Source organism: Mustela putorius, unplaced genomic scaffold, assembly GCF_011764305.1.
Source record: "Mustela putorius furo isolate JIRA1106 unplaced genomic scaffold, ASM1176430v1.1 tig00000281_pilon_pilon_pilon, whole genome shotgun sequence".
Taxonomy (NCBI): Eukaryota; Metazoa; Chordata; class Mammalia; order Carnivora; family Mustelidae; genus Mustela; species Mustela putorius.
The window spans coordinates 21928250-22173321 of NW_025421343.1; the positions used below are offsets into that span (position 1 = coordinate 21928250).

The 245072-nt window shown below is 37.3% G+C and overlaps 1 protein-coding gene, 1 long non-coding RNA gene, 1 other non-coding gene and 1 pseudogene across 10 annotated transcripts; 2 read left to right on the forward strand and 2 right to left on the reverse strand.

Annotated features, from left to right (window-relative positions):
* Nucleotides 1-13526: 13526 nt before the first annotated feature.
* On the reverse strand, nt 13527-22784 carry LOC123391764. The gene is made up of 2 exons (XR_006606483.1): nt 22365-22784; nt 13527-14969 (listed from the first exon to the last, which is right to left on the reverse strand). It is a non-coding gene; the product is annotated as an uncharacterized LOC123391764 (long non-coding RNA).
* Nucleotides 14879-16371, forward strand: LOC101688803 (annotated as a pseudogene).
* Nucleotides 22785-35522: 12738 nt separating the features above from the next.
* Nucleotides 35523-35597, reverse strand: LOC123391830. The gene has a single exon (XR_006606544.1). It is a non-coding gene; the product is annotated as a small nucleolar RNA SNORD59 (small nucleolar RNA).
* An 11182-nt stretch (nt 35598-46779) lies between these two features.
* Nucleotides 46780-243408, forward strand: MAP4K3 (mitogen-activated protein kinase kinase kinase kinase 3). 8 transcript variants are annotated; one of them, XM_045079190.1, is made up of 35 exons: nt 46782-47231; nt 112320-112377; nt 151417-151507; nt 164184-164248; nt 170125-170180; nt 170788-170835; nt 175579-175621; nt 177140-177212; nt 179916-180047; nt 180250-180312; nt 180400-180481; nt 180575-180685; nt 183474-183552; nt 187227-187285; nt 188569-188631; nt 198435-198493; nt 202441-202476; nt 204104-204142; nt 204381-204434; nt 206745-206787; nt 208107-208266; nt 209122-209234; nt 212902-212943; nt 214739-214823; nt 216157-216236; nt 220993-221053; nt 221137-221254; nt 225659-225717; nt 226733-226836; nt 231146-231317; nt 234252-234320; nt 234408-234500; nt 237693-237763; nt 240983-241038; nt 241681-243408. In XM_045079190.1, the coding sequence occupies exons 1-35, from the start codon at nt 47136-47138 to the stop codon at nt 241766-241768; spliced, it is 2721 nt and encodes a 906-aa protein (XP_044935125.1). In that variant the 5' UTR covers nt 46782-47135; the 3' UTR covers nt 241769-243408. The 8 variants fall into 8 exon arrangements, with proteins under 8 accessions (XP_044935131.1, XP_044935125.1, XP_044935127.1 ...); XM_045079192.1 differs by lacking the exon at nt 204381-204434; XM_045079191.1 differs by lacking the exon at nt 202441-202476 and having other exon boundaries at nt 46783-47231.
* The last annotated feature ends 1664 nt before the right edge of the window (nt 243409-245072 follow it).

Sequence of the window (245072 nt, forward strand, 5' to 3'; positions counted from 1 at the left end):
TAATGTTATTATCTCTGGTTTTTCTTTGAGTAAATAAATTTCTGTGACCCAAATGAGGGAGCTTATTCAAGGCATATACCTAGATCTTTATTAGAGGGATTTTTTTAACCCATAGAATATACATCAAATTGTTTACTTGAGCAGAAGAAATTCTAGAGTGAGGAATTAACTTTCTAATGACTAGACAAACTTAGTTGAGTAAATTATCTGATCAGTTCAGGAAAGAAATAGTAGGGCGGGAGACTCAGAGGTTGTCTTTCTCTATTGGTTCAATTTATCTCTGTAAGCTTCTTTTTGGGGGGGGGAATGGAGACACGGTTATTCCATTTCCATAGAACTATATATTTATTAATATATTGTTTTTATTTTAAATTATTTAATTATTTTTTAATTTTTAAAATTATTTTTAAATTATTTACTAAGTAATTTTTTAAACTCACTACCCCAAGATCATGAGTCGCATACAGAACGCTCTACCAACTGAGCCAGCCAGGCACCCCAGAACTATATTTTGAAATAGGGACAACTGGATTTAGAAAATTCCTTTTGTACAAACATAACTCATTTACAGCTAGTTATTCAAATATCCCATGACAGAAAAATAAAAACGTAGGACTTTCATTTAATTAAAGGCTCCAGTATACTCTTCCCTGAAAATAGTTGCTCACATTAGGAAACTGCTCTTTTTCACGTATTAGAACAGCATCTCATAGGAAGACGGTAATTGATTAAGAAGTGACTTGCTGATATGAAATTGGTGATGTGATTTCAAAATGTCTTTAAGATGAATCCAGCTCAATGAGGCTTATATGCAGAGATTGAGAGAAATAAGGAGCTTATCATAGGATTTTCGTAGCCACCTCAAAATGGTAAATGAAGATAAATTGCAGAAATCAGGACTCCATGTTGTAATCAAAGAGGAACCTTGCCCACAGACTGAAACAAACTTGGAAAACAAGTGAATGGAAGATTAAACAATGAAGTCTGAATAAGATTCCTTGTTCCCCTGTGATTAAAGCCCGACAGGCTCCATGAGTCAAAATGTAAACATATACTAGTTATGGTGGACCTCGCTAGTTTATACTTTGGCAAGCCACAGCTGCCTCAAATTTACCATTGAAAAGGTGTATTTGGGGAAATGAAACTAGCTAAGGCCTTCTTTCAAGCATGAGATCTATTATTCATAATAAGGAATTCCTACGATAGGAGTAAGCCTTCTTATAATATTCCAATGACTTTCCTACATTTTAAAAAAATATATTCATAATATTTGATACCCTTACGTTTTTCATACCTGATTCACAGAATATTCAAGAATTTCCTGCTATGTGCTTAATTTTAAGGCCTGAATTTTGAGATGCCTTCCTTTTTCTGAGATGGCAGCCTTACTAATCAAGGTACTACCAAACGTATGGATGGACAAACACATACCAAGAAGCACAAATGAGAGGAACCTAGGTATGAAACCAGCCAATAATAGTAAAGCTGATATTTATTCAGTTACTTACTGTTTGCCAATATCGAGCTAAGCACTTTGGAAGAACTATTTCTTTTTTTTAAAGATTTTATTTTATTTATTTATTTGACAGAGAGAGATCACAAGTAGGCAGAGAGGCAGGCAGAGAGAGAGGAAGGGAAGCAGACTCCCTGCTGAGCAGAGAGCCTGATGCAAGGCTCAATCCCAGGACCCTGGGATCATGACCTGAGCCAAAGGCAGAGGCTTTAACCCACTGAGCCACCCAGGCACCACAGAACTATTTCTTTTATTTATTTATTTATTTATCAGAGAGAGAGAGGGAGAGAGAGCGAGCACAGGCAGACAGAATGGCAGGCAGAGGGAGAAGCAGGCTCCCCGCCGAGCAAGGAGCCCTATGTGGGACTCGATCCCAGGATGCTGGGATCATGACCTGAGCCGAAGGCAGCTGCTTAACCAACTGAGCCACCCAGGCATCCCCAATTATTTCTTTTAACCACCAATCCTAATAAAACAAAATCCCAGTATCCCAGATTATAAGAATAAAGGGTTTTGAAAAATCTTAATTTTTGATAAAGAATTAAATCCCTAAATGAGAAAAGAAAGCGTTTTTGCAGGTGATTTCTTGGTAATTCGTAAAACTGAAGTTTTCCTAAAATTAAGTGTATACTGATGCTTATGAATCATGCACTGCAAGTGTCTACAGTCAAATTTTAAGTGATTTCTCTGCTTTATTAGTTATTTTTATTAAAGCTTGTATTAAACTTCTGATTAAAGTTCCAAATGTAGCCAAAAAGATAAAACCTTTTCCCTATTTTAAGTTTTCACTGAAGTACACTGTCAACAGAAACAAATGTTAAGTCTAAAAGATCTTCCATGATATGGACTTTTCGTTCATTTCTTGGGCTGTGTTAACTACCTTCTGTGCACCACACCTTGGGGACACAAATAAGACAAGAACTCCACCCTCAAATAATACCCAGCCTATTAAGAGAGGCATGTAAACGAACCATAGCAAATATAAAACACAGTACATCACATAATAGGGGTAGATAGAATGGAGGCCCAAAGAAGGAAGTAGTCAATTTTCACAGAAAAAAACGGAAATTCTATGAAACTTTCATGACAGAAAAGGTAGTTTTAGAGGCACCTGGCTCGCTCAGTCAGTGAGCATGCAACACTTGATCTCCAGGTTGTGAGTTCGAGCCCCACACTGGTATAAAAATTACCTTTAAAAAAAGACAATGTGGGGCGCCTGGGTGGCTCAGTGGGTTAAGCCGCTGCCTTCGGCTCAGGTCATGATCTCGGGGTCCTGGGATCGAGTCCCACATCGAGCTCTCTGCTCAGCAGGGAGCCTGCTTCCCTTCCTCTCTCTCTACCTGCCTCTCCGTCTCCTTGTGATTTCTCTCTGTCAAATAAATAAATAAAATCTTAAAAAAAAAAAAAAAAAAAGACAATGTGGGGCACCTGGGCAGCTCAGTCAGTTCAGCATCTGTCTTCGGCTCAGGTCATGGTCCCAGGGTCCTGGGATCCAGACCCACATGAGCTCCCTGCTCAGCGGGGATTCTGCTTTCCCTCACCCTCTGCTCGTCTCCCCACTGCCCATGCTCTCCTACACTCTCTCTCTGTCTCTCAAATAAATAAATAAATAAATAAAAAGATGATCTACTAAATGTAGAGGAAAATCAGTAGCTTTTGGTAGTTGTTCCAGGTACTTACGTGCTCAATCTATTTTTCTGTCAAAATATGAATTACTTAAAAAAAAAAATAGAATTCTATCTTAGTCACTTACCATTCCATACTATTTTATTTCCTATTCCTGACATTCTGTTTCTCCCAGGACTTCACTTTTTTCTTTTAAGTAACTAATCAGATAGTTTTCCTATCAAATGAAAATTCATCTCAGCATTGATAACAATCCTAGTGACATCACACGTAGGTATAGGAGACAGGTACGAGCATGTTTATTCCCACATTTTTTATAAGAGAAAAATATGGAAACCATTTAAAGATACATCAGTAAGAGAATGGGTAAACCATGGTCTTTTGACACAATGAAATACCATGTAACTATTTAAATGAACTGGAAGACGTGTATTAATACATGTTGAGTAAAAACTTGAGAAGTGTAGAATATATCATTTTATAAAGATGGAAAATGGACAAAACCATTGCTGTTTATGGATACATTTAGCATAAGCATTTAAAAAAACACAAAAATTAAAACTCAAAAAAGTCAGGGGCATGTGGCTGGCTCAGTCAGTAGAGCATGTGACTCGTGATTTCAGGGTCATGAGTTCAAGCCCCACATTGGGCATGGAGTCTACTCAAAAACAAAACTGAACTAAACTAAACTAAAAACAAAACAAAACTGCAAAGGGTGCCTGGGTGGCTCCATCGGTTAAGCATCTGGCTCTTGATTTCAGCTCAGGTCATGATCTCAGGGTCCTGGGATCAAGTCCCTCATCAAGTTCCCTGCTCAGCAAAGAGTCCGCTTGAGAGTCTCTCTCTTCCTCTCCCTCTGCCCCTCCCCCCACTCACACACTCTGTCTCTCTCTCTCTCTAAAATAAATAAATAACTCTTTAAAAAAAAAAAAACCCTCAAAATTCAGGCTAGGTGTTAACTCTGTCAAGAGCAGGACAAGAATGGGGGCAGGTGGGTTATAGGGACTTTACATGTGTAAGGTTTTAACTTGGAGGGGAAAAGGGGAGGAAAAGAATAAGGGAGGGCAGGAGAAAATAAGGAAAAGAGAGATCAGGAGCGAATAGGCAACATTTTATTATATGACTGAGCTGGGTAGGAGATCTATGTTTTGTTTTTTGTTTTTTGGGGTTTTTTTTTTTTTTGGCTACATTATTCTCTGTACTTTTCTGTATGTTTGAAATATTCTTGGGGTGCCTGGGTGACACAGTCGGTTAAGCGTCCGACTCTTGGTCTCAGCTCAGGTCAGATCTCAGGAGTGTGATCTCAGGTCATGGGATTAAACCTCAAGACAGGCTTCACACCCAGCCTGGAGTCTGCTGAAGACTCTCTTTCCTTCTGCACCTTTCCTGCATGTGCACACATGCACATTCTCTCTCTTTCTCTCTCTAAAATAAATAAATCTTTAAAAGAAAAGAAATAGTCTATATTAAAATGAAGGACTGGTAAATCTCTACAATAGTAATCTACACCATTACTGACCAAATCTAATAAATAGTCAAAAAAATTTTTTTAATTCTTTTTTTTAAAAATTTTTTTTTTATAAACATGTATTTTTATCCCCAGGGGTACAGGTCTGTGAATCGCCAGTTTTACACACTTCACAGCACTCACCAAAGCACATACCCTCCCCAATGTCCATAACCCCACCCCCCCTCTTCTAAGACATTCTCAAAAAAGACGTGAACGTCTTGGCATTATAAAGGAGGTACTGCTGCGTATTAGCTTCTCTGCTGCAAACCTATCTGTGATAGAATAAAGGGCTCCTTAGAGACCAACAAAAGACTAACAATCTGTCCAACACTTATTTATGTTTCTTTTTTTCTTAGGTTCCCCTGAGGATTTTTAAAAAAGAGGTTCAGAGTTTAGCAGGCCTCCAAATGAAAAAGCATAATATGAATTCATTTGCTGATAACCAAATGACTAGTTCCAGAGGCAAAATTAAAACCTGAGCCTGGTGAATAAATCAAGGTCAAATTTGTAGTGGGTCTCTGACACCAAAAGAGGATAAAGATTTGAGTGGCTCTATGCAGGGAAATGGAGCCGGGGCTGGGAGGATGGAGACCCAGCCCCGGGATTAACTCTGTCACCAACTACACCAGTAGGGTGACTTTAGAGCGGTCACTATACCTCTCTCTGAAACTTCATGTCCTTGTCTGTAAAGTGAAATACTGGATTTGATCATTCTAAGATCCTTTCTAGGTCTCAAAGTCTATAATTTCGTATCTTAAATCATAGCAAGATATGAGCCCTTGGTTTAAACCATGGGTGATAAAAAAAATTCACATTAGAGATTTCTGCGAGACTGATAAATGAGGTAGAAACAGGTCTCTAAATCCAAGCTTAAGCAAATCATATCCCCCAAAAGAGGAGGTAGGGTTGGAGAATATATGTGATGTAGAAATTAACATGAGGTCTTTGTAATCTGTGAGAAATCATGGAAAACTACAACAGAGCCAGAAAGTGGCAAGCGTGAATGCAGCCACTCTATACTACTTTTCTGAAGCTGTTGGGTGTAAGGCACAGTTAAGCACTAAAGGATGAAGTCCTAGCCCTCAAAAACCTCAAGGTTTTTGTAGGGAAGATGGAAAAACAGACACTAAGTATTGTTAACAGAGGCATGTACGATATGTTACAAACTCAGATAAAGCACATCATCCTCACTGGGGAAATCAAAGAAGACTTCCTAAGGGAGATCAGGTTTAAACTCAATAGTTTAAATAGATAAATAGGACTTAGGTGAGGAAGTCGCAAGTAGGAACTTCACACGAGAAAGCAGAGATGTGATATGAGAACATGGTTATTTCAGTAAAGAGCGAGTAGCACGGTATGGCCATAATTCAGAGCAGAGATATATGGCAGGAGACGAGAGTGGCAATTTAGGCGAAGGTCGGATCACGAAAGGCATTGAATGTCAACAGAAGGAGTTTAGATTTTTATTAGTGGTAATGAGGAACCACTTTAAGCCAAGGATAGAGACAAGATACAGTGCGAATTTCAGTTGAATCTTTCTGAAAGCTCTGAGGATGACAGATTGTACATGTGAGAGACAAGTCAGGGGGACCACTTATAAGACACCAATCAATACAGTCATCTAGGTGACAATGAGGAGGGCCTAGGGGATGGGCAAATGTTCTGATTCTCAAAAGCGCAGATTCTGGAAACTATAGATTGGTGAACTATATTTTCCTCTCTAGAAAACTCTTTAAAAATCACCCAAAAGGCCATTGAAGTGCCTCAGAAAATGCATTGATCACTAGGAACTACTAACAGTTCGCCCAGAGGCATCCAGACCAACCTTCTCTCCTTTGCAAGCCAGATTGAGAGATCGGAGAAGAGTTTGATGGTCAGTGTGCCATGATCTCTCCACATTAACCCCACCCCATGCCTTGTTTCTGCCCTTACCCTTTATCACAATAACCTCAATAAAGGTTTCTCTGTAAGGATTGTTGGGACCTCAGTGAGGCCCTCACAATTCAGAGATGGGCCTTTAAATCCAAAACAAAGACCAAATAAAAGATGCCGGGACCTGCAACTTTTCCCAATTTCAGAGATGATGGCAGCCAATCACTCAGGAGCCTTGACACTCTGATATGTCAAAAACTCAACATAATACTCCAGTTGAGAACCTAACCAGGCTGTCGAAGCCAATTAAAATTTTGTTTCATATCTATTATTCTCAGCATTAATCCCTACGTCCATTTGTATCCATTCCCAATGGATGGCTATGGGTTCCCAAGATCCTGCCGGCCTCTCTTCGATTCCCACCCTTGGGTATTTGTACAGCTGGTTCTTCCCTAGAATGCTCTCTCGCCATGCTTAACCTCTCTGATTTTAGGCCCCAGCTGAAGGCTTTCTCTGGCCACCTGACCTAAATAAAGCTAGGATGTCCCTTGGTTTCACTATCTCTGACTCTAGTTTTCTTCCTTCAGGACATTCTTTACAACCGGCTTTCTTGTCTGCTTCGGTTTGGTTTTGTCTCATCAGTCTCCCACAAGAATTAGAATCCCCTGAGGGCAGGGGCCAGGTCTGTCTTATTCATCACTGTATCACCAGCAGGTAGCATGGTGTCTGGAACGCAGTAGGTTGTCAATTAATATTGAATGAACGAATGAATGAATGAATCTGTCTGCCTTGATCCAAAGTTGGCTCACATAGGAATCCAGTTTGCTTCCTTAGCCTCTCCACTTTGCTTTGGGCCCCGACCAGCCACCAACGGTCTCACCCATACAGTATCCTATTTCACCCTTCACCTCCCCTGCCTCAGCTCTTCCAGCCAGAGCTTCCCCTCAGGCAACACAATGATCCTCTTGCTGCCTCAGTGATCAGCTATTGCTATTAACCTCAGCTGATTCTTGCTGCCTCTCCTTAACAAGAAAATAAATAAATAAAAATGAGCAACAGAAAACAGCCCAAACCACAGCTGCCTTAGGATCCTTCAGCCAATCCTTGAGAACTGGCTCTAATCGCCAAATTTACATCAGGCACAAAGTTGGCAGTGTGGCTAATATAATGGTGAATCAGTGTCGGGATGATCTGGAAAATCACAGCTTTGGTCAATCACATCAATGGAACACTATTTCCAAGCTGGGTTCCACACTTGAAGGGGGAAATATTGAAAACTTAAAGTATGCCCAGACGAAGATGATGAGTTTGTAAACTGTTGAAATAGGAATGGAGGGGCACCTGGGTGGCTCAGTGGGTTAAGCCTCTGCCTTTGGCTCAGGTCATGATCTCAGGGTCCTGGGAAGGAGCCCCTCATGGGGCTCTCTGCTCGGCGGGGAGCCTGCTTCCCCCCCCCTCTCTCTCTGCCTGCCTCTCTGCCTATTTGTAATCTCTGTCTTTCAAATAAATAAATAAAATCTTTTTTAAAAATTATAAAAAAAAAAAAAGGGAATGGAGCTTAATATGCAGATTCTGAAGCCAGATGGAGTTTGAACCCCGGCTCCACTACTTACTATGTGATACTTACAAATTAATTAACTTTGTGCCTTGATTTCCCCAGCTGTGAAATGGAGCTAATAATAGCACCCATCTCATAGAGCATTATGAGGATCAAACGAGTTGACACGTGCAAAGCAGTTAAAATACTATCAGGCACATACTAAGTTTCACTGTGTCACTGTCAGATGGTATATGAAGCATGGGGAAGAAACTGGTACGATATTTGATACATTATGCCTGAAGACCCTGGCTACTGAGAGTGGCATCTGAGGATCTACAGCCTTGCCTTCACCTGGGAGCTTCTTGGAAATGTAGAATCTCGGGCCCCAGCTTGGGCCTACTAAATCCGAGGGGGCACAACAGGAGCCAAGTTGGAAGGAGGGAGAAATACAGCCAGTAAGATGCCAATCCCATAGAACAAAAATTGGTTTTTTCATTCTTTTCTCCTCTCCCATTCCCCCATCTCTAGGGGTTTTTTCCTTTTCCCTCCAACTCTCACTCTCTTTCTCTTTTTTAAAAATTTCCTTTAATAGTGTATTTAAAAAGAAGAAGGAGGAGGGGGAGAGGAGGAGAAGGAGAAGAAGAAGAAAGAAGAAGACGACGACGACGACGACACCATCGTGTCGTGCAGCACCATCCGGGCCACTGCCCCAGATCATCACGCGAAAGAAGCCCCAGACGGATGCAGCCACTGGGGCTGTCTTCCTTCACCCACCAGAGAGCAAAGCCCCAGAGTCAGAAGTAGGCCAGCAGAGGGCTGAGGTTGGGATGGGGTGGGGAGTGGGCCAAGCCTTCTGCCAGGCAGGAGCTGTACTGACTCCTCTTTTCTCTCTAGCTCTTGAAAGGAAGAACTTCCCAAAAGGTACAATCCCAGCTTGAGCAGCTCACTGTGCCCAACATGGCCATTCACTGGAAGGTCCTTACTCTGGGCCAGCCTCCATCCACCTGCGGGAAGTAGGAGGAAGCAGCCATGAGGGGGGCTGGGGGAAAGAACCTTAGACTGGTTTAGTTGGTAGAACATGTGGCTCTTGATCTCAGGGTCATGTGTTCGAGCCTGACGTTCAGCATAGAGATTACTTTAAAAAAAAAGAAAAGAAAAAGAAAAACCAACCTCTGGCTGCATGTTGCATGGAGGGCTTCACACTGAAGCAGCAGGAGAAAGAGTGTGTTTGAGTCCCAGCCATGAGACGCCCCCATGGAAATCCAGTCAACCATAAATGGCCCATAAGTTCCCCAATAAAAACCTAGTTTCTGCCTCATGGGGAATTGTCACATGTAAGAGGACACAAAGAAGTTGCCAAACAGACTACAGAGATGTGCCAAGGAAACGTGGGAGAAATGGCTTCAGGTTTGACTCCTCTTGGACACCATCTTATTTTGAGGGGCCACAGTAAGAGAATCTTTGGCTGTGATGGGAATGTTGTGGAAAGGAAAACAGTTTCATCTCGCTGATGAGATGAAGGAAATATGTTGTTATATACAGTTTTTTAAATCATTTTCTGTGCATTTGAGTTCCTAGCTAGCATATAAGACACAATATGTCAGAGGCTATTATCTTTTTCTTTTAGTTTCCTCAGACAGAACCTAATACACTGTGTTGCATGCAGTAGGTGCTCAATAAATGAACAGAATTTCAGGAGATGCCCCTCTCACCGGAAGTAAATTAACTTGACAATAATCAGATGATGAAGAGCATTAATATGAAGTAAATCTATGGCATTTAAGGACCAGAGTCTGCCACAATCCTCTGCTTCCTGTGTTAACTAGGTACTTACATGGAAGGCAGCAATGGGAATTACAAGGCAAAAGTGTAAACAGATAAGGATTAAAATCCCTGTGCCTCTAATTTGCTATATGAGTTCTGCCCTTAAGTCACCTAACATTTAGTAGGGCTTCAATTTCCTCATCTGAAATGAAGGCAGAAGACAGGAGTTATTACAGCAAATAAGAATTATGGGGCTGAGCATTAAAGATATGACTGGGAAGAAATTCATTTCTGTCCTATTTCTTGGCAGAGAAATCCCTGGTTTCACGTTGGCAGTGTCCCAGACTTCCCTAGTTGTCCCTCGTACCTGAAAAATGAAGAAAATGCAGGTGGTCAGCGAGGTCTGACGAATATTGGGAAAAGATTCTAAATCCATCAAGATTCACAGTCAAGCTACCCCTCATTACAAACTGCTAACCTGCATTTTAATATAGATGGAATTACACAGAACTTTTCCGGGACGGAGCAAATGGCTAGCTTTAGAGTATTAAGGGGTTGGGTTGAGGGAGCAAGATTTGGAACCAACTGGTACAAGTACCCATTGGTGTAGGGTATCCAAGCCGCGAAGGTCCCTCTCTGCCAAGTGAGGCGATGCAATGGCTACTACAGAAAACAAGGGATCCATATTGCCCTGATCCCCTTCTCCTCACCAGACAAGGTCTTCCTATATCTTGGTCCATTCGAGCTGCTATAACAGAATACCATAGACAAGTGATTATCAACCACGGAAATTTATTTCTCACAGCTCTGGAGGTTGAGAAATTCAAGATCAAGATACTAGCAGATCTGGTGTTTGGTGAGAGCCCACTTCCTGGTTCACAGATGGCGATTTTTGGCTGTGTCCTCACATGGGAGAAGGGGCAGGAGCAGCTCTCTGGGGTCTCTTTTATAAGAGCACTAATTCAAGTCAGGATAGCTTCTCTATCATGACCTAATTAACTCTCAAAGGCCCTACCCTCCAAACACTATCACATCGAGAATTAAGTTTTGGCATATGAATCTGGGGGACACAAACATTCAGTTCATTGTACCATTCTTGAATGAGTAGAAGAGGTCCATTTTCTCCCAAGACTCCTCATTACTAAACCAAGGGTCAAGAACAATAAGTAAATCCATTGCTTATTGTTCTAGGACTGCTTGGTGGCTTAATCTTGGTTCAAAAAAAATGAGACCAGCTGATGTTTCAATGTCAGAACGGTAGGAAAAAAAAAATCTGGTGCCAAATATGGAAGTTTATTATATCCATAGTGGGGTGGAAAGCAAAGAATTAGCAGGAACAAAAGTAACACATATGCCCCCAAATCTTCAGTTATCTCATGATGAGTCATTTGCTGAAAGCAGTGGTTCAGGAGGGCTACACCATATTTTGAAACTATGCTAAGTAACGGAGTGAAGAGGACGAGAAAGGAAATAGAATCTTATCAAGAAGGAAATGAGCCAAGCAAAAGCAAAAGAATTTCTGGAATACTTGTGAAGTAAATCTATTTAGAAACCTCAGAGCCCCTTAACCATTTGGGGGAGGAGAACCGTGAATGTAGGCCCTTTGTGGTTTACCATTTACAATCCTGAAACTTGGCCAAGTCCAGTCAGAACTCCAGAATTGTATTTTTTTAGATCCCTAATATTATTGGAACATCCGCTTGTTGTTGAAAAAACGACAATTCTGGGCGCCTGGGTGGCTCAGTGGGTTAAGCCACTGCCTTCGGCTCAGGTCATGATCCCAGGGTCCTGGGATCGAGCCCCGCGTCCTGCGGGGAACCTGCTTCCTCCTCTCTCTGCCTGCGTTGCTGCCTACTTGTGATCTCTCTCTGTCAAATAAATAAATAAATTCTTTTAAAAAACAAACAAACGACAATTCAACTAAGCAAGATGAAGATCACATGAAATCAAATACATCATTTAGAAGTACATTGATTTCTAATGCAGACGTTTCCATTCCCAAATGGAGATCATTATCTGCCTCAGGAATATTATCCAGATGATGAAAATAGAGGCCAAATATGTAACTTACTTTATTGGTAGGTGGTTCTTGAGGTGGCTTCGGGAAATAAAATCAAACAACTTTTCTACCTACAGTGAGAGTAATTTACATATATTGGATTCTCTTTACCATGTAATTGTTAGTTTCCTAATTTCCTGCTTGATTGTTAACTCTTCATTTCAAAAACAATATTAGCTTCTCCAAGAATATTCTATCCATTCTTTCAAGCTATAATTGTAGAAATTTCTTCACTCCTGAATTCCACTAATTGCCATTAGTTACCATTAAATTAGTAGATTAAACTTTAAGACCCTTTTCAATTGAAATGTTTGTTAATCTAATTCTGCCATTCTCCTTAGGGGACGATTAACTCAGAAATATTTGTTCTTTTGTGTTTGTATTTCTGTTTACTCCTCTCCCCTCTCAAGTTAATCATTGGGGACTTTGTTTTTCCAACTTTGAAATGAGTACATGTATCACATAAGCTTAATATTTTTTTTAAGATTTTATTTATTTATTTGACAGAGAGAGATCACAAGTAGGCAGAGAGGCAGGCAGAGAGAGGTTGGGGGAAAGCAGTCTCCCCACTGAGCCGAGAGCCCGATACGGGGTTTGATCCCAGGACTCTGGGATCATGACCTGAACCAAAGGCAGAGGCTTTAACCCACTGAGCCACCCAGGTGCCCCTAAGCTTAATATTAGGAAAACATATTTTAGCACCTGTGATAAAAGTGACCTATTTGCTGAAAGAGACAATGAACTGATTTAAAAGCTTTCTTTGTTTGTTTTTACATATAAGCTATAAAATAATTATTAAAAAGTAAAATTCCGTCTCTTTTCTTCACTGAAGATCAATTCCATCAGAGTCTTAGAGTTACTGAAATCAAAGCTCTTACTATTTAGTGACATCAAATTCTCTGATGAATAAGCTTCTGTTCAATGTTTACATTTTTAAAACAAGAACAGTGTTCCAGATTTCTTATATATTCATTTATAGTCATCATGTGATACTGGAAACTGTGTGTATTACATTATATTACAATGAGTCATTGCCACTAGGCCAACAGGAAGTAACAAAAAAAGCCAAAGAAACAATGTGATTTTTTTCAGAATTAACTGAACGCTAGACATTTTTTAATATAGCAGCATTTTCTTCCTACAGAATAGACAAGAATGCCAACAGACATACGTGTGTATATACTATATGCATAATACATAGCATAAATTATATACACAAAGGCATACATATGTAGATGTACCCATATGAATAAACACATGTGATTAAATTCCAACACAAATACATTGCTCTCCTATCCTCAGTTAAAAAAAAAATCTGTATCTTAAGGTTGAATTTTAAAAGCCATTATAAAAAATCATCTTCATACAGTATATCTAATCTATATCTAATATGTGGTTCTTTGTCTATTTCTGCATCTAGTATGGTTTTTCTTACTAAAGTTTAATTTTCTCTCAATTTTAACACATCACAAAGATGATCACATATATTTCCTGCATAAAATTTCTTTTCCTGAAAGCTTCTCAAAGCAAAAGATAAACTACGAAACAATAAGCATATTGATTTAAAAATCAACAACCCTTAAAATGAGCTCTTAAAAATGAGACTCTTTTTAATCCCGGTAAATTACTGCATTGTAACTGATCCTTTTGCACAGTGTTTATTCAATGTAGAAGGGTATGACAGTGTAATCACTTTCAGTCCTACAAATTATTGGCAATAAAATTAGATACTCGTTTCTGTTTTACATTTTTTTCCAAATTAAAAAAAAAAATCATTATCCTTATCTCTACATCTCAAATTCTGGTAGCATCTATAGATTCCTAACTCTTGGCAGGTGATACCTTAGACAAACATATCCCTTTATAAAATGTATATAAAGGAAGGGACCTCCCAAACCTTTCTCCCTGTCTTACATTATTTCAAAACTAAATTTAGGGCTCAGCAGTATGCATTTAAGGTTACTAGAATTTTTTTTTAATTTTCAAAGAAATCATCAAACTCTCGAGTTGATTATACTTAAACAACAGAATCATGGAGTTTTAGACAACAATCCCTCATTTTACCTCTGATTACCTCTGACTTGCTCAACAACACATAGCTCAGCAAACAGAAGGCTTGCACCAGAATCCAGGTCCCTTTCCCAGGTGGGTAATCCCCAGGGTGTGAGCTATAAAATACATATAAGTAATGTGTTGCGATCTTTATTGAAGAGAAAATGAGAATCAGCAGTCTAAAATACCATTCAGTTCCACAGGATCCCAGGCTATTCTAGCCCTGTTCTAAACAGATAGAAATTTGTAGATTTTATAAGCAAAGCCAAATTTTCAAATAAGGGAATAAGGCAAAAACAGCAGCATAGGAAGTATAGGTGCTAAAAAAAGAATGTGCCTCTTCTTATCTCAGAAATACTGCATATACATTTTCTTAACTTGAGAAGTCAAGCTAAATTTGGTTAACCAAATTTCTACATATCACATGAGCCTACCACTAGTATAGAAGAGAGTGGAAACCAAAAGAAATGTCACAGATTTCATGGTGTGATTCAGTTTCTTTCCAAATGACACTTTCTTTGAAAAGGCATATATTTGGAATTTGCCTTTTAGAAAATGCTTCTTTTCGGGCGCCTGGGTGGCTCAGTCAGTTAAGCATTTGCCTTGGGCTCAGGTTGTGATCCCAAGGCTCTGGGATCAGCCCACACGAGGCTGAGCAGAGAGTCTGCTTTTCCCTCTCACTCTCCCTCTGTGCTGTCTCTCTCTCAAGTGGATAAATAAAATCCTTAAGAAGAAAAGAAAAGAAAATGCTTCTTTTCCATTTTCAAATATAATTCTAGTGTAATTAATCTAATCTGCATTTCAAAGCTTCTTGAGCTGAGCTTTCCACCAAGCATGAGATCTCTCTTTACGGACCAGAACAAAGAACAGTATATTGAACACAATCCAGAACAGTCAACATGGTGGTAGCCGTAAGATGATAGAGCCTCCATATGTCATCAAAAGCATAGTCTTTCCAAGATGGCTTATCAGACATCTGTTTATCCTTGTCCGTGTTCAAGTGCCCAACAGACATTTTGTTGCCATACAAATCCTGCAAAGTAAACAGAAAATGTGCTGAGAAAAACCAACAGATGAGAAGAAAGATGAACCTTTCTGGAAGGTGAGCCTGAGGATGAGGTCTACTTAAAATGCTTGCATCCAGGGGCACCTGGATGGCTCAGTCCATTAAGCATCTGCCTTTGGCTCAGGTCATGATCCCAGGGTCCTGGGATGGAGCCCTTCATTGGGATTTCTGCTCGGGGGGGTGGGGATCTGCTTCTCCCTCTCCTTCTGTCTGCCACTCACCCTGCTCCTGTTCTCTCTCACTCTCTCACTCACTCTCAAATAAATAAAATCTTTAACAACAACAATTATGGGGCGCCTATGTGGCTCAGTGGGTTAAAACCTCTACCTTCAGCTCAGGTCATGGTCTCAGGATCCTGGGATCAAGCCCCACATAGGGCTCTCTGCTCTGCAGGGAGCCTGCTTCCCCTCTCTCTCTCTGCCTGCCTCTCTGCCTACTTGTGATCTTTATTGTCAAATAAATAAATAAAATACTTTAAAAAAATAAAGCAACAACAAAAACCACTTATATCTAAGGCAACCATATGAGGTAGAGACAGTTAATTGCTTACTTAAGGCATTTCAAATTCTGGACTTTACTAACCCAAAGTAAAGTGTTTACCCTGATTTGACATTAGACACGACACTGGGGAAGAAGAAAAATGGGGAGCCATTGGCCAGTGTTCTTAGTTCTCCATACTCCTGTGTTTCAGAAATCAATAGTTGCTGTATTTACAGGGAATGCATCAGAGATTAAAATAACCCAAGGAAATGGAGCTGCTGTTTGAGGAGGAACTAATCTGATTCAGAAGATTTGGAATGATGAAATTCAATCAGACTTTTATGTAGCTGTTCCAGAAATAATGCCCAAGCTCAATCCATTAGAGAAGGAAATGGGAAGAAAAAAAAAAAAAAAAAAGCTTTCCAAGGCTTACTTGGAATTCCATTGCTTGTGACATCCCCAAAGTTCTTGAATTATTTAAAACTGGATATGAAATTAAGGTAGATGAAGAAAGGGAGAACATTTTCAAGACCAAAAATAGCAATAGTAGATATGGCAAGTGACCAGATAGCTGCCAATCTGCTAGCAGTGGGTCTGCTACTAATGTAGGCACAGACTGCTGAATTTGGGACACTTCGTGCTAGGTCCTTTCCCTGGAAGTCTGTGACCAAAGATGGAGCCATTGTTGCCTAAAGTAACAGAAAATGAAGAAAGTAACAATGAAGCTGCCTAGAAGTATTGTGCTGTGAAATTTTCAGTGGCTTAGGAAGCAACAGAAAATTCTGAAACTGTATAATTTAAGTGTCTTGTTATTTCTTGATCATCATACTTGAAAATGAATTTTAATGCTGGAAAATCTTATCACACTTTCAAAAGTAAGAAAAGAAAATGTTCTCTATGTCTGGGGAAAAAAAAACAGTGTCTTGAATTATTAGATAAATTTTTGTTCTTTCCTTCAACTATTTACATGAATTATTTGGACTTTGTATGGAGGGAGCTTTGAAATATTCAAATTCCTTGAAATATTTTATTATATAAGGTTCCTATTTATTAAACCCTGTAGGATGCACTTTTCTGGGGAAGTGAAGATTCAGTTCAATTATCATTTCTTCAGTACAGAGAGTCCACAGAGCAGAGTTTGGGGAATAGAGGAAGTGCAAAGATTAAGTAAGCCAGTCTTGAGAGATTTTACCCATCAGGGAAAATCCAAAGTGATAAAATACTTGTAAACCACAAGCTAGAGAGGTCCTAAAAAGAGGTAACTGCCAGAGGTGGCTGGAGGAAAAGCTTCAGACAGAAGCTAACATTCCAGATGAGTCCTAAAGGGCCAGCTGAGGGGTATCACAAGTAGGGGAGCAAGGAAATGAGGGGCTGAGGTGTCAACTTGACTCCTGCTCTCTTTGTCATTTATGAAATCCCTTTGAGGTATGATAATGACACAGCTCCTTTGGTGCAAACCTTGGTGCTGCCTCCCCACTGGGCAAACATTCTGACACTCCCAGGAGTTCCTTTTCTGTGGGCTGCCCTGCACTCCTTCTCCCAGAGAGACTCCCCTGTTCAGCAGTTGTGCCCTTCACAAGCAGCCCAAAAGAAGCAGTGCATATTAGCACTCACAAGCTCATCAGGACCCCCAACAGATACCCATTCCCCCTCTCTCTCAAGTCCTGCCTGATGAAAGATGCCATCCAATCCAGCAACCTGGCCACGCATGTGACCTCAGCCCTACTTTCCAATGCTTCCATGACACCCCAAGTAATAGTCCTTGATTTGGGATGAAAAGCTTTTCCATCCAGCTTCAGATCTCCCCTGTCCCTCGCTCACAGTGACTCTTTGTAGACTCTGCTATACAGACACACACACACATAGACAAACACACACAGGCCTCATATTGTTTCATCTTTCTGTTTTGTTTGTGCTTCCCTCTCTGTGTGGAATATAAGCCTCTCTTCCCTGGGTTGCCTAAATACTTCCTACTCATCCTTCAAGTCCCAGCTTGCATGAATTTTCTTTTGATAAGGTCTTGTTCTTTCTGATATAGCCTAGTAGCCTTTCTAAACTAAACCCATTACTCAGATCAGCACAACACATCAATCTTGATGTTTTGTCCATTCAAGAGAGGATTCTTCCTTCTTTGGAGTGGGAGAGGGAATAAAGGTACGAATATTTATGTTGTTGTTATTGTTTGGTGGGATGGCTAAAATAACAAATTTTGACACAAACTCATCAAATTATTACCACATTAATCTATCCTGCTTCGTTGGGACAATGCTGAAGTTGCCTAAAAGAGGAATGATAAAGGAGCACAGCAGACACATGAACAGGGCAATGGCAAAAAGAGAAAATTCAAGGAAAAAAGAGCAATAGAAGGTATAACTAACTGGCTCTGGATAAAATAAGAATCAAGAGTGGGTATGAGTTTGAGTCTTAGAAACTAAGAGAAAGATCATATCTGTGATGGAAACTGGAAGGTTCAAAAGGGGAAGAAATTTCTTTTTTAGAATTTGTTTATTGAAGTGTAATGAACACAGAATGTTATATTAGGTTCATGTGTACAACATAGTGATTCCACAACTCTATGCACTACTCAGTACTCACCATGTTAAGTGTAGTCACCATCAGCCACCATACAATGTTAGTACTACGTTATTGACTGTATTTCCCATGCTATACCTTTCATCTGAGTGACTTATTTATTCCGTAACTGGAAGTTTGTGCCTCTTAATCCAAAAAGGGAAGGAAATCTGATGGCACAGCAGGACATCAAGCAGATGGACCACAGCAAATTTATAGCTATAGAACTCAGGGGGGGAAAACATCCTAGGGTAAAGATAGGGAATCATTTTACAGATTACCAAAGACATGAGAATAATTTAAAAAGAGAGGGTAAAACCAGAGTTCAAAGACCGTGACCTTGTGGAACACCTACAGTCACAAAATGAGGGAAGGAAGTGAAGGTAGTTTAAAAAAAAAAGGAAACTGTCAGAAGAGGGAGTGAACCAGGACAGTACAGTATCCTATCAGCCAAAGGGAGAGAGGGAAAGAGGAAGCAAGGTCATGGGGCGCCTGGGTGGCTCAACTGGTTAAGCCTCTGCCTTCAGCTCAGGTCATGATCTCAGGGTCCTGGGATTGAGCCCCACATCGGGCTCCCTGCTCAGTGGGGAGTCTGTTCCTCCCTCTTTCTCTGCCCCTCTGCCTGCTTGTGCTCTCTCTCTCAAGTAAATAAAACCTTAAAAAAAAAAAAAAAAGGAAGAGCAATCAACATTGTTGGATGCTGCCAAGGAGTGAAGGAAAATGAGGACCAAAGAAAAAAGCCATTCAATTTGGTGACTCGACATGACAGTGGTGACCTCAGAGAATACAGCTTTCAAAAGAAAAGCAGGAGAGGAAGCTAAACCACAGACAGCCAGTGGACTTAGAGCCACGATGGTGTTTGGAGGACCATTCCAATCCAAAATGATAGTGATAACAGATGGAATATAAAATGGGAGAAATGTTAGGCATGTTCACACTTAAAAACACCTCTGCAGCCCAGAAATGGAACAGAAACAATATGGTGAGTGGCTGGATTCTGCCAAAAGCAAACAGAGGCATTCAGGAGCAGGATTCATTCAGGGCTTCAGAGGCTAACCATCTCCAGGTGAGGCAGAAGACCCACCTGAAATCAAGGGCTGGGATCAAAAGTCAGGAGCTGCCTAGGGCTAGGGCTTGTACAAACCGAAAGACCTGGGGGGCGGGAGGGAGGAATCAGACACAGCCTCATGCCAAAATCCGATGCTGGAGAAGAGATTGGATGTACAATACTATACGATAAGACCAAGGTCTGGCCCGAGAGTCCCGGAAACAAGATGGATATAACCACAGAACTGCAAAATAGGGAAAGTTGAGTTCAGAAGGACAGAGGAAGGAAGGAAGGAAAGCAGTGCTTAGAAAGAGTGCCCAAAATAGAAGCAACAACACTGAGAAGAGTTCACTCCAGACCAAAAAAAAATGGAGGGTCAGGTTATAAGACAAAGAAAAGAAATTGGAGGTTTATATATTGAAATATTGAAAGAGGTTTAAATATGGTGGAGAGGACAGCTCTTGCTTTGTGTCTCTCCAGCATCAGTTTCCCTTTTTCCTAATGACAACACTCCAATTTTCCTTGGAGAACCAGACTCACTCCCTGCCTACATGCATAGTCTAACCCCCAACTAAGATGATTGACTCAGAGATGAGCATGTGAGCAAATCAATGAATTAGAACCAACCCTTAAATTTTTGTGGGTAACAACACTAAAAATGAAGCAAGTTTCCTCTGGGTATTGCTGAGAGACTAGGATGTAAGCCTGGAGGTTCTGGCAGACTTTTTGTCACCACACAGGGAGATCCTGCCTAGATATGGAGCCAAGAGAGAGAGAAGTATCTTAGAGAGATGGAGAAAGCAAGACCAATATCTAATGACAGTGTTTGATATCCTGGATCCAGTCATATTTGTTTATCAGTTGAGTGAGCCCATGAGTTTCCTTTTTTGACTAAGTTGGTTTGAATTATGTTTCTATTATTCTTACCTGAAAGATTCCTGACAAAATAAAAACCAAGAGGCACATCTATTTCTATTAGCAGATAACATGAGCAACTACTTAGAAAAAAAATAAGAGAAAATCAACTGAAAAACTTTCAAAAACTAATGATGCAAGATCAAAAAAAGTCAACAAACTAGTCATTTTAAAAATAGTGTGATATGAAAAAAAAAACAGATTCCATTACAATAGCAACAAAATTAGAAAGTAATCACCCATAGCACCATATTTTTCAGTATGTCCAAGAACTAAGGGAAAAAGAAAAAGGGGAACCTGAGTGGCTCAGTCAGTTAAGTGTCTGCCTTCAGTTCAGGCCATGATCCCAGAGTCCTGGGATCGAGCCCCACATGGGCTCCATGCTCAGCAGGGAGCCTGCTTCTCCTTCTCCCTCTGCTTGCCTCTGCTTGCTTGTGATATCTCTCTCTCTCTCTCTCAAAAATAAATAAATAAAATCTTAACAACAACAAAAAAAGAGAAACTTATTATTTAAAAATAAAAGAATTACAAGAAAAAAATACAAAACTTAGACAAAGACCTGAATAGGAGGACTTAATGTTGTCAAGATAAGAATTGTCCCCAAATTATTCATAAATTCAATGAGTTTCCAATAGAACAAGAATTGATCAATAGCTCAATGGAACAGAGTAGAGATCCCAAAGACAAGCTCAAGTATATGAGAATTTAGTATGTTATAGGGGTAGTATTTCAAAATAATGAGGAAAAGAATGAACTCTTCAACAAATGATGTTGAAACAGTTGGCTATTAGGAAAAAATTAAGTTACTTGTCTACATCATGTGATTTATTAAAATAAATTCTAGGTTGATTTAGGTAGGAAAACAAAAATATTATCAAACAATTAAAAGAAAATATATAGAAGACCATGTTTATGACCTTGGGGATAGGAAAAATCTCCTAAAACAATATCCAAAATGCAAAAGCTATAAAGAAAAGGATTGAAAAACTAAATAAGTTTTACTTTACTAACGCTTTAAATCTGTTCAACAAAAGAAACTAAATTAAATCGAAATTCCAGTTGTAGACTGGGTGAGCACATTGTAACAAATATAGCAAAGGACTTGCTCTTCTATGTCCTCAAGAAAAAGATACACAGAGGGGAACCTGGGTGGCTCAGTAGGTTAAGCCTCTGCCTTCTGCTCAGATCGTGATCCCAGAGTCCTGGGATCAAGCCCTATGTCAGGCTGTCTACTCAGCAGGGAGCCTGCTTCCCCTCTCCCTCTGCCTGCCTCTCCACCTACTTATCTCTGTCAAATAAATAAAATCTTAAAAAAAAAAAAAAAAGCAAAGAACAGAAAAATAGACAAAACATAATAGGCAATTCATAAAAGAGGAAACATACATGATAAACATTTGAAAAGATGCTCAGTTTCATCAGTTTGGGGTGGGGGAGGTAGGGAATACAAATAAAAACCAGGAGATACCATTGTTCCACACATTTGACTGGCAATAAACAAGACAGATCAATAGCCAGTGTGGGCAAGCATTCCGGGAAAGATGTGCTCTCTTGGTCAAGCTCTTTCGGAGAACAATTTGGGCAGTGGTCCTTCCAACTTTAGATGCATCTCTCTTCTGACTCAGCAATCTCATACTTTGGTATCCACCTTTCAAAAATAATACTTGCCAATGGGCAAAAAGAAAGCAGGGACAAGGTTGTTCACTAATATATTAAAAACTTACAGCAACCTAAATGACCGTCAGGAAAGGGACAGTTAAATAAATAACAAGGCATCTAGTTACATAAGCATATGCGGTGGTTAAAAAGAATTAGAACACACAGACACAGAAAAGTCTCCAAGAGAGAGAGCTAAATGAAAAAAAAAAAAAAAAAGGAATTGAGGAACAATCCACAGTGTATGCAAAATTCTCCCTCTCGCTCTCTAAATCTCTGTGTGTTTGTGTATACCGACACACACAGATGTATACAAATACATAATATACTGGGGTAAATATCTGAAAAGATACATTTCAAATTGAGCTCAGTGTTTGCCCAATGCAGGAACCTGAAATGTTGGGAGGAAGGGTGGGAAGAAAAATGTTTTATTTATCCGTAGTGTGTGTGTGTGTGTGTGTGTGTGTGTTTTTAAGTCCTTATAGTTTTGTGAATGTAGGTCTTCAGTCTATTTAGGAAAAGGCCTTCCCCTTTCGAAAGTACTGCTCCGCGACAGGCATTGCGGGCCCTGCACTGCATTCCAGACTAGCTGCATTCCTGGTGAAGCTGTGAGTCAGCCCAGGGCGCCCCGGGGGCCAGACCCGGGTCCAGCAATTCTGTGCTTCGCTCCCAGGTCAACATTCACAAGGACCTACCGTGGGCAAATCGGTTTCAGTTCCTTTGTCGCCTCCAGCTCGTTTTGGGAACAGATATCACAGAACGGGGTGAGAAGGAGGGTCCAGCGAATCCCCACTTTGTAAGCTGCCTCCTCCCGCCTTCTCAGGGTATCTGGGAACCAGCCAAACCCGCCTGGCAGCAGGGAGGGGGAGATCTCAGGGAAAAGGCTTGTGGACTTTGGGCACTGACTCACAGCAAAAGGGCAAGCTGGGGATCCTACTGCTGGAAATTTTTCAGTGCAGTCAAGTGTGCTCTGCCCATCTGGTTGACTGTACAGATTTTCTTGCACTCTTTTTGGATAATTGGAGGACCCTTCACGCGGTGACGGAAGCTCTGGAGAGATGAGCCATAGACCACAAAGACAGGCTGAACTGGGTGGGGGAACCCAAGGGCTATGACCAGCCTCCTAAAGAGAACGCCATAAATAAATTCCTTACAGACCAGTCAGGGGCATCAGAAAAGGAGAGGAAGCCGGCATGTATAAAACAGCTGTGTAATTTCTGAAGCTTACAGGGTACGACAAACCTTATCGTGCTACTTCCTAGTGGCTGGGTTCCCTCCTCCTTTCTCCTCTTATGCCCCAAAATAATCTAAAAACAATCATCAAACTGGGGGAAAGGCAAACCATTCTGGGAAGGAAAAAATAGCAGCTGCTCTAGATATCTTTTTCAGAGTTTGGCTAAGACTGTTTAAGTTATTTCTCATTTTCTTTTCTTTTGGCTGCCTTGATAGCCCTTCAGGATTTCAGCTGGCTCCAGGCACAGCTCAATAAAGATGATTCCGGAGAAGTTTCATATTCCTAAGATTCCTTACATTTCTTTCTTTAATTTAGGAAATGAGGTTGAAAAGGCTGAAAAACAGCCCAGATTGCACCATTTCCTATGCAAGTATCTTGCAAAGCAAGCTGTGCCTCCCCTTCCAGCAAGAACAGAGAGAGGCAGTTCTGAATGGAAGGTGGGCGGCGGGTCCTTTGGAGCAGTGGTAGGACTCTTTGCCTTTTGATAAGGCCCAGCAGGCCCACAGGCTGTCTGAAAACTTGTTGTAAAGGAAGGAAGGAGAGGGGGGAAAAGGAGGGAGGCGGGACCTCTGTGTGCTCAGCCATTGAAAAAGCCAGCAACTGCACTGTGGACTTCATTCATTCACCAAACGCTTCTACTTCGCACCTGTGGCATACCAGGCTGTGTTCTAGATGCTGAGGTTAGAGCAGTGAAGACAGCCAAGGGTCTGATCCCTTCAGGGCTTGGCTATGCATGGGGGACTGCTCCATGGAGAGGGGTGGAGGAAACCCTCTCTCCCTGGCCGTATTCTCTTAGCTGGGGCATGCTGTTCCTTCCCTCCTTTCGGCTCTCCAGTCCCTTCCTCCCCGGCATCCTTGGTTTATTATACCCTTTACCTTTCCCCTTTATAATCACGTGGCCCTTTGTAAACATCCAAGGAAAACAAGCAGGACCGGGCCACGGATGAAAACGAGGCCCATGACTCAGAGGAGGCTGTTTTTCTATTTTTCATTCTGACAGCTCTCCTCTGGGAAGAGCCTAGGAGCTTTTTCATTATAAGAATAGTTTGTCTCGGGGTGCCTGGGTGGCTCAGTGGGTTAAAGCCTCTGCCTTCGGCTCAGGTCATGATCCCAGGGTCTTGGGATCAAGCCCTGCATGGGGCTCTCTGCTCAGCCGGGAGCCTGCTTCCTCCTCTCTCCCTCTGCCTACTTGTGAGCTCTGTCAAATAAATACATGAAATATTTAAAAAAAAAAAAAAAAGAATAGTTTGTCTCTCCTTTAAATAGAGATTCCTCAATGCTGCTATTGTTGTCAAAGTCTACTTGAGTTCAGCTGTCCACTGCTTATCGGCCTACAACTCACCTGGGCCCTCAGAGCAGTCTGGCAATCATTTCTTGTTTCCTTATGCAGCTTTGGTGTTTTTCATCCTTCCTTTATTCTACTTAAAACAAAACAAAACAAAAAACAAAAACCTCCATATTCCTCAGAGTTCCCTGTTCACGCCCCATCCCAGGCTCCATGCTTGCACAGTCAGCCTCAACAGATGGCAGCGCTCGGACTTAGGAGAGAACATACCAACCATCCGAAAAGGACTCCTTTCCTTTCCAATCATCTCACCTGCGCAGACTGATTATTTGTGTCCCCGCCCCCCCCAATTCATATGCTGAAACCTAATCCCCAAGGTGATGGTATTTGGAGGTGGGGGTCTGGGGGAGGTGATTAGGTCGTGAGGGTACAGTCATCACGGGCTGGGATCATTGCCCTCATAGCAAATGCCCGGAAGAGCTCCTCTCACCCCAATCAGGACACAGCGAGAAAACAGCCAGGAAGCAGGCTGTCAGGAGACACTGAACGTACCATGCCTTGATCTTGGATTTCCCAGCTTCCAGAACTGCAAGAAATAAATTTCTGTTGTTTATCAGCCACGCAGCCTATGGTATTCTGTTCGAACAATCTGCCCCTGCAGACATTTTCTCCATCTTGCACAACGAAAGGGTGTCCTATCAATTAAAGTGAGCCCCTGCACCACATTTGTGTAGCTATTCCCTTTCCTCTTCTCAGAGACAGCACCCCATCAGTTATCCCCCCCTCCACTTCTTCCCCTCTGCTGGATCCTTTCCTTCCGTCCAACACAAGACCCTGGCCTTTCCTCATACAAATTTCCTGATAAAAGCTGGTCCAGAAACATTCAAGGACAGATAAACAAAAGGAACCAGGACAAGGGCTACATAAAAATACTATTGGATCTTTTGGAATCACCCTTTATGTCTCTCACCTTCTATATATATATTCTACTTTCTGAGAAATTTTATCAATTATCTGATCTTTCCAGTGAATTTTTTATTTCACCCATCATACTTTTCATCCCCAGGATTTCCTCCTATTTCTGAACATTCCTATTATAGCATCCTTGCTCTTGTTTTAGGCAGGTAATAGCTTCTCAAATCTCTGAAAATACTAATTAGAGGTTTGTTTGTTTTTAATTTCTGTTCCCCAAATTATTTCTCTGTGGGCTCTTTATCATTAGGCATATGCTGCTGAGCACACACATTTATATTGCTGCTCTACGTCACCCTCCTGAACTCCAGGTTTATATCTTTAATTGCCTAATGAATGACTCTACTTGGACATTGTAAAGACACCTCAAAATGAATTCCTATTTTCCTTCAAAGTTTTCTCCACTCCTTACCCAAAGGGTGAACCAAAATCGCAGATCTGATTATCTCACTCCCACATTTACAACTCTTTCCTGGGGCGCCTGCCTGCCTTAGTCAGTAGAGCATATGACACTTGATCTAGGGGTCATGTGTTTGAGCCCCGTATTGGGCATAGAGCTTACTTAAAAGACAAAACAAAACAAAACAAAACAAAAACAACACAACAACAACAACAAAACTTTGTCCTGCTTTCCCCTTACACTCAGGGATAGATCTAACCTTAATAGGGCTGAGAAAGCCAACAAGATTTGATTTAAACTCCCTAGTCTGATCTGATTCTCTTCTCACTCCCTTACCCTCCACCTCTGTACTTGATGCTCCAACAGGAGAAAAGTCAGTGGTTTCTTGACTCTGTAGCTTTTAAAAATATTTCCTCAGATTAGAATGTATTGAACTGCTTCCTTCTCCAATCTCCCTCACATGGATGTGAGCCTCTTGGGAGCTGGGACACTTCCGTGTTCTTACAGCAGGCACTCAACAAATATTAAATGAAGGCATGAATGTATCTGGAAAGGATTTATGGCCTGTTGCATGCTCACTTACTAGCAATGGCCAGTGAACATGGAAAAATGTTTAGCCTTACCATTAAAAAGGTACTCTGAAACAAGAAGATAGAATTTTTCACCTAGAAAATTGGCAGAATTACTAACAATAATACTTAACAAGGGTATGGCAAAATAGGTACTTTGATACAATGCAAGCATCTGGAAAGCATTTTGGCAATGTGTAACAAGTCTTAAGATGCTTAAACCGTGTGCTCTAATAATTGCACATCTAGAGATCTATTCCATCTACTCAGAGACAGAAGTAAAATTTATACACAAAGTATTCATCATAACATGTTTTTCTGTTGTACTCTTATATACCCATATGTTCCATAATGGGTCTGTTTTAATTTTAAAAATCAGCAAAATGTTAGTAAAATACTGGTAGGGTTAGAGTGGGGATTATAGCTTGTGGGAGTCAACCTCCAGGACAGCCCAGTGACTCTTGCTTCCTGGTAAGTCACACCCCTGTGTAGTTTCCTCTCACACTGTTCAGAGTTGATCCGTGTGACTAATCAAAGTTGACAGAAGTGATGACACACAACTTTCCAGATTAGGTTATAAAAGACTCTATAGCATCCATGTTCATCTCTGTCTCTTTCCCTCATATGCTTTTTGGGAAAGCCACTCGTTACATCATGAGGGCACTCTGTGGAGAGACCCACATGGCAAGACATTGAGGCCTCTCGGCAAAACCACACAAATAAGTGCAGAAGCCCAAGTTGAGCTTTCAGATGACTACAGCCCTACTGACATCTTGACCACAACCTTCTAAGAGACCCTGAGTCTCCCAGTTAAAACTCCTCTGGAATCTTGTCCAGAGAAACTATGAGATAACCAATGTTTATTGATTTAAGCCGCTCCACTTTGTACAGGATGATTTGTTTTCCAGCTTTTACCAGGACTGAAGCCTTTCCTTGGGATATGGGATTGTTAGTTCTAAAACCAGAGAAGTCTGGACAAACTAGGATAGTTGGTAACCCCACTATCTTTTAAATACAGCTTTATTAAGATATAATTCACGTACCTTAGCATTCACCCATTGAAAGTTCAGTGGTTTTAGTATATTCAGAGTTGTGCAACCATTACCATAATCCAATTTTAGAACATGATAAAAAAAAATCCTGGAGGGAAAAAGAAAGAAAGAAAAGAAACCCTGTCCTCTTTAGCTATCATCCCCAATCCTCCCAGCCCTAATCTACTTTGTCTCTAGGCACTCTGGTTTTGAGGGTAATTTGTTAGGCAGCAATGGATAATAAACACAAGGGTATGGAGAGTGGGATAAAGGATGCCTGCTTTTTCATTACTTTTTTGCTATATACTTTTCTAAATCATGCAGATTTTCCACACCAGGCATGTTTTCATTTACTCTAAGAAGAAGGTAGTAATATTCTGATTTATGGAAAAACTGATTAAGATTTCATGGATCGGTTGCTTTCTCCACCCAGCATCTTTTGGCTCCCTGTTCACCTGGTAACAACATTACCCCTATACTCCCCTTAGGAATGTGCCTTTCCCCAACTCCAGATTGTTCTGAGATGGTCGCCAATCAAAGGACAAGGTGGATACTTGACTCAGGCTAGGACAATCAGATTTTGTCTCCCAGTAATTTGAATCTTGAATAGAGGCACACAGGCACAAAAGGCATTTAAAACAGTCATCAGGAGGCAGAATACTGGAGAACAGGTTACAGAATTTAGATTCTAAGATCTTTACAAACTTCCTGGCTCTTCTTCTTTCTTCTTGGGCATTTAGTTATTCCTTTGATTCTGTAAGTTGCTCCTCTACAGCTCCATAACTCTCTCTCCCTCTCTCTCTCTCTCTCTTTTTTTTTTTTTTAAATTTAAGTTCATTTCTATTGCTTGCAACAAAAAAACTCTAACTTTCCAAATAATAATTAAGACTATGCATGGAGAAGAGTGCCCTTCTACTTGTTAGATGAGATGTTTTCCCATTCATGAATTGTTTAATAAAGCCAGTTAGGTCTTCAAAAAGAGAGAGAGAATATTTATAGGGAATGGAGGGAAGTTTACTCCCTCAAAAAAAGAAAAAAAGAATCCATAAATCTATGACTCCAGCACAAGGTTTTTATATTTTCATCTTACTTAATGGTTCAGCTCTATGAAGTTAGTATCATGGTATACATATCATCTTACATTTGAATTTTGCTACCTAACATTATACTTGCAAAAAATTTTAGTATCTCTATAAAGTCTTCTATACATCATCTTTAATGTATGTTATTTTCTTGTACTGGCATATCATAGTTTATTAACTCTCGATCCAGTGGTTGGATATTTGAGCTTATTTTAGTGTTTTGCTGGCAGACATCATGTTTAAAATGAACATTTTCACAACAAGCTTTGTGTGTTGAGTTCTTTCTTTCCTTAGGATAAATTTACAAAATTGAAAAATGGATCTGCTATGGGTGTTATCCTTGTTCCTTTCATGCATGTGATGTTTTGCTTTGTAAAGTGAAAGGTGCTTTTTTGCTACAAGTACTTTTCTGTTTTGTATGTTTGGATTTCCATTTATAAGATAGTCTTAGATTGGGCGAATTCAAACAAGTAGGATTTACTAGGTTATAAATTGTGCTCTGTGTTATGACTGTTCTATAAGTATTCATGTGAGTATAACTTTTTAAATAAACCTCTTATTGAAAATACCATAAATAAATAAAATGGTTCAAATCATAAGGGTAGGATCTCAATGAATTTTCACAAAGTAAACGCACCATGTGACCGACATAAAGATCAAGGAGGACTACAACTCTCTAGAACCCCCTTATGCTTCCAATCTCCAATCAATTACAGCCTCCTGTCAGATAACCAGAGTCCTGACTTCCATCACAGTAACCTAATCTCTTCTGGTTTGTTGGGTTTTGTTTTGTTTTGTTTTTTGGATTTGTGTCTTTTATTTTATTTTTTAAATCTAATTTTATTTTTCCAGTGTTCCAAAATTTATTGTTTATGCACCACACCCAGCGCTCCATGCAGTACGTGTCCTCCTTAATACCCATCACCTGGCTCACACTATGACCCCAACCCCTTCCCCTCCAAAACCCTCAGTTTGTTTCTCAGAATCCACAGTCTCACGGTTTGTTCTCCCTCTCCGATTTCCCCTAACTCACTTTTCCTCTCCTTCTCCCAATGTCCTCCATGTTATTCCTTATGCTCCAGAAGTAAGTGAAGCCATATGATAATAGACTCTCTCTGCTTGACTTATTTCACTCAGACATATCTCCTCCAGTCCCATCCATGTTGATATAAAAGTTGGGTATTCATCCTTTCTGATGGAGGCATAATACTCCATTGCGTATATGAACCATATCTTCTTTATCCATTCATCCATTGAAGGGCATCTTGACTCTTTCCACAGTTTGGCGCCTGTGACCATTGCTGCTATGAACATTGGGGTACAGATGGCCCTTCTTTTCACTGCATCTGTTATCTTTGAGGTAAATACCCAGTAGTGTAATTGCAGGGTCATAGGGTAGCTCTATTTCTAATTTCTTAAGGAATCTCCACACTGTTTTTGAACCTTAAACAAATACACCATGTTGTGTACTATTTCTTGCACTCAATATGTTTATAAGTTTCATCCATGGGTAACAGCAGTTCATCCATTCTCATTCTGTGTATCATTGGATTGCACAGATATATATAATTTAAGTAATTATTCTACTATGGGTGGACATTTTCACTGTTTCCAAACTTTGGCCACTGCAAATAGAACTGAAATTGCTGGCTTCTAGGTTATGCACATATTCAGTTTTCTTAGGAACTGCCAGTTTTCCAAAGTGGTATACCAATTTACATTCTCACCAGCAGCATTGAAGAGAGTTCCAGTTGTGTCACATCTCCCGATTTTAACTTGTACTTATGCTATGTTTATTGGCCACTTGGATATTCTCTTTTTCCGGAGTACCTGTTCAAGTCTCTGACCCATTTTTAGAATTCTAACCAATAAATATATAAGGAATGATTAGATTGGAAATCATTATTTTGTTATCAGAGTAATTATTAACTCAGGAAAGAATCATCAAAAGATGTTAAGAATTAGTGAGTGCAATTTAATGAAAAACAAGATGTTTATATAGTCTCAAACATCTCCACTAAAAATACTTTTAGTTACAAAGAAGACAATGTAATTTTACAACAGAGGAACCGGATAGACATTACCTTAACTGGGTGATTAAAGTCAACATTACCAATAGTGGGACAAACCAACACCATGGGCCTCCTGATGTAATACACTGTCACAGGCATAAAACCACTTCTTTGGTATTCCTGCCAAAAATGCATTATCTGAATCTATTCATAAGGAAACATTAATTGAACCCAGTACAGGTACATTCAACTTAGTAACAAGCTTGTACTCTTCAAAATGTCAGAGTAAAAATAAAAAGTAAAGGTAATGAACTATTTGGGATTTTAAAAGACAAAAGTGACATGATAACTAATGTACTGTGTTTTCCTGGATTGGATCCTGGACCAGAAAAAAACTTTTTTGTTGTTGTTACAAAAAAACAGTATTAGGAAAATTGGTCAGATAGAGAAAGGTCTATAGATTAGATTAGATAATATATCCCAGTTTTGGTAATTTTACTATGTTATGTAAGTGGATTGTCCTTTAAAAATACACACTGAAGTATTTTAGTGATAAAGAGATATCATGTCTTACTCTTTAATGGTTCAGGAAAGTAATATAGACAGAGTGGCATTAATAAAACAAATGTGATAAAATGTAAATAATTACAAATCTTTGTGAAGGTGGTACAGGAGTTCTTTCTCTTTTTTGCAACTTCTCTAGAAGTCTAAAATTATTTCAAAATAAAAGACTACCAAAAAGAGAGGAAATTCCTAGTTTTTTAAGAATTTTAAATCATGGGGGGTGCCTAGGTGGCTCAGTGGGTTAAGCCTCTGCCTTCGGCTCCCGTCATGATCTCAGGGTCCTGGGATTGAGCCCTGCGTTGGGCTCTCTGCTCAGCGGGGAGCCTGCTTCCCCCCACCCCCGCCTGCCTCTCTGAGTACTTGTGATCTTTCTCTCTGTCAAATAAATAAATAAAATCTTTAAAAAAAAAAAGTTTTAAATCATGAATGAATGTTGAATTTTATCAAATTCCTTTTCTGTATCTATAAGGATGAATATATATATTTTCTTTTATACTATTAATTGCATGTATAATGAGATTTTATGCTCGAATGCTTGAAGTAAACATAATTTTATGTTTAATATATTACTGGGTTTGTTTTGCTGATATTTAATTTAGAAGTTTTTTCATCTTTTTTTTTTTTTTTAAGATTTACTTATTTTACAGAGAGAGTGGAGGAAGGGACAGAGGAAGAGGGAGAGAAAATCTCAAGCAGATGCCCTGCTGAGTATGGAACCTAACAGGGGGCTCAGTCTCATGACCCTGACATCATGACCTGAGCCAAAATCAAGAGTTGGATGCTTAGCCAACTGGTCTATCCAAGTGTCCCCAGAAGTTTTTTTCATCATTGATAACAAATAGACTGGTCTGTAATTTTCCTTTCTTGTAATGACCTTCTCAGGTTTGGGGATCAACATTTTATTGACCTCATAAAATATGCTGTCATTTCCTTTTTCTGTTCTCCGAAAGAGTTTATATACAATTGGTGTTACTTCTTTCTTAAGTATTTGGAAGAATACACTGGTGAAATCATCAGAATCCAGAGATCTATTGTATGTTGTGTACCTTTACTAATTTTCATCTCCTTATTCTTTCAGACACTCACAATATATTAAATCCTCTTGCTATGATTGTAGATTTATCCATTATTCCTTGCTGTTTCTGCAATTCCTTTGCCTTACATATTTTGTAGTTTGTTAGTTGTATACAAAATTAGAATTGTTACAGCTCCCTGATAGGTCAATATTTTTATTGTTGTGAAATATCACACTTTATTTTTAATAATGCTTCTTTCCTTAAAGTCTACTTTAAGGTATAGCTATACCAACTTACTTTGGGTTCGGGTTTTTATAAAATGTCTTTATTTCCTTTATTTTTACTTTTCTGTGGTATTATTTTTATTTATTTATTTATTCGTTCATTCATTCATTCACGTCTAGGATTTTATTATTTCCCCCAATATACCTGTTTTGGAAGATTAAGACAAAAATGTGAAAACTCACATTAAATAACCATGGTGATCAATCATTTCTATGAAGTCTATTTTATAAAAGAGATAGCAGTGGGAACCAACCAGAATAAGTCAGGGAGTCCCATTAGGAACTATAAGAGAACTTGGGAAGACATACACATGTCCTGACCTCTCTCTGTTAAAAGGCCAGAGCCCAGCACCACCCCCATCCAGAGGCACTACAGCTCCAAATAGGACTATGACCACGGAAATCTGATGGAAGCAGCTGGTCTGAAGGGGCATGGCACTCTCTTGGGTACTTCTGTGGTATTATTTTAGATTGTAATTTTTATATCTTTTGAAAAAGAACATATATTTATTACATTATTAAATATATATATTTATTTTTTAAAGATTTATTTATTTTAGAGAGAGAGAGAGCATGTACATATACACATGTGCATGCATGAGCAGGGGTGGGGGAGCAAAGGGACAGGGACAGAATCTCAAGCAGACTACCTGCTGAGCATCGCGTCTCATCTCACAACGCTGAGATCATGACCTGAGCCAAAATGAAGAGTCAGATGCTTAACTGACTTAGCCACCCAGGCACCCCATTTATTTATTTATTTATTTATTTAAAATTTATTTATTTATTTGACAGATAGAGAGTACAAGTAGGCAGAGCTGTAGGCAGAGGGAGAAGCAGACTCCCTGCTGAGCAGGGAGTCTGATGTGGGGCTTGATCCCAGGACCCTGGGATCATGACCCGAGCCAAAGGCAGTCGCTTAACAGACTGAGCCGCCGAGGTGCCCCGGCACCCCATATATTTAAAAGCTGTATGGAAATCTTTGGGTTTTGGTGAAATATTATGCCATTTATATTTATGGTAATTAATGATATATTTGGATTCATAGTTAACATCTTACAATTCTGTTTTGTATTTACCCTACTGGTTACTTGGTCCTTTTTTTAATCTTCTTTCTTGCCTTCTTTTGGTTTCATTAACCATTTAAAAAAAATTATTATACTATCTTCTATTTATGCATTAGTTGTTTATACATAATATTATTATTCTCTTAAAAGTAACCCTAGAGTTTATAATATGTACCCTTGACTTGTTTCAGCTTAGTATTATACTTTTACTACTTCTGAGACAAGATATCCTTGCTGGCATCCTCATCAGAGGTATATACCATTCCAATCTGTTATCTGGGAGTAGATATAGATCTTTACCATTTATGGAAACTGACTCTTGTCTGGTTCTCTCTCCTTCTGGGTTCAACAGATCCAAATTCTCCTGAAGCCAAGGCATTCCCTCCCCCCCTTTTTTTTTGGAACACTTTCTCTGCCAGGTAGTTGTGTTTTCTATCTCTCTGAGGCTTTAGAAAATCACCATCTCAACCCGCCCTCTAGGCTGGAAAAGGGAAAAATATTTCTCATTTTTCTATTATAACCTCATAGACAAGAAAACGAGATACAATTTCTTTTTTTTTTTTTTTAAAGATTTTATTTATTAATTTGACAGAGAGAAATCACAAGTAGACAGAGAGGCAGCCAGAGAGAGAGAGAGGGAAGCAGGCTCTCCGCCGAGCAGAGAGCCCGATGCGGGACTCGATCCCAGGACTCTGAGATCATGACCTGAGCCGAAGGCAGCGGCTTAACCCACTGAGCCACCCAGGCGCCCTACAATTTCTTAATCAACTATCCTCTCACACCTACTTGTATTGGGTTTTAAATCTAATCATAATCACAGTATTTCCATGGGAAATTAATTCCAAGTTATAAACACTTATCCTTTAGGGAACTTTGAAAACCCAATCTATTAATTACATATATTATCTGTATAAAAGAATTTTGTTTACTTCACTTTATTTAGGGAAAGGAAAAATTGCAGAGACCATTACTATAGGAATACTCTGGTCACTTCGCTTCAAGGTTTTGCTTCAATACTACATTTACAAATGAGTGAAAATGAGGGAATATATGATCTCTTACCAAACTGCAAGATATTTTTGTGCCTTTAATTGTCTTCACTAGGATACAAATGACATAGAGATAGAGGAGGGTAATAATAGATATAATTCCCTGAGGTATACTGAAAAGGCAGTCACATATACATACGTAGGTAAGTTTTATTTTAAAGAATTGTATTTTGAGTGTTAGTACTTAGGCCAAAGAACCACAAGGCAGTGGCCTGGTTTAATAAAATATTACAAAGTTTCATAGGAAACTCTTCAGACACGATGTGGTAGCAGTTTTGACTAAACAGTTGCTACTTTTACGAAAAGTAACTGTCCTGATTCTTACATTTATCTCATTCCTCAATACCCAGCTTTTGGTTCTGAGGAGAGACAATGTGGTCCAGACCTCTTACCACTCCCTATGCTGTTTAGCTTTAATCCTGGGCTCATAGAGACCATCATTCTTCTCAGAGGTTTTGAGTACCCTGGTTGACTCAAGGACCAAACACCTTTTACAAGAGGGACTAAGGGTAAATTAGACTCAAAGTAATTTGTTTTTCTCCAGAACCCTTTCCTGATCCCACAGATGGAATACCCTTTGTATTTTAGTTTTCCTGGACCACCATTCCCAAGTGTAGTCCGATAAATATTGGAATGAAGGCAGAATGATAACAATTGTGTATATTGTGTGTGGCTATGTAGTATATCATAAGAGGAAATGTTTTTCCAAAATAATTCATAAGTTTGGCCTGGGATCATCTGAAAACTGGAAATGATCTACAACACACGTCCATAGTCATAAAACAAATTTTTTAAATCTGCTGTTACTCATAAGAGATTTTCCACACTTAATCATTCAAGAGCTGATTATCCAGAATGTGTAAAATACAAACCCTTTCTTTCTTTCTTTCTTTCTTTTTTTTTTTTTCCTCCCCTTCTGCTGCCCGAGTTTTGGTCATTTCACAGCTCATTACTATTCTCTCTCTGGGAAAATAAAAGCAAATGTAGCTCCAACTAGTATTTTCAACTTTCTATATAAAGGTTTTGAAGGGAGGATAATAATTATTGGTTTATGCACCACTTTTCATTACTAAGCATTTGGTTAGGCTCCACTGGGCACTGGGGAAGAATTTTAAAAGTTCAAAACATTGTCCCTGCTCCTAAGGCTCTTACAATATAATTGGAGAGACAAGGCTTGTGTACAATACAGCCAAATATTAATGCAAGGCAGTATATATTTAAACAATAACATGAAAGGATTCTGGCCATACAAACATGGTGTACGAGAAAACTTCATTTTTTTTCTACTCTTTCTCAGTACCTGGTAGGTAGCTTCAGCATACTCAGAAGAGTGAAAGTCATTTTGATAAAGTCATCATAGAATATAAGAAAAACTTACAGACCTACAGAACTTTATAGTGCATAGTATGGACTGACAAAACTGTCACAGAAATTCTAAATAAGGTAGTGAGACTTGAGTTAAATACCATAGAATGGATGGAATTTCAACATGAGAAAAGGAAAAAAAAGAAATTTCTGCACAAAGAAAAAAAATCCAGAATTCCAGGGTTGAAGACCCTTATATACTTCTAAATGAAATATTTCAAACATACAAGGGGATAAAAATAATAATATGAACTCACCTTCCCCACCAAATTTTGTCAAATATTTACTTTTTAAATTATTTGTTTCTGATCCACTTTTTCAGGGGGGAAAATACAGATTTGGCTAAAGGCTTCTGCCTATCCTGTCATTATCCATCTTCTTCCCCAGAGGTAACAACTATCCTGAATTTGGAGTTAATATTACTGTGAATATTTTTAAATGTTTATCACACATAGAAATATGTACCATTGTTTCATGGGTCTAAAGTTAATGTAAATGGTAGCACGCTTTATGGATCTCCTGCCACTTTATTGTTTTCGCTAGATATTTTATTTTTTGAGATTGATGCATATTATAGTTCCAGTTCTAGTTCATGTATTTTAACTACCAGATAGTATTCTTCTGCGTGATCATACAACAATTTACTTAACCACTCTCAGGCTGATGAACATTTAGGTTGTTTCCAATTATTTTTCTGTTATACACAATACTTCACTGAATATTCATTTACGCATTTAAGGGAGTTTCTTGGGTATATATAGTGAAGTGGAATTGTTAGATTGTAAGATAAGGGCATCTTTCGTTTTAATAGATATTGTCAAATCGCCTTCCGATGTAATTGCACCAATTTCGTCTCTGCTCAGTAACGTATAAGAATTCCCATCTCTTCCTTATCCTGCAATTCTGATGACCACGTCACAGGCATGGCATGGCCAAAGGACTCTGGAATTGATTCTTTCTGGAACCTTGCTGTTTGTGTCGGTGATGCTCTGAGTTAGATCTCTTTATGAACCAAGTCCAGGCTTAGAGGAGATATGAGTCCTTTCAGAGAGAACTGGGAAAGAGTAAAGAAAGAATGGCTGAGGATGGCATGCACATTTTTAATCATTTTACATTGATATAGAGCACAACCTGAATTTCAGTCAGCAAGGCTCAGCAGATGTTCAATTGACTGGAACTAATCATTAATCCTGATCTGTTTCTGGCTTTCACTTCTCTAAGTTTCAATTTCCCCATCTGTAAATTATGGATGATAATAATTTAAGGAATCATTCCTTAACATAAAATAGAAATGTGAAAACATATAGAAGCTCTGTGAAAGCATATAGAAATGTGAAAGCATATAGAAGCTCTAAAAAACAATGTAAATTAAGTTACAAAAGATTTGAAAGCTGTTTTTGTGTCATGACTCCTTAGTATGAGCAGATAACATTTTAGCAGCTCAGAACCATTGCCAGATTTCCCATTGGCGTTTTTCTTGTGACCCTAGCAAGTCCTGGAGTCCCGCATATCTTAGACTTTGCTCAGGAGCACAGTAATTTTAAAAACCTATTCCAACCTTTATTTACCTTGACTGCTCTCAAAGAACATTAGAGGAATCCATTCATGGTTACAGAGCCCCCCTTGAGTTCCATTCTATTTCCTATACTCTCACATAAAACCTTCAAATTCTTTCTTTAGAACCCAGTTTATTGGGCTTTGGTCATCTCCCTTCTCCCTTTCTTCCAACACTTTAAAGGTTGACTTAACTCCTTTCTGGCTAACTTACCCCCTTCTCTTCTCACTTCTCCACTCATGTCTACAATCCGCTTACCTTAAATTCCACATTGCAAATGTATCAAACTAGGACAGGCTAGAAAACCCTGCCTGAGAGAGAATAGAAATTCTTACCTTAATAATCATCCTGGAATGTAAATTCTTGTTACGGCAGTTAGTAACACTATTTTCACCTTTGAATGTTTTAAAAATAAGGTTCATAAACATTTTCTGCTCCTTGCAAGTTGTTCTTTTTTTTTTTTTCCTTCAGAAGGGGTGTGCAGAGGAAGAGAGAGAGACTCAAGCAGTCCTGTCGCAGGCTTTGATCTCATGACCCTGTGATCTCATGATCAAAGCCAAAGTCAACAGTCTGATGCTTAACCTACTGAGCCACTCAGGCGCCCCTAAATGGTCCTTTAAAGAAGAAGAAGAAGAAGGGGAGGAGGAGGAGGTGATGGAGGAAGAAGGGGGGGGGGACAGGGAGGAGGAAGAAAGAAAAGAGGTTGCTCGCCACTCCTCTACACTCGAGGACTTTTCACTTGGAGATCCCATGACTCTACCGTCTTTATTTCTATGACTTGCATTTATACATCATGATGTAATCACCTTTTGCACTTCCTCAATCTAGGACTGTCCTTGTGATGTCCCCTCCTTAGTGCCCTTTCATCTCCTCAGACTCAATATGCTTCAAAGTGAACTCACATTCATTCCAAATTTAGCTTCCCTCAGGACTTCCACATTTCCATTGTTTGCATTTTAAGAGACATGTTTATTGCCCAGGTGTAGTATTATCAGAAGAGGAAGAAAATGGGGCCAGAGAGACTAATTAAGAGACTTGCAACACGTAGCAGAAAACAGACTGCATTCAGATTTGCAGACATGGTGTTTTGGATTTATTTGGAATGACTGGTGAGTGCTCTCCTTAGGTGAGAGGTAACCCTAAATATTGGCATCGGCAACCTAAGAGTGTTATACTTTCTGGCATTAACTTTCATATGGGGACCGGGGAGATGGGGTGATGGGCATTGAGGAGGACATGAGACGTAATGAGCACTGGGTGTTACATAAGACTGACAAATCACCGAACTCTACCTCTGAAACTAATACTATACTATATGTTAATTAACTGAATTTAAATTAAAAGCATAAATAAAAATTCTTATAAACATTTTCAGATATTGGTTCCCAGTTAGCAGTTTCAAGGTTGACACAGAGAAAGACTGTCTGTATGCAGCACCACATTTATGCTTGAAAAAGGCTTTTCACAAATTTCATATAGTGGCTTAGTAATTTATTAATAAAAAACAAAGCAGCAGGGAAATGTTCATGAGTTTCCTTCCTTTTATGATACCACCAACACATGTTTAAACTATTCTGATGGTATCAGATGTTTAGCTGGGAATGTTCATACTACCAGATGAATCCTGATTTAAATATGTATATGTAATATATATATACATGAACATATATATATGTATATGTGTGTGTGCGTGTATTTTTTTTTTAAGCATCTTTAAGCAACCCAGATGATCAGATTCCAGACAGAAGTTTTGACTCTAATACCAAGAAGAGACATACCTTGATCCAAATGGGCTTTGTTATGGACTCAGCAAAAGGATTCATCCCCGGGGCAGTGATCTGAGTCCATCTGAGATTTGGGTTAGCTTTACATCACCTCCAACTATGAGCAGGGAGTAAGGAAAAATGGAAAACTCTTGGCATGTTATTCGGATTATGTAACAGCTTTTATTTCTATTTTTTGTCTGTTTTGATCAAGAAAACAAAGCTTTGGTCCAGGTTTAAACCAAATTAGAGATTTTTTTTTTCCAAAGTGATGAACTTTCTAGATCTATAAGCAGATTGATTTACTACAGGTTTTGTTGGGTGTAGGGGTTGGAGTCCTCCTAAGGGAGTAAGAGTAACTAGAATAAAATAAAACTTCAAAAAAAAAAAAAAAGGAGGGCCAGCAGGATAACACTCTGGGCAATAATCTACTTGGGAAACAGGGTTATGTAACCACATTTATTCTGGACCAACTTGAACTGGTCCAACAGTGGCCTCACTCTGTATTTGGGAACAAAGGTACAGGACAACACCCTTTAACTGGGAGAATACAAGGGGAACTGTAGGCTACGTATTATGTAAAAGAGAACCAGGCAAACACTATGCTCTAATTCATCATGGATAAAAGATGAATAAAATCACGAGTTTCATCAATAAGATTATCTCAGCAGCTCTTAGTCTCTTACCCAGACTTTATTCCACCTGTACCTCCTTGTAATCCTTTGATACTTTGTTGCCTATTTTTTACACAGTCTGCACCCTTCCGCAATTAGTTAAGCCTAAAAAGGCATCAGTTACCTACTGTGCAGCCAAAGCACCCCCTTGGAATCCTGGCTTCTCAAGAAGACTGGAAGTTCTTATCTATCTAAACAAGCTTCTAGGCTTTGGTCTGACTTGTGTTTGCAAGATGTCACCTGGAAGCAATATTGGGTAGAGATACTCTGTGCCCTGTTTTGTTCATGGTGTTGTTATATATGGCTTTGTGATAAGAAGGTGATATCTGGTCTGATCAACTGCTGGCAAGGCAAGAATGTTACAGTAGGATGCACGAGACCAGTCTCTTCACCTGGAGTTTTAGGACAAGGAGGGTTCAAGAGCACCTCTCATGATCTGATTCAGAGGGGAGCAAATATGGATTTTGGAGATTTAAAAAATCAGGACCCAGGGGCCAGGTGGAACTTGAGGATTATATAATCTGAATGGCATCCTCTGATGTTGAGCAGTACCGTGGCCCTGGGTTTTTTGTGGCTATAAAAAAACGGAATCAAAGTGCAGACTATAATAGAGTGTTCAGATAACAGGTAGTTATAAGGAAGAAGGACTGGGTAGAAAGAGCCTCCGTCGGTAGGGATGCTCTGAGACTAACTCAGTGATGCCAATGGGGTGCCCCAGAGCAAAGATTGCCCATTAGAAGAAACTGCATTGGGCAGGAATGGCTGGTTGTGTTGATGGAGCCTCTGGTCTCATGCTGTGATGGATCCCAAAGGCATGGAAGCTAGAGGCTGTCTGTAGTTCTCACTCCTTATAGCATGTGCTTCCTTGAAGGGAGTCCTAAGTATGAACTCCTGTGACTTCCATACCATTGTATTTCCACATATCATATTGGAGCCCACCCTTCCTAGTCTTCTTTGCTAGATTCTCTGCCTTTGCTCACAGTCTAAATGTTGGGGGTTTCTAAGAACCCATTTTCTGCCCATTCCATTTATTTCCCCTCTGAAAATTCATCTCAACCCACAATTCAAATACATGACTGAATGTTGATGCCAAGGCCATATGTTAACTCAGACCATCATTTTCTCCTACCTGGACTGCTACAATGGCCTCTGAACTATTCTCCTAACTCATCTCCAGTCCTGCCACCTGAGTCCAATTCATTCTCCACCTGCAGTAGGTGGAGTATCTCTAAGGAGCAAATGAGATCATGCTGAAAATCCACCAACAGCACCCTTTTGTTCTCAAGAAGAAATGCAAATTATTTAATACAATTTCCATGCTGTTTAATGGACTGGTCTCTGCTTACCACAGTGGCCTCATCTGTTATTCTCCTGAAACAGAACTACCTTCATTTCTTTGAATGTAACCACTATACCATTGGTATGGAGTATACCTTCTTGCTTGACTAACTCTCTACCTCTAAGTCTGAGCCTAGAGGATCCCTCCTCTGTGAAGACCTCCATAACCTGCAAAGACTAGATTTGGTCCCTTCCTATGTGACCCCAGGATCTATGTGATAAAGAGGAGGTGGTCTCTTGGCTGTGCACGTACAGAGAGCAGTGAAACCCTCTCCAAGCATTGGAAGTAAGAGGGACAATATTCTACATATCAGAACTTGTCTCAGGGAATATTCTATATGAGATAGAAAGGAATACTAGGATAAACAGTTTGCTGTGGATGACAGTTCTCTCAAGGACACGATAGACAAACATTCTCAATCCATTCACCCCCACCTCAGCCCAACTCTAGACATTGGGAAGGAAATATGTGTGGCTATTTTTGTGGTTGATGTCAGTGCAGCTGGGAGCAGTGCTGAAGCAGAGGACAGTCCCACACAAGGAAGAACTGTCCTACCCCAAATGCTAATAAAACCTCCATTGAGAAACATGGTGCTGGGACATATGCAAATCTGGGAGCAGAATTGAATTGCTCAGAATATCAGGGTGGAACCTGAAAGCTGACATTGAGGACGTCCATCTCCACCAGCATCCCATACAGAACTCCTCTTGACCTGTAAATAAATGTTGAATACATGACTGGAAAAAAAATTATATATATAATTTTATAATTATATATATATATATATAACTCATATATATATATATATATGAAATTTTAAAATATATGTTGGCTTGAAATAAAGCCAAATTATTAGCCTAAGCAACACCTTATATCTCCTTCTGGCTCTGCTTCCCTGCACCTCAGTACTCATCTCCTTGTAACGGAATTATCTGAGAATTTGTCTGCAGCCCGACTTGAATTCAGGGACCATGCCCTATTGCAGTGTTGGAACCTAATATAGTGTTTGGCACCTAATAGATAATAAATATTCCTAAACTTTAACTCTCAGCATTTAAAAATTAGCCTTAACATCTTTTCTAAGTTTCAACTCTATTTTTTTTTGGTCACTAATTTTATATTTCTAGTTGAGCGTTTTAACCTTAACAGATAGGAAACAGAATTATTTACTTTGACCCAACCCTAAAATCTTGCCCCAGATAACCCTAATATCTCCTACTATGGCAAATGCTATCATCCTCTCAGGATCTTCCCATTGGAAAGTCTGTATGTCACCCATTGTTTGCCTGCTTCCTCACGCCACCAAACCTTCTTCAATTCCACCTTCTAAAGATCCTTGTGTTCTTTCTCTTCTCTCTGTCCTCAGCATTCGTGGCCTTAAATCAGGTTTTCTTATATATGTTATCACATTTGTTTCCTAATACCTCTATTCCCAACCCCATGACTGCCACCCTTCAAAATATTCTAAAATAGAGGCTGGGAGACTGGGTTAAATTCGTGATGGGGCTAAGGAATATACTTGTCGTGATGAGCATCAAGGGATGAATGGAATCATTGAATCACTACATTGTACACCTGAAACCAGTATAACACTAAAAAAAAATAGTTACACCATAAAAGGTAAAAAAAAAAGTTCTAAAACATACTACAAATAATAGTAATTAATACTTTGTGGGCTTGTTGTGGTCTAGGAGCTGGTGACTTTAACAAGTATTTTATTTATTCTTAAAAATTTATTTATTTGAGAGGGAGAGGGTAAATGAACATGGGGGGGGAGGGGCAGGGCAGAAGGAGACCATCTATAGCCAGCTTCCTGCTGAGGACAGAGCCCGACACAGAGCTTGATTCCAAAACCCAGGAGATCACGACCTGAGCTGAAACCAAGAGTTGGATGCTTAACCAACTGAGCCACCCAAGCACCCCTTAACATGTATTTTAGTTTTGACTCCATAACAGCCCCATTTTGAAATAACTTCCCAAGGTCATTCAGAAGGGGACAAGGAGACAAAATAGGAATCCCAGTAGCCTGGCTCAGTGCTGTGCTAGGCTAGGTTGTATAACATCCTGGAACTTTCTGTCACTGCTTCACATATGTCTGAGTCTGATTCTCTTCCTCTTGTAGGGGCTTTTTTGAGCTAAGGCTTGCTCAGTATTCCTTTCCCAAAGCTGTTTGCAAACTGAAATGTGAGTGGTAATTATGAGGTCAGTAAGCCAAAGAAGTGGATCTGATGGGTGGTTAGACAAGAAGTCCTGAGGCTAAAACACAGAGTTGGTACAGAGACTAAAGAATCCCTAAGCCACAGACCCACAAAGGACCGGCCAAGAGAAGGGTGATCTGGATACACTATTTTAGCCTTTACCTGCCCCCTACAGTGTGATGGGTGGGAGCTTTAAGAGGCTAGGGCTCTGTGGCCAGCCTGGAGTGTATGACTTCCCCTTCATTTCTCTGACTAACTGCAACACATTCTTTAAGATTTTTCTTTAGGAATCTCCCTGTATCTTCCTGTCTGCTTTCCTGCCCCTTTTCTGTGCTTCTCACAGTTTTGTGAGACTGCAAACTCCCCAATCTCAGGCACTGTGGTTTTCTTCTCTGTATTCTATACCACTAGAATTTAATAATTGTTGATTCTAAATGCATGACAAGGAGGCAGATTTTAGTTTAGCATAAGAGAAATTTTTTTTTAAAAGATTTTATTTATTTGAGATGGGGGGAGGGGCAGACGGATTGGGAGAAGCAGACTCCCCACTGAGCAGGAAGCCCAAAGTGGATCTGTATCCCAGAATCCTGGGATCATGACCTGAGCTGGAGGCAGATGCTTACCCGACTGAGCCATTCAGGTGTCCCAGCATAAGAGAAATTTTTAAAAGTATACCTAAAGCAAAGTACAGATTAGTGGTTAAGTATAGATTAGAGTACAGATTAGTGGTTAGTATAGATTCTGGCCTTCTCGGAGCCCTACTAAGCGGGGAATCTGCATCTCTCTCTGTCCCTTCCCGCCTTGTGCTTGTTTGTCCTCTAATAAATAAATTTAAAAAATCTTAAAAAAAAAAGTTTCTGGCCTTCATGTCTTACCTCTGTTCAAATTTCAGATTTTTGTTACGTTGAGCCAGCTTAATCTGCCTGTACCTCAAAAAATTATGATAATAAAACCTATGTCATCAACTTGTTGTGAGAATTAAATGAGATAACACATGGGAAGTACTTGGCTCAGTTCCAGGCACCTTGTAAGCCCCTGGTGATGTTAGATATCACTATTGTTTTTATTATTGTAACGGTAGCTCACTAGCACAATCTCAAACACAGTGAGTGGCTTTTGGAAGCAGTGAGTTTCCTTTTCCTGAAGGTATTCATGTAGTAGTAAATTCAGGAGAGATGCTGTAGAAGCAGTTCTTGAATTGAAAAGATTAGATGACTTCTAAGGATGCTTCTAATCATAGAAGAGGGAAACTATTTCTCGGATTCAAAGAAAGTGTGATCATTAGTGTTACTTCTAGCAAAGTTGAGGAACATTGGGAAGAGGAAAAACAAAGACATCAGATTTGGCATCTGCATGTATATATTACAAAGAACGAAATATTTTATTCTTTGTGAGCAGTTAATTGCAAAAGCCCTTTTATTTATGCTGTAACCCACATAGCAAATCAGGCCCTTACATGAAAATCAATCCTTTTTCAAAAGGAATAGCTTGGTCCTGCCAAAATGGAACAAACAAAACCTTAAAGACTTGTTTGAGCCCTACTGAAATGTCTTTCCCCTTTGAAAGAAATCTATTAGTGATGCAAATGCAAAGTTATCTGCACAGATGATAATCCTAGCAAACAAAACAGTGAAACTATTACCAGGTTCTCACGCCGAGAATTTGGCTTTCCAGCATTAAAAAGGCAAAGAAAGAAAGCAGAACTGATTCCTATTTGGGATAGATTATTAGGTCTGCTTATCTGAATCCTGGACTAATTATTCTCATGTTTGGCTTAAAGAGGCCAAACAATTCTCCAAATGTGGACAAGCTGAAGAAAGACCTGCAGTCCGGGTCCCCTGCAAGTGCTGTAAACAGAGAAAAGCAAGAATGGAATAACATTTATATTTAGGAGTTTAATTCTCAAGATACCTGAGCCTTAAGGTGAGATCTAGCTAGAAAAAATCCAATGATAAACACTCACGTGGTAGTATCTTAAGAGATGAGCACATATTACTGATGCTTTGATTAAAAATTAGACAATTGGGGGCACCTGGGTGGCTCAGTGGGTTGAAGCCTCTGCCTTTGGCTCAGGTTATGATCCCGGGGTCTTGGGATTGAGCCCCCTATTGTATGGACTCTCTGCTCAGCAGGGAGCCTGCGTCCCCCCCCCTTTCTCTCTCTGCCTGCCTCTCTGCCTACTTGTCATCTCTGTCAAATAAATAAAATGTTTTTAAAAAAATAGACAATTGGAAGGCTTCTTGTATAGGTGAAGAGATGGTCATTTTCCAACATCTTTTAGTCAATACCTACTCAGATAAACAACTTATTTGAGAACTTAACATGCAATCTTACTGTAGGTAAAAGGACTGAAAACATAAAAATGTATGAGACAGTTAACTGTAAGTATAGTGGTGGACTATTACTATTATTTAAGTTTTATAGTTTATTCTTAAGTGTTGATAAGGCTCAGTAGTTTCTTCGGCTCAATTCTCAGGGTCCTGGGATCCCGCAGGCTCTTGGAAACACTACTTGTGATTTCTCTCTGTCAAATAAATAAATAAAATCTTTAAAAAAAAAAAAAAAAAAAAAGAATGTGTGGTGCCTATGGATATTAAGCAGGTATTTCTGAAGCAAAACTCAAGATAGTATCATCCAAGTGGCCATCACCTATTTCGTTAAAGCTTTTGGAAATGCCTAGTGGGCAATGGGCAGTTTCTTGAGAACAGAAAATTAACCCTCCACTTCTTGGACAAGTATTAATAGTTGAGCTGGTGTCCACAGAGATCGGATGTCATGCTCACAATCTGGGTCTCACGCCGGGTGGGGCTTTCGGTGGGTAAACTCAAGAGCTTCCGCCTCATCATGTGTTTACATTTCAGGAGCAGGATGAATCTTGCTCACGCTCCACCCTCCACCACCTCTCCTTTGCAAGGCTGCTCCACGGGTTGCACTGTCCCCGCCCCGGTCTTTGATAATCCAGCGTCTCCAGAGGTCAATCACTGCTTCAGTTCTAGACTCTATGCTTCCTTCCCACGCCCTCCACTCGGGCTGGTGGGCGGCCGCTCAGCGTGTTTTTCCCCCCGAGTTTCCCACGCCCTATCCACCCCACACGCCTCCTGGCTGCTCTCCAGGCCTGCCCTCTTTTGCACCCCGGCAGGCCAGCTCCAAGGGCTCCTGGCCGGTGTCAAAGCAAGCACTTTCCTCAGGGCCACCCCTTCTCCGCGGCCCTAGAAAGTCTCTGGTAATCGGCTGTGTCCTGTGTGTAGGTGCTTCTGAAAATAAGTTGGGGACACTGGCTGCCTTGCAAATTAAAACTACACTGCCTGCATAGGGTCGGGACGTGATACAGGAACGTCCAACTTGGCCGTTCGGGGAGTCAGAAGCGAATACGAGCTACTTTCTCCCCCCATCTCCCCCCCGTCCTTCCCCTACCCCCAAATCACCGCGGACCCCGGGGCAGTCACGCCTGCTCAGCAAGACTCGGCCGCTGTCAAGCGCGGGTCGGCGACCCCGGAACGCCGCGCGAGTTCGGGGTCCGGCGCTGCAGGGCCGCCCGCCCACGCCCGGCAGGCGCGCGAAGCCGGAGCGCGCACGGAGCCGCACGCGCGCGGGGCCGAAGAGCGCTCCTTCCGGGATCGCGGCTGCGCAGTCGGGCGGGAGCCGGGAAAAGGGGGAGGAGGGTGGAGGAGCCGGAGTAAGGGGAGGGGGAGGAGCGGCGAAGGCGGAAGCCATGTTGGAGTTGCACCCCGAGCGAGGGGCTGCGAGTGTTCTCCTCTCCTTGTGGGTGTGACCCGGGTTCGGCGCGGCGGCGGGCTGCGGGGGCGGGGACGGTTAGCCCGGGCGGCAGCGGCGGCGGCGGCGGCGGCGTGAGAGGAGCGGCGGCGGCGGCGGCCGCAGCGTGGAGCCGGGCGATTGTGACCGCCGGGGGAGCAGGGGGCCGGCCGCGGCTCCCACTCTCCGTGTGGCCCCCTGAGCGCCCCCCCTCCCCTGCCCGGGAGGGAGGCGGGGGGCACCCGGGGCCCGCCATGAACCCCGGCTTCGATCTGTCCCGCCGGAATCCGCAGGAGGACTTCGAGCTGATTCAGCGCATCGGCAGCGGCACCTACGGCGACGTCTACAAGGTAAGGGCGAGGGGCCGCGCGCCGGCGAGGCCGCGGGGTCGGGACCCGCCGCGGGGAGGGCTGGGGGCGCCGCCGCCGCCGTCTGGGCGCCCGCGTCTGCGCTTCCCCTCTGCAGGAGACGCGGGCGCCCGGGAGCTGGGGGGTGGGGGGCGGGGAGGAGCGGGCGCCCGAGGCTTCGCTGCCTGGGAACGAACAAAGGGCCAAAGGGGTAACCCCGAGACCTCGGAGCCCTTACCTGAGTTGCTCCCCTTGGACGCGCGGTGCCCGGGAAGGGCTGGACGCGAGCCGGCCGCTCTGCTCAGCACAGCGCGGAGAGGGTCTGGCCGTTTGTTGCATTGGCTGGGTCCGTGCGACGAACCAGACGGCGGGGGTTTGGCGTGTGTCAGACCTGTGCTCGTCAGACGGACCTGGGACGGTCCGCTGTAGGTCTGGCACCGCAGACCACCGGGCCGGGCGGCAGTTAGCACACCGGGGCAGCCTCCACCCACAGCCCCCCGACCTTTCACCTCTTAGCATCCGCGTACCATCTTCTTTTGATTTCCCGAGTATTGACTTTCGTTTGTAAAAGATATCTAGTTAGTATGATTTTCTTCCCCCGGTTTGGAGGAAAAAGCAACTTTTTTTTCTTCCTAATCTAATTGGACTATGATGCTTCATGAAACTGGCTTTTGTCGATGACACATAAAATTCAGCCTTTTTTTTTTTTTTTAAGTTAATTGAATACTCAGGAAAGTATTTGACTAGGTTAGAATTCAAAGTCCATTAGTAGTGCAGCATTGCTGTTGTAGACGGACCCCTTCTAAATGTGGGAGATAAATCACTGTTCCCTGGCCAGTTCAACTCTTGGCCTCGCAGAGACTGCCAAGAAGCGAATAGTGCCAAATGTGGCAGCAGTCTTGATTTAGTTGTGTATCTTCTTACTGGTGACTGAAGGGGAACTCGTCCTGTTTCACATAACATATGAGAAAATTTTACTTTGGAAAGTTTAGTTCTAACTAAACTTTCTGCCCATGTTTAAGCAATAGGGTTTTTGCTTTTACTTCAGTGCGAGATGTGTGGTGACTCACAGTGCAGCCAGGATTCTCCATTAGTCTTGTTTTGTGGATCATTTTGCTGCCTGTCATCATTTGTCTCATCAGTTTTGCTTATAAGATAACACAGGTGTTTTGTGTACACCTATTATGTGTAAGGTACTGGCATCGAAGTACTTGGGTTGTAGCAGGCAGGAAAAGGTAGACATATTCCTAAATCTTACCTGGAGTTTATATTGGGGGTGGGGAGAGGAACACTAAACAACCACTTAGATTATTTTATTGCAGTTTATTTTGTGCTGCCCAGGAGAAAAGAGGATTAAGATTAGGGTTATGAGAGCATGTAACAGGAGGAGCTGATCTCCTTTTGGGAGTCAGAGGCAATGGGGAGAGAAGATTATGCCAGATAGAGGGAGCATAATCTGTGAAGGCTGTGAGGCCCCAAGGAACAGCGGTAAGGATTTGAGAGGCCTCAGTGGCTTGAGCAGTCAGAGAAAGAGAATGGCTCTAGATCATACAGGCCCCTTAGGTCTTTAAGGCGGGCAGTTTTTTCTTTAGGACAATGGGGAGCCATTGTAGGTTTTTATGTAGAGGAGTAAAATTGAATTTAAAAGATCTACCTGTACTGTAGTGTAGATTGGAGGAGAACGAATAGTTAGGCAGCAGCCACTGCAGTAGTCCAGGTAAGAATAACGACTGCTGTGTTTTGGACTTGAAAGTTGAAGTGAATGGATCCAAATAGATCAGAAGTGTTGGGAGTCTAGTTATATTCAGTTGAAAAGTTAACTAAAACTTTACTAGTGGCTAAGTCTTAGGTGGCAGTGTGTACAGTAAGTTCTTTTCGAGTTCTTTACAAAAATAATTGGTTGTGTATTTACTATATTTAGAAAAAAACAGCTGGTAGTTAAGCCACATGATTAAAAAGTAAAAAAAAAAAAAATTAGGGCCTGTAGTTTCCTAAGGACATCTAAGTGCAATACAGGTATAAGTTGATTACTCTTGTCATCCATTTAAAGTAATGATAATGAGAACTAACATATATTGAGTGCTTATTATTTGCTAGGCACTGCTCTTAAGATTTTTTCATGTATTAATTTACTTACTCCTTATAGCAACCCTGTGAAATAGGTGCTCTTATTAACTCCATTTTGCATTTGAGGAAATTGAGGCACAAGGGAGTTGTAGTAACTTGCCCAAGTTCATAAGTGGCAAAGCCACAGTTTGAATCTTACACTTTAGAGACTGCATTTTTTATTTTATTTTATTTTACTTTGAGAGAGACCACAAGCAGGGGGAGGTGGAGAAGGAGAGGGACGAGTAGACTCCCCGCTGAGTGGGAAGCCCCACATGGACTTGATCCCAGGACTCTGAGATCATGACCTGATGCCGAAGTCAGATGCTTAACTGACTGAGCCACCCAGGAGCCCAGAGACTGCATTCTTAACAGTAGCACTACTGACTCTGTAAAGATAGGATATGGGCATATAACATAAATTTCTCCAGTGGAGAAATTAAGGCACATCTTTAGTTCAGTATGTGAGTTGTAGCCATACTCTATATTACAGTGGATGTTTTAGTAGTAATTGGAATACCTAACTCCTGCTGTGCAGCCAGGCCTCATTGTTTTTGTAGAGTCGGCCAAGTGGACATCAGATAATAGACGCTTGATCTCCACCTGCCAGACTCTGCCCATACCAGGGGCCCAAAGCAGAGAAACTCTATGTGCTTTTGGCATTATACCCCCTGCTTGCTAAATAACTAACCCAAAGCTTAAGCTGCTTGTATTTTTGTCTGTAATCATGTCCACGTGTAAAGATAATGGATTTTTTTGTATTTGTTTTACTGTTTTAGATTTTTCTTATTTATACAAATTGTGTTGATTAGAGAGGAGTGTATTAGAGGGTTTGTTTTCAAAAGCCAGTATGTATAATTTGCTCCTTAATTTGTGTTTAGGTGCTAAAAATGGAATGATCAGATTAAGTAAGTAAGTTAGAGACCTCATTATTTATAGTCACTCTTAGAAGGTGGGTGTTTCAAGGGATTTTTATTTTAAAAACTGTATCCTACCCAGTGTAGTAATATGCTTATCCAAGGTGTCATGGCTTAAAAAACACTGAAGTAGAATATGGAAGATCTGGAATTTATTAGCTCTGTGGCCTCGTAAAATCATTTAGCCTTTCAGCTGTTTTGTTGTGAAGGTGTTGTCATCATATGCCCTTCTGTTTTTGACTTGAGTTTTAATCACCCAGTAAGTTTTCATGTTTTCAAGGCCAAAAAATATAAGTACACATTTTCTCTGCAATATCTTAAAGTACATGGAAAATATAGTTTTAAAAAAGTCATACTTTTAAATGTCTTGTAACTGTATGGCTTTCATCTGTGAGATGAAGTGTTTGTAGCCAGGGTTACCTGGGGACCTAGGAAAAGACTAAAGAGCTCAGTGGTTGGGCCTCAGGAGGCCTGTGAAGCCCTCTGAAATTAATAGGCTTAGTATTGTGTGTGTGTGTGTGTGTTTTCTGTAGAGATAGCTTTATAGCGTTCATCACATTTACCAAAAAGAAAAGAATGAATCATCTTTAGGTTTGTCATTTCAAAGAGTTCTCTTGGAGAAATTTGGTGGTTCTATACAAGATCACATGATCAATATCTGCTAGCATTTAATAGAATTTTCACACTCATTTTTCAGTTGGATTTGCCTTATTCCTACCCCAGGTCTTGATGTTTTTCTAGACTTATTGCTGGAGATAAGCTGAAGATACTAAAGCTGGAGATGGGGTAAGGCAAGGGTGTTTGAAAGACCAGTTCTTACTACTGTGTTTCTAAGGAAGCATCTTGTCTAGTCTCACGACTTAAGCTTGATCCCTGTGAATGACCCCCATGCCTCCAGCTTGTGCTTCCTGCTCAGCTCCTGAGCCCATTGTCTCTACCTGACCTCTTCGTAGACTACATCTGCTCTAGTTTTGGACAGCTTGCTAAGATTTGGGACCTTGGAATCATTTTTTATTCTGGACAGGATCTGGTAGGCATTTCAAAATTGCTATGAGTATACTGAAGACAGAGAAGTCATATGGTAAAGAAACCTGTTTAATGTTGCTTAATCCAGCAAACTCCAAACTTAATTGACTGTGGGATTCTTTTTATTCGTAATACATATTGCTTGTCCTTAGAATTAGTGTCTTGTAGAGAACATGCTTTGGGAATGTCGATACTGATTTTATCTGTATGTGATTGGAAGCCATTCCCCACGAAGCAGAGGCTGCAATGTTGCTAAGCTCTAAAGCCATTCACATGGTAGGTAGTCTATGTAAACAAACTCTCTGAAGGCCGACAGGAGAAAAATGGAAGATTGGGCAGTGAAATGAGGAAATTATTTTGTTCAAGCATTTAGTGAATTGTCTTGGCTTATTTGTAGTTTTGTATCTTTCAAGGTGTTCTGATTAGTATCATCAAAGACTAATTCTTTCATTGTAGTCAGTGTTTATAAAACAGGAAAACTCCATTCTGAAACCTAACTCCTGTTGAGGAACATGAATATCTTAAGCATTTAGAAAAGAATGGCTGAAGGTAAAACATGATTGTCTGGGATTATGCTTATTTTTTTGCTTTCAAGGAAGACAAAGTCTAGAGGGACCTGAGGAAAGGGTCCTAAACTTCAGAAAGCTTGTTTGAGTATTTAAGGTAAATTAAGGTAGAATTTTCCAGCCTCAGTATTTATTTGGGATGGAAAGTGACAGTGGAACAGATTGTGGGTCATTTCTCCTGAGAGCTTTAAAAAAAACCCAGAAGAAAAGATTAACTTACTTTAACATGGATCTGATCCCTTAAAGGAAGTGCTCAACTCCAGGATTTGGTGTGTATATGTATTTACCTGCGAAAGAACATCTAATAGGTTATTTTGCATGGAGAGTGAATAGTTGCTGGTTCTCTCTTAAGGGTACATTGAACAACCATCCTACACTGAGCAGCTATAATATGGAAGGAAATGTGTTAAAGACTGAGAGGTGGAGAAAAATGACAAGACTTGGTGCTTGGTATTTATAAGGACATAAAATGTGTACCTACTTTTAGCTATCATAGTTTGAGATCAAAACCTTGTTGATTTCTTCTCTTGTAGCATGTTAACACTCTTACTGGCTGAGAGATTGTCTAGATACTCCATAATCTGGATAACCGACCTCTCCTTAGCTTAGCAGAGTGGTTTAAGAGCTGGGCTCTGGAGTCAGACTGGCTGGTTTCACCACCATTAGCTTATTTTACTTCACCGCCATTAGATTACTTTAATCCTTTCCTTTGTGCCTCAATTTACTCAACTGTAACGAGGAGATGCTTAGAATAGTGTTTAGGACTGTGCCCGACATACAATACTCTGTAATCATTAATTACTGTGGTATCATTTATTATTATATATTTTTCCTGCTACTGTCCTTGCTTCTCATGCTCCTGCTCAGGCTTTTTGTACTTGATGTTCTGGGCCTGAATTCTGCCCTCCTCCAATAGCTGTATGGTTTACTTCTTCATTTCCCTTGGGTCTTAGCTCAGGTGTCACCTTTAAATGTGTTTGTTCCTTATCACCCTGAAGGAAACCAAACCTTACTCTCATTTTCTGTGTTTAGCAGGGATGAATCCAGATTTTGTAGGGCTTGAAGTTTGTGTAATTTGGGGGGCTCTCATTAAGTAAACAAGTTAAATGAGAATAAAAAGTTTGGTATTAAAGTGAATATTTACTTAGAGTGAAAAAAGATGTGCCAACAAGATGTTTTAACCTTAGAGTCCGGTCCTTTTCGTCTGAGGTTTCTTTAGGCATTTACTGAGAAATGCTCTCATAAAATGCTCCCAGTTAGCATCCTGGCTGCTACTGGTCACCTTCTATGGCATTCTGCATGTCCCAGTAATTCTCAGCACTCACAGAGGTTCATGTGAGTGAGGGAGGCCAAACTTGGAGATCTGTTAGCTTTATAGACAGTTTATCTCTGTTCTTCCCCTAATTTTCATTTTTATTATGAGCTCTGTCACCTTCTACTTAGTTGTGTATTACCTTTTTCTTCCTACTAGAGTGTAAATCCAGGAAGCTGGTGGTTTTGTTTTGTTCACTGCTGTGTTGTAGACCCTGGAAGAGTACCTGGGACATATTTGACTCTCAGTACTTATTTGTGGAATGAATGAATGAACTGACTTGAAGGGGGACAAACCATTATGCAACATGAGTTTAGAGAAGGGAGATCATTGTTTCTGGTTGGGAGAAATCATAGCAGGTTTTGCAGAAAAGATGGTATTGGGTTTAACTAGAGTTCTGCCAGTGGTAGGTACAGAACAATTTAAGCACTGTGGATTATTATTAGGCCTAAACTAAATCAGCAGGCTTAATGTAGCTTTTGCATATTGAGTGATGTCATTCCTATTTTGTGCATATGAAGATAACTCTGTCACTTTAAACTAAAGACCTTAAGTGACTAGTGAATATTTACAGCTGTTACATTTTTTTTTTTAAGATTTTATTTATTTATTTGACAGAGATCACAAGTAGGCAGAGAGGCAGGCAGAGAGAGAAAGCAGGAAGCAGGCTCCCCACAGAGCAGAGAGTTCAGGCTGCCTTGACCTGAGATTATAGGTTTGGATTCCTAGTGTGACAATGTATTTTTTACTTTCGTCCTTAAACTCTGTGGAAGAATTTTAGATTTGACTATGAATTTTAGTTATGTTCAAATAAGATATTAATTTTGTTTGATTAGAGTCTTCTTAGAAGTTTGAGATGGTCATCCATCCTCTCCTGGTCAAAGAATCTTCCTACATTGCCTGTAGACTAAAGTACAGTCTTGTAAGCCAAACATTCAAGGCCCTGTCCTTTTTGCCCCCTGGCCTCTAAGAGTAAGTTAAGTTTAGGTGGCTGGGAGGGGTCAGGGAGAGAGGGGAAGTAGGCAGGGAAGGGAATGGGATTGTTGGTCTTCCCAGGTGTGTGTAACGACAGAGGTGGATAAAGTCTTGGGGACTAACACAGAAGGCTTGTGTTGGGGAGCATGGAGAAGTAAGGTGTACTAGATAAGATAGGGTCACTTTATAAACTTGGAAACTGGATAAAGTCATTTAGATATGACGTGGTAGGATGTTGAGAGCTTTAAAGGTTTCTGTAGAAGGAGTAATGTTGGAAGGGCTCATTATCATTCTGACCATCATGATGAGAATGGATCAGAGAGGAAAGATGGAAATATCTGTTAAATAGAACCTGCAATTCTCAAACTTTTTGGTCTACAGCCGTACCACCCTGAACACGACTGATCTCAAACTTTTTGGTTTCAGAGCCCCTTTACACCATTGAGAACCCCAAGATTATGTATGCTAGTTATATCTGTTGCTATTGACTCTATTAGCACTTACACCTGAGAAGTTTAGTACTTGGTTAAATAGAAGACATTCTCAATTCTACCTTTTTTTTTTTTTTTAAAGATTTTATTTATTTGTCGGGGAGAGAGAGAGGGTGCATGCATGCGGTATACGCACAAGCAGGGGGAGCAGCAGGCAGAGGGAGAAGCAGGATCCGTGCTGGCAAGGAGCCCGATATAGGACTTGATCCCAGGACCCTGGGATCATGACCTGAGCTGTAGTAGATGCTTTAACTGACTGAGCCACCCAGGTGCCCCATCATTAGTTCATTTTCAATAAAATGTCAGGTATCTAAGCATGAATAACCAATTCCTCAGTTCTTTCAAATAAAAATGGTGTTGTATGGGAAAAGTGGTTAGTTCAGTTTGCAACTGAAAATCACACATGCTGTTCTTTGAGCTGACCATTGTACTTTGGTATGCAGTGGAAATGTTTTATGTATTTTCCTCAAATAGAATAACAGGGTTATTATTAAGGGTTATGTATTAAGGGTTATGTATTAAGGGTTAGGAGTTAAGGTTATGCATTAAGGGTTAGGAGTTAATAAGATTAATAATATTTGTGCTTCAATAAGGACATTCTTCAGTTTCTTCAGTGAAACTGGCTTTTTTTTTTTTTCTCTTAGAGTGCATGGCAGTGAAGAATACGGTGATTGGTAGTGCATTTTGGGGCCACTGCTCTGATGTCAAGGCACCAGCAGTTTTATCACCATTGCTTTTGCTCTATTGTGCAAGTATCAATATGGTAAAATGGGGCAAATAACATTTTAATATTGTCATGAAAATCATTTTGACCTTTCAGACCTTCAGGAAAGTATCCTAAGGGCTCTCAGGGATTCACAGAATTGTGCTAGCTTATATGGAGGAAACAAAGGATGCGGCAAGTGATGATGGAGCAAACAAAGTGAAAAGCAGTAAAGAACGGAATGGAAGGGATTGATGAGAATCATCTTAGAGAAACATTTGATGGGGCTTTGTGAAGAAATATGATGGAAAAGTTGATTTGAAGAGAACTTCAAAATTTTAAGCCCAACAGAGGAGCACATAAAATAATTTGTTCAAATAAATTAGTAGTGGGAGAATGATGTTAGTTACGAAGACAATATTAGAAAATAAAGAGGTATCTGTGAGATTTTGTTTCCTTATTTTCTTGCGGTAATTTCTTTAAGGAAACACTAATGTAAATTTTCCTTTTTCTGTGGACTGTAACAATTCTTTAGCAGTGTCTTTAAGACTAATGGAAATTGATAAGGGTCAGTACCGTTCTCTCAGCTCTTACTGATGGATTACCAGGAAGACCTGCAAAGATGTCTTCCTGTCAAAGGGTGCCACAGATTTGGAAGGTAACTGATGTAGGAATTCAATATGGGCTAGATATTTTTCCTGTGGCATACATTTTTTTAAAAAGATTTATTCATTTTTTTAGAGAGAGCACCGTCAGGGTGAGAGGGGCAGAGGAAGAGTGTCTCAAGCAGACTCTGCAGTGAGTGCAGAGCCCAACATGGCCTTGATCTCATCACCGGGAGATCATGTCCTGAGCTGAAACCAAGAGTCGAACACTAAATTAAATGCACCACCCAGGCACCCCTATCATGGCATACATTTTAAAGATTTTCTTGTTTTGTTCTTATTATGACATGTATTATGTGTACATATACCTTTTTAAATAATAATAATTTGAGAAATAATGATTTAACTCTCAAGAACTAAATATTATTTTGATGTATTTTCTTCTGTCTTTTTATAGACAAATATTTTATAAAGCTTGTGTGCTGTTATATATTTCTAAAATAAAATTAGAGTTTACTTATGGTGAAATGGATCTTGTTTCAGTTAGAAGAGTTTTGACATACATAAAACTGTGTAACCCACATCCTTATTAAGGTAGAACATTTCCTTAACCTCAGAGAGGTTCACCTTCCCAGTGAGTCTCACATCCCTCGTCCCCATAGCAATCACTGTTCTGATTTGTTACTGTAAAAGCTCTTTTAGAACTTCATGTAAATGAATTAGGAAGGAATTGTCTTTGCACCTTTGAGGATACATACATGGGGATATTCTGGACTGTTTTGTTCCTTTGAGCTGTATGGCTGTACTTCTACCAGTGCATCACTATATTGCTTACCATTGCTTAATGGACAGTCTTGGATTCAGGTAATGAGTCCTCCAGCTTTGTTCTATTTTTTCAGAATTGTTCCATTTATTTTAAGCCCTTTGTTTTTTCCATATGAATTTTAGAATCACTTTTCTAATTATATAAAAAATTCTGCTGGGATTTTGTTTTAACTTTTTATTTTGAAGTAATTATAAACTCATAGGAAGTTGCGAAAAGAGTGCGAAGAGGTCTCGTATATACCGAACATCCACCTTCTCCCAATAGTGACATCTTTTTATATGACTGTAGTGCATTATCAAAACCAGGAGCTTGATTGCCACAGTGCAATTAACTAGACCTTAGATTTCACCACTTTTTGCGTCCTCTCATTTTCTTTTCGTGTCTTTGTGCATAATTTTGTGACATTTTATCACGTAGATAGCCTGCTGGGATTTTATTGGAATTATGTAGGATTTGCAGTCAGTTTGTGGAAATTTGAGATCATAACAGCATTGAGTCGTCTGATGTGTGAATATGTTATTTCTCTCCATTTAGTTAGGTCTTCTTTATCTTACCAATGTTTTGTTTTTCTTTTAACTTCTAAATTTTATCCCTAGCTTTTTCTTCTAATATTGTGGTAAAAGATAGCTATTATGTAATACTTCTTCAAGATGGTGTGGTAGTCAGAATGTGGGGCACATATTCAGTTTTTATTAAAATCTTTGTTGTATTAGTGATGTCTGACTTCCTTTCACTTGACCTTGTATATTTTAGCTCTGAGCATGTGGACTCCTTTTAAAATTGGCAAAAGTGAAAAAAAAAAGAAAATGGGAAATGACTATTAAAATCTGTTCACTTTAGCTTTCTTGTCTAAAGAAAACAAAGTCTTTAAAAACCTGAGATATTTTTATATATGAGATATGTGTTTTTGTGTGCATATTTTGCATATTTCATGTTTTTTGAACTTATTGAAGAAAAATAACTTAAAGTTTGCTTCATCCTTAAGTGAATAATCAACACTGTGCCAGATTGTTTAGGAGATCCTAAAAAAATTCTTTCTGATTTTGAGGAGTTTGTGTTCAGATTGAGGAAACAAAATATGCCTAAATGGAACATTTAAGGAACATTTCTAAGGCAGGATTTTAACAATTAAAAAAGCAATGACATCTTACAAATTCTATAGAAATTCAGCTTAAGGCTAAGATGAGCTGGAATTAGCCTGGTAAAGACTTCCTGGAAGAGCGTATCTTGACCTAGGACTTAACAAAATTTTGGGTTTGCACTTGTAGAGAACTGAGGGAAAAGCAATTCCAAAAAAGAGTAAATATGGGTAAAAATACTGCTGGGAGTGGGGGTGGCGTCTGGGTGGCTCAGCTGGTTGATTTCAGCTTGGGTCATAGTCTCAGGGTGGTAGGACTGAGATGTGTGTCAGGCTCCACACTCAGTGGGAGTCTGCTTAAGATTCTCCTTCCCCCTGTCCTTCCCCCTGCATGCACTCACCCACTGTCTCTCTCTCAAATAAACAAACAAATAAATCTCAAAAAAAAAAAAATACTGCTGTGGGACCAAAGTGGGCAGAGGTTATAGACAGCCATTCTGACAAAGTAAGGGTCCAGATTAAGAAATGTGATAATGTTTCAGATACCTAAGATACATACAAATGAATGCCAACTGAAGAATATGAATTCTTTTGATTTATTTTATAAAAATTTTCCAAATTCATTGGGGCCAATCTTGTCTTTCTAACCTGCTTAAGTCACTATTTGGATGGTATTCAGTATATTTTCTTGTATTTCCCCCTCTTTTTCCTCTACTGAGTTGAAAGTTACACATTTTATTTTTATACTTTTGGTGGTTTCCTTAAAATGTCAACATGTGTAGTGAAGTTAATCAATATTTCTGTTTTTGGGATGCCTGGGTAGCTCAGTTGGTTAAGCATGTGCCGTCAGCTCAGATCATGTTCCCAGAGTCCTGGGATTGAGCCCCATATTGGACTCCCTACTTAGCAGGGAGTCTGCTTCTCCCTCTGCCTGCCATTCCCTCTGCTTGTGTGCACACATGCTTGCTTGCTCTCTGACAAATAAATAAAATCTTTTAAAAAATAATAATGTAAAAAAAATTCTGTTTTCTTCCTGGTAAGTACATGGACTTTAGAATGCCTAATTCAGTTACCTCCTTCCTTTTTGTGTTGTTTCTTATTTTGGTTCTACTTTGTTTTATATCTCCGTGATTAGTGTTTATTAACTATTTTATATGGATAGTTCTCTTTTACATTTACCCATATGTGTTTTTTATTTCATTGCTAACCATTGTGTCTTGGCATTGTATTCTTGCGTTCTGGGTTCAGTGTTCCTCCTGCTGAGCATTATTTGGAAGTGTTCTCTCTCTCTCTCTCTCTTTTTTTTTTTTTTTAACCTTCTTTCTCTTTCAAGTAAGGAATGGTGTAAGGTCAACTCAATCTTTTTTATTTCCTCTCGAAAGTATCATTATTGTGTCTTTACTTTCAAATCACAATTTACCTTCTCTCAGAACTTTGAAAATATTCTGTTGTCTTCTGGTTATCTGTTGCTGTTGCTAAGAGGTCTATTGTCATAATATACAATGATTAAAAAAAAGTCTGTTATTAGTTGTTTTTTGTAGCTAATCTATTTTTCTCTCTGATTGACTTTTTAAAAGGTATACAATAAGAGAGAGGGTATTTCTTCTATTTCATCATGTCCTGTAATGTCATGGTTTTTCCAACTCTTTATTCTGTGTCTTGTATTATGGTTCATAAATTTAGTATCTTTGTATCTGTGTATAATCTCTTGTTGCCTTTAAAAAGTCCTTTTTTGGGGGGAAATAATTGGAACTCATAGGAAAATTGTAAGAATAATGCAGAGAACTCTTTTATACCCTTATCCACAGTTCACCAGTGGTTAACATTTTGCCACATTTACTTTATCACATTTTCTCTCTATGTACATATTATTTTTCTAACTTGAACCATTTGGGAATAGGTTGGAGACATCATGCTCCTTTACCCATAAATATTCAATGTATATTTCCTCAAAATAAATATAGTCACTTAAATAAAACCACAGTACAGTTATCAAAATCAGAAAATTTTAATATTAAGTATTAAGTAACAGTATTCTGTTATCCGATTTATAGATTTTATTCAGATTTCTACCAGTGGTCCTAATGATGTCCACAACAGCATTCTCTTTCTAGTCCAGAAACCAATCCAGGATCATACATCACTTTTAGTTTCCAAGACTTTTTAGTCTCTCTTCATCTGGAATAGTTTTTCAGCCTTTCTTTGTCTTTCTAGACATTGACACTTTATAGGAGTACACATCATTTATTTTGTTGAATGTCCTTCATTTTGGTATATTTGGTGTTTCTTTTGTTCAAATTCAGGTTGCGCATTTTTGGCAGAAATATATGTAAGTAATGTGTCTTCTCAATATCAGGAGGCATGTGATACTCACTTGTTCCATTATTAATACTAGTTTTGATCACTTGGTTAACATGAATCTGCTAGGTTTCCTCAGTATAAAGTTATTATTTTTTCCTTTTGTAGTTAATAAATAATTTGTGGGGAGATATTTTAAGACTGTATAGTATCTCCTTCCTCATCTAACTTGCACCATTAGTTTTAATGTCCATTGATGGGTCATACTTGAGTTATTATTGTTATGGTGTGAAATGTGCTTTTCTAATTCCATTAATTTTTTCTGCATTTATTAGTTGGCAGTCAATTGTGATGAAAAGCTTTTACTTTATTTTTGGACTTATAGATTTTTATTTATTTTTTTGTTAGGTTCTTATTCATCACTACCATTTATTTTGATGTTCAAGCTATTTCACATTTGGTCATTTGGAGTCTTAGTACAGGCTGCCAAAATAAAATATCATAGACTGGGTGGCCTAAGCAAGAAAATTAATTTTCTCATAGTTCTGGAGACTGGAAGTCTAAGACCAGGATGTGCCAGCACAGTTGATTTCTGGTGTTAAATTCCTAATTTACAGACAGCCACCTTCTCACTAGATTACCTGGCAGAGAATGACAGAAGCTCTCTGGGCGCTAACCTCAGCATGAGGGTTGCCATCCTCATGGCCTCATCTAAACCTAACCATACGCTGAAGCCCTGTGTCCAAACATCATTACTTTCATGGTTAGGACTTAGGCATACAATTTGGTCGGTATGGGATGGAGCAGTTTTTTGATTTGTTTTAGAGGCCAGTGTGGGGCCTGAACTCACAAGCTTGAGATCAAAACCTGAGCTGAGATCAGGCCTTGGATGCTTAATAATCAACTGAGTCCCCCAGGTGCCCCTTTTGTTTTTTAAATTTTAATAGTTCTATTTCTAAAAGCCCTATTTTATTATTTTTCAAGTCTATATTTTTTTTTTAAACGTGGTTTCTTATTCTTAGAGTTTTGATTCCTTTTTTCTAATTTAGATTATTTAAACATACTTAACATTCTCTTTCAAATTACCATTCTGTCTTTTCAGATTTTGAGGATTTTTAATCTTGCTGTTTGTTGTTGTGTTTGCTGACTCACTTATGGTAGATTTTTATTTTAATTCTGAATTCATCAGGGTTTTTTTTTTTTTTTTTTTTTTTCCTGTAAGAATATTTTGTGGCTCAAATTGTGGGGGTGTCTTTCCAAAACAGTTTTGCTTTTGCTTCTTCCAGGAACCTCATGAGTCTCTTTGGTCTGAGACTGATCTTTATGTTAATTTCTCTGTTTGCAGTTCCCCACACCTTATGGATAGTGCACATTTGAACCCCAAACCCAAGTGAGCAGCTGAATTCTTAAGGGACTTTTTTCTTTCTTCCTATTCAAAGTCCAAGCAGAAACAGAGTTTTGTTATCCTCCTCCTGTGCTTGTGAGTTGGTTTTTTTTTTTTTTGTTTTTGTTTTTACTTTATTGAAGGCATAGTCCTTTCCAGGCCCCCAGTTTTATCTAGGGTTCTCTGTTCCAGTACATTGAGTTGTACCAAGATCTGTTCACCTGTCCTTAAGTAATTTTAAAACCTTAGATGTTTAGTTCTCAGAGGCTAATTTCTCCTCTTCCCCATCCCTTCTATTTTTATCTTTGTGCCACTGTTGGTGGAAGCCTCAGCCCTGCTTTTCCATTTCCCTCCATTTATGGTACCCAGGGTTTTACTTCTATTTTTTGTGGGCTCATTTGTCTTTAGGTTTATAGAAAAATTGAATGAAAAGTGCCGAATTCCTGGGGCACCTGGGTGCCTGGGTGGTTGAGTCAGTTGAGTATCCAGCTCTTGGTTTTTGGCTCAGGTCATGATTGGAGGGTTGTGAGATTGGGCCCTGCACTGGGCTCCACCCTGGGCATGGAGCCTGCTTGGTATTTTCTCTCCCTTCCCCCTCCTCCCTCTCTAAAAAAAAGTACAGAGTTCCTATATACTCCGTTAATATCTTGCATTAGTGTAATACATTTGTTAAAATTAGTGAAACAATATTGATCCACTATTATTAACTAAAGTCCATTACATTAATGGACTTCAGTTAAGTTTACATTAGGGCTCACTCTTGGTATTGTATATGCTATGGGCTTGGACAAATGTTTTAGACATGTATCCATCATGGTATTTTATAGAGTATTTTCACTGCTTTGAAAATTATCTGAGTCAGCCTCTGCCTCTACCCCCACCCCACCCCTGCAACCACTGATCTTTATACTGTCTCTATAGTTTTGCCTTTCCCAGAATGGCATATAATTAGGATCATAGGTATGTAGACTCTTCTCTCTCTTTTTTTTTTTTAAAGAATTTATTCATTTATTTGAGGGAGAGTGAGATAGAGTGATAGGGCCCCAAGATCTAGATAGAGATAATCTATCAAGAGATAGAGTAGGGCCCCAAGATCATGACCTGAGCCAAAGGCAGATGCTTAACCCCCAGAGTCACCCAGGTGCCCCACTATGTAAACTTTTCACATGGCCTTCTTTCACCTAGCAATATGCATTTAAGGTTCCTTTAAATCTTTTTGTAGCTTGATGCAGCTCATGTGTTTTTTTTATTACAGAGTAATATCCCAGTGTATTATGATACAATAGTTTACATATCCATTTACCTATTGATTAATATCTTAGTTGCTTCCAAATTTTAGCAGTTATGAATAAAGCTGCTATAAACATCTCTGTGCAGGTTTTTTTGTGGACATAAGTTTTCAACTCATTTGTGTGAATACCAAGGAGTGCAATCACTGAATTGTGTGGTAAGACTGTTTAGCTTTGTAAGAAACTGCCCAGCTGTCTTCCAGAGTGCCTGCACCATTTTGCATTCCCAGCATCTAGCAAATCCGTTTCTGTTGTTCCACATCCTTGCTGACATTTGATATTGTCAGTGTTTTGGATTTTGCCCATTCAGATGGGTGTGTAGTGGTATCATTGTTGTTTTAATTTGCAGTTCCCTAGTGACTTGTGATGTTGAGCATCTTTTCATTTGTTTATTTTCCATCTGTATATCTTTTTAAATGAAGCATCCCTTCAGATCTTTTGTCCTTTTAAAAATTGGATTGGTTGCCTTATTGTGAGTTTCAAGGGTTTTTGTATATTTTAGGGATGCCTGGGTGGCTAAGTCCATTAAGCACCTGCCTTCAGCTCTGTCATGATCCCAGTGTCCTGGGATTAAGTCTTGCATCAGGCTTCTTGCTGAGGGAGGAGCCTGCTGCTGCTTCTGGCGCTCCCCCTGCTTGTGCACACCCTTTCTCTCTTTGACTAGTAAATAAAATCTTTTAAAAAATTTGTATATTTTGGATATATATCCCTTATCAGCTATGTGTTTTGCAGATATTTTCTCCCACTCTGTGGCTTGTCTTTTCTTTTCTTTTTTTTTTTTTTTTTTTTAAGATTTTATTTATCTATTTGACAGACAGAGATCACAGAGAGTCAGGCAGAGAGAGAGGAGGAAGCAGGCTCCCTGCTGTGCAGAGAGCCCGATGTGGAGCTTGATCCCAGGACCCTTAGACCATGACCTGAGCTGAAGGCAGAGGATTTAACACGCTGAGCCACCCAGGCGCCCCTGTGGCTTGTCTTTTTATTCTCTTTATAGTGTCTCTAGCAGAGCAGAAGTTTTTTAATTTAGCAAAGTCCAGCTTATTAGGGTTTTTTTTTTTTTTTTTTTTTTGGTTAAGATTTTTATGTATTTGACAGAGATCACAAGTAGGCAGAGGCAGGCAGAGACAGAGGAGGAAGCAGACTCCCTGCTGAGCAGAGAGCCCGATGCGGGGCTCCATCCCAGGACCCTGGCAGAGGCTTTAACCCACTGAGCCACCCAGGCGCCCCAACTTATCAGGTTTTTTGTTGCTGTTGTTGATAATATCTTTGGTGTTATATCTAAAAACTCACTTCCAAATCCAAACCAAGGTCACTAGATTTTCAGTTATCTTCTAGAACTTTTATAGTTTTGCATTTTATATGTAGGTCTTGGTCCATTTGGTTAATTTTGGGAGAAGTATAAGGTCTATATCTAGATTCTTTCTTTCTTTCTCTAGGTTGATCCTTCCTTTCTCTTTCCTTATGTGGCTGTCCCCACATGTGTCCAGGTGTCCAGTTGATTGAGTATCATTTGTTGAAAAGACCATCCTTTTTCCATTATTGCCCTTGCTCCTTTGTGAGAGATCACTTGACTGTATTTGTATGAATCTGTTTCTGGGTTCTTGTATTAATTTGTTACAGCTTCCTTTTTTTTTTTTTAAAGATTTATTTATTTATTTATTTGACATACAGAGACCACAAGTAGTCAGAGGGGCAGGCAGAGAGAGAGGGAGAAGCAGGCTCCCCACTGAGCAGAGAGCCTGATGCAGGGCTCATCCCAGGACCCTGGGATCATGACCTGAGCGGAAGGCAGAGGCTTTAACCCACTGAACCACCCAGGCGCCCCTTTTTAGAGCTTTCTAACAAAGAATCACTGACTGGCTGGCTTAACCAATGAAAGTTTATTTTCTCAAAGTTCTGGAGGCTAGCAGTTTGAGATCCAGGTGTCAGCAGGGTTAGTTCCTTATGAGGATTCCCTCCTTGGCTTATAAATGACTGTTTTTTCTTGGCCTTTTTCCATGGTCTTTCCTCTGACTATTCATATGCAAACACAGGTAGTTTGAGATTAATAGAAAGTAGAGTCACATACATCAGAGAGCTAGGGGTGGTAAGTACTGGGAGACTAGTGAGTCTAGTTAGGAGAATATACTTGCTGTCTGTAGAGTCATTTTCTTGAGAGATTGGAATGGTTGGCAAAGAATCCTGATTGCAGGTGATTCAGAAGCATGAAGTAGGCATTGTTGTTATTTCCAGTTTATAGATGTGGATACTGAGGCACAAAAAGAAGTCAAGAATAGGTCCAAAGTCATCCATCTAGTAAGTGGTAAAACTGGGATTTGAATTCAGGTAGTCTTAACTCCAGAACCTGTGCTTTGTAGTCATTGTTTGCTATAGAGAAGTAATTAAGACCAAAATACGTCTTGAGAAACTGTCACCAGGATACAAATTAAATATGATAAAAATAAGGGAACCGCTGAAGATGTTTGAACCAAAGTGTGGATAAGGAGCTACATGGGAGGGACCACTTAATCCCGTGGCGGATAGGTGGGTATGATGTAGTGTGGACATTTAATCTTCAGTTTGATATTTCAGATTATCCGGAATGTCTTGTACCTATCCAAGAGTGAATGATAATGACATGACTTCACTTAATAACCAGGGAAGTTTTGACCATAGATGGCTTAGAAGTTGAATGAAGAGAGATGTAGATTTTGGACGAGTTGATTGAGATATAATATATTTAAGCAGAAAGGTGTTGTCCCATCCTCTACCCTTGAAGTGGTAGACTAGCTGATTTGAAGGGACTGGTAGGGACATAAAGTTAAAGAGCACACTTGAAAACTGGAGCTATTCAGTGATGGGAGCATAGATAAGGGACAGCTTTTGTCCTTAATTTTCAAAGGAAGAAAACCTCTTTTCTAACTTTCTTTTCACTTTTAATGTCCAAGGAATTAAAAATTTGTGGTTTCAAGCTTTCTTTTCAGGCATATTTAAGTGAATGAATGAAATATGATACAAAGGATCTGTAATGTAAGTATACATGTTTGTGGAAGTTACAGTCTTCAAGAAAAAGTTTGGTATTACAAGTTACTGAATATTTTTTAGTTGTAACAGGTAAGAATAATGGAGTAAATACAGGTAAAGATTTCCCACTGTTGTTATCAGAGTTTTCTTCCAACATGTGTATATCCTTAAAATCCATTTTTGGATTCCTGTTGTTCTTACAGTGCCTCAGGAATAGATAGATGACTTATGATCTCTCACTATCCCTATGCAGTCCCCTCTCTCCATGTCAATCTTATGAGGTGACAAAGTTGACAGAAATAAAGCATTGAAAGTGCTGAGTGATAAACTGGATAGACTGTGTCATTATTAAAACCTGTTCATTTTTCCCTTCTCTGTTGCATGCTCTACCATCCTTCCTCCCTTCAATAAAAACTTAAACCCCAAATCTTCAAAGAGCATGAAGTAGAGACTATAAAGCCTTGTGCAGAAACCTGCCACATACACAGTTATGTTAAGTTTTTGGAATATTATTCAGCTTGAACAGTAATGTCAGTCATTGTCATTTTTATTTCAGTCATTGTGTTGACATTTTTCTTTTGGGGTCTCCTATTTCTGGTTGGTGCTATGATGCTGATTCTCTAACACTACCGGAGCAAGAAGTTTTCATTTAGAATGTTGAGATTTTTTTTTTCCTTCACTAAACTGTGGTTACATGAGGTTCCGCAAACTTTTTTTTCTTCAAAAACCAAAATTGAAGGTTTCTGTTAATTACTGGTCAGAGTTGCTATTTTTATGTTAGATTTAAATTGTTTGTGTTGAGATTTCTTTAGCTGTTTCTACATGTTATCTTGCAATATTTGAACTAAAATTTAAAGAATATTTCTATAACAACTTTTATAGGAAGTGATCACATAAAACATGAAATTTAATTAAACTATATTTTACAAGAGTTTAGACAAAGTATTTTAAAAATATAATTTTAACTTATTTCGGTGGTTCTTAGAAAAGTCTTGAAACTAAGCTTATGGGATATAATTTTTTTTAGCAACAGTGTTTGCAGGAATTATTTATTTACCAGATAGGATCAGCTGTTTTGGGAGACAAATACCTTTTTATTTATCAGCCAAGATTTAAAGTCACCTTTTTAAACTCATAACATGAAAAAAATCATTTAAATTGTTTAATTCTTTAGTTAAGATCATTTGTTTATTTTATAAAGAATATACTTACTTACCTGAGAGAGAGCACATACTCACACACTCGCGCGGCAGGGAGGGGCAGAGGGAGAGGGAGAAGCAGACTCCCCATTGGACCCTGAGTTCATGACCTGAGCCAAAGGCAGACACTTAACTGACTGACTGAGCCACTCAATTGCCCTCTTTAGTTAAGACTTTTTAAAAATAAACTTTATTTTAGAATGATTTTAGATTTATAAAAACAACTCACAAAGATGCTAGAGAGTTTCTGTGTGCTCCTGACCCAGTTTTCCCCTTTTGTTAACCTCTGTGTGTCGCAACTAAAGAACCAGTTAGCATGTCACTGTCAGCCAGACTCCACAGCTTATTTGGATTTCAGTAGTTTTTCCCTAATGTCCCTTTTCTGTCCCAGGATCCCTGTAGGATAGCACATTACATTTAGTCATCATCTTTTTAAGCAGAATTTTCTGGTCTCTGACAGTTTCGCAGCCCTTTTCTTTGTTTTTGATGACCTTAGCAGTTTTGAGGAGCACTGATCAGGTATTTTGTGTGTGTTTCTCAATTTAGATTTGTCTGGTGTTTTTTTCATGGTTAGACTGTGTTATGAATTTTGGGGAGGATCAGGTATCCATGCTATTAACATAACATCGCTAACGATGTTAACCTTTGTCACCTGATGGTGGTAATATATTTTAGGTTTCTGCACTTTATATAAAGTTTTTTTTTTTTTTTTTTCTGACCTTTCTACGTTGTGCTCTCTGAAAGCAAATCACCAAACGCAGCCTCACACTTTGGGAGTTAAGCTTCATCTTTTTGAGGGAGGAAGTGATTGCATAAATTACTTGGATTCCTCTGTATGGAGATTTGTATTTTTGCCCTTTAGTTATTTCATATCCAATAGATTTATGGATATTTATTTTATACTTTGGGTTATAATATACTAGTCGAGTTGTTTACATTATTTCAGCTTAGCCATTGGGAGTTCTTTTCGTTGTCTCTTGTGTCCCTTTGTTGATGGACATGGTTTTGTTTTTAACACTTCCTGACTTTCTGGCAATATAGGTGTTGAGGCTCATCTAGTGTGTTCCCTGTCCCAGCCTTATAACCAGACATTTCTCTAAGGATCCCTGGTTCTTTTTGGTGGAAATAGAATAAGAACATGATACAGGCTCTGGATATATTTGTTGTTACTGGTGTGTTGTTACTTCTAGGCCCTCTCAGGAGACAGAGCCAGGAAATTACTAAATTACTGTAGTACTAACCTAACTAAATATAAATATATATATGTAAGTAACCCCTGTGTACATACATATATAGAATTATTTCTGTATCTAACAGTATCTGTTTTAAGCCACGTGAGTTTATACTGCTGTCTCCAAATCTGATCTACTGCCACATGGTTCATTCTAGCCTTCCCTCACTGCTTATCTGTAGCTGCCTCCTCCATGAGCGAGAAGTGTCGCTCCCATCATTTGCCATCCATTTACGTATTTGTTCAGTCTCAGTATATCTGTGTAGCTTTTAAGGAATTGCCACAGCTCTGTAAGTTTTCAAACCAAACTGTTGTCATACTTTTTAAGTTCCTAGTTCACTCTTTGAAATAATAGTAGTAATTATATACCACGTGTGAAGTGTTGGTAAGACCAAAATTGGTAGTAAATTAATCCGCGGTACAGTGTAGGAACTGTACTTGTCCCTTCTTTACAAATGAGAAGAGAAGGGCACAAAGAGCTGTAGTCCACGAGTCCCCAGCTTGTAAATGGCAGACAGCAGCGGAATCCCCGGGCCGTCTGCCTGCAGAGTCCTCGCGTTTGGCTGCACTGCCAGAAGTAGGTGAGTGAACATGGAGCTATACCTCTGTCATGTTGGTTTCTGATCTTTCAAAAAGTATTATTTTTTTTTCCAAGGAGGGTTGGAAGTGATTCAGCGATAATCAGAAAAATCCCCAGAGTCTTCCCCTGAACAAGAAAGGGGACAGTGGCTAGAAAAGAGTAAATTTTCTTAAAAGGCCACTACAGAGAAATGGATCTTATACTAAAGAGAGAAGGTAGTTTGTTTTCTTCTGGTTTTTGATGAGATTGTGCTTGTGAGGAGAGTAGTTGATGCTTTTGAAAATGTTCTGGAATTAACAGCTTTTTTTCCCCGCTAAACCACCCCACCACAATTGCCAGAAGATTATTTTTTCCTTCTGGTAGAAGCATGTGGTTCTCACCCTCTTCACATATGTCTCTTGTACAGAGGGGAGAGGAGTGGGTCAGGATTGCAGTTAGCAAAGGCGTTTAGCTGGCTGCTGATCAAGAACCAAATCAGTCGAAGGGATTTCTTTATTAACATGCCAGAAACATCTAATCTCTTCTGTTTCACCAGAGCCTGTTTAGCACTTGGTTTCATTGGTCAGTTTATATAGAAAAGCTTAGTTATTCTGGAGCCTTGTTTTCAGACACTGCTGTCCCCATCTCCCCAGCATCTGACTTAAATTGTAACAGTTTTTTTGAGAGAGAATGCACATACCATACAATTCACTCATTTAAAGTATACAATTCAATAAGTTGTACAACCAGTCTGATTTAAATGTGAGTCTTAAAATCAGAGACAAGATAGTGATGGAATTTATTCTTCCAAATGTTGATTTATAATTCGGTTTTTATCTTAACTACTATTGCTAGAAACCAAAGGTGACTGTTTCTGCCTTACATTATTAACTTGTAAAGATTGGAGAGACATTAAACCCTGAAATTATCAGAATGTGGTTTAATTCTCATTGAAATAATGCACACAATTGCCTTGTTTCACCCTAATTCCGTTTTCCCTTCTCTTCTTTACCGTCTCTTTTTCTCTCATTCGGCTTTAAGGGCATTTAGTCTCATAAACCCTGTTTCAACTAAGTCATAATTGAGTCAAAACTAGATTGTATTGATTGCTTGTTTACCAGTAAGTGCAGAGGGAAAATATCTTTTTTGTGTGTTCCAATAAGTCCCATTTCTTTAGTGTGGAGCATGTTAAATTTCTCCTGTTACCTAAGCAAAATCAGATCACTGACTTTGTAGAAAGTGTAATTTTAATCATTAATTTTGATGTATCTTCAGTTGGACCACATGATTCTTAAGTGATTACGATACATTTGGAACTGTTTGAGAACTATAACTCTAAAAAAGCACCTTACTTCCTGGAGGACGAGTTTGGACTTTACCAAGTACAGGCTGTCATTTGACAGAAAAGAAAATCTGGGTGTGAACCATACTCAAGTTAGAGGCCATTGCACTTGGCTTGTGGGGTTGCGCATAGCCTCTTGAACTTCTTAGTTCTTCCAAAAATTGTTGGCAACAGTAGTCATGATTCTTTATGAATTTGGGTCTTAATTTGGGATAAATAAATTACCATTAATGAATTACCACTTACATAATAATGGTATCAGATATGTTGTTTTTGTGTTGCTATTCTTACCAATACCAATATAAAATAGTCTCACCACTGATCCTCTGCCCCTTTCAGTCCATCCTCTGTGATGATCTGGTCCCCATCGTCAAGGCATGAGGATAATGATGGAGAGAAATTAAGGTTGGTTCTGCTCCTGGCTCTCTTGTTACTTAGGTAAATGACTGTGGTTTAGTTACTTAACCACTCAGGGCTATAGTTTTCTTCTTCTCATCTAAGGAATTTAGCCTGGGTCTTTTACTGCCACAGTGTACTCTTTGATGAATTTCTTTTTAGGCTAGGTAAATCTGGATGTCAGGATGCAGTTTCTGCTTTTCCCGAGGGGAAGAAAACACGTATAATCAGTTGCTGGTTCTCTTTGCTGGTGACTTCAGGCAGGTAGACAGAAATTAGTTATACACAGTAGACATTGAGAAGGTGGAAAAAATCTTTAAAATTATTGCAGTGGCAGTTTGGTATCTGCCAAGTAATACTGCTTGGTCAGACAGCCAGATAGGAATTTATAGTCTCGACCTAGATTGCTGCATTTGAATTTAAGCTCTACTGGTTTTTAGCTTTGTGACTTTGAGCATCTAATTTAACTTCTCTGTACCTCAGTTTCATTTGTAATAGGGGAATGATTAATACTACTTACTTCAGAAGGTTATCATGAGGTTTAAATAATAAAGCATTTAAATCTTACTATAGTACTAAATACTTCATAAGTGTTAACTGTTACTGTGATAGTATTTGTTCCTGTTTTTGTTTTTTCCTTTATGTAAGCTCGGCGCCCAATGTGAGGCTTGAACTCAGAACCCTGATATCAAGAGTTGCGTTCCCTAATGATTGAGCTAGTCAGGTGCTTCTATTCTTGTTCTTTGTTGTTACCTAAGTTCGAGCCTGTAGTCATTCATTTATGGGTTTTTTGGTACTGTCAGCCTGACTCAGTTGTATTTTCTCTACCACATCATCCACATTTTTGTTTTCCCTGCTGCACAGCACTAATTGATCTGATGTTTTCTTGTAGTTTTTGTGTCCCGCAACTGGAATGTAAGCCCTGTAGGATCACTGGACCTTCTCCATACTATTCCTTGTTACATCTCTAGCTTCTAGCATAGTGTCTGGAACAATGTAGTCACTCAGTAAATATTTTGGTGTAAGCCATTAATTGCTGCATTTAGTTCAGTGTATATATCCAAGGGAGGTTGGCATTGTCTTTGCAGCCAGGTTTGGTGGACATTTTGGCCTTCTCAAGAGCTATTTTGTGGTCTTTTTTCGAGGTCTCTGACCTTCTGGCTATCAGTGTATTTTACCCCTGGAAATATTTCTCCTCTGATTTGATTCTTCTTCTTTTGTTTGGTACATTAGTGCGGTTTCCAGGTGTTTGTTTTCTGGAACATTAGATGCTTAAAATGATACTTAATGATAATTAAAAGATTAAAGGATTCTGTGATCAAATGAGTTTGGGAATTGATACTATTCCCTTCCTCCACTTAGAGATTTGCATTATATATTAGCATAGTGAAGGCTCTGAGAAGTCCTGTAGTAGATGTACTTTTAACTTTATTTTCCTAAATTAGTTGATCATGAACCTAACAAATTTATTTATTTATCCTTTTACCTAATGGCTATAATATCCCAGTTCCACACAATGCAGTTTGGGAAATGCAAGGCTAGCCTATTGCTAGAAGCCTGGTTTACCCTCACTAGTTCCTTTCCATGTAAAATTATAATTTCAGGAAAATTAAAATTAAAATCAAATAGTGTGAAAGTACTTTGAGAACTCTCTAGAATGCTGTAAGGCATTACTTGTCAGGCATTTAAACCTACTCCTTTTAGCCACCATGTACATGTAGTAGCAGATATCCTTGGAATCTGAAGGCATTCCATTTCCCCCTTTCTGCGGACCTCACAATTTTTCAGTGCTAATAATCCCACTTCTTCTTACCTATAGAATTACTTTTTGAACTCTGGAAGACTTCTGTGCTCATGTATAGAACAGAGATACTTGGTATACCCCAAACTGGATGAATGATGAACCCCTTGCTAGATCAGAGTTCCCTCGTTCAGTCCACTTTCTTACCAGTCTCATCTGGTCTTCCAGGGGAATAGACTTCCAGAATTCTAACATTGTAGTTGTACCATATAACAAAGACATAAAGTGTAAGCTAATAATAGCTTTGTGTTCCGACATGTAGTACCACACCTGGCATGTAATTGGCTCCCAGTAAGTATTTAATAATTGAAAAAGACACCGAAATCATGTGCCATTCTCTTTTTCATAGTGAAATGGAGTTCACCGTTAAGTGAAATGGAGTCACCGTTAATTTGGTATATTCAGTTTGGATTGTGCCCTGTAACTGTGTAGTATCATTTTAAAATAGGAAAAATGCAGGCAGAACATCTGCATTTATGCCAGCAGTAAGGGAGTCAAATCTACTGGCCATTTCTCTGTGCTCTGCTTTTAACTTAGATCTCAAATAACAGCTTTCACTAAAAATAGAGGTCATGAAGACTTGCTTCTTGGATGTAGATGTCCATTTTCTAGTACTCTCAGGAAATTCCCTCTTAATCTAAGACATAAAATTATATAGAGTATACCTTACTTTTAAAAAAATTTAATTTTTAATTATTGTCTTAGATTTAAGATGACATTGGGCTTTGTTCATTTATGTACAACTTTAAGTAAAATGGTATAATGACATCAAAATTTTTGGTTCTTTTAAGCACATTTAATCATTTCTAGAAGATTTATTTAATGCCTATATATGTTATATGGTATGGATATATTTCATTTGAATGAAAAATAATGTAAAAGAGCAATGCTACAACATTAGTATTAATTAATAACTATGATATATATGTTTCTGTAATGTCATTATACCACATAGCTCTTACGCATTTCTTTTTTTTTCTTTTTTAAGATTTATTTACTTGAGAGAGAGAGAGAGAGAGAGGGACAGTGCTTGCATTTGTGCGCACAAGGTGGGGAGGCAAAGGGAGAAAGACGGAAAGAAGCAGACTTCCCACTGAGCACGGAGCCTGGCAGGAGGCTTGATCTTATGACCCTTAAATCACAACCTGAGTGGAAATCAAGAGTTGGATGCTCAAATGACCGAGTCACCCAGGTGGCCCAGCCTTTATGAATTTGAAATGACTGTTTTGTATATTTTCATTTAATTGCTAGGTAAGAAAGTTTCACTTGTGAGAAGTTAGAAAGCTTTTCAGGTTTGAAAATTTTTTAAAAATTTCCTATTATTAAACGTACTAAGTTACAATCTTTAACCAAAGACCTTTTTTTTTTCCTTTAATTTTTTTAAACTAGAAATAGGGAGGGAGAGAACATGAGGGGGACGCAGAAGGAGAGGGAGAAACAGACTCCCTGCTGACAGGAAACTCAATGCTATTCGATGCTGGGATGGGTCCCAGGACCCTGGAATCCTGACCTGAACCGAAGGCAGATGCTTAACCGACTGAGCCACCCAGGCACCCCCAACTAAAGACTTTTTAAAAGATAATCCTTTAAATACTATATCTTTAGGGGCATCTGGGTGGCTTAGTCCGTGAGGGGTCTCACTCTTGATCTCAGCTCAGTCTTTTTTTTTTTTTTTTTTTTAAAGACTTAATTTATTTAAAGAGAAAGAGCACAGCCAGGGGGAGAGGCAGAGGGAAGGGGAGAAACAAACTCCTTACTGAGTGGGTGAGCCTGATGCAGGGCTTGATCCAGGAACCCTGTGGTCATGACCTGAGTCTAAGGCAGACATTTAACTCACTGAACTACCCAGGTACCCCTTAGCTCAGGTCTTGATCTCAGGGTGGTGAGTTTCAAGCCCTGCATTGGGTTCCATGTTGGGTGTGGAGCCTACTTGAAGAAAAAGAAAAATGGGGGCGCCTGGGTGGCTCAGTGGGTTAAAGCCTCTGCCTTCGGCTCAGGGCTCAGGTCATGATCCCAGAATCCTGGGATCTAGCCCCACATCGGCCTCTCTGCTTGGCAGGGAGCCTGTTGGCAGGGAGCCTGCTTCCTCCTCTCTCTCTCTCTCTGCCTGCCTCTCTGCCTGCTTGTGATCTCTGTCTGTCAAATAAAATAAAATAAAATCTAAAAAAAAAAAAAAGAAAAATGTCATTTTTGTTTTAAGTAAAATAATGTTTGTGTCTTGAAGACAAATTCTATTTTTCTTCATATACTTGTGTGGTTGTTCTAAAATCATGTAATAAGATTCTTGGCTGTTACAGTTTAATGAATATAATGTCTTCAGTAGAATTTGTTATTATAATGTATGGCACAGAACCAAACTTTATGTAGATACACAGCTTTTAAAAAATTCTGAGATTTTTTTTCAGTTATTACCAGTTGCTTTGTTGTGATTATATTACTCTAAATTATTAAAATTGGGCGCAGGTTGTTGCATGAGTAGAATTCTTGATTCTGGCTGTTTGTGGTGTATCCTGCCTATCCATCTAGGATTCTTCTACCTCTTTTACTTAAATAATGCAACTGGCCTGTTCCTGAACTAGAAATCCGCCTTCTTGTTAAAAGACAGATTAGTAGGCCTTCTTCCACTATTCTAAATTACTGTCCTCCCACCCAGACCTAGGTATAATTAGCTGAAGTTCTCTCTGATATAATCAGAAAAACCCAAAGAATGTTGGGCATTAACCTGTGTAGCATTTTGTGTCTCAGCTACAAGGAGAGGTTTTCACAGTACCTTTAGCAGTAGAAATGCCTCTATGCTAATTTCAGTGCATTGTTGGAACTAGCACAACTATCTGCTTATGTTCTGTCGACCCTCTTAAAGCTATTCCTACCCTTAACCACACTGTCTTTATCTTAGTGCCTTTGAATTAGAGGTTTGTCTTCACATTTATTATAGTACGTGGTAAGTAGGCATTTATGTAGACTAACATAACCGCCCATCTGGATAATCTGTCCGTCCGTCCGTGGTGTTAAATTGCTCTGTCTTTAGTTTTTACCTCTGAGTTTATCTCAGTATCTACTTTTTTTTTTTTCTGATTTCTGCTCTTCCCACTAAATTTTTCTGGATATATTCACAGACTGGCTTAGTGTTTATACTGAAACATTGAATCCAGTTTCAAGTGAATCTTTATTGAGGCTTAGCAGTATTGCTCATCTTTGACTCCCTTTCATATTTCCATCCAGTACCTATTTTCAAGCCAAAGTTCATTTACTCAAGACTCTGCATTTGGTTTTTAGAAATTAAGCAGCAGTTCAATTAATTGTACATGTATAGAATACTTACTATGCATAAGCACTACTCTACTATATCTTAGGTATAAAAATATGAATAACGGGACGCCTGGGTGGCTCAGTTGGTTAAGCAGCTGCCTTCAGCTCAGGTCATGATCCCAGCATCCTGGGATCGAGTCCCGCATCGGGCTCCCTGCTCCGCAGGGAGCCTGCTTCTCCCTCTGACTCTGCCTTCCACTCTGTCTGCCTGTACTCGCTCTCGCTCACTCTCTCTCTGACTCTCTCTCTAAATAAATAAAATCTTTAAAAAAAAATATGAATAAGACATTCTGGGAGCTCACAGTCATAACATGGAGGACAGACATACAAATAAGCATAACAACTGTGGTTTTAAAGATTTTATTTATTTATTTGACAGAAAGAGATCACAAGTCCGCAGAGAAGCAGGCAGAGAGAGAGGAGGAAGCAGGCTCCGTGCTGAACAGAGTGCCCCATTCGGGGCTGGATCCCAGGACTCTGGGATCGTGACCTGAGCCGAAGGCAGAGGCTTTAACCCACTGAGCCACCCAGGTGTCCCACAACTGTGGTTTTATTTTAGAAGTGTGTTCTAAGTTCTGTGATATGGTATGAATACAGATTCTGCCTGAGGATGCCAAGAAAAGTTACAGTGTTGGGGGGGAACCGACCTTAAAGTTTCCTTTTTTCTTTTTAAAAAATACTCTGTGGAGGTATAATTGACATACAGTAAACTGCACATGTTTAAATTGTGTGATTTAAAATGTTACATGTGTATATACCTGTGAGCCATCACCTCAGAATAATAAATACATACATAATCCTCAGAAGTTTCTGCATGCCCCCAGATATTCTTTTTTTCCCTAACTAGTCTCCAGGAAACACTCATTTGCTTTTTGTCAGTTGAGGTTAGTGTGCATTTTCTAGAATTTTAGATGCATGGAATCATAAGATATGTGCTTTTCTGTTTGGCTTTTACTTAATTGTGAGATTCGTCCTTGTTGTTGCATGTATCAGTAATTTTTTATTTTTTATTGCAGAGTATTGTTCCTTTGTAGGGGTGTAACACAGTTTGTTTATTCACTCATGACTCTTATTCATGCTACATTTGTTGTATTTAAGAAATAACTTGCCAAACTCAAGATTACTAAGGTTATCTCTTACGATTTTTTCCCGAAATATACTTTTAGTTTTAGTTTAGTTTTAAAATATGCTTTCAGTTTTTTCCAGTTTTTGTTTATAAATCCTGAAAATTATCTAAGACTTAATTTATACAGACAATATTAATAATAAAGACTGTATTACTGGATTTACACAGTTGTGTTTCTTAAAAACAAGAAAGAACAAAAAATAAAAAGGGTAGGCATTCACCCCAAAGAATCAAAAAAAGGGCAGAGTAAACTCATAGGCATTGGAAAAAATGTAAATAAAAAGGAGGGGCAGGAATTAAATAGCAAGAAAACATTTTTTAAATTTTATTTTTTTAAAGGTCTATTTATTTATTAGAGAGAGAGAGAGCGCGATGTGCATGAGAGAGGGAACACAAGCAAGGGGAGTGTGAGAGGGAGACGCAGGCTTCCCACTGAGCAGGGAGCTTGAGGCGGGGCTCAGTCCCAGGACCCTGGGATTATGACCTGAGCCGAAGACAGATGCTTCACCAACTGAGCCACCCAGGCGCCCCAAGAAAACATTTAAAAAGTTGATTAATAAAACCTAAAGCTGTATATTTGAAAAGATACACAAGAAAGATAAGTTTCTAACAAAATCACATAAGACATAAAAAAGAAAGTGTAAATGGTTTTTATTAATTATTATTAGGAACAAGAGAGGGCATACCTACCAATATAGGAAATATTTTAAAATATTTGCTAATATTTTAACATTCAGAAGGGAATGTTATGAACAGTTTATGCTAATAAAAGTGAAGTCTTAGATGCAGGGATTGTAAAGTCAAGATGGTCTAGGCTGGAGACTGTTAGTGTTGCAGAGAGGTGATGATAGTGGCCAGAATGCCATGGCGTGAGGAGTGGAAACAGAAATAAAAGGACATTTATAATTCTGTGAAGGGGGTGGGGAATGGTAGGGAAAGGTTAAAGTGTTAGGTTGAGGTATATTGTGGGGCAAGTGGGACTGTCTGGTTGTGGTTCTTGAGCTTATAAGAGAAGTCTGTTTAAGGGGTCTGCTTATTTTGCCACAAGATTGGGTTCTTCTTCTTTTTTTTTTTTATGATTTGATTGATTTATTTGAGAGAGAGAGAGAGAGGGAGAGAGCACAAACAGGAGTAGCAGCATAGGGAGTGGGAGAAGCAGGCTTTCCGTCAAGCAAGGAGTCTGATGGTGGGGCTTGATCCCAGGACCCTGGGATCCTGACATGAGCTGAAGGTGGACGCTTAACTGACTAGGCCACCTAGGCACCCCGGGGATGGGGTTCTTGTTTTTAAATTCACCTGCTTGTTTTTCTTTTTATGAGCATGCCTTTAAGTGTCCCAGAAATATAAAATACCTTTTTAAAAAATCAGATTAAACCCTCCCCCATATAAATATTATTTACCCAGCTCGATCTTAGATATGAGAACAAAGAGCCTACTTAGAGAGTAGTCTCTTGTAATAAACACTAAAACGTATGCTTGTAACAGGAGCCCTTAACTTCTTGGCACAGTTTCTCTGTAAGTACTCAGATTTCTCTAAGTAATGTGGCTGCAATTTAGATTCTTATTCTCTGGAAGTCACTGCCAGGCTTATCTGACCCGCTTGTAGGGAGCTGGAGCAGCCTCTACCAGAATATAGCCCTCTTGTCTTAGCTTTCACTTAACTAATGAAGTTCCTAAAACGGTTTTTAAATGATCCACTTTCACTTATGTCAGTGAGGTGCAAAATGTTAACTTCCATTTCCTCCTTCTGGTCCTAAACAAAACTTTCAGCCACCCAAAAATGGAAGCAAGGTGATTCCCATGTCCTTTTTTGTTGTGTTAGAAGAGAATGTGGCAGGTACTGGAAGTGGGCTTCTCTTGTATGCTTTCATTCCGTGGCAGGATCTAAGGCTGCTGTTTACCAGTTTTAGCGTAATCCCAGCCTGACCTGCACTGAGCTGGCTGTTATTAAAACCTTTACATTGCAGAAGTATTTACTGCCTGTCAAAAGTGTTTAGCCCTCTTGTTGACTCTGTTGACCTATAGAGTGCAACTGTAAACTTGAACAAGGTGAACAGTATGCTTTTTTGCTACAGAGTAGGGCATGAGTTTTCAAAGTTAAGGCTGTTCTTTAGTTTTAATAGATTGGTTTAAAATTTGTTTGAACACACAGACAAGTATGATTTTATTTGTGATATTGATGTTTCACACAGTGATTATTTTGTTGTAATTACAGTTAAAACAATTACAACGTAGTTTGTCTTTTCCTTGCGATGTCACTCAAGGAAAAGACTTTAACTACGGTCCAGTAAATTCTTTTGACCAAATATCAGCAAGGTCACCTTCTTTTCAACTTACTATTTCAAATTTAATTGTTTTTAACTTACTTTTTTGAATAGGGGATGTATGTATTTACATGGTTCAAAAATCAAAATGCTATTTTTAAAAAGTATTCTTTGAGGAGTCTTGGTTCTGCCTATCCTCATCTGTTCCTCTAGCCCAGTACATGTCCTTATTTTTACTAATTTCTGTATATTCTTCCAGATTTTGTGCAAATAGCTATTTCAAATATATATTTTTATTTCCTCCTCCTTTTAGTCAAATGATAGCATACTGCTGTTCCTCACCTTGTTTTCTTTTTCAGGTGTATACCTTGGAACCCTCTCTCCAAATCCGTACATAAAGATAAACCTTTTTTTTTTTTTAAACCGGGTAGTGTTCAGTTGTGTGTAGATGCCATAGTTTATTCAACCCATTCCCTGTTGCCAATTACTTGAATCTTTTCTATTACAATTTCATAGTCAAAAACCTTGTTTATGTGTTATTTTTTGTTGTGGTGTCTTGTATATTAGGTTCCCAGAAAATGGGTTGGCTAAGTGAAAGAATAAATGCATCTATAATTTGGAAGGTATTTTTATATTCTCTTTATAAAAAGGTTGTGCATTCTTCCACCAGCAATGTACCAGGATACTCCTTGGAGTATCCATTTCCCTAAAGCTTGACGAGAGAATAGTTGATTTCCATCAGATTTTTGCCCATTGAATAAGAAACATTATCTCAGTGTATTTTTTGGTTCGCGTTTATGTTTTCATGAGTTAGGTTAAACATCTTATCTGTGTATTTAAAGACCATTTGTATTTCTTTTTTCATGTAGTCCACTTTTCTATCAGATTGTCTTCTCTGTTTCTAGAAATTCTTTATATGGGTCTATTTCTGGACTTTCTATTTTGTCCCTTTGGTTTCTCTATTTGCCACTTTGTTTTACCATTGAGGCTTTATGAGAAACTTTTATATCTGTTAGAGCTATTTTCTCATTGTTCTTGTTCATAGTTTTCATGGTAATTATTGCTGTTTATTTTTCAAGGAGATCTTTGGAATCAGCCTATCTAGTTCCTGGAGGAGAAACAAGTTGGCATTTTTATTGGATTTGTGTAAATTATAGATTACCTTAAGAGTTGACACATTTGTGATGTTTACTCCATCTCTAAGAATATAATTATAGCTTTTTCTTCATTCAGTTCCACTTTCATTTTTTTAAAAGAATGATTCTTTTTATTTTATTATTTTTTTAGGATTTTATTTATTTATTTGAGAGAGTGTGAGAGAGCACAGCAGTGGAAGGAGCAAAAGGAGAGGGAGAAGCAGGCTCCTCATTGAGCAGGGAGCCTGATTTGGGACTTGATCCCAGGACCCTGATATCATGAACTGAGCTGAAAGCAGATGTTTAACTGATTGAGCCACTCAGGTGCCCCTCTACTTTCATTTTTAAAGGTTTTTAACGTTTTCTTCATAAGCTTGCACGTAAGTAAAAGTATAGAAATACTTTATTGTTTTGGTGCTATTGGAAATGAGACTTTTCCTCCTTTAAATCATCTGTTGTTGTTTACATACATATGTATTGTCTGTTGATTTCTGTACATTCATTTTATAGCCTACTATCTTAACTGATTCTCTTAGATTTGTGTTCAGAATTTTAAATACTGTTTTAAAGCACATTTAAAAGAGTTAGTACGTGTTACATAGCTTGCTTTTTTTGTGGAGGGTGGGGATGCTAAAGTCTTGGTTGAGAGACCTTATTTATTACGCTATACATTTTTCCTGGTATAGTTACATAGTATGATGAACCCAAGCAATTTGAAAAATAATAATTTCTTTGATTTGAAATGTGAAGGTTTTTATTTGGTGAATGTGTTTAGGGTGATATGAAGTCCCAAGCATTTTCTGGTATGTTATGTAATTTAAGTCAAATAACTGAGTTGGTACATGTGTTTTTGAATAATTTAGTAATATTTTTATAATATAATATTTTTCATAACATATCTCATAGAAGCTTAATTGGATATAATCAAGTTCTTTTTTTTTCTTTATACAAATATTAAGTATGAGGAATCGATAAGACTTCACCAGTTCGTTTCTTGGCAGGTTTATAAGAACTGTAGAGAGGGATAGTATGTTTGCTGAAATTATTTTATGAAAAGTGCTTTACTCTGATTTTTGAAAAATTTGGGGCTTGAAGCTAAAGCATGTTGTTTTGAGTGAAAAAATATTCCCAGAGTTCAGAAACATAAACTGAATTGTCTTTTATTTTACCCAGGGGGACTTTCAGTATAAAAATACTTGTATTTCCCTTCCTTGCTTATCTGTCATCCTGAACTTTTTAAAAGGCTCTAGTCTTATGGGTACTATACTTCTCAGGTTTTAAATAAAGCATATAAGGAAATATTTTGAAGAGTAATTCAGCTCTTCTCCCCCCCCCGTTCTCTTTTTTAAGATAAAAGGAGAAGGAATTATTTGATCAAGTGTTTTACTTTATAATAATGTTCTTGGGTTTCTGATTCTTAGATGGGTGTGAGAAAAATAAAGAAAATTGAAAATTGGAGTAAGTATAGAATGCCACGGTAGGTTTTAGTAAAAAGTCTTAAATCACAGTAAAATCTGATGGCTCTTAATAGTGAGAAAAGAAGCCAATTGTGTAGTCTAACCAAGTTGAATTATATAATTTCTTTTTTGTAGAAGAGAATAGTTTCAGAGCCATTACATTTTCCTTTTTTAGATGTAACATAGTTATGAAAATCTGATGGCTGACAGTATGTATTGATTGACAAAGTGAACAAAAGCCAGTATTGTCAGGTATGGAAAAAGCTACTTGCCTTAATAAAACCACCATGAGTTAAAAATATGTGTGAGTATGTATTGTTTGGTTAAATCTCTTTTATATATTTGGTTTTAGATTTGTCAACATTAGGCTATCAAGTTTCTACTCTTAATCTCTCTGGAATTTTTCACACATAAGACCCTTGTGGATGAGACAAGTTTATTACCCATTATATTAGTGCTTCGTTATGAGTTGGTGTTACTTTTTGAAAGGAAACGATGGCATTGATCTTTTTTTTTTTTTTTTTTTTTGGACTGGATATTAGAATAGTAGAAAGTTGTTTACGTCTGAACTACTAGTATTTGCTCTTACTGCTAACTCAACTGATAGATTCTAATTGCTATCACAATAGAATCATTCCTTTCTTTTATTTTTGCTTCAGATTATTGAGAGTTAAGAAATAAAAATCTTTTGTATTTGTATGTGTTTGTACTTCACAGGCACAAAATCTTGGCCCAAAAGCATATATCCTCCATGTAATATCAGATCACAGTTGGGTCATCAGAGAATCATTCCCCGACTTCCTTTTACCTAAAGATCTTCTCATAGTTTTTTGTACAGCACAGTATTGTTTCCAACCCCGTATTTGTTCTTCTACATTAGACCATCCTCCCCCAAGAGCTCATTGTAAAGAACGTCTTGCACAGCTCCTGGCACTTAGTATTTGTTCAATGAAGCAATTGGTGACTTTATAAGCGTTCTCCACTGTTTTCCTCAAAAATGAAATCTGGGCACAAGTGAAATTCACAATTAAATCTTTAATTTTATACATGGCAATTGAAAGTGTATATGGTATCTACATAATGAATATTCATTTTCAAAGAATTGTTTTTGAATAACATTCCTGATTATGGTAACTTGTTGATTAAGAGCATAGCTTTCTGGAATAAAGACAGTCTGGGTTTAAATTTGTTAATTTCTTGGAGTGCCAGTTAGATATTCTATAAAATAGGTGTAATAATAATGGCCTCTTTATAGGGTCATTGTGGAGTAAATAAGCTGTACACATAAAGCTTCTGGCACAATCCCTGGCACATAGTAAGTGCTTGGTAAGAGGCAGTTCTTTTGTATTTATTGCTTGTGTGGTATCATCAACATTATCATTTTCTGAGCAAGTATGTTGGCTCATATGTTGAATCAGGAACACAACAATTCCAGGTAGGAAAGCTGTAAAATAACATAAAATTAATATTTTGCTACATTAGGGTGCTAAAAATATACTGTTGATTATGAGTTAATATTTTATTGAAGATAACCTAGCTTGTTCTAGTAATTAGTAAATATACTTTTTTGAAGGATATAGGATATTCATAATCATCAAAGATTGATTATACTTTTTGAGCCCTTATGATATTGACATATAAAAGAGATTGCTGGTTTTCATCTGCTTCACACTAGGAATTGCTGCTAGAGTGGAGGTTGGCAGGGATGACTGAAAGAGCCTGGTGTTGGTGTTGCAAAACTGTTGAAGAGGTAGATCATGATCCAAAATGAGGGCTCTGACAAAGTAATGCAATGCTGTCAATCTCGTGAATTGTTGTTTGCCTTATACTATTTAATCTTTATTTATTTTTAAAGGTTTTATTTATTTATTTATTTGAGGGGTGCCTGGATGGCTCAGTCGTTAAGTGTCTGCCTTCAGCTCAGGTCATGATCTCAGGGTCCTTGGGATCAAGCCCCACATAGGACTCTGCACAGGGGGGAACCTGCTTCTCCCTTGGTCTCTGCCCCTCCCCACTGCCTGTGTTCTGTCTCGCTCACTCACGCTCTCTCTCAAATAAATAAAATCTTGAAAACAAATAAAGATTTGGGGCGCCAGGGTGGCTCAGTGGGTTAAAGCCTCTGCCTTTAGCTCAGGTCATGATCCCGTCCTGGGGATGGAGCCCTGCATTGGGCTCTGTGCTCAGCAGGGAGCCTGCTTCCTCCTCTCTCTCTCTCTCTCTGCCTGCCTCTCTGCCTTTTTGTGATCTCTGTCAAATAAATAAATAAAATCTTTAAAAAAATATTTATAAAATTTATAAAAAATTTTATTTGTTTGAGAGAGAGCAAGGGAGCAAGAGAGCAAGCACGAGTTGGGAAAGGGGGAGGGAACAGGAGAAGAGGCTCTCCACTGAGCAGGGAGCCCCACATGGGGCTCAATCCCAGGACCCCAGGATCAAGACTTAAGCCCAAGGCAGAGGCTTAACTGACTGAGCCACCCAGGTGCCTCAATATTTAATCTTTAAGTATGCTTACTTTGAAATGCCAGGATTCCTACCTAGGAAATGCTATGGTTTAGCAAAGTTGCATTCCTCATATAAATCTATGCCTTCCAATGAGAAGTCTTAGGGACATTCTCTTGTTTACATGGGAAACCATTAAACCGAAATCTTTGCTTTTTTTTTTTTTTTTTGACTCTGTGCATGATATGGTAACACTGTTTAAAGCCTTCAGAGATTGAGAATCAACCAACACTTTGAATTTTTTTGGCCTAAATCATAGATGAATCACATCCTCAGTTTATTGTGTATAGTTTTTTAATGTTGTATATGGATTATTGTAGTGCTTTCAAAAGCTACAACTTTTTAAGTTTCGCTTTTTTTTTCCTTTCTTATTTTTTTTCTAACAATGTGTGCCTTTTTAAAAAATAAAAACTGGGATGCCTGGGTGGCTCAGTTAGTTAAGACACTATGATCCCAGGGTCCTGGGATTGAATCTCACATCAGGCTCCTTGCTCACTGGGGAGACTGCTTCTCTCTTTGCCTCTGCCTGCCACTCTGCCTGCTTGTGCATGCTCTCTCTCTCTGTGTGTGTCTGACAAATACATACATAAATAAAATCTTTAAAAAAAAATAAAAATAAAAACGGAGAGGAGTACCTGGGTGGCTCAGTTAGTTTAATGCAAGACTCTTGTCTCGGCTTTGGTCTTGATCTCAGGGTCGTGAGTTCAAGCCCTGCATTGGGTTTCATACTGGGTGTGGAGCCTACTTAAAAAAAAAAAAAGAAAATCAAACACTAAAGTAACTGAGAGTCCCTTCCATCTCCTGTAACTTATATCCAACCATTGGATCCTTGTTTCTAGAGCTTGTCTATACACATGTAGCTGTATGTGTAGAATTCTGTATATGTATGTGTGCTACATACTCATATAGGTCGTTTTGTTGTTTTAAACTTTATATCATTAAGCACCTTGTTCTTGTTCATGTTTTAGAAATCTAAGGTTCTAGCTCCTATAGCATTTCATAGTATGAATTTACCATAGTATTTGATAATTTTCCTAGTAATGAGTTTTTAGGTTGTTTTTAATTTTATAAATTTTGCTGCAACAAATATTTATATACACATATTTTGTACATTTTTTAGTATATTTATGGAATAGATTGTTAGAAGTGAAATTATTAATTCTACTAGATCAAAGGATATGTGCTTTAAAATGGTGATAGTAAAAATCATTCCTGTAAAAATTATTCTTCCCCCCTAAGTCACTGAGAACACTAAATGTCTGCCTTCGGCTCGGGTCATAATTCCAGGATCCTGGGATCAAGCCCCGCATCTGGTTCCCTGCTCAGCAGGGAGCCTGCTTCTCCTCACTCTGCCTGCTGCTTCCCCTGCTTGTGCTCTCTCTGTCAAATAAATAAAATATTTTTTAAAAAAATTATTCTTCCATTACCTTTCTTATGAACATGTGGGGATATCCATTTTACTCCTGTTGTTTCCTTTCATTCATATCATTTATTCAAGTCATTAATTTATTTGAATTTTGCCAAACTGATATGCCAAAACATATTTTGTTATTTTAACATTCTTTGATTTTTACTGAGCTTGATAATTTTTTGGTAATATTTATTATTTATAGTTCTACAGAATGCTATTTTGTATCATCCTTTGGCTATTTTCTACTTACTTTGCCATGTAGAATGCATATTTTGTAAGTGGTCAGATACGTTGTTACTTTTTCTGTGATTTCCAGGTTCATGTTAGTTTTGAGAGTCTGACTCCGTGATTATCAAAATGCATTATCTTTTTTCTAGTACTTCAGTAATTGCACATTCTATATTTAAGTCTTAAAACACCTTAATTTAATTTTTGTGTATAGCAGGAGTCCAGTGTTTTTGCCCCATCTGAATAGATACTTCTAGAACAGTCTTTTTACTACTGATTTTGAATTTTTATCTTTATCATTTTCTAAATTTGGACTCTTTTTATTCCATTGATATTTTCTATTCATGTGCCAAAAACATACTTTTCTAATTATTGTGACTTTTTTGTATATTTGGTATTTGATGTAGCAGTTTATCCTTTTCATTAATCTTTGAAAAATTTTCTTTGGTTTATCACACATTTTCACTTCCAAATGTATTTTAGAATGCTCTTTGCATATTTCTAGACAAAATTCACAATTTGTACTATAGGATGGCATGCCCTTTGCTCTTTTAGGTTGTGAACATATGACTTTTTAGACTCTGATACTCTGTGCTTATACAGCAAAGCTTTGGCCATACTGCTCTCTGACTTATTTCCTGTGATTATTGTCACTGTCACTGCCTCTTACCTTTTCTCTTGGCTACTCTGCTCTCTCAGCTGCTTACCAGTGTGAGAAGCCACTTTATTGCCTTCTTTGCCTCTGCTCTTCTGTATTGGTGTAGAGCATCTAACCTTTTGTCACTCACACTAGCCAGTGAGAATGGAAACGATCATAGTACATCAGGTTATGACTTTAGGTTTCTTCATTCTCAGCCCTTTCATTGTTGCTGGCTGCTTAGAGTGAAATGCCAAATACACCTTTTTTTTAAAAAAAATCATGCTTTTGGAGCTGTTTCATTTATTCAGATTATAAGAAGTCTTTTCGTATACTTGAGATACTATTGTATAATTTGTATGTTGGTATGTTTGTGTCACGCACAATTTGAGATAATATACTTACCAGTTGCTTTACTATCCTTGCTCTAGCCTTTTGGCTAAGTCCCTCAGTGTTGTAGTAGGATATACCATGTCAACATAATAGGACCAAGTTTGGAGTTAACTGGTTTGATTAACTATAGCAGTCTCTAATGTTAGATAACAGCTTCATGTAACTTTGCATTTCTAAAACAGATAATTGTAAAAGATGGTTTTTTACTTTATATAATGATTATTTGGTTTGCATAAATGTCATCTTCCTATATACACTTAACTCTGAAGCTCCTGCTTGATTTTAAATGCCTTTTTTAACAGAATTGGAAAAACTATTTTTTTTCTGAATATAACTAGCATCGTTCATTTTAAGCAGATTCGTGTAGATTTCTCAATATTTTCTTGGTTTATCCAAATTTTGAGAAATCACTGAGTTAAGACAGTGGAAAGGTACAGAAATCCTATACTGTGTCTTTAATCTTAGATATGTATTGGAATTGTTTAAATTTTTAAATTAGATTTTTTCTGGTTATAAAAATATTTGATCATATTTAGGAAACAGAACATTGTAACAAAGAGAATAAACATCTGCCCTGCTACAAATTTAAAATGAAATTTTATGCATTTATATGTAGGTTTGATTAATAATAGAGTAATAGTTGATAGTGGATACTTAGTGTTTGACTATTCTGTTCTAAGCACTGAGTCTCACAGCTACCTCATTATTTAGTTTACCTCGTTTATTATCTCCATTTTACAGATGAAACCGGCACATAGAGGTCGAAGAACTTGTTCATCGTCATACAGGCTAACAAATGTATTATGTGTGTATTCATAATAAATGATGGAGATAGGACTCAAACTTCTAGAATATATGCATAACCACTATCTTTATTGCCTTTATATATATATTCATGTTTGCATGCATACTTGTATCATTTTGCCTGATTACCTGTTAATCTTAATGGAATAAGGGTTTCTGGAGGGATTATTCTAGATTGTCCCTGGGGTTAAGGGACAAACAAACATAAATAAAAGGGGGATCCTTGTGCGAAATGTTCACTTTTCTAATTTAAAACAATAAATTGTTAAAAAGACTAGAGTTGTGAATTCATAGATACTTGTTCTACACTATGAGTTTCCTATTCCGGGAGAATAATTAGAGAGATATTACTCAGCAGTTTTGATGGATTCACATTCCATCTGACTCACAGAAGGTCCCTTTCCAGGCAAGACTGACTTTGAGAAGAGGATCTAACAGTGACCAAGGGCAGTAAGAACTCATTGTCCAATTTCTTTGCTTCAGCCCTTAAAGACCTGTGTAAGATTATCATGGGGAGCCACAAACTATCCTATGAAAATGTTGTACCTGAAGATCATATCCAGTGGCACCGGGGAGATCAGTTCCAGTTATTGTCCGTGATCTGTGGATCTTGCTATTGCCATGCCTGTCTGGGTAGTCTTCTCTTTTCTCTTTGGCCTCATGACCACATTTTCCCCTGTCTTATTCTGTGAACTGTTTTTTTTTTTTTCTCCATAATCTGCTCTTATATTTCTTTTTTTCTGTCCATCTGGCCAAACTGTTTCATAACTAACTTGAGGACTGAACTCAGGTTCAGCTTCATTGGAGAAGAATGGCACAGCTCCATTGTGGCCCCTCATTTGAAGATGGTTCTAGACAACTCTGGATTGAAAGTGCAGTAGAAAACACAGCTGCTTATTCCTGAAAGTAATTGCTTAAGCAAATATAATGTGGCTCTTGTCAATTTTGGCTCTGGCCACCACAAACTGGAAAATGTGACGTGAGGTAGAATTTTAATCATTTTTGTCCGTTCCCATTAAATTACTTCAGTTTCAGTGGTCATCATTTTAGGCCTTCTCTAAGTGCCCGCATAGTCTTAGTTTGTCCCACCTTCCAGCGGCTCCCCTGTCATCCTCTGAGATTGCGGTAATGTCACTGAAGTAAGAGCCGTGCAGTAACAGAAGCAAGTGAGATGCATTTGAAGAGTTTTAGGAACAGAGGAGAAATGTGAAAAATGTGGTATTCATATTGGGGGTTCTTCTGTAATAATAGGTAAATTTTTAGTGAAAGGAGGAATAATGGTAAAAAAAAATCATGTTGTATAATATGTCTCTAATATCACTAGGAGTGCTGTATGAAAATAACATTCATTGATTTGACGAAGCTAAGTGAGTTTGTCTTATAAATATATTTAGGTTTGGAATTCTGTATCATAAAAAAAGCATATGTATGTCCCTCTCATATCACTGATTTTGGTGTTGTATGTTTTTTTACATATTTTGGATACTAATACTTTATGGGACATGTCCTTTGCAAATATGTTCTTCCTTTCAGTAAGTTATCTTTTAGTTTTGTTGATTGTTTACTTCTCTGTGCAGAAGTGATTTTAATTTTGATACAGTCTTATCAGTCTTATACAGTCTACAGTTTACTTTTGCTTTTGTTTCCCTTGCCATGAGAGACATATCTATAAAAACGTTGCTACTACAGCCAATGTTAGAGGAATTACTGCCTGTGTTCTCTTCAGGTCTTACATTTAGGTCTTTAATCTATTTTGAGTTTATTTTTGTGTGTGGTGTAAGCTGTTCAGTTTTCCTAACACCATTTGTTGAAGAGCCTGTCTTTTTCCCATTACATATTCTTGCCTCTTTTGTCAAAGATTAATTGGCCATATAATTGTGGGTTTACTTCTGAGTTCTCTGTTCTGCGTCATTGATCTTTGTGTCTCTTTTTGTGCCAGTGTCATACTGTTTTGATTACTTCATAGCACATTTGGAAATCTGGGATTGTGATACCTCCAGCCTTGTTCTTCTTTTTCAAGATTGCTTTTGCTTCAGAGTCTTTTGTGGTTCCATACAAATTTTGGGATTTTTTTTGTTCTTGTTCTGTGAAAAATGCTGTTGGTATTTTGATAGGCATCACATTAAATTGGTAGATGGCTTTGGGTAGTATGGACATTCTAGCAGTATTTATTCTTCCAATCCATGAGCATGGACCATCTTTCCATTTGTTTTTGGTCATCTTCAATTTCTTTCATCAGTGTTTTATAGTTTTCAGAGTACAGGTCATTTACCTCCTTGGTTAAGTTTATTCTTAGGTATTTTAATATTTTTGGTATAATTGTGAATAGGACTGTTTCCTTAATTTCTCTTTTTGCTACTATAGAAATACAGTGGATTTCTGTACATTGCGTATCTTTGGCCTTACTTCACTTCAGTCCTAGTAGTTTTTTGGTAGAGTCCTTAGGAATTTCTATGAATATAATATGTCATCCACAAATGATGAAAGTTTTACTTCTTCCTTACCAATCTAGATGCCTTTTATTTCTTATTCTTTTCTGATTACTGTGGCTGTAACTTCCAGTACATGTTGAATAAAAGTGAAGAGAGTAGACATCGTTTCCTTGTTCCTGATCTTAGGTGATAAGCTCTCAGTTTTTGACCACTGAGTATGAAATTAGCTGTGAGTTTTTCATATATAACCTTTGTTATGCTGAGGTATGTTCCCTCCAAACCTTTGTTGAAGGTTTTTATTGTGGCTGGATGTCATACTTTATCAAATGCTTTTTCTTCATCTCTTGAAATGATCATATGATTCTTTCTTTTGTTGATCTTATGTATCATGTTGGTTGATTTGTGACTATTGGACCACCTTTGCATCCCAGGAATAAATCCCATTTGATCTTGGTGAATGATATTTTAAAAATATTGTTGGATTCAGTTTACTAGTATTTTGTCGAGGATATTTATATCTGTATTCATCAGAAATACTGGCCTGTGATTTGTTTTTTTTGTTTTGTTTTGTTTGTTTTTGTTTTTTTGTCATGTCTTTATCTGATTTGGTATCAGGATAATGCTGGCTTCATAGAATGGATTTGGAAGCTTTCCTTCCTCTCCTATTTTTTTGGAATAGTTTGAGAAGAATAGGCATTAACTCCTTAAATGTTTGGTGGAGTTCACCTGTTTAGTTATCTGATCTTGGGCTTTTGTTTGTTGGGAAGTTTTTGATTATTGTTCAGTTTCATTGAGTAATCTGTTCAAATTTCCTTTTTCTTTCTGATTCAGTTTTGGCAGGTTATGTTTCTAGAAATTTATGCATTTCTTCTAGGTTGTCTCATTTGTTGGCATATAATTTTTCATAGTATTCTCTTTAAGCCTTTGTTGATAGTTATTTTTCCTTTTTGCTTTTTTTTTTTTTAAGATTTTATTTACTTATTTGAGAGAGAGAGTACAAGTAGGCAGAGCAGTAGACAGAGGGAGAAAAGAAGCTCCCTGCTGAGCAGAGAGCCCTGTTGCAGAGCTAGATCCCAGGACCCTGGGATCATGACCTGAACCAAAGTCAGACGCTTAACTGACTGACCCACCCAAGCACCCCATTTTTCCTTTTTCTTTTCTGATTTTTTTGAGTTTTCTTGAGTTTGCTTTCTTTTTTATGAGTCTGAGTTTACCAGTTTTGTAGCTCTTTTCGAGGAACCAGATCCTGATTTCATTGATCTGTTTTATTATTGTTGTTGCTGTTTTTTATTTTCTTTTTCATTTATTTTTGCTCTAATCTTTATTATTTCTTCCCTCCCCCCTTGGTTTTAGATTTTGTTTTCTTTTTCTGGTTTCTTTAGGTATATTTAGGTGGTTTATTTGAGATTTTTCTTGCTTCTTGAGGTAAGCCTGTATTGCTAAAAACTTCCCTCTTAGTACAGCTTTTGCTGCATCCCAAATATTTCGGACCATTGTGTTTTCATTTTTATTTGACTCCAGGTATTTTTTTAATTTCCTCTTTGATTTCTGGTTGACTCATTCATTGTTCAGTAGCATGTTATTTAACCTTTATGTATTTGTGTTCTTTACAGATTTTTTTTTTTTTTGGCGGTTGTTTTCTAGTTTCATAGTGTTGTGGTCAGAAACAGTACATGGTATGACTTCAGTCTTTTTTAATTTATTGAGACTTGTTTTGTAGGCTAAAATATTATATATCTGGAGAATGTTCCATGTGCACTTGAAAAGAATGTATCCAGCTGTTTTAGGATCGAATGTTCTGAATATGTCTGTTAATCTCTTTCTGGGCCAATATTTCATTCAAAGCCACTGTTTCTTTATTGGTTTTGTGTTTGGATGATTTATTCATTGACGTGGGGAGGATGTTGAAGTCCCCTACCACTATTGCATTACTATTGATTCCTTCTTTTATGTTTGCTGTTAACTGCTTTATGTGTTTGGATATTCCCATGTTGGGTTCATAAATATTTACAGTTATATCTTCCTGTTGGATTGTTCCCTTTATGATTATATAGTGTCTTTCGTCTCTTGTTACAATTTTACTCTTTGTTTTAAAAAGTCTGTTCTGTCTGATGCGAGTATTGCTACCCTTTCTTGTCACTTAGATTTGCATGATAAATGCTTTTCCATTCCTTCATTTTTGTTGTGTATGTGTCTTCAGGTCTGAAATGAGTCTCTTATAGGAAGCATATGTATGGGTCTTGCATTTTTATTCATTCTATCACCCTCGTCTTTCGTCTTTCGAATGGATCATTTAGTCTGTTTACATTCAAAGTAATTATTGACAGGTAGTTCCTCACGCCATTTCGTTACTTGTTTAATGGTTTTTTTGGTAGTTCTTCTCAATGCCTTTCTTGGAGAAGTGGCTCTTAACCTTTGGGTTATGGACACTTTTTTGCGATGCCTGGTGGAAGCTATATAATTTTTTCCCAGAAAGAGACATAAACGTGTTATTTTGTGTTCAGTAACGGGATTCTTGGATTCCTTAAAGTCCATCCTTGGGCTAAATCCCGGGTTTAGTAAAGGACAATTAGCTTTACATACTCCTGTAACCTTTAAGAACAACAATTTATGACAGTTTATAGATACTTGACAATATTGAGTTAACAGAAAATGCTAAATTTTGTATCGCACATTTTCTTGATCGGAAAAAGTGTACACTTTTCATTTAACATTTATCCCATTATCTGGAAAACTCAGTCTTAATTCCTCAGGGGTAGTGGGTTGTGAGGTGTTACTCTGCATTTGCATAAAATAAGCTACATTTAGGATTTTAATCATTGATGTCCTGGAGCCTTTTTGTCCTAGTGAGATTATGAGCATCTCTTTCCAACTCCCTGTTCAGAGATTTCAAGTTGGTAGCCATGGTGGGAGTGTTTACAATGCTGAAATACCACCAGTCAAGGCTTGCTCTTCCCTTTTCCCCCAAGCTGATTTTTAAACATTTACCAGCATGCAGCTGATTTTAATTACTCATTCAGCAAACATTTTTTTAGAGAGCGTTGTGTTTGAGACACTGTCCTAGGTGCCAAAGATACAGCAGGGAATAAAAAGCATTTACTTAAGTGAACATCATTTTCTTAATCTTAAATTTTCTAATGAAAATGAAGAAGAATTGGGAGTTCCTTTTAATCAAATCATGGTGGGAAATTTGGAGTCCAAAGCAAATGGATTTCCTTACTGTAGAATCTTAAGAATCTTCTAATGTACTGTTATGCGTTGTTAATCTCTAGGAAGAGAACATAGTGAGTATTATATCTTTCAGAAATACTGTTCTGCTGCTCTGAGTCAGTCACATCCCAGATGTTAGGAATTAGTGACTAAAGGGCATTTATTCAAATAAATAAATAAATAAATAAATAAATAAGGGCATTTATTCAAATAATAAATAAATAAATAAATAAGAATATGGCTGGGACTTTTGAGACAGACCTTCCCACCATCTGTTTTATAGGTGGTTTATTTGTAGGTTGTGGATTGAATTGTTTTATGGTGGTGTCCTGATTCATTCTGTTATAACATCATTTCCAGTAATTAAAGGAAAAAGCATTTTCTGTAATGAGAAAGCACTGTTCTAGTTACATCGTTATTAATTTTAGAAAAATCTTTTTTTTTTTTTGATCTGCAGTCCCCAATTTGGGGACTCCTAATGGTATGTGCATGTGAACTAATGCCACCAACTTTTCTCTGTGGCTAGATTTCTCCTCAGCAGTGGGCAGCTCTTGCTCCAGAGCCTCACCCTATAATGGGAGTCTCTAAATAGAATGTCCTTCATCTGCCACTTCACCCTCATTAGGCTGTAATGTTTCTCAGAGTGTGGTTGATGGACTGTTGCATCACAGTTGCTTGGGTAGGTATTAAAACTATAAGTTCCTGGGTCTCACCTCAGACCTCTTGATTCAGAGTCTTTTATTTGTGCAGCCCATGAATTTGTGCCTTAAAGCACATTTATATTTCCATGTTGAATTATTTAAATTATATTTTTGTGTAGGTGTATATATTATTTGATACTGTTGTAGGGCTATTGGCATTTTGGCCAGAACTGTCACTTTGTGGCACTTTCTGGGCACAATAGGACATTGAAAATCCTTGAGTCCTACCTACCAGATGCCTTTATCATCCCCAGTTATTAGTGTAAGCAGAATGCCTTCACACATTTCCGGACACCTCCTTTCTACCAAAAAGGGCCAGTGTCCTCCCTAATCACATCATTGCTATATCCTACTTATGTTACTCTAGAAGTTACACTTAATAATTTAATAAATCTATCTAATCTAAGCCCTCACATTACTCACTGATTCTACACTCTTCCTAAACAATGAAAGTTCCTTAGAGCACTTTTTTAAAGCTAGGCTCCATGCTCATAATTTCCAAAACCTTTTCAGAAAACTTTAAATGGGTGGGCCTTAGCAGGAGTCTCATTCATCACTGAGTCCTGGGGCAGGGAAACCAGGTCCTTGATCCATCCAAGGTGATGTGAATTAAACTTGGGTCTCTCAAGTTCTCTAGCTCCTCAGGAGGACTGTGGCATGAGACCCTGGGACCAGCAGAATGGCAGAGCAACTGGCTTCCCCAGGGAAGAGAACATCTTTCTCTCTAGGTTGTAAAAGGGAGGGTTTTATGTGTATTGATGGGGACAAGGAGAGCCTGGCCTCAAGGAGTCAGCCAGTTAAATAAGGAATTACAAAAAGAAGAAAACATTCTCAGCCCAGCTAATGGTAGACTTTCTTTTCTTCAGTTCTTCGCCCTCCCACCTCATAATACCCCAGAAAATGGTTAGTTTATCCTGGTGTATGGCTGGGATTCCTGCAATGACACTTTGTGTATCTTGTCTGCCTGGTTTTCCTTTGTTTTCTCCAAAATAATATCTTATTTCAAAATGATTTTCTCTTTGATTGGAAAGATAAATTAGATTAAAATAATAAATAAACTAGGCAGGGAGCCTAGTGTGGAGCTTAAACTCAGGACCCTGAATCAAGACCTGAGCTGGGACCAATGGTCAGATGTTTAACAGACTGAGCCACTCAGGTGTTCCCCTTAAAGCACAATGTCAATCACACCTTCCTATTTACATGCCATTTGTTTGGTATTTGAGTTCTAACTAAAAATTTAATTACTAACTAAAAAGTTTCATAAATTAGACATTATTATTATTATTATTATTATTATTGCTCTTTATAGTCTCAGTGTGTGTTTAGATTGATCCAAGATTGCCAAATTACTTTATTTTTCTTCCTTTTTGCATTTAGACTTTCCTTCGAAGTCTTTTTTATTTTTATTTATTTATTTATTTTTAAAATCTTGAACTGTACCTTTAGAAGAATATATTCCGTGCCTTTGGTAGTTAAACTCTGTTTTTGTTTGTAAAAGAATATGGGGTTTTTTTGTTTACATATATATATATATTTTTTTTTTTAAGATTTTATTTGTTTATTTGACAAAGATCTCAAGTAGGCAGAGAGGCAGGCAGAGAGAGAGGAGGAGGCAGGCTCCCTGCTGAGCAGAAAGCCTGATGCAGGGCTCAGTCCTATGACCCTGGGATCAGGACCTGAGCTGAAAGCAGAGGCTTTAACCCACTGAGCCACCCAGGTGCCCCTACCTATTTTTTGAATGATGTTTTTACCTAGGTGTGTAATTCTAAAGTGACTTAATTTCTCTCAGCGCAATATTATTCTGACCTTTATTACTTCTCTGAAAAGTCTAATTGTTTATTCCTTTGTAGGTAGTCTGATTCCTCTCCTCTGTCTGGTTTTAAAGATCACCTCTTTGCCTTTGGTGTTTTGCAATTGCATATGATGTATCTGGATGTAGATTTCTTTTTTATTTATCCTTCTTGTGACTTTTAGTGTCTCCTGAATACAAGGTCTTCTATTCGTTCTGGAAATTTTTTAGTCAGTGTCTCTTGAAATATTGCTGTTTCTCCATTTTCCCCCCTAGTCTTTCCTTCTGAGATTGTAATTAGATGTATGAGATGAGGTGATTTGTAATTAGATGTATGAGATGAGGTGATTTGAAATGAGTTTACTATTCTTTCTCTGTATCTCTTTACGTTTTTTTTTTTTTTTTTTTTTTTCTTTTTCTTTATTGATTCAGGGGTCTGTCTGTGAATCACCAGGTTTACACACTTCTTTACCCTCAATGTATCCCACCCCCCTTCTTCCCCCCCAATTACGTTTTTAATTCCAAGGATTACATTACGTTTTTAATTCCAAGGATTACATTTTCGTTTTGTTTTGTTTGTTTTTTTTTTTTCCCCAGAAATTCTATTCAGTTCTTTATTTCCTGTCTCTCAAGTCATTTTTTTAAATCTCTTGTTTCTGGCCTATATATTTAATATTTTCTTTTATTTCTGTAAATCTTTAAAGCAAACTTAATTGTAATTTTATGTATTATGTATTTGTTAATTCCAGAATTTGAACTTCTTGCGGATTTAATCTGTTTTTTGTTTTGTTTTTAATAGCTTTTGCTGCCATTGTAGTTTGTTTCCTTTTGATAATTTTGTTTTAATCTCAAATTTGGCTTATAGTGATATTTAGCTGTCTCCTGGGAATCACATGGGTTGAAGGTGTGTTTGACTTCCCGCAGAATTTGCTTCTCTCTCTGACAAGTGCCTTTTATTACCACCAATCCAGAAACAGCTTAAATTCATGTATTGGCTTGAGGCTTTTCATCCTTGCAAGAAGTGCATATTTCTACTTAACTGAGAAGAAGCTTGCAATAATTTTCAGTGGGCTCCATTCCAATGAAGGCCTGATTCATACAATTTTATTATTATTATTATTATTATTATTTTTAAGATTATTTATTTATTTATTTGACAGAGAGAGAGATGACAAGCAGGCAGAGGCAGGCAGAGAGAGAGGAGGAAGCAGGCTCCCCGCTGAGCAGAGAGCCCGATGCGGAGCTCGATCCCAGGACCCTGGGATCATGACCCGAGCCGAAGGCAGCGGCTTAACCCACTGAGCCACCCAGGCGCCCTATTATTTTTTTGTTGTTGTTGTTTTTTGTTTTTAATTTGCTGCCTTTGTCAACAGACAAACATTCCCCCATTCAGGCCTACTTATTCACTGAGGGGTATAACCTTTCAAGGGCATTGCTGGTTTTATGCAGTGGTCTCAAGTCCACCTTTTATCACATCTAATAAAAATCAAAATTCAAGTCTCTAGATTCCAAATTTAAGCTAAGATCATGGCTTTAGTTCTTGCTTACCACTCTGATTTCATTAAATAAACTTGTTCCGCAGATAGGTTTGATTAATTACTTTTTTCTCTGTTTTTGCTGCCTGTGGGTTTCTTCTGAGTTCAGTGCATTTAAAAAAAGATTTACTGTATCTTATCTGCCATATCTAGGTATTTATAATGGGAGGGATTCTCATATTTCACCTAACATATTTCCAAAAGTAGAACCTCAGGTAATTTTTATATGTACTGGAGTTTGAGCACCACTGGGCTAGAGATACTGCTGCTGTTGCTTCTGCAGTGGGAAGTTGGAATTTGGTTACCTGAACCCTTAGGTTTTCCCAAACTCAGTGCCACTGTTAAGTATTAACTATGTTATTAGTTAAGTTGACATTTGTAGTCTGTCATTTAAAAGTGTTAATGATCTAGAACAAGCTCATTTGAAGGGGAAAAAACAAAAGAGTTTATGGGGTGCCTAGGGTGGCTCACTCCGTTAAGTGGCTGCCTTTGGCTTGGGTCATGATCTCTCTCTCTCTCTGTCAAATAAATGAATAATCTAAAAAAAAAGATTTTATTTATTTATTTGACAAAGCACAAGTAGACAGAATGGCAGGCAGAGGGAGAGGGAGAAGCAGGCTCACCACTGAGCAGGGAGCCCAGTGCAGGTCTCTGTCCGAGGACCCTGAGATCATTACCTGAGCTGAAGGCAGACACTTAACCGACTGAGCCAGGCAGGCACCCCTCAACAAGCCCATTTTGAACTGTAAATTAAACTTTGAAATATAATTTATTGATACATTGTCTTTTATCATTCACAGACTGTTTTCTGCTATATTCAATCATTAGCTAAGTGCATTAAGAAAAAAGCATGATAGTCTCAATCTGTCTTTTTCCTTTTTGAAATAAGCATCGTATGGGGCACCTGGTTTGCTCAGTCAGTTGAGCGTCATACTTCTGCTCAGATCATGATTTCAAGGTCCTGGGATTGAGGACATACATTGGACTCTGCACTTAGCGGGGGTCTGGTTCTCCCTCTCTCTCTGCCCCTCTACTCTCTGCTTCTCTCAAATAAATAAAATCTTAAGAAGAAATGAGCACCATATAGTCCTAGAAATTTAGATCTTTAATCATCTGGTTTTAGGAAACAGCCATTTAAGGTAATTAAAGAAAAAAGAGGCTATTGTAAAGATATATCTGATACGGAACTGGAATGTTGTCAGGAACTCAAGGCAGCTTTGGAGATCTGTTCCTTTCTCATGAGCTCTTACAGTTTTTTCTGTGCATTTGTTCTGTTCTCTGCTCTTTGACTGTCTCCTCATTGTATCTTTCCTACTTCTTCTAATCTTCACTTTTCCAAAGGTCTTGATTCCTAAGACACAGGCACAATTTTATGGCCTAGTTTTCACACTGGGTTAAATTGCATGGTGGTACTGTTTTTCAGTATTTCCAAGTTCAGACTTTAAAAGCTGCGATATCTAATACAGTTGTCACTAGCTACACATGGCTATTAAAATAATGTGTTGGGCCTGTATGCTGTTAACTATAAAGCGCTGGTGAAGGGCACATAGAGAAGACCTAAATAGTAAAGATGTTAGTTCTTCCCAAATTGATAAATAGATTTAATGTAATTCCATACAGAATCCCAGCAGGATTTTAAAAAATATATAGACAAGTTGATTATAAAATTTACAGGGAAAGGCTAAAGACCTAGAATAGCTAAAGCAATTTTGAAAAAGTTGGAGGAATCACAGTAATTGATTTTTACAACTCTGTCTAAAGCTGTAGTAATTGAGACTGTTTGTAGCAATAGTAAGGGGTAGACATAAGATTAGTGTATCCATATAGCATCCAGAAGTAGAACCACAGAGGTATAACCAGCTGATTTTGACAGACGTGAAAGGCAGTTTAATGCAGGAAGGATCGTCTTTTCAAGAAATGGTATTAATTGATAAGCCCCTGGCCAGACTTATCAAAAAGAAAAGATAAAGGACCCAAATTAATAAAAATCATGAATGAAAGAGGAGAGATCACAGCCAACACCAAAGAAATACAAACAATTATAAGGACTTATTAGGAGCAGCTATATGCCAGCAGATTTGACAATCTGGAAGAAATGCATGCATTCCTAGAGACATATAAACTACCAAAACTGAACCAGGAAGAAATAGAAAACCTGAACAGACCCATAACCAGTAAGGAGATTGAAGCAGTCATTAAAAATCTCCCAACAAACAAGAGCCCAGGGCCAGACGGCTTCCTAGGGGAATTCTACCAAACATTTAAAGTAGAATTAATTCCTATTCTCCTGAAACTGTTCAAAAAAATAGAAATGGAAGGAAAACTTCCAAACTCATTTTATGAGGCCAGTATTACCTTGATCCCAAAACAAGACAAAGACCCCACCAAAAAGGAGAATTACAGACCAATATCCTTGATGAACAGGGAGGGGTGCAAAAATTCTCACCAAAATACTAGCCAATAGAATCCAACAGTACATTAAAGGGATTATTCACCACGACCAAGTGGGATTTATTCCTGGGCTGCAAGGTTGGTTCAACATCTGCAAATCAATCAATGTGATAAAATACATTAATAAAAGAAAAAACAAGAACCATATGATACTCTCAACAGATGCTGAAAAAGCATTTGACAAAGTACAGCGTCCTTTCTTGATCAAAACTCTTCAAAGTGTAGGGATAGAGGGTACATACCTCAATCTCATCAAAGCCATCTATGAAAACCCACAGTGAATATCATTCTCAATGGGGAAAAAAATGAGAGCTTTTCATCTAAGGTCAGGAACACAGAAGGGATGTCCACTATCACCAGTGCTATTCACCATAATACTAGAAGTCCTAGCCTCGGCAGTCAGACAACACAAAGAAACAAAAGGCTTTCGAATTGGCAAAGAAGTAGTCAAACTCTCACTCTTTGCAGATGATATGATACTTTATGTAGAAAACCGAAAAGACTCCAGTCCAAAACTGCTAGAACTCATACAGGAATTCAGTGAAGTGTCAGGATATAAAATCAATGCACAGAAATCAGTTGCATTTCTGTACACCAAGAGCAAGGCAGAAGAAAGAGAAAATAAAGAGTTGATCCCATTTACAATCATTCCCCAAACCATAAGATACCTAACAATAAACCTAACCAAAGAGGCAAAGAATCTGTACTCAGAAAACTATAAAGTACTCATGAAAGAAATTGAGGAAGACACAAAGAAATGGAAAAACTTTCCCTGCTCATGGATTGGAAGAACAAATATTGTGAAAATGTCTATGCTACCTAAAGCAATCTACACACTTAATGCAGTACCATCAATTTTTTTTTCAAAGAAATGGAACAAATAATCCTAAAATTTATATGGAACCAGAAAAGACCCCAAATAGCCAGAGAAATGTTGAAAAAGAAAGCCAACATTGGTATCACAATTCCAGACATCAAGCTCTATTACAAAGCTGTCATCATCAAGACAGTATGGTACTGGCACAAAAACAGACACATAGATAAATGGAACAGAATAGAGAGCCCAGAAATAGATCCTCAACTCTATGGCCAACTAATCTTTGACAAAGCAGGAAAGAATGTCCAATGGAAAAAAGACAGTCTCTTCAACAAATGGTATTGGGAAAGTTGGACAGCCACATGCAGAAAAATGAAACTGGACGATTTCCTTACACCACACACAAAAATAGACTCAAAGGGGATGAAAGACCTCAGTGTGAGACAGGAATCCATCCAAATCCTTGAGGAGAACACAGGCAGCAACCTCTTCAACATCAGCCATAGCAACTTCTTCCCAGAAACATCACCTAGGGCAAGGGAAGCAAGGGCAAAAATGAACTATTGGGACTTCATCAAGATCAAAAGCTTTTGCACAGCAAAGGAAATAGTCAACAAAGGAAATAGTCAACAAAACCAAAAGACAGCTGACAGAATGGGAGAAGATGTTCACAAATGACGTATCAGATAAAGGGCTAGTATCCAAAATCTGTAAAGAACTTATCAAACTCAACACCCAAAGAACAAACAGTCTAATCAAGAAATGGGCAGAAGACATGAACAGACATTTCTGCAAAGAAGACATCCAGATGGCCAAGAGATACATGCAAAAAGTTGAAAATAGAGCTACCCTATGACCCAGCAATCACACTATTGGGTATTTACCCTAAAGATACAAATGGAGGGATCCAAAGGGGCACATGTACCCAAATGTTTATAGCAGCAGTGTCCACAATAGCTAAACTCTGAAAGAACCTAGATGTCCCTCAACAGATGAATGGATAAAGAAGAGGTGTTATAGGTATACAATGGAATATTATGCAGTCATCAAAAGAAATGAAATCTTGCCATTTGCAACAATGTGGATGGAACTAGAGAGTATTATGCTGAGCAAAATAAGTCAATCAGAGAAAGACAATTACATGATCTCTCTGACATGAGGAATTTGAGAAGGTGGTGTTTGGGGGATAGGGAAGAAAAAAATGAAACAAGATGGGATCAGGTGGGAGACAAACCATAAGAGACTATTAAGCTCACAAAACAAACTGAGGGTTGCTGGGGTGGGGGGGAGCAGGGGAAGGGTGGTTGGGTTATGGGCATTGGGAAGGGTATGTGCTATGGTGAGTGCTGTGAAATATGTAAGCCTGATGATTCATAGACATATACGCCTGGGGCAAATAATACATTATATGTTAATAAAAATGAAAAAAATACTACAGGGGAAAAAACAGTGTTAGAAGAGTTGGGCATATTCAGGCAAAAACAAAAAACAAAAATCTCAACCTAAATGCTCCACCTTAAAAATGAAATCAAAACCTAAATGTAAAACTTGTTTGTTTTGTTTTTTTTTTAAATTTTAAAATTTTTTATTTTTTATAATAAAACTTTTTTTTTTTAGAAGAAAGTATAGGAGAAAAATCTTTGACTTGAGATTAAGCAAAAAGGTTTTGGACATAAACGAAAACAGTTGATAAATTAGACTTTATCAAAAGTATAATCTTGTGCTCTATATATTAGTTTGCTAGGACTGCCATAACAAAATACCACAGACTGGGTGGTTTAAACAGTTGAAATTTTATTTTCTCACAGTTCTGGAGGCTGGAAGTTCAAGATCAATGTGTTGGCTGAGTTGGTTACTCCTGAAGCTCTCTCCATGAATTGCCGGTGGCTCCTGTCTTGCTGTGTTCTCACATGGCCTTTTCTCTGTGTGTGCACATCTGTGGAGCCCTTCCTTTTCTTACAAGAACACTTAGCCCTACTGGATTAGAGACCCCCCCACCCTTTTTGTTTCATTTAACCTTAATTACCTCTTTAAAAAGCCTGTCTCCAAATACAGTTACATTCTAAGGTACTGGGGGCATTAAATGAATTTTATGAATGAGTGCACACTATTCAGCCCATGACACTCTAGGAATGACACTATTAAGAGAATGAAAAGACAAGCTATAGGCTGGAGAAAAAATACATTTGCAAAAAAATAGATTTGCAAAAATAAATTTGCAGATTTGCAAATTGATAAAGAACTTGGATCTGGAATATATAAAGAACTCTGAAAACTCAACAGTAAGAAAATAAATATCTCAATTAAAACATAGAAAAAAGACCAAAACTCATTTCACCAAACAATAGCAAATGAGCATATGAATAGATGTTTGACATCACTAGCCATTAGGGAAATGCAAAATGCCACGAGATACTATTATACACGTGTTAGAATGGCCCAAATGGAAAGTACGATACCAGTTACTGGCAAGGATGCAGAACAGCTGGGACTGTCAGACATTGCTGCTGGGCTTGGGCAGTGGTACAGCTACTGTAGAAGGAATGATAGTTTTTTACAAAGTTAAACATATGCCTGTCATAAGACCCAGTTTCACTCCTGGGTATTTTTGTAACCTGGACTCAGATGTTCATAGCAACTTGATTCATGTTTGCCAATAACTAAAAGTAGCTAGTATGCCCTTCTACTGGTAGTGGATAAACAGTGGTATATCCATACAATGGAATACTACTCTTCAACCATGAGAAGGAATACACTGATGGTAAATGCAGCCACCTGGTGAAAGATGATAGTCTCAAAAAGTTATATAATGAATGATTTAATTTATATGAACTTCTTGAAAAGACAAAACTGTAGTGGCAAAGATCTAGTCAGTGGTTGCCAGGGTAGTTAAGGTAAGGCAAGGATGTAACTTCCAAGAGAGTTTTTGCAGTAATGAAACTTTTCTGCTTTTGGCTGGTGATGGTGGTTACCCAAATCTATACATGTGTTAAAACTACCAGAACTTTATTTTTTTAAAGTTGATTTTTTTTAAAGATTTTATTTATTTATTTGACAGACAGAGATCACAAGTAGGCAGAAAGGCAGGCAGAGGGGCGCCTGGGTGGCTCAGTGGATTAAGCCGCTGCCTTCGGCTCAGGTCATGATCTCAGTGTCCTGGGATCGAGCCCCGCATTGGGCTCTTTGCTCAGCGGGAGCCTGCTTCTCTCTCTCTGCCTGACACTCCGCCTACTTGTGATTTCTCTCTCTGTCAAATAAATAAATAAAATCTTTAAAAAAAAAAAAAAAAAAAAGAAAGGCAGGCAGAGAGAGAGGAAGGGAAGCAGGCTCCCTGCTGAGCAGAGGGCCTGACACAGGGCTCGATCCCAGGACCCCAGAGGCATTAACCCACTGAGCCACCCAGGTGCCCCTAAAGTTGATTTTTTTCCAGTTGTAGGCTAAATAAATCCTGGGGTTGTAATGTATAGCTTGGCGACTCCAATTCTAACAACACTATATTGTATATTTGAAAGATGATGAGAGAATAGATCTTAAAAGTTCTCATCACAAGGAAAAAGAATTTTTAAGCATGTGTGGTCATAGATGTTACCTAAACTTATTATGGTCATCATTTTGCAGTATATATATATATCAAATTATGTTGTACACCTAAAACTAATAAAATTTAAGCACAGTTATATCTCAAAAAAATGAAAACTCCCCAATTTAAATATTTTATTGCATACACAAACTTCCGTTCTTCAGCTGTACTAGATATATTTCAGTTGCTAGATAGCTTCATGTGGCCTGGGGCTACTCTGTTGTACAGTGCGGATATAAAACAGGTCCATCAGTGCAGAAAGTTCTCTTGGACAATGCTGTTTCAAAGTGGAGGTCAGCCAGTTTTTTCTCTAAAGAGCCACATACTAAATACAGGTACTACATATGGTCTCCATCTCCATCCAAGTAAATACTTACAGGTATTGCATTTGGTCTCCATCTCAGCTACTCAGCCATTGTATTATGAAAACAGCCATAAACTGTATTTCAACAAATGAACATAGCTGTGTTCCAGCAAAGCTTTATAAAAAAATCTATCTCAGATTAAAAAACCAGACTCTTAACTATAGAAAACAGAGATGATTACCAGAGGGGAGGTGTGGTGCAGGGATGGGTGAAGGGAATTAAGAGTATATTTATCAGTGAAAAGCACTGAATGATGTATAGAAGTGTCAGGTCACTGTGTTGTACACCACCTGAAACTGATGTTAACACTGTATTAACTATACTGGAATTTAAGAAAATGGACATGTTTGCTGACCCCTATTTTAGAGAATCTGGCCTATATCTTTTTCGTGTCAGCTCAGGGTTTACTGGCAGAGTGGCTTTATCATCCAAATTAAATAAAAATTTAATTTTAGGAATGAGAATGAGTAGGCACTGTTAAGAATTCCATTAGGACAGTAGGCATAAACTAGAAATGTCCCGAGCAAATGAGGGACAGAGGTCACTGGATCAGTCTTCCTGTATATTTAGTTGCCCTTGTGGTAGGCTCACACCCAGTTCAAGTAACTGTGGAAAAGCAATCCAGACTATTCCTTCAGCAGGGGCTGCGGGTTAGCCATTTCCCTCTGAAAGGGAGTATTTATATGGGAGGCACCCTGAGGCTTGGCCCATCATATACACTCATAATAGCCTGTGTTTTCTCTTCCTGTGCCTTTGCTCATGCTTTTCTTTCTTTCCTCTTTCCCATTGCTCTTCTATGTTTTAATCCAGTCGGTCTTGCAAACGTTTGCTTAAATGGTAATCTCCTTCATAAAGCCATCCCTGTATCACTCTTGTCGGATTTAGAAGTTGGTATTTATATTTTATAAACCTCAAAAGGCATAGTGCCTTACACCAGGTCCCCAAACCTGACTGAACATTAGAAACACATCAGTAGCTTTAAATACAGATACATGGTTCCTGTCTTAAATCTGTTGGTTGAAAAGCAGTGGTGGTGTTTTTTGTTACTCTTTTGTTTTTAAACTTCTAATGTGATTCTTATATAACGAACCAGCTGGTTTAGTATTTGGAATCTGTTAATTTAGACTTAGATGATTTGATATAAACACTGACTTTCAGAATTAGGAACATTAGAAATAGTCTTTTTTCACTTTCATGTTTTTAAGTTGGGGGAAGGAATTGGGAAGAAGACAGAAGGGAAATTACTTGCTGAGCTCCTACTGCTAGTTACTGGCAGAGCCGGGACTAAACTTTGTGTATCTTCACTTCCATTTCTGAACCTTTCTTCATATTAATGATGCACAGACCCTTCTAAGTAGTAAGCTTTGAGTATGTGAGGGTGTTTGGTACATAATTGATAGATTATTTTATTGGTAGTGACTGTCTTTAACTCACTTTATTTTGTATGGTAGCACAGTTTTTGCCTTTTAATAATTGCTCCTTGATGATGTTATTTACTCCCACTTTCACATTCAAGAAATACTTTACTGATAGTTCGAGATAATGCAGTAGTCAGCATGAAATCATCTTGGAAAGATTCTTTCCCAAATGAGTTCTAATATGAATGGCTTCTACAGGGTTGACTGAACCGAACTGACTTCTTAGACAGCTTTGAATCATAATGGTTTGCAAGAGCCCCTCTGAACTGAGACCAGTTCTAGATGTGCAGGACTTTCTTACCCAGGCCCACTCCCATTTGGGAAAGGTTACCCAGGATCTGTGGGAGTGTGTGGATGTGCGATGCCTTAGCCAGAGTAGCAATAGGGAAAAGGCTTGTGGGGAGTGATAATAACCTGAGTTGTGCTTTAAAGGATTATCTGGGAGTTAGGCCCAGGAAAGAGTTGGTATGTTCGTCTGGGCAGTATGTTCCAGAGAGCAAACGTGTGGATAGTTTTAGGAAATGGCAACTTGTTTAGTTTGGGTGCAGCATAAAGTGCAAATTAAGAAGTGACTGGAAAGACAGACTGGGGCAAGATAGTGAAAAAGTTTTATTGTTGAAATGCTGTATTTTTCAACTAGACAACCACATGCAAAAGAATAAAATTGGAGGCCTCTGGACACTATATAAAAATTCACTCAAAATGGATCATAAACCTAAAAGAAAGAGCTAAAATTATAGAATACTTAGAAGAAAACAGGACAAAAATCTTTGTGACCTTGGGTTAGGCATTGGTTTCTTAGCTGTAATACAACAAGCAAAGCGACACAACATAGACAGGTAGGACTTGATTAAAATTAAAAACTTTTGTGCTTTAAAGAATACCATCAAGGAAAGAGGACAGTCCCTAGGATGGGATTAGATATTTGCAAATCATGTAACTGGTAAGAGACATGTCAGGATCTATAAAGAATTCTTCTAAGTCATTGATAACACAAAAATGAACAAAGAGGTGAATATGACATTTTTCCAAAGAAAATATTCAGATGGCCAATGAGCAGATGAAAAGATGCTCAACATCATTAGTCATTAGTGAAGTGCATGTCAGACCACAGTGAGAGATACCACTTCACATCCTCTAGTGCAGCTAAAATAAAAACCGTAACAGCAAACATGGGCAAGGATGCAAAGAAATTGGAACCCTCCTATATTGGTGGTAATAATATAAAATGGTGCAGCCACTTTGGAGAAAAGTTTGACAGTTCTTCAAAAGCCAAACGTAGAGTTACCATGTGATTTGGTGGTTCTGCTCTTAGGTCTGTCTGTACCCAAGAGAATTGAAAATAAAAATGAGTACACTAGGGGCTCCTAGGTGGCTCAGTCAGTTAAGTGTCTGCCTTTGGCTCAGATCATGATCCCAGGACCCGGGGATCAAGCCCCACAACGGTGCTTCAGGCTGCCCGCTTCTTCCTCTTCCTGCCCCTACCTCCCCACCACTACCGCACTCATGCTTGCACTGTCTCTCAAATAAAATCTTTTTAAAAAAAGTGTGTACACCAGTGTTCATAGAAGCATTATTCATAATAGCTAAAAAATGGGGAAAAAACTAAATATCTTTCAGCTGAAAATGGATAAGGAGAATATGGTATTTCCATACAATTGATTATTATTATTCAGAAACAAAAGGAGTCGAGTACTGATACATGCTACAGTGTGGATGAACCCAAAAATGTTATGCTGGGTGAAAGAAGCCATGCACAGAGGGCCACATTTTGTATGATCCTGTTTATATGAAATATCCATAATAGCCATATCCATAGAAGGAGAAAGCAGACCAGTAGTTCTCAGGGATTGGGAGGGGGTGGAGTAGGGAGTGACTGCTGAGTGATCTGGGCTTTCTTTTGGGGTGATGAAATGTCCCAAAGGTAGTAGTGATGGTTATGTAACTGTGAATATGGTAAAACACTGAATTGTATGCATTGAAAGGGTGAATTTTATGGTATGCGAATTATATCTCAATAAAAATCTATTATGAAAAGTGCTATGTATTTAGTGAAAAATTTAAATTGTCTGACAAGGAATTTGAATTTTGTCTTTAAAGCAATGATGTATATTCCTGAAGAGTTTTCAACTTAAGAATGACACGATCTGAAGATCATTTTCAGAGCAAGTCAAGAATGATGGTCAAACCAGTGAGGTGGCAGAAGGCTCAGAGGTCTAGATGCTTAGAATATATATCCTTCGTTTTCTGCCCTGAGCAAATCTGAGAATTTTATGTTATTGATATTGAATTAAAGATTTTTAACTTTAGAGGCACCTGGTGACACAGTCAGTGAAGCGTCTGACTCGTGTTTTCAGCTGAGGTTCTGATCTCAGGGTTGTGAGATCAAGCACCGTGTTGGGATGTGTGCTTGCACGGAGTCTGCTTAAGTTTCTCTCCCTGTGTACTTTCTACGCTGCCTGTGCACGCTCTCTCTCAAATAAATCTTAAAATTTTTTAAACTTTATACATGGCAGTATTTTACATTATTTACCTTGGTCTCATTTTCTTACTAATAAATTGCCCTTGGTGATGGCTAAGAGAATAGTAGTTGCATGGTGGATCAGGTCAGTTAAGCCTGTGCCTTTGGCTCAGGTCTTGATCCTGGAGTCTTGGGATTGAACTCTGCATCAGGCTCCTTGCTCAGCAGGGAGTCCGCTTCTCCCTCTGTCCCTTACCTCTCTCTCAAATAAATAAAATCATAAAAAATGAATAGTAGTTGCAGAGCATAGGAGACACTATTAATTTTTATGTTAATCTCAGTGAGTAATCTTGACCACTAAATTTAGAGACAGCAAAATATGGTTTAGCCAAAATACCAAGATTCTTATGAATCATAATGCTTTAAAGACTTTTGATTAGGGGGCTCCTGGGTAACTCAGTTAGTTATGCATCTGATTGTTGATTTTGACTCAGGTCATGGTCTCTCAGGGTTATGAGATTGAGCCCTGGGTCAGACCCCACACTCAGCAGGGAGCGTGGTGGAAATTCCCTCTCGTTCTCCCTCCTGCCCCTTACCTACCTATTTCTCATTCTCTCTCTCTCTCTCTGAATAAATAAAAAGTAAAATCTTAAAAAAAAAAAAAAAAAAAGTGGAGGCACCTGGGTGGCTTAGTGGGTTAAGCCTCTGCTTTTGGCTCAGGTCATGATCTCAGGGTCCTAGGATTGAACCCCACATTGGGCTCTCTGCTCAGCAAGGAGCCTGCTTCCTCCTCTCTCTCTGCCTGCCTCTCTGCCTACTTGTGCTCTCTGTCAAATAAATAAATCTTTAAAAAAAAAAAAAAAAATATATATATATATATATATATAAGACTTTTCATTAACAAACAAGGATTTTGATGCAGGAAAGCTCAGAAATTCAACTTGCTTGGGGTTTTTATTGTTTTTCTTCCCTTTTTATGAACTACCTTAATTCTGTCGAATAAGTTACATACTGGAAAATATTTCCAGGTAAAAAAGATTAGTAATTATTTTGGTTGTTTTGGTTTTTTGTTCATTCTACAAAATTGTAAGTCTAAAAAACTCTTGTTATCTTCAAGCAAATTCTGGACTAAAAAAAATTCTGGACTGATTTAAATTTTGAAAAATTATAGGTCAAGCCTGTAGTAGTAAATATGACATTAGTCTGATAAGTGCTATTGATAAGTTTCTTACTGTCACAGTTTTTCTGTTAAATATATGCTGGTGTTAACTATTAGTAAATCTATTTTTAGAAGAGTAGTATGTTGTGTATAGTAGCCATTTTGGACACTTTGTGTAACTTGTGTTGTCCGTAGTGCCCTCTTGTGGTCAATTAGGAGCCAAATTTCAGCTAGAAAAATATCCTCCTGGCTTTCTTGGAGTTCGTATTATCTCAGCTCTTCTATAGTGGAATCAGCCATACTCTGAACTTCTTTTCAGTAAACAGAAAACAAAATCATGGCAAGATTTTTAAGTGGAGAATTGAGAATTGGGGAGAGTAGCATCTTATTTTATTTGGAGAAGTACTAAAAAGATGAGGGTTAGAAGACAGAGCATCTAGACCTAAAAGTTCATGCATGAAGTGTGAGGAGAGGCAAACAGTTATGATACTGTTTGAGGAGATTTGTGGATCATGTTTATGCAATATGCCTGAATATTTTACAGGTACACTCTGTCCCCCTTTTCACAAAATGCTCCCAGAATGATGTTCTGATTTTATTTCTCTTTCATTGTGTGTGTGTGTGTGTGTGTGTGTGTGTGTCTGTCTGTCTGTCTGTCTGTCTTCTTATCCTTGGGAGGGGAATGAACACTTACCTGGCACTATATTTGAAATACATATCTTTCTTTCTTTCTTATTTATTTATTTATTTATTTATTTTTAAAGATTTTATTTATTTGGCATCAGATAAGAGAGAGAAGGAGCACAAGCAGGGGGTAGGCAGAGGGAGAAGCAGGCTTTCCACTGAGCAGGGAGCCTGATGCAGGGCTTGATCCCAGGACACCAGGATCATGACCTTAGCTGAAGGCAGACACTTAAAGGACTGATCCACCCAGGTGCCCCTGAAATATGTATTTCATTTAATGGGGATTAAGTTTAATTTGAAATAACTTCAAATCTGTTTCATACTGCCAGTAATAAGTTGGCCATCATAAGCATTCATTGGTTATGGGGATTTCTTTCAGAAGGAATGAATTTTCCCTGCCAATTTAATTTACATTTTTTAAAGAATTTGTATGGGGAGATCTTTTTTTTAAAAAAGACATTTATTTAAGTAATCTCTGTACCCACTGTGGGGCTGGAATTCACAACCCCAAGATTTAAGAGTCACATGTCCTTCTGACTGAGCCAGCCAGGCAACTTGATATGGTGGAGAACTTTTAATACCTTTATTCTTGGGGGTGCCTGGGTGGCTCAGCCTTAGCTGGTAAGCTGCTGCCTTCAGCTCAGGTCGTGATCCCAGGATCCTGGGATCAAGCCCTGCATTTGGTTCTCTGATCAGCAGGAAGCCTGCTTCTTCCTCTCCCTCTCCCCTGGCTTGTGTTTCCCTCTCTTGCTGTCTTTCTGTCAAATAAATAAATAAAATCTTTTTTAAAATTACCTTTGTTCTTCTTTGAGTTAAAAAGTTAAATTTTATGTTGCAACAGTGGTTCCATTCCATATCTACCTTCCTAGATTGTTATCTGATGTTTTTAATGCTCCTGTATTCTTAGAAGGATTCCACTGTTAAAGCTGTTACCATTACTTGTGGGTGATTCACTGATCTTCACTAATCCTTTAATAAGAGTATTGTGGGGTGCCTGGCTGGCCCAATCAGTGGAGTGTGCAAGCAACTCTTGATCTTGGGGTTTTGAGTTCAAGTCCCATGTTGGGTGTAGGGATAACTTTAAAAATAAAATTAAAAATATATATATATTGTGACTAAGAGTAATTCTGCCCACAGGATTGTATCTTTCTGTGCTCAGGGAATTGTATATACTGATCTTCATTGCTTGATATGAAAATCAAGTTTCAATTAGCAGTTTAAATATTATGTGACAGGTATAACAGTTTGAAGCATTTTGGAGATTCTGATCCAACTGTAAAACATTTAAGTTGACAATGACTGCCATATTCAAACAAATTGAAAATTTGTTTGCTTACTTATACATAATTACAGTTGTAAATATCAACAATCAAATATTATGAATTGATTTTTTTTTTTTAAGATTTTATTTATCTGTTAGAGAGCATACGCATGTAAGAGAGTGGGGAGGGGCGGCGAGAGGAGGGGAAGCAGACTCCCACTGTGCAGGGAGCCTGATGCAGGTCTCAATCCCAGGACGCTGGGTTCGTGACCTGAGCTTAGGGCAGATACTTAACTGACTGAGACACCCAAGCGCCCCCACATTCTAAGATTTTTAAGTTTAAAAGTTTAAGTCTAGTTAAGCAATTCAAAATTTTACCTCACCTTTGAATGCATGGCAATAGAGTATAATGCTTAAAAGCTCAGACTCTGTGAAGTCAGGCTTGTTGGATTGGAATCTTGCTGCTATCACTTACTAGCATTATGGCTTTGGCAAGTTTTTTAACTTCCCTGTGCTTCAGTTTCCCCACTTGCAACATGGATATAGTAGTTGTACCTACCTCATAAAATTGTCGTGGGGAGAAATGAATTACTGTAAAACATTTAGAACAGTGCCTGGCACATACAGAAGTCTCTCTGTGTGTTGACTTATTATTACCATTATTAAATTTACAGTTGAATTAATGTTGACCTTCATTGTGAAGAATATACTGTCTATTTTGTAATAGAAAACCATCTGTAGTTCTTGCTTTAAAAAAATGTTTTTGTGTAACTGAAAATAAACAGTAAACTAAAATTACATTTCATAAAGTTTTTTATGAAAGCTCTTTTTCACAGTTATCTTTTCTTCTCTTTTAGGCACGGAATGTTAACACTGGTGAATTGGCAGCAATTAAAGTAATAAAATTGGAACCAGGTAAATTGAAATTTAATGTTTCTTATTGCCATAAGCATTAGATAACTTTAAAGCTGATTTAAATGATTGGTCAGCATTCTCTGATTGTTCTTAACATCTTCTGGAAAATAGACTGGGGTTTAGTCTTTCCTCCTCCTCTTCAAGACCTATTGACACATGGCCCAGTTCTTCCTTGAGAGATAACTCTTAACTGGGGGAGGGAGGCGACCTTGTGAAAAGTCTTGATTCCTTCTGAACTCAATTGAGCTAACTTGTCACCAGTCACTAGTGTTGTTTTTCCAGATTAACCCTGTCCTCTGGTGAGGGCAGTGTGATGCACGGGAAAGAGTTGAACTGAGATTGGGGTGCTTGGAGCCCAGTGCTTTGTGTGTCCCACATTCTTGCTGGGTGAACTTGGTCCAGTAACTTTTCAGAGCCTCAGTTTTCTCAGTAGACCTAGCCTTCAGATTTTATGGCTCACTAATATGGTATTGTAGTTACCTTCCAACTTAAGCAGCTTATTGTAGAGCCTCTAGGATGACTCTTTTTTCCGTGCTTCACCTACATTTTCTTTCTTTGTCTTTCTTTCTTTCTTTTTTTAAGGATTTTATTTATTTATTTGACAGAGAGAGACATACAGAAGAGAGGGAACACAAGCAGGGGAGTGGGAGAGAGAGAAGCAGGCTTCCTGCTGAGCAGGGAGTCCGACATGGGGCTCAGTCCTAGCACCTTGGGATCATGACCTGAGCCAAAGGCAGACGCTTAACCGACTGAGCCACCAAGGCACCCCATCACCTATATTTTCTCTCTGAAATCCCTCACCCCTTGCAATGTCTTTCTGAGTAACTACCATAGTCTTGTTTACTCTCTCTTAAAAGTCCTTTCTCTCTTTCTGGCCACAAGCAAGTGGTTGTGCTAGTGCCTAGACTGAGTTCCACAGTGGTGGTAGTGCCTTTCTGGTGGCTTCCTCTGCTCCAAACTGATGATACATGGATTTGATAAAAACAGGTTTTATCCTTGGTGTGAGCAGAAACCCATTCCATAGTTTGTTTTTGTGTTTGTTTCTAAAGGTGGGCAGTTTTTTCTGAAAAGTCCAGACAGTAAAATATTTTAGGCTTTGTGGGCCACATGTGGTCTCTGCATACAGTTTTTCCTCTTCCCTCCCCATCTCTCTCCTTTTTCTCTCTAAAATTAAAAAAAAAAAAGAATTCTTAGCTGAGAAACCATTCTTAGCAACCAGGCCACCTGCAGCTGTGTTCGCCCGCCCCTGGCTTACATCATCAGTAGACTTTTTAGAAGTGCCATTAAGATGAAATTTAAGGATTTGTTGACAGACTATGATCAGATCACACTCAGATATAATGAATAGAAAAAATACTTTCTCAGTTATACATATTTACAGATTTTTTATAGTACAGTTAACACTTTAACTTACAAGATGGGTTTTTCTTTGAATCTCCTGTTTTAAGGGATATTTGAAGTTGTTGAAATCTGAGGTTTAAAAAAAAGGGAAGATTTGGGGGTTTTATTTAAATTCAGTTAATTAACATATAATATATTATTAGTTTTAGAGATAGAGGTCAGTGATTCATCAATCTTATATAATACCCAGTGCTGATTATATCACATGCCCTCCTTTAATGTCCAGCACCCAGTTACTACCCCCTGCCAACCAGCAAACCTCAGTTTGTTTCCTACGATTAAGAGTCTTATGGTTTGGGCGCCTGGGTGGCTCAGTGGGTTAAGCCACTGCCTTCGGCTCAGGTCATGATCTCAGAGTCCTGGGATCGAGTCCTGCATCGGGCTCTCTGCTCAGCAGAGAGCCTGCTTCCCTCTCTCTCTCTCTGCCTGCCTCTCCATCTACTTGTGATTTCTCTCTGTCAAATAAATAAATAAAATCTTTAAAAAAAAAAAAAAGTCTTATGGTTTGTCTCACTCTCTGGTTTCATCTTGTTTTATTTTCTCCTCTCTTCCCTCATGATCCTCTTTTTTTTTTTGACAGAGAGAGATCATAAGTAGGCAGAGAGAGAGAGGAGGAAGCAGGCTCCCTGCCGAGCAGAGAGCCCGATGCAGGACTCGATCCCAGGACCCTGAGATCATGACCTGAGCTGAAGGCAGAGGCTTAACCCACTGAGCCACCCAGGCACCCGATCCTCTGTTTTATTTCTTAAATTCTATATGAGTGAGATCATAAAATTGTCTTTCTCCAGTTGACTTATTTTGCTTAGCATAATACCCTCTAGTTCTATCCACATTGTCACAAATGGCAAGATTTCATTTTTTGATGGCTGCATAGTATTCCATTGTATATCTATACCACCTCCTCTTTGTCCATTCATCTGTTGATGGACATCTGGGCTCTTTCCATAGTTTAGCTATTGTGGACATCACTGCTATAAACATTCAGGTGCAGGTGCCCCTTTTGATCACTACTTTTGTATCTTTGGGGTAAATACCCAGTAGTGCAATTGCTGGGTCGTAGGGTAGCTCTATCTTCAACTTTTTGAGGAACCTCCATGCTGTTTTCCAGATTGGTTGCACTAGCTTGCATTCCCACCAACAGTGTAGGAGTGTTCCCCTTTCTCCGCATCCTCGCCAACATCTGTTGTTTCCTGATTTGTTCATTTTAGCAATTCTGTCTCCCTGTGGTTTTGATTTGTATTTCCCTGATGCTGAGTGATGTTGAGCATGTGTTCATGTGTCTGTTGGCCATTTGTATGTGAAGTTGGTGAAATCTGAGGTTTAAAAAAAAAATACGATTTGGCATTTGAAGTAGGGCCTTCATTTGTAATCTTTAAGAAGTGGCTATGTTATTTGATGAAATTGTCTCTAACTAGAATTAGTTTATACATACACCATTCCTTCAAGTCAGTTTGGTGCCTTCTCCTTCACGTCTTCCCTGCCCCTGGTCTGAGTAAGAGGGCTCCCCTGCAGGAACAGCTCCCTTGTAGCACGTACCACAGCTGTATTATCATTTTAGAATTGCCTTTCTTTGTTTCTAGGCTTTCAGCAAGTTTGTGTCCATAACACTGAACTTTGTTCTGGTGTATAGTATTCATTCAGCACATCTTAATGTTTCCTTTAAAAAATTAGGAACTTGAAAATCTTCCTGTTCATCGAGTTATTTGTTTTCTGATTAATGCAGAGTTTGTGTTGTTATGTTGTTAATCTTGAAACTCTCATGCATTTATTGATTATTGTTATAAAAGTAAAAATACAATTGAAACAAGAAGAAAAAATCATGTTCTACCATCAGAGGTAACAAGGGTATTATTCAATATATGCTATGAGATATATCCTTAAATTTAGTTAACATTGGATTCCCTGCTTAACTCTTCATCGAAGCCACCTGAATTTTAGCATTTAATTTCTTTGTTTTAATGTCACATATCACTTGTTGGTAAGCTTGGAGTATACAGCCTGTTGGTAAAGAGCATGAGTCTGAAGCTCCGATACTTTGATTATAGTCCTGGGTTGACCACATCGTTTAACCTGTCTGATTCTCTCAAGTGGAAGTAATAATAGTAGCTTCCTCTTAAAGGTTATCATAGGGATTAAATGAGCTAATATAGCTAAAGCCCTTAAAATAGTGCCTGGAACAGAGTACTATAGTCAGTAACTTACTACTAACAGTATTATAGTTTTCAAACTATGGCCAACCTTGTTTGATCTATACTTACTACCCTCCTTCTCCCACTTGTAATTTTGAATCCGATCCCAAATATCTTATCATTTCAGCCCTTAATCTTCCAGCATGTGTGGCTTAAAGATAACAATTCAAAGTATAACCATGAGCAGGAACTCTTACAAGAGCATAAACTGGTGCATCTACTTTGGAAAAACAGTTTGGCCTTTACTTAAAAAGTTAAACACTAATTTGCCATAGTGACCCAGCAGTTCCACTCTTGTGCATTTGCACACACGGCTTTCGTACACCAGTTCATGGTAGCATTATTCATGATAGTCTGGCGTTGGAAACAACTGCCTGTCAACTGGTAAACGAAAAGACAAAACATGCTCTCACAGTGGAATATTTTATTCAGCAATGAAAAGAAACAAACTGCTGATGGATGCAGTGACATAAATGAACCTAAAAATGTGCTATGTGAAGGAGCCAGACACGAGAGACTGTATACTGTGTGATTGTATTTATGTGAAATGTTCAGAAGACGCAAATCTGTAGTCAGAAAGTGGATTAGAGGACTGGTGTGGGAGAATGTAGTGATTAACAGTTAATGGACATGTGGGATCTTACTGGGGTAATATTCTATAACTGGTTTACAGTGATGCTGGCACAACTTGATAAATTACTAAAAAAAACCCCTGTTGAATTGTACACTCAATCTGGATGAATTATGTGATTTTAAAATACGCTGTAACAAATGATAAAAATACATACCACGTTCCATTGTTCTCTCTCAACAGTATTAATATAGCTTCCTAGCAACAAGTAAGTTCCACATACTGCAGTTAGTTGATGTGTCTCAAATTTCTTTTATGTTTGTAGGTTCCTTCTTTTTATCCTTTTTGTTTATCTCTCTTCTTTTTCCTTGAAGTTTTTTGTTGAGGAAACTTGGTTATTTGTTGTGTAGAATTATTCTGTAGGTTTGGATTTTGCTAATTGCCTCCTTGTGGTGTTATTTACTATGTTTTACTATGTTCTTCTCTGAATTGGTAGTTAGCCTCAGAGGATTGATAAGATTTAGATTTGATTTGGAATGTGGTGAAGGGAGACAACTTCATGATGGCCAGTCTACAACTTTTTGAAAAACAAAAACCAAATCTGAAATACTTTAAGTGTGATGTAATGAAGAATTTGCATCTAAAGTTTGTTATTTTGTTACTTTTTCTTTTTTCTTTTCTTAACAACTGATACCTAATTTGAGCCTAAAGCTAAATTAAAACTTATTCAGACATGAGGACAGTTCTTTGTTTAAATGTGAATTTAGTCTGCATATGTCACTGGAACTTCCAGTCTTACTCATGCAGCTTTATTTATTTATTTATTTTAAGATTTTATTTTATTTTATTTATTTATTTTTAAAGGTTTTATTTATTTATTTGACAGAGAGAAATCACAAGTAGATGGAGAGGCAGGCAGAGAGAGAGAGAGGGAAGCAGGCTCCCTGCTGAGCAGAGAGCCTGATGCGGGACTCGATCCCAGGACCCCGAGATCATGACCTGAGCCGAAGGCAGCAGCTTAACCCACTGAGCCACCCAGGTGCCCCAGATTTTATTTTATTTTAAATGATCTCTACACCCAGCCTGGGGCTCAAACCCACCACCCTGAGGTCAAGAGTTGCATGCTCCACCGACTGAGCCAGGCAGGTGCCCCCACGTGGTTTTAATTTATATTTGGTTTTCCCAGTCATCCTTTAATTAACCAACAGACTATAATTTTTTAAATTTTTATTTGAATTCCAGTCAGTAACATATAATATAATATTAGTTTGTAACATTTTAAAACTTAAATAGCAAAGATTATGTTTGGTCATTATAATAAAAGTAAGAAAAATACAATTAAACAAAAAGGAAACAAAATATCATCATTCTACCAGCTATATGAACACTGTCAACTTCTGGTGATTTTTCTCCAGATTTTCTTGTATGTTTATATACATACATCCATATGTACATATACATATGGGGACATACACAATTATGTAGACCGTAAAGGGCTGGTTGGAGTTCAGAGATTGGCAAGGATACATACTACTGAGATCAGCTTAATTTGCTTGCCTATCACTGAGCCAGGGAACAAGCACTGCAAAGAATAAATAAGGATGCGCTTGAGTGGGCAGGGCTCCAAGGGTATCCCCAGGCCCTCACAGAGGTGGTCCAAACTGGTGGTTCGTGCAGTGAGTAATTTGTCAGCCACAAAACCTGGTTTTTAGGTAAAAGAAAAACACGAGTTCAATTGCTAGAATTCTTATACTTTGTGGAACAAGGTAGTGTTCTAGCCTTTTGTAGGCTGCCCATTCTAGTTTCTGGAGAAAAGCTTTCATTATTTGTAAGATAAAATCAAAACAATCTCATGACAAACCAGTTGGTCCTTTTTTAAAATTTTAATTTCAGTGTATAACACACAGAGTTATACTAATTTCCGGTGTACAATATAGTGATTCAAAAATTGTGTACATTACCCTCTGCTTATCATGATATGCCTATTCTTCTCTTAATCCCCTTAACCTATTTCACGCATCTTCCACCCATTTGCCACTTGTAGCCATCAGTTTGTTTTCTATAGGTGAGAGTGCTTTTTGGTTTGTCTCTTTTTTTCTTTGATTGTTTCAGATCTTTTTCTGTGTTTGATCTAGATCTTCAGTATGTATGTAGTCTTAGAATTAAGTCTGTATCATCTAAGTAGCATGGATAGGCTCTGAAATGCTGGCAGGGAAAACATAACTGTCATACTGGGTTTGTTTTCTCTTTTCTGTGTCGGAGGACTTACAGGGAGAATTTGACAGCATAATTCAAGCGGGTCCAGAAATCTAGGAAATGATGATGTGCAGAACTTGATTTAACAGGAATTTACTTTCTTATTAGTGTTTTTTTCAGATGGTGGAATTTTTTTCCTGAAATTCACATATCCACGTAACAATAACAATAATGGTGATAAAAGTCACAGAAGTCACTTTTTGAACATTTGCTTAGGGCTGCATGTCAGACTCCATATTCTTCATATGCATCGTCTCAGTCCTCACAGTAACACCTTGCAATAGGTAAGGTATTATCCTCCCTATCCCACAGATGTAGAATAGAGGCACGGAAAGATGAAATAATTTGCCTTAGGGCTATGTAACAGTGGAGCAAATTCAAATCCAGGTTTATGTTTTTTCTAGAGCCTATGCTATTATGTGTATTGCCTTACAGATGCTTCATGGGATGTTTAGAATAATTCCTGCTTCTCCAGCAATGCTCTTTGAATGTTTGCCTCTCTACTGTAGAACCCATATTCATTTATTTTTAATTTAAGTTTTTGCATTTTTAAGGTAATGGTAGACTTTAGAGAAAAGTTGAAAGAATAGTACAAAGAATTTCACACAGATTTCTCAGTACTTGATTTATTATGTTTGCTTTATTCTTTCCTACACTAAGAGATACCATCTTCCCCTGGATACTTTAGTGTGTATTTTCTTTAACAATAAAATGTCATTGTCTTACTTAACAGTACTGTGATCAAAGTCTGGAAATTAATGCTGATGGTGATGTTATTTTTTAACCCACAGACCTTACTCAGATTTTGTCAGTTGCCCCAATAATACCCTTTAAAGGCAAAAGAAAATCCAAGATCATGCGCTGCATTCAGTTGCCAAATCTCTTGAGTTTCCTTTAATCTGAATGAGTTCTTGAGCCTTTGTTTTGGTTTCTAGGTGTAGTTCTTGCTGCTGAAGCGTCCTTGTTATTAGGCTGCCTTAAGGGATGGATATACCATGTATGTGCACGCGTAAATACACATTTACCCACACCTCCCCTGTGCCTCTACCCTTATCACTGTCTAAAACCAATACTAGTCTAACAACACAGGGTTCATTCTCTCTTTTTCATATTTGTAACTCTCTTCTCTAATAGGGAAGAGCTTACTGTCCATTAGCCACAATATACTGGTTAGTTCTTTGCTTTATCTTGAATACAAAAGTAATTTCAGAATTGTTAATCCATGCCTCTGTGAGAAATCAGCTACTCATTGTTTAGAGTTTGTTTATCTTTAGAACATACACTGTTCTAAGGCCTGGTTCCCCACCTCCCTTACCCTCTCAAAAGTGTTTGTTATTTATTTGCTATCTCTATGGTGTATTAGTTTCCTAGGGCAACCATAACAAAATACCACAGACTGGGTGGCTTAAAGCAATAGATATTTATTCTTTCACAGTTCTGGGAGGTTGGAAGTTGGAAATCAAGATGTCACTAGAGTTAGTTCTTTCTGAGAGCTTGAGGGAGGATATGTTCCATGCATCTCCTCCAGCTTCTGGGGATGGCCTGTAGTGCTTGGCATTCCTTGGTTTGTAGAAGGCTCCAATCTCTGCCTTCATCATCACACAGTGTGCTTCCTGTGTCCAAATTTCCCCCTTATGTAAGGACACCTAAAGGCCTCATCTTGACTTAATGACTACAAAGACCCTATTTCCAAGTAGGGTCACATTCACAAGTACTGGAGGTTAAGACTTCATCATATCTTTTGGGGGGACACAGTTCAACCCATGACATATGGCAAGTTCATTTGTGTCTGAATTCATTTTGGGGGTGCCTCCCTCATCTTTGGTTTTATTTTCATTTAGAGTGTTTTTAAAGTATATGAAACTTAGACATGATTCTAAAAGGCAGAACTATACAAAAAAGTATATTTAGGGAAGTATTCTACTTGTGTCTTTTTTTTTCCCCTATTCTAACCACTGTCTTTGGTCTCAGGTTTTCCTTTCCATGTTTTCTTGTTGTAATGTTTCTGTTTTTCTTTTATGAAAGGTAGCATACTATAGGTACCTCTTTGAATTTTGTTCTTTTCACTTAACAGCATGTCTGAGAAATCACTCCACACCAGTTGCTAGAGCTCTTTCTCATTCTGCATAGTGCTCCATCATATATACATACCATAGTTAATTCAGTCCCTGTCCTATGTGGGAGCATTTAGGTTGGTTCCAGTATGTTGCATTTACAAATAACGCCGCTTGTAAAATTTATGTCCTCTATATTGATAAATGCTACAGGGAGGCACCTCAGAAACATGCTATAATGTAAGAAGCCACACATAATAGGTCTCACGTTATATGATTCCATTTATATGAAATATACAGACTAAGTGAAACCATAGAGACAGAAAGCAGATTTGTGGTTGCTGGGGAAGAGGGAGGGAATAGGAAGTAACTGCTTAAGGGTATAGTGTCTCCTTCAGGGCTGATAAAAATGTTCTAGAATTAGAGGTGAATGTACTAAATGCCACTGAATTGTACAATTTGTTATATGGATTTTACCTCAAAATTTTGTATTATCCATATAATTAAAATAGGATGTTGGTGCTTTGACATTTCAGCCCATGGAATGGGCAGTGCATCTTCAAATGCTTTCCTCAAGAAACCCTGAAGTTTATCATTTTAATGACAGTGTGTGTAAAGTATATTTTGTCTCCTCACACTTTCTTTTGGTTGCTTCATCAGACTTTAAAGTAATTTTCCTTACCTTTTCTCTTATTTTGTAGAAGTTTGGATTATGTTTTATTTTTCTCTAACACGGGAGAAAGCTGAAGTCTAATGATGCTAGAGCTTATAAATATCTGTGTGGGGAAATGGGGGTGTGGTCAGGGATGGGAGTGGGTCATAAAGAGTGGAAGCTAGAAGGATATTAAGGCCAGATTGTCTACCATCTTCTGTGCTGTGCCAAAATGTCTGGAGCTGTGGGTCATAGAAGGTTATTAGGGAGAAGACTAATATTTATGCTATGTTTTAAAGATAACTGACAATAATGTGGCAAATGTACTGAAATGTAAGTTAATACTGGAAATAGGGAGACCAGTTAAGAGTTATATGGAGAAGGGTGTTAGGGTTCAAGTTAACTGCAATAGAAAGAAAATCCAAAATAAAGTGACCTAAGTAAGGTAGACAATAATTTCTCTCCATGTAACAATTGTAAGGTGAGCACAGGTTGGTACTTCAGTGCTGTTCCATGAGCTTATTCAGGGATGTGTGTTCCTTCCATTTTATGTCATCATCCAACAGTGCACACATTCATCTGCTGTTGTTAAGCTAGGTCATTGGTGTGTCCATCTTTAGCTGGTGGGAAGAGTCATTTTAAGGCAAGCAGCTTTTCTTTCAACAAGTAAAGTTGGAAGTCACCCACCAGTTCTGCTCATTTTCTATTGCTGGGAACTTGCTTTCATGGTCACGCAAATTCATGAGAGGGTGGGACATGTAGCCTGGCAGCTACATGTCCAAGAAGGAAAGAATGACTGTTGGAGGCAAAAATAGCAGTCTACCCGAAGAGGCAATTTGAGTGTAACGACGATTTGCACCAAGGTAGTTATAGTCGGGTGGGAATTAAGAGATATTTAGGAGGTAGGATGAAAAGAGAGTATATATTTCTATTCATTTGAGACATGTTGATTATGAGGTGTGTAGAGATTGTATAGATATGTACATTGTCAATTTGATCTAGAGATCTGGAGCTCAGAAGAGAGCTGCCCTGGCTGCAAGACCTGGCTGGATTTCAAAATCATTGTTCAGGTAGTAGTTGTAGTTGGAGAGTTACCGAAAAGAAGGAAATGCAACTTTTTAGAACTGATAAGAAAAAAAGAACTGATAAGAGGCCTTGGATTAGGGCCTAAGAAAGATGTGGACCTTTTGCAAGAGTAATTTCAGTAGAGTCTTGGGGTGAAAAATAGATTGTAGTCATGAAAAGGAAACCAAGCTGAGACTGTTCTTTGATGAACTTTGGCTAGGAAAAGCAGTAGGGAGACAGGTTCAATAGGGGAGAAGGTTAAGGGAAAGTTTTTACATTGAAGTAAAGTTGGAGGGGCGCCTGGGTGGCTCAGCGGGTTAAAGCCTCTGCCTTCAGCTCGGGCCATGATCCCAGGGTCCCGGGATCAAGTCCCGCGTGGGGCTCTCTGCTCCTCGGGGAGTCTGCTTCCTTCTCTCTGCCTGCCTCTCTGCCTACTTGTGATTTCTGTCTGTCAAATAAATAAATCAAAATCTTTTAAAAAAAAAAAAAGTTGGAGCATATGTGTAGGCTAAATGGAAAGGAGTGGTGGTAGAGATGAAGGTATCAAAGAAAATACAAATGATGAAGCACAGTTCTGAGAGGGCCCGGAAGAGATGGATCTGGAGATGCCTCTTTTGCAAAGGAAGAGAGTAGCTCTTTTGGGATGACATCTTTGTAAAGGGCCTGGAGTGGGCACAAATATAAATTAGCTTTAAGGTTGAGGAGAGGGTAGTAAAAGATCTCTACAGTGGATCTCCATTTTTTCAGATGGAGGAAGCTTGATCCTTAACTGAGAGTGAAGTAGAGGCAGGTGGATAGGATATCTGAAGAATAATGGAAATGACTTTTTATTTATTGTTGTTATAGGATCCACTATAGGAAACAGAAGAAGAAACTGACTAGTTACCAGCAATGTGGGGCTGTTGTAGAGTGTTACATGCCTAACTGAAGTTAGAAATAAACCATTTTTTATTGTTCCCATTAACATAGCTATGTTACTGTTCAAGAACTATGATTAGAACATTACCTGAAAACATAAGGTCATCAATTTTCAGCTATTAAAAGTTTCTATCTTCTCTAGGTATTAGAGTTAAGGGGAAATTAGTGTTAAGGGAACTAGACAAGGTACTGTTCCCAGGTAGGTAAACTTGTCTCTTTTAAGAACTGCTCATTAGTGAAATTCCTGTCCCTGTCTTGTTAATTATGTATCCATGCTACCTGTTCTCCAACGTCTGAGAGGATAACAAGCATATATTCATAATTTATTTTCAGCCTTACTCATAAAGTGGGTTAAAAAAAAATCTCAGTAATACTAAAACAAATGTTTAATGAGAGGTAGAAGTACTTTTAAAGAAAAGAGAAATGTCACTCCATAATCTCATCCTTTTGCATAGTCTTCTTGATTCCAGATGTGTCATGCAAACCAGTGACTCTTGATATTTAACACGAGATGCTGCTAACACAAATTTAATATTTATTGCAGTCTCATATACCAGTATAGAAGAAAGTCTAGTTTCCTTTTAAGACTATTGCTTCTAACAAAGCATACGTTTCCTTGATGTGTGATAAATGGAAATTGAAGTCCCAGAGGTCTTCACAATAAAATATTGGCCACCCTTGTTCTCTCTTGTCTTTTTGGTGATAGTCGTTCCAGCAGATCTGAGGTGATATCTTGTGGTTTTGATTTTCATTTCCCTGATGATTAGGTAGCCAACAGGTACCTTTTCATGTACCTGTTGGCTGCTTCTGTGTCTTCTTTGGAAAAAATGTCTATTCAGTTTTTCTGCTTCTTTTTTCAGACTTTTTTTTTTCTGTTAACTTCTGTGAGTTCTTTTTGATGTGAACACCTTATTGGTTATATGATTTGCACATACTTTCTCCCATTCCATAGATTACCTTTTTGTTGATTGTTTTCTTTGTTGTACAGAACATTTAGTTTTTTATCATAAGAAAGACAAGAGATAAATGTTAGTGAAGATGTGGAGAAAAGGGTACCCTTGTGCATTGTTGGTGGGAATATAAACTGGTGCAGTTACTATGGAAAACAGTTTAGAGGTTCCTCAAAAAATTAAGAATAGAGGGACACTTGGGTGGGTCAGTCGGTTGGGCATCTGCCTTCCACTCAGGTCACAATCCCAGGGATGGAGCCCTATGTTGGGCTCCCCGCTCAGTGGAGAGTCTGCTTCTCCCTCTCCCTCTGCCCCTCCCCCCAGTTTGTGTACTCGTTTCTCTCTCTCTCTCTCTCTCTCTAATAAATAAATAAAATCCTTAAAAATATTTTTTTAAAAGTTAAGACTAGAAATTCTATACTGTCTTGCAATCCAGTTTCTGGTATATATCCCAAGGATATGAAAACAGGGTATTGAAGAGATACCCACACTCTCATGTTTACTATAGCATTATTTTACCATACCCAAGATTTGGAAACAGTCTACATGTCTGTTGATGATGAATGAACAAAGAAGATGTAGGCTGTGCATACACAATGGAATGTAGTGCATACACAAGGAAATGCAGTCATTTGCAACAACATGGATGGTCTTTGATGGCATTATATTAAGTGAAATAAGTTAGACAGAAAAGCACAGATACTACATGGTATCACTTACATGTAGAATCTTAAAAAACAAACCAACAAAAAGTTATAGAAACACAGAGTAGAAGAGTGGTTGCCTGGTGAAAAGAGGTGGGGAAATAGGAAGAGGTTGAAAAAAGGGTATTATTATAAAAAGGAAACAACATTAGCTCACAATGCAAATTCTGTATATTGTTAAAAAAAAAACAGTAGAAGACAATAGTTGCACTTAACAACAAAGCCCCAGAATATATGAAACAAAACCAACAATTGGAAGGAGAAATAGACAATGAAACATTAAAATTGGAAACTTTAATACCCCACTTTTAGTAATTAATAGTACAACTAAGCAGAAGATTTACAAGGAAATAGAAATATTATAAAGCAATTAGACCTCATAGACATCTATAGAGCACTCTACACAGTAGTACAAAACACATATTATTCTCAAGCATAATAGGGTATTTTCAAGAATAAACCATAAGCTAGGTCATAAAACATGTCTCAGTGATTTTAAAAGAATTGAAATCATATAAAGTATATTCCTCAAGAGTAGTATTAAGGTTAGAAATTAGTGACACAAGAAAATTTGGGGAATTTACAAATATATGGAAACTAAACAACACTGTTTTAGTTAACTAATGACTCAGAAGAAATCATAGGGAAAATTAGTACCTCAAGAGGAATAAAAATGAAAATACAATATATAAAAACTTATGGTATGTAGCCAAAGCAGTGCTTAGAGGGGAATTTATAGCTGTCATGGCCTGTATTAAAAAAGAAAATTTAAAAAAAAAAAGTTTCAAATTATTAAGCTAATTTCTATCCTAAGAAATAAAACCAAAAAAAGAAAGAAATTTAAAAATGCCAATTATACCGAAGACAAACATAAGGGAAGAAATGATAAAGATAAGATTCAAGATAAATAAAGTATAGAACAGTAGAGAAATCAGTGTAGCTGAAAGTTGGTTCTTTGAAAAGAGCAACAAAGTTGACAATTCTTTAGTTAGTCCAACTAAAAAAAAAAGAATACTAAAATCTAAAATCAGGAATGAAAGAGGGGACATTACTGCTTATCTTATAGAAATAAAAAGAATTAGGAAAACATTATGGATACCTGAATGCCAACAAGTTAGATAATAGGTGAAATAGACAAATTCCTAAAAAGACACATCATCAAAACTGATTCAAGAAGAAATAGAAAATTTGAATAGACCCATAACTAATTGAAATTATATTAATAATCAGAAGGCTTTTCACAGAGAAAAACCCAGAAATATGTGGCTTCACTGGTGAATTCTACCAAATGTTTAAATGAGAATATCAGTCCTTCACAACTCCCTTCCATCCCAAAAAAGGGAAGGAATACTTCCTTACTCATTCGATGAGGTCAGTATTGCCCTGATATCAAACCAAACAAAGACTTCACAAGAAAACTATAAACTTCAACAAAATCATAGCAGATCACATCTAGCTAGCAATGTATAAAAAAGATTGTATACCATGACCAAGTGGGATTTATTGCAGGAATGCAATATTGGTTTAACATCTGAAAATCAGTTGCTATAATAAACCATATTAATAGAATAAGAACAGAAATAATCTCAACAATGCCCAAAAGGCAGTTGACAAAATCCAAAGTTCTTTCATGATTAAAAAAAATGAAACAGACTAGAAATTGAAAGGAACTTCCTCAACCTGATAAAGTGCATATATAAAACCCATATACTTAAGGATGAAAGACAAAGATGGCTTTCCTCCAATATCAGGGATGAGACAAGGAATTATATTTTCACCATATCTTTTCATCAGCTTCCTAGGACAGTTAGGCAAGAAAAAGAAATAAGAGGCATTGAGATTGAAAGGAAAATGTAAAATTATCTGTATTTGCAGGTGATATGATCTTGTATCTAGAAAATCCTAAGGAATCACCTGAAGTATTACTAAAACTGGTAACAGATTCAGTAGGGTTACATGATACAAGATCAATATACAAAAATCAGTTTTATTTCTATACACAATAACAGTCTGAACACGAAATTGTAATTCTGATTACAGTAGCATCAAATTAAGATTACATGCCTAAAAACTAAGGTTAAAATACTTAAAATTCAGGTGCCTGCGTGGCTCAAAGGTTTAAAGCCTCTGCCTTTGGCTCAAGTCATGATCCCATGGTCCTGGGATCGAGCCCCGCATCGGCCTCTCTGCTCAGCGGGAACCCTGCTTCCCCCTCTCTCTCTGCCTGCCTCTCTGCTTACTTGTGATCTCTGTCTGTCAAATAAATAAATAAAATCTTTTAAAAAATAAAATAAAAAATACTTGAAATTCAACAAAAGAAACACAAGATGTATTCACTGAAAACTATAAAACACTGGTAAAGGAGATCTAAATGGAAAGACATTCCAAAGTTATAGATAGAAGACTTAGTATTCTTAAGATGGCAGTACTCCTAAACTTGATACACAGATTCAACACAATTTCTATCAAAATCCCAACTTGTTTTTTTTAGCAGAAGTTGACAAGCTGACCCCCAAATTCATATAGAAATACAAGGGACCCAGAATTGCTAAAAAGAGAAAAAGAACAAAGTTGAAGGGCTTACTTATAATGCTCCATTTTAGAAGTATTACAAAGCTGCAGTAATCAAGACAGTATGGCCTTTTTAAAAAAATTTTTTATTTATTCATTTGTCAGAAAGAGAGAGAGAGCACGCACAAATAGGGGGAGCAGCAGGCAGAGGAAGAAGCAGACTCCTGCTGAGCAGGGAGCCTGACCTGGGGCTCCATCCCAGGGCCATGGGATCATGACCTGAGCCGAAGGCAGAGGCTTAATGACTGAGCCACCCAGGCACCTCAAGGCAGTGTAGTCTTAACTGACATAAGGATAGACCTGTAGATCAGTGGAATAGAATTGAGCATTCAGAATTTAATCCTTGCATTTATGGTCATGATTTTTTAGAATGTCTCCAAGACAAGTCAATGGGAAAAAGAATGTGGTGTTTTTTTTTTTTTTTAAAGTAAGTGATGCTGAAAATGAAGTTGGACTCCTGCCTCACACCATACACAGAGATTAATGCAAAATGGATCATAGATCTAAATGTAAAGCTAAAAGTATAAAACTTTTAAATGAAAACATAGGAATAAATGTTTACAATCTTGGGTTAGGCAGTGCTTTCTTAGATATGACACCAAAAGTATGACCAAAAAAAACAACCAAAAAACAAAAACCAGATAAATTAGATTATATCAAAATTAAGAACTTTTGTCCTGGAAAATGACTGATAATTAATAGTGAAAAGATCATGTACAGAATGAGACAAAATATTCGTAAATTATATTTCTGATAAGGGACTCTGTCTAGAATATAAAGAACTCTTTCAATTCAATTTTAAAAAGAGACACCCCCCCCCCCCAAAAAAAGAGGCAACCCAATTGAAAAACAGAGGATTTGAACAGACACTTCCTCAAGAAGGAATGCAGATGGCTAGTAGGTACATGCTCAAAAGATGCTCAGCAGCAGCACTTAATAGGAAAGAGCAACATTGAGATACCACTTCACATCCACGAGGATGGCTGTAATAAAAGAAAAGACAGTAACAGGTGTTGGTAGGATCATGAAGTGATTGAAACCCTCACACATTGCTGGTGGTAAGGAAAAATGGTGCAGTCACTTTGGAAAATAGTTCAGTAACTCTCCAAAATTGTTAGACAGTGTACATATGACTTAGCTTTTCACTTCTAGGCATATATAGAAGATAAGTGAAAATCTGCATTTACACAGAAACCTATACATGAATATTCAGAGTAGTATTATTCATAATGGCCAAAAAGTAGGAAAAAACCAAATATCTATCAACTGCGAACGGATAAGTAAAATATATATCCACAGTGGAATATTATTTACCAAAAAAAAAAAAAAAAAGAGAATGAAGTATTGATATATGTACAGTATGGATGAATGTTGAAAAGTTCGTGCAAAATAAATTAGTCACAAAGGACCACAAATGGTCTAATTCTGTTTATATGAAATGTCCATCAGAGGCAAATTTGTATAGAGAGAAAGTAGATTAATGGTTTCCTAAGGTTGAGGGAGGAGTGAGGAAGGACTGATGGGAGGAATGAGTGGGGAGTGACTGCTAATGAGATTTGAAAGATTTCTAAGATTGCAGTGATGGTTGTACAACCCAATGAATTGTACACTTCATTTGGGTGAATTATGTCTCAATAAAGCTGCTAAAAACAATATCCATTGCAGTATTAATACTAGAAAGTAAAGTTTATTGCTATATTAATACTTAGAAGCAGCTAAAAATAGAGACTTGGGCTCTTATCAATTATAGGTATGTAACTAATTATACTAGTAGGACTGCTGGGACAGCTGATTTTTTCACTTTGCAAAAAGATGGAGAAAAGGTGGTAACTAAGAAAGGGTTGAAAAAAAATGCAGGAATAGGAAAAGTGTAGGATGTTTGGAATTGAGAAAGAAGTCTCCTTAATGATAAAATATCTGTGAAAAGAGCATGGTATGTGTTGGGAGCAAAAATAAATAAGAGTAGGGAAGAAAAGTAATTAACAATGCTGTCCTTTGGAAAGCTCTGGAGGTTAAGATATCCTAAACTCCATAACCAACAACCTGGAGGGAAGCAGGAAGAAGGGGACCAAGCAGAGAGACTCAGGATGGATCTCAGGAGGAACAGTTGGTGTTAAGCAGGTACCTATGATACAGGATGTTCTTGTTTAGTTTTTATGGTTGGAACTTGAGAAATTGTGAAACTTTGGTTAACCTTTGTTTTTTATTTTATCTTTAACATGCACTTGTACTTACTGTACTTTTCGAAAACCATTAGCTCTGAGTTGATGACTAGTTTTTCTCATTCTGCATGGGATTTTTGTCTACTTTTAGTACTGAAAATGTCATGTTCCCAAAGTCTTTTCAGTCCTGGACAGAGAATGTTAGTCACCCTCGTTGTAAGATCTGCTGCTGATTTCTTTTCTTTCTTTCTTTTTTAAAGATTTTATTTATTTATTTATTTGGCAGAGAGAGATCACAAGTAAGCAGAGAGAGAGAGGAGGAAGCAGGCTCCCTGCCAAGCAGAGAGCCCGATGTGGGACTCGATCCCAGGAATCTAGGATCATGACCTGAGCTGAAGGCAGAGGCTTAACCCACTGAGCCGCCCAGGCGCCCAGCTGCTGATTTCTAATAGCTTTTTTGATGTGTGTGAAATATACAGGGACAAGGGAGAAATACACATTAAATGTATTTATCAATGGTAAAATTCAATTTGGAAAAAAAAAAAAATGAACTGTAGAACCAAGAATTAGGGAAATGCTACAAAGTATTCTGTTGTTAAGACCTTGACAGTTAAGCACTGGAGCTATCAGCAGCAAGATGTGGTCCTTGTCCTAAAGAAACTCACTATCTAATAACAACAGTTTTTTGAGGAGATGACATCTTTTCCTCAGCAACAAGGGTGTGTTTTTAGTAGGAAACAATTGAAATAATTATTGGTAAGAATGTGTTGGTCGTGAAGTCTTAATAAGACTATAAGGGCAAAAAAAAAAAAAAAAAGACTATAAGGGCAGACTTCATTTTCTTTGTGCTTGATAAATTGCCTGACACCTAAATAATGAGGAATATACAGAGACTTGACAGAGGATACCTTAGAGATTTCTTAGAGATGAATTGGTTTAAACCAGGACTCTTTGTTTTTTTGCTAATACATAGCTAATGATTCTAACTTTGTGCCAGGCTCTGAATGAAGTGCTGTTTGTTGACTCATTTAATCATTATATTAGTGTCCCTTTTTTAATAGATAAGGAAATAGAAGCACTGAATATTTAAATAGCTTGCCCTAATAGTGTAGATCTTGGATTTGCACCCTGGCCGTGGAGCTCTAGAGCCCGCTTTTCCCCTGCTCTCAGAAGCTGACAGCGGTATGGAAACTGCTCTCAAGTTCAGTTTCCATGTTTACTTAACCTAGAGCTGGTAAATGAAAACCTTACGTGGTGGAGCCTCCACTTAACAAGCTAAGTGATTTCTGTGCATGTTAAATGAGTACATGCACTTCACTGGGGTAAGATACAAGTGTTTCTTCAAAACATGTATATCTGCCTGAATTGGACATCTTCTGTGGAGGAATTAATGCATAATAAACAAACCAAAAGATAAACCACCAAATAAACTCTTTCTAAAAAACATCAAATAGTTTAATTAGCAAGTTGCTCTTCACACTCACATGAAATGGAGACAGGAATCTCAGGTAATTAATGAAGAAATTAAAATTTGCCTGTCTATTTATCAGGCTGGAGTAACAGACACAGATAAAGCTTCAAACAATATTACTCCCAAGAATGGTGCTGTTGGAAAGTGTTGTAACAAACCCTGTCTATGAGTGACAAGGCTTGCTTATATCCGGAGAGACTTTTTTCTTGAAGATCATGGACCAGCAGAAACATGGTTGTGTGTAATTATATCAGCAAGAGTAAAACATTGCACTCTTGTCTGGAGAATCTTAAGTCATTTTGACATAGAGAAGCAATCGTTTTACAGCCGAGATGCACAGCTTCAGATAAGGGGTATCTGGATGCAACACCAGCATGTATCTTAACTTGGTACTTGCTAAGGAAAGAGGAGGTTGGGTTCACTTTGCAGTCCAGTGCTAAAGTAGGGACCCATTTACGTACAGCTCTGCTTTGCTTTGAACCTGTCACAGCACTACTGCATGTGAATTTCACCTACACTCCGTTCCTCCCCAAGTCTTAAAATAACTTATCTTTTCCTTTGTTTTGTGAGATGGTTCAAGATTCCTCTGGTTTGCGTTTTCTTCATTGCAGTGCAGCAGTAAATATGAATATCAGACTAGAGATTTATTCCTGTGGTCCTTAAGCCGGTTGGGCTAGCACCCTGCCAACTCTTGGAGACTTATTTTAAAAGAAAACTAAAAATTAATCAGAGTTCGTCAGATCTTGGTAGTAGAACAACTACCTGCATTGTGGGTCTCTTGAGTGTCTTTTTTTTTCTTTGTGTGTTTTAAAATCAATTTTAGAGCCATAAGGAGCTTTTTAGATCTTCTTTCTCATTGGTTGTCAGACGTTTCATAACTTTGAAAACTTTTCTCAGAGAAAAGATGTGGTGACGGAGAAGTACTATTTGATAGTTTCTTAAGCCTGGCTCACATTTCCTGCTGTGTGGAAGGAGGCACCGCGTTTGTAATGTGCCCAAACTCACACGTCGTATTTGTGGATCTGATTCTTCTGATTCTTAGCCCATTGTTTAGTTTTTCCACACTAAAAAAGTGGGATTTAATTACAGTTACTTCTAATGACTCATTTGTGCTATTGCTTGCAGTGCTAGTTTTTAAAGTTGAACGTAAATGCAGATAACACTGATTAATTAGGTAGGAACTCAGAGGAAAATCTCATTTCTTCCAGATGGGGAAACTCATTTCTTTTCCAACACAATGAAAAGTATAGAGATTGATGAGAAGGGAAATTCGTAGTAAGAAGAATAGGATTTCTGTTTTGTTTCCATGAGAGCAACATTTATTAAATGGTAGAACAAATTTTTGTAAGTGCGAACAGCACTGGGAAGACCCTTACTCCACTAGTTTTTCATGGTTCTCTGAAGTTACATCTTATAATTTTTTTTTCCTGTCTTTTTTTTTTTTTTTTTTTTTTTTTTTTTTGTTAACATATAATGTATTATTTGCCCCAGGGGTGCAGGTCTGTGAATCATCAGGCTTACCCACTTCACAGCACTCATCATAGCACATACCCTCCCCAGTGTCCACATTTTCCTGTCTCCTTTTGTCATTAGTATTTTTCTTTCCTGAGAGCGGTGCTTTCTTCCTTTTATTTTCATCATAGAGTGGAAGACACCAGGGGAATTACTGATCCGGCTCCTTTTCCTGTCTCCCTGGAGCCCTGTAGTAGTCCCCTACTACCAGTTGTTTACTCAGAGCCGCACTGTGTTTGTTGCCATCATGGAGAGAGCCATTGTTACATCATTTAGGATAGTTACTTCTCAAAGATTAATCATGGAGTGCTTAGCTGCTCTTGAATATATTCAAGATACGTTGTGGGCTTGAGGCTGACTATACTGGACAGCTTAGGTATTTACACATTGAAGGGTAATAATGCTCAAAAATAAAAAAAACAGCAGAGGACTTTTTATTTAACATATCTGCCATTTCCTCCTCATTTCCAGTCCTGAGTGTCTGTTCAGTGGATTTAACTGTATGAGTATTTATTTAGTACTCAATTCAGTTAGAATAGAAGATACAAAGACAGGGATCCTTCCTGCCTTCAAGGAGCTTGTTACCCATCGTGAAAATTAACTGGAGTGTTTATGTAGCAGCCAGACTACAGGGATCCACTCTGAGCCAGGGGTGTCTATTTATGAATTCTTTTGGCAGGAAGGAATGGGGGTAGCTGTGACTAGAAAAACCTAATCAGTTCCCAGGTCAGTGAATAGCTGACTTTGACTCTTTGCTCTGTGAAATGCTCTAGATAGGGAGTATCTAGGCAAGATGCTCTGTGAGAGGACACTAGTAGAACAGAGTAGCTCATATATCTTGACTCATTTAGTGGGTTCCGTAGAGGTTGCGAGGTTCATTTCACTGGTATAATTAGGAAAGGAACAGTTCAGCTGAGCCTCCAAGGCTGGCTAGGACTTTGCTACCTATAGGAGAATGGAGGGTATTTCATATGAGGATGGTGTGAAAGCAAAGGTGGTGTTCGCCTACTAGACCTGTTTGGGAAATAAGACTAGAGTGATATGCTCTGTTTGGGTATAGTGGGAGATAAGATGTGAAAAGCAGATTGATGATAGTTTATGGAGAACTGTATGTAGTAGCCCAAAGATTTAGATTTTACCCTGTGGAGTGGGGGATTTTTTTGTTTTTTGTTTTTTTAAACAGGCTGGTAGCACAGTCAGTGTACAGATTAAGAAGAGAGACCCTGGGGGTAAGACCTATTATGCATCCACAGTCGAGTGGCATGGAAGGCAGGGCTGAGCGCATGAGATTTGAGAGTGGAAGAATAGGACTGAAACACGACTGATAGTTTACTAGGGGATAGGGGGAGGAACAGTGTACACCCAAATTGAGGTTATGGGGAGAATAGTTTTGCTGTACTGTTTTGTCTTTTCCTAAGTTTTATTCAGCTGTGGTTTATGCTAAACTACATAGCCTCAGGACCAGGAGCCACTAGAAAAAATGTATTTTTAAATCAAGCCTTGTGAGAGAAAAAGAGACTGTCAGAGATCTTAAAGCATCTGGAAGTTTTAGAACTATCCCTAGCAATAGGATTGTGGTTCTTGTTAGTAAGCATGATAAAGATAGAGAAATTATTGCCCATTATAATCTTCACTTGGTTTAAAAACTATACCATGATTTATGTTTCCTTTTTCTGTTCTTACTCTAGAATGTTTTTCAAGCCTACTCTAGACCTACTTTACATAAGGAAACTCTAGGTATGCTACTATAATTTTTATAAAGTAGGAGGGATATAACCCAGAGGACTGGTACTGAGAATTCACTTCTGAGTTATGGGTGCTTACTTTATTTTGAATCTTCCATCAGAGCTACATTGGTAAACCAGGCTCTCAAGGAAGAGCTGGATCCAGGTAAGAGAAAAAGAGACCTAGCAGGTTAGTCAGGAATTTCAGGTTAAGCCACTCTCAGCTCATTGTCTGGAGACCTTCCTACTGAGGAATGTTTTCTCAAATAGTTGTTTAAAATGAAAAGTGGGTAGATTTTGGTTCTTTGGGTGTGAAAAAAAAAATCTTACTCTTTTTTCTATATATAGCACAGATGTATACACAACACACACACCAATATCTGTGGCATTAAAATTTCCTTGGGAGAGGCCATGAGGAAAACAAGATAGAAAACCACTGTGTTGTAGGAGTTTTGTTTTTTTAAAGAGTGGAAATCCTGTTTTCTTTAAACCAAAAACTAAAACTAATAATCTGTTGGAAACTCTTTTTTGATATGCCAGTCAGGTTATTTTTGATCTCTTACTGTTTAGTTGGAGCAAGGAAATTGCTTTTTTTTTTTTTAATTTTTTTTTTATTAATTTTTTATTTTTTATAAACATATATTTTTATCCCCAGGGGTACAGGTCTGTGAATCACCAGGTTTACACACTTCACAGCACTCACCAAAGCACATACCCTCCCCAATGTCCATAATCCCACCCCCTTCTCCCAAACCCCCTCCCCCAGCAACCCTCAGTTTGTTTTGTGAGATTAAGAGTCACTTGTGATTTGTCTCCCTCCCAATCCCATCTTGTTTCATTTATTCTTCTCCTACCCACTTAAGCCCCCATGTTGCATCACCACTTCCTCATATCAGGGAGATCATATGATAGTTGTCTTTCTCTGCTTTACTTATTTCGCTAAGCATGATACACTCTAGTTCCATCCATGTTGTCGCAAATGGCAAGATTTCATTTCTTTTGATGGCTGCATAGTATTCCATTGTGTATATATACCACATCTTCTTGATCCATTCATCTGTTGATGGACATCTAGGTTCTTTCCATAGTTTGGCTATTGTGGACATTGCTGCTATAAACATTCGGGTGCACGTGCCCCTTTGGATCACTACGTTTGTATCTTTAGGGTAAATACCCAATAGTGCAATTGCTGGGTCATAGGGCAGTTCTATTTTCAACATTTTGAGGAACCTCCCTGCTGTTTTCCAGAGTGGCTGCACCAGCTTGCATTCCCACCAACAGTGGAGGAGGGTTCCCCCTTTCTCGCATCCTCGCCAGCATCTGTCATTTCCTGACTTGTTTATTTTAGCCATTCTGACTGGTGTGAGGTGATATCTCATTGTGGTTTTGATTTGTATTTCCCTGATGCCGAGTGATATGGAGCACTTTTTCATGTGTCTGTTGGCCATCTGGATGTCTTCTTTGCAGAAATGTCTGTTCATGTCCTCTGCCCATTTCTTGATTGGATTATTTGTTCTTTGGGTGTTGAGTTTGCTAAGTTCTTTATAGATTCTGGACACTAGTCCTTTATCTGATATGTCGTTTGCAAATATCTTCTCCCATTCTGTCAGTTGTCTTTTGATTTTGTTAACTGTTTCCTTTGCTGTGCAAAAGCTTTTGATCTTGATGAAATCCCAAGAGTTCATTTTTGCCCTTGCTTCCCTTGCCTTTTGCGTTGTTCCTAGGAAGATGTTGCTGTGGCAGAGGTCTAAGAGGTTGCTGCCTGTGTTCTCCTCAAGGATTTTGATGGATTCCTTTCGCACATTGAGGTCCTTCATCCATTTTGAGTCTATTTTTGTGTGTGGTGTAAGGAAATGGTCCAATTTCATTTTTCTGCATGTGGCTGTCCAATTTTCCCAGCACCATTTATTGAAGAGGCTGTCTTTTTTCCATTGGACATTCCTTCCTGCTTTGTCGAAGATTAGTTGACCATAGAGTTGAGGGTCTATTTCTGGGCTCTCTATTCTGTTCCATAGATCTATGTGTCTGTTTTTGTGCCAGTACCATGCTGTCTTGATGATGACAGCTTTGTAATAGAGCTTGAAGTCCGGAATTGTGATGCCACCAACGTTGGCTTTCTTTTTCAATATCCCTTTGGCTATTCGAGGTCTTTTCTGGTTCCATATAAATTTTAGCATTATTTGTTCCATTTCTTTGAAAAAGATGGATGGTACTTTGATAGGAATTGCATTAAATATGTAGATTGCTTTAGGTAGCATAGACATTTTCACAATATTTATTCTTCCAATCCAGGAGCATGGAACATTTTTCCATTTCTTTGTGTCTTCCTCAGTTTCTTTCATGAGTACTTTATAGTTTTCTGAGTATAGATTCTGTGTCTCTTTGGTTAGGTTTATTCCTAGGTATCTTATGGTTTTGGATGCAATTGTAAATGGGATTGACTCCTTAATTTCTCTTTCTTCTGTCTTGCTGTTGGTGTAGAGAAATGCAACTGATTTCTGTGCATTGATTTTATATCCTGACACTTTACTGAATTCCTGTATAAGTTCTAGCAGTTTTGGAGTGGAGTCTTTTGGGTTTTCCACATATAGTATCATATCATCTGCAAAGAGTGATAATTTGACTTCTTCTTTGCCGATTTGGATGCCTTTAATTTCCTTTTGTTGTCTGATTGCTGAGGCTAGGACCTGTAGTACTATGTTGAATAGCAGTGGTGATAATGGACATCCCTGCTGTGTTCCTGATCTTAGCGGAAAAGCTTTCAGTTTTTCTCCATTGAGAATGATATTTGCGGTGGGTTTTTCATAGATGGCTTTGATGATATTGAGGTATGTGCCCTCTATCCCTACACTTTGAAGAGTTTTGATCAGGAAGGGATGCTGTACTTTGTCAAATGCTTTTTCAGCATCTATTGAGAGTATCATATGGTTCTTGTTCTTTCTTTTATTGATGTGATTTGTGGATGTTCAACCAACCTTGCAGCCCTGGAATAAATCCCACTTGGTCGTGGTGAATAATCCTTTTAATGTACTGTTGAATCCTATTGGCTAGTATTTTGTTGAGTATTTTCGCATCTGTGTTCATCAAGGATATTGGTCTATAGCTCTCTTTTTTGGTGGGATCCTTGTCTGGTTTTGGGATCAGGGTGATGCTGGCCTCATAAAATGAGTTTGGAAGTTTTCCTTCCATTTCTATTTTTTGGAACAGTTTCAGGAGAATAGGAATTAGCTCTTCTTTAAATGTTTGGTAGAATTCCCCCGGGAAGCCGTCTGGCCCTGGGCTTTTGTTTGTTTGGAGATTTTTAATGACTGTTTCAATCTCCTTACTGGTTATGGGTCTGTTCAGGCTTTCTATTTCTTCCTGATTCAGTTGTGGTAGTTTATATGTTTCTAGGAATGCATCCATTTCTTCCAGATTGTCAAATTTATTGGCGTAGAGTTGCTCATAGTATGTTCTTATAATAGTTTGTATTTCTTTGGTGTTAGTTGTGATCTCTCCTCTTTCATTCATGATTTTATTTATTTGGGTCCTTTCTCTTTTCTTTTTGATAAGTCGGGCCAGGGGTTTATCAATTTTATTAATTCTTTCAAAGAACCAGCTCCTAGTTTCGTTGATTTGTTCTGTTGTTTTTTTGGTTTCTATTTCATTGATTTCTGCTCTGATCTTTATGATTTCTCTTCTCCTGCTGGGCTTAGGGTTTCTTTCTTGTTCTTTCTCCAGCTCCTTTAGGTGTAGGGTTAGGTTGTGTACCTGAGACCTTTCTTGTTTCTTGAGAAAGGCTTGTACCGCTATATATTTTCCTCTCAGGACTGCCTTTGTTGTGTCCCACAGATTTTGAACGTTGTATTTTCATTATCATTTGTTTCCATGATTTTTTTCAATTCTTCTTTAATTTCCCGGTTGACCCATTCATTCTTTAGAAGGATGCTGTTTAGTCTCCATGTATTTGGGTTCTTTGCAAACTTCCTCTTGTGGTTGAAGAAAATTGCTTTTTGATCCTGCTGAATCCAAGGTCAAAGTTGATTTGTAGCAATTTATGCAAATGTATGTGTTACTTACCTTCAACATTGTTAATCATGAACACTTAGGAGAAGATGGCCAAACAAATAGACAGACTGTATTTATTTTCATTAGATTAGGTATTTTCATTAGATGACATATTTAAAGAGTCAGAATACTAATACTACTTTCATAATTATCTTTTTATTTACATTGGAATATCTAGAAGACCATAGGATTATTAAATACTTCCTTTATATTTCTGTGTGGTACTAAGTGTGATTTGAGTTTTCCTCCCAAAACTAAAAATTGGTTACTTTTTTGTGCCTTTACAAAAAACTATTTTACAGTGTTATATTGTAAGTGCTTAAAGTGAATTTTCTATCTTCTTAAAATCAGCTATTGGATTTCATGGTCCTCTGTAATTTAAGATGGTAATTGGATTTTGGTACTTCTTGGTACTATGGTAGTTTGAGACAGTAATTGACAGCTTTTTAAAAAGAATAACAGCTCTGGGAAGTGAGCCATGGATTACTGAAATACTGTCAATTCCATTTATTGTTTCTATAATATGAAATGCAGTTTTATAAATGATGTATTTGGAAAAGTACCAGATAACAAAGGTAAATTAAAATTAGCTATGAAATACTTTTACATATAGCACAGATGGACATTTTTTGTGTTTAAAGTAGAATGGAAGCAGGAAGTTTTGTGAATGAAGTACCCATAAGATGGGCATGGGAAATCTCATTTGTTTCCCATAGTCTAAGTTTTAAATTTTTCTCTCTGGCCATGGGACATTGTATGTGCACGTGCATGTATGTGTGTGGTAAAAAACGCAGATTTACCCTTCTTAACAAATTTGTAAGTGTACAGTACAGTATTTGTTAACTATAAACACAATGTTGTATGGCAGATCTAGAACTTTTTCATATAGTATGATTAAAACTCTATACCCATTGAACAATAACTCTTCATTGCTGTCTCAGCTCCTGGCAACCACCATTCTGCTTTTTGTTTCTGTGATGGTAGACTACTTCCCATACCTCACATAAGTGGCATCTTGCTGTATTCGTCCTGTGACTGGTTTATTTCACTTAGCATAACATCCTCAAGGGACATCCATGTTGTTGCATATGACATGATTTTCTTCTCTTTAATAGTTGAACAATATTCCACTGTATATATCCCCACATTTTCTTTATCTTTTTGTTCATCAGTGGACTTTTAAGTTGTTTCTACCTCTTGGCTATTGTGAATAATGCTGAAGTGAACATGGGAGTTCACATACCTCTGTGAGGTTCTGATTTCAATTCCTTTGGGCAAATATCCAGAAGTTGTATTGCCGGATAATATGGTAGCTCTCTATATATATATATATATATATATATATATATATTTTTTTTTGAAGAGCCTCTGTTCTATTTCCCATAGCACCTTTATCATTTTATATTCCTAGCAGCAGTTTACAAGTATTCAAATTTCTCTACATTTTCTCCAACAATTTTTTTTATTTTTTTCCTCTTCCTCCCTCCTTTCCTTCCTTCCTTCCTTCCTTCCTTCCTTCCTTCTTTTGCTATTCTAACAGGTGTAAGTTGATACTGCATTTTGGTTTTGATTTGCATTTACCTGATGATTAGTGATGTTGAACATTTTTCATGTGTCTGTGGGCTATTTGTATGTATTCTTTGAAGAAATGTCTATTCAATTCCTTTGCCCATTTATAGAAGATTTTTTTTTTAAGATTTTATTTTTTTATTTGACAAAAAGATCACAAGTGGGCAGAGAGGCAGGCAGAGAGAGGGGGGGGAAGCAGTCTCCCTGCTGAGCAGAGAGCCTGATGCGGGCCTCGATCTCGAGACCCTGAGACCGTGACCTGAGCCGAAAGCAGAGACTTAACCCACTGAGCCACCCACGTACCCCTTTTTAAAAAGATTTTATTTATTTTTTGGACAGAGAGACAGAGAATACAAGTAGGGGGAGTGACAGGCAGAGGGAGAGCCAGGGTCCCTGCCGAGCAGAGAGCCTGATGTGGGGGCTCAATCCCAGGTCCCTGGGATCAAGACCTGAGCTGAAGGCAGACGCTTAACTGACTGAGCCACCCAGGCGCCCTTCTTTGCCCATTTTTTAATCAGGGTGTTCTGTTTTGAGACGTTTGCTTTTGAGAAGTAGGAGTTTTCTTATATATTGTGGATATTAACCCCTTATCAGATAGAAGGTTTACAAATATCTTCTGTTCTGTAGCTTGCCTTTTCACTGTGTTGATGTTTTCAGTAATCTTTTAGTTTGAAGTAGTCCCACTTGTCTATTTTTGCCTTTGTTGCTTGTTATTTTCGTATCATATCCAAGAAGTCATTGCCAAGACCAATGTTACGAAGTTTTCCCTCTGTGTTTTCTTTTAGAAGTTTTACATTTTCAGGTTTTGAACTTAAGTCTTTAATCCATTTTGTGTTGATTTTTCTGTATGGTGTAAGATGAAGGTCCAGTTTCCTTTTTCAGCATGTGGATATCCAGTTTTGCAGCACCATTTATTGGAGAGACTATTCTAAGTCTTGCTGCCCTTGTTCAAAATCAGTTGACCATATATGTGTGGATTTATTTCTGGGCTCTCCATTTTGTTCCATTGGTCTGTGTGTTTGTGTTTATGCCTGTACCATTCTGTTGTAAGTACTGTAACTTTGTAGTATTTTTTAAGAAATATGAAGTCTCCAGCTTGGTTCTTTTTTCTCAAGATTGTTTTGGATATTCAGGATCCTTTGTGGTTGTTTGATAGGACTTTTAGGGTTGTTTTTTCTATTTCTGCAAAAAATGCCCCTGGGGTTTCTATTAGGATTGCACTGAATCTGTAGATCATCTTGGGTGGTAAGGACATTAACAATATAAAGCCTTCCAATCTATAAATATTGATATCTTTCTATGTATTTATGTCTTCTTTAATTTCTTTCAGCAATATTTGGTTGTTATTAGTGTACAAGTCTTTCACTTCCTTGGTTAAGTTTATTTCTAAGTATTTTATTCTTTTTTTTTTTTTTTAAAGATTTTATTTATTTATTTGACAGAGAGAAATTACAAGTACACTGAGAGGCAGGCAGAGAGAGAGAGAAGGAAGCAGGCTCCCTGCTGAGCAGAGAGCCCGATGCGGGACTCGATCCCAGGACCCTGAGATCATGACCTGAGCCGAAGGCAGCGGCTTTACCCACTGAGCCACCCAGGCGCCCCCTAAGTATTTTCTTCTTTTTGATGAGATTATAATTGAGATTTTCCAGAATTTTCTTCTTGGATTATTTATTGCTCAGGTATGTAAACACAACTAATTTTTGTATGTTGTTTTTGTATTCTACAACTTTACCGAATTCAGGTTTTTTTAAAGAATTTTTTTTAAAAAGATTTTATTTATTTATTTGACAGAGAGAGAGATCACAAGTAGGCAGAGAGGCAGGCAGAGAGAGAGGGAAGCATACTTCCTGCCGAGCAGAGAACCCAATGCAGGGCTTGATCCCAGGACCTTGAGATCAAGACCTGAGCCAAAGGCAGAGGCTTAACCCACTGAGCCACCCAGGCACCCCCTGAGTTCATTTGTTAGTGCTTACAATTGTCTTATGGAATCGCTAGAGTTTTTATTTACTTATAAGATCATGTCAACTGCAAACAGATCATTTTACTTATTCATTTCCAGTTTTGATGCTTTTTATTTCTTTTCCTTATCTCTGTGACAGGACTTTTTTTTTCTTTAATTTTTTACTTTTTATAAATATATATTTTTATCCCCAGGGGTGTGACAGGACATTTAATGAGATCTGGAGTAGATAAAGAATCAAAAAAGATGAGAATTCTTCTGGGTATATCAATTCTTTAATGAGAGCTACTTATTTTAAAGTAATGCCAATTACAACATGGTTCTCCCATGTTTATTTATTTTTTAAAAAAGATTTTATTTATTTGACATAGAGGGATCACAAGTAGGCAGAGATGGGGGGGAGAGAAGCAGGCTCCCTGCTGAGCAGAGAGCCCAATGCATGGCTTGATCCAGGACCCTGGGATCATGACCTGAATTGAAGGTAGAGGCCTTAACCCACTGAGTCACCCAGGTGCCCCCCTCCCTTTTTTTTTTTTTTTTTTAAGATTTTATTTTTTGTGACAGAGAGATCACAAGTAGGCAGAGAGGCAGGCAGAGAGAGAGGGGGAAACACTCCCGTGGTTATTTATTTATTTATTTATTTGATGGCTATAACTTTAAGGATTTTAAAAAATTGTTTTTGGTTGTTTTTTCAGTTGATTTTGGTTTGCTTGCGTTCCAGGAACGTAATCATATATACTACAAATAATGAGAATTTTGTATTTTTACTATTTATCCACCTTTTTTTTTTTCTCTTGTGGATTTCAGCTGCTTAGCACTTACAGAATAATTCCCTGACACATTAATATTCACTGTTCTATTATGTGTTAGGAGACACAGTGAATAAGTACACATACAGTATGTTGGGTATGGTAAGTGTTATAGAGAAAAACAGAATAGTAAGGGTATTTGTGGAGTTGTGATTGCGGGTTGCTATTTTCCATGGGCATATCAGAGACAGTCTCACTGTGAAGGTAACAATTGGGTAGAGCCCTGAGAGAAGTGAGGAAGCAAGCCATCTGGGGGGAAAAGAGTGCTTTAGTAGTCTGAATAGAAAGTGTAAAGGCTGAGAGACAGGAGCTCCTTTATGGTATTCAAGGAAAAGGAAGGAGGACTGTGTGACTGAAATAGAGTGAAGAGGGCGAAAAGTAGGAGAAAAGGTAGAATTACAAATAACAATCCTACTGCGTAGTAATAATAGCAGATAATAGTAATGAACATGTGTGAATACTTGTTCTAAGTATTTAACTATTCTTTCATCGAATCCTTAAAATAACCTTAAGAGAGGGAGACACTGTTTTCTCCTTTTTATGAGTAACCTGAATTCAGAGAGAGAATATGAATGAATTTGCCCCAGATCATACAACTAGAAAATGTGAAATCAGGTTTCATAGATCAGTATTTTGATTCCAAAAGTACATATCCTTAATCATGACACTGTGCTAGATATGGGGAGTTGCTAATGTATGGTGAGTCCAGTAGCCAAGTATAGATTTGATGTTCTAGAAATAAGGGAATTACTGAACATTTGACTTTAAGCCTTTACAGTTATTATAGTACAAATTTTATGTCCCCTCTAAGTTCCTTAAACTGAAACTCTGCCTCCAGTCTCTAGCACATTCTCTTATATATCATATTGGCTGCTTAGTGTATGGTGATTGTTGAATATATTCTCGAGAGATTATGCAAAGAGTAACTATTCACCTTTATCCAAATTAAAGCATTTAGGTTTTTCCATAAATAACATATATACTCAAGCATACACTCACATATCTTTTCACAGAGTTATAAGCTGGAAGGTAAAACAAGTTGAGAAAACTTGCTTTTAAAATCTTAAGAAACAATTAAAAGCATTTAAAAAAAGATTTTATTTATTTGACACAGAGAGAAAGAGATCATAAGTAGGCAGAAAGAGGCAGGCAGGGAGGGCGGGGAAACAGACTCCCTGCTGAGCAGAGAGCCCCATGGAGGGCTGGATCCCAGGACCCTGAGATCATGACCTGAGCCTAAGGCAGAGGCTTAACCCACTGAGACACCCAGGCACCATTTAGTTACTGTGCTAAATTACTGTTGATAGTGCAGAAAATTATTTCATTATATGACCTTGTCAAACCATGTCAGCTTATTAGGGTTGTGAAGATGTTAACATTTAGAAGAGAGACATAAAGATGACAAAAGGAAAATAAGAAAGCAAAGAAACAAAACAGGAAATAGGAAACAAAGTAAGAAGACAAAAGGAAATTGAGGATGACTTGTAAATTTGTGTTTACTTTACAGCGGACAGAAAGGAAATAGGATCCACAGTTTACAAATAGACTAAGACTTGGTTCCCTGAATGTTGTTCTGTTGGCTCAACTCCCACTACAGATAATCTTTAAAATTTTCCTGGTTGGATTTTCAAATAACCTCTACTTCTTTAGTGTGAAGAGACATGTCAGCTGCCTTCATACAATGACCTGGAATTAGATACATAAGTTGTTACACAGAGCAAAATGACGGTTCTGCTTCGCAACCATTAGTTCTGTTTTGACAGCTTTACCATATTTATTCAAACAATAGTACTTGTGTAATTATTTTTTTAATATAATTTTATAATTTTATTTTTTTCAGTGTTCCCAGATTCATTGTTTATGCACCACACCCAGTGCTCCATGCAGTATGTGCTCTCCTTAATACCCACCACCAGGCTCACGCTATGCCCCTAACCCCCTCCCCTCCAAAACCCTCAGTTTGTGTCTCAGAGTCCAGTCTCTTATGGTTTGTTCTCCACCTCCAATTTCCCCCAACTCACTTCTCCTCTCCTTCTCCCAGTGTCCTCCGTTTTATTCCTTATGCTCCACAAGTAAGTGAAGCCATATAATAAACTCTCTCTGCTTGACTTTTTTCACTCAGCATAATCTCCTCCAGTCCCGTCCATGTTGGTACAAAAGTTGGGTATTCGTCCTTTCTGATGGAGGCATAATACTCCATTGTATATATGGACCATATCTTCTTTATCCATTTGTCTGTTTTTTTTTTTTTTTTAAAGATTTTATTTATTTATTTGACAGAGAGAGATCACAAGTAGATGGAAAGAGGCAGGCAGAGAGAGAGAGAAAGGGAAGCAGGCTCCCTGCTGAGCAGAGAGCCAGATGCAGGGCTTGATCCCAGGACCCTGAGATCATGACCTGAGCCGAAGGCAGCGGCTCAACCCACTGAGCCACCCAGGCGCCCTTTCCATTCGTCTGTTGAAAGGCATCTTGGTTCTTTCCACAGGTTGGCGACTGTGGTTATTGCTGCTATGAACATTGGGGTACAGATGGCTCTTCTTTTCACTAATCTGTATTTTTGAGGCAAATACTCAGTAGTGCAATTGCAGGGTCATAGGGTAGCTCTGTTTTTAATTTCTTAAGAAATCTCCACACTGTTTTCCAAAGTGGCTGCACCAACTTGCATTCCCACCAACAGTGTAAGAAGGTTCCCTTTCTCCACATCCTCTCCACCACTTGTTGTTTGTTCACTGTCTTGTTGATTTTGTCCATTCTGACTGGTATAAGGTGGTATCTTAGTGTGGTTTTGATTTGAATCTCCCTGATGGCTAATGATGATGAATAATTTTTCACATGTCTGTTAGCCATTTGTGTGTCTTCTTTGGAGAAGTGTCTGTTCATGTTTTCTGCCTATTTTTTGACGTGATTATCTGTTTTGTGTGTGCTGAGTTTGAGGAGCTCTTTATAGATCTTGGATATCAGCCCTTTGTAGTGTCATTTGTGAATATCTTCTCCCATTCTGTGGGTTGCCTCTTTATTTTGTTGACTGTTTCCTTTGCTGTGCAGAAGTTTTTATCTTGATGAAGCCCCAAAAGTTCATTTTCGCTTTTGTTTCCTTTGCCTTTGGAGACATGTCTTGAAAGATTTTGCTGTGGTCGATATCCAAGAGGTTACTGCCTATGTCCTCCTCGAGGATTTTGACAGATTCCTGACTCATGATGAGGTCTTTTATCCATTTCGAGTTTATTTTTGTGTATGGTGTAAGATAATGGTCAAGTTTCATTCTTCTATATGCAGCTGTCCAATTTTCCCAGCACCGCTTATTGAAGAGACTCTTTTCCACTGTATATTTCTTCCTGCTTTGTTGAAGATTATTTGACCGTAGAGTTGCGGGTCCATATATAGGCTCTCTACTCTGTTCCACTGGTCTATGTGTCTGTTTTTGTGCCCGTACCGTGCTGTCTTGGTGATCACAGCTTTGTAATAAAGCTTGAAATCAGGCAACATGATGCCCCCAGTTTTGTTTTTCTTTTTCAGCATTTCCTTAGCAATGTGGGGTCTCTTCTGGTTCCATACAAATTTTGGGATTGTTTATTCCAGCGCTTTGAAAAATGCTGGTGGAATTTTGATTGGGATGGTATGGAAAGTATAGATTGCTCTAGGCATTATAGATTTTTAAACAATGTTTATTCTTCCAATCCATGAGCATGGAATGTTTTTCCATCTTCTTGTGTCTTCAATTTCATGAACTTCTTTCATGAGTGTTCTTATAGTTCCTCAAGTATAGATCCTTTACCTCTTTGGTTAGGTTTATTCCCAGGTACCTTACAGTTCTTGGTGCTATAGTAATGGAATTGATTCTCTACTTTCCCTTTCTATATTTTCATTGTTAGTGTAATAGAAAGCAGCTGATTTCTGTATATTGATTTTGTATCCTACCACATTACTGAATTGCTCTGTGAGTTCTAGTAGTTTGGGGGTGGAGTCTTTTGGGTTTTCCATATAAAGTATCATGTCATCTGTGGAGACAGTTTGACTTCTTCATTGCCAATTGTTCTCTGATTGCTATTGCTATTGCTAGGACTTCTAGTGCTGTGTTGAACAAGAGTGGTGAGAGTGGACATCCTTGTCGTGTTCCTGATCTCAAAGGGAAGCTGTCAGCTTTTCCCCATTGAGAATGATATTCGCTGTGGGTTTTTCATAGATAGAATCTATAAAGCTGAGGAATGTTCCCTCTATCTCTATACTTTGAAGCGTTTTAATCAGGAATGGATGCTATATCTTGTCAAATGCTTTTTCTGCATCCATTGAGAGGACCATGTGGTTCTTCTCTTTTTCTTATTGATTTGTTCTATCACATTGATTGTGTAATTATTTTATTGAATGTCTAGTTCTAATTCTATAAAAAAGTGAGTAGTTTATTTTCAAAATGCTCTGTTAATGTAAGAAGAGTAGCCTTTATAAATGTCCCCAGTTTACACCAGTGAAGATAATTAGGTATACCAAAATTGCAGTCAGTTAGATATGCATTTGACTTAAGATTATATGTTATTTTATGAAATGTTGGAAATACAGTGATTGTCCGTTTATGTCTAAAAGGCAAGGAGGTATTAGGGATTCTTTGTTTTATTATAGTTTTCAGGAAAAGACCCACCTCCATGATATTCAAGTCTCCTCTTTTGTTCTCACACATAGGACTAAATATAGACATTTACAGGAAAGCATTATATACCAAATAGAAATGCCTATAATCTGGTTCTGTTCTCTATTAAATAGAGGGACTAATATCTTATTTGTTAATCTACAAAAACATTTGTGAAGCAGTTTGGACAACCTTTTTTAACAAATGGGTGGTAACTATTGTATCAGCATAGGATAATACTTACTGTAATAACTAAATGAGAACATATGAGTGGGCTTAACATAATTAATTTTACTTCAGGTTTATGTGATTGTTCAGTGCAGATGCTCAATGTGTTGGATGACTTTCTTCCTTTTAGTGACTCAGGAACCCAAATTTCTTGCATTTCCTGGGGCCTCACAGTGTCATGTAGCTTGCTAATAGAGAAATAGTTGAACAAGCACACAATACTTTTGCTTACTTTGCATTGGCAAGAACTAGTTTCTTGGACACCTTAGTGTTCACCATGAGGGAAATGTTGTCTTTGACTAGATGATTGCCTCCCACCAATAACTTCTACACAGTGTAGGGGAGAACACAGATTACTTGTGAATGGCTAGCCAGCTCTGTCACAATAATAATAATGTTGATAGTAATACTTTATTAGTTTCTTGTGGCTTCTGTTAACAGATTACCACTAACTTGCTGGCTTGAAGAGCACAAATTTATTCTTTTAAGAGTTTTGGAATTCTCAAGCACAAAGTGAGTTTCACTGGGTCAAGATCCAAGTGTGTACAGGGCTGCATTCTCTCTGGTGACTCTAAAAAGGGGGAATGTGTTTCCTTGTCTTTTCCAGCATTCAGAGCTCCATTCCCTGCACTCCTTAATTCTTGGCTTCTTCCTCCCATCTTCAAAGAACAGCGTCTTGCTTCTTTACCTTAAACTCGTTTCCCTCTGATTCCCTCTTACAAGAACACTTTTGATTACATTTAGATAATTCAGAATACTTTCCCCATCCCTTAATTTCATCACATTTGCAAAACCCTTTTTGCCATTATGAAGTAATATCACAGGTTTTAGGGATTAGGACCTTTCTACCTTTGGGGCCATTTTTCAGCCTGCTGCAAAGAGTTAACATATATTGAACATTTAATATGTGTTATGTTTATTCTGAGAACTTCTCTAGTCTTTTCATTTGTCTGTTTACTTGGTTTATTCCTGATCTGCTCTGCTTGCAGGCTTGCCTGTTTTTCTCAGGGTTTCTTTCTTTCTTCCTTTCTTATATCTTCCTTCCTTCCATCCTGCCTTCCTCTTGCCTGCCATTTTTTGGAAGACATAATCTTCACTTTAATGTCTAAAAATTTTAACAAAAATCCTAGACTCTCAGAATTGGAGATTATCTAGAGATTATCTAGTCTAACCATCCTGGTCTGCTAGGATTTGGGACAGAGGTACCTGTTCATTCTTTGGTGTGTACTTCTCTGGAGCTTTGGAGAAAGTATTTTAAATCTATTGAGCTCTTTTGGATTATTGCTGTATAGAAACTCTTTCCTTTTTTCCTGCCCAAATCTGGCTTTTTAGTTAACCTTTAAAACTGAATTGTGGATTTTTTTTCTTTGCATCCTTTTTTCCCACAAAAATGTTGAATTTAACCTGGCCATTCTCATAATCACATAGAAAATGACTTCATAGGAAAAAGGAAGCACTTTGTTTGGATTAACACCATTTTCCAGGACTTAAAGCCATTCACAGGTTTTGTAAAACCAAGAAGTAGCAAATAAGCAATTAATTATATAAAATATGGTAATAACTGGTTGAAATTAAACCAAGAACAGACATTATTGATTTAGAATCAGCATATAGAGGAATTATGTCCTATTATAGATTCATTCAGGTAACAGTTTTATGGATCACATATTAGTTGCTAGGGATACAAAAATGATTAGGGCATAATCCTGTCCTAGGGGATATAATATTCTAGTGAGGACATAGACATATAGACATTGACGCAGTATTGTAAGGGGGATATGTACAAAGATGTCATGCTTATAGTTTAACAGAAACCACAACTCAAGGTAATTTAAACAATTCAGGGAATTTATTGATCATGTGTTGGTATATCTGAAGCTTACAGAGACAGAGGAGTCTGCTACAAAGGCTCAAGTAAGCCTTCTTCCTTTCACCTTTTTCCTGTTTTTCCTCAGTGCTTTCTACAGATCAACTTTATTCTAAAGCTGGCTCTCTTTGAAGTTGTGCAGTGACCATCCCCAGAAAGAGAGCTGCTGTCTTCTGACCATCAAACTAAAGTCCTGGGGTTCATTCTAACTAGATAAACTTTGATCTTCTGTAACCCCTTCACTGGTTTGGGGAAATTACAGTGGGGAGCGAGGTGAAAAAGAAAAATTTAGAGCTTTCCAAGTATTTAGTATATCCCTGGAAACTGGTATTAGTCTTACTTGGTTTTATTATTTCTAATCCGATTTTAAAAATTATCTCTAATTGGATTTTTCTTAATATAATGAAAATCAGGAATTCTTAATGGTGCGAAGTAACCTCAGAAGAGGATTCTAGTTCAGTGATTTTCTTCTGAAAATTTGGAAGCATAAAAATTAAATTTCCTGTTTTTCTTCCTTTGGACATCTTTGACATTGTATTCATTTCATGGCAGAAATTAAGAACCTGACATACTGTCTTTTCTCTGTTACTGCTTCCCTTGTAACTGGGGCAGTAGGGTGGGTTTTAACACTGGGTTCAAATAGTTCATGGCTAGGCCACTTTAAGTTTCACTTACATTTATAGTAGGAAAATGTCAAGGCAAGGAATGTCAGGGCTTGATGACATAATGACCTGATTCGATTTGAGCCTTGACTTAGGAAACTCGGTTTCTTACTTTGCCACCAATATACATTTGGTTAGGCTCTTCATAGTATATAATGCTTCAAAAACTGAATTAGTAATGCACAACTACTTTGATTTGAATGTAAGTACTTGCATTTGTTCTTTCTCTACAGTCTCTGGTTCACCACATTTGCATTCACTGCAGTTCTGTTTCTCTCTAGCACAATGTTCTTTCAGGAGCCAGAGCATGTGACACTGCTATGGGATTGCCAGATCTTATTTTGAAGAATTTGGGCATGAAGGGAATAGAAGGAGAGAGATTATTTACTAGTAGGCCAACAAGGCTAAATAGAATCACATTCTGCATCCCAGTACAGTTGGAGCAAGGCCCTTGAATCCAGGAGAAGCCTTGTACGTGGGCCATCTGGTAATCCAGTACTGCTGGAGTGTAGGCCTCTCAGTTCAGGAGTCTGTGGAGGTGTATTCAACACTCCTGGTGGATAAAGGTTCCTGCCCTGACTTAAAAGACAGTCACCTCCTTGTGCTTAAATTGTATAAGATTTCCTTTATTTGCTAATAAAGGAAAAAAGCCTTGTGTGTTTTCTGGTGAATTATATGATGATTATGTCCAATGCATAATATTAATAATAGCAAATGGTTTTGTAGCCCTTACTGTGTGTATCAGACACTGTTCTAAACATTTTTACATGTATTAGCTCATGTAACTTCTCCAACAGCTCTGTGAAACAAGTTCTTTTTATCCCCCTTTTGCGGAGGAAGAAATTGGCACAGAAAGGTCAAGTAAGTTGCTCAAGCTCCCATAGCTTAGTAAGGGACAGAGTTCGTATTTAAATCTAGATAGTCTAGGACCAGAGTTATGCTTTAATCACTATACCTTCTGTCAAGACTGAAACTGTAATTAAATATAACATCAGTAACATTATTTATGTTTTGAAACAAGTTGACATTTTGAAACTTACCTACTAAATATTCAACATGCTTGTTTTTTATTCTAGGAGAAGACTTTGCAGTTGTACAGCAAGAAATTATTATGATGAAAGACTGTAAACACCCAAATATTGTTGCTTATTTTGGAAGCTATCTCAGGTACATTGTTTGTTTCCCATCACCTGATTCATTTAACAAAATAAAATCAGCTCTAACTGCATGTTTTGTAATTTTCTTCATGCTTTGAAGATAACAGGCCATTTTCACATGAATGAAATTTTTATTTCTGACCTGTTTATGTTAATTCTGTGACCGATATTGGAGTCTGTGATTTGTCTCTTGTACTCTTGGGAATTCTGGTTGTGGTTTCAGTGAGGAAGCTGTTGAGTAAAAATTGACTTTTATGGTTAGTCTTCCTGTGGTAGACTAGAGATCTAAACATGCCATTCCATGGCCCCTTATTTCTGGACTTGAGTGGATTTAGAAAGTCAGGAGCACCTCTAACTGCTAGGATTTTAGTAGACACTTTTTCCTTCTTTTATGCTTCTAGCCTCAGGGTACTGTATCATCCCTTCCCTTCATTTTGTCCAAAGGACTAGGAACTCTAATTATTTCACTGACTTCTTACTTTCCCGGGTTGTAAAGTTAACTTAGACCATGAATTGGTGCCCTCTTTGGTTTGGTAGGACCACGCCAGGTTCCCCAGGTCTTAGTCCATAGGGGATGAGCCCAAGGTTAAATTTGTTTTTCCATTCGCTTCTGTGTGTAGTTATGAGCTGAATGCTATGACCTAGTTGTTTTTAAGGTTCCTCCCAAAAGGAGGATTGGAGAATGTTTTCTTCTTCTTCTTTTTTTTTAATGATTTTATTTATTCATTGGAGAGAGAGAGAACTTGAGAGAGGGGGGAGCATCAGAGGGGGAAGCATACTCCCAACTGAGCAGGGAGCCCAATGCAAGACTTGACCCCAGGACTCCAGGATCATGACCTGAACTGTTGCTTTAACCAATTGAGCCATCCAGGTGCCCTAAATATGTTCTTATATATTAAAAAAAAAAAAACTGTTAACATTTTATTCTGATATACTGTAAAAGACAAAAAGAAGTAGCTTATTGCAGCTTCCCGTGTCCTATGGTCCAGGTGCCAAAAAACCCCATTTCTCTCTTGAGGTGCAGGCGCAGCATATGGAAAAGACAGGGCATTTCTGCCCTCCCTTCTTTCCAGCTTGTGAAAAGCCAACCAGACCAGCTCTTCTTAATTCTAACCACTCTTGAACAGCTTTGATTGCCCCACCTTCATCAAGATTGAAGAGTAGGTTTAATGGAGACTTCACTTAACATAGGGACAGGTACTACTCCCAGGTCAATGACTGTTAATACATTTTGAATGGGTTCTATAACAGCCAATTTAAAACCACTTTAATGGTGAGTGGTTCAAACAGTAACCTAACACAGTTTCTGCATCAATTTTTATTTTATGGACAGACCCAGCACAGGCAATTACTATCTCAGGTCAAAGAAACTGTCTCTCTCTCTCTCTCTCATTTTTATTTATAAAGAATTTATGTATTTGAGAGACAGAGAGTAAATGGGAGAGACAGGGAGAGAGAATCTGAAGCAGACTGTGCTGAGCCGATCCCAACTCGGGGCTTGATCCCCTGACCACAAAATAATGACCAGAACCTAAACCAGTTGGGTGCTCAGCTGACTGAGTCACCCACCCAGGCATCCCAAAAACAGTCTTTTAAAATCATTTAAGTTTGTGATAAAAATAATTGATTGTGCCAGTATGTTAAAATCATCACTTCAGAGCAATTTTGCTGTTACTGGTCCTGACAAAATGACCTACTTATCCTCAGTTGAGAAGCATAACAAAATGTTTTTCTCCCCCAAGAGCAAACAAGTCTTTGATTTAAGAGTATTTCTCAAACATGGTCTAAATCTGCTGGAACTATGGGACCATTCAAACCTTAATGTATTGTTTCAGGATAGCCCCATCCGTTTATACGGCAACCTTGGTCTTTTTGCCATTGAGACAATAGCGTATTCAATAGCTAAGAGCCTTTGAGTACTGAAGTCAAATTGTTTGAGTTGCTTTAGTCATGACTCCATCATTTATTAACCTAATGATGTATAGCAAATTACATAACCACTCTGAGCCTCCATTTTCTCATCTATAAAAGGAGGATAATAATAGGTACATGACATGATAACTATGAGGATAATGGGTAAATACATGTAAAAAGTGTTAAGAACAGTGGTTAAAATACAATGCTCCATAAATACCCCTATTACTACTACTTTTGCTACTATTACTATTACTCTTTCTTAACCGTTTTTAAGCGTTATCATGTTAGTGTCTCATTTGATCTTTTCAACAACACTGTTATTAATACTACTCTGGTCGATACTACTTCCATTTTATAAATAAGATGCTTGAGAGAGTTTAATATCAAGTATTTAGTTTACAATCTGATTTCAACTTTTTGACAGAGTAGAGTTCTAGTTCTTTCTGTAATACTGTGCTCATGAATGACATGACTTTTGATGAAGTCTTTCTCTTCCTTGCCAAAGATCTGGAAATAAACTGCCAACTCCCCCCACCCTAACCACCAAAAAACCCCACAAAAAACCCTAACACTAAACTAAAACTGTTACTTAGGCATGAGTCGTCCTACACAGGTTAGGCAGCAAAAGATTTTTTCTTGTTACCCACCAAAAAGTGAATTCTTCTTGAGTTTGTATCTATTTTTGTTGATAAATCTTGGTTTGGGCTTGGGAAAAATAGTGCAGCTCTTTACACATTCATTACTTTTACTTCTAGACATGCGTCAAGAGAGCCAGTTAGGTTATGCATAACAAAAATTCTATTTACTTTTAGATTCAGGAATTGTGTCTTCTGACTATATTCTGAATATCCTTTTTAAAGTAAACTTTTTATTGGAGCATAATGTACATACAGAAAGTACACAGATTTATGTTTTGTGTATAGCTAGCTGGATTTTTTTTTTTTAAAAGGGTACTTTTAATCCAAATTTAAGCATATGCAGAGCAAATTGCCCAGAAACCAAAGTAAAATGACAAAATTAAAATCATTTTTTTCGGTAGAGCTATCTGTGTTAGTTTGGAGTCGTATGATCTAACATAGGAAATGCTGGTTTAAATAAATTTTATTCTGTAACTGGCATAGCTGATGAAAGTGATAGGAAAGCAAACAGTAGTATGACACAGAACAGCAATTAATCCTCTTTCTCTAGCTTTTTTTTTTCTTTAGTGATTCTTCAATTCTTTCCTAATTAAAGTTCAGGCTCAGCCAAATTTAGAGTGTGGAATACTAATGATTAGACTTGCAAGGTGTTAGAGCTGGAAGGAACTAAGGGTTTTATCACTAGGCCCACTCTTTTTACTGATGAGAAAATGGGGTGCTGGGTTAGTGACGCCTTTAAAGGTCATCCAAAAATGGATGGATCTAAACCCAGCTCTGGTTTTAAACTAGGATTTAAACCAGGCTGTGTAGATCCCTGGTTGGCTGCCTTTTTGGTATACCATATTACTCAGCCTGGGAATGCCAGATTTCATCTCAAAGGGGACATGGTTTCTTGGATTCCTTCTCATTACCAAATGATTTTACAAAAGACAATGAGCTTGTTTTTTCAAACTTGATACAAACCCCCTAAAATATATAGTGTTCTTAGCAACCTTCTTCCTTCTTGTTGCCATTATAGCCTATTATAACAAATTTAGACCAAAAAATTGAGGAAATTGAGCTACTGTGGTTTTACCATTAATATATTTCCGCTTCAGAAAATCAAACTTATCCTTTGAATTTACTGAATAGATGACCAGCATATAATTCATTTCAGAAGCCTCTTTTATAATAGGGTAGATATGCTCATTTCCTGAAGAAATACTGAAACTGAGCTCCTGAAAAACAAAATACCCAGTGTTATTCTTTTTTTTTTTTCTTAAGATTTTATTTATTTGACAGAGAGAGAGAGAGAGAGTGTGAGCACTCACAAGCAGGGGGAGCAGCGGGCAGAAGGAGCAGCAGACACCCCACTGAGCAAGGAGCCCCACGCGGGCCTTGATCCCAGGACTCTGACGCTTAACCACCTGAGCCACCCAGGCGTTCCCACTAGTGTTATTCTTCTTTTTTTTTTTTTTCTTTCCCACTAGTGTTACTCTCAATAGGGCATTCGCTGCTCATCTCAATATCATTAAAAGCGTTAAGTACCTATACTGTACAACAAAGACTGGATAGACAAAACTTCTCTCTGAAGTTTACAAAAGTAAATAATCCTGGTTTGGTGTGAATTTTTTCTGTAGATTTGAGTGTATTTATAAAACAACAGATTAAAATCATCATAGACCTATTCTTTATTCCTAGTAGAGCTTAACTGTTGCTTCTTTTAAGTGAATGATGACTCTTAACTTCAGGTTTCTGCTAAGCATTCCTAGCCGAACATATCCTTTCAGACCATATTAAGAAAATTGAGACCGGTTCTCTCCAGTTTGAACTCTTAAAGTTGTAGTCGAAAAACAACAAATGCTCCTCAAAAGATAAGCCAATAGATCAGAACCGTACAGTAAAAAGTTTCATTTGGATCAGATATTTTATTGGTTTTTTTGAAGATTTGTTCATTTGACAGAGAGCATACAAGCAGGGGGAGAGACAGAAAGAGAGGGGAAACCATGCTCCCCGTTGAGCTGGAAGCCCAATGTGGGGCTTGATCCCAGGACCCTGAGATCATGGCCTGAAACATGCAGGCGCCCCTGGATCTGATATTTTAAACCTTTGAAATCAAGAGCACTAGTTTGGATAAGCATGATGTATCTCATAACATTTGTAAATCACCACCATTATTCACAAAGTGTTTTTACATTTCTCAGGATGTATAAAGGGCTATACTGGTTTTTGGAGATGTGTAAAGACAGATTAAACACAGCCCTTGCCTTTAAGGAGTTCATAATCTAATAGAAGAAATAAACATGAGCAAATAATTACTTTTGTCAAAGTGAGGGAATCAGAGAAAGCTCTATAAATAATGTGATTCCTAAATATTGGATGTTAAAGTATTATTAGGTGTTTATTGTAGCATGTGTATGTGTGTAGAAAGTTGTAATTTCTAGAAAGGAAATACATGTGCGAAAAAAGTCACGAGTTACTTAGGGGACGACTGATAGTTTCATATTAGAGCTGAAAGGGAAAGGGAGTAGTTGCAGTAGGTAAGGCCATGGAGATGTGGCCAAAAAGACACTTTTTATTCCTTAATTAGGATGTGTAGGTATTGAGGGTACTTGCTGAAGGTTTAAACACAGAGTATATATTCTGTGAAGCATGGACCTGCTGTGTAGGGAATTGAGAGTAGGCTCATTTTTCATTTTATTAAGTACATTTGTTACAGTAATCCAGGAAAGAGACGGCTATCTCTTGAGTTACGTAGAAACTGGGAGAAAATTTTTTCTAGAGCTGGAGGTGAGGCTGGAGAGGGAAAAGAAACCACAGGATCTTAATAAATGGAAATGCTTTTTTGAATGCTCACACTATGGAAATACAGATTATAATTAAGTTCACTTTAATTTATAACCAGTTACCATCTTTTTTTTTTTAAAGGAAGCTTTGAATTTTGGAATGTATTAGATATACATTAAAGTTGTAAAGATCGTACAGAGAGTTCTTCTCAGTGTTCCCTAATGTTGACATCTAATGTTGTCATGTTAGACATGTCATGACATCTAATGTTGACACATAACTATGGTCTATTTGTCAAAACTCGGAAATCAGCTTTGGTACAATACTATTAGCCAAACGAAGGTACTTCATATTGATTTCACCAGTTTTCCACCAGTGTTCCTATTTTGTTTTTAGGGTTTTGGTTATACTGCCACAAGCATCATTTGTTTCCTTCAAGTACAATAGGAGGAGGAGTAATAGCAACTTCTGACTCCTGTATGTGATAGTTAGCAATGTCCCTGGCCTCTACTGGATGTCAGTAGCACCTCCCCGGTTGTGACAACCCAGAATGTCTTCTACATTGCCAAACATTCCTTGAGGGGCAAAATCACCCTCAGTGGAGAACCACTGCTTTAAGCAAAAAAATATGGTGGAACTAACTCTCTTATGTAAATACCTTCTTATACCAGTATTGCTTGGGTGTTTCCTCCAGAACATTTGTTCTGAGGGATGCTAATATGTGGTTTGAAACAAGTAGGTCTATGGAATAAATAATTTGGGGAAGTAGTAAACTAAACAAAATTAGAGAAGTTTCTTCTTCCTCTCCTTTTTGTAGTAAACTAAACAAAATTAGTTTTATTTTTTCTTCCTCTTCACTCCTTTTTATTTTAAATTTCCTTCTTCCTCCTCCCCTTTCTCCACTTTCCAACTTTCTCCATCAGCATTCTTCCTTTGTTTCTTCTCTTCCGTCTCCTCTCCCCATCCTTTTCTCCTTTCCTTCTCTCAGCTCCTCCTGCCTCACTGCAGGATTTCTTAGAGCCTTTAACGTATCAGTGGCGTTGTTAATTTCCAGGAGAAGACTATAGTATGTGACATTTCTAAAACTGGTTTAACTGTACATTGATTTTTTTTTTAAATGGGAAGTATACTTCACATAGATTTGCTGTCCAATTACCCATTCTTTGGAAATTACTAGGTTGAACTGGGGGTTGTTAGGTATAATTATAGATAAATAGGTCACCTTGTATCCCAGAATACAGAACTATCCCTCATTGTTAAAAGGGAAACAGATAGATGAATTTATCTTTGGAATGCAGTAGTTTTTGCATGTCTGTTTAAAAATACACCAGGGGCACTGGGGTAGGTCAGTTGAACATCTGACTCTGGCTCAGGTCATGATCTCACAGGGGTCTTGAGACTGAGTCCTCTGTTGGGTTCCACACTCAACGGGGAGTCTGTTTGAGATTCTCGATTGCTTTCCCCCTGCTCATGTGCATTGATAGTTCTGGTGAGGCGTTGAATTATTTTGTTGAACATGGTAGAGTAGCTATTGTCAAATGCTTTTGTTCAGCAAGATAACCCACAGTTAAATACAGGGATCAGGGGACTGCATTGTGGGGCCATGGCTAGCCATCCCATCTCAGGGTGAGTGATTTGGTAGGTCAGTTTCTAGCAGATGTTCTGGAGTGTGTATTCTTGGTGATCTTGCTCCCATTTTATTTTACTTTTTAAATTACATTATATTTGGGCAAAATATATAAATATTATGTAAATCTATACTTAATCAGTTTTAAGTCTCTGATATGCTACAAAGTATGGGAAAATTAAAAAGTGTGTTTTAGAAATTATAAGATTGTCAGTTCAGTGAAACAGAATTAATATTAGAATGTTAGTTAATATTAGAATGTTAGTTCTTATATGCTCTAGTAAACAGAATATTAAAATCGTGAACTTCCCTCTCCTTTATTTATTTTTCTATTCCTTACAAGATAGACAGCTTGACAGAATAAGAGAAAAGAATTCTAAGTCAAGCAGAGAAAGACAACTATCATATGATCTCCCTGATATGAGGAAGTGGTGATGCAACATGGGGGCTTATGTGGGTAGGAGAAGAATCAATGAAACAAGATGGGATTGGGAGGGAGACAAACCATAAGTGACTTTTAATCTCACAAAACAAACTGAGGGTTGCTGGGGGGAGGGGGTTTGGGAGAAGGGGGTGGGATTATGGACATTGGGGAGGGTATGTGCTTTGGTGAGTGCTGTGAAGTGTGTAAACCTGGTGATTCACAGACCTGTACTCCTGGGGATAAAAATATATGTTTATAAAAAATAAAAAATTATTAAAAAAAAAAGAGAAAAGAATTCTAAGGAAATTTGATACCTATACTGATACCTCAAATATTTACCTCAGTGATTTTTTAAAATTCAGATATCCTGGGACAAAGATTTTAGAGTGTATTGGCCTTCATAAAATGGGCCGATTGACTTGAGTCCTTTTCCTATTAGGCAGATGGCTTGGTGAATGACCAAAAGCAGATGCAGATTTGTCATCACAAGAGGGACATTCATAGAACAGATGGAAGTTCTTTTTCTGATAGACTCTAAATATTCAACCGTCTTTGATAATACCAGACTTAACTAAATAGAATATTATAAATTGAAAGTATTTTAGGCATCTTAAAAAGTAGAGTGTATATATAGTATCCATTTTTTCAAGTCCTCATTTTTTCCCCCCTTTGTAAGTTTGGAGAGTCTTTTCATAGAATGACTAGAAAATTATGGTTTTTTGTGGGTTTTTTAACCTTTTTAAAAAGATTTTATTTATGTATGTATTTATTTACTTATTTGACAGAGAAAAAGAGAGAGGAGATACAGTGAGAGGGAACACAAGGAGAGGGAGTGGGAGAGGAAGAAGCAGACTGAGTAAAGAAAGAGCCCAATGTGGGGCTCCATCCTAGGACCCTGGGATTATGACCTGAGCTGAAGGCTTAATGACTGAGACACCCAGGCACCCAGAAAATTATTTTAAAGCAGGATGGGAAGAGGGGATAGAGCAGCATCAAGTGGAGGATGATGTAATATTGAAATACATAAGAAAGCAGAGAACTCGTTTCCTATGTCCATTTTTTCCACTGAGGAGAATTGTTTTCAAATTGGAAAGGGTTAGAAAAGCGTTAACAAGGGATTGAAGCATGAGATAGGTGAGGAGATAATTATAGAACAGCTAGATACCCTAAATGAATCTAAGCTTTTAGATTTATATAAATTATATCTTATTATACTGAAAAAGTTAACAGATGGGATTGGTACCCACTATCCGTGAGTATCTTTTGACGAATAGGAAAGGTGCCAAAATATTAGTGATCAGCAGTGACCAATGTGCAAACGAAAAGAAAAGGTGATTTCTACAAAGTAGACTGTTAAACTTGATGTCTGTCATCAGCTCCCACTAGGATAAATTATTATTTTTTTTTTTTAAGATTTTATTTATTTACTTGAGAGAGAGACAGTGAGAGCATTAACGAGGAGAAGGTCAGAGAGAGAAGCAGACTCCCCATGGAGCTGGGAGCCCGATGCGGGACTCGATCCCGGGACTCCAGGATCATGACTGTTGAACTTGAGTGTCTGAGCCATCAGGCTCCCACTAGGATAAATTATTAATTAGATAATTAGTGGACACTTAAAAGAAAGAAGTGGTGATTAGCATGACGTTAGTAGTAAGAAGACATGTCAGTCAGTCCAATCTCTCTTGTTTTGTTTTTCCTTAAAGAAGAAAATGCCAGTTTATTTATACCTTCATTCAGTTCCAGGAACAACTTAGGTGACTTCCATAAATATACTATAGGAGGAATTATTACAAAAGGAGTAGAAAACAGCATACATTTATTGGGTTTATATTCTGGGTCCTTCAGTAAGCAATTTACATGTTATTTCATTTTTATCCTGAGCAGATCCTCAAACAGCCATCTCCCCAGTTTTTGTAAGATGTGTAAGAAGTCCTCAGTACCTGTTCCCTAAGCACTGGGGACAGGTATTTTGCATAAATTATTCATTTAGAGCAGACGTGAAGATATGTTAGAGCAGTGGTTCCCAAACATTTTGGTATTAGAACCCCTTTTATTTTATACTCTTAAAAATTAATGAGTACCACAAAGAACTTTTGTTTATGTGGGTTATATCTATTGATACTCAATGTATCAATTAAAAATTGATAGAAATTAAATTGTAGAAATTAAAACTTCAGAAAATTTTGGAGCAGGAATACATAAACACAGATTGCAGTAGCTGTCAGAGGGATGACATCATCATCACTTTGTCTAGTTTCTGGAAAATTCCTCTGGATTCTCAGGAGTATACAAAGGGAAAATAACTTCTTAGTGTTATTATGAAAATGATTTTACCTTGCTGGTCCCCTGAAAGGTTCTTTCCCCTCAGGGGCCCCAGACCACAGTTTGAGAATCACTGTTCTTAGAGGAAGGATTCAACTAATGGAGAGAGAACAGGCTGTGGTATCTTGCATCTACACATATCACATTAGAGCTGAAGCACCATTCTGAAGTTAATTGGTTGGTGGACTTGCCAGTTTTACACCTCAGTTTAAGGAAAGATGGACAGATGCCAAGTGGTAACTGTAAGCAGTCTATACAGAGTAGCAAGCATATCATCAGAGAAAAAAGTATTTCTAACATTCCTTAAACTCATTAGTACAGTCACTCATACAGATCAAAATAGCTTAAAAGCAAAGCCCTTGTAGTAGCTGTCTCTGGAAGGTAGACTCCTGCTTAGGGGGTTTCCAATCAACCACTTCTGGAGCGTGTAGGCAGCAGCACAGAGGGGTGTTTCCAATTAGAAATTTGTGTCACACTGTCTGTGCTCAAGTATTTTAAGTAAAACAATTGGAGAGCTAATAAGACGTATGTCAGAAACAGAGTGTGTGAATCAAGACTTTTTTTTTTTTTTTTTTTTAAAGGAATGAAATTTAACAAATAAGGATAAAGTTCTCTGCATATTTTTAATGAACCAGGTAAACGTGGAGCTGGAGAAAATCATCTGACTACTTTCTACACAATAAAGATCCAGAGGTTTTAGTTGACTTCAGCCTTGCAAACCAGCAGTTTTTAGAGCAGTTGCTAAGAACCTGAAGATAGCCTTTAACCAGGTGAATAGAAATATAAGTGTTCTAATAAAGGAGATAATCATTAGATTTTCTAGGGTAGTTAGACTTCTCCCTGTGTAGCAGTCACCAGTCATAAATGCCTTCATCCTTTTGGATAAGGCCACACATCTGCCAGCACCCGGAATCCATTCCAAGAGTTATTAAAACCAGGCCACTGGGCAGCTCTTACTGTAACTATACCGTCATGCCTGGGTTTCATTAGTATGTGGACCACCTGGGAATATTAGTTACTAAAATGACTTCAGATTTCTTCTGGTCTTCATGATGTTCAGCTTTGCCTCTAGAGTGTTTTTTCCCTTTTCGTAGTTTGCTGACCTTCATGCTTGGATCCTTGTGTTCCCTTGTTACATGCTACATTGTCCCATCACACTCACCCAGGCCGGCCTCTTAGGTCTGGTTAATCTCATCACCGCCACCATGTGTGATTTGCTCCCAATAACAGCAGCACTATTTATGTTTATGCAATTCTTGGAATAATACTTGATTCTGGATGCCGTGTTTTGAAAGACATTGACAAAGTATAGACCATCAAGATGAAGGTAACTAAACTGAGTGTGCAAACCAAGCATTGTTTTACAGTGTGACCCAGCCTGTCCTCGCTCCCTTTCCTGCCATTGTCTCTTCAGCTAGTCTGGGTTCCACTCAATAAACTACCCACAGTTTTCAAATTTTCATTCTCTGCTCAGACCACTTCCTGTCTATATGATGAATTCCTATTTAAACTTCAAGACCCAACTCAAATATTTCCTCCCTAGTGATTTCCCTTGACTTTCCTAGGTATTCTTACCTCTGGATTCTCATAGAGCTTTATGCATGCCTGGATTGTGTATTTAATCAAATTATAATCTAATCCAGGGTTCTTTTCTGTATAAGACTATATGGTAAATATTTTAGTTTTTGTCTTTTTCTCTCTGTCACAGTTACTCAACTATGCTGCTTTGGTACAAAAGTAGCCATAAATGGGTGAGACTGTGTTTCAATAAAACTTTATATGGACACTAAAATTTAAATTTCAGGTAATTGTCATGTGTTAAAAAATATTCTTCTTTTGATTTCTGCCCCCCAACCATTTCAGAATATAAAACCATTCCTTGTTCCTGGTCAGTACAAGTCAGGCAGCAGGCTAGATTTGGCCCACTGGCTGTGGTTCGCTGACTCTTCATCTAATCCATATGTTTATTTTTCAGTCACTTTTGCATTCATTCATTTAGGAAATATTCGTTTACTGGCTCTTTTAGGTACTGTGAGTGCAGTATGAGATAGACATATTAAGGCAGAATCTTCTGCATTTGATTAAACTTGTTGAGTTCGAAGACTTTTTTTTTTTAAGATTTCATTTATTTATTTGTCAGAGAGAGAGAGAGAGAGCACACAAGCAGGCAGAGGCAGAGAGAGAAGCAGGCTCCCGCTGAGCAAGGAGCCCGAAGCGTGACTCAATCCCAGGACCCTGGGATCATGACCCGAGTGGAAGGCAGCCGCCTAACCTACTGAGCCACCCAGGCGCCTAAGACTTTCTATTCCATCTCTGTCCCTGAAGAATAGTATATTTCTTGGTCATTTTGAGATGAAGTAGTGAAGATTGAAGATTGAACAAGGAATAAGCTATTAAATCTTAGCTAATCATTTCTCCTGTGACTGTGATTATCTTGAGTGTGAGAGAGAAATGCTACCTTAACACAGTGATAATTTTTTGTTAAGATTTTATTTATTTATTTGACAGAAAGAGAGATCACAAGTAGGCAGTCCGAGAGAGAGGAGGAAGCAGGCTTTCCACTAAGCAGAGAGCCCGATGCAGGGCTTGATCCCAGGACCCCGGGACCATGACTTGAGCCAAAGGCAGAGGCTTTAACCCACTGAACCACCTAGATGCCCCTCACAGTGATAAATTTTAACAGATTGTTTTGGAAAGACCTTTGTTGAATCTAGATGTGAGGGTAAAGTATACATTTTGTCTGTTTTGTTGATGACAGCACTATTAAAAGTGATAAGCTTTGAGGTGTATTCTGTAATGAATTTTCTACATAGTTTTTGGTATGAACATTTTAATTAACATTTAACTTTTATAATACTATCTTGGGGTAGATGGGTGAACTATAGAGAAGTGGAAGCTTTAACTAAATGGATAAATGGGTACCTTAAAATACTTGTTACCTCACCTAATTTTAATCATGACAATGTGATACATGCTTATTTTCTCTTTATAGGCGAGATAAACTTTGGATTTGCATGGAGTTTTGTGGAGGTGGTTCTTTACAGGATATTTATCATGGTAAGACAAAAGTTATGTTTTATACACATTAAGTAGAATTTCTTAAAATATAGTTATTTACTATATTAAAGCATTAATGCTGTTTGGAGGAACGTTTGTTTTATTATTGTTATTTAGATACATAAAAGAATTTAAGATCTTATGGATGAAAGGAACATTTGCATTATAAGTTGCAAAATTATGTGCAGTTAAACTATTAGCTAATTCTGAAGAAGACATTATATATGGTTAGTTCAAAATTCCAAACTCAGATTTGTAAGAAACATGTAAAGGCCTTGATGGTTAAGCGAAAAGAATAACCAGTTAATACATGAGTAGTATTAATACAAAGATAATTGATTTTGCTCTCATGTATTCAAGAAACATCAATTAAATTGTTGACCTTTTAAAATACTAGATTCTGGGGAATTAAAATTATTAAAGCCTTTTTTATTGAGATTTCAGTGGAGTATGTAAGAAAGATTTGTAAAGTACAGTAACAGTGTTTACGGTCTTTCTTTCTCTGTCCCATTCTGTGAATGAGTTATTGTCACAGACTGCAGAGTAGGTATATTCTTTTACTGGAGCTGTGCTTTTTGATTAATGTAAAATAAAATACTGTTTTAATAAGTCATATGTCAATTTTACCAGAAAATATTTTGGAAAATTTCTTCGTTTTTCTTGATATGGGATTCGGGCTCACATTTTCCCATTAGGGCCTCTTAAGTAATTTTGGGGCTGATGGTAATAAAGCACTTGTTAAAAGACTGTTTGGATAGGAATTTTACTGTCTTTGTTTCATTTCACTTTACTGTATGTATCTTCTTAGAGCTTTTACTTAACCATAAAGATTGACATAATAGTATTGAAGTACTACTAACTACAGCTGGAATGAGAAAAAGGAAATGATAGATTTTCTGGAATTGTTTTCGAAAGCTTAATGAAGAAAATGAGCTTTTAATTGGTCTTTAGAAGATACATAAACTCTGGGTAGAAAGAAGAGGTAGAAGTGCATCCTAGGAGATGAAACAGCAGTACAGTGCTGTCTGTGAAGGTGTGACACGTGAGATTACTTTCATTGGTGTGGGGTCTGTATTTGGGGAATAGGGTCAGATACAGAGAGCCCTGAAAGCCAGGTGGGAACATTTCTGCTTCATAAAAAGTTACTTCATTTCTGAGAATATTTTTTTTAAGTATGGCTGTTGTTTATATTTGAGAATTTTGTTTATTAATGACATATTGATTTCAAAGATTCAGTGAAAATTGAGAAATACTTGGCATTGTTTTGCATTGCAGGACAATACAGTATTTATGGAAGCTATTCAAAAAGCTATTTCCCTTTTTTGTTTTAGTTGGGACTAAATTTATCTATTATTTTTTCTCATACTTACTCGTTTAATTTCCTTTGTCCTGAAGTTTTTTTTCAGTTGGGTCTTCTATGGGTACACTCCCGGTCTCTGACCCTCATTCTTCAATCATAGGTTAAGTGGGGCATAGACCAATATTTTTCTGTCTGCATTTTGAAGATATTAGACCTGTGTCCTCTAGCTTCTATAGTTGTTGGTATCTTCTGTCACTCTAACTATGTATTAGTCGTTTTCAGGTAATCTTCCTTTCTAATCGATTTTAAGATTTTTTTTCCTCTTAAATTTCAGGTGTTTTTAGTATCTAAACATGGACTTACATTTACTTCTCTTGCTTAGGACTTAAAGTGCTTATCAGAAAGGATTTAATTTATTCATCGAGCCTGGACAGTTACCAATTATTATCTCTTAAAATCTTTTCTACCCCAGTATTTTTGATCTCTCCTTTTAGAATGTCAGATATATATTAGATTTTCTCTGTGTCTCTAAAAATCAACTGTATATTTTGCACTTTTTAATCCCTCATGAGAGCACCGAGGAGTCATATAGCCATTGTATAGTTCACTGATTATACAGCTGTGTTTAGTACATCCATTGGGTTTTAATTTTTGGTGACTGTATTTCTCATTTCTAGAAAGTATTTGGTTCTATTTTAAGTCTCCCTTCATTTTATATTTGTGTCTTATTATAATTTTTCATTACTTCTTATACATCTTTAGTTAGTTTTTTTTTTTTTTTAAGATTTTATTTATTTGACAGAGATCACAAGTAGACAGAGAGGCAGGCAGAGAGAGGGGGAGGAAGCAGGCTCCCTGCTGAGCAGAGAGCCCCGATGTGGGACTCGATCCAGGACCCTGAGATCATGACCTGAGCTGAAGGCAGAGGCTTAACCCACTCAGCCACCCAGGTGCCCCTGCATCTTCAGTTTTTAAGCATACCTTTCTTCAGTTTTTCTCAGATTGTTAAGTAATTCCATCTGATATATATACTTGCTTTTAGGTGTCTGGTTCTGCTTACTTCATAAATAAGAAAGAAGACCAGTTTTTTGTTACAGAAATATTTTTGTCATGACTGTTGTCATTCCATTTCAACCAAATGTTGGAAGTAGCAAAGTAATATGAGTTTATTACTCTTGATTTATTTATACTGATTGGCTGCTGGGTCAATGGAAGAAAAAATAATTTTACAACACCTTGGATATTCTCAAATATATATACAAGGGATTTACATGCTTATCAAACCCCAGTCCCTATTCACTCTTAACTTCATCGTGATTGCTGCCAAATGACCTTCTTGTGGCAATGTGTATACTCCTCTTTGGCCCGTCTGTAGTGCTCTCTACTTGGACAGCTGCGTAAGACAGATACCTCCATTTCTTTCTGTGTTTCTCTTTCTCTTCTCTCTTTATCACACTGTCATTCTGTGGGAGTAGTGTACTAACTTGGGTTACCTCACCTAGTGACAGAGAAGTTCTTCTTTTCTAATAACCCTAATGCTTGTGGGATTTTGCTTTTTTATATGTGTAATACAAAGCATATTTTGATCTGTCATGCAAAATTTGCAAAGCCTGCTTTTTCCCCTGTTATTTCTGCTTTCTTTTTTTAACTTACGCTTTCTGAAATATCACTAAACCAATTTTTATAATTTGTTTTACTGCTCTTATTTCCATCACTCCATAGGATTTTTTAAAAATTTAAATCTTCTTACAAGAGGGAACTGTATTAGTTGTCTATTGCTATATAACAAATGATCCCAAAATTTAGCAGCTTAAAACAGCAAATACTATGTCCCAGTTTCTGAGGGTCAAGAATTCAAGAATGGTTTAGTTGGGCAAGTCTAGCTCAAATTCTCTCATAAACTTGCAGGCTTCACTATTAACTGGGACTCCGGCCCTCTGCGGGCTTGGGTAGGGCTCAGGAATTCACTTTCACCTTGATTCACTTAACATGGCTTTTGGCAGAAAGCTTCAGGTCCATGGCTCTTGGCAGGTATCAGTTTTTCACTGTGTGGATCTGGCCATAGGACAGTTTGAGTATCTTCACAATATGGCAGCTGGCCTCCCCGGGCATGCAATCTCCAAGAGCAAAGAAGAAGCCATAAAGCGTTTTATGATGTAGTCGCAGAAGTTGTATATGGTCCCTTCAGCCATATTAGAAGCAAATCATTTCTGTCCAACACATACTCAGAAAGGGAATTAAGTTCTAAACAGTTGAGGTGGAAACTATCAAAGCATTCATGGACATGTTTTAAATTACCACAGGTGTGTGAAGGGGATACATTTTGAATTTATATTTTTACGTGAGTTTCTTATCTCCCTTTGTTTACTTTTTCTTTGATAAACTAACATTGGAACCTTTCATTGTTCCATTATAATGCATTTTCCCCTCTATTTTCCATTGAACATTTTCCCTCTGTTTAATATTGTTCTTTTGACAGTTTCCCACATTCTTTTATGTCATTTGTGGTGAATTTCTTCCCACTTATTTAATAATTTTGAATTCTCATATCATTTTCAACAGGAATACCATATGGCTTTTGAGAATGGGTTCTTCCACAGTGGTGGTTATGGTGGTTTTTCTTTTCTGTGATCCCAAGACCCCAGTGTATCCAGTATATTTGAACCCTAAACCTGAGTGAAGAGGCCTGTGGTGACAGAATCTGGAAGATATTTTTCCTATCTGGATCCTATCCATGATACAAAATCCTTGGTCTTCTTTTCCTTGTCTACCCTTTTTAGGTGAAGATGTAGCCCTTTGAAGGTTCTGGTTTTATGAGCATATTTGTTTTAACTGTTCCTCTACAGTTCAGTGGCCTTTTCTTCTGTTCTGTTCCCCACGTAGGGGATAAAACTAAAGCGCCAGCTTACCAAGATTGACCTTTTCTTTAGAGATAGCTAGAATATTTCACATTTTTACCATTCTGATTTTCATTTCCCTTTTTGTTTTTGGCTCCTGGGAAAGTCTCTAACTTTTTAACATAGCTAGGCATTTAAAAGCTTATTTAAAATACTCTTTTCTGTCATTTCTAGGTATTGTTTTCAGGGTTTTCAGGGTGTTTGCCATATTGTGGAAACAGAAATAGAAAGGAGGCCCATCTTACTGAATGAGAGGGGCTTACAAACCACAAGAATTAGTTATATGACTTACCTTCAGACATTCAAACCCAGACTTGTCCTTAAGAAAATCTAAGTGAAATAGATTTCTCTCTTACACAATTGTAAAATACAACAAATACCCCCCAAATAAACATTTTTCGAAGAGGTTACTATCTAGCAAAAGATTCCATCGTTGGAATTTAATTCAATTTTTAGAATAGTCTCTCCGACCTAATGTGAAGAGACTTCATTCTGAAGTGATTTAGTAGGGAAAAAGAGAAAACTACTTAAATGTCTTCAGTAGTGGATAGATGCAGAGAAATATTGTTTAAATATTATGATTGAGTTATGTGTATTGATATAGAAAGTTGTCAATGGTAAGTGAAAAAAGGTTTTAGAATTGTATGTGTACTATGATTCCATTCATATTCTTCTGGGAGATCTGTACATACATTATTTAAAATATGTCTCTATATAAAATTATCTGGTAGGCTATAGGCCAAATTATTGATATTGCCTATTATTGAGTAATAGTATGGGTAAGGAAGAGACCTTTACTTTCCAAACTTGTCTATCGATTGGATTTTTATAGTGAACATACTATTTTTATAGCTATAAAGCTAATAACCTTAGGGGGGAAAATATTGACTTAATACTAGCTGTAAAACAGGGTGCCTGGGTGGCTCAGTTGGTTAAACATCTGACTTCTAATTTTGGCACAGGTCATGATCCCAGGATTGTGAGATCAACCCGTGCTTTAGGCTCTGTGCTGGGTATGGAGCCTCCTTAAGATTCTCTCTCTCCCTCTCCCTCTGCCCCGCTCCTTTCTAAAACAATTATTTATTTATTTGAGAGAAAGTGAGTGAGAGAAAGCAGAGAGAGGGAGTGAGAAGCAGACTCCCTGCTGAGCAGAGAGCCTGACATGGGGCTCAGTCCCAGGACCCCTGGGATCATGACCCCAGCCGAAGGCAGATGCTTAACTGACTGAGCTACCCAGGCCCCCTCTCTTCACCCCTCTTTTAAAAAAATAAAACAAAACTACCCTTAATACATGTATTACATATCAATTTTAGAAAAGTTTAATAAAAACTAGCTAAGCCTCTTCTCCATGATTTATTTCTTTAAACATTTAAAAGGTAATATTGATCAATGAGGTGCAAAAATGATAATATAATTAATTTCAGAGACTACTTCAGTCCTTTATTCATTCCACAAACATTTATTTAGCAGCTGTCCCATGCCAGGCACTGTTCTAAACGCTGGGGCTACAACAATGAGAAAAATCAGATTTAAAAAATCCTGCCCTCATGGAGCTTACATTTTACTACAGTTGTTTAGGTATATCAAGGCTATTGCTTAGTGGAACCTGTAAGACTTCAGCATTTACTGAAAAATGTGCTTTGACTAAATTCACTGATACTAATTTTCTTCTCTTATAGTAACAGGACCTCTGTCAGAACTGCAAATTGCATATGTTAGCCGAGAAACACTACAGGTAGGTCCAGTGCAAATTAAAAAGTACCATTCTTTATTGGATTCAGAGTTTAATTATTGTGCATTATCTGTTAAGTAAAGGTAGAGCATTCTAGTTTGATAAACTCTTGGATTTTAATATATTTTTAATTGTTTGTATAGTAAACTAAAATTATATTTGCATATAAACACTATAAACCCTTAGTGTGATAATATGACCTCCTAAAATTTAAGTGCTCTGGATTTATTTTATATTTTTATATTCCTCTTAATACCAAAGAAATGCTTGAAAATTAAGCACTCTTACAGGAATTGAAACTCTTTCTAATACTAACTGCATTTATACTTTTTAAATGTTCTTTCAGACTATTTGCAGAGTTTAGTGGAAAGTATTTGTCTTTAGAAAATTAGTGGTTCCTGCTGTGCTTTGCCTTTTTCATTTTCTTGATTCTTTTGTCTTTTTAGGCTATTTCAGTAAAATAATGATTACCACTAGACCTTCTGTAATGAGTAAATAAAAAGCAGAAACTGCTTTTTATTTCATTAATCCCATTAATCACTTTACATCCCGAAATATGCTCTGTAGTAAAGTTTTATTAATTTTTGTGTTTTGTTTTTTGAAACTCCAGGGATTATACTATCTTCACAGTAAAGGAAAAATGCACAGAGATATAAAGGTATATATCATACGTTTAATCTAATGGCATCTCTCATTTTTAAATACTCGGCTCAAACTGTTGAACAATTGTCTTAATCTCTTTGATGAATTTCTTACCTGAAATATGTCACTATAATAAAATTGAGTGATACTTTTAAGAGTTTTATTACTTTTTTTTTTTTTTAAAGATTTTATTTATTTGTCAGAGAGAGAGCAGAAGCACAAAGAGCTGCCAGCAGAACAGGCAGAGCAGGTAGAGGGAGAAGCAGGCTCCCTGCTGAGCAAGGACCCTGGGATCATGACCCAAGCTGAAGGCAGATGCTCAACCAACCGAGCCACCCAGGTGTCCCGAGGTTTATTACTTTTTTTATAGCAGCTGTATTGAGATGCAATTCACATGCCATAAAATTTATCCTTTTAAAGTATACATTTGTGGATTAGTGTTATAATAACCCAGATTAGTTTATCTATAGTTACTTTTTTTGTAAAAAGCAGATTAGGTCATCAGCTTCCATTAAGTTAGAATTTTTAGAACCTATCATGCTTCAAATATTATAGTAAACTTTGGAGGTCTAAAAGAAATAACATTAGTAATGTCTCAAAATGGATAAATTCAACTGTACCGTTTTCTGATGGTCGTTGATTTAACTGGCAGAGGAGAGCAGGTGCACTGGATATGCTGGGGTTAGCTCTGTGGTAAATTTGGTGCTCTGGCAGGACTCCTGAAGTTTTCCCAACTTAGTATTTTCTCCTTTCATTTATTTTTCTTTTACCTTCTTCCTTGTTCATCTTTTCTCCTACTTCTTTCCCCCTTTTGTTTTCTGAAGTTTACTTTGACATAAAGGTTATACACTTTTGAGGGGCGGATATCCTCTTGCTCTTTGAGTCCCTGAAAGCCATGGACTCTCTTCTCAGAAAATGTCCTTATGCCCAGACTTCATATTTTGCATAAAATTTCAGTGGACTGTCAGATCAGCTGCTGAGATCCTTTACTTTAAGTAATTTTTATAAGCCACTTAAAAGACATAAGCAAAGAGCTTTGGAGTTCAGAGGGAGAAGATATCATAACAGAAGTAAATCAAGAAAGGTACTGTGTCATCAGCACCTAGATGATCTGGAAAGTCTGATAGATTTTTGTCCGAAGTGGAGGTTGGAGTGCCTTACAAGCAGAAGGAACAGTGAAGCAAAGATACCAATGTCAGGAAAGTGTACGGTCATTGTGGGGAGCATAAAAAGCCTTACTGTTTTATTGAAGAGAACGTATGAGAGTAACAAGAGATGGGGTTGGCTCCATTACACGAAGAGTTGTGTGCTGAACTTCAGAGTTTGTGCCTAACTGGGGAAATTCAGCCCATCACCTTTATTTCCACCCTGGTCTAAGCCACCGATTTATTCTTTCTCACCAGGACTTTTCTAGCAGCCTTCCAGGTGCTCTGCTTGAATGTTTCTATAGTCACTTCTCCAACTTGCAACCAGAGTGATCTTTTTATTTTTATTTATTCATTTGTGTATTTATTTATTTTAAAAGATTTTATTTATTTGATAAAAAGAGAGAGAAATTGAGAGAGAGATAAATAAATAGAGAGAGAAAGAGCCAGAGAGCACAAGCAGAGGGAATGGCACAGAGAGAGGGAGAAACAGGCTCTGCCCTGAGAGGGGAGCTGGATGCGGGGCTTGATCCCAGGACCCCGGGATCATGACCTGAGCTGAAGGGAGACACTTAACCATCTGAACCACCCAGGCACCCCCAGAGTGATCTTTTTAAATCACAGCTCATCACTCTTCTGTTTATAAACCACCTTGGCGGGGCGCCTGGGTGGCTCTGGGGGTTGAGCCGCTGCCTTCGGCTCAGGTCATGATCTCAGGGTCCTGAGATCGAGTCCCACATCGGGCTCTCTGCTCACCGGGGAGCCTGCTTCCTCCTCTCTCTCTGCCTGCCTCTCTGTCTACTTGTGATCTCTCTCTGTCAAATAAATAAATAAAATCTTTAAAAAAAAAAAATAAACCACCTTGGCTTCCTACCATACTCAGTGTAAAATCAAGATTTTTTTTTTTAATTAACTATACAACCCTGTAAGGTTATCCCTGATCTGGCCCCTGCTGTTCTCTTTGACCTCATCTCACATGCCTCTCCATTTCACTCATTCTGTTTCAGCCCACACCAAACTTGATGTTTTTGGAATATGTAGAACTCATTCTGGCACCAAGGTTTCGTGTTTGCTGTATTCTCTTCCTGGAATGTTTTTCTCCCAGATTTTGGCATGGCTCTGCACCCTCACTTCATCCAGATCTCTGCTCAGATACCACTGTCTTTAAAGTACTTACCTCTTCCTGCCTTTGAATCATTGCTCATTCATGTGTGTGTGTATTCATTTTTAGATTTTCTTTCTCCTATTCAGTGTAAACCTCACGAGAGCTGGAACTTACTCTTATCTTTTACTGTATTTGTTACTACAACCCTTGAGCTTAAAATAGCAGTTGGTTGCTCAGGGACAGAGGAAAGGAAGGGTGGAAGGAAAGGAGCTTCAAAGGCCATAGATGCATGTGTTGTGATATAGACTATAATTTAGGAAAATTTACCTGGAGCTGGGGAGAGACCAAACTGAGCACTGTGGCAGACATCTAGATAGCTGGGGCCCAGATCAAGTTAAAATCCATGCTATTTCATCAGTTGAGTGCCCAACTCCTGATTTTGGATCAGGTCATGATCTCAGGGTTGTAAGGTTAAGTCCCATACCAGGCCCCCCTCTGGGCCTGGAGCCTGCTTTTAAGATTTTCTATCTCTGCCCCTGCCCCCTCCTCCCTCTTAAAAAAAAAAACTCCTCGCTGTAGTCCTTTGTCCCTCCTTTTTCTTGTTTCTACCATTATTCCATAGTGCTGCAGTAATATCAGGTGTTGCAGTCTTACATTATGGTTTCCTCTTTTTTTGGATGGAAAAGGGTTACCTAGTATTTTTCGTTTAAGTCTATAATTACGTGATTGATGGCACCTTTGATTAAAGAGCCTGCTTGCTTTCACTTGTTCATTTAAAAGTTATAAAAAGGCAAAAAATAAAATTTAAAAAGACTGTACATCTTGGGACACAGTATTTCTACCTCTTCTAAAAGCTTTGAGCTTATTGAAGTGGTTACTTGGGCTAAGGTCAGGAAGTAGGAGTGGCTAAAGTGCGACTAGGTCATTGTAATGGGAAAACACTGAGTTGTTTCCTCTCTGTATAGGGAAAAGCCCAGTTCTTCCCTACTGTGTGCTTCTTTCCTGAGTCTACTTTACTTCCTCACACAGAACACTTCACTTCTGACATTTTTGGTCACCAAACGTGTGGTGATTTCCCACACATAGCAAGCAGTTCTCTGTGACACCAGCTGGGTGTGCATACCGTTTAACTCAGTTCTGACACTGTTTCCTGGAGGTAGCATCAGATCCCACAGATATGGGCTCAGTCCCACAGGACTGTCCCTTCTCCCATCACACACACACACACACACAAATACACACCCTCCAGATAATAGGTTGCAAGCCCAGGTTATCAGCTGTGCTTCTGAGCATCTGACTGAATAGCTCAGCGGTTCCAAAGACCCCTTCCAGGGTTCAATTAATTTGTTAGAGTGGCTCACAGAACTCAGGAAATTGTGTACATTTACCAGTTTATTAAAGGATTTGGCAAGAAATACCAATGAACATCCAGATGGGAGCGATTCATAGGGCAAGGTATGTGGGAAGGAGTGTGGAGATTCCATTCCTTCTCCAGACATGACCCTCTCCTAGGACCTCCACCAACCTGGAAGCTCTCTAAACCCCATTTTATGGAGTCTTCTTCCTCTTTAGGCATGATCAGTCATTAACTCCATTTTCAGCTCCTCTCCCTTCTCAGGAGATTGTGGGGCAGGGCTGAAAATTCCAAGCTTCTAATCATGGCTTGGTCTTTCCAGTGACCATCCCTTATCCAGGAGCTGTGCAGAAGCCCATTCATAGTTGCTTCATTAGAACAAGAAGACACTCCCGTCACCCCAGAAATTACAAGTGTTTCAAGAGCACTGTGTCAAGAACCAGGGTCTGAGATCATATATTAGAACAAAAGATGCTCCTAGCGCTCTTGTCACTTCGGAACTTACTAGGGTTTTCCAGAGGGCCATGCCAGAAACTGGGGGGAGAAACCAATCTATGTTTCCTGTTATCTCACAGTCATGTAGACAGGTGACATTTTGATTTGGTGGGCCCGTGGCTAGTTGTTTATCTTCTGAACAGGCCTAAACAGTGGGCAGACATGTTAAGATAGACAGCCCCATGTACTAAGCAGCAAGGTTCAGTCTTAAAGACCAGCACCATTTCATCAATGATCAATTCCTATGAAGGCAAATTTGTGGATTTTTTGAACAGAAATAACAAGTTTAAAATGTAATAGAATGAAGTGAAAATGCCAATATAAGTTCATATTTTAGTGCAGTCACAGTGTTTAATCAGTAAGAAACTAACATTTAGATGAAAAATAATACATCGTTTTTATAATAACATTCATATTGTGTTAATAGCAGCCTTTTGCAAGGTGGAAATTTTGTAAGAATAGTCAGATTAACTAAAATGTGGATGGTAAGTTTTCCTGTGAATATAATGATGTGTAACACTTTAGTTGGGGATACTTTAAACTTTTAAGTATTTCTAGGTCTAAGGCTGCTACTTGTGTTTATTTTAAATATGAAATTTGGTCTATTGTATGTTGTGTCTGAAAAAATGTTTCTTACTTTAAAATGTTCTCACTTTGAAGGGAGCTAACATTCTGTTAACGGATAATGGTCATGTAAAATTGGGTAAGTAAATTAAAATTTTGTCATTTGTTCCAATTTATTCAAGAACATAATAAGTTTGTATTTTGCTTTGCTAGGACTAGGTTTTTCCCTCAGCATTTCTGTATTTTTAGGTGAAAATCTCATTGCGGGGCATATGTAACCTCTCTATATCTGGTTCCTTTTCCCTTAATGGGGATAAAGTCTGATCTTCACATACGACAGATTTGTTTTAAAGATACAATAAAATAATAATTCTTTAGAGATCCTTTTACCTATAACTTGAGAAATGTGACTTTTGGTAAGAATAATCTATAGAATTACCTTGTGACCAAAAAACAAGGTAAACAAACCAAGCCAAAAAATCAATTGCACCAGCAATCCTACATCCTTTACATTAGCTTTTAAAATAAAATACAGTATTACTTATATAAGAGTGTAATACCGATATTGGTTGTTGCTTTATTTCAAACCATACCTTTTGTTTTGTAACTTTTGATTATGACTGAAATAGAGTTTAAACCCTAAATAAGTTTGAAAGTTTAAGACTGCAAATATGTATAGTATAGTAGTTTTTATAAATAAGATCATAGCTGTTAGGTGTTAAGTGAAGTATTTAATAAATAAGAAAGTTATTTTGAATTACATATTACTATAAGATAAATCAGAAATTTTAAAAAATTGTAAAAACACAAAACCGTTTTTGAACTGTAGCCTGCAATACAACTAATCAGATTTAAAAGTATATAGCTGAAAATTAACATGTAATAAAAATTTTCCAAACCTCCTCTAAAGATGAAAAAAGCATTTATCTTAACTATTGATGGCTTAGTGAACAGTTTCTGTCAGCAGTTTATATTTTAGGTTAATATTATATACCTTCCTGGCAAACATCCTATATAGATCTTGATTGGTAAGGACTTAGAAATGACAGTTAAAAACTAGAAAATATTTAGAACTCAGCGTACTTAAAGAATAGCAACAAATCCAACATAAAAACAGATTTCCTGATAGTGATTGGTGTTGGTATTAGAATGTATTGCTGAGGTGAGAGTTTGTAGAATATTGTATTTGGATGTCTTTTCAAGCTAGGGTAGATTTGCCAGTAGATTATTAGTTTGTTTGATGTCAGTCATCATGAATGTGGCAGGAAGTGAATGGAATATATTACTACTTACCATCCCTTCCAATGATACTCCTTGAATTTTAGGTCCTGGGAACTTGAAATTATATTATTAAATCTGGCAGCTTAAATTTTCTCAGCTGTCTGTTTCTCATCAAAATTATTTGATCTTGACGTATTGTCATTTGATTTTATGCAGGGATATATGGGAATATATTTGGCTGTGATAGAAACTGACTACTTTGTGATATTTTAGTGCTAACCCATAAAAGTTAAAAATTTTAATGTGATGTTTAAGAATATCTCATTTCTATGAAATTAGTTTAATGAAAATAATTATTAAAAGTTATTTCTCATGTTACTGTAAATAGTTTTACTTTCCCTCAGCTTTCTTTTCTAAATGTTTATTTTTTTAATAGCTGATTTTGGAGTATCTGCACAGATTACAGCTACAATCGCCAAACGGAAGTCTTTTATTGGTACACCATATTGGTAATTGTATTTTAATTGACATTTTAACTTTTTGTTATTCTATCATTATTGAATAAATACAGCATCTATTGAAAAAAAAAATAGACTGGCCAAAATTTTTAGGATTAAACAGATTAAGAAGATAATCGGTAGCCTAAGCAATTTAGGCATGTACACTTGTAGATGGAGTACACAGCCAAGGAATATTTTATCATGTTTATTTTCATTAAGAGCAAAAGGCTTTAAAAAGATGGATAATGGCTTTCGGGAACCTTGATACAAAGGAACTCTCACTGACTCTCTGGGGTCCAGCATGATTTTTACACATACTTAGTAAATGTTTGTTGATAACTGATTTCCAACTCCAGCTTCAGAGATTAAAAGCTAATGTTATTTCTCTTCTAAGAAAGTAAGAACTATCTTGGGAGCTTGTGAAATTGTGAATTAGGCAAAGTAAATTTTGGGACAATTCTCACACTTCATCACTCTCTCTAGTATCATGTCTTTACCACATGAACTCTAGGGATGTAGAACAGAATGAAATCTCTTGTCCAAAGTGACTAAGGTTAGCAATTACTCAGTTAATAAAAAATGTCTGTTCAGTGGCACATCTCAAAATTTAATACGTATATACCTTAAACATTTTACTTTAATTTAAGGCATATGAGTGCACTTTTTTTCCTTTGCCATGGGACCTTTTCTTTGGCTCACTAATTAGAGTTCTGTCTTAATAATATAAACAATACCCACGATGCCTCAGCTGTATTTTCTGGGTTGTGTTTCTCTAAAATGCAGTGAGAACTTGGACGTATAAAGCATGCCCCTTTTTTTAAAGTCCGATGTATGAGCCGATGTATGAGTATTCAGCCTTATTCTGTATTTAGTTCTCTCAAGGTTGAGAAACTTGTATACTGTGGTAGTGAGAAAAACTACCATAATCAGTATAAAAGATAGGTTTCCAGCACCCAAGGAAGTGTTCTTTTGTCCCATTTTAGTAAATTCTGTTCCCTCGTCCCTAGCCTCTGTCAACACCCAGTGTGATTTCTGTCTCTCTAGTTTTGCCTTCTCCCCGAATGTCATACAAAATGGAATTATACAGTCTGTAGCCTTCCTAGTCTTTTGCAGTTGTCATATTCTTCCCCTAATTTGCCAGTCTTCTGGTTTTGTCTTTAGAAACTTGTCTTTAACAGGATTTTTGGAAGCATTAACTTTAATTTTCATAACTCTTTTCAACTTTCATTAACAAATCAGTTCTTTATAACAAATAATATTATTTATTGTATTATATAACATATATATATTTATTTATTTGCATAATATAATGAATAAACAGACTCAGAGATGAACTCAGTTGACAGTGGTAAGCATGCAGCCTAACTGGCAGAAGTAGAAGTACACCAGCTGGACAATTTCACTTGTATTTTATAGAGGAATGGAGAACATCATCTAACATGGCAAACCAGGCATACCAGCTTTATGCACTTTGATTCTCTGCAAGTGCATTTCCCCCCAGCAAACTGGAATCTAGCCAGCAATAATAGGAAAGCGGGAATGATAGCTGTCAGTAATCAGAAAGATAGTTGTACATCATCTTAAGTCAGAGAGAACCTATCAGTTCACCATTGTTCTAGCTTGCCATCTCTACACAGCTGTAAAGTAATAACTGATATACTTTAAAATTACTTTTCTTATAATAATTTGAATATTTTTAAGAAGTACTTTAGGATTAGAAAGATTTTAAGAACAAGCACTGTGAAAACTAAAGGGTGTGTGTGTGTGTGTGTGTGTGATTTCAACTGACTTAATTTGACTTGCCTGAAATCATACTAGGAAGACAGATGTGTATTTGCTACTTATTTAAATCATTCTTTTGATATTAAGAGTTAGTTATTTTAAAAAAAATTTTTTTTAAAGATTTTATTCATTTATCTGAGAGAGAATGAGTGAGAGAGAGCATGAGAGAGGAGAAAGTCAGAGAAGCAGGCGCCCCAAGAGTTGGTTATTTTTAAAACTATTGTTTAGGATTTAAAATATTTATATTTGAGAATTAGTATAATTTAAATCAGTTAAATACAAATTTATAGAAATATCATTAGAATAAGACTATATAGGAAAGTTTAAAAAAAGAAAACTAAGTTTGAGTGACTTTCCTTTATATAAATACAGCTTTAAAAAGCAAACACTCATTTTTATAATTTCCACCATTATAATAAAACTGAACAACTGCCAATTAACTTTATAGTAAATATGAATTACGTACTAAATTAAGATTATTGATGCCCCAATAAATAGTTTTGGTCACATGAAAACAGAGGCCAGATTGCAATTTGTTGGTGTAAGTAGGTAGAGCTAAAAATTGTAGAACATTTATTACAAGGTGTTATTTCTCTGTAAAATTGTGCAGAATTGTACAGAGGAAGTGATGGAGATATGGACAAATATAGGATGTGTTGCTATATTATAATTGGTAAAGTTTTATAAACCTTTATAGTTGGTATAGCAGAGTAACCAAGGAGTCACCAGTAGGGTCTTGGGATGGAGAATCTTACAAAGTCACGATCTTGGAAGAGATCTTTGATATACTACATATTTTTCAGATAATCAGGGTCTAAATAGGTCTCAGCTTAGTTTCAAGTGCCTCTGATGGGAATATGAAAGACAATACAATAGATAGAAGTTGTTTTTTATTTTCATTTTTTTTCTCTCCTGGAATATTTCCTTCAGGATGGCACCAGAAGTCGCAGCTGTTGAGAGGAAAGGGGGTTACAATCAGCTCTGCGATCTCTGGGCAGTAGGAATCACTGCCATAGAACTAGCTGAGCTTCAGCCGCCTATGTTTGACTTACACCCAATGAGGTCAGTGTATCATAATTGGAGAACTCTTTACTCCGATTAAGGGTAATCCCCTCCCCCTGCCTGTTACATCATGAACAAATAATATTCTTAGTCTTGCTCTACATCATTAGTAGTAATAGTATTATTTAATAGTAATAGATTTATATTACATATTAAAATGTGAAATCTTAAAATGCTGTGTAATTTGTTGTTGATTTTTCAGAGCATTATTTCTAATGACAAAAAGTAATTTTCAGCCTCCTAAACTAAAGGATAAAATGAAGTGGTAAGTATTTTTGTGTTACTTACTTTATAATCATGAGTAGAAAAAAGAAATAAAACTTAAAATTCTGTGATTTTCAAAATTTCTTAGGTCAAATAGTTTTCATCATTTCGTGAAAATGGCACTTACCAAAAATCCAAAAAAAAGACCTACTGCTGAAAAGTTATTACAGGTATTATTTTTGCCCTGAAATACGTCTTTTTTCAAAAAATAAAATGTTTACTCAGGTTTCTAATGAGTGTTTTGTATTATGTTACTTTTATAGCACCCATTTGTCACACAACCTTTGACACGATCTTTGGCAATTGAACTTTTGGATAAAGTGAATAATCCGGATCATTCCACTTACCATGATTTTGATGATGATGATCCTGAGGTAGGAATTGTCTTTACCAACTAGTGTATTTAACACATATGTATATAGGTATGTGCATTGAAGTTCTGGGTCTAGTTTAAATGAAAATCTCCTAAGGAAATAATTAAGTCTTTGACTCAGCCTCTCTTAGGGAAGTCATGTGCACGGTTTTTCTTACTGGCTTCTTATGGGTGACTATTTTCTGAAATGGCAAAGCACGATCATCTAATCCACTTGGTGAAATTACTATAGTTATTTCAAAGTAGTCATTTCAGATGATGTTGCCAAATAAATCGTCCACTATAAGAGAGAACACAAATGGGAAGCACTTAAACCAGATGTTAGAATATACTCAAAATTTCGATTCTGTTTTCCTCTTTTAAAAAATATCCTTGTACAGTACCTGATGAATTATTAGTAGTTAGTAGAAAGTATAGGATTGCTCTTGTTAGTGACTAAAACCCTAATTATCCACTATGGAAATTTTAAAAATAAGCCAGTATAGTTGTTAGAGAGTAACTAGTGATAGAAGCATTGATATTAAAGGAAGCTTCTCTTCTTTGGGCATATTTAAAATTCCTAGCTCAGCTAGTAATTGTGGCACCTAACATAAGCTTAGTAAATGTGACATGGCAGAATTTTGTTATTGGGTATGTAACTGCTGTGGATAGCCTTGACCCTGCCTGACAGGCTTTTTGGAAGGTACTTAAAATGGTATAAAATTCATTGATGGTACTGCGGGAATGATAGCTGTCAGTAGTCAGAAAGATAGTTGCACATCATCTTAAGTCAGAGAGAACCTATCAATTCACCATTGTTCTAGCTTGCCATCACTACACAGCTGTAATTAAATCAGCTATCTGCCCCCTTTTGTTCAAGGTTTGTAAAAGAGTTTGAAAACAAATGAGAATGAATGTGTTTCATTTTTTTTGCAAAAAAAAAAAACTTGTATAGATTATTTACTTGATAGAATTTTCTTCTCCTACATGTTTATCCATTTACTATGAACAGCATTCTTAGATTTAATAATTTTACAATTATCCATTTAACCTGGAAAAGTAAAACATGAAGAATTACTGATCTTATCATAAGAAAAAATTATTTTTGTTGTTTGCTTACTCTTGTTTCGTAAAAACTTGGGTTTTATAAACTCTTCTCCCATCATTCAACATCATTCAGTTTGCATGGTGACACAGGACTGTAGAAATGACCCTGTAAGCTGAGACACCCTGCAAAGTGATCCTAATCTAATCAGTGGCGAAAACCACAGTTGTTCTGTGACTTTAAAAAATTTTTGTCAAAATATTAAAAATTCTCTTACTGTCGGTTTTAAATGTATAAGGAAGGTGAAAAAAATAGTAAAACTAATGTTTACCTAGTGCACTGTTACTTAAAATATTAGAACCAGTGAGAATGAATGTGTTTCCTTTTTTTGCAGAAAGAACTTCTATAGATTATTTACTTGATAGAATTTTCTTCTCCTACATGTTAATCCATTTACTGTGAACAGCATTCTAAGATTTAATAATTTTACAACTAACCATTTTAGCTGGGAAAGTAAAACTGTTCTCATAGAGAGTCGTAGATTTTATTCATGTTCACTGATGATAGCAATCTGTGTGACTATCCTGACATGATACCTATTTTTGCTACTATATATTGTGATCAGAAGTCCAGGGGTTTTCCCCCAGTTCTCCTTCTAATTCGCTGAGCACCCTAATGTTGAGTCTCAGTGTTCTGATCTATAAAATGAAGATTAGTACTAGGTTCATAAGTTAATTTTAAAGACAAAATAAGCTCAGGTATATTGAAAGCGCTTTGTAAACAACGAATCACTGTATGTGTCAAGTTTACATACTTCAGTTTTGAAATGACTTTTGCTACTATTTTTCTACGTCAGTATTTTCAGTATTTGGGTCTTCTAGATTCATATTTATTTCCTGAGATGTGCCTATACTGAGAATAACTTGGGTCCTGTTCTTGATCTGCCTTTCGAATTTGATCATTTGAGCTCAAGTGTTTATGAATTACGTTTTCCACGAAGATATGCCTAAGAGTGTATCTCCTTCACACGCAGAAAAAAAAACCTGTTTGGTACATGAAATAGATGCTGGCATCACCTCTTAAGGTGAGATCTTAAAGTGTATGGGATGAGCTCTGATGGAGCTTCAGAGGCTTTACAGATAGGGCCCCTTGTGCTCCCCAAAAGATTGGAGGAATGTCCGTGATACAGCAATGAGAACTCATCACCGCTCCACCTCTTCCCCCCAGCCCGAATGTTTCTAAGTGTGGCGATACGCAGAGATTTTAATACAGTGAAAGGGAAGAAAATAGAGCACTACTCCTACAAGGAAAAAAAAACATAAAGGGGTCAAAATTATGTTTACTAAGTAAAAGGACTACAGATCACAGATACCTTTAGCATCAATTCATTTTATTTATCTCATTGTTTTTGGTAAAAGAACTTGAGGCAGATTTGTTAAATTAAAACAGTTCTGTTGAGCAGTAAGGAAAGCTGCAGCTTTTGAACCGCTGTTGAATTATTGAAACACTCAATTTTATATATTTATATATATTCAACTCAGAGAACATTTATTGGGAAACTGCTGTGGACAAAATATATCCATAATCTTAGAAGCTCCCAGTTTATAGTTGCTTCTTTTTGAGGGGGAAAAAAATCACAGATTCATTATATTTTGTCCCATTTTTGTATAAAATGGAGTATCTCTTTCACGTTTGAGTAATTTTGTGGACCAGGCTGTGACTTGATTGTCAAATGCCACATGTCATTGATTTTGGTCTTTCCTAGCCTCTTGTTGCTGTACCGCATAGAATTCACTCAACAAGTAGAAATGTAAGAGAAGAAAAAACACGCTCGGAGATAAACTGTAAGTGTATACTATACACGCTTCTTAATTTAACAATGAGAAATAAGATTTCAAGTTGTAATTTAGTTACAGTTCTTTTTGCTTCATTTTCTTCCGATTAGTCGTTCTTAGTAAATCTTTTTAGATGTTAGGGTTTAATTAAGGCAGAAAAAATTTCCTTTACCTTGTTCCCCGGGGAATTTTGGCAAGAGAGGGGATGTGGGATGTATTTATGTTGTTACAGTCTGGGAAGAGGAATAAAATTCCTTGACCAGGCAGGACGGGATAATCGAAGCAGTGCCTCTTAAACTGGTGTGTGACTCACCTAGAGAGCTTGTGGAAGTGGAGTTTCCCATTCCATGGATCTGCGGCTGGGCTTGAGGTCCTTCACTTTGCACAAGCTCCCGGGTTCTGTAGGGGTTTATGGTTCCAGGGCCACACTTTGAATAGCAAGGAGAGGTGTAAAGATCTGCAAACTAGCTCAGCATCTGAATGACCTGAGCATCTTTAAAAGTGGGTTTCCAGCCCCACTTTTCCATAGATCCTGATTCACTGGGTCTTGAGTCAGCCCAGGAATCTTTTAAAAGAGCCCCCAGGTATTTCTTATGGACACCCTTGTTATGGGCCCAACTGAGACCTTTCATCTGTACTGTCAACCCTTCAGTGAAAACTCTGCCAGCAGGAATCTGCAGTACTAGTGCCTAAAGTTCCTTTTTCTTCTTGGAAGCATTAATTCTCTGTGACATAGAATGCTAATTTAGTGCAATGAGGCTTCTGGTAACAGTTTTCCATGGGTTAAAGATTTATCCTGAGAGTGGGCGCCTGGGTGGCTCAGTGGGTTAAGCCGCTGCCTTCGGCTCAGGTCATGATCTCAGGGTCCTGGGATCGAGTCCCGCATCAGGCTCTCTGCTCAGCAGGGAGCCTGCTTCCTCTCTCTCTCTCTCTCTCTCTCTCTCTGCCTGCCTCTCTGCCTACTTGTGATCTCTCTCTGTCAAATAAATTAAAAAAAAAAAAAAGATTTATCCTGAGAGACCTGATATCCAGAATGACTAGTGAAGTTAGGCAGTGTGGTAACTTAAGATAACTACTGGAAAGAAACTTTTCCCAATTTTTAGCTAGGTTAGTAATGATAATAGTACATTTCATACTTTAAGATGAAGCTATCTCTTTGTCTGAAAAGCTGAATAAGTAGTGACAGACACTATCACCATTTAATAGAAAAAAAAATGCAGAGATGCAGAGATTTACCTGTGGGATGAAGTCATACACCACGTTAACAGCAAGCCTGGGATCTCTCAACTTCCCAGCCCAGTCGTCTTTCACTAACACTGCTGTGTTTCAGAAACCACTTCATCATGGCTTATGGATTTTATACTGCATATCCTTTGCAGATTTTCCATTGAAACTTGGCTGGACCATACACTTGTGTATTAAGTTCTTAGAAAAGCTTTGTGCTGGTGTTACTTGAAAATGCTCTTAAAAGAAAGAAACTCTTAACTGAGGGTTGCTGGCAGGAGAGGGTAGGGAGAGGGTGGCTGGGTTATGGACATTGGGGAGGGTATGTGCTATGGTGAGTGCTGTGAAGTGTGTAAACCTGGCGATTCACAGACCTATACCCCTGGGGCTAACAATACCTTATATGTTAATAAAAAATTAAAAAATTTTTTTTAAAAAAAGGAAAGAAACTCTTGAAAGAAAATACCATGCATTGTACAAAAAGCCCAGAACTGGGATTTGGTACTTGTTTGCCAGCAGTTGGTTGTGTGAATATATATAAGATTACCTTTTAGGGCACCTGAGTGGCTCAGCGGGTTAAAGCCTCTGCCTTCAGGTCTGGTCATGATCCCAGGGTCCTGGCATCGAGCCCCACATTGGGCTCTCTGCTTGGCAGGGAGCCTGCTCCCTCTCCCCGCCACCACCTACTTGTGATCTCTGTCTGGCAAATAAAAAAATAAAATCTTTAAAAAAAAAAAAAAAAAAAAGATTACCTTTTTTAAAGCTCCATCTGAAGCCAGATGATTTAAATTTGCTAATTTCCCTCCAAACATATTTTTCTGAAAATGACAACCTTAGTATCTCTCTCTCTCTCTCTCACACACACACACACACACACACACACACACACAATTATGTAGTTATATGACCCATATATATAAGCTTTTCCTATTTTCTAATATACAAAAAACAATTACAAGATGTCTTTATCATTTCTTTAATAATACAGATGGTGATCAGAGATATCTATGTTGTTGATTTAGAAAACTTTGTATTTTCAGTATTAATGAAAATCTAATATAAAGTACTTTTATCTTGTTATCCAGTTCTTTTAAAAAAATTATATTATTAGGCTCTTTATTCCAAAGGGCAGTTCTTTCTGAATCATTCTTTACAAATTTATATTAGTGATTCTCAGCTTCTAACTGCATAGGCCTGAATAGGCTACATGAAACTAGATGTCAGTACTCCCGTTTTTCTGAGATTCTGATATGCCCTTCCTTTGGTGGGAGCAGGTAAAGTATGGTAGACCTCTTCCCTTTTCCCCTATTTGCCAGTAAGAAAGGTGTCGTGTCCCTCTAGAGTGTTGTGGTAGCAACCACCACTTTTAATAATTTATAAGTTTGATATTTGAGGCTTTTAAATCTTATACATATTCTAATATCTGCTTTCTTAGAATATTTTATGATTTTATGTGAGATGTGATAGAATAGTTAATAATGTTGTTAACTGTAAAGACAGGCTTTGGAAAAATGGTTTTGATAATGTTTTAATGTTCCCAGTTCCTTGGTATCTCTCCATGCAACCAAGGTTTTCTCCTTATTAAACTAAATGGTGTTTAGGCAACATTCATATGAAAATGGACACATTTGCAGAAAAGGTGTCATTCTTTCCCTTTTGGAAATCCTCTCTGCCTTCAGTTAAATATGATAAGTAAAAACTTGCTTTAAGAGATACATGTGGGGAAAGCAGGCCTGTTCACATGTGACAATAACACAAGGCAGGTAGATCCACTAACTATCCTCATGCAACTTTATTACAGATTTAATTTTCCCATTTGATGACAGATGTAGGCGAAGGCCGTTCACTAGGCCTCTGTCAAGGTGAAATATGTATATTAATTTTAATACCTTACTAAAAGTTACCTTATGGTCCTTGATGTATGATTGTGTATGGACAGGTATGAAGAATCCACTATTGAAGAAGCCTCATTTGGAAGTGATAGGCCATCACTCTGCCATATTCATTTGGTCACACAGACCAGCCCTGGTCATGTGGGAAGGCACTACACACATAAACACCAGCGGGGCAGGAATCATTAGAGGCCATTTGAAGCCTGGCTTCCAAAAGTACTCTGCCTCATTTGCTGTCTACCCTCCTAAATCCTGAGTTCAGATTGCCTGTAGTTAGTGCTGGGTCACAGTAAAGTAGCAAGTTAGATCCTAACTGTAATTTTGCTAATCATCTTTTTTTTTCTTTCTTTTTACTATGGAAGAGATCTAGAATTAACAGATTAAGCTTTAATATCCTACGTAGACTTTATTAGGCTTTTTTCAGCCAACAGATTTTTCATTTAAATCTTTGGATTGTAATCACTATATGATAGATGATAAAATTAAATGTTTTGCCATAGAGTAACTTAAAAGTATTACGTCTTTAAGAATATAGATACAGATCATGGCTTTACTTTTCTTTTTTAGTTGGCCAGGTAAAATTTGATCCACCCTTAAGGAAGGAAACAGAACCACATCATGAACTTGTAAGTAGTGAAGTCTTGGAATGTTAACACTGAAAATAAATATTTTAATTAGTCTTTGTGATACTGGTACTGACTAAAAAAATCTAGTTATTGATTTTTCAAAAGCATTTGGGGAAATAAAAAGGTAAGTAATTCTGAAATTTATAAAAAATAAATCTGTGTTGCTGAGATTGAATATTCTCAAAATTAGGAGAAACTAGTTTTACCATTCTCTGATTACATGTTTTTAATGCTGGCCTCTTTTTTTCCTCCATTTTTGTTTTGCAGCTTTTGAGGGGCTTTTTTGTATGCATTTATTGGGATAAATGGCACTATTTTAAATTAGGATGTTGGGCCAATAAAAGCACATCTCACTGAATTTATGGGCAGTCTTTTAAGAGTGTAAGCCAGTTTTCTAAACATCAGGGTAGAGTCAGATCTGGACTAAAACTCAGGAGAAGCTAGGCATACACGGTAGATCAAATCTGTCATTCATTTAAGGCTTTGCTGACTATATGAAGTTCTTTTCATGATTCTTTTTAATGTTTTATATATGCCTTCCAGGCACATGATAATATATTTTTAGAAGCAGTCTTGGAAGCAACATGTTTTGCAAATATTTGAGATGATAATATTCTATGGAAGAATAAAAAGTAAGACTTAAGCAACAAAATTAATCTTAATGAAATAGTTTCCTGCAGCTCCAGATTTTAGTTTTCATTTTTTTCTTTCCTATTCAGTAATGAGAAGGAATTAACTGTGAATAAGTACTAAGGATTGAAATGGGAACTTTCTTCTTAAATTTGACGCTTATTTTATCCAACTTGACTAAATGCATACGTACAAAGTGTATCTTTAGCCTTTAAATTATGGAGCTATTCTGATTCAGTGTACCAGCATGGAGGAACGGAGTGTTAAGTAAAAATTCTTTAAATGATTATATTAAAATGCTTAAGCCCAACATTCATGTAGAGGATGAAAGAAGGTTAAGAACAAAAAGTAATCTATTCATGATGTTTATAACTGCTAATAGTATTTTGTTAAGGCAGTTGGAGTTTTCTGTTTCTCTTTTTAAGTTGGCATTGCGTGTATTTAAATTCTGTACTAATTTAATAACTGCATCACAGAGCAAAGCTGTTGCATTATTGATATTTTAGAAGCTCCTTGATATGATTTGACTTAGCATTTGCCTTAATAAAATTATGTTAGCAGGACTTACCTTACTTGTGACAGTTTCCCTTTGTGACTTTGTGGCTTTTAGTCTAAGTGTAAATAACTTGGGTTTCTTGGTCTCTGCTAAACAGCCCGACAGTGATGGTTTTTTGGACAGTTCAGAAGAAATATACTACACTGCAAGATCTAATCTGGTATTTCTTATCTTCTGATTTTCTTTGTCAGCATTGTTTAGTCTTAATTGTTTTGGGGGTTTTTTTGATCAAATATTTTGTCCAATTTTAACAAACCAGTTTAAGCATTGTTTTTTAAGTACCTGCCATTTAGCAATCAATATAAGATATTGATTATAGCCGTTTTTTTCCAAATCAAGTTAAGTAGATTTATCTACTCAAATATATTATAATAAAAAATTTAAAATTTTTCCTTTTTTAATGAAAAGTACTCAGTTTTCTCAAATGTATTTTTTAAATTACTTCTTCATATAAAAATGTTGAGTTTTAATACTGTCACTTATTTTAATGAACTAGAAGGCATCTACATATAGATATGTGTGTGTGTGTATATATACACACATATCCATTCATATATATTAAACAACTTTTATATATTACATATTAATGTATCCATATAATTTTTAAAAATAGCATCCCTAATTAACAATGAAATGAGTCTCAGATGAAATTTTAACTTTGTAGCATTAGGTAATATCCAGTCTTTTTCAGGCTGAAATTGGGATTTTTTTAAAGCCTCCCTGAAGTTATAAATATTAAGACTGTGTTGTCATTAGGTAAGAAAAGAGGAAAACTAACCTTGGTAAATATTAAATAAATACTACTTTTAATAGTTGCTATTAAATGTTTTTTTTTTTCTCTATAGCTAGCCAAGGCTCCAAGTTGCCTCCATATTTACTCCTAGATTTGACTTTTTGCCTTTTCATTGGAATTTTCCTTCTCATCCCTTTCTCTCTGCTTTAATAACGTACTTCTTTCAATTCTGGTTGGCTTAAATGATTATATACATTCTTAAATCTATGCCCTGTAATATTTGTAGAAAGCAGAGGAGACTATTTACACATAATTTCTCTGGGAGGAAGTTGTCTTGATGGGCAAAAATTATTTGGGCATACAAACTTTCAGCCATGCAACAAAATATGCAGTGGATTGCCAGCAGGTGGTGACTGTTAATGACAAGAGGCTAATATGTGTAATATGTGCTGTGGAAATCAGAGAAACACTTTTGGGTTAATGTGGCTTATCTGGCTTTTGGAAGGGACTAGGACTGATTTCATTGTAGAAACCATTGTAGATTCTTCAGGAGGAGAATGGGTGGATGCCTCCAGTGTTTCATGGGAATTGATATGGGAATGATAATCAGCATGGACCACAGTTTTGAGATGGCAGATAAAGAGCTGAAATTCCAGAAGTGGTCATACTGCTACTAGAATTATGGGATTAGCTCAAAAGAGGAAGATTGAAGTCATCAAAGAAGAAAAGGTAGATGGAACCATGAGACTGCATATGTTCACTAGTTAGGGCTGAAGAAGGACGGAGTGCAGAAAACAGGTTACCATAATGGGTGATCCCTGTGTTTTGTGGTTAATAGTAGAACCAACATGGGAGAGAGGGAAGAAACAGTTGAAAAGTTGGAAGAATCAGTACGTGGACTGTCAAAAAAGAAAGAAGGATGCATCAGATGATCCAGAGAGAACCAGAAAGTGTAAGGATTGAGAATTAACTGTCCAAAGGTGCAAGAGAGATGAAATGTCTGAAGAAAACAGTCAGTAATTTTCAGATTAAAGATTTTTTTCAGAATTACACATATGTAGGCTAGAATGACAGTGAAATTCGTTGTAGAAATAAAACCACAGAATCAGAAGTTTAAATTGACTTACTTATCAATATTGTTTAGAAAAAAATAACAACAAACCCAGAAACATAGTCTTTAGAATTACAGTTACTCCTTTCTGTGCCCTATTTTTCTGGAACTAGCCCAGTAACCCAAATAAGTTATCTTGGTTCTGTTCCCTGGAATTGCCCCTACCCCCAAGTCGTCAGGAGTTTCTTATGACAGAGAGCTTTAGGGACAGTCAGCTAGTTAGATAGTCCTGGCAGAAGAGGGATGAACGGCATATTTGTCACATTCTACAGTTTATAAAATCAGTCTTCAAAAGTTCACTTTTGATGATAATAAAAGCTAACATTTATCTACAAGTTTTTAAACACAAGGCATTCTAATCACTTCAAATTTAATAACTTAAAATCCTTATATTACAGAGGAGGGGATTTAAGGTATAAAGAAGTTGAAATTGATCTTACCATCCAGCTAAATAATGGCCAAGGTGGGGTTTGATTGAGGCAGCCTGGCTCAGGCGTTCAAACCTAAAACCATCATCCGTGTTACCTCTACCCCATGGCATCAAGTTGTTTTTTTCCATGAATACTGAGCTCGCGCTCATGATCTCTCTTTTTACTGAACGTATATATGCTCCATAGTTATTTTTTTATTGTGATAAAATATACATATCACTGAATTTACCGCTGTAGCCATTTTTAAGTGCACAGTCCAGTGGCATTAAGTTCATTCATATTGTTGTGCACCCATCACCACTATCCACCCCCAGAACAGTCTCATCTTCCCACACTGCAGCTCCTTACCCATAAAACAAGAACTCTCATTCCCCCTTCCTTCCAGCTCCTGGCAACCACATTCTATTTTCTGTCTCTTTGATATACCTTATATAAGTGGGATCATACAATATTTGTCCTTTTGTGACTGGCTCCCTTCACTTGGTATCATGTCACATCTTTAAAGATTCATCCGTGTTGTTTCATGTATCAGAATTTCCTTCTTAAGGCTGAATGGGGTTCCTCTGTGTGTGTGTGCGTGCGCGGGCGTGCATGTGCCAAAATGTACCACATTTTGTTGGTTCATGCATCTGTCATGGAAAGTTGGATTGCTTCCACTTTTGACTGTTGTGAATAGTGCTGCTGTCAACATAGGTGTGCAGTATCTGTCGAGATTCTACTTTTAGTCCTTTGGGGCATGTAACAGGAAGGAGAACTGCTGCATCATATAATAATTCTACATTTAATTTCTGAGGGGAATACCATGCCACTTTCGTAGCAGCTATGTCATTTTACGATTCCTACCAGCAGTGCGCAAAGGCTCCAGTTCTTCCACATCTTCATCAACACTTGTTATTTTGGGGATGTGTATGTGTATGTGTCTGTGTCACGGCAGCTATCCTAATGGGTGTGAAGTGTCCATAGCTATTTCAGTTGCCTAATTTCACCAGTCCTAAAACTTTAGCACCGTGAGCAAGATTTCCAGCTGTTAGAAGTAACTTGTTGCCACTAGAAACCTGATGAACCCAAAATGTCTTGGCTGTCATCTTAGTAGGCACTTGGCACCAAGATGACAGCTGTAAATCTTTTGGGACCCAGAGGGAGCATTTACCCCCCCTTTTTTGGTGTTTTTTTTTTTTTAAGATTTTATTTATTTATCAGAGAGAGGGGGGGGGGAGAGCACAGGCAGACAGAATGGCAGGCAGAGGCAGAGGGAGAAGCAGGCTCCCTGCTGAGCAAGGAGCCCGACATGGGACTCGATCCCAGGATGCCGGGATCATGACCTGAGCCGAAGGCAGCTGCTTAACCAATTGAGCCACCCAGGCGTCCCTGGTTTGTTTGTTTTAAAGATTTTATTTATTCATTTATTTATGTATTAGAGGGAGTCCACACACATGTGCAAGGGAAGGGGCAGAGGGAGAGGGAGAGAATCTCAAGCCGACTCTATGCTGAGTGCAGCCCGTGGGGGGCTCAAGCTCATGACCCTGAGATCTTGACCTGAGCTGAAACCAGGAGTCCAGACCCTTAACCAACTGAGCCACCCAGGTACCCCAAAACATTTACCCATTTAAAGACTTTGCTGCTTAAATGTTCTGTACCATCAGTGATTTCTTATTGTTTTAAGTGGTAAGGGTCTTCACTTTTATAATTTTGTAAGTGAATTGAGACTATTACATCTCAATTTTCATTATTACAGTACAGAGATTTGTTTTAATTAGATAATCATAATGTATGAAACCAGGAGAACAAAGCTTGATTTCCAGAATTGTTAGTAAAAAAAGGTCTGCAGATTTTGAGAAAATGCCAAAGTTAGAAAGCCTCACCATGATACAATAATTAAATAATAAGGATTTTGCTTCTAGAAGAAAACATAGGCAGTAATCTCCTTTGTTGCCTTAGCAACGTTTTCTAGATATTTGAGACAAGGAAAACAAAAGCAAAAATAAATTATTGGGGGGTGCCTTCGTGGCTCAGTGGGTTGAGGCCTCTGCCTTCGATGCAGGTCGTAGTCCCAGGGTCCTGGGATCGAGCCCCATATTGGGCTCTCTGCTCAGCGGGGAGCCTGCTTCCTCCTCTAGCTCTCTCTGCCTGCCTCTCTACCTATGTGATCTCTCTCTGTCAAATAAATAAAATCTTTAAAAAGAAATCTTTAAAAATATTGGGACTACAGCAAAATAAGAAGCTTTTGCACAGACAAGGAAACCATCGGCAAAACAAAAATATAACCTATTGAATGGGAAAAGATATTTGCAAATGATATATTCAATAAGGGGTTAATATCCAAAATATCTAAAAAATATTCACAACACCCAAAAAAGACTATCTGGTTAAAAAAATGAGCAGAGGACCTGAATAGACATTTTCCCATGACAGCAGATAGGCAACAGTCACATGGAAAGATGTTCAGCAACACTAATCATTAGGCAAATGCAAATAAATCAAAACCACATTGGGATATCACCTCAAGACCTGTCAGAGTGGCTAGAATCAAAAAGTCAAGAAATAATAAGTGCTGGCAAAGATATGGGACAAAGGGGGCACCTGAGTGGCTCAGTTGGTTAAGTGCCTTCCGCTCGGGTCATGATCTCGGGGTCATGGGATCGAGTCCCACATTGGGCTCCCTGCTCGGTGGGGAGCCTGCTTCACCCCCTCTCTTTGCTGCTCCTCCCTCTGCTTGCTCTCCCTCTTGCTCTCTATCAAATAAATAAATAAAATCTTTTAAAAAAAAAAAAAAGATACGGGACAAAGGAGTCCTTGTGCACTTTGTTAAGTGGGGATGTAAATTAAATTAGTACAGCCACTATGGAAAACAATGTGGAGGTTCCTGAAAAAAATTAAAATTAGAGATACCAAATAGAAAATGAGAACACTCATTTTGAAAGATATATGGACCCTCTGTTTATTGCAGCAGCATTTACAGTAGCCAAAGCGTTGAAACTTAAGTGTTCATAGATAGATGAATGGCTGAAGAAGATGTGGTAGACACACACACACACACACACACCGGAATATTAATTACTCAGCAATTTAAAAAAGGATGAGACCTTTCCATTTGCAAAACCATGAATGGACCTAGAAGGTGTGCTAAGTGAAATAAGTCAGAGACAAATACCATATGATTTCACTCACAGGTGGAATCTAAAAGAGTAGTGAACAGACAAGCCAAAAAGGAAGAAAAAAAAAAAAAAAAAAAGAAAAAAAAGAAACACACCCCTAAATACAGAGAACAAGCTAGTGGTTGCCATAAGAGAGGGGGTGAGAGATGGTCAGAATAGGTGAAGGGGAGTGGAAGGTATAGGCTTCCAGTTACAGAATAAATTCTGTACAGGGATACAGGTGCAACATAGGCAATATAGTCAGTGGTGTTGTAATAACTTGTGGTGACAGAAGGCAGCTGCAGTGGTGGGGAGCACTGCATAATGTATAGAGGTTTTGAATCACGTGTTGTACCCCTGAAACTAATGTGATATGTGTCAACTCTACTTCAATTAAAAAGAAAGAAATGGAAACATATCCTTAATCATTTTTATATTTATTACATGGTGAAATGATAGTATTTGGATATGCTGATTCAATAAAATATATTATTTTAAAAATTAGTAAGAGTTAGGCCCATAACCATAAAATGGATTTATCTGATGTAAAAAAAAATCCTGTCTTCAGATTAGAAGATTACACATCTAGTTAACTGATGGCCAATATTTTCTAGTTTGCCTAATTTTACTGGATATTTTAGCCTATATACCAATGAAAAATATACTTAAAGTTAACTATATGCAAAACACTATATTAATTGCTGTGGAGGAACATAAATAGTAATATAATCTTTGCTCTGAAGAAATGTAAGGTATGCCCAAAAAGTAAGAATAAAATATTTTAATTATAATTAAAAACATCAGAAAGATAAACCCAGTTGGTCATTATCAGTAAACATAACAAAAGTACTTTAAAATTACCCCTTAATTAGGTCAAAACTGAAAAGTCTAAAAAAGTTTAGTCTGAAAAAGTACAGTAAATACTAACTTTGTTTATTTCAAGTTTATTAAACTGTTACTTATCATTAAGTTTTGCTGGTGTGGTTACTCTTCTTACCTGATACTTAATAAAGACAGTTTCTAAGGAGAATTCATTTCATAGATGCACAATGATAGGACATTTTCTGGAATGGCAAACCTATCCTGCTGATCTTTATTTCCAAGTTTGACATGTAAGTCATGAATACTGCTTAGTACTCATCTGTTAGTGTTCTGACCTCACTGGCTTCTCTGTTTTTTAAAAAATAAAATCTTTTTTTGATTTGTCTATGACTCAGTTGTTTTTTACTTCTATAAATTATCTGCCATATTAAAAAGTGTCTTTAAATGACTTAATATTATAATTTTTTCATTTTTTGATGAGAAAAAATACTCTCCATTTGTACTGTTCTCTTTTTTTTGGTTAAAATAAATTGCTTACGTATTTTTTCTTTTATGTTTCTGTAGCCAGCTATATCAGTTCTATTAACTTCTGCTGTTTTTTTTCATCAGGTGTAGATTTTGCAGCCTCCTAAGGGGTTTATAAAAAAACAGTGATAAGATTTTCTTGAGCACGTATTTTCCTTTTCTGCTGTTCTGTTCTGTTCTTTTTTTGTTTGTTTTCAGTGCTTTCTGTGCTTCTCCATTTATTAAAACTGAAGTTAGGCTTTTTCTGACCTAAAAAGATTTTCATTGCGCTAAAGTGACCACCTTCAATCTTTGCTTGAGCATTCAGGTTGAATCTATATGAGGCTTTTGTGTGTTTTCAGTCCTTGTTACTTATTTGAGTTTACTGTGTAAACTTGTCATTCATTAATAAGTTGATGTCTCATTTGTGCTGCTGATTTTTTTTTTATATCTCTCTTGGCATGTTCAAATGTATTCTTATTTAGCTTGCAAAGGTATCCTGTGTTTTACCATCATGTAGGTTACATCTTGAGTGCTTTTCCAAGCATGATTTTGGTAGCATTTTTCTGTTACAGTATAGCTTCCAAGTACTTCCTGACAAGCATTTTAGATCAATCTTTCTTAGACTGTTTTGAAGATATATAAATAGATACTAACTTTGCCCCAATTTTACTTTCCTTCCTTTCCTTTTTATTTCTTCTCATTTTCTTTGAATGATTTACTGTCTGAATTCTGGCATCTAATAGGGTTCTAAGTAAATAATAGTGGAGCTAAATGAGAGTCATTGCTTATAAAAGGACTTAGTATAATTCTTTTACTTGATGACATTCCTAGGACATTGTTTTTGTTCCATGGTTGCTAAAAACAACTTGATTTACGGAGAAGGAATTAATCAAGAATCAGCCCCTTTTAATTTTTGCTTTCCTGATAGGGTTTGATACACGATACACTTAATCATCTGACTTGGATGTATCTACAGCTTCTTCCTAGCCTGAATGTTGTTCTGCATATGAACCTATGTTCAATTTTTCTGTTAAAATACTACACTAGTTATTTTAGACTCCTTTCTTATGTTCCTAAGTAGTCTGCTAATTTCAATTGATTTTTTTCTTAAAATCATTATCATCAACCTGGTAGTTGTCATGTATTGTAAGGTGACTATTCCTACAACAGCCACATCTATGTTCATGTAACAGAAACCACGCGCACTCTACACAAATGCACGCTTTTAAAAGCCTTCATTTGATAAGGGCTTAAGAAATTCTGTTGGCTAAAGAGATTGCTGGTATGATAGAGGTGGTACAGTCACCTATAGCTGAAGAAAACAAACTTGAATTTAGAAGTGCATTCATTGAGATTAGTCCTTCTCTTTCCCAAATGCCAAAGTTTAAAAGTTCCTGTAAAAAGTCATGACCACTTAAATTGTGTGGCATAATTCTGTGGCAGTCTTATGATAACAGTGCTATCATCCTATTAAGATGCATTATTGTCAGAACAGGTATCCTTTTTCGTTGGAATTTTTGTGATACCCATGTGAAAGTTGACTAATCTTATTTATGATGTATTATCTTTTCTGTCATTTATTATGTAAGAACATTTATTATGCATGAAAACACAAATATTGAAGAAGACAAAATTTGAATCTTGTCTGAATCAGGATTTTGGTTTTGTTTTTCATCAGTTATCTTTTTGACAGGTGCTGGAGTACTTAAATTTAAGTTAAAGGGCTTTTTATTTAAATGCAATGTATTGCTTAGAATCCTTATATTGCTGGGCTTCATATTTTTGTGACCTAGAATTTGTGTATCTTAACGAGGCTGAAGTGTTAGTTGTCTCTTTACAGGAAAATAAAGTATTGGTGTTTAAACAAGCATTTATTTTAAGGGCCTAGTTAGTGTGTACTAGGTACTATTCTAGATCCTGGGCTTTTAAGGGAAGAAAGATGGATTTAACAGTTTACTTTTGTTTGAGGAGCTCACAGCCTGGCTCCTATTTTTATAGATTGGTAAATGAATTAATTAAAAGCAGTCTAAGTGCTAGACAACTGTGTATTAAATGATGTGGAGACATGGAAAAGGTTGCACCTTTTCCTGCACAGTGTTGGAAGGCTAGTCAAAGGAGGTATCAGGATTTAGCAATATCTTGTATAATTGTGCATTGGGCAATATTTTGTATAATTAGAAAACACTTTAAGTACACTATATTCTAGTGAAAATAAAATTCATTTAAAATGTTAAATATTCCCCCTTCATTATTAAAACCATGCTTGAAATACAGTGACTTAAGAAGGGGACAGGACGGGAAGCTTTACTTTGTACTTCCCATTGTTAGAAAACATTTTTTTCCTCAAGAAGGCATTTGAGTTGAGGAGATATATTGTTAGTCCCTTTAAATTTCAGTTCTTAACTCTCTATGTGTAGCATTCAGTGGAAATGTTTAGTTAAGGATACTTGTTTTGCTACTTAACTCTCTAAAGAATTACTAAAAACTCTTTAAGTGTAATTACAACCTTGTGCATGTTCATCTATATAATTCACTTAAAAAGAGCACCCTATTCTATATCTTTAAAAAAATTATTAACTACAGGGCATCCGTATGGCTCATTCAGTTGAGCGGCTGCCTTTGGCTCCGGTCATGGTCCTGGGGTCCTGGGATCAAGCCCTGAGTTGGGCCCCTTGCTCAGCAGGGAGCCTGCTTCTCCCTCTCCCTCTGCCTGCTGCTCTGCCTCCTTGTGGTCTCTCTCCATCTCTCAAATAAATAAAATAAATATTATTACCTGCATGAAGCAATAATAGAAATACGTGAATGTGTATATATACAGCATTATTGCAGATCTTACATACAAGGTCAAGATTTTTGTTGCTTGTTCTCTTCTGTAATCATTTTTGCTTCATTATAGCTTGATGTCAAATGTCTTATTTGAGCATTTTTCTTTCTAAAAACTGATTTTTACAAATTTTAATTACAAAAGCAATAACCATAAATGAAACTTGCATATATTACTCAAAATCCTAGAAAAATACTGAACTTAAATAAATATGTAAACCACAACTACAGACTTCTGACATCTTTTATTGTTGGAAGTCCTACTATGCCTTTTTTTGTTAAAGAACATATAGCAATACAGATTTATTTGCAGTCTGGGGTTTCTCTTGAAATGTATATATTTGTGTATCATGATTTGTAATATACTACTCTTTTGCTTAATATGTTATTTTATACTATTAGGATCTACAGCTAGAATATGGACAAGGACACCAAAGTAGTTACTTTTTGGGTGCAAACAAGTAAGTAAAGTACTTTTTAAATTAAATTTAAATTCAAGAGTACTTAAGTTACTTTATATTTTAACGTATTTATTATATTTTGTATTTATATTTATTGTATTTTTATTATATGTAATAATTAATATATGATATATTTCAATACTTCCAGAAGTAAAGTCTGGTAGGTATGTCTTATAATATGCTTTTAACTTTTCTTCATTGCTGCTTTGCTAATCATTTAGTCAGTAATTGCCTTAATGGGGACAGTCATCATTTTTGTATCAAGCTACTTTGTAGACCTTACTTGTTAGAAAAATTGAAGTACATTCCAACTAAAATAATATATGTTTCAGGATTCTTTTTTCTTTTATTTTTAAAATTGGCCTGGTTATTCCTTATAAAACTTGTGCTGGTGCATATTTCAGGTGTGCTCGCTCTGAAAATAGCTGGGAATATTCACACTGTTTAGAAATCTCTATCCTGACTTTTAGCTGTTAAGAGCTTTTCAGAAAGTAGATAGTAGTTCACATGTGTCTGGGGTCTTAAGCATGATCAATTCATGCAGGAAGTAGATCCAACAATTATTAAAGACCTCCTGTATGCCAGGCACTGTCTGGGTGATACAGCACTGGGGTGAAAACACAGCTTGCAAGGTGTAACAGTTTAAGTTGCTCGCAGTCCTGAGTCAGCACGGTAAGGGGGGACAGGACTCTTGCTGTTCCCAGTAGGTTCTCATTTCCTGAGTTCATGAAGAGATTATCATTTTAAAATCTTAATTTTAAAGAAATACTGTTTAAATTGCCGAAATCTCCCAGCAATGTAGATATTAATAATCACAACAATCTAAAATGTCAACATATGATTTCACTTACATTAGAGAGTTGAGAAGTATATATACAGCCATACTTTAAGCACTTGAGAAATGGTGACTAAAGACGAGTAGCTCAGACTTAAAGATAATGCAAAATCATGTCTCTCTCCTTTTTTTATAGACTGAATGTTTACATACACTCTTTTCTCAACACAGAGAAAAGACTTTGAATGACAACCTAAAGAAATGATACTAGTTTTGATTTAAGCTGAACTTCAGTTAAATACAATGAAGTTGGGTTTTTTTAAATTAACCTAATTTAGGTTTCCTAAAATGGTAAAAAAAAAAAAATAAATAAATAAAATAAAACTTCCCTAGTAGAAAAATGAAATTCTATCTAAAGAGTTAACTATATGCTATTTATAATCTGTCCTGATTTGTTGATGGACAGCAAAGAAAGCTTGTCTTAGAGTGGTTAGCAAATAAAAATTCTGGAGTGCTTTTTATGGTTTGTTTTTTTGTTTATTTTGTTTTTTTGTGTTTTTTTTTGTCTAAATTTAAGGTCACGGGTTTTAAGGACCTGCTTAGCAAATTTTGGTATATTTAAGAGACAGTGGATAATTTGGAGAAATACTTCATTTATCCTTTTTTGGTTCATTTTAAATATATTTTTTGAATTACATACTTGCAAAAATGCAAAGAGAAAAAAAGAAGGCCCGTCACTAAATCTTTTCCAGACTCCTTAGTTCCCATTGTCTAATTTCTGATTGTTAGACATTTTCATAGTATATAGTTACTTTGGCTAGGTAAAATGTTAATAATTTGCCCAACCTTCATTTTTTGATTAATTGGATCCCTGCTTAAGGAACTGTATTCTATATAACGAATCACTGGCAAGGTAGGCTGGCCAGACATTTGACCTTTGGCTGTGTTTCGTGTATAGGTATATACATACATGTGACATGAGCATGGATGTAGCACTTCTCTTACTGTACTGATGTCTGCTTTATTCTTGTGACTAGGCAGTGTTTTAAAACTCACAGGATTTCCTGCTTTCTCCATAGGTGATCAGGCAGACAGATTTCCATTTATGGGTTTCTACCTATTTCCAGACCAAACAGGAACTAAGATAGTTTTTTGTTTGTTTGTTTTTTTAACAGAATGATATGTATTTCGACTTACTGGGTTTTCTTTTCTTTTGAGTGCTGTTATTATTGGGATCAACTTTTCTGATCACTTAAAACCAACAAAATGCTATTTTCAAAAAAAAACAGTTATTTCTGATTTTGTTTTTAATGTAGAATAAAAATTCTAAAGATGAATTCTCTTCTAAAGACTTAAATATTGGTGAAAAGTGTAACTGAATTACACAGTTCCTGACACAATTGAGTGTAGTAGTAATAAATGCTAATCTGGAGTCAGAACGCTCTGTTCCTGTAAGCTATGTGACTTTGAGAAATTTACCTCAATTTTCTCTAGTAAAATAGGGATTATAATAGTCCCTGCCTTGTAAGGTGCCAAGGGTGAAATGTAGTAATCATTGCAAAGCATTTAGGACAGTCGGGGTTTAAGAAATATTTACCAATTACAGTCGGGGTTTAAGAAATATTTACCAATTACCCTCAGTAATTTTGATTGTAAGAACAAATGGATATGAGTGAATAAAACTGCTCTTTGGGTTTAAAGAAATAGGAAGTTTGTTTTATATTCAAATATAATCAGGACAATACTTAAAGATTATTTTGAACCATTTAGGCAATTTCGGATTTTAGCAACATGAATTTCTTAGCTAATTTGAATATGCTAAATATTTTGGCTATGGTTTTTAACTTCCCTGTATCTGTTTCTTCACTTCACCAGTTAATCTATGATTGCATATTGTTGCATTTTTAACTTTTCATCCAGATTTCCAAATTATGTTAGATTGACTTATAATTCACTATCTCTGGGCATCATTTTTGTTTTATTTTCTTCATTACTTTCTGAAATTTCCATAAGAATCCACGTGGACTAGTAAATAGTGATACTGTTTATTTTATCAGTGTCACATTTTTCTCTAGGGCTCTCAAGATACAATATTTACTGTAAATGAACCTCTTAGCAAATTTAGCCATGTTTCATTTTCTCTATTATAAAGCCTGAAAAACAAATCGTATATCTTTCTTTACATTAAAACTTCATGAATTCTATAACTTTATTAACAAAATATCTGCAACATGTCATAGGAGATTTACAAATAAATAAAAAATTTACGTGAGTCCCTAGCCATAGGGACTTGGCCATAGCTGCTTTTCTGCTTACTAACTTTTTTCTCTTACTGTTGGAGAATCTAACACTCTTAGGAAGATCCTTTTTTAAAAAATGGAATACTATGTAAGTCCAATTAAATATGGTAATTGAAAATAAATTACATTTTTAATTTCCCTCTTAATTATTTTCAAATTTGAATATTCTCTACTGGATAAAGAGGTGCCCCCCCCCCAAAACTGTTGTCATGTGTTTAAAAAAGAAGTGTTTTTTTGTATCTTCTAAAATGATATAAAAGCCCACTGTACACTTCAGAGATACTATGTTTAATTTAGTAAAATAGTTTAAAGCAGTGTTTCTTCAATTTTTGGTCTCAGGATCTTTTACAGTCTTAAAAATTATTGAGGACTCCAGTGAGCCTTTGTTTATATGGTTTATAACTGCCAGTATTTATAGTATTGGAAATTTACACTGAGAACTTTTCAAAATATTTCCTTATTTAAAATAGTAATATATCTGATACATGTTAACATAAGTAACATTTTGTGTGTGTGTTTTAAAAAAAGTTACTCATCATTAAGGACCAATTTAAATGCCACTTCTTTATGATACCTTCCTTATAGCACCACTTGATTTCTCTCATGAGACTTAGAAGCAGCAAATAAATGTGATAATAGACTCTATTTATGTTGATATAATTCAAAAGACTTTTTGTTGAGGCCCACTAATAACATTTTTTATGAAAAACCACTGTTTTCCTGAAACAAAGTAATAGTAATAAAAGTGGCATTGTTTTTTATTTTTTTGCGAATCTCTTTAATATCTGGCTTAACAGAAGACAGCTGGGTTCTCATATCTGCTACTAATCTGTTTTGTTATCATGCATTTTTTAATCTCTGGAAAACTCCAGAATTTCATTCTCAATGAAAGAACAAGAATGCAAAAGGTAAATGCTTTTTTGTATTATATGTATTATGAAAATAGTTTTGTTCTTGCAGACGCCCTACAGGAGACCAAGGGACCTCAGAGATCCCTAGACCACACTTTGAGAATTGCTAGTTTAAAGAAATGTTGCTCAATCATAATAAAGAAAATGCAAATTAAGCAGATACTATATTCTAAATTCTTATTCTAAGCACTTTACCCATATTTGGGGTATCGTCAGATAAACACTTGGATGTAGGTGCTGTTACAATTCCCGTGTTACGGATAAGGAAACTGAACCACAGAGTAACTTACTGAAGGCCACATAGCTTACAGGGATGGAGGCAGGACTCAGATTCAGGCTGTCTTTGCTTCACAACCTCACATCATTTTGCTATCCTGCTTCTAGTCAGAAGCTCCTGCCTTCCGAGAGCTAGCCCTTGATGAGCTTTGTGAGTTAGGTGATAGATTTCACTGAAATACCTCAGGGTTTTTTTTTAACCTGCAAAATAAGATTTGCAATTAGTTTATGGCTTTCCTATGTCATTTGAACTTGAATTAGAGCTTTGTTATTTGTTAATACTTAGGTTGTTAGTAAGCTGGCCTAATTAAAATATTTAAAGACCAAAATCTATTCTATTAATGGCTTAGACCAGCTAACCATACCTCTCAGTTTCTCTGATTTTATGTTTGGATAATTCTAAGCGCAGTTTTTTCCAGTATATATTGGAGGGGAACATAGTTAGAAGGTACTGCCTTACAGCTTTTGAGGAGAGTAAATTTCTGTTGACTCACTTTTACCTCAGTAATCTGTTAGTAACCGCATTTCTCCCTATCCCACTGGCTTTAAGAAAGCTGCAGAGTGTTTACACTTGCAGTGTAACGTAGGAGGTAGGAGATAACGCTGTATGAACTTGCAGTTGAAAGAAGTAAGGGAACTCCAGGAATGCCACGAGTGTGCGCTCTTACATTCCTGAATATCAAAGTTTCATAAATTGCTCCTAATGATAAAATCCTCGCACCTGGTCTGATACAGGCTTAGTCTCCCAAAAGTGTAAATGTGTTTGCCAGTACACCACTGGAGAACAGATCCGTCAGGTAAGTGAGTGTCTTCTGTGGAAGCAAAGTGCTACTACATTCATGTATTCACATCACATGCATGCATGCTTTTGCAGAGATCCAACATGTTGAGTTTCATTTTGTAGGATTGCCTGAGAGCATGTTTTTTTAAAGTGTGTCACCTTCCTTATTTTAAGAAAAAGAAAATATAATTTCAGGTGTCAGGTAAAATGTTCCAGGGAAAATTTGAATCCTGGAAACCCCTGACTATGACCCTGCAATTATGGTTTTGTCAGTCCTATTGTGACATTTCATGGTGGGTTGTCCTCTGTTTGAATTGGTATTTTCCAGTAAACATTAGGATTTATTTTGTTCATTTCAAATACATGTATAAAGACATTAGCAACAGAAAATACAGACATATCGTTAAATATAACTTGATGTTTTATGGGATAGAGATCATTGTAGCAGATGTTAGTAAATAGGAAAAAGTAATTTAAAAATTTGTGGATAAGGTTAAAGTGATGAAAATAGCGTACTTGGTATTCCTTTGCTTATATATTGACAATATTTTTTGTTTTTGTTTTAAGGAGTCTTCTGAAGTCTGTTGAAGAAGAATTACATCAGCGGTAATTTTGATTTTGAATTACACCTAAAATTCTTTATGTTATAGATGAGTAAAGTCTGCTTGCCCCTTCTCTGTCATATAGCCTAAGGTGGTTTTGTTGTTGTCTAATTCTGAGTTCTGCAAAGCTGCACAAATAAAATTCTGTCTTCCAGTAGCCCTTTCTGCATTTTCTAAAATTTGCTCTTAAGCCATTTTGGTAAAGTCCATTTAGTGACAGTGGAATTATCCTTTGTCCTTAGAGGGCATGTGGCACATTTAGAAGATGATGAAGGGGATGATGATGAATCTAAACAGTAAGTTCTGTTTCTGTTTTTGATTTAAAAAAAAAAGAAAAGGTGTCATTTGACTTGATTTCATAAATCTGACAGCTTATACTGCCAGGAATTTTAATATCGTTAGTAGTAACACAGTATTATGTGTTATACCACAGTTTCTTTCTCTTTCTTTATTCTAGTTGTGTTAGCTCAAGGAACATTAACAAAACACCATAACCTGGTGGTTTAAAAATTGATCTCACTGTTCTGGAGGCTGGGAGGCTGAGGCTCAAGCTGCAGGCCAGTTTAGTTCCTGGTGAGAGGTCTCTTTCAGGCCTGCCAGATGGCTGCCTTTTCTCCCATGTTCTTACTTGGGCTTTCCTCAGTGCATGCATGCAGAGAAAGAAGTCTCTCCCCCTTTTCCTATGAGGACCTCACTCTTAAGACTTCAGTTAACCCTCCACTAAACACTAGAATATGAGCACAATTTAGGCAAGTTGTCTGCCTCTCTGTAACAAGGATCCCCTTTCCTCCCGTATCCAATAATATGGGCATCATTTCCATCTAAGACCTCAATAGGATGGCCTTTAATGTCCACATTCTACCAATATTCTCTTAGTGACTATTTATGTATTCGCTAAGAAGATGGAAACTCTCTCCAGCTCTCCTTTCTGGCTCCTCACCAGAATCACTCTTAGCATCCTCAGTTCTAGCCTGTACCTTAGAACTCTTCCAGCCTCTACCTATTATCTAGTTCCAAACCTGCGTCCATGTATTTGGGTACTTGTTATAGCATTACCCCACTTCTTGGGGTGTGTCTTAGCTTCATCTGCCATAAGAAAATACCGGGAACTGAGTGACTTGAGTAACAGAAATTTGTTATGCTCTGGGATCTTGGATGTCTAAGATAAATTGACTGCCCATTCAGTTCCTGGTGGGGTCCTATTCATGGGTTGTAGACAGCTGCCTTCTTGCTGTGTCCTCACATGGTCTTTTCTCAGTGTGTACACAAAAAAGAGAAGGAAAGAATAATCTTTTTTCCTCTTATAAGGTCCTCTTAGATCAGGACCCCATCCTTAGGACCTCCTTTAAACTAATTACCTTCTAGAAGCCCTAGGTCCAAATACAATCACATTGGAGATTAGGGCTTCAACATAGGAATTTTGGTGGACAAAATTCAGTTCATAGCACTGGCTGATGACAAAGAACTTTGAAAGAAACTAATTGACAAAGGTAGTAAATATATCTTGTAATTTAATGCCGTCATGTAGTAATTGGTAGATGCTATAATTATTACTAAAACTACAAAGAGGCTTGTCCTTGGTTGATTAAATTTCATCTGATATGTTTTAAATAAACACAGTGGATATAAGTGGTTTTTTGGTTTGTTTGTTTTTTTTTTTTTAGATTTATTTATTTATTTATTTATTTATTTGACAGGCAGAGATCACAAGTAGGCAGAGAGGCAGGTGGGGGGTGGGGGGGGGGGAAGCAGACTCCCCGCTGAGCAGAGAGCCTAATGCGGGGCTGGATCCGGGGCTGGATCCGGGGCTGGATCCGAGGACTCTGGGATCACGACCTGAGCCAAAGGCAGAGGCTTTAACCCACTGAACCACCCAGGGGCCCCATTATGTAAGTGTATATTTAAAGAGGGAATATTTTCACTTATGTAAGCATTGATGCTTAGTTATTTTTTAGACTTTTCCCCCCTTTAAAGAAAGGTGCAATTTCATAGTAGAGTAACACCTGACTGGCAGCGGGAGGCATGGAGGCATAGGTTTTCCTTTATCCTCACTGTTTGTGACCTTGAATCAGGTCACTTAGCTTCTCCCGGCCTCCCTTTCCTCATCTGAGAGTTCTTGCTCGATCATCTTTTAAGTTTGCCAGTCCTGAGTTGCAATGAATTTTAGCTTCAGTCAAATAAATTCTACCTAAAATTTTCCAGCAAATACGTCTAGCTTTTGATGAGCTTCGTCAGAGATATTTCTTATCTAACAGTAGTAAAAATGAAGCTTACATTGTAATATATTTTTATACCATATCATTTTGCTATTTTTTCCCAAACTAATTGCTGCTTATGTTTTTTAATAATTACCTTCTAATTGATATAAACTGGAACTGTAGTTATCTTTTCCTGTTTTAATTTGAAACCAAGAAAGCATATCTCCTTAATTACTTCCGAATAAAACTTCATTCAGTATAACTTGAACATTCCACAGAATATTTGGAAAACACTCATAATCTCAGAAAAGAGAACTTGTTTATGCAAATATTCTTCCATATCTTTGAAAAATTAATTATATTTTAGTACTAATTCAATTCTGATTGTAAACTCTCATGTTTTTATAGTTCAACCATGAAAGCGAAAGTTCCACCTCCTTTGCCACCAAAGGTAAAGTAGGTTTTTCAATTTGAATTATGTGTGTGTGTTTGTTGTGATTGTTCTGCCACCTTAATACTGGATTAATATTTCCTCTATAGCTTATTTTCACTTGGGATCTACCAAAAAAAATCATGAATAAGTTACTAACCATGATACAGATGACTGTGATTATTTTTGTCTTTTTTTAATTATCCAACTTGTCACTTACTGTTTATTCTAAATAATAAGTTCTAGAAATTTGTACGTGAAAATGATTAAGTTAATGGGTTAATATTATTTCACCTGGTTAGAAATCTCACATATTTTTGTAAGATTTTTTTCCTTCAAAATCTGTGATCTACTAGTAACTGATTTCTTGAGAATGGGTAAAGGATAATGATTTATCATCATAGATATGTAACTGTCAGAAGGTACTTTTACATTAAAAGTACAAAATAGAGTAATTTTCAAAATTTTTTTAGCAACAAAATCCTTTTGTTACTATGTTAAAAAACATAAAATACTAAAATTACTCTCATATTTTTTAAGACAAAATGAGTTGATATAGGTAGTAAAAATTCATGAGTTTATATGCAGAGTAAATTTTAATTATAAAATTGAACTCTTTATAAAAGGAGCTGTTCCAAGGTTTGAAATCAGGGGTTATAAAAGAAAGTCTGATCAGTCTTGGCAACTAATATGTTACTGTATTTTGCTTTCATGCTTTTGAAAAAATCATAATTCACACAGTACAGTACTTGCTTATTTAGTTTTACATTAGAATTTCAAAAAGTGCTGAGCAATCTTCCTAATAATGGACACATTTATAAGAACTTATAAAATCTCGAAACTGTCAGCAGACTGGAGGTTTTTTTCATTGTCTGCACAGAAAGTTTCTTAGCCATTCCATATTGCTTGTTAGTATTCTCCAGTATGATAAAAATTTTAATCGGTATCTTCTCCTGCCCCAGTCTGAGAGATTAAACATTAACATAAAATCTATAGTCATCTAAAAGAGACAGTTTAGCCTTATAAAGAACTGAAATCTGATTAGCCTGAATGTTTAAAAAGAGAATCATTTAAATCAAAGGTCAGAAAAAATAGAATATTCTTTCTTAGCAAGTCTAGGTAAGAAGGCTTGTGAAGGAATTAGGGGCTTTTTTTTCCCCTGAGAAAACACCTTATTGTACATTTTAAGGATGTATGTAGGATAATCTCAGTCAAGTAGTTGAATAACCTTGAAGTTTAGCTAGTAAACACAATTCAAAAATGTTTAATATTTTTCCTTTTGAATGAAACATGAATAATTTCATGTTTAACCATTGGTCTCCTTTTCTGTATTATTTCAGCCTAAGTCCATATTCATACCACAGGAAACTCATTCTTCTGAGGATGATAACCAAGGAACTATCAAGAGATGTCCCACCTCAGAGAGCCCAGCAAAACCATCCCAAGTTCCGCCAAGACCACCGCCACCCAGATTACCTCCACAAAAGCCCATTGCTTTAGGTAATGGGGGTAGGGAGGGTGAGATAACCACATTACCGGGGTTTAGTACTGCATGAAAAAAATGGAGGGTATCTTTCTTTTAAGAGTATTTGAAACTCCTTTGAGAGAGTGGAGAAGGAAGACAAAAAATAGAGATGTTTTCTGCTTTTGCCACATGATTTGAAGTATTTATATGGCAGGATTACCTGTGACTCATTCTGGGATTTCAAATGTCCTTGTTTCTCATTTCTTATCTAACCTCTTCCCTCTTGGAGAATTGTGAATGTTAAATTCATCATTTATCTTAGTGTGGCAGCAGAAGAAACAACTCTGAACAAACAAGGAAAGTGTGTTTTGGTTGTAGGCTACTTGTGTTTTAGAAAAAGAAGGGAGGGTACTCTAACTTCTTCATCTTATTTCATTTAATCATTTTTAGAAAAATGATTGTCACTCTTGATAGGTATTTGCCTCCAAATTAATACCCGATGATGCTGTTTTAATACTTTATTCTTGCACATTATGCACAAGCAATGAAAAAAAAAAGGAATTTAAAAAAGAACTACTAAAGTTTCCTGGATAACATAGTGTGAATTGCCCCTTTCCTGAAAGTAGTTATATATACCTTTGTCTTTTACACAAATATAAGTGCTTAGACATAACCTCATTTTAAATTTGTTTATATGGAAAAAGAGATACAAGTAGCAGAACATGTGTATCAAACTTCTTTGAGTACTAAATATTTCTGATTGGGTGATCCCAAGTGAAGACAGAAACCATCTGAGAGATCGGATTTTTCTTTCCTAGTTGATGATTTTCTGAATAAAAGTTTTCATGAAAATTAATCCTTTTTAAATATATTTAAACATCTCACTGAAGGAAATGGAGTGAGCTCCTTCCAGTTAAATGGTGAACGAGATGGTTCATTATATCAACAACAGAATGAACACAGAGGCACAAACCCTTCAAGGAAAGAAAAGAAAGATGTACCAGTAGGTATTTATATTTATAACCTCTACTTGTTCTTTTTCTTTCTCATTGTTAAGTCAGTTTTGTTATTGTAATTAATGAAACTTTAGAATTATATATTTTACAATATGGTATTTAATATAATGAAAATGGGTTGCTTAAATCTTAAAAAAAAAAAGCAACTTTGCTGTGGCAAACTTGAATGATGGCCAATTGGTTACAATCGTGTATTATAAAATGTGACCTTCTGCATACAGATGACTATTCTCATGGTGATGAGATTGATTCTCACAAAGTTCCTTTTTCAGTCTCAAAAAGTTATGGAAAATAGGACATGGACAGATGAGGGAAGCTAGGACTTACTCAGGACAGATTTTTAACTGTAGTTTACATAATTCATGGTATTATACTCTTACTCAAAGAAAATACCTAACAAGGAGGAAAAATTATTTTCTAGTAGATATAAAATATCACTTCAGGAAAGATGAAATTAACCTTAACAGCTATTCCTGTTATAGATAAATAAGTGTTATCTATCAGGGAATTAAAAATATTTTAACATTTGTAAAGAATCTCTTCATCATCAGATGACAAATGTCTGTCATCATAGAACTTAAAGCAACAAAAAATCCTTAAAATCCCCAATTCAGCAGCTGAGATCATGAGATAAGATGGTATTTTTTTTAAGTTTTTATGTATACTAATATTTGTTTTTATAGATATTTATAGTGTATTTAAAATGTTTATGTGCACATAGCTATGATCTTAGGTAGAAAGCACACTGCTAGAGGCTTTTGTACTGTATCTGATAAACTTTTTCTTAAAATATTTCATGGTAGGGGCACCTGGGTGGCTCAGTGGGTTAAGCCTCTGCCTTCGGCTCAGGTCATGATCTCAGGGTCCTGGGATCGAGCCCCGCATTAGGCTCTCTGCTCAGTGGGGAGCCTCCTTCTCCCTCTCTCTCTGCCTACCTCTCTGCCTACTTGTGATACCTCTCTCTCTCTGTGTCAAATAAATAAATAAAATCTTTAAAAATAAAAAGAAAAGTAAATGTTTCATGACATAATATGATGTACCATTTTTTATTTTCAGTTAAAGCTCTTAACTGGGATTATCCATCATAATTTATGAAATTTAGGTAGGATGTTGTTAACAAAAGCATAAAATGCCCTTCAGGAATAAGTTTTTATGAAGTCTGTCCAGCTGAGCAGGGCCTTTTTGTTTTCATCAGTGTAAATTTTAGCAGCCCTGTTAATGTAGTAGTACAGATATACAGCCTTACACCTGCAGTGCGGTGTAAGAACCTTGAGAGTTGTAGATGTGTTTTATGTATGCGTTTTTAATCCACTCTATTATCTATTTCAGTAGGATAAGGAACTACTGTTCTGTAGTAGTGAAACTAACAGTCTCAGTAATTCTGAAATATGTCCATAACTGTATCATAGGATAAACAGTATCCATGATATATTAAAACATGATTAGTTTCTGCAGCTTGAAATTATTTATAGCCAGTTCTGCCAATACTTAATGTAAATCCAGTTACAACATTGAGAGCTCACTAATTAAAAATGTTTTGCCAGAGTAGGTGATCTAACATAATTTAAGGATATCAATATAAAACTAAGTACATAAATTATTTGCAAAATGGAAGAACATTATCAGAAGTTATTGGCCATGAGAGGCTATACATCCTCATATATCTATCTGCAAGATAAAATTTCAAATAGTCTTAATTTCAGAAGTGTCTAGTAGTTACAGAAGTAGTACTCCATAGAATACTTCATTTGTATTATGTATACAAAATTAACTAATAGCTTTTTAATTTTTGTCACACTTAGGTAATTTTGATTTAGATTAGAAAAAATTAAGATGTCATTCCTTAAAATATTAAGATTAACCTCCAAAGAAGTATAAACTTTCATAAAATAGAGTTTAAAGTATCATTCTGGGATGACTAGGTGGCTCAGTTGATTAAGTATCTGCCTTTGGCCCAGATCATAATCCCAGGGTTTCGGAACCTAATCGACTTCACTTAGTAGGGAGGGAGCCTGCCTGTCCCTCGCCCCCTGCCAACTCCCCCTGCTTGTCCTCTTTCTCTATCTCTCTCTCTCTCTCTTTCTCTCTCTTTTTCTGACAAATAAATGAATAAAATCTTAAAAAAAAAAAAAAGTGGTCGAGTTTATCTTGAATTAGGAAAGACTACATTTTAAGAAATAAATAAAATATCCTCTCTCTCAAAGAGATTCCTTCTCCAGGGGACAAATCATATACTTCAGGCACGTAGCCCCTTGGAAAAATATCTGGTATTCTTGAGCATGTTGTAGGTGAAGGATTATGCTATTTTTACTCTCCTTATACTTATCAGTATACTTTGACCAGTGATTGATACATTTGAATTCATCAAAATGTGAAACTTCAGTTGACTTTGTAAACAAGATTAAGACAATCTACAGGCTAGGATAAGACATGTGTAATGTATTTAATAGATAAAGTATTCACATCTAAAGGTCCTGGTTGGCTCAGTTGGTTAAGTATCCACCTTCAGCTCAGGTCATGATCCCCAGGTCTTGGGATTGAGTCCCACATCGGGCTACTTGCTTAGCGGGGAGCCTGCTTCTCCCTCCGGCTAACACTCCCCCTGCTTATGCACATGCGCACACGCTCTCTCTCTCTCTCTCTCTCTCTCTGAAAAGTAAGTAAAGTCATTTTTTAGAAAAAAAAATTTCAAATCTAGATTACATAAAGAACTCCAAGAAATAGATAATAAAAACATAACTCAGTAAAAAAAAAAAATGGGAAAAGACAATTCACAGAAGAAAAATATACAAATAACCAATTCACTGTTTTTCAAATATTCTCAATCTTCCTGACAATCAGTCATGCAAATTAAGGAGAAAACATTTTTATTGATCAGTTTGAGAACATTGAGTGTCTGTGAGATCATAAGGAACCAGTGCTCTCCTACATTGCTGATGGGTATGATATGAGATGAGTACTCAGAAAGTTTGGCAGCCAGAATGTAGGTTCAGCCCTTTTGTTCCAGTAGTTTCTCTTCTTACAGTGTACCCTAAAAAAAATCATTCACATATTGCATAGTAAGGTACATGCAAGGGTGACCATTTCTGCATTTTTGGTATAGTAAAAAATGGAAAATAACGTAAATATCCAGTAATAATTAGAGAATAGCTAAATAAAGTATGTTATATTCATACTGTGCTACAGTTAAAACAAATGAACCAGATCTATGTGTACTGATATGAAGATCTGTCCAAGACCCAACATTAAGGCAAAGAAGAGGTTGATAAAACAGTGCGTGACATTTATGTTCTAAAACAAAAAGTGTTTCCTGTAGGGAATCATACACACACACACACACACACACACATATACATACACATATATACATACATACATACACACGAAAGAGGTATGAAAACACACACAAATACATGAGTTCATATGGTTATCTAGAAGAAAGGGAGGGTACACACTAAATCAGTTTTTGGGGAGGTGGGTACCAGGAGTAAGTGGACTATAGAAGGATTATAGGGAACTTCAGCCTTACCTATATTGTTTCATTTTACAAAAAGAAAGGGTTCATGTATTTTATTTTGATACATGTGTTTGAAATACAGTATTTTATACCAGATAGCAACAAAAAGTGTATTCATGCATGTATTCTTTTTCTAGAAGCCTATTAGTAACGGTCTACCCCCAACACCTAAAGTGCATGTAAGTATAAATATCAAACAGGTTGTTTTCAAGCTAAATACAATGAAAGATAATTGCTTGGCTCTGTATCTTTGGTTAGATTTTCTACTTGTTTGAAAGAATCTCCTTTATTAATTTTTAAAAAGTCTAAGATTGCTAACTTAAATATTGTTACATCTGAAAAGTAGCTTTACAAAATAAAATTACGGTAAATCACACATTTTAAAACTCCTTTATTCCAAAATTTGTTAATATCTTCTTTGTAGATATTTTTGAAGAAATGTAAAAAAGGCACATGGATATAATAGGAAGTACAAAATGTAGACATGACACATTTTTTAATTGTCAAAAACAGAAGTTTAAAACTAGAAGAAATATTAAAGGACCATCTGGCCCAAACTCTATTTTGACATGAGTAAAACTGAAACCCCAGAATGTTTGCAGGATCTTTTCCTAGGTATACTCCTGTGTTCCACTCTGTCCTGGTTGGGTTTTTTGCTGCCTTAGTATTAAAATTATGTTATTATATTATGAAATTATATTAGCTCAATTAAATTATATTAGCTCCATGTAATTGTACATCAGTATAAATAGAACTGCATTTTCATCACTACAAACCTGTAACCTAAAATGTAGTATGACACTAATTTAGAAGGTGTCTGCTGCCTTTCTAATCTGTAACCTCTTAACTCTCCTTTTTAGCCTTTTTAGTTTCTCACTCCACTTCGTAATTATATAAAGATCTAAATATTTGTGCCTTATTTTACAAAATAAAAGTTTTGAGAGTAGGGCTCCCAAATCCAGCAGAGACACTCAAACAGCAGGGCGTGATTGCCTGTTTGGGTACAGTGCAGAGCTGTCAGGTCAGGTGCCACTAACAGGGAAGAGCTCGTAACTGGAAAGCCAGGTCCTGTCAGCTGTCCAGACTAGCTTATGGGTGGGGTTGGTTTCATTGTCTGGCACCTCATTTTGTCACTTTGATTTTTAGCAATTAGGCAGCACCTCTACATACGAAATGTTGGCAGTTTTCTTGAAGAATAATGAGCTAGTTAAATGATAACAGTTTCTGCCCTCATCATAAAAACATTTTTTATTGGTCTTTTATCACCTGCTGGTATTGCCAGGTTGTTGTTATTTGGTACTAATATCTTAATAATATTGGTTGGTAGGTTTCTTTGAGGAAAAGGAAACCTCAAAGTTTATGATATTATTTTTTCATGTTAGTATTTTTAATCCCTTATCAACTATAGTAATGCATTCTGTCTCTGGGTATTATCTCCATATTTGTGAAGAAAACATTCCAGCCATAAAATGATGCACAGTGCTCTTCTCATCAAATATTTTTGTATTCTTTCCTTTCTCAAGATGTTGGTAGAAAAGGTGATTAAATGAGTAAGCTTTCTTGTATTTATTTATTCTAACCTACAACAGTTTCAAAATTAACATTTTATTCAAATGATCAAAAAAAGTTCAAATGAATGATACTGTATTTCCTTATAAGGTACTTACTATCTAAAAGACTTGTAAATGGGCTTGATAAATATTAACAAAAAAAAAAAATAAAGCTTTTTATTGACCATCCAGGGAGAATAAGCACATTGCTTTTTTTTTTTAAAGGGGTATAGACACATGTTTTGAAGTACTCAATATGAATTTTGAAATCAGCTATACCTCTTTCATGTTTTAATGTTAATTTTAATGATTAAGAACATTTTAGGTCATGAAATGAAAGAAGAAACTTTTCACCTTTGTAGAATTTATGATTTCCTTCTTATCAGGGAATATTGTATTACTTGGTTATTCTTTGTTTTTCCAGATGGGTGCATGTTTTTCAAAGGTTTTTAATGGATGTCCCTTGAAAATTCACTGTGCAACATCATGGATAAACCCAGACACAAGAGGTAGTACTATATGTTTCTGTGTTATCTTTCTTACTGTTTTTTAACATGAGGCCATGAAAGCATTCAGTTTTCTTCATGTTCAGAATACCCTTCTGAAAATTTTTTTGTTATAATTTTAAAAAATTGTTCAAGGTAAATATGTTTCTCCGTGTTATTAGCAGTGTTTGAAGTGACCTGTAACACTAAAATTTCACTGTGTGGTCCCCATATCAATAGAGTGAAACCATATACTCTATGCCACCCTGATTTCCTCCAAAGAAGTTTTTTTCTGTAGCTGCACGTTCAGTATCTTTGTGTTTTAGGTATAGCTGTTGTTAAAGGAGTTAACTGCCAAAGGTCCAGGGTGTAGTGAACACTCTAGAGGGCCTCTCCACCTTAAAGGGAGTCATAGTAAGAATCGTTGTCATTAGTCACTGACAAAAGACAACCAGTATTCTCTCACTATATATCTTAGTATCTGTGTATGTAAGAGCTACATGAATACATGCCTGCACGTCTTACTAAATCTTTTAAAAATCCAAGGTAGAGGAACTTGTATTTCCCAAGTAGGGAGAATGACATTAAGAGAGGTTCATTGTTTTGTCACCAGTCTGGGGTATAGCTGCACTTGGAATCCTGTTCATTTGTAGGGTCGGACTACAAAGCTTATGCCTTTAATCTGCCAGCACTAATCCTAAATACTGGGCAGTATAGGAATGCTCTTGACATTCTCAGTTGTTCTCAGCCTACTTCAGTTTAGTGTGGAGAAGTTCTTGACCTATTGTTTTTTATTATCAAAAGCAGCTCAGACAGGACTGTGTCTAAACTACCATGCTCTAGCAGATACTGGGTACCGTAGCAGGTAGCCAAGTTTTAGTTAACTTTTTGAATAGGCAGTAGCCAGATCCTGGTTTGTTGGGGTTTTGTTTTGTTTTTGTTTTTAGATCCTAGTGTTTCAGTGACGCTGCTTATAATGGTAGCTCATCTGCAAAAATATTTTGTATCAGTTCTTCTGTATTTATATTCTGTACATCAAATGTACATGATCCTCTCTTAAAGGAATTGTAGAAAAGAAGCTACAGATTCTTTGCCAGTCCTCAGCACCCTCTGATATGTGAGGAGCCCTAGTATTCCAGGCTTCAGAACCTCTTTATCTGCTTTGAGGCTGGTATTTACATATAGCTCAGCTCATTAAGGTAGAGTGTTTAGCCACTTAGTTGTATTAAATTATATTTACTGCTTAGCCATCACGTAATTCTTTCTTCATGTTAATACATATTTACTTAATTTCTATATAAATCCTTTTTGAAAGTATTTTACATATCAAAACCGGTGAAATACTTTGTCATTTCAGATCAGTACTTGATATTTGGTGCCGAAGAAGGGATTTATACTTTGAATCTTAATGAACTTCATGAAACATCAATGGAACAGGTGTGTTATTTTGTATTGTCCCTTTTTTAAAGTTACATATAGATAGTAGGCAAGAAATAAGTTTCAATTCTAGGATTTTTTGCTTCTTGTATCCATAAGAGCTTCACAGAGCATATTGTATTTGTCAGGTCCCAAGGACACATTCGCAGGACTAGTCCTTGCCCTGCAGGACCTCATGATGTAATAGAGAAAGAGATGTGGCAGTTACTGCAACACTCTGCTGTCACCTTAGAAGTGAGCACAGGTCGAGGCCACAGAGGTGCAAGTCACTAGCCCCTCCTCTGGGCAGGTGAGAAGAGACCATTCATGGCAATGAGCGGAAGCTTCCCAGACAGATAGAGGGTAAATATGAGGGCGTGGAGTTGTGAATCAGCATGGGAAGATGGGAGCCATGACCAGTCTGACTGGAGAATAGGATTACTGCAGCATAGGGACAGTAGGTGGAGGTAGGTGGGGTGGACAGCTGCCAAACCCCTGGGCTTGGGCACCAGGCTGATGACCGGGTCCGCATTTTAGAACTATCTGCAGAGTGATGAGAGATGGCAGGAGAGATTTTGGTCAAAGGGTGAAGAAGTGTTGAATCGGGGCAGAAGTGGAAAGGACAGAAAGGGGTTTGGAATTGTATGGGGACATTGGTTATTGTCCCAAGGACTGGGGGAAGCTTTTGGCATTTAGTAGCCAAGGGCCAGCAAAGCTAAACAACCTGCAAAATGGTAACGATGGTGTTAGTAGCTAATACCTATACAAAACTTACTGGAGGCCAGATACTATATTTACACTTTTTAAAAAAGATTTATTTATTTATTCCAGAGAGAAAAGAGAGAGAGGAGGGGCAGAAGGAAAAAATCTCAAGCAGACTCCCCGATTAGCGGAGCTCAATCCCATGACCCATGAGATCATGGCCTGAGCTGAAACCAAGAGTCAGACGCTCAGCCAACTGAGCCACCCAGGCACCCCTGCCAGATACTGTTTTTAATGTAATTAACTTACTTAATCTTCACAACAACTCTCAAAGATAGATACCATCATGGATCACATTTCTGTTGAGAAATCTGAGGCACGGAAGGGATTAGTAACTTTCAGAGATCGCACAACTATTAAGTATCTGAACTAGGTGGGATATGAACCCAGGCCAGCTGCCTCCAGAGGCTGTATCCTTAACTGCTTCACCACAGTGCCTCCCCCACCTGTGTGGCTCCTGTGGAGAAACACCAGACTTAGAGAAAGACTAAAGAGCGGGAACTGGCATATTAAATGATCTCTTCAATATGAAAGCAGGAAAAAATCTAGGTTGACTCCAGGTCTCCAGCTAGTGAATGACAAGTGCCACCTGTCAGGGTATCGTGTACAGAAGGGGAAGTAGGTTTGAAGGGCATGATAGTGCATGAAGTTTGGTCACACGGAGTTTTGGGTGCCTGTGGGATGTATAACTCAGTGTCCATTATCAATATAAATTGATTACAAATACAATGGAGAGAAAAAAATATGTAAGTAATGGTATTTTCTTCATAACCAAACATTTCCATCTTTTCTCATTGCAGCATTTTTTTTTTTTTAAGATTTTATTTATTTGACAGACAGAGATCACAGGTAGGCAGAGAGGCAGGCAGAGAGAGAGGAGGAAGCAGGCTCCCTGCTGAGCAGAGAACCCAGTGCAGGGGGTTGATCATGACTTAAGCCGAAGGCAGAGGCTTTAACCCACTGAGCCACCCAGGTGCCCCTCATTGCAGCATTTTTTAATCAGATTTTCTAACAAGATCCTAAACTGTATGATACACTGTAAATCTTTCAATCTGGATGGAAGTGGTATATAATGAGGTAGCTGAAAAATATTAGGAACTAGAGAAAAATGGAAAGGGTCTTGTATAATTGTACTTATAATTACTAATTGTAATAATCAGTAAATAACTCAAAGGTAGTGATATTTTTCTTGGCTATAATAAGATTTAAAAATCACCTTATAGGTAACAATATTAATTGTAAGAACAAGGGTAACTTCATGCATAAGTGGGGTCAGCATTTATTCGCCTAATTCAAGGGACTGTTAAGTGAAGGTGCCCACCAACCCCATCTGGTCCCAGTCTTCAGGAAGTCCCCTCCTGAGATGCTTCAGCACTGGAAACTACACTGTTTGAATAATATAGTCTGAGCTACACATGCCCTACAAAGTGAAAACTTTTCCCTTGCCTTTGAAAAGTAGGGAATGAGAATATGTGCGACCCAGAGTTTTTTTTATCTTGTTATGAAATTAGGTGGATTTTCTCTGTTCTCTAGAAGAAAGAGACCAGGTGGCATGAGTCTATTAGGGGAAGATGCTGAAAGGAGAGGAGATGACACCAAACAGGGTCCTGATTTTAAATTTTTTATCTGCTTTGATTCCTTACAGCTAACACTCAGTGAGTGCGCCACATATGCCCGTCTTCCACGCCCTTTTCTTGTTTAATCACCACAGCCAGCTCTGTTAGGTCTAGGTGCTCCATTTTACAAATAAAACACTGACTCACAGAGATCACATTATCCAAAGTCACAGTCACTGAGAAAGCAGGTATCTGAGTCTGTGCAAACTGTAGAACCTACTCTTCTTAACTACTGTATACCTTCAATAAATGGATTATTTCACCCAGAGCCTGCTTTGCTAGAGGAACTCAACATTAGAAATCTAGAAAAGCTTTAGGGTTTTATTAAATGTGGCTAAAAAACAAAAATCCAGAGCAAAGTCCACTTAATAAAACTTTGCATAAATACTTTTTCATTGTCCCTGTGTTGACAGTTTATTATGTGAGGAGTTTTTGTCCTGCCCTAGTACTTTGTATGTTTGTATTAAACAAACTAACTCACTTACGTTTACAAATAAATCATCTCACAATAGACCATAGATTTAATAGTAGAGAAATACTTTTGATGGTTTTTCTTAATGAAGATAAACCCAGTTCAAGACAGTATTAAATATAAAGCAACTTCTTGCTGGGCTCCTGGATGGCTCAGTTTGTTAAGTGGCTGCCTTCAGCTCAGGTCATAATCCCAGGGTCCTGTGTTTGAGTCCTGCATTGGGCTCCCTGCTTGGTGGGGCGTCTACTTCTCCCACTGTCTCTACCTACCACTGTGCCTACTTGTGCTCTCTATCTCTCTGTCAGATAAATAAAAATCTTTAAAACAAAACAAAAACAGTTTTTGCTACTTTGATAATATACTGCTATATGGCTTATAGTAAGTCACTGCCTCACTCTGCCTAATTTTCTCAATGTAGCCAATGAATTCCCAATTCCAATATGGATTTTTTATGACTAGCATAAAATAGGAAATGTTTATGTCATTTCAGTCTGAGACACAGCAATAGACACATTTTTCAAAATTAAAAACTATGGCAAAAATACAGCCTAGAGAACATAGTCAATAATATTGTAATAACATTGTATGGAGAAAGATGGTGACTACAATTTAACCGTGGTGAGCATTGGATAATGTATAGAATTTTGTGCACCTGAAATTAATACAATGTTTTATGTCAACTATATTTCAATAATAGTTCTTTTTAAAACTATATTGCCATATCTTATTTGTTTGGAGAAATTAGATACTTTATGTGAGTATATTTTGCAAATAAACAATCAGATTTTACATGAAGTAGCTTTTACTTTGTTCTTTCCCTTTTATTATTACCTTTTCTCCTTTAATTATCCAGGGACATCATTGTGACTTTGTGCTTTAATAAAGTAAAGCCCTTAGAGGCCTTGGTATGTTTCATTTGTCCCTTCATTCTCTCCCTTCCCTGCCCACATCCCAGTCTATTTTGGAGTAACTGAGTAGGAGCTGCCAGAGCAACCCCGGCGCTTGGGTTTATTAAATCAGAATGCTTCATTATATTCATCAGTGGCTCTCAGACTTCGGTATGCCTCAGAATCATGTGGAGGGGCTGGTTAATACTAAATTGCTGGGCCCCCTTTCAGAACTTCTACTTAAGTAAGTCTGGGGTGAGGTCCAAGAATTTGCATTTCTAATAAATGCCCCCGTGATGCTAATAATGCTGATGTGGATGGAGGGACCACTTTGAGAACCACTGGGCTTCATAATAATATGTATTAATGAGAGCAGTTACGTTTTTCCTTCAAAGAATATGGACTGTGTTCCATGGATTCCCTTGTTTTTGCCCTAAATACTAATCACTTTCAAACTTCCAGAGCTGCCTGTCAGTTCTTATGGACTGTTTCAGAAATGAATTCCATATCTGTATTCTTAATTATTTGTACATTTTCATCTTTTTCCCTCAACCTTTTTTCCTCCATACCTAGTGTTTCTATACCCTATGTTCCACTGCACCATGATTCTTTTTTGTGTCTCTTCTGCTAGAGAAGCTGGGCATGTCCATATGCCTAGATAACGAAAGTATCTAGAGAAGTACACATGAAAGTTAATTATTTAACCCCAGAACCAAAATAAAGGAATAGACATTTGGAAATGTCCTTTCTCCCTTTGCATTTGGGATTATATAGTTTTTAACCATAAGGGAGACTGGAACTAATCATATCATATTGAGACTTAGGTAATGAAATTATATCGCTGATTTACTTATTTTTCTCCCATATAAATATCATCTTGTTTTAAATGTCTTCTAAAATGAATGTCTATTAAAAATAAATTTCTTTTTTAAGGCTAGCCCATTGATAAGACAGGTTACATAGTTAATTATGTACATATTTATGTTACTATTTTATGTTATCTTTTGTAAACTTTGCACTTTTTTTTTTTTTTAAACCAGCTATTTCCCCGAAGGTGTACATGGTTATACGTAATGAACAATTGCTTACTATCAATATCTGGTAAGTCTTCGTTTTTTACGTATCTTAAAATTATTCCTATTTATGTTACTAGCTTTTATTATGCTGGTTATTTTTCTTTACAGGTAAAGCTTCTCAGCTTTATTCCCATAATTTACCAGGGCTTTTTGATTATGCAAGACAAATGCAGAAGTTACCTGTGGCTATTCCAGCACACAAACTTCCTGACAGGATACTGCCAAGGTAACTGTACATTTACTTATGTGTCATCCTTAGGGGTAGTACGTTAATTAATTCTAAATAACAGTTATACTACAGAAATTGAAAAAAGCACTCACTTTGGGTTAGTAGAAATCATTTGTAATGAAAAAACTGTGAGAGGTAATATATTTTCACAAGAACTGGAAGCACCTCTAGAATTTTAAAACTGATGTTTTTCACAAGATTAAAACTAATTTTTTTCTATGATTTGCTAGTAATTTTCCATCCCATACAGTGCTTTTGACATACTGTGTTAATTTTAAATAAAGTGAATTTTTTTCAAAGTACAGTTTCTAAACTTAGAAAATCAAAATGATTTATTAAATCAAGGTTTTCACATTAGAAAACAGTTACTTAGGAATTGAGGGGTTTTGTTTTTCTACTTTCGGGAATATTTCATTTTGCTCTCTCTTCCTTTGGTTATTATCATGTTGTGCCTCATTTGTTGACCAAAAGGTCTTTGGAGTCTAGTATAAATTGTATTTTAAGAAAACATTGTACTGTAGCCATTCTTCCTTTACCATCTCAGTTGTAGAGCAACTAATCTACACCCTTGGCTTTCAAGTACCTTGAAAAGCTGTTATTCTCAATTGCTGAGTTTACAGTAGAGTTAAAATTTGCCCCATTACGCAAAAGATTTTAAACTTAACCTTTTTGATGAAAATCATTTAAAAATTATACTTCTTCCTTTTCTGTCTTCTTAAAAGATTACATTGAGTTTAACTGGATCTTTTCATGATGACTCAGAGTTGCAACTCTGGGCTTGATTTATGATACTTACATTATAATATCTACAACTGGAGTTAGCTATTATCAACCCCAAGAATGGGCTCAGGGAGTTTCTTTCTTTAGATAGTGTTTGTCTGTCCCTCTTTTTCTCCCAGCTGCTACTTGGTGCTGTTGATTTTCTGTCTTCATATATAGCACATCTCCATCTAGTTGTCTGACTTGATAATCCTAAATTCCTCTGGCCATGGAAACTGACCACCAAGCTTTTAAAGTATATGTAAGGAGGGCATCTGGGTGGCTCAGTCGTTAAGTGTCTGCCTTCAGCTCAGGTCAGGATCCCAGGGTCCTGGGATTGAGTCCTGCATCAAGCTCCCTGTTCATTGGGGAGCCTGCTTCTCCCTAGCCCTGTGCCACTCCCCCTGCTCATACTCTCTCTCTGTCAAATAAATGAAATCTCTAATAAAAATAAAAATATATGTGAGGTACAAGAGCCCTCCAAGGAGTATAAAGCACATAAATTTTAATGTATTCACTTATTTTTATATCATTTTGTCAGAGACATTTGGAGCTTATTTGAGCTTATTTGTAGCTGTGTTCAATTTTTCAAATTTTAACTGAATATATCAGATGTGCAGAAAGTTTCCTAGTATACACATGAGACAGAATTGAATGATGTATTACCTCTTCCTTTAAGGAATTTCCATAGAAGAAGATGCTATCTCTAAGAGTACTTTAGATCTGGGCTGTTATGTCACGTAACTTTGTGATAGTCAGTCTTCAGTGTTAGTAACACTCAGCAGTGTTTCCTTCTCACTTTCTCCAGTTTTGTTATCAAGAAATCAGTTGCTGTTAAATCTACTCTCAGTTCTCTCATTTACTGGCTGGAAATCTGAGAACGTTTTTTGCATGATAAAATTGTGTGTGTGTATTAGTACCAGCTCTTCTACTGTAAAGTGAACACAAATTAAACTTCTTTGAGCATCTTGTAATGTCCTGTGGTTCTCATTATAAATCTAGGTACTCACTGTCTGGTACTGTAAAGCTGCTTTAGGAAAGAGTAGGCTTTGGGATCTAGTTAGACTTGATAAATCTTGCCTTGTTCACTTAGTAGGTTTGGGACCTTGAATAAATTATACAACCTCTCATCTGTAAAATGGAACCAGTATACCTATCTTGTAAAGTTGTTTTTAAAATGATATATTATGTATGTATAGTATTTGCCATGGTTTCTGGCACCTGGTAGTGCCGGAGATCTTAGTAAGATCTCTTACTAAGCAGATCTGTTGTCATCATTGTTAGGCAAGGTAATTTGAACAATGTCTGTAACGTAACCTAAAATAGCTTACAATAAATAGACTGAGAGGGATACCTGGGTGGCTCAGTTGGTTGGACGACTGCCTTCGGCTCAGGTCATGATCCTGGAGTCTCGGGATCGAGTCCCGCATCAGGCTCCCAGCTCCGTGGGGAGTCTGCTTCTTTCTCTGACCTTGTCCTCGTTAATGCTCTCTCTCACTGTCTCTCTCTCAAGTAAATAAATAAAACCTTTAAATAAATAAATAAATAAATAAATAAATAGACTGAGAATGTTGGTTCACTTCGGATTCTAGTTAGCTGGGTGCTGGTAAATAAATTTTACTGCCTTATTGCAAAATCATGATTTAAAAGTAAGGTAAGTCTATATAGATCACTGGAGAAAATTATAAAATTTTGATAATATTTCAGTGTGCTGCTCACAGCTGTTCTGAGTAGTTTCATTATTGTTAACCCTCAGTTGTACTTAGTAGTTGATCTTGCATTGACTGCGTAGTATTCTTTACAGTCTTTCAGAACCTTGCAGTCAGTTAATCCTCCTGGGTTTTTGACAGATTCAGTAACTTAACCTGTTAAGTAACCTTGGAACCCAGGGGACAATTTCATAAGTGCAGACCGGGAGCATTAAGTTTGTTGCAGTGGAAATCTATCAAGAGTTTGATTCAGATTGTTTTTAAACCCTAAAAAGCACTTTGGTTCAAGCAGTTTACTTAATTTAAAGGTATGGGGAATTTTTGTTTTGTTTTAAGTTATATGAAATTTCACTGTATGTAAGGGGTATTTTTATAAATATTAATATAATGCATGAATTGGAACATAAAACTCTTCCCAATATTAATGTAGTTGACGGGAACAATAGGTGCTTTAACCCAAAATTTGAATTCAAGGTATTCTAGATCATCATTGTCATTTAGTGCCTCAGTATCTGATGAATTAGTCATTGTTTAGGTACCATAATATTAACCAAATTCTAATTCACACAGATAATGTACTTACAAGTGGTAACATTTTAACAGCTTCTCTTGCAAGCTCAGAATACTTTTTAGTGAAACTGATCCAGAATTATAAAAAAGAAGTAGATTTCTTTTTTTGAAGTTGAATCACTATGAACACTACAGTTAGACTTAGGACACTAGATTAGAATTCTTTCTTCCTAGAATTGCTAACTGTATGACCTTGAGGAAATTATTAAATCTAACCCTCAGATTTCTGTGCTGTGACCTTTCTTGTGGCATTATCAGAGGGACTGACACAGAACATGTGAAATTCATGGCAAACAATAAGGTCTTATTTGTAAATGTTAGCAATAGTTATTAAAGATTTTTATAAATATAAACATCAGCATATAAAACATATTAAAAGCCAAAGTTACAATACCTCAGCATTATATGCTTTGTTATTACTCAGTTGCCAATTGTACGGTGACAGGAACACCCATCAAGATTATTCTGAGCTTGTTTGGAATGGTATTGAACATCCCATGCATGCTTTACTATTTTATTACCAGCAAAGCACAGCTTTGTTTTGTTTTGTTTTAAAGACATGCAGAACAATGACCTCTAATCTGTGGCACATTTACAATTGTAAAAGAAATTTAAATATGTGTACAGAAATGGGGAAGTATAATTTGACATTTGTGTAACTTTACACTAACAGTCTGTTTTATCAACTTTCATTATAAAAGACATTTGAGTTAATGTATATTTTTTTAATTTTAGTTTTAAAAAATAATTTTAAATGAATTTTTCATACTAAGTTTGAATCAGATATTTGCAGAACCCCTAAAGGACCTTTGCCAGAAAATCTATATCCCATTCTTCCTGAGTAGAGAAATAAAAATGTCTAAAAAAAGTTCTTAAAAATTGTTTTAGTGGTAAGACATTTTACATAGCTTCAGCTTATTATATGTGCTAAAAATATATTTCCTCAGTTTATGGCTTATCTTTTTACTTTCTTAGTGGTATCTTTTGGTAAACCAAAGTTTATATTCAACAAATTGCCATCTGTAGTTTGTGGTGGTAGGGATCCATCCATGAAAAAGTATCAAAGTTTATTAATATTTTCCTGTTTAATTTGTCCTTTTTGCATTTTTTTAAAGAAATCCCAAGGTCTGTTCTTCTAAATCTAAATATTTTACAGTCTTATTTTTCCATACTTTAATAAATCCTTAATCTACTTGGAGTTGGTTGGAGGAGGGATGAGAAACAGATCAAATGTATTTTTATTTTTAATAGATGACCTAGTAGATTTAACAACTCATCCTTTCTGCACTGATCTGTAATGATACCATTATCATATACTAACTTCACCTACATGTGTTATATATTCATTTTCATTTACATTTAGGAAATTTGCTGTATCAGCAAAAATCCCTGAAACCAAGTGGTGTCAGAAATGTTGTGTTGGTAAGTAAACTATTCCATAACATGTAGCTCTCCTGCTTTGCAGAATAGATAAGAAAACAGTGTGGGGCTCGTTTTTAAATCTAGTATAAAACAGTACTTCTCCAGGCATTCTGCCAGTTATAGTTTATTTTTCCCCCTTAGGTAAAACAAATGTCTTGCCCATTCAGTTTCCATGTAAACTAAACCTAATATAGTACCTTGCACGTAACAGTTGTTTTGCAGATAATTTATTAACTGGATAAATGGAGAAAGTAGGATGACTTTTATTACAGCACTTTATCATACCCTGTTCTCCAGGGGTCCTGCTCCTTATCCACTCACATGCTGCTCGGTAATGGCTTAAGAACTGCATTTATTCATTCAGCGTATATTTTTATGCCTTTAATATGTAAAACCCTATGCCTGTGACATGAAAGTTGTAGTTTCCCTGTTCACACACCACGATCCTAAAGTCTTCTTCCTCCCCCATCACAATCAGCTGTTTTATTTGCATGGAGCAAAAGCAAACAAGAGTTGCCTTGCCTTACCTTAAAAACCTCTGAGGCTTTATTACTTGTAAACCTGTATTTTGAGAGTTGAGTAGTAATGTCTTCATGTCGCTAGAACCAAAGCATCACTGCCTCTGAACATTACCACCCAAAGCACCCTTAGTCACCTGTCCCTCAGTGTGCCATAGTCTCTCAGTTTGGCGGCTTCTCCCCAGATGTACTGCGGAGCCTTCCTTCGGGATCTTGCTGCCGCACCTAATCTCCCTGCTGCTGTACGTGAGACCTAAAATCTTTCTTCCCACCGCCAGAACCCATAATAACCACCTGTTTCGTCTGTGCATAAGACAAAAGTCCTGCTCATGGTGGAGGAGGTTCCAGCTTTTACTGAAAATGTTTTCGCCCTGCAGTCTAATTGGGAAATTGAACTCCGGCCAGCTGATGTTCGTTTGTGTTCAGAGCATGCGACTGCTGTTGTTAGGACTTTCTGTATGATAAGAGAACTTACATATACTTTTTTGCCTTGACAGTGCGAAATCCTTACACAGGCCATAAGTACCTATGTGGGGCACTTCAGACTAGCATTGTTTTATTAGAATGGGTTGAACCAATGCAGAAATTTATGTTAATTAAGGTAAGCATGAAAAGCAACCTCAGTCATTCTTAGTATAAAAGCTTCATTAAGTTAATTTTCCTATTCTTTCAAAAAAAAAAACATTTTTTTCTTTTTTCCCCATTTCTTCTCAAGCTAATTTCATGACTTTGTTTTGTGTGGCAGGGTAGTGAAAAGCTGCCTGACTGTAAGGAAATCAGTTGGCCAAATAGAACTTTTAGAAGAGACTAGAGAAATAGTTCAGGGAAATGGCAGTAGGAGTGAGAAATAGCCTCTCACAGACAGTCTTGTGTCCAGAACAGGGGTGTGTGAAGAAGCAGTGGGGTGTTGTTTGAATATATTCTCTGGTTGACCCACTCCATCACGGAGGTTGGCATTTGGCCTAAGAGGACTAGGGATAACCATAGAGAGAGGGAACTTATTTACTTGAATTCTGTGCTTAACTGTTAATTTGCCCAGGCCTTCCCATGTGTGGATTATTTTGGGGGATGGGTTTCATGCCTAAGTTTCTCTAGAATCTTTAATGAATATTCTTTAAAATATTTAATATTACTCAGCTGTAACTTAAAATTGGAGGAAAAACTAATAAAATGGTTCACTCACACCAGGGAAATACCAAATAGATTTTTTAAATCTGATTTCTTTGCTATTTAATATAAATTAAGTAGTCTTATTTCCTGAGCATTTGAGATGTCCCTGGAACTTGGGGTCAGAATATAACTGGAGTGGATTCTTCCTAAATTTTACAGTACAGCATTAAGGTATTTAAAGTATTGGATTCCTGTTATTTAAATTTCTATAAGTGATTAAGGAATCTGGTTTTAATTTCATACCACTATTTATTAACCTCAACATTAAGTAGGGCTAAAGAAATGGAAAAATAGCTTCAAGAGATTTGAACCCATTGAGGTGCTATTGCCACAAATCACTGAAACAAAAATTGTTTAAATCAAAAGCTGAAGGGGAAAAGTAAGTAACCGTATAAACTGTCTAAAGCAGAGCTTCTGGATACAGCCCATTTATGGCAAAAAAACTGTTTTGTTCTTAGCTCCTCTTTGTTCTTGCCTATTTGACAAAAGCACACCTTCTCCTAGATGGGAGTGGTCAAGTGCACACCATTTGATATTTCTGCAAACCTTCCCTTCCCTGTCTTCTTCCTACCATTCCCCCTTTAGTCTATTTTAGATATATCCTCTCTATTCCTTTCATTCCTAACCTCTGTCAGAATGAAAAATAGTTTCATTAGATCAGTGTTCAGAGATACAGTCTGATTAAACCTAAGGATGAATGAATTTTTTGTGTCACCTGATATGTTATACCACTTATCCCAACATAATGGAAGACCATTCTCCCTGTTAAAGGGATTTTAGGTATGAAGAATATGCAGGAGAAAATATATACTTAGAAGACATGGGGAGCATAAAAATTACCCATCCACATCTTCTCTTTTCCATGACTTCTGTAGTCCAGGGGAGCCTGGCTCTGACTAATTTAATGAGGCCTGTTGCTAGTGTTCTAAGATACTATAAGTAACTTAAAATACAGTCTCCCTCAAGACTTCCCACCTTCCCATTTTTCTTAAACTCCCTGAGCTCTCTGTAGGCTCTTACCCTGAATCTCAACCCAATTCTCCTTCTCCTGTCTCTCTCAAGATATTGTGGGTATTTTGTTTCTGTATTTGACTTTATTGTGACTAGTGTTTATGATGTTTCTATTCTACAGTCTTAAAAGATGTGTTCAAAAACATTTTTATCCTTTCTGTAGTCTTCCTTCCTCTTAATGACATTTTTGACAGTTTTTGCTTCATTAGACTACATTTTCATCAAAAGTAAAAGTTAGAAATTAAAGACCTTGCCAATAAACAATTATGTATTTATTCCAAACCAAGCAAAACTACAGAGACAAAAATAAGATGTAGTTACTGGCCTCAAGGACCAACACCATCAGTAATTGGATTTAGAGCTCTTAGACAGAAGTTCTCTTCTATTAATGACTTAACAATACTTAATAGAAGCTAAATAGAATTATTCACAATCTCTTGGTTTTCTTATTTGCTGACAAAAAAAGTTAAACAGAGGCATTTTTTCCTGCTTTACTGCTCTTAATCACATTTCAAAGAGAATTATTTTGAATACTTTGCCTTATTAAAAATCTGACTGATGTTAGGCAAAGCCTATTCCCCAGGTAATGAAAGAGCTTCTAGAGAGGGGGTTTGATGAGACGTGTCTATAAGCCATGGGGTGGAGGTCGTCTGGCAGCCCCAGGAAAGGAGGGGATGTGGATGGGAGCAGCAGGTACACAGAGAGCTTTACCTTCTAGGTGCAAGGACCACATTGTATTTTCTAACACTCCGAGAGTAGTAGCCATGGTAGCCCCAATTCACCTGTTTCTTTGCTCCAGACTTCATTATCTTTAGAATTTACAAGTTGCTAGGTGAGAGAATAAATTCAGTAGCTTTGTTAAATACTAATAATACTAACCTTTTGGGAAATAAAATGAAAATACAGCCCATTTATAAGAGAAACAGAAATATAAATATATTAACAATGGGCTTATTAAAGTGTGTGTAAGACTTGATATTTTTTGGAAAAACAACTTTATTGTGAAGCACCTCAGAACTCCCCATGATCCCCCCCCCACCAAGTCAGCTCCCTTACTTTCCATTTTTACTGTATAAGCACACTCCCCTAAACATTACCTGATTTTTCAACAGCGTGTACGTGGAATCGTAAAGTATGTATTCATTCGTATCTGGCATCATGTTTGTGTCGTTGGGATACAGCTGTAGTCATTCGTTTCATTTTCATTGCTCTAAGTTCCCGTTGTGTGAAATGCTGAATATGGTGTCATTTTATCTGTCTACTGTTGATGGGCATTTGGGTTACTTCCACTTTTTTGTTATTTGAACAAAACTGCTGTGAACATTTTTGAATATGCCTTCTATCCACATGCACACTTTTACTGTCCAGAACATATAACCAGAGCATTATTGCAGGGCCCAGAGGAATGCGTATCTTCAACAGAAACAGATAACGTAGTTAACCTGTGTGGCTGCACCGTGTAGTTCATGCTTTAATCACCTTGTGAGTGTTGGGTTCATGGTCAAAGGAGCGAGACTGATACAAAGCGAAGGTCAAGCAAAGCTTTATTTTGTGCCAAGCATTGAGAATCAAACTGACCGGCCAGGGCCATCCCTTGCAAAGAGGTGAACCCTCTCTTTTTTACAGACTAGCTTTTAAGGGCAAAGGCCATGTGGTTGGGCCTGGCCATGCACAGGTGACCAATGAGATTGTAACACAGAGAAAGCTGCCAGTCCTTCTAGGTCACACATAAGTGACCAGTTGAGTTACAATTTACCCTATAGTAGATATTTGAGCTAGCCTATCACCTTGGTCAGAATTGGCACCCATACTCCTTGGTAGCTAGGGAGACCATATGCGCCCCCACTGATTGGATACCTCCACCGGCCTGACCCACCCTTGTATTTGGGCTTTGTTACCCGGGACTGGTTTCCAGGACTTTTTTTTAAGTAAGTTCCCTGAAGGGGGAAGGATGGAGCTGCTCTGGCTAAATAGGCCCTTACAGTGAGCATTCGTCTGCTCCTCTCCTGGTAACACTTGTTATTGTCAGTCATTTCATTTTAGTCATTCGGGTGGATAGTGTCTCTTGTAGTTTAATTTCCTGATCACTGATGATGTTAATGGTCTCCATCTATTTTTCTAAACTTACAAAATATGAACTTTAGTCCTCTCGTAGCAATATAAAATAATTAAAAATAATTTCGAAGCTATGCAAAATTAAAATTGTTTACATTGTTTACATTGTAACAATTTGTGAATAGTCACTTGAGCTATAAGGCTAAATTTCTCTTATTTGTGGTTTTTTTCTGTCCACTTACAAGAGGAATGTTGCTTGCTAATTAGCATTTCAATGCTCTTACTCATGTTTGCTTGGTTGGATAAGAAGATGGAGAATAACAGGCACATCGAAGTGGATGACAGGAGGCTCTGCCACAAAGGGGTGGGACAGTGCTAGGCCAGTCACCAAATTTCTGGGTCTCTGTTTCCACCTCTGAAAAGTGAGGGTTGAACAGATGATTTCTAAGTTCCGTTCCAGCCCTAATGTCCCCAAATTATGTGATTTTTGACTTAAAAAAGATTTACGGTGCTAATTTTTCTGCATATCCAAAGTTTCTGTGACAAGAAGCAATCTTTTTAGGAGAGAGTTATGTTCTATATTTTCATAGAGCTAAAAATTCTTAATGGTGTTCTCATGAAATTACTTGATTTTTATTTTCCTTTGTTTAAGATACTTTCATTTCTCTCTCCAGCACATAGATTTTCCCATACCGTGTCCACTTAGAATGTTTGAGATGCTGGTAGTCCCGGAGCAGGAGTACCCTTTAGTCTGTGTTGGTGTCAGTAGGGGGAGAGACTTCAACCAAGTGGTTCGATTTGAAACAGTCAATCCAAACTCTACCTCTTCGTGGTTTACAGAATCAGGTTTGTGATTTTTACTGAATTACTAAGGCCAATATATTTGATTTTATAAGTAATAAATTTATCATATCTCTTATTAGGCAAAAACAGTGCATAAAAATCCAATCTAGGATAACTTATTAAACTGGAAAAAGAGAAGATGGCTTGCTTTAAAATAGTGAATTTGTTTGAAGCATTTGAAACATCAGGTGTTCCCCCAACCTGAGTGTGCTTCGGAATCACCCAGAGGCTTGCTGGCCCCCACTGCCAGAGCCCTTCATTCCCTAGCTCTGGAGTGGGGCCCATGGATTTTCATTTCTATGTGTTCCCAGGTAGCACTGATGGTGTTGATACAGCAGCCACACTTTGAGAACTACACATAGACACATATGTCCAGGCCTAGAAATGTTGATTGAAATAAAAGGAAAAACTGCATTGAGTATAGTTTATTTTCCATTATACTCCTCTGTAATTGATACACGGGTACTGTGTAATAACGTTAATAAATGTTTATTGATTTGTAACTAGGATATAAATTATAACTAAACAGCGATTTCTGAAATATTAGAGGGTATTTGAAAATAATTCTTTTATATAAGTTGTTTCCTTAAATTTTGATCTGTGTTGTCCAGTTCCATAGTAGATCTTTCCTTCATAGTATCTTAGGAAATAATTCCAATTAATGAGCTTTTTACAGAAATTTGTTGATAGTTGATCAACCTTCAATTTTGTTGTTGTAGTCAGTACATTAATAAAACCTGTGTTTCATGGTAAATAAATCTTGATTGAACTTTTACACTTTAAAAAAAAGTGACCTGAACAATCTTTTTTTCTTATGTTTAAAGCTCTGTGTTTATTACGGAGCTCTTTTTGATGTTTTTCCCTTAAAAATAACATTGTACAATGTTTTGCTATAAAATAGTGGCTGTTTTAGAAGGCACTTTTTATATATTTAGAGAATTGGGGGGAGGAGCAAGGGGCAAGAGGGCCGGGGGAAGTTAGGGAAAATCTTAACTGGGCGCTGTGTGCAGTGCAGAGCCTGACACAGGGCTCAATCTCATGACCTGAGATCATGGCCTGAGCCAAAATCAAGAGTCACACTTAACTGACCGAGCCACCTAGGTGCCCCTAAAAGGCAGTTTTTAAAGGTTTTGCAGAGGCCTTTTGTCAGAATCTTTGAATTCTTAGGGAAATATTAAGAAGCCAGTTTGGCAATAAATACTGATTTTTCAGGAGTTTTTTGGAAGCCTGAGTGTTCACAGAAGGAAAGAAACTAAGTGTTGAGGCTTTTTTGGCAGTGAAAAAAAATGACAAACATTCACAAAAACCTAGAAACAATTACACAACTTACTGAAGCCCAGGACAGTTGAAAGACCTTTCCTTTAAGGATACATTGTTGAAGGGAAACATGGTTGGCCCCTGGCAACATACGTGGCTTCTGTAGCTCCCCCAAATTGTACTGCATTCTCCCTTAGACACCCATTTTCCCTCTCAGACAGCGGGTGCACTCCTGCTTTCCTGATCTCTTCTTCCCTATTTAACAGGAAGGCATTGTTGGGGGACTGGTACTTAAGTGTTAGTGAGTTTCAGTTAATGAATTTTTCCTGAGCATCTTAATTTTAAATCCTTTTCTACTAATTGTTAAATGAAGGGTGTAATCTCTGTGCAAAAGAATTTTGTACAGCTGTGGGTACCTTCCTTCTTTGGAACTTTTTATTTCATTCTCTTAACGTAAGGAAACCCCTTTATTAGAGGTTAAAAATGATAAGTATAACTCATCTCTGGTTTTGAGATGAGGCAATAAAAATTGAGAGAGAAAGTATAGTTAGACTTCAGAATCATATGAAATTCGAAGCCAGGGGTTTCCTAAACTCTGCTGCAGTTAGAATCTACCTTTGGAAGCTTTTAAAACTTTCTGATGCCTCAAGTCATACACACCTCCAATTAAATAGCAAAATCTAGAGGTGGCAGGTAGGCATCGGTACTTTTTATTAAAGATCTCTAGATAATTCCAGTGTTTGGTAACTAAGTGATAAAAGCAGTTAGTAAAAATTTATTATACTGACTTTCTCCCTGGTAATACTACACTGGCTTCCTGAACTGAAGTGGATTATATATATATGTTCAGACTGTCAATTTTCACAATGTGTATAAGAGCTACAACAATCGGATTTGCAGGAGGCCTATTCCATGTTCTTTCAGCCCTGGTTGGTTACAGAAGTACCAGGTCTAAAACACATTTGAATGTCTGAAATACAGCAGTCCTTGCTGGGATGGCCTAAGACTAAACACTATGGGAAATAGAAAATGGTAGACTATAGATTATCAGACTCCTTCTGCAAGGCCAGAAACAAAGGCCTATGGCTCAGCAATTTCAGTTTTGATGTTCATATGAAGTTTGGGATATCCTACTTTTCACTTCATGGCAAATCACTTAAATATTCTCAGTTTGTAAGAACTTGGATAAATCATTATAATAATAATGCCTCTTTGCATTTTGGTAATACTTCACACTTCTCAAAATACTTCAGTTTTAATTCATTTGTACTTGAAATAATTTAATTCTCATTCATTCACTCAATAAGTATTGCACGTGGTACTAGGCACTTCCATATAGTGATGTGCAAATCCTAGTTCCTGGCCTTCTGAGCGTAAAAGCAAAAATCATTCATAACCATAATGTGGAAGATTAGACTCCTGATTTCACATAGTAATGGAAATAATGACATCACCGGTAGGAAGGACAACAGTTAAAACGGTCAGCCCTCCACCAAGTGCTCACTTCGTTTAGCACCGCATTGGAGTTTAGACCCGAGCAGATTTCTCAACCGCTGCACATGTATAACTAAAAATTTAAATCCATTTCCAATTCAGTGATACTCAGAATTCTTGTTTTTACATCTCTGTGCTTTCAGTGTTACTTTATGTATAAGTTCATTGAGTTTGTTTGTGTTACAGATAGCCCACAGACAAGCGTTACTCATGTTACCCAGCTGGAGAGAGATACCATTCTTGTATGCTTGGACTGTAAGTTTTTATTTATGAGCATCTTATTTTAATATGTATTTTTAAGCTTAGTTTCTGAGTGACTCTTCCCCCTTCCACCTTCTTTAGGTTGTATAAAAATAGTAAATCTTCAAGGAAGATTAAAATCTAGCAGAAAATTATCATCTGAACTCACCTTTGATTTCCAGATTGAGTCAATAGGTAAGTGAAAGTTTTGTATTTCTTGTCTGATTACAGCAAGAGCTGCTTAAAGTAACTTACCTGATAATTATCTGAAATTATAGAAAGATATTACTAAGGACACATGTTTTTTAAAATACAGGATATAATGAATATGAGGTCAGTGGCAGTCTTCACTTTATACATTCTGTGAAATAGTTTAATAACTGATATAATCTATAGTTAATGGTACCCACCTTAGAGATTTGACATTTCTTTCTTTCTTTCTTTCTTTTTTTAAAGATTTTATTTACTTATTTGACAGACAGATCACAAGTAGGCAGAGAGGCAAGCAGAGCGAGGAAGGGAAGCAGGCTCCCCGCTGAGTAGAGAGGCTGATGCAGGGCTCAATTTCAGGACCCTGAGATCATGACCTGAGCCAAAGACGGAGGCTTTAACCCACTGAGCCACCCAGGTGCCCTGAGATCTGACATTTCAAAAGAAATAAATAAATCTTATTTTTCATAACACAATTATGAATTCCCATTTCCTCCCTATAAGTACTTTAAAATTTAGGACTTACAGTACTCTCTTGTATTTTTGCTATTGTATCTGCTGATGAGAGCATTTTAGGCATCTCCATAAGGAGATCATGGAATCTCTCTGGCATTCTCACATTTTGTTTGACTAAAGTATTTTCTAAAAAAGGATTTCATACAGAATCAGTATTCTAAAATGATTAGATTCCAGAAGAATTAGGTTAAGAATAATCATATATTTGATCGTGCTGAGAAAATGAATGAGAGCTAATTCAGTATTTAACTGGACACAGTTTTTTTGATCTTCATTATCAGGGAAAGATACTTGCACCTATATACGTTGGTTGAGGGTAGGGCCAAGGGCAGATAGTTCATTTGTTTTAATCCTGGATCTGTTTTTACTCTCTCCACCAATTAGAATGTCTCTCTGCCAGCAAGCAAATGCTGATGGTAATAATGAGGGAAATCTCTTCAAGATGTTAGAAAGGAATCCATGCTTAAAAACACATAGCCAGGGCCAAAAAGCAAGACAAAGAACAGAAACTCTAAGCAGTATGCAGGCCTGAAGCCAACAGACATGCTGGGCTCCTGATGATAAAGAAGACTAAAAGTATCCCACAGGATATGGGAACCAGATTCCTTGCTTTAAGTGCCTAGTAACCAAGACTCTCCCCACTAAGGCCTAATGGCTTTATAGGAGATTTTTATCTGCCCTTGAAAAAAAGAGAGGTTCCCTATCCTGTACGGACTATTTCAGATTATTGAACAAATTAGTGTTTAACACTGATACTAAAATCAAGCAAGATGAGTACAGAAAACAAAATTATCCAGTCTCATGAAAACAGATTTTGAAAAAATATAAACGAAGTACTAGCAGTTAGAATTCCACATCATCAAATAATAGACTTTATCTCAGGAAAGCAAGGATGGTTCATTCAGCATCAGAAAATTTGTTTATGTAATATAGCACATTACATTTCAGAAAAAGGTCACATAATTTTTCAGTAAATACACAACACAGAAAGAATCCAAGTTATTCATGATTTAAGAAAAAAACCCCAGCTTCTTAGAAAATTAGAAATAGAAGGAAATCTTCTTCATCTAGCAAAGGTTATTAAAAAATATACATACTTCAGTGGTCAAACTCTCCCATTAAAGTCAAGAACAAGATAAGAATACCTGCTGTTCTCACATTTCAACATCATCTTATAAGAAAAGACAAGATAAGAAAAGGAAACTAAGAGAATTAGAAAAAAGTAAAAGATCCTTTTTTGCCAAAAGTACAATTATCTACATAGAAAGTATAGCTCTCTAAGTAAACTACTGAACCAATAGGAGAATTTGGAGTTGCTGGATGTGACTAATACAAATGAATAGCTTTTTAGTGTGCCAGAAATTAAGAAATTTTTGATAGGAAAAAAGATCTCATTGACAATGGCAATAAAATATGTGGAAATAAATGTAATCCAAACATGTTTAAAACCATTATCTAGGAAATTCTAAATTATTGTTTAAAAACATAAAAGAACAAATGAAGAACCATACCGTGTCCATGGGTAGACGGACTACGAGAAAGGTTTCAGTTCTTTATAAGTTAAACCACACAGATGTTCTGTGCCACTTGATAAACTTATCTGAAAATTTAATGGAAGAACTAAATGCCAAGAATAATAAAATAAATAGTAAAATAAGTAAATAAAAATAAATAAATACTTCAGTACTCCTCAGTATTGAAACTTTGGCAAAGCCATAATGATTAAGACAGTGTGAGATCAACACAGAGTTAAGTAAATAGAGCAGTGGCACTAGAAGAGAAGGCTCAGAAATGCGCCTACACGTAAACGGAAATTCACAGTGTGATGTGTCAGTGGAAAACGGTAGACTTTCAGCAAATGATGCTGGTACAATTGGTTATCTGCAGGAAACAAAATTGAATGTTTTCCTCACTGGATACGCACAACAATGTGTGTTTAAATATGTAAATATTAAAAACAAAACTAATATTTTTATTAAGTACATATGCCTGTCTCCCGTTCATTCTTTTTCTAGAATTAGAAAATTTTGCACCTGTATTCAAAAAGAGGCACAGAGTGTTTATTATAGATGGTAATAACAAAAAACTAGAAACAACTTAAATGTTCATCAGATCACATGTATGAAAGTTGGAAACATTTAGTATAAAGTTTGATATTGTGTAGTAGTAATAAAAACAGGCATGAGAATGACAGACCCTAAATTTATAATAGTAGTTACGTCAGGGAGGAAGGAAGGACTGGAATGGGATTACAGGGGGTTGTAAATGGATGCCAGCTGTATTTGGTTTTATTTAAAACAAAAGGCAAATATGGTAAAATGTTAAGATTTGATAGTTATGTGGTGGATACATAGGTTTCTGTGCTATTTTCATATTGTTAAAATACCTTATTTCAAATATTTTCCATTTTATCAAAATAAAAATTTTAATGAACAAAACAATATTTTTGAAGAACTTTCTTTTTTCTTGCCTAAAAGATGAATAAAGCCTGTCTGGTATATGTATGTTTTAAATTTCAAAAGTAAAGATGCCATGTAAATATGGAATAGCTGACATTAGTTATTAAATGAAGTATTACTATGCAAGATAGAGGGACAAAATGATGCTTATTGGTTGAACTTTTGTACTATTAACAGTAACTGAGCTGTTCTTGCCTGCTAGTTTGCCTACAAGACAGTGTGCTAGCTTTCTGGAAACACGGAATGCAAGGTAGAAGTTTTAGATCTAATGAGGTAAGTAATCTTTTAAATACTGTGTATATTAGGGTTGCCTGGTTGCTTAGTTGGTTAAGCCTTTGACTTCCGCTCAGGTCGTGATCTCAGGGTCCTGGGATCGAGCCCCACTTCCTGCTCCCTGCTCAGCAGGGAGTCTGCTTTTCCCTCTGCCCATCCACCTGCTGCAGCTCATGGTCTCTCTGTCTCTTTCTCAAATAAATAAATTAAAAACATCACTTAGAACAACAGCATAGATGCTGATTCTTTTTGTTTTGAGGCACCTTTCTACTTTGTATTTCAGAAATAATGACCAGAGTGGGCTTATAGGTAAAGGATTGCACATTACTTTTCAGCCACTATGTCTCCTGTTTCTCTTAGCCTGATTCACTTGACATTTGTAAGATTCTTTCCCCCCACCCCTTTTAATAATAGACACCTTGGTAAAGACATGCCAATTGTATATTCTGATTGGTTTAAGATTTTATTTATTTATTCATTCATTCATCATTTTTTTTTTTTTTTTAATTTTAGAAAAAGAAAGCATGAGAAGGAGAGGGACAAAAGGAGAGACAATCCCCAGCAGACTCTGAGTTGAGTGCAAAACCCAACACAGGGCTTGATCTCATGACCCTGAGATCATGACTTGAGCTGAAACCAAGAGTCAGGTTCTGACTGAGCCACCCAGGCACCCTGCCCCGTTTCTTCCTACCTTAATTTAACTTCAGGAACAGTTTAACTCCCAGCTCCCAAGTCCTAGGACATATTCAGTTCTGCTCAGCATTTCCACCAGAAAGTGCTGAGCTTACAAAATGTGAGCAAGATGTGGTACTTTCCCCCAGGAATATCATAGGCAAGTGAAATCATCAGAAATCCTCCCTGGACCCCCAAAACCAATCCTCACTTGAGCAGGAAAGGGAAAGGAGAACCTTAAGTGCCTCAAGCAAAAAGTAGCTCATTTGTGTCCTAACCTGTCATTCTAAGCTCAGAGTATTTCTTCTAAGCACATGGACATTTTAATAGCAGAGTGACCATGAGCATGAGTTCCAGAGTTGAAACACTGGGTTCAGGTCTCCACCCTGCTGTTTTGTAACCGTAGCCATGGCATATCACTTAACTTCTCTTTGCCTTTACTTCCTATTTATGAATTGAGGATAACAAAATGGTACTTACTTCATTAGTTATTAAGATTAATTGAAAGAAAGTATATAATGTGCTTGGCATAATGCCCGGCTTACAGTAGGTATTCAGGAAAAGAGGGGCACATTGGTGGCCAGTCAGTAGAGCATGCATGTGACTTTGACCATAGGGTTGTAAGTTGGGTTGTAGAGACTACTTAAAAATAAAATCTTTGAAGAAAAGAAACTTCGTAGCTAATAGGTTTCTAGTAGTTATTCCCACAAGAGGGCTTCTCAGGAATATGTTTTAAAATCACCTGGGGGAATTGAGCAGGGAGATAAAAACAGTCTAATAAACACTAGGCAGAGAAAGAAAGACACCGTAGGCAGGATACCAGAAAGCAGTTTAAGAAAAAGAAGTCCAAAAAAGCACCTGCACTGAGGGGCTTTTTCTTTTCTTCTCTTTTTTTAAAGATTGTAATTATTTAAGGGATACAGAAAGAGCACAAGCAGGTGAAGGGACAGAGAGAGAGGAAGCAGGCTCCCCGCTGAGCAGAGAGTCCGATGTGGGGCTCGATCCCAGGACCCTGAGATCAAGACCTGAGCCGAAGGCAGATGCTTACCCCACTGAGTCACCCAGGAGTCCCTGAGGGGCTTTTTCAAACTGTGCTGGCAGCCCTTACTAAATATTGCTTCTCCAAAAGTGTTGTGTCCTTCTAATAGGCAAACCCCAAAACACATGGAAGATCAGTCATGGTGACCCACTATTATTGTAGTGAGCATGTTGGATTCTTCAGGTGTGCTGGGTTCCGAAACAGGTTGAGAATCACTGGTGTTTCCAGAATAACTAATTGTGGAGATACTAATAGAATACTTTTAGTTTGGAAAGCAAATTGTTTTTTCAGCCTAAAAAACTGTGGGGAGGGGCACTTGGGTGGCTCAGTGGTTTAAGCCTCTGCCTTCGGCTCGGGTCATGATCTCAGGGTTCTGGGATCGAGCCCCGCATCAGGCTCTCTGCTCAGCGGGGAGCCTGCTTCCCCCTCTCTCTCTGCCTGCCTTCTCCCTACTTGTGATCTCTATCAAATAAATAAATAAAAATCTTAAAAAAAAAAAAAATCTGTGGGGAGAAGTTTCTGCCATTATAATTTGGAATGTTTTGCACTCAGTGAGCAACAAATCATGGGTTTTTCTTTCTCCCGTAGACTTCTCTTTAACTCCCCAACTGGTAGTGGGTCACACTGAGGACTTCTTAAAGGATATCTGCCAACAGCAAATACTATTTCAGGAGACTGGGGGAGATACAGGAAAGAAAAGTCATCTGTTGAGCTCTGCCTTTGCTAGGCATTGTACCCACTGCTACTTTTTTTTTTTTTTTTTTTTTTTTTTTTTAAAGATTTTATTTATTTATTTGACAGAGATCACAAGTAGGCAGAGAGGCAGGCAGAGAGAGAGGAGGAAGCAGGCTCCCTGCTGAGCAGAGAGCCCGATGTGGGGCTCGATCCCAGGACCCTGGGATCATGATCTGAGCTGAAGGCAGAAGCTCCAACCCACTGAGCCACCCGGGCGCCCCCCCACTGCTACTTCTGAGAGCTCTGCACAACAGTAGTGCAGAGCAGAGCTTTTCTCTCCTGTTTCACAAAAGACAGAACCATTTTCAGCAAATTACTACTTGGCCCAGTGTCCTAGCAGCTTAAGTGGGAGAACCGGGATTCAAATTCCAGTCTCGAGTTTGTCCCATCATACTACAGTGCAGCCTTTGAAGTAAAAGGACCAGATCTAAGTGGCTTGCTGCTGCAGTGGCTTTGCTGTCAGCATTAACAGGACCGACAACGATTTCTGATAAATGGACTGCATGCTTGCTTTTCCATTTTTCCCTTTTAGTAAATAATTTAGTAAATAATTTTCCTACTCTCCTCTTTTTGATTAATTCAAAATTAGGCACCTTTTTCCTAGACTAGCAAACTGATGTGTCTGTGTGCTGACTTAACAGACTAACAGTCATGCAGGGATCTCTTTTCATCTTAGGAATTATGTTTCTTTTCTATAGAGTTATAAATTAAATGCCCATATAAAATTTTGTGCCTTCAATTCCAGAAATTAAGTTTATATTTTAATTGAACAGGTAACACAAGAGATTTCAGATAACACAAGAATTTTCAGACTGCTTGGATCTGACAGGTATGGAAAGAGGTGGTATTAAACACATAGTACTAAATGTGTTTTATAAATCCAGCATGAATCTGATTTCTTTTTCAAGGGAATTGAAATTTCTACAGTAATATGTTCAACGTTGTATTTTTCACACTAAAGAATTAACTAGTCAGGAAGTTATAAAGCCTTTGAGACTGCCTGATCTAAGTAACAGGAATATATAGATCTGCCGGTACTTATTTTGCACTAAATGTGCTGTCTAAAGTATGATTTACAGCACAAGAAAGAGGAAATACCATATGCTAACAAATAAAGCTTTTTGGTTCTAGTGCCAAATAGAATTTTTGGGTTCTATTCTGATATACTTTATGATTCTTGAACAACAGGTTGCTCTGTACTTCGTGAGAATTAAGTTCCCCCAAATTATTCCAAATACAGGTTTTCCGCACCTCTGGCTCTTCGAGCAACACTGGCTGAGCCGTGGGAGGTGGTGGGCAGCAAAAGTACTTCCTGGAGCTGCAACTGGTTCTTTAGTCATAGTGATTTGCAAGTCATTTTCTACCCACAAATCGAACGGCATTTATAGAGGCATAAAATGAAGAAGCAATGGAAAACGTTTCTGCTTACATTAGTTTTCAAGAATAACTTTTGTATGTTTGTCCCCTTTAGGGTCGTGGTTTTGGAAAGTAGGCCAACTGATAATCCCACAGCAAACAGCAACTTGTACATCCTGGCGGGCCACGAGAACAGTTACTGAGGACGGCTGTGCTTCGACAGCTACTGTTAGAAAAAAGCAAGCATGACTGCACCGTCGTCGTCAAGTGCTTGAGGCTGTACAAAGCCTCCGTCACCGGGCTTCGGTCACTTGTAATTTATTGTGGCATGAAACAAGATGGGAAGAAGTTTTGTTTTAAGTGGTATGGATAGATTTAACGTATTGAACCACACAAGTGCTTAATTCATTGTTATGTAATCTTTGTACATACAGGCAGTATTTTTCTGTGAAACTTCATATTGCTGAAGACATACACTAAGAATTTATGTAGATAATGTACTTTTATGAGATGTACAAGTAAGTGTCTTATCTGTACAGATGTAAATGTTGATGAAAATGCAATTGGGGTTAATATTTTAAGAACTCTTAGTATATTCTTAGGTGTGGCTGTATTATAAAATGGGATGCTGGCAATGAAACCGTACATTTAACACTATTGTATTTTTATTATATGTAATTTAGTAATATGAATACAAATCTTGTAACTTTCAAAATTGTAATGGAGGCTATAATCATTTTATAATCTTGTTTTTAATTTTAATGCAAGTACACTGGTGTTTATATTTGCACAAAGTATTGATATGTGATGTATTAAGTCACAAAAGTAAGCTGTGACACTGTCAATATGCATTTGGCTCCACAACACCTTTTTTAAATGTATTTGGGTGGTTTTCTGTGTGAAACAACCCAATTAACCACCTGTTGTAGTAACTGGTCTTTTTATATTTAAGCAGAATCCTGTAAGATTGTTTGTCTGTGCTTAAAAAACACACCTTCAAAAAAATTTTGAATCACAGAGTAGCGGTACCATGATATAACACTGCAGTTGTCTGAATTACAGTTGCACAAAGGATAAATGAGCATTATTAAAGAGCCCACACTAAACATTTCATAGAATCACATTGAAAAACTATCACATTCCATAGAGGGGAGTGGTTCAAATTTCTAGTGAAATTTTTTACTTTGGTTGGCCTTATTTTATGACCATTTTCATATTTCTTTTGACTTAGAGTATTAAAACATGGCCAAAATAATTTAGTTACTACCTCATATAAACAATATAATGGTTACTACACATCGCAGGAACTTAGTTTTGGTTCAAAGTCATTTTTGATTGCTTTTTTCCAATGGAATATGTATATACCAAGTTTTAGCAAAATGCACACTTTGGCTCTTTTTTGCTATATGTTCTTTATATTTTAATGTGGGTATATACACTAGGAACAAACTAAATTGTGATTTATGGTCTTCATTTATTTTAATTGATAATGCTTTTAAATATGTTTCTGATTGTACATAGTGTAAAATAAACATGTTTTTTAACATGCGGTTGTACAGTAGCTTGTCATCTGGCTTAATCTCTGTATAGAGTAAAACTAAAATTTATTAAAAAAAAAAATTTTTTAATTATTCTACATACCCATCCTGGTCCCTCAGATCATATTTTTATTTGATCTGTCATCTCAGTTTCATAAAGGGGTATCTTTTACAGACTCTTAAACTTTCTGATCAGGAAAATCAGTGAAACATTCGTAGTCTTAATGGAGCAGGTGTTGGCAAACATACCTCAGCCTAATCCTGCTCACTGCCTGTTTTTGTAAATAAAGTTTTATTGGAACACCACACAACATACTCATTTATGTGTTGTCTGTGGCTGTGTTTGCGCTATAGTGACAGAGGTGAGTGGTTGCAAGAAAGTCGTATGGCTTATAGAGCCTTAAATATTTACCATCTGACCCTATATAGAAAAAGTTTGCCAACTCCTGGGTCACAGAAAGGAACAGGAGAGTGTTGGGGAATGTAGTTCTAGAGACTGAAGAAAGGAACAATTAGGTGAGAAGAACTGGATGGTGGATCATGAGGCACCATTTCTCCCTCTGCTAGTGCACTACCCTTCTCTGTGACTTACGTAGTTTATTGACTCTGCAACAGTTTACTAATCTAAAAACATGACTTCGAAATCAGGTGTTGTCATAGCAGTTGTGTATATATATGGCTTTTCCCCAGTAAATACATTGTCACTGATCTTAGCATTAATGATTAACAACTGTTTAAAAAACACATTTTGCCAATATAACATTATCATTGACTTATTGAAAAACAGAGACTCATAGAAAAGATTTTCAAGACATCAGGATTCTGTTCTTGGCATTTGTTGACCAGGTTGTTGGTCCTTTTTCTCGGCCACTGTTTTTTCTAATTTCCAAGTCCTGTAAATTATATAAAGGGTCACACCTCAAAATATTTAACAATTTAACTGTCAAACACTTGGAATTATTCCCGGAAAATATACAAGTGGTTCATGTGTTACTCATGGGCTTTTTAAAAACATAGACCCCTGTAATCAATCTTTGGGGGCCAAGCCCAATAACCTGTTATTTTTATAAATTCATGCAGATTATTCTGATGTGCAGTCCCTATATGGGAAACTGGTGGACCTGAATTTAAATCCGTTTTCTGAGGGTGGTCCAAGGATCATACGCCTCAGAATAATCTTTGATGACTCTTAAAAATGCAAATTTTATAGCTCCACCTAGTGACTTTTGATTAAGGATCCTTATTCGCTCAAAAGGAAAAGAGCTACTCACCTAAATGTTAGAGACAATATACTTCATTGAAGTTCAACCTGTCTTATTAGCTAGTTTCTTAGTAGTGTTGAAAAGAATGAGATCAGTTTCTGGACCTGCTGGCTGTCATTCAGGTTATGCTGATTTCAGGAGAAATAGCGAAAGAAAGGACGGATAGATAGTAGTTTTTACCATTACTAGAAGAAAGTTGAAAATGTGTGCTATACAAAATAATGAGTAAACACTAAGAGTATTGCTCGAGGGAATATAGTAAGTGCCCCGTGCATATATCTGTGCTAGGTGTGACGATTCTACATGCTTTACACAGATTGTCTAACAGAAGTCCCAGAACAGCCCAGTGGGGTAGGTATTGTATTGTTAATGCCACTTTACAAGTAAAGAAACAGAGGCACAGAAAACTTGAATAACTTGCCAGAGAATATAACTAATAAGTAGTAGAGCTATAACTTGAACCCAGGCCACTTCATTCAAATTGTATACATACCCGTAAGGTACTATAGTAAAGTATGGATTACACAGAACACAAGCAGTATATCCCCTGCCCTGTAATATACATGAAGCATTTTTTTCTCCCAGAAATTAGATTTATTTTCTCCAGGAGTTGGATTTCAAATGCTGATTTTCACAGTTTCTTGCAACAAGAGAAATTAACTTACTATCTTAATTTTGTGACTTCACCAGAAAGCATTTTCTTTATT

What these genes read in the sequence shown, in the direction of transcription:
- MAP4K3 (XM_045079190.1), top strand. Translation starts at nt 47,136, where the DNA reads ATGAACCCCGGCTTCGATCTGTCCCGCCGGAATCCGCAGGAGGACTTC. An exon ending in CAGAACCACATCATGAACTT is followed by an intron (nt 187,286 to 188,568) that starts GTAAGTAGTGAA and finishes TCTGCTAAACAG; the next exon opens with CCCGACAGTGATGGTTTTTT. An exon ending in GAAGAAGAATTACATCAGCG is followed by an intron (nt 204,143 to 204,380) that starts GTAATTTTGATT and finishes CTTTGTCCTTAG; the next exon opens with AGGGCATGTGGCACATTTAG.